This window comes from Melanerpes formicivorus, unplaced genomic scaffold, assembly GCF_026170545.1.
Source record: "Melanerpes formicivorus ecotype bairdi unplaced genomic scaffold, bMelFor1.0.p_v2 SCAF_15, whole genome shotgun sequence".
Classification (NCBI taxonomy): Eukaryota; Metazoa; Chordata; class Aves; order Piciformes; family Picidae; genus Melanerpes; species Melanerpes formicivorus.
Genome location: NW_027142367.1, coordinates 17,469,918 through 17,758,275, shown reverse-complemented (window position 1 = coordinate 17,758,275; position 288,358 = coordinate 17,469,918). Strand labels below are relative to the sequence as shown.

General features: G+C 43.6%; 2 protein-coding genes and 1 long non-coding RNA gene across 5 annotated transcripts in view; all 3 read right to left on the bottom strand.

The window, feature by feature from the left end:
- The window catches only part of DDC (dopa decarboxylase), a 74,795-nt gene extending 8,968 nt beyond the window's left edge, over positions 1–65,827 (bottom strand). The window contains exons 1-12 of one of the 2 annotated variants that reach the window (XM_068147710.1): positions 65,758–65,827; positions 45,986–46,222; positions 37,728–37,841; positions 36,924–37,043; positions 31,114–31,248; positions 27,959–28,102; positions 19,331–19,397; positions 17,200–17,294; positions 14,434–14,501; positions 9,545–9,621; positions 5,321–5,340; positions 3,958–4,056 (exon numbers count right to left, since the gene is read on the bottom strand). In XM_068147710.1, the coding sequence (XP_068003811.1) occupies positions 3,958–4,056; positions 5,321–5,340; positions 9,545–9,621; positions 14,434–14,501; positions 17,200–17,294; positions 19,331–19,397; positions 27,959–28,102; positions 31,114–31,248; positions 36,924–37,043; positions 37,728–37,841; positions 45,986–46,186 (1,140 nt within the window). In that variant the 5' untranslated portion in view covers positions 46,187–46,222; positions 65,758–65,827. Of the gene's footprint in view, positions 1–3,957; positions 4,057–5,320; positions 5,341–9,544; positions 9,622–14,433; positions 14,502–17,199; positions 17,295–19,330; positions 19,398–27,958; positions 28,103–31,113; positions 31,249–36,923; positions 37,044–37,727; positions 37,842–45,985; positions 46,223–50,979; positions 51,173–65,757 lie in introns of those variants that run through there. The other variant, XM_068147709.1, reaches the window with a different exon arrangement.
- Positions 65,828–73,702: 7,875 nt separating this feature from the next.
- GRB10 (growth factor receptor bound protein 10) lies at positions 73,703–247,205 on the bottom strand. Of its 2 annotated transcripts, XM_068147707.1 has the most exons (17): positions 247,120–247,205; positions 195,507–195,604; positions 163,182–163,275; positions 136,134–136,350; positions 134,054–134,195; positions 105,720–105,876; positions 99,924–100,039; positions 94,546–94,620; positions 91,098–91,235; positions 90,200–90,310; positions 89,109–89,207; positions 85,457–85,534; positions 84,707–84,823; positions 83,704–83,770; positions 82,372–82,459; positions 78,762–78,855; positions 73,703–77,002 (listed from the first exon to the last, which is right to left on the bottom strand). In XM_068147707.1, exons 2-17 carry the CDS (start codon positions 195,555–195,557, stop codon positions 76,856–76,858), a joined length of 1,791 nt encoding a protein of 596 aa, XP_068003808.1. In that variant the 5' UTR covers positions 195,558–195,604; positions 247,120–247,205; the 3' UTR covers positions 73,703–76,855. The 2 variants fall into 2 exon arrangements, with proteins under 2 accessions (XP_068003808.1, XP_068003809.1); XM_068147708.1 differs by lacking the exons at positions 99,924–100,039; positions 105,720–105,876.
- A 26,731-nt stretch (positions 247,206–273,936) lies between these two features.
- The window catches only part of LOC137445765 (uncharacterized), a 14,659-nt gene continuing 237 nt past the window's right edge, over positions 273,937–288,358 (bottom strand). The window contains exons 2-4 of the long non-coding RNA XR_010988485.1: positions 287,566–287,650; positions 279,286–279,438; positions 273,937–274,018 (exon numbers count right to left, since the gene is read on the bottom strand). This is a non-coding gene — a long non-coding RNA (uncharacterized lncRNA). The remainder of the gene's footprint in view (positions 274,019–279,285; positions 279,439–287,565; positions 287,651–288,358) is intronic.

Here is a 288,358-nt window from a genome sequence, read left to right as displayed (position 1 = left end):
TATCACTTAGGTTGGAAAGGACCTCGAGAATCATCGAGTCCAACCTATCAACACAGACCCCATGCCTAGACCATGGCACCAAGTGCCACGTCCAATCCCCTCTTGAATGCCTCCAGGGACGGTGACTCCACCACCTCCCTGGGCAGCACATCCCAATGACGAATGACTCGCTCGGTGAAGAACTTCCTCCTCACCTCGAGTCTAAACCTCCCCTGGCACAGCTTGAGACTGTGTCCTCTTGTTCTGGTGCTGGTTGCATGGGAGAAGAGACCAACCCCTTCCTGGCTACAACCACCCTTCAGGTAATTGTAGAGGGCAATGAGGTCACCCCTGAGCCTCCTCTTCTCCAGGCTAAACAATCCCAGCTCCCTCAGCCTCTCCTCATAGGGCTTGTGTTCAAGGCCTCTCCCCAGCCTTGTTGCCCTTCTCTGGACACGTTCAAGTGTTTCGATGTCCTTCTTAAACTGAGGGGCCCAGAACTGGACACAGTACTCAAGGTGTGGCCTAACCAGAGCAGAGTACAGGGGCACTATGACCTCCCTGCTCCTGCTGGCCACACTGTTCTTGATGCAGGCCAGGATGCCATTGGCCCTCTTGGCTGCCTGGGCACACTGCTGGCTCATATTCAGGTGGCTGTCGATCAGCACCCCCAGGTCCCTCTCTGTTTGGGAACTCTCCAGCCACTCTGACCCCAGCCTGTAGCTCTGCATGGGATTGCTGTAGCCAAAGTGCAGCACTCGGCACTTGGACTTGTTGAATGCCATCCCATTGGACTCTGCCCATCTGTCCAGTCAGTCGAGGTCCCTCTGCAGAGCCTTTCTACCCTCTAACTGACTAACATCTGCTCCTAACTTTGTGTCATCTGCAAACTTGCTGATGACTGACTCGACCCCCTCATCCAGATCATCAATGAAGATGTTGAAGAGGACAGGGCCCAGCACTGATCCCTGGGGGACACCACTAGTGACTGGCCTCCAGCTGGATGTGGCACCGTTCACTACCACTCTCTGGGCCTGGCCCTCCAGCCAGTTCCTAACCCAGCACAGAGTGTAATGGTCCAATCCACGGGCTGACAGCTTAGTCAGCAGTTTGCTGTGGGGGACGGTGTCAAAGGCCTTGCTGAAGTCCAGGTAGACCACATCCACAGGCCTCCCCTATCTCCTGTCCTCATGTTCTGAGACTTAACTATGTTTCTGCATTTTACACAGCTCTGCGAAATTTTATACTGCATATGCTAGGTCTTGGAGATCAAAGCTACAAAAAAACCCCAACATGTTCAATGAGATGAAAATGTCACAAACGTTCAGCTGAATGTAATCACCAATGGAAGTCAATACAAATTTACCTGGGTATGAACCAAATGAAACAAAAATGGAAGATTTGGATTACTGCAAGCACTTAGTACAAGAAAACTCTGGAGCCATGCTGTATGTCCTATGGCAGGTATTTAAGTGCATTATTTGCACTAATGGACTTTTTAAGAATTAGAAAGGAAAAATAATTTAAAATACAAGGGGAAATAAAGACTATTCAATAAATAACAAATGAGCATTCCAGAAGTATTTTGTGTTCATGCCTGGATGGAAGTAAAGTTTTGTACTGGCTGGACTCAATGGTCTTAATAGTTTTTCCAACTGAAACGATTGTGTGATCCACAGCGCCTTAACAAGTAGCAATAATGTGTGGAGCCACTGGGGGGCACCAAGTGCTTTGGCTTATACTGAACTGGACGCAAGAGAAAGTGGCGATATAACTGGTTTCACCTGTAATAAATTTACTTGACATACCCAAGGCCCTTGCACCTTTGAACTGTAAGCTATTACCCTGAATTGCCTTTACAAAGATTGTTGCAACCAAACATAATTAAACAAAATAAAGTTAAATATTATTAAGCCTGGAAGTTCAACCTCTAATACGGAAGGTTTTTTTTACGCTTGCCTCTGTGAGTCCAAGATCTGTATTCACACTCTGAACGTGAGCATGGCAGTTAAGTCAGAGGAGGACACGTGCTTTAACTTTTCAAGACATGCAGGTAAACTATGAATTTCACCTTATTAAAGAGGAGGTATATATATGTGTATATATATATATATATATATATATATATATATATATATATATATAATTTAGACTGGTACCAGATCCCTTGGATTTATGTCAAGAATAAACTTAGTATTTATTCATAACAATGTTAACAAACTGCAGATTGTACACTTTCTCTTTTTTAAATTTTAAAAAGATGCATTTTAATGAAGAAACAAAGAAGCAGCAGAGTTAGACATGCCCCATAAGTTACTGTGTCCCTTAATCCAAACATGCCATCAGTGTGTGCACACTAATAAAACAAATACGTAATTAATAAACACGTTTTTCTGCAATAAAATCATGGACCCTCTATGGCTTAATTTGAGAGGGAATTATGGTCCCACACTGTAGAAATTCCAAATTCCCAGACTTGTCTTCCCTAAAGATTAACACAAATCTGGTAACAGTTGTGATCCTGCTGTGATACAATACTGTGAAGTAAAAGAGCAGCACTGCTATTGAACTGAGCTGTCTAAAAGCCTGTGTAGCCTGTGCTTTCTGTCACATACAGAAGTCCTAGAATCACAGAATGGTTTGGGTTGGAAGGGACCTCCAAAGATCATCTAGTCCAACCTCTCTGCAGTAAGCAGGGACATCCCCTACTAGATCAGGTTGCCCACAGTCCTGTCGAGCCTCACCTTGAGTATCTCCAAAGAGGAGGCCTCAACTACTTCCCTGGGCAACCTGTTCCAGTGTTCCACCACACTCGTGGTAAAGAACTTGTTGCTAACATCCAATCTAAATCTACTCTAGTTTGAAACCTCTGCCCCTTGTCCTATCACTTCAGGCCTTTGTAAACAGTCTCTCTCCATCCTTCTTGTAGACCCCCTTCAGGTACTGGAAGGCTGCTATTAGGTCTCCCCGGAGCCATCTCTTCTCCAGGCTGAACAACCCACTCTCTTAGTCTGTCTTTGTAGCAGAGGTGCTCCAGCACCCTGATCGTGTTTGTGGCCCTTGTCTGGACCCAATCCATCAGGTCCATGTCCTTCCTGTATTCAGTGCACCAGAGCTGCACACATACTCCAGGTGTGGTCTTACAAGAGCAAAGTGACAGAATCACCTCTATGGATCTGCTGGCCATGCTTCCTTTGATGCAGCCCAGGATGTGATTTGCCTTCTGGGCTGCAAGTTCACACAGTCTGCTCATGTCCAGCTTCTTGGCCATCAGCACCCCCAATTCCTTTTCCAAAGGGCTACTTTCTATCACCTCCTCCCCCAGCCTATACTGACAATGAGGAATGTTCTGACCCAGGCGCAGGACTCTGCACTTGCTCTTGTTGAACTTCATGAGATTCACGTGGGCCACCTCTCCAGCTTGTCCAGGTCCCCCTGGAAGACATCCTGTCCCTATGGTATATCAACACCCCCCCTCAGTTTGGTGTCGTCTGCAAACTTGCTGACGGTGCACTCAATCCCAATATCTATAGCATTGATAAAAACATTGAACAATACAGATCCCAGTACAGACCCCTGAAGGACACTACTTGTCACTGCACTCCATCTGGACTTCAAGCCATTGTTCACTACCCTCTGGATGTGACCATACAGCCAGTTCCTCATCTACTGAACAGTCCACCCATCAAATCCATATCTCTCCAACTTGGCAAGTAGGATGTTGTGGGAGGCTGTGTCAAAGCCCTTGCAGAAGTCCAGATAGATCACATCCTTAAGTCAGCCCTTGTCCACTGATCTAGTCACTTTATCACAGAAAGCCTCTAGGTCGATAAGGCAGGATTTGCCCCTAGTAAATCCATGCTGGCTGTTTTGAATCACCTCCCTGTCCTCTATGCATCATGGAATGTAGATAGGTAGCCCTCATATTTTCCTGTGCCATCCCGCAACACGTTACCCAAGAAAGGAAATTCCAGTTACCTTGCGAATGTGCTTCTGCAGCCCAGTGACCCCATAGATCCTCAGCACGAACCAGAGCTTCAGGGATCGGAACCTCCTGCCCAGGGGGATTTGCCAGTGCTGCAAAGCCAGGGAGAAGGGAGGTCATCCACATTAGAAGTCATCGTTGCAGTGACACTGCAGAAAATGTACATTCTGTGATGATTTTGAAGCTTATCACAGTGCCACATCCTAGGTGCCTCAAATAACAGGAGAAATATCTATTCTTAGTTAAAGTGCTAGTTTGACTGGTTCATATTCCAGATTTTCAGATTAGAATTAAAAAAGGTGATTGGCTTCAGAATGGAAGGGTGGGGTTACAAGGCAAGTCAAATTTTCTTTGTGCATCCAGAGGCCTCCCCAAAGGTTTTAAGAAAATACCTTAGAAGCTCATGCACATTTACAGTTGTGGGGCTAGCATATACAATGATGGGCACATCTGCCATTTTAACACAGCACTGTTTCCATTGGTTACATATTAAAAAGCATATACATGAAAAAAAAATAGAATTATATTATTCACTATGGTAAGAAAAAAAAATACTTTTAGTACATTTCTATTTAGAATAGAATAGAATAGAATAGAATAGAATAGAATAGAATAGAATAGAATAGAATAGGCCAGGTTGGAAGAGACCTTCAAGATCATCACGTCCAACCTGTCATCCAACACCACCTAATCAACTAACCCATGCAACCAAGCACCCTGTCAAGTCTCCTCCTGAACACCTCCAGTGATGGTGATTCCACCACCTCCCCGGGCAGCCCATTCCAATGGACAATCACTCTCTCTGTGTAAAACTTCCTCCTGACCTCCAGCCTGAACCTCCCCTGGCACAGCCTGATGCTGTGTCCTCTTGTTCTGGTGCTGGCTGCCTGGGAGAAGAGACCAACCTCTGCCTGTCTACAACCTCCCTTCAGGTAGTTGTAGAGAGCAATAAGGTCACCCCTGAGTCTCCTCTTCTCCAGGCTAAGCAACCCCAGCTCCCTCAGCCTCTCCTCACAGGGCTGTGTTCCAAGCCCCTCACCAACTTTGTTGCCCTTCTCTGGACACGCTCCAGCAAGTCAACCTCCTTCCTAAACTGAAGGGCCCAGAACTGGACACAGTACTCCTCCCTAACCCTTGGGATGTTGCACATGCAAGGCAATTTCCTGCCTCTAAACAATTTTTTTCTTCAAACAGTAAAGTTTCAGTTTGAGCAATGTTACAAATTCAGCAAGCTGCTTCTTTCCAAGAAAGCAGCATAAAGCTTTGAGGTTTATGACAGCAATGAAAAATGAAAGTCCTGAAAATGCCAGTATAGACAAGTCATAATACTATTTTTTTCATTGATGCTGTACTTACCCGATAATCTGTTACAAGGCCTGGAAGTTAAAGGAGAAACATTCATATTACTTCATGACAACAGCCAAAGACTTCAATCATTCTAATGTTATTGAAAAAGCTGTATCTTAGCTATCCCTCAGCATCATCAGCGTCAACAGCACTACTAAATACCTAGCAGGATACTTGGCAGCGAGCTAAAGGAAGGTGCTTGTAATAAGTTTTGTTCCCTAACTATTCAGAATATACCACTGACAAATTGAACAGTTTACAGGAGAAGAAATACAATTTTCCTGTCTGTTACATCCTGCAGATACTGTGGAGATGATGGATTAATTACTGTGTTTATTTTCTTCTTGTAAGGAAAAGAAGCAGTAGATAAAATGTCTATTTAATTTTGTTTTCAACAGCTTGCAGACTCTTCAAACTCCCTCTATTTACCCAAGCAAACTGGTAACTTTTTGTAAAACAATCTACTTCTAACTACCTTTTATACTCATTCTTACATTTGTGGCTAATCCTTTAGCATATCTAACAAGTGACTGATTTCACAATAAAGGAAACCATAATATAAAATTAGATTGCTTGGAGTAAGCCACTAATGGAAATTAAACTGACATAAAATGTAAAGCACTTCTTTAGGAAAATATGGAAGCATCTGCTTAGTTTCTTACCCTGATTTATTACTCTGTGCTGGAGTATAAGCTCATACAAAAGTATGGTGAGTACTAAGTGACCCTGGAATTGTGAACCACAAGATGCTATCTAGAACTCTAGCTTCTGAGTATGACCAGTCTATCACCTATACATAATTCTCAGTCTTTAGATTCTCTATGAGGGAAAAACAAAACAACAAAACCCCACTGTATTTCTTGTATTACAAGCTCTATTGCCAATGTTTTTTCATCTACATAGGCAAAAGACATTAGAAACCATGGCCCTTCCTCCTTGCAACATAAAGCCATTTGGTTCTTTAACCTGTCAGTAGATTATTTTCCAGATGAAAAAAACCACACACAACAAGAACCAATCATTAACCTCTTCCTGGAGTTCAGGAAATTAACATGGTTGTCTCAGCTTGGTAACAAGATAGTTTTGTAACAGTCACATTCTCCTGCATTGTAGCAGCCATGTTTTATTTAATAGCTGCAAGCCTGGTAGCAAAAGAGAAAGCAGTTGGTGACAGATAAATAATTTTACACTCCTGTGAAGGGCTACGTCTAATGATCCACAACAGGCTGTGAAGCAGAATGCAATCAATGATTAGTCCTTGGTTACAAACTTAATCTTACATCTGTATTTAAGCAGGAGGAATTGCATTGTGGGAACATATGTGGTGTTCACAATAGAGTGTAAAGCTGCATTCTTCTAACACTGTGATTAGGATTTGACCTATATCTTGGGTTGCCATGCAAGCTAGTATAATCATCCTGGTGTGATGATGCAAATCACATAAAATTATAATCAATGACAAAGTAAAGACTTTCCCCTTGGGGGCATACATAATTGCCATATGGTTATTAAGAGTAATTGCTTACAGAGAGAGATATTTTTCTGCTCATTTAAATTCTTGAGTGAGAGAGGAGTGAATTCAAAAATGCTGCTTTCTTTGCCTTGTAGGATGGGAATACTCAGACCTGAGACATGCTCAGAAAATAAGACCTTCCATTAAACAAGTAATATTTCCAGGAGTGCTGACATCCTACAAATCACAGAGCAATCAATAGGGACTGTAACAGCCTAACACCTTGGCAAATTTCACTATGTTTATTGAAGGCATAAGTGTGGATTTAATGTAACAGTTATAATGAGAGGCACTGGGATTTAAAAAGTGTTGCCCAGCTCTTTGAAGAATTCATAGCAAGTGGGAATAGAGCACTGAAAGAATTTGTGTCACAAGACTGCCAGTAATCAGTTGACCTCTTTGAAATCTTTATGTCCAGATCACGGAACATGTTAGCAGAGCTTCTGAAGGCAAGACAAAAGCTGAACAACTTATTATCCACCTGGGGAAGATAAAATTTTCAGGTCACCTAGGTGGCCTCACTGAAAGCCACTGAAAGTTTTAAGAAATGATTTATTTTGTTCTGGTGTTACTTAACCTGGGGAAAATCTAAGAACGGAATAGAATAGAATAAACCAGGTTGGAAGAGACCTTCAAGATCATCGTGTCCAACCCATCAACCAATCCAACCCACCTAAACAACTAACCCATGGCACCAAGCACCCCATCAAGTCTCCTCCTGAACACCTCCAATGATGGTGACTCCACCACCTCCCCTGGCAGCCCATTCCAATGGGCACTCTCTCTGTATAGAACAGCCTACTAACATCCAGCCTAAACCTCCCCTGGCGCAGCCTGAGACTGTGTCCTCTTGTTCTGGTGCTGGCTGCCTGGGAGAAGAGACCATCATCCGCCTGTCTACAACCTCCCTTCAGGTAGTTGTAGAGAGTGATAAGGTCACCCCTGAGTCTCCTCTTCTCCAGGCTAAGCAACCCCAGCTCCCTCAGCCTCTCCTCATAGGGGTTCTTGAATCACCAATGTCAGTTGACACATGAACATATTTTCAGTTTGGTGAAGCTTGGATTTTTTTTCTCCTGGAGAAAAATGTTTTTCATGTGTATGAAGTAAAAACTAGTGACTTGAGTGTATTTAATGTAACTGGTATTTTGGATATATATATATTTTCTTGACAATATAGCCTTTGCAGAGTTACTGCATTTTCCTGTTTATGGCACTGTTCTATATTTGCATTGTTTGGTAATGCAAACATTTAATAAAATGCAAAATTTCTGCCAGTTTAGGATTAATGCAAAGTATTCCATTTTTCCTAAGGCCCTTAGCGAATGGTAGAGTTCCAGATGGTATTAATTTAAATATCAATGAGTTCATAGCCATAGTGGAGAAAATATGAAAATACACATAATACCCTTATGAACACAGATCAGCACTGGCAATTCCAATACACATAATACCCTTATGAACACAGATCAGCACTGGCAATTCCAAGAGAACATCCATGTGTGATTCACCCTCTTTAGAAAGTTATGAGGGAATTTGCAGCACGTGTTGATGCTGCACTACTGTGACCTTCTTCACAATTAATCAGCTAATAACCAAATGTGTAAAAACAGGCTTCAGCATGGCAAATGGCATTCTGCAGTTGCTAGGTATGTGCAAGGAGCAGCACTAACCCATTAAGGAGCTTTGTACAGGACCTAAGGTTTATAAGCTCTCTGTGAGCATTTTGTGAAGAGCTTTCAGGAGCGTTTTGTACAGGATGAATAGCCTGCACTTACTGCTTTCACTACAATCAGTGTAAGAACATGAAAGTAACACAATAATGCCTAGGTAGCTCCAGTCAAACTAGAGAAGAGATATCAAATGCAGCTCAGCCCTTCTTTGCAGTTTCAGGTAGTGTTTGCTCCTGACATGGGGTTTTGAAAATTTGAATCAGAGCTATGAAAAGGAGTCATGGACTTCAGAAACTCTATAACCAAATCACATCTTGCAAATCAGATCTTCCTTCCCCAGGAAGAATGGGGAAGGACTTCTCAGGATGTCAGGTAGTGATAGGACTAGGGGGAATGGAATGAAGCTGGAGGTGGGGAGATTCAGGCTGGATGTGAGGAGGTTCTTCACCATGAGAGTGGTGAAACCCTGGAATGGGTTGTCCAGGGAGGTGGTCGAGGCCCCGTCCCTGGAGGTGTTTAAGAGCAGGCTGGACGAGGCTCTGGGCAGCCTGATCTAGTGTGGGGTGTCCCTGCCCATGGCAGGGGGGTTGGAACTGGATGATCCTTGTGGTCCCTTCCAACCCTGACTGATACTATGATGATACTATGATCATTCTGCCGAAAGACCTGTTGGGGAGGGCATGTTGAGGGACTTGATACACAGCATCCAATAATGTGTTTATTTATATGTTTATTTGACTGCAAAAAGATCATTAAGATTTTTTTCAACTCTCCCACAAAGAGTCAGTGGTAAGTTGAGACAATCCCAATATAAAAGTATTAACATAATGCTTTATAAAATGGTTTTCCTTTGGTTGCTTTTCATATTACCTAAAAATCTGACTAGATGTGTTTGAACTTTAAAAAGCTCAACTTGTTAGGGTACTATGAAAGTAGAAATGGGATCCTAAACATCTTAGGAAGTTTTAAGTTTTCATGTTAAGTATTTTTTCCATAAAATATCAGCATGCAAGCAAGCTTAATAATAGTATCATTTGATTATAGAATTACCAGACTCCTGATGGTGATGCTGCAGGTAAAGGGGTTCCATTTTAAAGGCACCTGTTAAATCTGATCTTTTTTTCACCCTGTATAAAAAAAAAAGGAAAAAAAATCAGAAATTTAAGAATTAAAATGTTAGGGGTTAAAGTTCCAGAAGAACTGAAGGAAAATTGCATGTGTTTAAACTAGTGCATTTCCTGAGCACAGCCTGTGCCATTTTCAGTGCTTTTTCACAGCCATCTCAGTCCTCCACTTACAAGTGGTTAAGTGTAAGGCTCAGCAGGAATGGGCAGCATGACTGCATGTTTAAAAACGGACAAGAAACAGACACAGAGGATCTTTTTATGGTGTTAGACACTCACACCAGAATGTGAGACTAGCTGAAGCAATGTTAATGTTTGCAGTCAACAGAAGTTGCCTTTAAATTGTTGCAGTACAAAGCTGTGTGGGAAGAGCTGTAGCTTCCCAAACACTATGCATAGCCACAATGAGGTTTTGTGGATGCTGGCCATGGTCTTTCCACATTGTGGTGGTGGCAGCACTCTTAGAGTTCATAGTATCATAGCATCATTCAGGGTTGGAAGGGACCACAAGGATCATCTAGTTCCAACCCCCCTGCCATGGGCAGGGACACCCCACACTAGATCAGCCTGGCCAGAGCCTCACCCAGCCTGCTCTTAAACACCCCAGGGACGGGGCCTCGACCACCTCCCTGGACAACCCATTCCAGGGTTTCACCACTCTCATGGTGAAGAACCTCCTCCTCACATCTAGCCTGAGTTGAGCCACCTGGTCCAGACGTAGGCTTCCCTCCCATACCACATTGTCCATAGCTGATTCAATATATACCTGCTGCCAGACATACTACAGCACAAGGCAGAACTGAGAAGTATACCTCAGTATTGCCAGGTAGTGTGTGGTGTTACTGGACTGAGGTTCAAAAGCCAGTGTGTGCCTTTCAGACTAAGCTATGTTTTACCAGTGGATAATAACAAGATTTTCCTGTTTCATGCTTCACTCTGTGTGTAAGACTGACTCACCTCCACAAATGCTGGAGTTTACTGGGAAGAAGAAATCAGAAATCAAAAAGGCAAAGACCGCTACATCATTATGTTAGGCCTATAAATATATTACAAAGTAAGCAATAATTATGTCAACATGGGGATACTGTAAATGAGCAAAGATCAAACCTCTTATGATTTTCCATTTTTTAATCTTTTAATGTAAAATTGTGGATTTCTCAGTAAAAATCTGATTTCCAAGGTTTTTGTGGATATGTATAAACGCACAGGCCGGTACATACACCCACTCTCATCCACATCAAAATTGCACATATACAATTTATTCAAACAAACAAACAGTCTTCCTCTCACTAACAGTCTGGAAAGTCCCAAGGTTTACAGTTAAGTACTTGCCTTAAGGTATGGAAAGTTCATAGGAGTAAAAGCTATTCAGAACGCTCTCAATATAAACAATAACCTATTTGTGTGCTGGAAACATCCTTTGGACAGAAGGAAGAAACAATTTACTGACAGCAGGTTTAGCTAGGGTAAATATTCTGTATGCACCTGACCTAAGTTAGAAGCAATATCATTAGTTGTCTTGTGAGAGCTTCCTTTTGTCTTCTGTAATGGGCTGTGCTGAACAATGGAACAGATTCTGATGGAACATCTAACTTGGAAGATTCTGTCATCTTGTACTTCCTTGGCAATGTTATTGCTTTTTAAAAGATAGTGCCTGTTCCATCTGGGAACATCACAGGTCTTAATCTGGCAGCCATGAAAAACAATCTAAAGGGATTACTAAAATAAATCCAAATCCTGGACATCAAAGAAAATGAACCAGATGAGTTGCACCTTTATACACCATGTCTACGGCTCACCATATGTATTTAAATGTCTTTGCAGTAAGTGCTTCTGTGGTCTGGTAATGAAAGGAAGTGATGTTCTTAACTTTCTTTGCAAATATCCCTGGTTGACTGAAGGATTGTGAATATGTATTTAAAAAATGTCACCAATAAACTAGATGTGTTTTAAGGCTTGCTATTATGCTAACAGACCTACTAAGATCGAGCTTGAGTAGCACAGATTCACACATTAAGTGCTCGCAATACAAAAAGCAACAAAAGTCCTGGTAAGTAAAGTAGTGAAAAATCTGTGAAAAGTGACTTCCTTGGATTGCACATCACTCCATTTCGTCCATTTAAAATGACAGATGCAACAACCAAAAAGCTGCCTTTAAAACAGGAAAATTTCACTTCCATCTACAGATAATCATTTCCTGTATGCACCTTCTTACCAAATACTTAAACCCTGTAAACTGTGGTAGAAAAATAAAGATACCAAGGCTTTCTAAGGATATAGCTCTCATTTTCTCCAAAAGAAGACACTTCTTCCTATTTCATAATATTCCAGGGTACCAATTAAACAAGCCAGGTAAAATTGAGTGGTAGTTTCAAGGCACAGCCTCTGAAGGATTCTAAGATTAGAATGCGGAAAATAGATCCCTATCGGAGTGGCTATATTAAAGTCATCTTTATAGGGAACTGACTATTCTTTTCTGTACATACATCAAGACATCTGAGAATACTTTGCAAAAGGTTCATAATGACATTGCCTCTAAATCCCAAATGACATCAATGATGCACTGAGTAGTTAAATAATTACATTACAGATCTAATGACTAGATCATCTTAATTTGCAGGGAAATTAATTGGGAGTGTTTACTGGGGAATGTACTGAGGAGTCCAGGTGCCTTAGAATCCTGCACGTCAATGGAACTCAGCTTAATCTGATTTTGAAAGGGTGTTCACTGTTCATTGAACTCTTTCCATATTATTACAATGCCATAGCTAGTAATTCCCATGGATCCTTTCCATGTAGCCTTCACAGTTACTTTTTCTTACATTGTTCCTTCAGCCTTTCAGGCCATATTATAGTGGATTGTATATATCTTGTTTTCCTGGAAAGCCTAGTAAAATACTTCTAGCAGAATTCCACAGGGAGGTCAGACTACATGTCCCTTCTGGCCTGGACCATTCTATGATTCTATGACTTTAAGGAAGGCAGAATTAATGAGAAATTAACCTGGCAGGGACTGGACTCTAACCTCTAATTGTCTTACAGACATTAAAGAGAATGATTGTGTATTGTCTCATTCCCGAGTGGCTATTTTGCTAACAATGCCTTTGAGTGATAACAAAAAGATGGAAGAAACTACCAAAGGAGAGGAGGTTATCATCTTCCTATTTCTACATACAGAGAGAGACATATCATTATGAGGTACATACAAACTGAAGCCGTGGGTTAAGGACTGCCGCTACTGACGAATCAAGATCAAAATTTAACCCATTTACTCTAAGGAAAAATGAAAATAACCAAATTACTTGGAATATTTGAAGTGCCTCCATCAGAAAAAAACTACTAAAGTAAAAAATGTATTACCTAAACAATCTATGTATTTGTGGAAAGGTCAGCTTTGCTGACTATTAAAAGAGCCGAAGGTTAACCAGAGGCAACTGAGTGATCACTGTCTCGCATTCATTCTTCTTTTAAATAAGGTGACCTTTTTCTGAATGATGTTTTAGTATCTCCTTCTTAACATTCCATTTTCACCTATTGTTTTTCACTTTTGCAAATTTAGTTCCATTGTAACTGGAACTAATGTTTTAATTTATTTTGCTAAATAGGCTTCTCTTAGTGAACAGCTGTTTTGGTAGCAAGCATCATTAGTCATGATAGTATCATAGTATCACAGTATCAGTCAGGGTTGGAAGGGACCACAAGGATCATCTAGTTCCAACCCCCCTGCCATGGGCAGGGACACCCCACACTAGATCAGCCTGGCCAGAGCCTTGTCCAGCCTGGTCTTAAACACCTCCAGGGACGGGGCCTCTAACACCTCCCTGGACAACCCATTCCAGGGTTTCACCACTCTCATGGGGAAGAACCACCTCCTCACCTCCAGCCTGAATCTCCCCACCTCCAGCTTCATTCCATTCCCCCTAGTCCTATCACTACCTGAGATCCTAAAAAGTCCTTCCCCAGCCTTCTTGTAGGCCCCCTTCAGATACTGGAAGGCCACAATTAGGTCACCTGGGAGCCTTCTCTTCTGCAGACTGAACAGCCCCAACTCCTTCAGTCTGTCCTCACAGGAGAGGTGCTCCAGCCCTCTGATCATCCTCGTGACCCTTCTCTGGACATGTTTCAGCACCTCCATATCCCTCTTGTAATAGGGGCTCCAGAATGATGATGGTAGACATGGAGTTTGGGAGATTCCAATGTGGGACACAACAGGATGGTGTATTGTGGGCTATTTTTGTTACTGCTATTATACTATTACTATGATTACTGCATAATTTCAAAGTATGTCTAATGGGTTTCTATTTTGGCATCTTTTTATAGCAAAATCTCTACCTGCTGCCATCTGAGGAAACTGAAAATTAGTACAAAACTGTGTCGTCTTTTTTTAAGTCATCTACTTTTCATCATTTTTTGGAAAGGCCTTCAAAAGAATCTAGGCTCAAGTAGAAAGAAATTTTATGGAAAATAACAAACAGCTCTGCATGGCATGCTGTTCGTTAACACCCTTAAATAATGGGGAGTTTTAATGTTCATTTTAAAACAGTCCCAAAATGGAGCCAGCTTGAACATGCAGACTTCTCAGAATTTCTGTCTCTCTAGATCATGTGGAGCTCAAGTCTGTTTCTCTACTTTACTTTTTTGAAGCTTGTATGAAATGAAAGAGTGGATTTTGTAAATAATTTACAGGAGCAAAAGCTATCCAGAACTCCTAATTTCAACAGAGAAATGTAAAGAAGCGTGGATTGCTAGACAGGTAGACTAACTTAACATGCAATTTTTGTTTCTTGTAATGTTTCCTTTTACTGTAATACTCACCACATAGCAGAGCAGTCAAAATTCACTAGGAGCCATTTGTGCGGATTAAAGTTAAATGAATCTGCAAACTTAGAGTGGATAAATAAAAAACAGAATTATGAAAAAGGATACATGTACTAACAATACAACTTTGCCAGATTCTTTGAGTACAACTGAACTACCAAAGAATTCTAGAACTGGGCCTTTGTATCACAGTATCACAGTATCACTTAGGTTGGAAAGGACCTCGGGGATCATCGAGTCCAACCTATCAACACAGACCCCATGACTAGACCATGGCACCAAGTGCCACGTCCAATCTCCCCTTGAATGCCTCCAGGGTCGATGACTCAACCTCAACCACCTGTAGATAATGCTCATGCTGATCCCACTTACATAATAACTATTGTAGTAGTTATTAAATCTTCATTTATTTGGGGGATGAAATTCAGGTTATGTGTGCAGGTAGGCTATAGGTGTTATCAATATTTTGAGCATTTGCTAACAATGTTACTTTTTAGACACACTATGGAAAAGTATATATCTCAGTGTAAACTAAAAAAACCAACCATAAATATCTGTATATTCAAGAACATCCACTGTGGTTTGTATTCTAATTTCCAATAACAATTCACTAAGCTTTCAGTTTCCAATAATATTAAACATATATACAAAAAATTAATATAGAGACATATTATATTATATTACATTACATTATAATATATTGTATTATGTTATATTATATTATGTTATGTTATATTATATTATATTATACTATATCATATTCTATTCTATTACATTACATTACATTATATCATATCATATCATATTATATTATATATATATAATATATTATATATATAATATTATACTATATCATATTATATTATATCATATTATATTATATTACATTATATTATATTATCATAGTATCATAGTATCATTCAGGGTTGGAAGGGACCACAAGGATCATCTAGTTCCAACCCCCCTGCCATGGGCAGGGACACCCCACACTAGATCAGGCTGCCCAGAGCCTCAGCCAGCCTGCTCTTAAACACCTCCAAGGACGGGGCCTCTAACACCTCCCTGGACAACCCATTCCAGGGCTTCACCACTCTCATGGGGAAGAACCTCCTCCTCACATCCAGCCTGAATCCCCCCAACTCCAGCATCAATCCCTTCCCCCTAGTCCTATCACTACCTGAGATCCTGAGAAGTCCTTCCCCAGCCTTCCTGTAGGCCCCCTTCAGATATATTATATTATATTATGTTATATTATATTATGTTATATTATATTATAGTATACTATACTATATTATACTATATCATATTATATGATATATGATATCATATCATATCATATTATATTATATTATATTATATTATACTATATTATATCTTTTTAATTTGTGTATATATATATAGAGAGAGAGAGAATATGTGTTCAGATTCTGTCCCATTCATTCATAAAATTACAACTGACCAGGCAATTTCTTTTCTTTTGTAACTGCCAGGGTATTTTTCTTTTATCAGAAATATGGGGTTTTGTCCAAGTCAAAAGAATAGCCATCACAAAGTAAGCATTCACAATACATCTTCATATAAATCATGTAACAGGACTGCTTTACTTGACATGTATTTAGGCATGGCATCAGAAGAAACCCAGGCAGGAAAAGCAGACATTGTATGAAAAAAGCTTTGTCTATGATTTGTGTTTTAGAAAAGGCAGCAGCCATCAACCTTAAAAAAAAAGAGAGCTGAGGGCCTGGCAGCACCAGGGTCTGACTACTTCATCACTTTTCTGTTCTCATTTCTTTCTTATAACCTTGTAAACAACTAATGATTATTCTCATATGAGAAAATAATCTGTCTGTCTATCTATACACCTATCTATACATCTATCTAGCTATCTTCTTGTACTACGTAAGGCAGGAAGCCTATTCACAGTTGTTAAATATTTATTCTTATGACAAATGCTGGCCCAGACAAAGGATGCTGTTTCATTTCCTTCAGGAACCAATAACAATAATTTAAAAAATATGTGCCCCCACAGGAAATTACAGCAAGCTGATAAAAAAAAGTGACAGAAAGAAATGCTTTATTTGTGAAGGGGCTATCCCTCCTCTTCTTCATTAGTCACTACCTATCAGTCCTGTGTTTAAACTTCTGGCTTTACCAAACAGCAATATTTTCTCCAATGAAGTGAAAGGCAAGGACTTATCTGACTGTCTGAGGGGAGCAGCAGGAAATTGAAGTATTCTTATCTGAGCAACTTGAATGCTAAGTAGCTCAGCAAGGGGGTGGGGGAAAGGAACAGGAGTGCTGTTGGGGTAATATTTCATTTAGCTCTCTCACTTATTAAATCCTGTCTGTTTGAGATACAGCTACTGGCTGTATCTTATATGACTTTCAGGATGTAAGCAAAAGATCAGACATAATGAGCTCATTAATTTGTTGAACTTTTTTGTGCATGTGTAATGTAGAATTAGGGTACCAGTAAAAAGTCCCTTTTTTCTATTTTGTAAGACACTTTGTTGATTCACTGCTATTTACTATTTTGAGGGCCAAACTTACAAACTGTAGTAACTTCCATACTCCCAGAATAAACCAGTAAAAAATAACAAGTATTAGTAATGTAATAGTATATACAGGGATTTGGAGTGCAAACTGAAGTGCAGCATACTCTGATTCTAGAAGAGCCACTAATGTTGGATGCATGAGAAACACACAAATTCTGTGGAAGAGCAAGGGCTTAGCAGGCTGTTAGAGAAGAAACACTCCACTCACCTCTACTCCGTTCAAAAAATGCCTGAATTCAGGGCAGATGAATGCACTTCCAGCATAGGCTGCATCAATATGCATCCAGATATTTTCTTTATTACCTAAAAAAAAAAAAATATTGAAGGGGAAATAAATTAAACAGCAGCTTAAAAAGCTCTATTAATTTGCATGATATCAAGTGCCTGAAAGACTTTCCTTTGATGTTATTATTTTTCCCATTTAAAATGAAATTAAGAGATTAAATGTTTCTACCATCTGGGTTCCCATGAATACACAAAGATGGATACATAATATATTCTCCTTTCTCCCCACTTCCACTGGAACAGAGTCCTTGTATGTATAGATTTATCTTATTAAGTAACATAAAATACTAACTTATTTTAAGAATAATTATATGCCTTTAAAAAGTATCTAGACATGTAGTTATATTGTTGTGGTAATAAAACTATCTACTTTAGCAAAAGGAGCTAATGTTTTAGCTGTGCTCCCCAATTCTAACTCATGAATCACAAACACATCTCTAGACATTATATTCTAAATATTGATATACTTGCATGTGCCAGCTTTTGAACTATGTACAGCAAAGTATTTATTTCAAGGACTATGATGATTAAGCAAGAGCAAGCACTGAAAGGTTAAGAAAGTCCTAGTTTTGATTAGTCACTGAATGGTCTCTGCAGAAATATTTTAGCATACAAGTCTCTTGTTTTCTCTGTGATTTAGTATCTATACTCTGCCATAGATCATCTGGACACAGTAGCAATTCTGGTCTACAAGCTGATGATTAAAGCCCACATAAGATCTTTACACTGAGTACTGATGGCTATTTCCATATTTAGAAGTATAGCCCTTCAGACCTGCAATTTGGCACCAAATTTGTGCTGGAGTTTACATTATTGTGAACTACATTTTGTTTTGCATAAATGTCTGGAAAGAAAGCTAGTAAGAATTTATTCATAACATCCATGACTTAAATTTATTTGAAAACATGTTCAAAGCTCAACAAATTATTTACTTCCAAATCTACTTGGTTTGAGAGACTGCCTTTATTTCAACAGACTACTGGTCATGTATAGTAAGAAGAATATTCACCTGCAAGCAGAAAAGCTAGCATGAGAATTACAGTCTGAGTAGCATGCAATCCTTCTGCTCATCTCTGTTGCACATTAATGTGAAACACACACAATTAGTTGCCACACCTAAAAGTATTGGTGTTACTATTGTGTTAGGTCAGGTGTGTAGGAATAACATTAACAGCAAAATAATCTCTAGCTGAAAAACTAGAAACATTTTTAGACAGGAGTACTAGGAGAAACTGAGCCTCTGACACTTGTGCTGTTTCCTGAAAGGCAGGAAAACTCACAGAGCAAGTCGCCACCACACAAACCGTGACTATTTTAGGCCCCACCTGAATAAATTTACAGAACAACAAATCTGGTTGTGTTTCTAGGAGGCTGCTTCAGAGAGATTATAGCTATAAATTTCCTGTTCTAAAATAGATAAGATGTGCTCTGCTGCCTTTTCATCAGCCAAGAGAAATTGTGTGCTTTTGACCAAGCCTTGCTGCAGATCAAAGCTTCACACAACAGACTGTAACACAGAAATACTTAGGAAGAGTCCATGGCTTGGCCACTGGAATAAACAGCCTGGCATTTGTCTTGTTTTATTGCCAGGGGAAAGGAGAGGAAGAATTAAGGAGAATACATGTGGATTTTTGGTGTGTGTTTATATGCTTGTCATAGTTGTTAGAACCAAACAGAAACAAAACACTTGGTGCACAGGAGAATTAGAGCTCAGCTTTTCTCTGTTCTTCAGCATTGCTCTAGTGGTGCTTGCAGGTAAAGGGCTTGAAGAAAAATGCTACAAACTGAAGTGCTTAATTTTTAACTGACAGTGTTCCAAAATACACTCTCCCACAAAAAAAAAAACTTAGAAGAAATGTCCTCTGTACTCCTCAAAGGTTTGAGAATGCAAGCTTGCTGCTTCACCTAGTATGAGAATGAGAACCGTAACCGAAGGTCTCGTTTATAAGGAGCCTTACTGAATTTGCACACCAACACCACACAATGCCCTGGAAATGACTCAGCATGGCTTGAACTTGTATCTGCAATTTTAGGAAATAGTAGCAAAGACTTACAAATAGGACCAAGTTCTAATAGTTTGTCAAAGGAGCAGCAAGGTGTGGTTCCAAGTGTTGCACAAAACTGCAGAGACAAAAAGACAACAAATTTTAAGCGTTACAGCAAAGAAATTTATCAAATGAAAAAAAAATGTCTGCAGAGGCAACAATAAATAAAGATAGATGAGATACAGCAAGGAAATTTATTTTAGCCAACACTTATTCTTTAGTAGAACTCTTGAGAATATAGCTCTGAACTCAAGCAGGGAGCTGGAGGTTACACACAACCTATAGCACAGCCAGGAGGCAACTATAGATATGTAAAATCTAGAATTTTCACAGTATCACAGTATAACTAAGGTTGGAAAGGACCTCGAGGATCATCAAGTCCAACCTATCAACACAGACCGCATGACTAGACCATGGCACCAAGTGCCACGTCCAATCTCCTCTTGAACGCCTCCAGGGACGGTGACTCCACCACCTCCCTGGGCAGCCTGTTCCAATGATGAATAACTCGCTCGGTGAAGAACTTTCTCCTCACCTCGAGTCTAAACCTCCCCTGGCACAGCTTGAGACTGTGTCCCCTTGTTCTGGTGCTGGTTGCCTGGGAGAAGAGACCAACCCCTTCCTGGCCACAACCACCTTTCAGGCAGTTGTAGAGGGCAATGAGGTCACCCCTGAGCCTCCTCTTCTCCAGGCTAAACAATCCCAGCTCCCTCAGCCTCTCCTCATAGGGCTTGTGTTCAAGGCCTCTCCCCAGCCTTGTTGCCCTTCTCTGGACACGTTCAAGTGTTTCGATGTCCTTCTTAAACTGAGGGGCCCAGAACTGGACACAGGACCCAAGGTGCAGCCTAACCAATGCAGAGTCCAGGGGCACAATGACTTCCCTGCTCCTGCTGGCCACACTATTCCTAATGCAGGCCAGGATGCCATTGGCCTTCTTGGCCACCTGGGCACACTGCTGGCTCATATTCAGGCAGCTGTCGATCAGCACTCCCAGGTCCCTCTCTGTTTGGGAGCTCTCCAGCCACTCTCACCCCAGCCTGTAGCTCTGCATGGGATTTGATTCTGTACTTCTAATTACTTTGCCTAGTACACTGTCAATGTACTGTCTTTTGCTTTCACTGTTTTTCCTTATGTATCTGCAACTAGTCATGACAAGACCTATAAGACGACAAAGGAATAATTCAATAATACTTGTCCATCCACTAGACCTATCAAGAAACAAACATACTGTCCTAATAGAACATAGATCTAATTATACACTAAAAGTACATACAATGCATTTTTGTCTCACAGTTTTACCATAAGTACTGCTGAAAAAAAAATTTCATTTTATTATGCCAGTAGCCAATTTTTTTGCCAAAATGGTATAATATGCTTTAGCCCAATATCACATTTTCACTTACCAAATATATCTTCTCTGTTCTTTTAGTTCAGGCATTCACATGCTGCCTCTCCCGTATTTCACTTTTACCTTGTCAATTCTAGGAGTTCCTGTTACTCAAAACTTAAATGGGGCCAGTTTTTTTCAGAAGGGTCTTTTTTCTTGTTTTTTTTAAAAGGTGATACACATTGGCAATATTTCTGCTCTAACTCAACAGACCTGCTTAATAGTTAGCAATATTTTACCCTTTGTTTGTTCTCTTGAATACTCACCCACATTCATGTCATCTGCTTTCAAGATAGAGATCTAATTGACCTTTTCACTGCTACCAGTTATTGGACATTGGAGACTGTTACAAATCATCTACAGTCACATCTTCAAGCAGGCTCTGTACACATATCAGGACTAAGATTTTATTTTCCCTCTGAGGGTTCCCTTACCAGTCCTTGCACTAACTTCTCATGAAGCTTTATCATGTTTGTTTATTTCCATACTTCCCATCAAACTTTTTTTTCCCCTTTTCATTCTATGAAATAAAGTGGGAACAACACACTAGAAAGGTCTGGCCTTTTGGAATAAATAATCTGATTATGAGACAGTTGAGTAAATGTGATAGGAGTTTAATTTTGTAAGTTCCAGGGTTGTACCAAATTCATGAAAAGGAAGAGACTGTTGTTTTGCTGCTTATTAAACTAGATTTTCCCAAATTTCTAAGAAATCCTACACTGATGTAAGCATCCAGTAAAAGGTCAGGTGGGCATGTATTCAAAAAGCCAGAAATGTAAAATCATAGATCCCAAGAATATTGTACTAATCCAATAATCTATTGCTAGAGGGATAAAAATCTCTCTTTTCAGTACTTTTTAAAATATTTCTGCATCTATATTATACCATAGACCTCAAAGATGTTTTAAATTGTTGTAGACAGCTGTCACCGGTTGGGGCTGTCCCCTTAAGAAAGGGAATATGGTGGACGGAAGTTGATAAACGAAAAGAAGGATCTAAACTAATTTCATTGGTAAAGTGGGAGGAAGCACCTTCTGAACTGGGAGTGCAGGAGGGTATACTGGGCATTCCAGCACTCTATCTTCAGTCTTGCTTTCGCTTCTCCTTCGGGCAGCAGCTTGCAGCTCCTGGGCTTTCTGCCAAGGCTTCGGCCTTGAAAAACTGATAAAGGCCTGTATTAACTCCTTTCCAATTAACACAAACTGCTTCTAACTTTTTTTTCTCTTTCTCTCTCTTTTCTAACCCACTCTGGGGAATAGAGGGAGAGAGGGGGAGAGTGGAGGTGGGGAACCCCCTCAGCAGGGGGGGGAACTCTCATTTCTGTGTTACTTTATTGTATATCTTTGTATATATTGTAAATATTGTAAATTTGTATATATTCCCCTGCATATCCTACATTGCTTTGTAAATATACAGCTCCACTGCTTTGCTAATTCAGCTGTGAGGATTTTTTTCCTTTCCCTTCAATTTTCTTTCCCTTTACTTTACAGGGGGGAGGGAGGAGGCTTCTTGGCCTTACCCTTCCAACCCTACGACAACAGCTGAATTTTTCTATTTAATGGGAAGTACTCAGATAGTAGTCAATTAATATAAATTTTTTTACATTTTTAGAGGAGTCATATCCTGCCTTTATTTAATCATGTCTGGTCTATACAAAGTCATATAAACCCCTGAAAAGATTTTATCCCTCACGGTGCATGTTCCTTCAGCGTTCCAATTACAGCTATATTAATAACTCTAATTAAGAATTTCATTGCACCAATAAAAATGTTGGCTATTGAAAAAGTTATTACCAAAATAAGAACAATTGAGTGGTTTTTATCTATCAAGCTACTAAGAATCTGAGTTTGAAGCAAATACAGTACCGAAAATGAGAAATGAGAAAATGAGAAGCACATAGACTATATGTGTTGATAGGTTGGACTCGATGATCCTCGAGGTCCTTTCCAACCTAAGTGATACTGTGATATATAGTTAATATAATTCTCCTGCTAGTACATTTTCCCCTCAAAATACTCATAATCTTTATCTATACTAGGCCTTCCCATATTCCTGAGTCACATGAGAAACAGAATAATCACAGTGTCTTGAGGTATGTTTATGACTTCTCTGGAAGCTTAACTGTCCTTTGGGGGAGGCTGCTTTAAAAGGGATGTAGTTGTTTGGGGGGTTTTGTTTGTTTGTTTTTAAGGACTATGTTTGATCCCTTTTTTAAATAAGAGGGCATGCATGTGTGGAGTGGAAATTTTTATTGCATTGCTTTCTCCATAAGATGTTCCTACAGTCCAGAAAAACCTGCATCTCATCTTTGGCTGCACTACAGATCTGCAAATAGGGCCACAATAAAAGGAGAATACCATGCTGAAAAACTCTACTTTTTCTATATACATAAAGGATAGGAGTCTACCCCATAGATTGGAAGAACACCCAATTAAAGTGTTCACTATAGATTGTTACACTGCTTCTACACACATAACATAGTGTGGACTTTGTGACAAGATTAGAGATGAGAGATTAGACATTACCTTGGCTAGTCCAGCAGTTAAAACAACGATGAAGATTTTACAGCAGAAAGTTACACATTATTTTAGTGTTACACTGCATTTCAGTATTCTTCTTCTAATCAGGATTAAGAGTATGTTGCTTCACTGAGAGATTGTATGAATTCAAATGTATGCTTAACTGTTTAAATAATGGTTGATTCTACAAAGTATAACTCAGTTTCTAAAATAATTTTGTTGTCCTCTCTGCAGGTGTCTAAACCTCAAAGCTACTTGCTTTAATTTTCAGAAACCTCTTCAAGTGACAGCATCTGTTCTTGTCAGGACTCTCATTACCCCGCCTCAGTACTACACAATGGATTTAACTCAATTGCTAACCTGTGTAACACCAGTAAAATTACATTTGTGCAAAGAGCAGGGGACAGACTGCATCACTGAAATGGGATTGATGGTTCAGTATAGCCCGCAGGCCTTATCCTTTTCAGGTTGTGCACTTCAAATTTGATTCATCCCTGATTACAAATACAAAGTAGCTAAAATCCTTCCTTTGCTGAAGTCAAGAGCTATGTCAGTAACATGCATGAGTCTTTATGATGCCTGAGAGCAATGACTCAAGCTGCTCAACTGGAAGACTTTCTACAGCTTTTGAAAGAGATGTAGGACACTGAATAATTTTACCATGAAGCTTCTCCTTTGCAATTAACTAAAATGGGGAAGAAGTTTTAAAGTTCTCTTATTGTTTTTATTTTCTCCTACTCAGTTGTTTGCCAGCCTGCATTCATAAGAATGTGGCTTGAAGAATACTGCAACAGTTTACTAAATCACAATTCAGTATTTTATGAAACAGCAATAATTGACAAACTGTGGATTAAGAAGCATTGCCCTAGAGATCTGAGTATAGATGAGAATGCTTCTTCAAAATGAAAATCTGTGGTGAGGAACTAAGTGTTATCTTCTACTGAAAACATGGCTCCTCTGTCAGTCTAATTCTGAAGTAAGACGATACAAACAGCCTGCTTCTTAATATTGTGCAGATCAGCATTCAGAATGGTAATTTCAGCTGAAGCCAGAGAGATTCACACAGGGCCTTTGTTCAGCAGAAACACGATTATGTTATAGCAGCTTTATACTGGATGAGGTTGATGAACCTTATAGTACTGTACAGATGCTAGCTGAAATGTATCAGGGTTGATTTATGAAAGACAGCATAAAGCTCACAGCCAAGTGAACTAAGCTGGAATGGAGTGGACCCTAAATCTGAATTTAGCAGTGCTTAACTTTGTGGTCTCCACATTTGAGCATCCCAGTAAACATTCATCCAGCGTGGAGGCCTGTCTGAAGCTGGGAGCATAGGGCCCTGCTGAGATAGGCATCTATGGATGTGCTGATCCACTGGTTAGTGCTTATAATTAATGAGATGGACATGGCTTCAGCATGTGCTTTAAAGATTCCCCCTTAGCTGGTGGCTAGATGAAGGGCTGCATAACAGCCACACTTGGAAATTGCTCCTCAGTAAACCAGGGCAACTTTAGTGCCAATACCTGACACAGTTAAAATATTTTCTTTACGCAGTCTTCTTGCTTTACTATGTGAAAACAACTCTGCTCCAATTGCTGCAAACGTACTTTGAAAGAGAAGTCTGAACTTAGAAACAAAAAAGGAAGCAGAAGTAGAGATACAGGTACACTAATTTGCAATAGCCTTCACTAAACAAAATGATACATGCATTACTAGTGCTAAAAGTTACTGATGGTGGATAGGAAATCAAATACTCATTTTAAGGGACAATGCCACTCCAAAAAAAAGGCTGACTGCCAAATCCTATGTATGTGAAAAGTAAACCTGTAATTTCCAGATTGCTGTAATGGGAGCATGTTTCACATCAAACAAATGCACCTGATTCTCCACTCACCTTTACAAGCAAAGAGCTTCTCTCAAGTTCAGTATAATAATTTCTCATTTATTAAATATATATGGGAAGAATCATGCCTATAAGGCATTGTAATTTTCTTGTATTTTTTTTTAATCCTCTACAAAAGTTGTGGGGTTTTGGTGTCTTGTTTGGTGGTTGTTTGGTGGATTTTTTCTGATAAAGGAGACTACATTGGCTTGGATGCAGCCAAGATGTCTTCATTAGGAATGAACTTTCTGCAGCCAGAAGCCTCTTCAGGCAGAATTTCTTGTGTTAAGATTTTTTTGTTTGGATATTAAACCACTTCTCTTAATGAAGGATCAGTGAATACAGGGAGACAAGGAATAAAGTGGCATAAGGAATTGTTTGGAAATGTGCATATCTTCTTTACCAGAACAAAAATAAAGCAGCGCCAAATTACTCAATGACAAAAGAAGTGGGAAGGCTTTTGGAATCCACAAGCCTGAAAGGAGTGCAGTAAAACAGTGTGTGGACTGCTGCTCAGCATGACAGGGAATTAATGCACCTTTTGAGCTAAGAGGCGAACCCTAAGGATAATGAGATCTAGTTTAATCTAAGCTGGCATGTTTTATGTATACAAATAAATGAAGACCTTGTACAGGCCATATTAGCTCAGACTGAGCCTCTGCTGTCTTTGAAAGCCTGTTTTGCATAGCTAAGCAAACAGAGGAAGAAAAACAACATTAAATCACTCTTTGTAAATGCATCACTGAATACACAGGCTAAATTTCTTTATTTCCTTTGCTAGACATATGAAGAATAATAGGGAATGACTATTTACAACCTATATAAGATATTATGAGGTACTACCATAGAACAAATAAATAAAATATGCTTTATGGCATGTGCCTGCTTCAAGAGGTGCAGCACACAGAAGAAAGTTCATTTTGAAAGCCCTAGGTATGTTTTGTTTCTCCTTTATAGTCTTATTATATTGAAAGGCAATCCATGGGATCTGAATAGAATAGAATAGAATAGAATAGAATAGAATAGAATAGAATAGAATAGAATAGAATAGAATAGAATCAATATGGTTGGAAAAGACCTCAAAGATCATCAAGTCCAACCTGTCACTCAAGACCTCATGACTACTACACCATGGTACCAAGTGCTCCCCTCTGGGAAGGGAGAGAGATTCTGAGAGTCTCTGGTGCTTGTTTAGTGGTTGGCCCAGCCCTGCCTCTGACAAATGGTCATTTTAGGGAGCTATCTACAGACTGACTACAACATCAGAAACCTTTGGCAGAACAGTGAATTTCCAGGGATGTAATATCCATAGGTAGTAAATACAGCACACACAGCTCAGCTGAACTGTCCATGAATGGTGCCTGCTTGATCATCCCAAGGACTCACTATGTTCTAGGCAGGCTAGAAATCAGCACCATTCTGCACAGAAAAACCACTTCATCCTCATACTAGATAAAGAGACATTAAAATTTAATAACAAAGAGAGTAAAAAGATTAAATTTTCACAAGAGGCTCATGAAATTCAAGCTTCTTTGTCCCATTTGGCACTTATTCATAACTATAAGCAAGCTTGATCTTCTAATTCTTCTGAAAGCAGTTCATAGAGATTTAAGTGATGCTATTCCTTTTCAAAATGTTAGCACTTGGAAGAAAAGAAACAACTATCAAGTCAGACATGACCTTTCTCAAAAACATCATGACATATTTTCTAAAGTTCTTGGTTGCTATAATAGAGGGGGAGAGGTTTGTCTCCAATTTTCTCTTCAGTGGAGGCCAGTAAAACTATATGCTTATTACAGCCCATGGTCTGTATCGAGTTTTGTAGAGGTATAATGCTTGGAGATAAGCAAGACACTTTGTCAGTGATATACAAAAACATAAGAGAGGTTACTTCATGCAGAAAAACAAATGGTAAATTCTTGGTTTAACTTGAAATAATAAGATGGTGTCCTGAACTGACAGGATCTGATGAATAAACAAATATTCTATTTAATACTTACTATAGTAGAACCAAATCTTACTATTTTATCTAATTTAACACTGTTCTGTGTCAAGAAATGGGAGACTATGAGCTTTAGGTGCTGAGATATTTGCTTTTGCTAGACTGATGTGGAAGCAGGAATCTCTGGAAAAAAAAGTTGGCAGATAACAAGAGGTAAAACCTAAATCTTCCACAACCAGATTCTCTGTCGCTTGTCTTTTAGAAATCTAAGTCACATATTCACAAATTTTTCAGTGACAGTGTCTGATCTTGAGTACATCTGAGGTATATTATGGAGGCTCATTTTTTTGCTAAAGTAGTGAGGAGGGAAACTGCTCTTTCTTGAAAATACTCAACTTTGAAATACTATCGCTTAATTTATTGCCTTTAAAGTTATTTTCTGTGTAAATAAGTTAGGACACGAAAAATAAAGGTACACCTTTGTAAAAGAGGCAGTTCAGTTCAGAATTCAAGTGTCAGGAAATTGTAACACTGCAGGATTACATGTAACCACAGAATTTACCTCCATTTATTCAACTGTCTTGATGGGGTGCTTGGTGCCATGGGTTAGCTGTTTGGGTGGGTTGGATTGGTTGGTGGGTTGGACACGATGATCTTGAAGGTCTCTTCCAACCTGGTTTGGTTTATTCTAATAAAGGTTATTCTAATAAAGGTTATTCTAATAACTTTGCATCATTTTAAAGTAGCATTTTTGCTGAGAAGTGCAACCAGTCTCAAATCATTCACTACTTCTGCACAGAAAGGTATGTGAAGAACACTCATGGAACTCATCCTAGTGTTCTAGTTAGGCTGCCTATCAATCCCTCTGTTAGGGAGGAGACCATCTATTCATTCCAAAAATACTCACAAAGAATGGGATAAGACCAGAAGCTTTGTCTTCATCCAGAACTTTCTGTAGCGCTGAGCCACAAACACTAAACGTATCATCTGAAGGAACATTTTTGATCTTCACACCACCAATTAACGCAGCCCTTTCCACTGATGAATGAGCCTGCAAGTAAATGGGCAGGTTTGAATTCAGACACTTTTTATTTGAATATAAGAAGCTCATTTGAATTTTAAAAGGAAAATATAATTTCTTTCACCTAAAGCAATACCTGATATCCTTGGACTGCTGCTGGTATGTAACAGATACGTACCTGTCCCTCTTTTGTATAGACACACACATGCAGACAACCCGTGAAGTATTTTTGAGAGCACTGCCATGGCACCATGCAGACAGGAGTTCAATTAACCCTAGTAAGAACTTCCCAATTATGTAGAATTGATATAACCACAGAAAAGAATAAGCCAAAACATAAGCTGAACAAGATCAGATGAAGGTAAACATGGAAAGACATATTTTAGAAGCAGATTTACTATTAATTTGTATCTCAGTAGTGCCGCTTGTTAAAGTGGTTTAGTAAACTAATCAAGCAGAAACTTGAAGCAATTTGGAAGTCTAGACTTGGAATATAACTTCTGAAGTGGAAAACAATGTGTGCACCATAGCAATACCATCCTTCTTTCAAGTGTACAGTGGAAAAAGGTATTTTATAACTCATTTATACAAGAAGTACAAATAAGCAAACTATAATAATACACTGAGGTTGTTAGCCAGTCAGAACCTCTGAACTGCTTTCTCAAACCTCCGTAACTGCATTGAGGCATTCTGATAACCACAACCATTCACAATCTTAAGGTTAACACTGCCAAAATCCTTTTGCATTTGTATGAGGTCTGGCTGAGCTGGAGTTAATTATCCTCAAAAGCATCCTTCTAGTGCTGTGTTTTACAGCAGTGTTTTGGCTACTGCTGAACAAGTATCCAGGCTGTGTTCTTGCAACATTTCCCTGCCCCAAGAGTACTCTTGAGAGGTGGGCAAGATGTTTTGAGGGGACATTTCTGAACCAGCTCACCCAAACTGGCCAAAGGGGTATTCCATTGCATATGACGTCAGCTCAGATACAAGAATGAAGTGAAGGAAGAGTGGGATTTTGTCCATGGCATCTGTTCTCCAAAGAGAGCCCTGCTTTCCAACACTGACCACCACCCTTGCTGGTAGGAAGTAGAGACTAACATCTCTCTTTGCTTTCATTTCCCTGAGGTCTGTTGCTTGTGCCTATCATTATTATGAGACTGCTTCCATTGTATAGCTGGCTTTTGTTATACTTTGCCCTCCCCCCTGTGCATTTGAGGGGGACTGATAGAGTGGCTTTGGTGGGCATTTGGCCCCTAGCCAGGGCCAAACCACTACAGCCTTATAATGATTCTTTACCAACCTACTGCTCCATGGAATTTTTAGTCCACAGCAAGTACCCAGGAATGTCCCACCAGACTCAAGGAGAGGAAGGAACCAAACAGAAATCAGTGAAGTGAGCAGGCAGGTGCTTAAGGCAGACAAATAAACATGTCAAAAAACGGCTGATGAAGGAAACAGCCTGAGAAAATGTGAGAATATTGAAAAAGCTACCCTAACTTCTGTCCAAGTTCCAAACAGTCAGGTGCCTACTGTCAGGAGTAGCTCAAGAGCTCAGAGCTCTTGGCAATGAGGTCTCACATTTACAATGTCTTGCAAGAGAAGCCTCAGCCAGGATAGCCCAGGCACTAAACCAGACAGGAATCTTCTGTTGTCAGCCCTGCTCTGTCCTCATTAACTCAAAGCAAAACTACTTCAATGGGCTAAAGATGTCAAAACTCCCAGAAGCTAAAATGATCTCCCGAGAAATAGTTTCTTTTGTGGATTATTTCCTATGAGTCACACAGGTCTGCTCTTAATGCAGAAGGAGCAGTGAGCTCTGCAACAATCTGCTTTGAAAGGTCAGCCATATCTTAAGGCAAATCCTTCTGTAACCATGAGATCCTCTGACCTTCAGTAAGCAGGAAAGCCTGTCAGTCCTCATTTTCAGGTCAGACAATTACATGAGACAAAAAAAATGATATCAAATAAAAAGACTTTGTGCATCACTAGGTCAGAGTTTGAGCCCTGGGACTAGTAGTCTGCACAATACAGACCTTCAGGTCCCAGACAAAGCAATTGTCTTTCCTCCTACTTTCTTGTTCTGACCCTTTGCACTCTACAATTGTAGTGCCTTTTTCCATCAGCAAAAAGCAAGTGTACTTTTAACTTGTTCTCCATTGATTTTTAGCACACATTTAGTAGTAAAACAAGATAAACCTGAAACCAAATCCTTTTATTCTACTTAACAGTTATTACTTTATAGTAAACACCACGCAGTAAGGAAGTTTATCTCATTGACATTTAGATAAGAAAACATCACAGCTATTGGCAGACACAGCACTTCTTGGCCCTTCAGTAGGATTAGTGTTTCAGAAGGTAGCAGCATCAGATCTCACAAGTCTAAAGTTTGCTTTCATTAGCAGTAAAAGCCTCTCATGGTCCTGACCTGCTGAGAATTTAGCCTAACTCCAGCTGCTAAATACCACTCACAGTCAAAAATCAAGGATTATGTTTGGTGTTTCTGTATAAGATTTTGTAGCTTGACTGACATAGGGAGGTCTTTTTCTTGAAAAATATAGTAACATTTTAGACTTCTTTAAGTACTATGACCAATTAGTTTTATATTTATGCACTAGATTTGTCTGTGTGCATGCACCTTCACCCATGCATGCATGCAGGGAGAGGATATGTATGTGTTCACATGTTTATGTTGGAGGGAAATAATATGTGCACACGTGGACACACAAGTCTAGATGCAAAAAAAGATAGTCTAGACTTAGTCAACTACAATTAACATCTTACTGAAGTATCTCTATTTACTTCAGACAGCTCTTTTTGCAAAGAAGCAATACTTAAGTAACACTGGCCTTTATGTATTTATTCGTTGCACTGTGGTAGCACACAGGAGAGTCCAATCCACTTGTGATGTATAAAAAGAGTTAAACAAGCAAAACCAATAAATCACCAGTCAAAAGAGTTTATACTTAATTCACTTGCCTATTGAGAAGGTTGAAATCATTAAGTATAGACCTCATGCTTCCATGTTTTTGAGAGGTACTCACCTGATCAGAAGCATAGGCCACCAGCCTGCTCATGATTTCTGCTTCCGTTAGCTCAGGGTTTTCTGACTGTACCCGACTGATAGCTTTTGTTCTTGCAGCAAGCAGTGACATCAGGGTGGCTTCACTTGCACTTCCCTGTGGGACAAATTGAGGAAGGCTCAAAAGCAAGACATCTCAGAAGATCATAGTATCATTCAGGGTTGGAAGGGACCACAAGAATCATCTACTTCCAACCCCCCTGCCATGGGCAGGGACACCCCACAGTAGATCAGGCTGGCCAGAGCCTCGTCCAGCCTGGCCTTAAACACCTCCAGGGACGGGGCCTTGACCACCTCCCTGGACAACCCATTCCAGGGTTTCACCACTCTCATGGGGAAGAACCTCCTCCTCACATCTAGCCTGAATATATATAAAGTAACATTTTCTTCTGTATCAATCTGTGAAGTTGTTAATAGAAACTACTTATGAGAAACTGTGGAATCTCATGCTTTTATTTTAAGAGGATGTGGGACAGCAAGGGAGAAATCTATTCAATCTTGGTCTTACCCTTTCTGATCTCTGTGCTATGCAGTTTAGGCACCAGCCTTGCAATCAGTGGTAGAAAGTCAAACTCACAGACTTAAAAACCATATTGAAAGGTTCTTGAGCTGGGAACCAATCCTTTGCTAACCTGTGACAATGGCAGAGTAACTGCTGCTTTCTGTTACTTTAGATTTCTGCATATTTAACTTTCATAGCAATCTGTCAGCTCTCATTTCTATCAAGCAACATGCATAATTATAAAGTTTAATTAATATTTAGAGTTACCCTGGGCAAGCCAATTATTGTGGCTACAAGAGAGAGAAAAAAACCTAACAAAGCCAAAATGTTATGATTCAATATAGCTAGCTACACTTCAAAGTAAAACACTTATGTATATGTTCCTCATCAAAAACACAGAGATGAAAGGAATATTCACACAACATATCTAAATTGTGTGACTTTGAGTCACAAAACAAGTTCAAATTGTGTCTTGGATATGCTGTGACAACACAGAGGGAAATCATTTTGCATCAACTGATCTGTAAATTTAAGAGAATACAAGTTCCACAAATTCTTTTTATGGCTTCCCTCTAGAACAGGCAGATGAAGCATGGTTTAAACTGCTCTTTTAAACTACAACTAACAGTTTGTAAACAATGTTCGTAAATTTCAGTGGGTTTAGGTGAATCAATTTTCCCTGGTCCTGCTTGTCACAGTATTCCTGACACGGGCCAGGATGCCGTTTGCCTTCTTGGTCACCTCAGCAAACTGCTGGCTCATATTTAGCTGGCTATCAATCAACACTCCCAGGTCTTTCTCTGTGGGGCATCTTTCAGCCACTCTTCCCCAAATCTGTAGAGTTGCATGGGGTTGTTTTGACCCAAGTACAGTACTTGATCTCGCTGTCCATGCTGCTAACAAAGATAATAAACAGCAACAGAGCCCTGAGGAGTGCCACTCTCCACTGGGATATTGAGCTGTTGACCACAATCCTTCAGTGTGACCATCCAGCCAATTCCTTATCCACTGAGCAGTCCCTCCATGAAATCCATGTCTCTCCAGTTTAGAGACAAGGATGTTGTGTGGGACAGTGCCAAACACTTTGCACAATTCCAGATAGATGACATCAGTTGCTCTTCCCTCACTCACCAGCACTGTAACCAGAATGCCTGCCTAACTGGACATACACCATCAGACAATGTTGGCTGAAATACCCTTTCCAGCAATTTGGAGATAAGACTTCTTTCCATTCATGCAGACCACTGCAACTCATCGTGGCATTCATAGTTTTTTTCAGGCAAGTTGCATCTCCTCATAATGAAGTTGGGCAACATAAAGCTTGTGTGCAAGACTTAATTCAGACTCACATAGGGCAAGTCACTGACAACAACCTTTCTAAACCTGGGTTCTGCCCAGTAAAAAATGCTTTAGCAACCTTACACTTAATCAGTGGGAAACAATACTAATTATTACTTTTATTAAAATACATAATTAAAGGGTACATTAATATCTTTCAAGGATACACAGAGAAAATGGCTGTGTTTGGTTTTGGGGTTTTGTTGTTGTTGTTGTTTGTAAAACTGTTAGTGTCTTTCCAGGACATGCAAGAAATAAGCATATTGAAGAAATGTGCACAAATATATAAAAGAAAATGGCTGCAGGATGTTCCAAAGGTTAAGGCATTAATTTGCAGCCTGCAAAGCCGATCAGATCCTGGGCTGCATCAGGAGAAGTGTGGCCAGCAGGTCGAGGGAGGTGATCCTCCCCCTCTGCTCAGCTCTGGTGAGACCCCACCTGGAGTAGTGTGTCCAGTTCTGGAGCCCCTATTACAAGAGGGATGTGGAGGTGCTGGAAGGTGTCCAGAGAAGGGCCACGAGGATAATCAGAGGGCTGGAGCTCCTCTCCTATGAGGACAGACTGAAGGAGTTGGGGCTGTTCAGTCTGGAGAAGAGAAGGCTCCGAGGTGACCTAATTGTGGCCTTCCAGTATCTGAAGGGGGCCTACAGGAAGGCTGGGAAAGGACTTCTCAGGATCTCAGGTAGTGATAGGACTAGGGGGAATGGAATGAAGCTGGAGGTGGGGAGATTCAGGCTGGAGGTGAGGAGGAGGTTCTTCACCATGAGAGTGGTGAAACCCTGGAATGGGTTGTCCAGGGAGGTGGTTGAGGCCCTGTCCCTGGAGGTGTTTAAGCCCAGGCTGGATGAGGCTCTGGGCAGCCTGATCTAGTGTGGGATGTCCATGCCCATGGCAGGGGGGTTGGAACTAGATGATCCTTGTGGTCCCTTCCAACCCTGACTGATACTATGATACTATGATAATTTGAAATCTGTAAATTTAAGCCCCCACTATTCTGGAGACTGCCTGGCTCATCAGGAAAATTACTCAGACTCAAGAATAGCCTCAGCCTTCTGAGGAGTACCACAAGATGTCCTGGCATCCTAGTTGTTCGTCCAGGCTGGTGTGTAACCAGTGCATACAACAGTTCTTGTATGAGCTTCCTTACACAGAAATGAAGATAAAAAGGAAAAAGGGCCTGTTGCCCAGCTGAATCTTGCCTGCTGATATACAGCTGGGATTTGAATCCAGCAACTTCAAAATGCTTCTGTATGTCTTGTGACAGACATTTTCATGGTTTCCATAAGTCACCTTTTTATACTGATGTTTGCAGTGTTTGCAGAACCTAGTTTTAAGGATTATCTGTTCACTTGGTACCAAAATATTGTGACAACTACTTCCGAGGAAAAACAAAACCCCTTGGCTCTTGAACGACTTGTCTAACTGTCAAGAAAGATAAATCAGCAATGTTCCTTGCCAGGCCAGAGATCAGTTGAGTCACATTTTGTTTCACCCTTAAAATACTTCCTTGCAGAATAAAAATACTCTTTAAAATACAAAGTAGGTACACTTTCCAGCAGTTTATCTAGAGTGAACAGCAGTACACAAACCTCAGGGAGAAAGTTGCTTTCTCACTCATTTTTAAAAGCATTTTTTTTTCTCCTCTTGACTGCTGTATTCTGCATTAAGTAAAGGATGATGATACCTTTCCTTTTACTGCAAGCAAACAAAGGTTACCATGGCAAGCAGGCTCAAGAGGCGGAAGAAATATCAGCAAGGGCTGATGTTCATATTCACCAGAGCTCCGAACTGAAATTTTCTTTCAGCTTCTGCCATTTTCAAGTGTCATCCTGCACACAGCAACAAAGTGCTTTATATTGACATAGACTTTCAAATGTAATTAAGAGCCAATTTTCACAGGCTCAGTTTTGCCCAATACCACAATAATTATTTGGTATTTACCAAGAGAATGACTGGCACTTTCATATGCTCATGCTGTCTTTCCCTCACGCTCTCTTCTTTGGATCATTATAGTTTCAAGAGCAAGACAAGAAGATCTGAAGCACAAATTACTTTATCATAAGCAGGAACACAGAATCCATTTTTGATTCTTGAAACTGACTGGATTCTGATGAAAATTATGGGCAATCCAGCATTGTCAGCCTGGAAGGACATTATTTTCTCCGGAAGATCACTAGGCATGGCTTCTTGCTTTCACTGGTACAAAAGAAACACTGGTGAGATGCAGGACATAAGCTTGATTTCTTGAACATAACACCTTCTTGGATGAGCATTGAGTCCATCATCAGTAAATTTGCTGATGACACCAAGCTGGGGGCAGGAGTTGATCTGCTGGAGGGTAGAGAGGCTCTGCAGAGTGACCTCGACAGGCTGGACAGATGGGCAGAGTCCAAAGGCATGAGATTTAACACATCCAAGTGCCGGGTTCTGCACATTGGCCACAACAACCCCATGCAGAGCTACAGGCTGGGGTCAGAGTGGCTGGAGAGCAGCCAGGCAGAGAGGGACCTGGGGGTACTGGTCAATGGTAGTCTGAACATGAGCCTGCAGCGTGCCCAGGCAGCCAAGAGGGCCAATGGCATCCTGGCCTGCATCAGGAACAGTGTGGCCAGCAGGAGCAGGGAGGTCATTCTGCCCCTGTACACTGCACTGGTTAGGCCACACCTGGAGTCCTGTGTCCAGTTCTGGGCCCCTCAGTTTAGGAAGGAGGTTGACTTGCTGGAACAAGTCCAGAGAAGGGCAACAAAGTTGGTGAGGGGATTGGAATACAAGTCCCTATGAGGAAAGACTGAGGGAGCTGGGGTTGCTCAGCCTGGAGAAGAGGAGACTCAGGGGTGACCTTATCACTCTCTACAACTACCTGAAGGGGGGATGCAGACAGGCAGATGATGGTCTCTTCTCCCAGGCAGGCAGTACCAGAACAAGAGGACACAGTGTCAGGCTGCGCCAGGGGAGGTTCAGGTTGGATGTTAGGAAGAAGTTCTATACAGAAAGAGTGATTGCCCATTGGAATGGGCTGCCCGGGGAGGTGGTGGAGTCGCCGTCATTGGAGGTGTTCAGGAGGAGACTTGATGGGGTGCTTGGTGCCATGGGTTAGCTGTTTGGGTGGGTTGGATTGGTTGATGGGTTGGACAGGATGATCTTGAAGGTCTCTTCCAACCTGGTTTGGTTTATTCTAAATAAAGGTTTATTCTATTCTTCCCTAGTAATCGTAATGATAAAGATCCTGACAGAGCAATTAAATGCGTAAAGAGTTGTACTGGAAATGCACCGGTAGAGGTGTGACTCCACTGAGGAGAATCATAGTGGTTGAGTTAAATTCATACTTGCCTGGGAATACATCATGGAACAAGCTGTATGCATTTGCAGACAAGATCAAAGAAAGAAGCCCCCACTTCAGATACATTTTAGAAGTCTGGTTTAGGACAAAACAAATTGTGCCCCAGCCTCCAATGACCAGAAAGCACAATAGAACAGTTGTTCAAAAATCAGTCTTTTTCATAGTAGAGATCTATTTTAGTTATATTAATAGCTGTGACCAGAGCCCACGTTTGCAAAAGGACTGTGAATGTGGAGCCATGGCTGACAAACAAAATAGCTTCATTATGTATGGAAGTCTGCCCACTGATGATATAGTTACTATAATGTTCAGACATTTTAGGCTTTTATCAAGCCAAGTCAAACTTTAAGGGTTTTGATCTATTTTGGATGCCACAGTGCAGTGTAAAAATGGCATTATCTAGTATTTATTTCAGCCATGAAATATTGTTGCACATTGACAATAAGAATGAGCTGGCTTCACTTGATCAAGGAACTGATGTGGCTGGGAAAAAAAAAGTGTCTTTCTTTTATTAGTGTTTTGGTATGAAGCTTTTACAAAGTCATAAAGTCTGCAAACTCATTCCTCATTCTTTTTTCCCTTCTTCTCTTACCTGAATGACTCCTCCACCTTGGCCATCCTTCCCAGCTAAAAACTCTTCAGGCAAACTAATCATCTTTCCTAGCCAATCCAGCATGACAGTCTCCAGTTCTGTGCAAGCTGGACTTGCAGCCTGCATTGAAAAAAAACAACACCAAAAACGATCACAGAGGGAATAACCTCACTAGACCGTGAAGAGAAATAGGACCCATCAGAGCAAAAATACTTTTTCTCTTTCAGTGTCTTTTGACTATAGAGGAAGAGAGTAGTTGACTAACTTCAACAGATAAATCAGGGACCTGAAGATCATTTTTTTGCATGCTGTTTCTAATAATAAGTAAAAAAACTATCAAAACAGGTCTCCTGTGACTATCAAATATCAAAGCTAGGGTTTGCATCTTGCATCCCTATGTTTTTTTTGACATCAGGTATCAACCTTTTCTGAGAAGGGCCCATCTCATATGAATGTGGGGAGCTTTACACAATTTTCCAGATGACAGAAGAAGTAATGAGATGGACTAACAGTCACACCACTTAAAGAGTTAGCATTAAGTTTGCACCGTGTCCACTACTTCTAAATCATGGTGATTTTTAAAGGGCAAAACCTCTAAGAGGAAATAGCTTTTTATTCTTGGAGTCATTCAGGATGTCTAAGTGAAAACACTGAATTAGTCAAAGAAATTTACCTATAAAAATAGTCCTGTGACTTCACTGCTATTAATCAATAACTTAATTGAAGAATGGTACAGAAATGCTTCCAGTCTTGGCAATGTGAATCACCATTACCACATAGCAGTACACAACACAGAAAACTTACCCAAGAGAAGCCCACGCATCCTATTCCACCACATAACATATCTGCAAGAAGAGCTGGGAAGGAAGAGGCTGCAGGAAAGTAGGCAAAAAAGTATGGACTGTGCCAGTGAGTCACCTGTATTAGGGGAAAAATAATCATTTTTAACTAACACAGGAAGCAGAAATATGTTGACCTATCAGAAAATGTAACAGGTTGAGACCAGTCAACACTTCTTGACTACGTCTGCAACAAATGATCTGATGTTTAGAAGAGCTTACCTTGATTGCCTCAATTTTTAAATCTTTTACTCAAATTAGAAATAAACTAGTTCTTGCCCACACTTCCCAACAGTTCCAAAATCAGAGCTCTTCTTTTGCCTGCCTAGAAGACAAGAATTTTATGGGCAGTGGCAGCAGGAGTTTCTGTTTCTTCTCTTGAGCCCTTGCTCTCAGAGACACTCCAGTATTTTGTTCTTTCATTTCTGACATACAACTGTGTTTTCAGTGCAGCAGTCATGCACAGAACTCTCTTTCCCACACTTGAGTCCCACACTTGAGTCTGGCCCAACAGCTCCTTACCACAACATTAAGTAATCCATCCTAGTATCCAATACCTTCCATAGAAAATTTAACTATCATCTTCCTACAACAAGCTGTGACTTATATACAGGTTCACTTTATGTGTACTAATATGAGAGAAGCAGACAACAACTGCACAAATGATAGTCAACTTGCAGCAGCAATATTTAGAATTATCTTATGCAACATCTAATCAGCTTTAAGGATCTGTAAGATACTTGATAGAGCTCCATAACTCCAATTCAGTGAAATTTGAGAACCCCATTGCTCTGTTCAGTGGAAATACTGTGATATGGTAGGCTTTCACACTCAAGACAAAAGGCAAATTTTAAGAAAATAAAGTGCTTCTAGGGGAGTAGATGAAGTATAAGCAAGAATTCAGCAGGATGTATGTAAGATCTTTCACTGGAAAGGTATTGGTTGCTGAGTTTTTGATGGTTGCTGAGTTATTTGAGTCTTTTCTTACATCGTTTTGTTTCCTTTCTTAGTTTGTTTGTCTTGGGGTTTTGTTTGTTGCTTTTGTTTGTTTGTTTTTAATACAGAAGTTCTTCTGTTACAGCTGGAGGACAGTAAGGGCATACAACTCTTGCTTGAGCATGCCCACCTCTGAGGAGTGTTACTTTTCACACTGTTCTCTCCCCAGTCTGTAATTTCTGCGTTCTGGACTGGAAGCAGGGATTACTGTACACCACACTGTTATGCATGCTGCAACTATCTCTGTGTTTTCTTTTCTAATCTTTTGGTATCTCTTACATCTGGTCAGGATCTCTTTCATTTTTAGAATAGAATAGATCAAACCAGGTTGGAAGAGACCTTCAAGATCATCGCGTCCAACCCATCAACCAATCCAACCCACCCAAACAACTAACCCATGGCACCAAGCACCCCATCAAGTCTCCTCCTGAACACGTCCAATGACAGCGACTCCACCACCTCCTTGGGCAGCCCATTCCAATGGGCAATCACTCTTTCTGTATAGAACTTCTTCCTAACATCCAGCCTGAACCTCCCCTGGCACAGCCTGAGACTGTGTCCTCTTGTTCTGGTACTGGGTGCCTGGGAGAAGAGACCAACATCCGCCTGTCTACAACCTCCCTTCAGGTAGTTGTAGAGAGTGATAAGGTCTGAGTCTCCTGAGTCTCCTCTTCTCCAGGCTAAGCAGCCCCAGCTCCCTCAGCCTCTCCTCATAGGGCTTGTGTTCCAATCCCCTCACCAACTTTGTTGCCCTTCTCTGGACTCATTCCAGCAAGTCAACATCCTTCCTAAACTGAGGGGGAATGGTCCGGGCCAGAAGGGACCTCCAAAGGTCATCTAGTCTGACCTCCCCACAGTCAGCAGAGACATCCTCCACTAGACTGGGCTGCCCAGGGCCTTGTCAAGCCTCACTTTAAATATTTCCAGGGATGGGTCCTCAACCGCTTCCCTGGGCAACATGTTCCAGTGTTCTACTACCCTTATAGTAAAGAACTTGTTCCTAACATCCAACCTAAATCTACTCCTCTCCAGCTTAAAGCTGTTGCTCCTTGTCCTGTCACTGCAGGCCTTTGTAAACAGACTCTCCCCATTCTTCTTGTAGGCTCCCTTCAGGTACTGGAAGGCTGCTATTAGGTCCCCCCAGAGCCGCCTATTTTCCAGGCTGAACAAGCCCAGTTCCCTCAGCCTGTCCTTGTAGCAGAGGTGCTCCAAACCCTTGATCATTTTCTTGCTGCCACAAAGTTTTAAAGCACTTGTGGCAAACACCTTCTTTCAGAAATTAGAAAAAATAGTTTGGAGCTTGGTTCTTCACAGGAGAACAATAAACAGATTAAAAGGTAACCAATAAACAGCAGTCCCTGACAGGACGCACATACACAGACTGCCGTCCACAATGAGCCAGAACTGCCACTGTTCATCTACCCAGCTCTAATCCTCTGTGATCTGTGAGACTTACGACATTCATCTTGGGTTAATCAAGTTAAACTGCCTACTTGCTGTGAGCCATTTGTTTGATGAAACACAGCAGATTCCAGTTGCAGCCCTCACACAAAGCAAAAAAGCCATAAGCCCTAGGGCAAGCGCAGCTGCGGTTCTTCCTCCCACCTCCCCTTTCCCTTAAGGAGCTGTAAAATTCGTTTCTTTCACCAGGCTGGAACAGACACGTTTAGTCAAATATTGCAAAGAGTGTGATATAATGGATGCTTGTTTTTTCAGCCCTCTGCTGATAAACAGTAACACACTGTACTTGGCTTCAGTAATTACCACTCTAACGCTGCTCAGAGACATTTTATTTCCCAGATTTCTTCTAAGGATGTCTGTCTTTCTGTAGCTCGCTCAGCCCAAGCAAGAATCTTATAGTTTCATAGTTTCATAGTTTCATTCAGGGTTGGAAGGGACCACAAGGATCACCTAGTTCCAACCCCCTTGCCATGGGCAGGGACACCCCACACTAGATCAGGCTGGACAGAGCCTCATCCAGCCTGCTCTTAAACACCCCCAGGGACGGGGCCTCGACCACCTCCCTGGACCTCACCAGACATGAAGGATAGATACCACAGCTGCAAATTCATAGATTTATGGATCCAGTGTGAAAACAATTAGCATCTTCAAGCACTGCTGTTTGTGGTTACTGCTAAACTCAATCAGTTTAGGCTTTAAAAAAGGAGTAGATATATTTCATGAGAACAAAACAAGTCTGATAGAGAAAGGTGACTCCTACTGATGTTTTTATACACAGATCCTTTCCACCTTCCTGCTGTGGAGATGGGAGTTCATCAGTTGTTCCCTCACTCCCTGTGTTAATATTAAGAACTTAGTGCCATTATGGTCATTAAATCTTAGTGGCTTGACCCTTGGAGCGTCTGATTTCACAAGAAGTCTCCATAAAGAAGCTTTATGAATGTTTCTTCTCCTATAAAGACAGCAATGGATACTGCATTACTGCTTTACACAATTTATTGATCCTTACTCCTCTGAAGGAACATAATTTTCAGATTCTCAATCATCCAATAAGTAGCAAAAATCTGAATATAATTAACAGTGAAGATGTCAACATGAAGGAAACAAGAATTACTTATGTGCCACTGCTTGCTTATGGCCAAAACAAGGTTTTACAACCTCTGTCACATTAGTCATTCTCTTTGAAGAAGGCCAGTTCCTCATTTATAACATGGAGATGATACAGTAGATGTGCAAGGTGACAGGAGGAAGGTGGACTGAGATGACAAACAAAGGCTGAAGTGTGATGTGGATGAGAGATCTTGGAAACAAAATAGGGGTAAAGCAGATGGCAAGTGCATGCACATAAATAAGGAAGTGCTGAGAGGACAGCACCGTGGGGAGAAGTCCCCATAACTTTTCTGGGAAATCAGCATGAGTGCCTCTCTGAAGCACCTATATGCTATGACATGATGCATGAGGAACAAACAGGAAGGATTAGAAGGCTGCATGCAACTACAGGTCTGTGAACTCATTGAGATCACAAATATTTGGTGATGTAACTGAAGCAGTAGATGAGGACAGGCTCTTTAGGAAGGACAGACCAGAAAGGTGAGGAAGGGAGTCATCCTTTATGCAAGAGAGAAGCAGGAATGCATGGGGTTCTACCTAGGGATGGACAATGAGCCAGCCAAGAGCTTATGGGTCAGAACTACTAGAGATTTCAAGATGAGAAACATTTGAGTGGGTGTCTGCTACAGGCTACCTGACCAGGAAGTAGCACATGAATACAACATTGTTAACAGCTGGAAGAAACCTCATGTTCACAGGTCACAGTCCTCGCAGAAGACTCCGGTCAAGCTGATATCTGCTGGACAGATAACATCAGCAGGGTACAACCAGTCCAATAGGTTTCCAGAGTGCACTGATGCTAATTTCCTAACACAGGAAATTGTGGAGGAAGTGATGAGGAGAGATACATCATGGTACCACATACTTAACAAGAACTGTTTAGGGATGGGAAAGTCAGGGGTAGCCTTGACTGTGGTGACCATGAGATGGTGGAGTTCAGGAGAGCAGGAAGAAAGGCACAAAGCAGATTGTAACTCTGGGCTCAAAGAGTACAGACTTTGGCTCATTATGGGACATGCTTGGTAGAATCCCAGGTGAGACAGAAAGGGAGAAAGCAGTCCAGGACACCTGGCTGATTTTCCAGGACCATCATCAGGTTCAAAAATCATCCAGCCTACTTGCAGGAATTCAAATGAGAGTGGCAGAAGGCTTTCATAGGTGAGCAATTAGCTCCTGACAATGTTCAAATGTAAAAAGAAAGCGTGTAAGAATGCAAGGAGAGTCAAGTGACTCAGGACAGAAAGGCTATAAAGACAGTGCCTGAATATGTAGGGACAGGTTTAGGAAAGCCAAAACGTCTAGAGCTGAAGCTGGTGCCCTGTGTGGGGCAACATGAACATACTGTAGTCATTCCAGTGAAGGACCATGGAGATTAGTAATTGCAGCATCTGTCATACAAGAGAGGCTGAGAGAGCTGGGATTGTTCAGCCTGCAAAAAGCTCAGGGGGTATCTTGTCAATGTGTAAAAAACTTCATGGGAGAGCGTAAAGAAGATGAAGCCAGATTATTCTCAGTGGTACCTAGTGACAAGACAAGAAAAATGTGTACAAACTGAAAAACAGATCATTCCACTTAGATATAACAAAAAGATTTTTTAGTCTGAGGGTGGTCAAACTTTGGAACAAGACAACAGAGAGACTGTGAAAACTTCATCCTTGGAGATGTTCAACACCCAGCTGGACATGGTCCTGAGCAATCTGACCTAACTGATTCTGCTTTGATCAGTGGGGGTACACTAAATGACCCCTAGAGGTGCCATCCAACCTCTACTATACTGTGACTGTGGCTCTCTGAATGACTCTGTGCCCATGCAAGTCTTCAATATTCAGAATACAGGCAAAATCAGACTTACTACAGGAACTGGGATTTGTGTACCTGTGCTTTGTGCCACTAACACTTCATGCCAGAGAAAAGTTTAGGGTAGAATATTTCTTCTTCACGATGTATCACTTTATAAAAGTAAATTGATTTGCAGGGCATGTAAATATCAAGAAAAAATCAATTAGTTAAGAGGGAACATGGCATGTTTGTGACATAATTGGAATTAATTGTCTCATTTTCTATTCTGAAATTACTCATCTCTTATTATTTTTTTAATTTGATATTAATTTATTGAATATTATCAAGCATTGAAAGCAAAGTGTTTTCTGTTCTGCTTCACAGGCAAAACAATGTGGTTAGTATTTTCCTCTAATGAAAAAGAAAATACAACCATATCTTTGACCAGCAATGAAAGTAGTTGCATGTGTTGGACATAATTCTCTTGTCTAATCTGCAGTGATTTAATTCTCTTGGATTTAAGACTTCATCCACAAATCTTTGAGAAGAATGGAGAGACTTCCACTGACTTCAGTGGAGCTCTTGCCTGTGAAAGGACAGCAGGGTTGGCTCTAAGAGAAACATAATAAAGTCATATTGAGTATCAAATATTTACACTGGTCAGTGAAAAGTAATTGGTATTTTAGTAGGCTGACTAAAGAGATTTGCAGAGCAGTGGTTCCATGTTCAGTCACATAGCAATAATATCACCAACCTGCATCCAGAGAAGCAACTCAAAGTGGTTATTGCAGAGATCTAAAGGAGAGATTCATCATTAACATTGACTAATAATCCAGACCTCTTCAAGCTGCTTAGAGGCCTTAGGAGACAAGCTGTCATGGTTTAACACCACTCAGCAACTAAGCACCATGCAGCTGCTCACTCACTCCTCCCAGCCTCCCGTGGGATGGGGAGAAGAATCAAAACCAAGTAAAACTCATATGCTGATCTAGAACAGTTTAATAATGGAAAATGGGGGGTGGGGGGGAAAGTAACAATTATAATAATAGCAGTGAGAAAGAAGATAACAAAAGTATAACCCAAGGAAGACAAGTCACACAGAATGAAATTGCCCACCACACACTGATCAGTGCCCAGATACTGACTCCCAGCAGTGATTGGCCCCTCCAGCCAACTCCTGTCAGTTTAGATTTTGGGCAGGACATCACATGTATAGAATATGCCTTTGGCTAGTTTGTGTTACGTGTCCTGGCTGTGTCCCCTTCCACCTTCTTGAGTCCTCACTGGCAGGGCATGAGAAGCTGAAAATTCCTCCATTTTGTATAAACATTACTTAGCAAAAACTAAAATCACCAGTGTGTTATCAACATTATTCTCATCCTATATTCAAAACAGAGCACTACAGAAGCTACTAGGAAGGAAAAGAACTATCCCTGCTGAAACCAGGACACAAGCATATTCAAAATAAAAAGGTATACCATAAATGGAAAACCAAGAAAGACTCAGAACTGGACAAATGCCAGGTGTTTTTTTCTGCATTGCCTGTCTCACACTGACCAAAGAGTAATATTTACATTGTGGCCATTTGCTTTAGAACATAGCAAAGGAAGTTGACATTTAGGAGAGTTAAGTCAACAGAACATGTATTGGGGAGAATCCTTTCTGTCAACGCTGTAATAAAAAGAAGTCTCCTAAGAGAATTTTAACATTTAAAGATCAGCTTGCAGGAACACTGGAGGCAAGGCAGACTAATAAAAATCCTATTTATAAAATATTTAATGTGCTTTGCAAGAGGCAAAACATCACAGGAAATTTAAAGTCATGAAGCTTTGCCTTAACAGATTCAAGGGAGGAAAGGGGATTATTTTCAAAAGCAAACTTTGCAAGAAGCAAGAGAATGATTTGACTATTTCTAGCAAGAGTAAAAAACATTAGCTGGGGTCAGAGTGGCTGGAGAGCAGCCAGGTAGAGAGGGACCTGGGGGTGCTGGTTGATGGTAGGCTGAACATGAGCCTGCAGTGTGCCCAGGTGGCCAGGAGGGCCAATGGCATCCTGGCCTGCATTAAGAACAGTGTGGCCAGCAGGAGCAGGGAGGTCATTCTGCCCCTGTACACTGCACTGGTTAGGCCACACCTCGAGTCCTGTGTCCAGTTCTGGGCCCCTCAATTTAGGAAGGAGGTTGACTTGCTGGAACGAGTCCAGAGAAGGGCAACAAAGTTGGTGAGGGGCTTGGAACACAAGCCCTATGAGGAGAGACTGAGGGAGCTGGGGCTGCTTAGCCTGGAGAAGAGGAGACTCAGGGGTGACCTTATTGCTCTCTACAACTACCTGAAGGGGGGTTGTAAACAGGCAGAGGTTGGTCTATTCTCCCAGGCAGCCAGCACCAGAACAAGAGGACACAGTCTCAGGCTGCGACAGGGGAAGTTCAGGCTGGAGGTCAGGAGGGAGTTTTACACAGAGAGAGTGATTGTCCATTGGAATGGGCTGCCCAAGGAGGTGGTGGAGTCGCTGTCATTGGAGGTGTTCAGGAGGAGACTTGATGGGGTGCTTGGTGCCATGGGTTAGCTGTTTGGGTGGGTTTGGATGAGAGGTTGGACACGATGATCTTGAAGGTCTCTTCCAACCTGGTTTATTCTATTCTATTCTAGTCTAGTCTAGTCTAGTCTAGTCTAGTCTAGTCTAGTCTAGTCTAGTCTATTCTAAAGTGTTAGATCAAATTTAACTATAAATACAAAGCAGATTCCTGCCTTCTAAAAGCTAATCAGTGTGGGTACTTATGTTTGTATGGTTCAGTTGCACAGGCTTCAATTCACATTTTCCTTAATGTCTTTGAAAACCTAAATGCAGTATTGAACATTATAGATTTGTTTTTCTTACCCCTGGCATAATGATCTTCTCAATGTCTTTAAAAACATCCTCAAAGCTCTCTGGATCCTGGGGTGCACAGTCTGGAATGAGGGGCCTTAAATATCCTGGTTCCACATCTGGGAAGACCTGTCTTTTATCTATCTTTTCCAGGTAGTCTGCAATATAGTCCACCATCTCCTTCCCTCTCTTGCGGAACTCTGCAGCATCCATGGGTATCAGAGGCTGTAACGGAGTATCACAAAAAACCTGAGGGGAAAAAAAAACCAAAACCACAAACAAAACCAAAAGTCACTTTGGAAAGAAGTTTTACTAGTTTTAAATCCATTATTCAGATGATTTATAGCATGACTCGTGGCCTTTTTGAAAAGGTCATATGTCCTTTTATTTCTGTGTGTTAGACCAATGCCAATGTAGTTCAGAATTCTGCTCCACTCCAGTATTAGCTAGGTATTATATAGAAGTAAATTACACTGTTAAGACTTGGATGCCTAGGTCATGATGTAGATTAGCTTAATACAGATGGGCTGTGCCTTCTGCACAGAAAAGCAGCAGAGGCATGTGGATGAAGACTCAGAAATCACAGATTCAATCCCTACTGCTGCTGGCTGACCCAAGGATGTGGTACTGTTATGTGGCATATAATTCCCTCCTGCTTTAAGAAGAAGTCTAAGAAAATAGCATTATGTGTGTTTCTATGATAATCTCTTAATAACAAGCTATAATAATCACAGTTATCACAATGATTCACTGTGCTGCCCTGTCATTTTATCTAGTTCTTGCCTCCTGTCTTGCCTCAAGATACAGCCTCTTGAATATTTCTCTGGAAATGCACATGCTGTGCCATTTACAAAGCCTTATTGCTTTACTGAGGTTTCAATTAGAATTCACTTAGAATACTGCCTTTTTCAGGAGGATATGAGGAAGCTCTGTCTGGGGCTGTCCCTATTTCCAAGATGCTGGGCTGGAGCTCTATGTGTTGTTTGAGCTAGGCAGAGACTGTGTGAGCACCTCGAAGGCAATATATAGTTCAGCTGAGACGAGCTGCAGGTTGCCTGCAAAGTGCTGTGCAAACATAAATTCATATTGCCAGGGCACTTGTTCCTGTCATCCTGACCAACCTTTTTACTCTATGTGGCTGTGCATTTTGAGTGCCCAGTGAATCCAGGGTTGAGATCACAGTGGCTAAAAGGTGTCAAGAGTCTTTGCACACTCAAATTGAGTAAGTGATACTGTTTCTCACTGTTCCAGTAAGAAAATTGGTAAGTTCACCCACCTTCAGGTCTTCACTTCATAAGAAATACTTTTATTAAGCACAATAAGCTTTATAACTATTATGACTATTAGATTTTATAACTAAAATGACTATTATGTTTTATAACTGAGGACATCATTTTGAGAAAAAAATAGAGACCTTTCTGGGCCCTTTCATATTTGAATCAGTACTATCACATTATAAAAGAAAGGCATCATTGATAAACACTGTCCTAGAGTCATCTCTGCTGCCACAGAGAGAGTATCCGAGGGGAGCAGCTGCAGCTGCTGTTTATGAGGGCAGGGTGCTACAGTAGGTCGTAAACCACTTGGGAAAGCAAGGATCTGCACAGTAGGGACTTCTACCCCCACCCGAAAATAGCTGTTACTGCTGACGTTTTGTTGAAGTTGTATTATACCTAGTTTATCCAGCATGACAACTGTTTATTTGGCTCTCTCCCCTTTGTGGAAGGGGAATTAGGGCATTTCTCACATCTTGCTACTAAGTTGCCAGAAATACATTTCCAGCAGTCATTACAGTCCTCAACGGATTCTGATGGGCAGCCATTAGGGCCATCTCTCCTTTGAAAGACTGTGTTTAAGCAAGCAGGTTTTGTTTGTACTCTTTTACATTCAGGATGACTCCATTTCTTCAAGAGCCCCCAAATCTTATGTGCATTTTCATTTAACACATCTTTGGTTGCAGTTCAAAATTTTAATAAACTTTCTAAATAAATCAGCATGGACTGCAGCAATCAATGTGCATCCCTGTGGCAGCAATCTAATTACACTTCAAGGCTCAGCTCTTAGGTTCAGATATTTTTGCCAAAAGAAATCTAAATACTGTACTGTTTCACTTCTTTTTAAAGTATCTCTAACTTAACCCTTAACTGATGCTATAATTTCTTTCATGCTGCTTCATTCTTCATTTCACTGCTATAGCATGCTCTGCAGAACTTGCATGTGGTAATGTTATTTTTGCTTGAGCTTTCAGAGGAAAGCTGTGAAAGGCAGAATTTAACCCATGACTGCCAAATTACTGGGAGTTTCCTGAGACTGAAATGACTCAGATCTGGTGTCTCGAGCACTATTGCTATTCACCACTGAGTTACTGTGGACTTTTACACATGGATCAGTTCAGACTAACATTTCATTCAGTGTCTGTGAGTCCAATGAACTGTCAGTACAACATCACACAGGTAGGAGTATCACTGCACCACACTCTACCATTACTATTATATCAAATACAGGACATCATCTGTAATCAGGGGGAAATAAAGGCTATTTGTCACAGAGATATATCTTTTATTTCAAACACTTAATTTCTAGGAAGTTGCATTACCCTTGCTGTTGTTGCTCTGAACACCAGCTCATCCTGGCTCAATCTGCACCTCTTACCATTGGCTTAACTCATTCTCAGCTATCATCAATTCCACGTGGGATGACATGTGAAGTTTTACCAAAACTCTCCTGCTACTACTGGCATTTTAACTCGGTAGCTGACTGTTTGAGTCTGTGGCTATCCTTATACTATTCATAACGCATTTCAAGAATGACAAACCTTCACACAGGGGTGTCCAAAGGTGGATTTTTCAGGGAGGTTATATGTGGGGCCACCAGAATGATCAGAGGGCTGGCAGACATGCCATGTGAGGAAAAGCTTTGTTCAGCCTCGAGAAGAGAAAGGGACCTCATTACCATGTACCTGTACATAAAAGGTTGAAACCAGGAGGATGAAGTTTCTCTTTACAAGGAGTCCCATGGAAATGGGGTAACAGGCAAAAGTTACTCCTGGGGAGATTCCCAGTGGACTCCAGAAGAAAATATTTCACCATGAGGACACTAGAATGGTCTCCCAAGGGAAGCAGTGGATTCCCCTATATTGGTCAGTTTTAAGACTCAGCCTGACAGGGTGATGGACCATCTCACTTCTACTAGACTATCACCTAGAAATGATGATCCTTCTGGTCCCTTCCAATCTGGCATTCTGTTATTCTGTGATTTAGCATAGAAGCTTCTTTTCCCAAATACAGTCTTTCCCCAAAATATAACTCAAATGGCATAAATAGCATTCATTGTGTGCCAGCTCAAAATACTAGTGTGAGAGAAAAATTCATTTGCTTTGTCATTGTACCACAACAGATACTTTGTTAAATAGCTTGTGGACATTTTTATACCACTGTGTACTTCTTCAGATCAAGCCCTATTGTACTGGAGAAGTTATGCTCTTAACTTCAAGTAAAACCAAGAACAATCATGTAAAAACATGAACTTTTTTTTAGTTTATATATGAACTCATTGCTCTTCAATTTTGCTGGAAGTTGTCACAGTACAAGGAAGCTACACAATGTAAAGTTGATACATCCTCCTACTTCACTCCACTGAAATTTCAACATGGCAATATTTTAGTTAAGTCACTGAAAACTGCTGCTAGAGTGTATATTCCAGGTGCAAATAATTGTCTCCTTTCTTTGAAATGGAACCATTCAAATGAGCTGTTTATGCACAATTAAGTGTGAAATAAATGCATAGGTATATTATTATGGTTATAACATTCAATGTATTATTTCTGTTTAAAAGTATTGTTTTACATTTTGTATTAACTAAATAGAAATTTAAAAGATACTACCAGGAAGCCTGTTATGAGAAAGAACAAGAAATAATAGAGGAAAAAAGGGGGGGAAAGAGGGAGGGATAAAAAAAAAGGAATTAAGAAAGAGGTATATTAAATGTTTAGAACTTTATGAATGCCTGGTTTTTTTTGCTCATCAAAGTAAAACAAAACCCAGCTAACATAATAAAATCTTTTAGCAGCTCCTGTTACTACATAAAGAAAGGAAGAATGCACAGATGCATTTAATAGCATTTCAAACTGATAGCTGGATTGGCTCAAAAGATAATAACTGTGTGTCTTTTCAATAAATGAGGTAAGTGCACTTTCTGTTCTACCAACTGACTGCTGCAGAATATAATGCAATTCCAAGGCTTGTGGTGCCACAGTGACACAACTCGAGACATGAGGACTTTCTGCTCTTGAAACCACTGCTCTTTGTAGCTGTGGCTACTGTTAGGCTAAACTTCTGCTATTGGCAATAGGCGTATCACCTGGATAAGGACTGCAGGATCAATTTTCTTTTAGCATGAGTAAAAAGCAATTCAATCTGCTCTGTACTTGTACTTCTGTACAAGCCAGACATAAGGTAGATATGGCACAGGCCCTATATTTAATTGTAAAAAATAATTTTTCAGTAAGAAGTTGTTGGGTCTATTAATTGCTCTCACTGGCACAGGGTCTGCAACTTGGTAATTCCCCCTTCTGAGGTTTTAATATAGTGTTGAGGAAGGGCAATTTATGAGGAAAACTTCACATTAAAAGGTCATGTATTAAATTCATATTGAAAATATTATTTAAAACGTTTGGCAGATAGTTTCTCAGGGCCTGCTTGGTTGTTCAGAACTGTTGCATTTGGAAAGATAAAAACTTCTGAATACATGGGATTCTGCATAAATGTACATAAACAGTTATAGCTGACACACATCATATATACCACTAAACAAACACAAAATGAGAGGTGCACCCAACACTGTGCAAACTTACATCAAAAAGAAATATTTTCTTTTAATATCTTGGATTATCCCTGGGTGACTATTCGCTGAGCTCTCACTCTAAGTAGCCAATTTTTGCACCAATCCAAATGTACCTGCTTGAAGTCAACAGCCACAAAGCTTTAATGACAAAAAATGTTACTTACAGCGAGTTGGAAAGGTTTTTTTCTCTCTCCTTTGTCTTTCTCACTGTCTTTCTGTCACAGTTTGCTCTTCTGTGACAGCTATAAAGAGCAAAGGATGCCGTTGCCAGCATACATCGGCAGAGTATCCACATCCCCTCAGCCTATCACAGCCAAGTACTTTGCATTGAACACGCAGCAGCAGCAGCATCTCTCCCTCCTCCCACACCTCCTCCAAAATACACCTCGCTAAGCAAACTACCCAACAGGCAGAGAGATCTGACAGAGAAACGGCCATTGCCTACGTTAAGTGAGAAGGGATATGTGTTTCCTTCCCTGAACTCTGTAAACAGGTCTGACAGTGAGTTCTGATCATGTGGTCCTTGTCTGGGTTAACACATTCTGGGACATTTCTGCTGTGGCTTTTGCTGTAAAAGCAAGTGCTATGAACCACTTCTGTAGCTCTCAGGAAAAAGCTCATAGATATGATTGAAGTACCACTTGAGTGACTGTAAGCTCTGAACATGAGGTACACATAACATCTTCAGATATGCTGCATCTAACTTTCTCCAGTTTCTCTCTTTCATCATACATAAACTTCAAAGCAATGGTAAATGTTCAAGACTTGTTTCCTTATTCTAAAGGAGTTCTTGTTCCTGGATGAATGCAGGTAACTGCCTGTCATTTTTGTTTAGTTCAAGTTTGTTTTAAAATCAGCATTTCATAGTCCTGAACAACTTACAGCCAGGTAGTGTAGCAGATCTGGGGCAGCAACTGGCCCACAGACTGGCTTGTAGGTTTCATTGCACTTGTTGTGCTAGCTGTTACTCTGTGATCTGACTTACAATTTCAGTGCTTACATTTTCAGTTGACTCTCCTGGAGAAGAGGAGGCTCAGGGGTGACCTCATTGCCCTCTACAACTACCTGAAAGGTGGTTGTAGCCAAGAAGGGGTTGGTCTCTTCTCCCAGCCAACCAGCACCAGAACAAGGGGACACAGTCTCAAGCTGCACCAGGGGAGGTTTAGACTCGAGGTGAGGAGAAAGTTCTTCACCGAGCGAGTCGTTCGTCATTGGAATGTGCTGCCCAGGGAGGTGGTGGAGTCACCGTCCCTGGAGGCATTCAAGAGGGGATTGGACGTGGCACTTGGTGCCATGGTCTAGTCATGGGGTCTGTGTTGATAGGTTGGACTTGATGATCCTCAAGGTCCTCTCCAACCTTAGTTATACTGTGATACTGTGATACTGCAATGATTAGTCTCTACTGTTGAAAACGTCAAGGAATCCCAGGGTCAGCTACATCCGGCTTTCAGTTGCTTTCCCCCACAAATCAACTCCTGAGTGTGGAGAGCCACAGCCTGGACAAATTGGACTCCATTTAAAAAAAAAAAGTGTTGTAAGGGTCTAAGAGATGCAGAAACTGAAGATGTCTCTATGGCTTGCAACAATTTTCAAGAGAAATTAAAAATGGAAACTAAAATTAAGGCTGAAGTATTAATATGCTGGTGTAATCAATCAGCGATGAAATACCACCTCAAAGTAATTTGATGAGTTTTCACTTCTCTGCTATATCTCTAAGTTGCCTTAAATTTGCTGTGAGCAGGCAGTAGTTGTATTTTCTATCAAAATTTTTTTTGTATTATTTCTTCAGAAGAAAATAATGAAATAAAATGGAAGAGGTACAATAGGTAAGGTGGGGAAAGGGAATGAAATGCTCTTCCAAAAAGTATATCCCAATGTCCCTATATAACTCCAGCAATTCTTCTAGCTCATACTACATTTCTTAACCCTCCTCATCATCTGTTGCCAATACACAAACCTTTGCTTAATAGAAGCTTTCCATAGTGGACAAAAGCAAGTTCATTAAACTTTCCCTAGTAGGGGCTGGCTAAGTCATACCTGCTGTGGCCATGAAAATTTGTTCCAGACCTCCAGTATGCTGGATTTTTCACAGAGAATTTTACTTACTGCTGAAACACAGTGAATGCAGACTTCCCCTTTACTGCCAAACTGCTTCCAAATTCTAGACACCAGCATTTGAGAAGTAACAGATGATCCTAAAAGGTTGAAAGGGCTTGCTGGTAAGTAACCAACAGATCAGCTAAGATGAGACAGGCTTCAACGTGTTTTTGCACATGGAGGTATGTCACCTTCATAATGATATATAATGATGCTGTGCCCATGCAGTAATGGTACCAATTTGTTACCATTGCTGAACTGCTTGGATTGCAAACATGGCGGGAGCGATAACATGTTTGAACAGGAGGCTACAGTGCAGCACTGGCGAATGATGCAGACAATGAGTTATCAGTCACTTTGCAGTCGCACTGCCAGTCCCTGTGCACGGACATGGACCGAAGCAGAGGGAGTTAAACAGTTTTTACCTACTTTCCAATAGTTTTAACTTCTTCTGTTGTTACACAATGCAGACTAGACATTAAGAGGCAGTTTTCTGAGGCCTTCAGTCCCGTTATGATTAGATGAATTTATTTCTCAACCTTATTTTTCACTCACCTGAAGGGCATGCTAGCCTCCCGATGTGGCTCTAGCTACTAAAATTAGTCAAGATTTGTTTGTTTTGTAGATCACTGAGCCTAACATTATTTGAACAAACCTGAGCTATGATGTGAAAGGCTTTTCTGACTCAGATGTCATCAATATTTGTGCATTTTTTCAATATTTGGTATCAAAAGAACAGTCACTGTTGCCTAAGCATAAGAGAAAACAGTTTTGTTGCCTAGTATTTGGTTTACTCCTCCGTAGTTTGAAGATGCTACTTGGAGGCTCCAGGCTTTTTTAGCTTCTCTCTCAACTGCTCCTCCTCTGTCCTTGTCTGTCTTTTTTTCCTCAATATATTTTTCCATAAATGTAATAATACTAGTAATGTAAAGGAAAACTCCCTACAAAAGTGAGAAGGAAAGAAAGAGCCTCTAAGAATCAAGCAGATACTGGAATGAAAGTCCTTACATGTTCCATAAAAAAGGTCCAAACCTGCATGAGCCACAAAGATGAGACAAGACAGAAGAGAAATGTGCCACTAGAAATTTTCTGAATAAAACAGAAGGTGCATTTTCTTTGGAACAGAGTAAGAATTTAATAAAGCCCTCAGACATTAATAGATGGATTACTTGCATTATACAAGGATAAAAACTAAGTCTCCTGCAGAACATAAGTCAGTTTGTCTTTCATGACTATTTTGTGTGACTTGTTTCACCCATTCAGTTCTGTATTGCTGTCTGTGCCACCATGTGAAGGTAAACCAAACAAGAATAAAAAGGAACTGCTAACAAAGTGAACCTGGACACAGACTCAGAGAGCCTTGGAGGCATTCATGTACCACTTGCTGGTTTGAGGGAACCAAAGCACTCTACTTTATGGAAGCAAGCCTACAGAAAAAAGACAGGTTGTGATGAACTGAAAAAGTGTCAATAGAAAAACTGACAGGCTGTGAAGAGTCACAGAGACAGTGAGAGCAGGCTGCAATCACAGTAGGCAGGCACTTCCAATACTGTGATAGGAACAGCTTCTGCTGTGAGCTGAGATGATGTGCTTACCTAGGGGTGCACGCACTGCTGGGGCACTTGTCCAGCCATATATTACTCACAGAAATCAGTTTCTCAAGCATTGGCTTTTGTGAGCCTCACAGGAGCTGTGACTGATAGATGAACTTAAGCGTGGGGTTTAAATGTGCTATTGAGACTTCATATCATAAAATTAATTTATAGGACTTAGTTCTGTGTGGGTGAAAAGACAGGTCTAGGTGAGGCATGAGGAACAAGATGGCTTGAGATACAGAAGGAACATGATGCAGTGCTTGCTCTTATGTACCTAATTTGTTTTGTTCACTCTTTACAAAGACATCAAAGATCACATAATGCTTGGTGCAGAAAATGCTTTGTCACTGGCTGTGATTAATGCATTGTGATGAGGACCACACAATGCTTGCAATAAGCTTGGAATAGCATTTGCAACCAATATAAGCCTTGAGTCAATGCTTGGTGCAGAACACACTCTGTCCCTGGCTGTGATTCTGTGATTATGATGAGGGTCACACAACACTTCCAATAAGCCTGGACAAGCATTTGCAACCAATATAAGCCTTGAGTCATTCTTTATGGGATAAGAACAACACAGAATCACACAGAATTGTCAGGGTTGGAAGGGACCTCAAGAGTCTCCTAGTTCCAACCCCTTTGCCATGAGCAGGGACACTTTCCACTAGACCAGGTTGCCCAGAATCACATTCAGCCTGGCCTTAAAAACATGCAGGGATGGGGCTTCCGCCACCCCGGGCAACCATTGTCTCATCATCTTTATGGTGAAGAACTTGTTCCTAACACCTAATCTAAATCTACCCTCCTCTAGGTTGGATCCACAACATTGGAGTCTTCTCATAAAGAGCATGTTGGTGTTCAATTGCTTGAGAATACAGCAAGTACTGTGGCAAGGGATTGTACAGGGATTCATTGCCCTTCCTCACTGAGGGGTTTGTTGCAAAAGTCATTGACATCCCTTGAGTCCTGTGCTAACATGAGCACCTTTCTAGAAAGCCCAATGCCAATTTGATGGAGAATATATGCTTAACATAGAAGTTACCAAGTTTATGGACTTTCTCCAAGAAAGAGGAATTACTGTAAGTTTATCACAGACCTAGAACTCTGAAGAACTGAGTGGGAACTGAATCTTCACATCCACAGGTCTCCCTGGTCATGGACACATACAGCTGAAGTGAGGAGTAAGGCAATGTTTGATACCTTCTGCTGTGGGTTATTGTCTCTGTCTCACAGGTGACAGTGATACATGTACTCAACTGCCTGAGTGCAGTGTGTGACTTTTGCTTAGGAAAATGCATTTACACTAAGACAAAGCTCTCTATTGGAGCCATGTAACTGCTATGCCCTGCTCCTGGACTCCTGGTGATACTATTAGCATAACCAACACCATTTCCTAAGCGAAATGACCACAAAATGTAAGCATGCTGATCACATATCACCTCCTTCTCTCTTCCCCTTTTCAGCTCTGTCAACTTGGCAATGCTAGGTTAATGGCTGGACTCGATCTTAAAGGCCTTTTCCGACCTAAACAGTTCTATGATTCTATGTCATCACCCCCATAACAAAACAGACAGATCCCCTGTTGGCATTGTGACAAGATTATCTGACCACCAAGCCTTGCTGCCAGGATGTGGTGACAGCCGTTAAGGAACAGGGAAGTTAACAGCACATGAGATATTGCCTAGAAAATCTAGCAGCTGCAAGTCCTTCTGCTGCACAGCAAAACCTGTTATTCCCTAGAAGTCTGGGGTGCATCCACCATTGTCTTCTTGCTCTGAAAACGGAGTGGCTCGTATTCTTTTGGGTGAAGTCTGAGTCCACATTATGATTATTGAACCATGCACTGATTATTAACCTGATCTGCAGAGGGTCCAGGTATTTAAAAGTCTTAGAAACTAAAGACTCTATACAGTAAGAAAGTCACACCAATTGCTAGATATTTTGCTTAACTGCAAGTATGATAATTGATAAAAACCTTGTGCAAGAACAAGTTACACTGAATCTAGAAACTGTAAATAACAATAAGCTATGCTATAATGAAATATTTTATGTAACAATAAAGCTCTAATTGTAACTACAGCCCTGTATCCAGTCCTCGTTCTACCAAAGATCCCGAAATGGACCTGCCTATTCCTGTAGCGCTGGGTGACAGAGCCACCAAGTGTTCACACACTCCATCCTGCCAACTCTGTAAGATTGCCCAAGCATCTCCAGCTAGGAGGTAAAACAGCCAGCCAGGAAAGATAACAGCTTAAGCTGCTGCAGGTAGCTTCACCACAGCACAGCCAGCCAGATCCCCACACAGAACCGACTGCCGTCTGCTCTCCTTATGGTACTGTTCACTGCCACACCTCATACAATCACAGCTTCCACATTATCCTTACAACAGACAAGATCTCATTTAAAGAGGATTTATGCCCAAGTTAATAAAATACAGGGTGGAGATAAGGGTGTATGTGGTGATCAAGTTTGTGACCATCCTTGGAACGTGAACATACATAAGTATATGGGACCTGAGGAGGTGCATCCCAGAGTCCTGAGAGAATTGGCTGATGTAGTCACCAGGCCACTTTCCTCAGTATCTGAAAAGTCCTGACAGTCAGGTGAAGTCCCTAGAGACTGGAAGAAGGGACACATTACAGCCATTTTAATAAAAGCTAGAAATTAGGACCCTGGGAACTACGGACCTGTCACCCCTCTGCCTGGGAAGATCATGGAGCAGATTCTCCTAGAAGCTTTGACACAGCACAGATAGATGATGTCCATCATTGGACAAGTGACAACCTATGGATGTCATCTATCTGAACTTCTGCAAGGCCTTTGACACGGTCCCCCACGACATCCTGCTTGCCAATTTGGAGAGACATGGATTTGATGGGTAGACCTGTTCAGTGGATAAGGAATTGGCTGGATGGTTGCATCCAGAGGGTAGTAGCTAATGGCTCAAAGTCCACATGGAGATTGGTGACAAGCAGTGTCCCTCAGGGGTCTGTACTGGGACCTGTACTGTTTAATATTTTTCTCAATGATAAATGCACCATCAGCAAGTTTGCAGATGACACCAGCTGAGTGGTGCTGTCGATATGCCAGAGGAATGAGATGTCATCCAGAAGGTGCTGGACAAGTTGGGGAGGTGGGCCCAGGTGAACCTCAGGAGGTTCAACAAGAGCAAGTGTAGAGTCCTGCACCTAGGTCAGAACAATCCTTGTTACTAATACAGACTGGGGGATGAGGTGATACAAAACAGCTCTGCAGAAAAGGAATTCAGAGTTCTGGGGAAGAAAAGCTGGACATGAGCCAACAGCATGTGCTTGCAGCCCAGAGGGCAAATTGCAGCCTGGGCTGCATCAAAAGAACTGCGCCAGCAGATCAAGAGAGGTGATTCTGCCTCTTTACTGTGCTCTGGTAAGACCTCATCTGGAGTATGTGTACAGCTCTGGTGCCCCCAGCACAAGAGGGATGAAGCAGGTGAAGCGATGAAGCGGGTCCAGAGGAGGGGTTGTTCAGCCTGGAGAAGAGAAGGCTCTGGGAAGACCTAAGAATGGCTTTCCAGTACCTGAAAGGGGCCTACAAGAAGGCTGGAAAGGGACCATTTCCAAAGGCCTGAAGTGATAGGATGAGGGGCAATGGTTTTAAATTAGAAAAGAGTAGATTTAGGTTGGATGTGAGGAGGAAGTTCTTTGCCATGAGGGTAGTGGAACACAGGAGCAAGTTGCCCAGGGGGGTAGTTGAAGCCCATTCTTTGGCAATATTCAAGGTCAGGCTCAATGGGGCTCTATGCAACCTGATCTAATGGAGGATGTCCCTGCTCACTGCAGGGGGGTTGGATTAAATGACCTTTGGAGTTCCCTTCCAAAGTAAACCATTCCATGATTCCATAATTCTATGATAATGTGACTGGAGGTGATAGGCAGTTAAGTAAGAAGGATAGTCCAGTGCACTCATTACCTTTGTGCTCAGAGATCTTAGCGTGCTGAGGTCAGATGCGCTAGTCCAGAAGAAACCTCCCTTTGCAGCAGCCTGACATTCTCAATAGTTCTCTGAAAGACAATCAGGTAGATTTCTGGTTTTCTTCTTTCCTGCTAACTCTTAAAAAAACCTCTCTTTCATTTAGGAGTGATCTTGATTTGCATAGTCTCAAGAGACATCTCTTTCACCGCTAACACCAGCCTAACATTTGCAAGCAGGACGTGATTCAGAAATGTCATTTTTCACTGTTCTCCAGCGGTCAGAGAACATGCAATGGAGGGAAAGTATGCTGAAAGAGGGAGAATCACTACCACATTTTATGTTATATATATATTACAACTTATTATGGAGTAAAGGCTGGATGAGGCTCTGGCCAGCCTGATCTAGTGTGGGGTGTCCCTGCCCATGGCAGGGGGGTTGGAAGTAGATGATCCTTGTGGTCCCTTCCAACCCTGACTGATACTATGATACTATGAAAGTATCTTACCTGCCTATGGCTTCTACTGAATTCTAAGGGATAATATTTTTTACTTCTCTCTTTTTAATAAGGCATCAGTCTAAGCCTAAGCCTACTGCCCACTGAAGTAAAAATAAAGAAAACTGCTCTGCATCTACATTTTTACATATTTTACACTGGCTATTTTTGGGGGTTTGTTTTTTCTTAATTTGTGTATTCAGCATGTAAAATCACACTAACCTTTCAGCAAAACTATTATCTAGTTACTACATCTTGCACAATAATACACTCATACCACCCAGGTCAGTAGTCTACATGCAATGTAACTGCAGTCTTCAGGAAAAGTAAAAGTAATTAATCTACTATATAAAGATTAAACATAGGAACATAGAATGGTTTGGGCTGGAAGAGACCTCCAAAGGTCATCCAGTCCAGCTTAACTTTAGATTCTTCAATAGCAAGTACAATTCACATCAAGCATATCCCAAGCCTGCCAACACTGCTAAAGAAAATAACTTAATACAATGTTAAACATGGGATCAATTACATGACCTCCTTACAAAGGCAGACACTTCCTATTTACTGGGAAAAAAACCCATAAGAAACAGAGTTATCTATTCTGTGGATACTTACAGCGGTTTCTAACAATCCCAGGATAGCAAGCTGTCATGAAAAGCCTGACAGTATTTCTAGGTCCTCAAGACCACACACTTCCCTTCAGCGCTGAAGCTTGCAGCTCTATTGGCTGCTCTTACTGCTACCCGGGAAGACAAGATGTGAAACTGTGATGACAAGGTGACCAGAAGCATCCTCAGCTAGCATGTGGAAGATAACTGGGGAATAAGGGATCCAGAACATGTGCTAAGACTCAAAACATTTGCTATGGCTCTGCCTGTTTAATTTGGAAGATAGACAGGTGGAGCCATGGGGTTTCATACAATGAAACTGTATTCACATCCTTATCAGGAAAAGCATTCAATTATTCCCCCCACCCCCAGAAAAATGAGGCTGAACTGAGAGCATAGAGGCAATGTGCAGTGAAGCTCTCACAGTCTTTCAAATACATTGCCACTGGCTTTCTTGGCCACCTGGGAAAACTTCTGACTCATATTCAGTCAACTGCAAATCAATACCCCCAGGTCCCTCTCTGGGTTGCAGCCTTAAACCACACATCCCCAGATCTGTAGCTTACCATGGCGTTGTTGTGACCCAGGTGGAGGACCTGGCACTTGGCCTTGTTGAATTTCATACAGTTAGGCTCAGCCCTTCAATCTAACCTGCCCAGATCCTGCTGTAAATATTCTGTGCCCTCTAGCAGATCAACATAGCCACCCAACTTGGAACCATCTGCAAACCTACTGAGCATGCACAATCCCCTTATCCAGATCATTGATAAAGATATTAAAGAGGACAGGCCCCAGTACTGAAGCCTGGGGGACACCACTAGTGACTGGGTGCCAGCCAGATTCAACTCCATTCACCACTACTCTTTGGTCCCAGCCATCCAGCCACTTTTTTTATCCAATGCAAAGTACACTTACCCAAGCCTTGTGCCATGAGTTTCTGAAGGAGAATGCTGATCTCAAGTATATCACCCCATGGCACACAGCTGTTGTGTAAATCCATGCCCTAGGCTGTTCTTGCACCTACCAATACCTCCTCCTTTTCACAGTTATTTGTGCCTATTTCTATTTTACTTCCCAATGAGCATGCTTCTGACTTTGGGTGATTTCTTTTCTAGCACTATCCAAGAATCTAAGATACAAACATATTTTTTGCCCATTTAATCTTGCTTTAAACAAAACAAAACAACACAACCCCCAAACCAAACCAAACCAAAAACCCCACCTTTTTTACTGGAGTCCAGGTAGACAATGCCCATGGTACCTCCCTCATCCACTAAGTGGGTCATCTTATTGTAGATGATCAGACTTGTAACTAGGTAAGTTGCTGATATCACTCCAGAGAATCCTTACACTTGCATATAATCATAAGCATTCATAATGGGTGCCTTATCTTTCATTATGCATTTGTAAAGCTCTGGGGTTTAGTTTTTTAACTTAAACTTTGCATCGAGGCAATCCCAGACACAAACCCAGGCTGGGCAGTGACTGGCTGGAAAGCAGCCCTGAGGAGAGAGACTTGGGGGTGCTGGTGGACAAGAAGCTCAACAGGAGCTCTCAGTGTGCACTTGCAGCCCCCAAAGCCAATCAGATCCTGGGCTGCATCAGGAGAAGTGTGGCTAGCAGGTCGAGGGAGGTGATCCTCCCCCTCTACTCAGCTCTGGGGAGACCCCACCTGGAGTACTGTGTCCAGTTCTGGAGCCCCTATTACAAGAGGGATATGGAGGTGCTAGAAGGTGTCCAGAGAAGGGCCACGAGGATGATCAGAGGGCTGGAGCACCTCTCCTGTGAGGACAGACTGAAGGAGTTGGGGCTGTTCAGTCTGCAGAAGAGAAGGCTCCGAGGTGACCTAATTGTAGCCTTCCAGTATCTGAAGGGGGCCTACAGGAAGGCTGGGGAAGGACTTCTCAGGCAGTGATAGGACTAGGGGGAATGGAATGAAGCTGGAGGTGGGGAGATTCAGGCTGGATGTGAGGAGGAGGTTCTTCACCATGAGAGTGGTGAAACCCTGGAATGGGTTGTCCAGGGAGGTGGTTGGGGCCCCATCCCTGGGGGTGTTTAAGGCCAGGCTGGACGAGGCTCTGGGCAGCCTGATCTAGTGTGGGGTGTCCCTGCCCATGGCAGGGGGGTTGGAACTAGATGATCCTTGTGGTCCCTTCCAACCCTGAATGATACTATGATACTATGATAATACACATTATTTTCATTAGCCTAGCACAGTAAGTTAAAATATCCTGGCAGGTGTGACAGCCCTCAGGACTCTGGCTGTGCAATACTTAGGAATCAACACTTAGGCATCTGGTTGACAGGTATCTAAAGATAATGGCATGACATGAGCCTATTTCAAAGCTGGCAAGGCAGGCACATGAGGGGACAAGTCATCATCCCAGTTAGCAGTGCCAAGAAACAAATTCTGGCATGTGCAAGGCAAGAGAAAACCAGAGAGTGAGCATGCGGCACTTGTCATGTTAGCAACCAGCACATAAATGACTTCTGTGAGCCTGTGATTTTGTAACAGAAGCTGAACATATACAGGCATGTACCCACCCAAGTAAAGGCTGTGCAGCAGTATATCATAACATGACAAGGAAGGATCACTAAATAATTAAATAAATTCTAGGAGATGATCAAAGGAAGGATTCTAGGGACAGATGCCAACATTAAATATAAATTTCCTTGGAGTAAAAAAGAATACTGAAGAAACAAGAGATCATGCCAGAAGAAAACTGACCAAAATGCTGAAAAACAGAAAGAAAGGGAAACCAGGGAGTATGTGTAACATTACAGCATCCAGCTGCAGATGGCTTTTTTTTCCCCTGCTGGCTCAGGCCACATTGCAAGTGCTGAAAAGAGCCAGGACTGCAGCAGGGCCCTGCTTCTAACTGGTGACTGCCTAGGGGTGCCTGTACTTGCACTCTGGGTGGGGGGTGAATTGTTTTATGTTTGGGTACGCACATTCCTTAAAGCTATGCTAATGCTGTTATTGTTTACAAAGCTTTCAAAATGTTTTCTATCACTTCATTGGTTAGTCTGAATTAATCAGTTGACTTAGTTAATAAAGGTGAATGAATGAATGAATACCAAAAAAGGTATCTGATCTCAAGATTCCTCTCTTCCAGAGCAATGATAATCCTGTATCTACATCTGGTATGAAGTTTGATTGTATACTCCAATTTATCATCGATCCTTAGTACTAAATAGCATTCAGTACAATCATACAGATTCCTATGAGGAGAGGCTGAGGGAGCTGGGGCTGCTTAGCCTGGAGAGAAGGAGACTCAGGGGTGACCTTATTGCTCTCTACAACTACCTGAAGGGGGGTTGTAGACAGGCAGAGAGGTTGGTCTCTTCTCCCAGGCAGCCAGCACCAGAACAAGAGGACACAGTCTCAGGCTGCACCAGGGGAGGTTCAGGCTGGAGGTCAGGAGGAAGTTTTACACAGAGAGAGTGATTGCCCACTGGAGTGGGCTGCCTGGGGAGGTGGTGGAATCACCATCACTGGAGGTGTTCAGGAGGAGACTTGACAGGGTGCTTGGTGCCATGGGTTAGTTGATTAGGTGGTGTTGGATGATAGGTTGGACACGATGATCTTGAAGGTCTCTTCCAACGTGGTTTATTTTATTCTATTCTATTTTTTTTATTCTAAGCTATTCCAGTACAGTCCAGGCCTTCATCTGCATCTACATTGTAGCATTAAATTTGGTTTACACATTATTTTGGATCATTTTATGGAACATCTTGAACAGGGGTCAATAGGCATGGGCAAAACACACACAGAATTCCTCTTGTTACTTCTTAATACAGTACACTTACTCATCCTCTCCCATCTCAGATCTGTCACTAACCATCACTACAATGAGTATTCCTCCTGATCCATTTGTTCTATGCCCATTCTCAATCACATTTTCTGCAGATGATGTCTGGTAGACTACCTAAAATACATGAAAGCTGCATTACCTGGGGAGGTTTCTATTTGTTAATTATGCATATGAAAACTGTCATTGAAAGGACATCATCCCACCACCTCATCCCCCTCTTCTCTTCCTTCTCCCTCCCTCCCCCCCTTTGTTTTTTCTTTTTTTTCTATTAATGATGCAGCCACAGAAACTGGGGAGGACAGCTAGGAATGTTGCATGTTAAATAGTCAGCACAGTCTCAGGAAGCTCGGTAACAATTCTGAAGTAACAAAGCAAACAGAGGGAGAGTGGAATTAAGTCTCCAAAAATCTGAAGGGCCTAACTAATGGACTTAGTCTAAGCAACCTCAGTGGCACTGTCAAATGAAAGCTTCTGCTTAGTAAGTAGTGTGATCAAGAATAGCAGGAAGTTTGGATCCAGTAAGAACAAGCTCAGGAATTAGAAATTTTGGTGACTTTTGATCAGTTGTTGGGGCAGTTCTGGAATGTTCAGTGTTCTCTCAAATTTTCCCTTTCAAACAGGCACTCCTGAAGTTTAAGAGAAGATTCCTCTTCAAAGGCACTTACTCCCTTCTCCGGGGGAGATTCAAATGAGTTATACTGTGATGCTTACTGGAAGATCTCTTCTATTTATGTACTTGTGAATAGATGGAGATACAACCTACAATGGATCAAGAAAGAAGGTGAAAAACATACAACAAAACAGTTGCATTCAAAATGTTTTCCACAGGAAAGATGTTTTTGCCAAGAGATAGAACATATAAGCAGCATGAGCACGGGGAGAGGAACACTGGAGGCTGGCGTACATGCAAAGGCAACAGATTTTGCTGAGTAACAGGATTGTGATCAGGAAGTGCTGCAAGTCAAGTTTGTTGTACAGGTTGGATTAATTGTTCTCACTTACAAAGGATGGTATTACAAAATACCACTGATGAGGTATTTTTGCTAATGATGTAATGAATGAAAAAAATACTCAATCTTTGGTGCTTCAAGAGAATGAAGAAACCAGGTTTTGTTATAGAATGGAAGGAACAGAGCAGGAAACATATACTAATGGGAGACTATTGGAAAGACTAAAACAACAGGGGCATTTCCCAGGGATGTGTATCAACTGTCCCTCCAAACAAACTGACAACTTTAAACAATCTTCAGCAATTTTCTTTCCATGATAGCATAACAGCTGACCCTATGAAATGCATTGCCCCACTGTTCTACATCTAGCCACACATAAAATGGTAATGTCAACATAGTGTTAGTGTAACAAACACCACCTCTACAAGAGGACAAATACCATATGACATATTCCCAATGAAACCAAGCTACAGCAACAGGAGAACTCAATTTTCAATCAAGTAACAACTTCTTTTCTGACCAAATTTGAAAAGGTTAGTAACATTCCTTTGTCAGCTGGTGCTGGGGCCAGACTCTTTTCAGTGGTGCCCAGTGATAACACAATGGGCAATGGGCAGAAACAGAATATAGAAAATCCCTCCTAAGCATAAGGAAAAACTTCTTTTCTTTGAAGGTGATGGAGCACTGGAATGTGCTGCCCAGAGGGGCTGTAAATTCTCTTCTGGAGACTTTCAAAACCCACCTAGGCATGTTCCTGTGCAACCTGATCCAGGCAAAGATCCTTTAGCAAGGGGACTGGACTAGACGATCCCCAGAAGTCCCTTCCAACCCCTACCATTCTGTGAGCCTGTGATTCAGTCCTGAGATTGCCCAGGATCCCATCACCCAGAGGTACTGCCATCCCTTCACTTCACCAGCAGTGCCCTCAAGTCAGTTTTCAGAAGCATTTAAGAGATTATTTTTTAATTATTGTGAATTGCAAAGTTGTGATACTAAAACATTTCCTAAACTCTTGACTATTTCAACACAATTGGCTTAAGCACATGTCATAGTTTCATAGTTTCATTCAGGGTTGGAAGGGACCACAAGGATCATCTAGTTCCAACCCCCTGCCATGGGCAGGGACACCCCACACTAGATCAGCCTGGCCAGAGCCTCATCCAGCCTGGGCTTAAACACCTCCAGGGACAGGGCCCCAACCACCTCCCTGGACAACCCATTCCAGGGCTTCACCACTCTCATGGTGAAGAACCTCCTCCTCACATCCAGCCTGAATCTCAATTAAAATAGCATACCATGGAGCATATTATGCTGCATTTCTAAATGGTCACTACCTTACATACTTAATAAATTGCATGGGCTTGCCAGAGCGGATTATTTGGCGAAAGTAGAGAGATAATTTCATTTTCAGACATTAATGACTTTGTCCTTACCTCTTTGGAGACTTCACACCTCTCCCAGGTACTTTGGGAAGCGGTATTTTCTGTAGATAATTTATGTTCTCCTGTCCTGCGCTGGTCAGAAGTGGCTGAGGAATTTTAAGGTTAAGAACTTTCTAACACTTTTTCACAGTAACTATCTGGTACAAGGAAGATACTCTCGTTGCCCTGCACATTTTCATTAATGATTAACCACACGTAGCTCTATGTTCAGTAGTTTCTTTCTCAACACAGGGGGTGGGGGAAGGAAATCTTACTAATTCATTCAGTGGCAGTTCACAGGCATTAGGGACTGGCTTTGCACTTAACAGAGCCTCAAGGTAAAATATACCGGGTGCCAATGAGACTGGTCAGAGAGAACGGAGAGCCTCAGCAGAACCTGTCTCTGACTGTCTGAAGGCAGGGAATTGCAAAGTTAACAGGGCTGAGGCGCCTGGCAGTTCACCCAACGCAAGCTGGACAGTGCGGGACACACCAAAGGCAGACACTCCGCACACCTGGGCCTGGCTGCGCCTGGATGCCTCAGCCCTGAAACCCTCAGGCTGCCAGAGCTGAGCAGAGCTCCCTTCGGCGAGGCAGAAGGGCCAGCCTTCAGCCAGGGCCGCCATCGGCAGCGAGTGCCTCCCAGGAGCCTGAGCTGAGTTCAGACCTGTTTTACTGCTGTTTCACAGGAGGCAAGGCCCAGCTCGGTTGCCGCCATAAAGCAAAGCAAGAAAGCTATATCCCCAAGGCCTTCGCGCATTTAACGCGGGACCGTGACAGCGCACCGACTCGGGCTGCACCGTCTGCATAGCCCAGCCGTGGTCGCCCCCTGCCGGCCCGCGCTGGACCGGCCCGGACCGGCCTGGCCGCCGGGGGACTGCGTGAGCGGGAGAGAGAAAACGGAGCTCTCCCTGCCTGCAGGTTCCCGGCATGCAAAGCTCGGCTGCCTTCGGCTGTGCAGTGCGGCAGAGTCCAGGCTGCATTTGCATTTCAGCTGGCCTGCACTGATGTGTCGCCAGCTACTTATTTATTGGCTTATTTGTTCTCTTGGAAGACTGATTTTTTTCCTTTTCCCCCCCCCGATTCACGCCAGAGTTTAAACTGATCAGAAATAGAGACTGGGGATTAGGCAAACGGGATGTTATCACCACAAGCTCCTGTCTGTTGGAACTGGTGTTCGGCTGGAAGGGTTCAAAGCCCCGCAGGGGGCAGCAGCTGCCTCAGGATCCTGGGAGAACTGCTTCCTGGGGCAGGAGAGTGCCTGGCTGGTCCCTGGACCCAGCCACCCTTCTGATGTGTGCTGCTGGGAGGCCACTTGGGAGCAGGCTCCCCAGGGGCACCCCGGGATGTAACTGGGGTGGGTGCCAGCGTGTGCTCTTTCCCTTCTTACCTCACCTGACCAGTGGTGGATGGCCAAGGAGAGCCTTGCAGCCTACCCTGCAGCCCCCTCGGGCCTGGCCTGCCTGCCCCAGCACAGCCCTCTCCCTCTTGCTGCACCATGGGTTTCCTTGGCAAGAAAAAGCGCCAGGCTTTAGCAGGTATGTGCCCGTTTCTGTTCCACACAGAAGAAAGAACATTTTCAGCTTACCTGGGAACAGCCTTTACAGCACACCCTGTACCCCGCCGATGTACAGATACCATTTGTGTGCAGCTCTCAGGATACCTGCTCCTGACAGGCGTGTGAGCCGTGGCCCCAGTCTAGTGTTCATGTGTGAGCATGAGGCATGAGCCAAACTCAGACACTGTCATTCACCGTCATTCCGGGGCTGAATGAAGCTGCACACTACTCTCACACTGCTTCACAGACTCACTGGGCTCATTCTGCTGTCGCGACTGAACCAGCAAACCCTCCTGCTGGCAGGCTTGAGGGGACAGCTGTTGCAGGCCCTGGAGATGATGTTCTGGGGTACTCAGAAGCACATTCAGAGCTTACATTGCTATTTCTTACATGGCTGCCCTTAATCAGCCTCAATTCAGTTGAAGGAAGCTAGCCAATGATCATAGTTCAGGCTTTCATGGCCTTTCCTCAGCTGTTAGTGAGACCTCCAATTGCTTCTGTATGAGCTGGCTCTCATGTGGGCATGTGTACTGGATCAGATTCAAAGTCTCTCCAGACCTTGTCCAATACTTACCAGTGGACATGTAGGTAAGAAAGGGTACAAACATGGGCTGTTGTGCAAATACTGTTCCTGGTGTTTGATGACACGTGGCCCACAGACTTCCAGATTGAAATACATTATTTTTGCAGTGAATGTTTATCAGCTGAGTGTTCTCTGTCATGATGTTTAAGCCCTTTGTGAACTTTTTCTACATGTCACATTTTGTGGTAGAGAACACTAGGGCTTGCATGTGCAGTCTATGGGGCAATATTTATTGTTTTCCTGAACTGGGCCCCTTCACATTTCTGGTGATGCTCTGTGACTTTTGCATTGAAAATAGAGATCACAATTAAATTCTGCTCTGCTGCCTACGCTTTTCTGTAAGTCTGTTACGCTACCCTCAGTCTCTGGTTTCTATTGGCCAAACTCTCTTGATTGTTACTCTGACCATCCTGTTTAGCCATCCTTGTTATTTTTTCCATTTTTATATCCTAAGCCTCCCACTCCCCTCCTTTCTAGGAGTTCCCACTCCCCTCCTTTCTAGGAGTTCCCACTCCCTTATGCTTTCCAGGACAGCAGCTTCTAGGGCTTTTGGTTTTGGGGTTGGTTTTATTGTGTGTGGTGGTGTGGGTTGTTATTTTGTGTGTGTGATGGTACACATACAAGCAAAAGCGTGCAATACCTTTTCAGGCACACTTGTCTAAAAACCTAGAGCACATCAAACAGTTATCTGGGCAATGAATTGTAAGTATTTTGTAAGCCTTTACCTATTTTAATAGTTGTTTAGCCATCTGTTTTCACAGACCACGTAGCCTTTAGTGAAAAAAAGAAACAAAACCAAAACCCACAACAAATTACTTGTTCTACCCACCGATTCTGTTATTATTGATTGTTCTTCCAAGACTAGCAGTGTTGCAGGATGACTTTTCAAGGTTAATCCTCACAGTTAATCCTCACAGTAGGACTAGGGGGAATGGAATGAAGCTGGAGGTGGGGAGATTCAGGCTGGAGGTGAGGAGGAGGTTCTTCACCATGAGAGTGGTGAAGCCCTGGAATGGGTTGTCCAGGGAGGTGGTCGAGGCCCCATCCCTGGAGGTGTTTAAGCCCAGGCTGGATGAGGCTCTGGCCAGCCTGGTCTAGTGTGGGGTGTCCCTGCCCATGGCAGGGGGGTTGGAACTAGATGATCCTTGTGGTCCCTTCCAACCCTGACTGATACTATGATAAGGTTTCAGGACAAGAAAGAACAATAGGCCACTGATAATGGAAGAATGGCCTGATGATAAGAAGAGCTGGCTGTAGTAAACAACCTGAAATGTGAGGCAGAAGGATGCTTTCCTCCATGCAAAACCATCTCAACCTGATATGGGATGAAGATTGCTCTCTACAACTACCTGAAGGGAGGTTGTAGACAGGTGGAGGTTGGTCTTTTCTCCTGGGCAACCAGCACCAGAACAAGAGGACACAGTCTCAAGCTGTGCCAGGGGAGGTTTAGGCTGCATGTTAAGAAGAAATTCTATACAGTTGGAATGGGCTGCCTGGGGAGGTGGTGGAGTCACCATCACTGGAGGTGTTTAGGAGGAGACTTGATAGGGTGCTTGGTTGCATGGGTTAGTTGATTAGGTGGTGTTGGATGATAGGTTGGACGTGATGATCTCAAAAGTCTCTTCCAATCTGGTTTATTCTATTCTATTCTGTTCTATTCAATAGTTTGCCTGGTTTCCATAGCTGTTTTGGGACCCGATTCTGATACCACTACAGTAACCTGGAAACTAAAGAGCTGGTAAGAGTTGTGCAGAGCACGTTAATATCCTGCAGAAATTCAGCAGCAAAGAGAGGAAACAAAACACTGAAAAGGTATTGAGTTAAGGTATTCAAAAGAGGATGCATCCTTCTTTGCAGGGCACTGAAATGGTAGATTTTCAGTTCTGAGTTTAGCCATTTCCTTTAACCTGTCTCATCATCATTGGCAGAACTACACTTTCACCTTCCTTTTCTCTTGATGGCAGTTGAACAGTTCTGTAGGAGGGACAAGTTGTAGAGAACACCAATTCCATAGCTGTTTCTCTGCTTGAAAACACAAAATACCCATCCTCACACCTCTAGAGTATGTGTTTCAAACGGCAAATAAAATGGTAGTCTTCACATAGAAGTTCCCTTCCAAGTTTGAGGGGAGAGGAAACCAAGGGACTGATGAGCAGCACTCAGGCATCACACCACTGTGTTCCTGGTCACACTCAAACCATCACTTGGACAACACTGCCCAAGAGTAATTATTTTCTCCATTTCCCATTCAGTCTAGCTCTTCTGAGCTCTCGTGAAGTTACACCTCTGACTGCAGCTGAGCTGAGCTTCACAGCCCATAAACTCAGGCTGTGCTTCGAGTTGGCAGCTGTGTTTGTGATTTTACCTTCCTGTTTCCCAATTGTGGCACCAGAATCTTGCAGCCCACAGATGGAAAACACTTGATTACAGCAAAGCATACAAACCTGGGTAACCAAGAAGCATTGTAAGACCCTGCTAATCACAGCTCTGTCTCTTTCAGATCTTTTTTGCTGAAATGCCTGCTAGTATCTGTGCAAAATGATGAACAGTTAGAGCAGAATATCTTTGGGCTAAAAGTTTGCAATGTGAATTGCAAACTAATTTATTGTGAAGTCTCAGATGTGACCGACCACAATATCTAATGAAAATCATACTGCTCTTGGACATTGTTGTGGTTATATTAGATTTTGAAACACTAATTGGATTGTGCTTCAAGTTAAGGAAGGAAGACATTAAGATTTAGCATGCAGAAGCAACCTAAATTAAGGTATTGTGGATATTTCAAAGTAAGGTATCTTTTTGGTCCATCTGCTGGTGCTGTTATGTAGGCTCTCAAGAGGTTAAGACAAACTGCCTAAGACACAAAGCAATATACAAACATTAACAAACCAGATTAAAGCATCACCAAATTTGCAATAACATAAACCCAAAGCCATCTAGTGTGACTTGCTTGAAGGCAAATGACTCATCTGGTGATGTTTTTTCTCATCTGGTTTTGCAGGAACAGGCTGAAGCAGCAATTTGATGTTAAAGTAAACCCAGCTTTAGGGTTCTGTGTATCAGGATAAAAGTGCTGCAGCCAGGTGCTGTAAAACATTGGTCTAGTACAAGTTTAGTCATAGGATCAGATGCATTGAAGCTGGTTTGCAAAGTCAACTTGATGCTAGAAGGACTCATGTAGGATCAGATATTGTGTCTGTTGACCCTCAACTCATGTAAAAGCAGCACAACCCTTCTGTTAGGCAATTTTCTGACCCAGATTATTTTGTACTGGTGACATTCTGACACCAAGGATACCTGCTGTTAACATCTGGGGACAGATTTTACAGCTGTAATTTTGTACTTGCCACAGTTGTGGGCAATTTGAACAAACATGCATACAGTATTTCCCTGCCACTGGGCACGCCTACCAACACCTTTTTACCATGCTGCTTTTTTTTTTGTGCCATCTGCCAAAAGATGTCTGTTCCAAATATTATATATAGCAGGGAGGTCATTCTGCCCCTGTACACTGCACTGGTTAGGCCACACCTCGAGTCCTGTGTCCAGTGCTGGGCCCCTCAGTTTGGGAAGGATGTTGACTTGCTGGAGCGTGCCCAGAGAAGGGCAACAAAGTTGGTGAGGGGTTTGGAACACAGCCCTGTGAGGAGAGGCTGAGGGAGCTGGGGCTGCTTAGCCTGGAGAAGAGGAGACTTAGGGGTGACCTTATTGCTCTCTACAACTACCTGAAGGGAGGTTGTAGACAGGCAGAGGTTGGTCTCTTCTCCCAGGCAGCCAGCACCAGAACAAGAGGACACAGTCTCAGGCTGTGCCAGGGGAGGTTCAGGCTGGAGGTCAGGAGGAAGTTTTACACAGAGAGAGTGATTGCCCACTGGAATGGGCTGCCCAGGGAGGTGGTGGAATCGCCATCCCTGGAGGTGTTCAGGAGGAGACTTGACAGGGTGCTTGGTTGCATGGGTTAGTTGATTAGGTGGTGTTGGATGATAGGTTGGACGCGATGATCTTGAAGGTCTCTTCCAATCTGGTTTATTCTATTCTATTCTATCATATATATACATATATATATATTTATTTTTTTTTAAAGTCAGTGGTTTGGGGGGGTTGGTTTGTTGTTTGTTTTCTCATTTGTTTTTAGTAATTATTTCCTCAGGTTTGTATACAATTATAGTTCTTGACTTGTAATGATTAGAGAGGGGGCCATTTTCAATGCTAATGTGGCTTCCTTTAGCTAAGCAAGAAATAGGTGTCTTTAAATCTTTTGTAAGCAAGCAGTCCCTTTTGTTGAATTGAAAGAGCAAGCTGTTACAGGGAGGACAGTGAACTCTTAAGTGCTCTAACGCATCTCCAGATATAAACATCTTTGAGACTATCAAAGCCCCAGATAAGTATTCTGCCTTTATGTGTTGATGAGTAAATATCATAATGCTAACATATAACTCATGCCCCAGTGCAATGCAAACTCACATGAAGATGTAGTATGCAGAAGCCAGAGTACGACTGAGGCTTGAAGTGGAATGCATTTGAAGGCTTCTATGGACTAGCAAGGTAGAAACAGGAAAGGATTGTGTCCAACAAGAAAAGTGAGACATTTCCAACTTTATGTTGTTCTGTCTACCAGAAGAGCCACTAATTTCCCTCTCAGTGGCATTTTAAAGCAAAAACATGCTTTGTGGTTTTCTATACAAATGCTTATGGATCATTCAAATACAAGGATTACAGGGGTAAAATAATTACCTTCTGAAAGTACTATTGAAAAGTTTTCTGATCCAACAGCTATCAAGCCAATAAAGTGCTTTTTAGAATAGAATAGAATAGAATAGAATAGAATAGAATAGAATAGAATAGAATAGAATAGAATAGAATAGAATAAACCAGGTTGGAAGAGACCTTCGAGATCATCGTGTCCAACCTATCACCCAACACCACCTAATCAACTAACCCATGCAACCAAGCACCCTGTCAAGTCTCCTCCTGAACACCTCCAGAATGAGGTGTAGAATGCACGTTTTCAGTGAATTATAGCTTTATGACACAAAAGATGCTTGTGGTATATATCCTGATTTGATTCTAGCAACCTTCCCAAATTAATACTGTAAATATCACAGCAGAATATCCCAAAGAATTCTCCCCACACAAAAAGGGTGAGAAGGTTCCTTTTTAAACAAAGGACAGTTTGTCCTAATAGGAATTATCACCGAATCACCAAGGTTGGAAGAGACCTCAAAGATCATCAAGTCCAACCTGTCACCACAGACCTCATGACTAACCCATGGCACCCAGTGCCACCTCCAATACCCTCTTGAACACCTCCAGGGATGGGGACTCCACCACCTCCCTGGGTAGCACATTCCAATGGCCAACAACTCTCTCAATGAAGAACTTTCTTCTCACTTCCAGCCTAAACTTCCCCTGGTGCAGCTTGAGACTTCTCCAGGCTTTCAAGGTGACACACTAATGCTCACAGTCTGCCAGTCTTGGGTTTTCTGGGGGGTTGGGTTACTTCCATGTATTTTGCAAGGACTCATTAGCCATGGAATGTGCTGCCCAGTCACCATCCCTGGAGGTGTTCAAGAGGGGAAGGACATGGCACTTGGTGCCATGGTCTAGTCATGAGGTCTGTGGTGACAGGCTGGACATGAAGATCTTTGAGACAGATTATGAGACAGAAAAGCCAGAATAAAGACGTTTGGGGGATTCTGTGGTCCTCTTAGGTCTTCTTAAAGTCTGTTTAATGTAACCCACCCCAACTAACCCACAATTAAGGCAAGAGCTACCTGGAATACAGATATATCCAAAAGATGACATTCATTCCAATGTAAAATGAATAGCATTGTATTAACGTTTATTTCTAATTACAAGAAACAGAATATCAGTCCCTTATTTGTACAAAAATACCTGAAAGATTACATTTAGGTTCACAAGCCAAAAAGCTATTTACAGTATGAAGCAAAGCATATTGAATAAAGGTTTTGTCTCTTAAGTTAATACCTTTTGCATTCCCTGAAACTTTTTAACTTTATTCCATTTTACAGTCACTAAATCTTGCATTGTGACAATATAATTTATGATAAGCAAGTCTTGCCACTGGAAAGGTGCATTGATTGGTCAAACTGTCAGGTATTTAGTGCAGAAAAGATAAGACAAAACATCTAAACTGAGGCACGTGTTTCTTCAAGATTAATTAACAAATAAAACGCTTTTTTTTGTTGTACTTTAACACCTACCGTAACATAACTTAACTAGTAACCTCATTACCAAAATGGTTTGGCATTTTCCTTCTCAACATATTCAAGATTGCTACATGAAGTATTTATTTAGAAAATAAAATCACAGGCAAAAAGATAAAAATTCAACAGGCTCCAAAACAACCCTGAGCATCCCCTTTACATTCATGTCATTTAAATACAAAAATAAGAGTCAAATGTCCTTCAGTCCTTGGTATTCTGAGCTGGCAGCCAGCTGAATCTGCTGGAAAACTAAGGTGGAGCTGACTGTTTTCCAGCAGAAAGAAGACAAAGCAGTGATCTGCTAAAGTTAAGATTGTTGCCACTTTTAAGGTGGTCACTTTCTCAAAACAGCTCACTTAAGCTGGGAAAAAGTACAAAATTCTAAGTCAACTATCTACATACAAAAAAAATCAGGATTCATAGTCAAAGTTTTATTCTCAATTTAAATAAGATGCAATTTCTCATTTATTTATTTTTTTTTTTTCTCCTTTTTTTTTTCATAAATATGAAACACTGCAAATACTATGTTGCCTACTGGGAAAAATGCATGGCTGTTACTAAGCTATGTAAACAGGAAAAACTTAAAAACTACAGCATAAATGGTCTTATTAAACTGGTAATGTAGTCAATACAAGTATCTTTTTTGTTTGGTTTTTATTTTTTTTTCCTCCTAATAGGGGCCAAATAGAAGCATGCAAAGTGAAGTCAGACTTAAGTTAGCTTAATTTCAAGGTTTTCAAACACCTTGTCTAGAAAGCAGGAACACTCGTTTCACTATGTACAATGAAAAACAAAACCCGACCGACCAAAAACCCCGAACAAAACAACAAGGAATGAAAACAACCCACACACAAAAAACACAAACAAACAAAAACCACCCCAAAAAAAAAATATATAAAAGAGAGGCTTCTACCAAAACCAAAATCAAGTTTCTTCATTTTTAATATCTAGACATTAATGGGAAAAAAGAAGAATACTAAATGTGTTCTGTAAACTAAAATACAGTGTTTCTATACCATTGACGTAGTTCTAAGCTGATATGGACGACTCAGGCAGGTTATGGTTTCTCTTAAACTACTCTCAACACTACATGTAGACCTAAAGGTGTAGAATGGGTTTTCCTTCTTTATCCTTTTAGATGGCTAGGGTTTCCAACCTAGTGGCAAATATTAGTAAGGATGAAGTAGCCTGTGTAAGTCTTTCCAAATGCTCCATTCTCTGCAAGTTCCCAGGGTGGAACGCTTCTCGCTGCGGCTAACTGTAAGAAGTACTGGAAGTTAATTCAGTAGCAGTTCCTGCACCAACCACCCTCTTGAAACAAATGATCAAGGTGAGACTTGTCTAACTTTAATACTGATTTATCATCAGAAAGTGTTGTTGTGTAAATATTAAGTATTGATTTAAACAGTAACCATAAAGTAGTTCTGATGACAAATCAGCACCAGAGTGGGATACATGCTTGTCTGCCATAGATACTGGCATGCTATAGTGTGGATGACAAGGGGATCACCAGTTACCTTGATGGATGATACTGCCAGCAGATAGTTCACAATCAAATGTGCTTCCATTCCCAGTATGTTCTTTCTCACCCTGTAAACTTTCATGGCTCTATAGAAAGCAGAAGGGGTACAGCTCTTTTTACGCCCTATTTGCCAGCAGAGCTTTGTGTCACTGTAGCTTTACGACACAGAAAGAGCTTTCTGAAACAGTCTGAAAATTTAAGGAGCTATAAAGCTAAAAACACTGTTTAGATGTTTATAGTTTGTTTTTGTTTTTTCTCTTTTTTTTTTTTAAAGTTACTTTGTCATACTAAGACTACCCGCAGAAGAATCTTCTCCCAAAAAAACGGTGGTTTCAAATACAAGTGTAAGTCATTCAATCCTATTCTATTTAGTAACAGTAAGTTTCGTCAGGAAAACAGTCAAAAGGCTGTAAAAAACAAACCACCACTCCAGTAATAAAAATTTGTGCATAGAATCTAATACAGTCTTTGCATGACTGGATGCCACTAATACGCCATCAACATACTACAGCCATGATGCTACAAGTTTTAAGAGTATGTATGGTGGTAAGTTCCTTTAGAATTGCATCCTCATTGCTTCTTCAAAGACATCTGCAGACCATTAAATATGTCAGGTCTCCAGAGGAGTTCTGAGACACATAGGCTCACACACACACACACACAGGCACACACACACTTTTCTTGATTTTCTTCTAGATCCTTTTAGGCTGAAGCATTCCATACATTTTTAGGGTGCAGATTAATACCCAACTCCTGCATGAATTTTAAAAGCCACATCAGCTCCTGATATAGGCTGCATACAATATCCAAAACAAAGGAGTGCAAAAAAAGTGATCAATACAAAAAAGTAAACACACTAGTCTTAATTGTCAAGATTATTCCAGGGCAAGAGTTCTTTTCAAAGACTTCTCTTCACACTTGTTCCTGTTAAGTGGCCCAGCCAAGATAGCTTCCAGTTTTGTTTCAAATTTACTGATGGTTTTACATACCCTCCCCCCATTTTTGGGATGCTGGGACACTCAGCAGCAATCACTCTTAGGTGACAAACCAGCAATCTTGGTCTGTTGGCACCTGTTGAATCCATCCCTTTCAGAGTCCCAAGGTGCATAATATTTTATTTATTTTTACCAACTTACAAATCAGCCAATTCCCCAGTGTCAACCTTCTCTTACAATTACTATTCTAGCAGATCCAGTCTTCAGTGAGAGTCAGATTTGAGGTCATAAGGCCACTCGGATGCAGTGGTGTTTGAGTTTGCAGGGCAAGACTCCTTTGTTTAGTTGATAGAATTCAACAAGCTGGATTAGATCACTAAATTTTGTGTTCCCATCATCCAGGCTGAAAAATACTTGTCCATCATCTTCACACTGGGGAAACAAAACATCCTTTTCAAGTTAGACTGTACATGAAGAGATGCAAGCATGGCAAAACATAAAGGAGTAGAAGTGTGTAACGTAAGATAAATGATGGGCGCTGCCCAAACAACCGAGTGCCCAGAGATCTTCATGAAACCAGGCACAGCACTAGAATAGAATATATGTTAAAGCAGCTTTGGTTTGTTTATGAAAGTGGAAGCTTGTGGGCATAGTAATTGAAAGTTGCAGAGACAGTACTGCTCTTCAGTACACAAAGCAAAAACATCCCTAAGATATTTGTTAACTCTTTGTAAAACTGGCAGGCAAAGCAAGGGAAGAGGGCTTGAACCAGTAAGAGAGACCTTAAACTTCTCATGCTCTTTTTGATCAACATAACAATCAAATAGGCTCTTGACATTTCAGTGTAACATTACTTAAAGCTCTGGAGGTTACTGGATAACCTGGATAACTCTGGAGTTTATTGGATAACCTCCATAATAAAAGTTTAAGAAGTTTCTCTAGGTTATTGTGGTGGGCTATGCCCATCCTGGGGGTGGGGGGGTGTTTCCTCCCCTGGGAAACTGACTTGGTCTGTTCCACTTCCCCCCCTCATTGTCTAGCAGGGGTATAAGAGGGAAGAGAATTGCAGCCATTGCCCTCTTTCTTGCTGCTTCCACACTTTGCAAAGGACTGGTTCTGTATCTCATAAGTTTTTTATCCTTTTCCTTTCCTTCTGCCACCCATCCTTGTTCCTTCCCCTTGTGAACCCTGCCTGTCATTGTTACAGACATACATACACATGTAAATAAATAAATACTGTTTAAAAATTCTTTGCCTCTCTACTTCCAAGCTGAACCCAAATTATTTCTTGGTGGATTTGCTCCCCTCCCTTCCTTCTCTCTCTCTGTTGGGGAAGGGGATTCTCAGCCTTGCCCCCATCTCAGCTTTTACGCCCCAGTTAAGGCTCAAACCACCACAGTTATTCTATGTTTGCCTAAGTGATAGGAAGATAACTGCTGCTGTCGTTGCTATTGGTCATAGAGAGTAAGCTTTGTGTGTTACTTCCTGTTGCAGTTTGAGCTGGGTGCCCCCCTGCAATGTTTACTTCCTGTGTCCAGAAGTCCAGCCCAGAGGGGTGGACACAGGCAATGACATAGTATTTCCTACCACAGTCCTTTGCACCACTATAAGATCCAGTGCAGAGTCTAGCACACTCTCTTTTCTTCCTCCTCCGTCAGCTGGTAACTGGGGGAGATGTCTCCTGGCTTTGGGCCTGGCTAGGCCCAAGTCCATGGGGGAATGGGCAGTCTCAGATCTGGCCAGCTGAGACTAGCCTAGCAGTGGGAGGGGGAAGAAGGAGCCCTGGGGGTCTTGGGTGTACCCTCAGGTGGGGATGGGATCTCTCTGGGTCTGTTTTGGGATCTTTCTTTGTCACTGTGCTTTTGGCTTTCTGTAAAAGTTCACTGCTTTCTATTTAAACTTTCCATCACTTTTGCAATCCGTTTGTCTGAGTGTTTATTGTTGCCAGGGGTGGGGAAGGGGGCTGCCTCAACCCAGCACACTTCCATACTGAAGTGACTTCCACTTCTTTTCCAGGCAACACTAGGAAATTTAATCAGACATCTGACAGTTGTAAAGAATACTGCTAATACGGCTTGCCAATGGATCCCTATTAATTACATCAGTAATTGGCAAGAGGTCTCTTCAGATGCTGGCAAAGATTTAGGATTTGAAATGTTAGGGCTGAGTTTATTCAAGTGAATCTACTTACCGGCAAGATTTGAAAATGCTTTATTTTTTGATGATGGCAGAGCGTAAGTACAAATGCCTTTGGATTGCTTTGGCTGTCCCGCAGAAGAAATAGTCTAGGAGAGAACATTTTTAAGTGCACACTGAATACCACAGTCCATTTCTTCATAAGTAATCAGAACTACTGAATCATTTTGTGCTCATACTGCCTAACTCTCTTCGGTTGCATTAACAGGCAATTCCGTAACTGGAAAGTTGCTTTCAGTTTTATTACCATGGCTTATGCAACATTAATAGATGAAGAAACAAGAAGTGCAAGATGATGATGGTAGTTCTTCCACTATAAATGCATGCATGAGGGTTTTCTTAAGGGTGTCTCTGTCTGAGCTTTCCATTACTGACATGAACTCTCATGAAAACAAATGCACTCATTCAACTCCAAAGCAAATCTGAATTTACGTAGATAGGAAAGCAATACATGAGAATCTGTTCCCACTCTCCAGTATTTTGCATCAGTGTTAGCAAAATTATGTTTCAGTTAAGTGCCTCAAATTGTGCAGGAACAGCTCAGTACTTTCTTAAAATGACTTCACAGTTTAGTAGCATCCACATCATCAAGATGGGGAAAATACACACTCATTTCTCCTCTCAAATGGTCACAGTATTTTCTTCCTCTCTTTCCTCACTGGAAATGAATGTACTTTAGGAGTTCTGCTAGCAACATCATACCCTATGCCACTGTTACTTTTATGTTGACCCACAAACCAAAGTTCTAACTAAAATGATTTAAATACCTACTTAGAAAAGGGAAAAAAAAATCTAGTAAAAAAAATGGTTACTTCCTTGGACACTTATGAGCTAAGAAAGGAGAACCTCTCCATGCTAAAAGTGTGGCCAGCAGGAGCAGGGAAGTCATTGTGCCCCTGTACTCTGCTTTGGTTAGGCTGCACCTTGAGTCCTGTGTCCAGTTCTGGGCCCCTCAGTTTAAGAAGGACATTGAAACACTTGAACGTGTCCAGAGAAGGGCAACAAGGCTGGGGAGAGGCCTTGAGCACAGCCCTGTGAGGAGAGGCTGAGGGAGCTGGGATTGTTTAGCCTGCAGAAGAGGAGGCTCAGGGGTGACCACATTGCCCTCTAAAATTACCTGAGGGGTGGTTGTGGCCGGGAGGGGGTTGGTCTCTTCTCCCAGGCAACCAGCACCAGAACAAGGGGACACAGTCTCAAGCTGCGCCAGGGGAGGTTTAGACTCGAGGTGAGGAGGAAGTTCTTCACCGAGCGAGTCATTCGGCATTGGAATGTGCTGCCCAGGGAGGTGGTGGAGTCACCGTCCCTGGAGACGTTCAAGAGGGGATTGGACGTGGCACTTGGTGCCATGGTCTAGTCATGGGGTCTGTGTTGATAGGTTGGACTTGATGATCCTCGAGGTCCTTTCCAACCTAAGTTATACTGTGATACTGTGAAACAAGAATTACCTTTGGCATAAGGTTCACAGCACTAATCACTAGTGGATTTGCAAGATGACCAAGCACAGTACTAGGGCAGGCCCCAAAACCCCTCTGAATTGCAAACCACTAATCTAGGAATACATTTTTCCAAAGTTTAGTTGCAAAAGCTTCATGTAGCTTTATGAACCCAAAAGAACTTACTCCAGCTCTTCAGAGTGCACCATCATAACCAGAGTCAGGCCAATACTGAGAGGCAAGCCTGTCTTGCCATCACTGGAAATGATGCATGGTATTTGAACATTCCTTTTTAGTTGTATCAAGACCAGATGTGTGAAAAAGGGACCAAAGACTTTACACATTAGGATTCTTCTCAGAGAGAAAGATCTGACTTGCCCTTGCACTATGGTTACTGCAATTCATGCAGGTGTATCTAAATTATGTTTCATCTAGGTATTTTAGATAATGCATGGTATCATAATATGGTAGCAGAAAACAAAGCTCAGCCCAACTCATCCTGCAAGTGTTTAATCAACTTCTGGCAAGCAACAGGCTGTCCATACAACGTCTATAAAGATAGATGCCTCCTCAACAACAGCTTCCAGAAACAACCAAATGATGGCATTATCAGCTGCAAATATATTTGACTGAACATCTTACATGACCCATCAGAATACTGTTAACTTTCTGCCTGCCTTTGTTTAAGGACACATAGAGCAGGAAAACACAAGGCACAACTTTTATGTTGTGAAAAATCACAATCTTTAAATCTCAGAGAACATAGATAACATGATCCTTTTGCCACTGCTGAATGACCTCATTACAGCCCAACTAACAAATCTTCACCTTCCACAGGAAGTAAACTGTCTAGGAATGGAACTAAGACTGCTTCAAAGGCATTAACACGTTTATGAAAACCCCAAGAAGGATTGGTCACTAGATTCAAAACCTGCCTGGACATGTTCCTGTGAGATTTACTCTGGATGACCACTGCTCTGGCAGTGGGATTGGACTAGATCTTCTGAGGTCCCTTTCAACCCTTACCATTCCGTGACGCCTAAGGCAGCAAGTCAAAATGAGCCCAAGATCTGTAGTGTGAGCCAGACAAGTCAGCAGTGTACCTTTGCTTTCTCAGCCTCTCTTCTCTGACCTGCTGAGCTAAAACCCAATAGCCCCAGCCCAGCAAAAATCCCCAAAAAAGGGGGAAGAAAAAAAGCCATGATGAGTATGTAGTGCACAGGCAACTTCTATTTCTCTATTCTAGTTCATTTTTCACAAAGATTAGTATCATAGCATCAGTCAGGGCTGGAAGGGACCACAAGGATCATCTAGTTCCAACCCCCCTGCCATGGGCAGGGACACCCCACACTAGATCAGGCTGGCCAGAGCCTCATCCAGCCTGGGCTTAAACACCTTCAGGGACAGGGCCTCGACCACCTCCCTGGACAACCCATTCCAGGGTTTCACCACTCTCATGGGGAAGAACCTCCTCCTCACATCCAGCCTGAATCTCCCCACCTCCAGCTTCATTCCATTCCCCCTAGTCCTATCACTACCTGTGATGCTCCTGAATCAGAAAACAACAAAAAAGGTTTAAACTTGACTGCCTCCTGAGAAGCCAGCATGGAAGTTTCCATCTTAACTGTGACTGCAGTGAGATTAGTGAACTGAAGGCAACTGTGCTCTTCCCCATCCTACAAATGAAAACCCACTGAATGCAGTTGAAGCAAATTCATGTCAGTAACTATTACTACATATAAATAATGCTCAGCAAATACTTCAGTCTCAACTGCAGACATTTTACAGAGCACTGCAACAGATACTTTCATTCCTCTGCTCTAGAACAGAAATAATGAGACCTCATCATAACTGCTCTGATTGATGCAAATGAGCACAAAGGGTGAATTATAAATCTGTAGGCAAATGGCTAGGTGTAGCCACTTCAAATTCTAACATTCTCTAAGACTTGATTGCCTCTGAAAAAAATGTTGTGCATTCTGGATGGTTTATTTTTCAAATTAGGAGTTAGAACCCACTCTAACAAACACACTCTTACTTTCTGAAATCCAGGTAGGTTATACTGAAGAGTGATGTTACTCAGAAGTGCTCATGATCCTGTAGAACTTCACAGCACAACTTGTGTTCTTGTCACAACACAGATCATAAATACTGAGTAACAGGAATACTTACCCATCTACAAGGCCTTGCTGCTTAATAATCCTGTGAGACTCTTCTCTAGAGATCCTGCCATGAAACCAGTGCTGTGTCCTATGAATAACTGGAGGTGTGAAGGAAAGGAGAGGACTGTTAAATCAGCAGCATGTGCATCATCGTTCCCGCACGCACCAATTGTTTAAACATTTGACAAGCAGGTGTAGTTTTCTCATGGAGTAACAAATGTTTTTCATAAATTAATGTGAAAAAGTGAATTGATATAAAAGGATGCACCAGCCATTGCATCTACTTAGTATACCAAGTAGACAGGCATTACCCTCATGTATCTTCCGATCTGCAGATGCACGATTAGGTTAATGAGAGAAATGTCTTGGGCAGTGACTGGCTGGAAAGCAGCCCTGAGGAGAGAGACTTGGGGGTGCTGGTGGACAAGAAGCTCAACAGGAGCTCTCAGTGTGCACTTGCAGCCTGCAAAGCCAATCACATCCTGGGCTGCATCAGGAGAAGTGTGGCCAGCAGGTCGAGGGAGGTGATCCTCCCCCTCTACTCAGCTCTGGTGAGACCCCACCTGGAGTACTGTGTCCAGTTCTGGAGCCCCTATTCCAAGAGGGATGTGGAGGTGCTGGAAGGTGTCCAGAGAAGGGCCACAAGGATGATCAGAGGGCTGGAGCACCTCTCCTGTGAGGACAGACTGAAGGAATTGGGGCTGTTCAGTCTGGAGAAAAAGCAGGCTCCGAGGTGACCTCATTGTGGCCTTCCAGTATCTGAAGGGGGCCTACAGGAAGGCTGGGGAGGGACTTCTCAGGATCTCAGGTAGTGATAGGACTAGGGGGAATGGAATGAAGCTGGAGGTGGGGAGATTCATGCTGGATGTGAGGAGGAGGTTCTTCACCATGAGCGGTGAAGCCCTGGAATGGGTTGTCCAGGGAGGTGGTCGAGGCCCTGTCCCTGGAGGTGCTTAAGCCCAGGCTGGACGAGGCTCTGTCCAGCCTGATCTAGTGTGGGGTGTCCCTGCCCATGGCAGGGGGGTTGGAACTAGATGATCCTTGTGGTCCCTTCCAACCCTGACTGATACTATGATACTATGATACTATGATTTATGGAGTCTCTTTTTAGACAATCGGAGGTTCCAATATTAATACTGAATTAAAGCTTGAAGGGCACCTTCAAGGAAAACAAGTTCCTTCTACCATGCCTGTATGGGTGAGCATGTTAATGATGCAGAAGCTAGTGATACATTGTATTTGACATCAAGGCATTAATAACACATGACTGCACACTCTGCCTCTACACGAAAGGAAACTTCTGTTTGCGCTGACGCTACGCTTACAAACCAGCAGAATTTACCTGTACTCAGCGTGGAAGGATGGAGTGGACTTTGGCTACCCAAGATGTTCATTCTTGTGCTACGTTTCTATGGAAAAAAATGAATTCCTGTTAAATCCACACTAAAGCCTCCACAGAAGAGAATTAGTGCACATGCAATACAGATTTAATTTACAGGAAACTGGGGGCCGGGCAAGTTTAATGCAGAGATGAGAAAAAGAAACAAACTTTGAAGGGAGCTAATCTACAAGCAGCAGCTCATTTCAGTTGGCTTAAAACACAAGCCAGATGTTAATCATGAAAGCTCAGTATCTATATATTAAAAAAAAAAGAGAAAATACAAACAAAAAAAACAAAACCACAAACCAACCAAGAACAAAATGAAAGAAACAAATAAAAGACAGAGAAAAGAAAAGTCTGATATGTTTCTGCTCAGGCAAAACACCAGGCACTCAGTAAATCAAGCAGTATTGCCCTCCCGTACAGAAAGCACCAGCTAGTGCTTCAGGAATGACTCCTATTCCCTAAGAGACGAGCATGTGGGAAAACTTGAAAACTTGTACTGCAGCTGTCTGTCCACAAGACACTATAAACAAGTTACATCAGTTTTCATTGCAAGAGGTCCTGCCTCTTGTATATTCTGCAATTAAACTTACTGGGAGCAAGCCATTAGTCAGAGCCCCAGCCTCTTCCATGTGGGGAAGCATTTAATTTGACATATTCCTCCTCAGAGACTGGTTTTGCAAACTGGCAGTAAAGTTCTGGTGGGTCTGCTTTCCCCCTCAACTTTCCTCTGGACACTAGGGGGACAGAGAAGCAGTGGTAGAAGGTTGTTGTGAATGTGACAGTTTTGCTAAAGATGGATATTGACTTTCAGATCTGCATGCTTGCAGTGTGATTGCTTCAGGCCGGAGCTAAACTATACTGTGACCAGCACTGCACTAACATCATAGCACACTCTCTGTTTTGGCTCTTGACAGACACTTACTAATTACAAAAATGGAAAAGAAGAGAAGATAGCTACCCTCCACGCATGTCCTTCTTCCAAGGCAGCACTCTGTGCTTCAGCAGGGTTTTCAATTACTCTTCCTATTTGCCCCGAAAAATCCATTGCTACTAGTGAGTTTTCAGATACACTTCTCTGAAAAGGAATTTTCACTTGTTTCAAAAAACAGGGAAGGAAAAAAACAGCTTGAGAGTTTAATTTAAAGATATTTTGGTTCAGAAGACTGTCCAAAATTATCTTTCAATGGCACAGGAAAGACATCTTTTTTCCCCCACTTCCAAAATATTTGCAGCCTCAAAAATTGATGGCTGCTCTTTTTAGGCCATAGGGAGAGGATTCAAAGGCTCAAGTTGCCCACTGGGCCTCTTACTAAAATCCAGGCATTTTCAGGGCCAGTTGGGATCCAGATATAGGTTTTTCACTTTTAGCTATCTAACAGTCAGCTCTTGGCCCGATATACTTTAGGAAATTTATGTGTTAGCTTTGCCAGACCTAAGCTGGCTTCTACAGAGACAGCCAGATGTCTGTACTGTAGATCTTGAAGTGCCTGACGTATCCAAGATTTTTCAGTCATGTGGATTATGTAAGCCTAAGATAACCAAGAGCCAACCACATAAACTGTACTCACACAAAAGGTGAACTTTACACTGATTTGCCACACAATGATGGATTTACATTTCTTAGTGGAGTATTTTCCACTTTTAAAACGCAAAAGTAAACGTGTCCTTTCCAACATCACACATTAATGAGGCAAAGTTCATTACTTACTACTGGAGTGGCAAAGTGTGGAAGCATGGCTTTTCTCTGCTGGGGAATCCTGTAATTCTGATACAGTAGCATTCCATACTGCCAACAGAAATGCAAGAACATTATTAATCACATATACACCCTGGAAAGAAAAAACAGTAGTGATTTCGTAACACCACTTACACTGGATCACAATGCCATCAATTTCTTTCTTTTATGATCAAAACCTGTCCAAAAGCCTTTGAACTGAGCAACAGTGACTGGCAGGTGGCAAAAAAGCAGTAAATCTGCAGGACAAGCTTTAGTTAAAAGATAGCAATTGTACAAGCCTGAGTGAAACACACAGGTAATTTCTGTGACTTCAGCCATCACCGTGTTTTCCTTATAGCAGACAAGCTTTCACTCTGGGGTAGAATACATAGTAACCTTCCTTCTTTTTACCCTTCATTAATGTGATCTAAGTCTAGTTAGAGGAGGGTAGATTTAGATTAGACAGTAGCAAAAAGATCTTCACCCTAAGGGTGGTGAGACACTAGAACAGGTTGCCCAGGGAGGTGGTGGAAGCCTCATCCCTGGATGCTTTTGAAGTCCGGCTGGATAGGACTCTGGGCAACCTAAGGGTGAAGGGTGTCCCTGCCCATGGCAGGGGGTTGGAGCTGGATGATCCTTGAGGTCCCTTCCAACCCTGACAATTCTGTAAAAAGCCAGTCTGCATAAGATGTTCAAACTCTCTTTTCATCATTATAAAAACCAATAATCTTTCTAATAGATCATCTCTTCTAATGAATTTTAGCAGGGAAGAACACTTTTGATGCTTTTCTTATTTGTATAAAAATAAGGTGATTGAACTCCAGTGAGAGCACTGAACATGGTAGATTTTAACAACACTAGTAGTTAGGATGGTAGGAAAACACCTATGCAGTGCCTTCCCTAGAGGCACGGTGCAGATGTGTAGCAACATTGCTTACTGGATGTTGCAAGTTAAATAGTGTGTATGATTTTGGAAACAGGGTAATAAGTGACTATGGAAAGCTAAATCAGTAAGCTAATAAAAAGGAGGGTCACAGCTACAACCTTGGAGCATAGTCTTAATTTTCCCTGACTAGCCAGGTTTCCTGCAATGTTCACTGCCTGTGGGTAAATGTTGTATGCTAGCATACAAAGATTTCTGCCACACCAAACTGTTGCTGCCATGGATTGCACTCCAAAGAACAATTCCCCTGAACGGTCAGGGCAAGATGCTTGTCTACACATTTGGTAAGAACAGCTACTTTTGTATACTGTGAAGGTTTGTCATTGCCATTCAGAAACACCTGTGCCTTGACCAGTGTAACTGATCTCTTCAGAACAAGTGGCATCTTCGATGCACCGTTCGCTACTGTTAGCTGATCTTCGGCTTGAGTACATCCCCACAATGCAAACAATGTATAAGCAGGAAAAGCAGAGCTGAGAGAAAAACACCTGGAATTGCCTTGGAACTAAAATTCTTCCCACAATTGCTAGTGTATATTCAGCTCTAGACAAGTGAAGTAAATGGGGACCAGATTATTAGAGCCAACAGAGGTATCAGCACCAGAGAAATCAAATATGCCTCTTGTAATGGATTGCTTCTTGCATCCTGGCCCGTACTAAGGCTAGGGTACCTGCTTTGGTAGCAACTTAGGAACTTCTGTGCTCAAATAAGAATCTCTTACAATTAACAAATGAGTTACTATATAGAGAACACCACTTAATGTAGAGGGAGAACAGGAATTGTGTTTTCATACCCACAAGCCTAGGATTCTGATGTGCTTTTCCCTGTGCTTGCAGGTTTTTGCACAATAGCCAGCCTGCACAGGAAGAGGAAGAGGTCACTGTAGCAAACATCTATCATGTCTTGGGGATAAACAAAAGAGATGAACTTTTTTGAAAGGGAGGAATAAACAATGCACACACAGCAGTGGGAATCTCTGCAGCTTCTCCTAGCCATTGCCACATATGGACCGGGAAGCAATAAAATCTCATACTTTCTGTTGCATCTGCTCCCTTTTAGCTCCTTGGACCCATGCTGCAGGAATGCATGTTCTTCAGCAGGTGGGTATGACATGAGTATTTTGACAGAGAGGGGTGTGAAGGCTTCACTGACGTGGGCTGCTACTTAGGCAGGAAAAGCAGCTCTGTTCAGTCAGGACAGTAAGACCAAGTGCCTGCAGCACCCCTGATTACACATCCCACATTGGGTAGAGGCTGGCATGTGGCATCCACCAGCAAGGATACTGGCACGGTGACCTTAACAACCACAGGGAACAGCCATGCCCTCCCTCATTTCCAAATCTGAAATTATCTGTTTGCTACAGAGAGAGATGAAGTTGACTGAACTCAAGGTTCTCCATCCTGTTTTGGTGGACATCTACCCAGTATCAAGTGCTGCAGTACCATTTTGTAAAAACCTCTAGTTTTTTAATCACATTCTGTATATTGTACTTTGGCACAGAATATTAGAGGGTAGGACAACTGCATGGAATTAAGGTGGGATTTTCAAGGGCAACTGGCCTGACCCATGGCAGGGGGGTTGGAACTAGATGATCCTTGTGGTCCCTTCCAACCCTGAATGAAACTATGAAACTCCTGTATGTATTTATTGTATTTTTAAATATAGATGTGTATTCCCTTTAACATGAAGGAGGCTGTAGTAAGGGACAGAAAACACAGCAGTTTCTTCAAGGCAGCATCTTCTGGGGAAAGATTCAAAACCAAACCAAATCAACCTTAAAGCTTCTGCACATTTCCCTATGAAGATCAGAAAGTTCTCTGCTTCAAAGAGCACAAAATAGTCAACTTTCTCCTCTGTTCCTTCCATGCTGATTTTATTTCAAAAAATCCTGTGAAGCCTCCCACCTTATTATCAAGAAATCTCATTGTTTGCTGTGAGATATGAGCAACTTTCACCTGGAGATGAGGCTGCTTATTTTTGTTACATTTTTAACTGAACCTTAGAAAACTGAGACATTTGCAAAGGCTCCAGATACCAGTCCGTTCTAGATAAGGTTACTTACCATTGATAAAACATGTTCTTTAGCTTTATAACTTCAAGTTTGGCTAAAGAATGAAAATGATACTTGACTCATGTGTGGAAGGAATTGAGCTCAGTTCTATGCTCAAACATTTAGAAGGGACAGGATCTACCTGGGATTGTTTAGCCTGGAGAAGAAGAGGCTCAGGGGTGACCTCATTGCCCTCTACAACTACCTGAAAGGTGGTTGTAGCCAGGAAGGGGTTGGCCTCTTCTCCCAGGCAACCAGCACCAGAACAAGAGGACACAGTCTCAAGCTGCGCCAGGGGAGGTTTAGACTCGAGGTGAGGAGGAAGTTCTTCACCGAGCGAGTCATTCGTCATTGGAATGTGCTGCCCAGGGAGGTGGTGGAGTCACCGTCCCTGGAGGCGTTCAAGGGGAGATTGGACGTGGCACTTGGTGCCATGGTCTAGTCATGGGGTCTGTGTTGATAGGTTGGACTCAATGATCCTCGAGGTCATTTCCAACCTTAGTTATACTGTGATACCTGGCAGTTTGCTCCTAGCTGTGTCATTCTGGAGGCAGATGATGTTAAAGAACATAGCTATTTTCTCACAAGCAAAGTAACAAATAGACCTTAACTACAGATGTAGCTCCATTCGCATACAAGAGATTTGGTACCTTGAGGAGTCGAAAGGCAGTCATCCAGCATGTCCTGCTTTGCTCATCTTCAGCACACAACAACCTCAGCTCCTTAGTTTCATTTCTCACTCTGTTGGGCTATAAAGCATTAAAGAGAAGTCGGCTACATTCAGTAGAAAGCCAACAACACTCTTAAGTTTACTGCACAGAAAATACAGGTACAGTCTAAGAACTGGCCAGAAAAGAGTCCCCACCACCCTGAATTGAGGCTTAGGAGAGGCTAAAGATGCTTTGAAAGAAATCAGTTTCTTAGCTGGGTCCAGTAAGATAAACATCAACGCTTGCTTTGAAATACCCTGCAGTTCTGATAGTTTACCAGAAGGTACTTGGGTCATGCAGGAACCAGAACCAAAGCATTGTTGTTTTGGGTTTGTTTTTTTTTTAGAACTGTGAGAAGTTTTATGACCCTCCATTTTGAGATGGAACCAAAATTTCCATAACTGAAAGTCTGCTTCTATCAGTTTAGGATCTGTCCTGCTCTATGAGACAAGTCCATGCTGTCTAGCTCTGGAATGGCTGTTATCAATAAAACCATCTCCCAGCCTTAATTTTTCCTCAGGAAATTACATGGAGCACAACAGTTTTTCAAATCCTTGAAGGCAGCTGCTTATGCTCATTTTCATTTTCCAAGACAATCATCTTCTTTAAAGAACTGTAAATCTCTGGCCCACAGTGGTGGTACAATTACACACAACCACAGCTGGATCCTTTGTTGCTATGCTGCTCGCTGTCCAGAGAAACTTTCCTATTCAATTAAAAGCACTTGGAAAAAAATTTTCTGTGAGGTGAACCAAGGCCTCACAGGCACATCATGCTTCAACACCGAGCTGATCTTGCACAGTAACTTCCCAAGCCAAAGAACACCAGATAAAGTGTTAAAAGTGTCACGGAAAATGATGGCAAGACTCACAGGACATGCCTGCCAAATCAAAGACGTTAAAGATCAAGTCCTCACAACAGAAATGCTTGCAGCATTTTACATATGAATGCCATTCAGCTGGGGGCAGGGGAGGGGGTCTGAGCCACCACCATTGTCTTGAACTTAAGGAGAACTTAATGAGAATAATTACCTTTATACAAAATCCATACTCTGCAGGTGCATTATACAACTTCTTGCCTGCTATCAACGAGAAGATATTGCTGTCTTCTAGGTCAGCCAACAATTGCAAATGCCTTGGCTCCTAGGGAAATAGTGTGATTTTATCGTAGTTACATGTAAGGTTTTGGAAGATCTTGCTGCCAGCTTTGCAGTCTCTCAAGACCAGCCTCCAACAGAGGGCAGTATACAAACACTCTGCTGCTCCGTTGGTCAGCCTGAAGTGGCCCTCGTGTGTCATCTTTTAAATATCAGCCTACTAGCAGAGGGTGCTTTATACAAGCAGCTGACAAAACACATATTATCTTGCCTCCCCCCAGCATACTCTCGGGGTGGGGAAATGGTGGAAAAGCACAGCATTGATGCTTGTTCAGCAGTAGCCACAACACTGGTGTGAGATCAACACCCAGCTACAGCACTGCAAAACATATCACTAGAAAGATGCTCTGGGGAGAATTAACTCCAGCTCAGCCAAACCCAACGCACAAACACATCAGATTTAAAACCAGCATAGTCTGCTACACTGTTCCAGAGCAATCTCAGAGTTAGACAATAGAAAACATTATTTAATGTATCATTTAAAGTGAATTCATGTACCACTGGAGCAGGATTTCTCTTGCTAGCATGACTTTAGTAGCCACAACGACGTTGTCTGGCTGGTTTAGTTTTGTTACATAACAAAGCTATATTAGCTGTTTTCATGCATTGAGGAACTAGGGCTTGATTGTCATTTCTTCATGGCTTGCTTATACTTCTCTATGCAATAAAAAAAAAGAAACTATGTGTGCAGATATTTAAAAACCAGCAAAAAATACCCACTGTAAGAGCAGAAAATGCTTTCACATGCTGTGCAAATTATTCTTTAATCTTACCTTTGAAGTTCCTTTTGTAGAACAATACAGTCCTGATCTCCTCAAACACACATACAGTTTCTTCCATGATTTCCTACCCAGCTCTTTCACATGCAAGAAACCTTGGATTTCAGGGCAGCTACTGGAGTTTAAAAAGTTCTGTTGGAGAGGAGAATGTAAATTAGGATTGTGTCCGACTGCTGGATCATAAAATTGTCACAGTGTTTGCAGAACAGAAATGCAAATGGCAAATCACTTTGCTGGCTTGAGGTACAGTTTCACAGTATGCTTAAACTGAACTAGATGTTTAAACTGATTTAGGACTAAAATGGATATTCCTGCTCCTCCTGTTTCATCTACCTAGATGAATCCTTGTGGTCCCTTCCAACCCTGAATGAAACTATGAAACTATGAATTCTCCTGTCACCAACATTTTCCTGTTCTCTGTCTCAATACTTCAGTCTCCAACAGGCTAATCATTTACCTCTATTCTCATTCGTCTTGCACTTAGCCTGAAGGGACACAAAGTCATTATTAATTCTTAGAGAATACCTTGTCACAACAATTCTGGCAACCAGTCTAACTTTGAAACAGGAGCTAAAATCTGCAACTTTATTCCAAAATTTTAGAATGGGAACAACCTATTTTAGGATTTCCCACACTGAAGTCTTATATAGCACATGCTCCTGTCCCACCCAAGACGAGTTATCATAGTATCAGTCGGGGTTGGAAGGGACCACAAGGATCATCTAGTTCCAACCCCCCTGCCATGGCCAGGGACACCCCACACTAGATCAGCCTGGCCAGAGCCTCATCCAGCCTGGTCTTAAACACCTCCAGGGATGGGGCCTCAACCACCTCCCTGGACAACCCATTCCAGGGTTTCACCACTCTCATGGGGAAGAACCTCCTCCTCACATCCAGCCTGAATCTCCCCACCTCCAGCTTCATTCCATTCCCCCTAGTCCTATCACTACCTGAGATCCTGAGAAGTCCTTCCCCAGCCTTCCTGTAGGCCCCCTTCAGATACTGGAAGGCCACAATTAGGTCACCTCGGAGCCTTCTCTTCTCCAGACTGAACAGCCCCAGCTCCCTCAGTCTGTCCTCACAGGAGAGGTGCTCCAGCCCTCTGATCATCCTTGTGGCCCTTCTCTGGACACCTTCTAGCACCTCCATATCCCTCTTGTAATAGGGGCTCCAGAACTGGACACAGTACTGCAGGTGGGGTCTCACCAGGGCTGAGTAGAGGGGGAGGATCACCTCCCTTGACCTGCTGGCCACACTTCTCCTGATGCAGCCCAGGATCTGATTGGCTTTGCGGGCTGCAAGTGCACACTGAGAGCTCCTGTTGAGCTTCTTGTCCACCAGCACCCCCAAGTCTCTCTCCTCAGGGCTGCTTTCCAGCCAGTCCCTGCCCAGCCTGTATTTGTGCCTGGGATTGCCTCGACCCAGATGCAGGACCCTGCACTTGCTCTTATTGAACCTTATGAGGTTGGCTTGTGCCCACCTCTCCAGCCTGTCAAGGTCCCTCTGGATGGCCTCCCTTCCCTCCAGCTGTCTGCTGCACCACACAGCTTGGTGTCATCAGCAAACTTGCTGAGGGTGCACTCATGACAGAGCACAAGAATATTTAACTCAAAAAGAAACATAGATAACTCCAGTAAGTGTCACCAATTATAGCAGACTTCAAGATCCAGAAGTATGTAAGTTACTGATTTAATTAGAAGGACTATATATATAATTACCTTATTTGCAATGCATCAAAGAAAGAAAGCATTAACTACAGTTAGAGAATTGATGAATCAATTTCACCCTTATCACAATGGGTCAGATTTTAAAATACCAGAGGGCTTGCTGAAGTTAAATTCCAAACTAATAGATTCAAGAGTAGGAAGAAAAAACACATAAACTTGGTTGATCTAGATGCCTCTGCAATGTTTTAGAGTTGTGTTTTGGTGTTATTTGGTGGACAAAACCCATAGGAAACAAAACCAAATATCAGGATGCTGTGCTAAGAGTTCTTAGTTGCATTTTGACACCTATTTTTTTGCAGCTTCCTCTCCATCTCACCTAACAGAATGGCAATGAACAGGCAATTTTCCTGTTACTTGCACTACGAATCCCCTTGTGAACTATGAAAAGGGAAGACCAAATGAAGAATATATTCTCTCTTGTTCGTGACAGTTTTGGTTCCCAAGTGCAGCCTCACTGCACATCAATTTCATTTTTAATTCCAGAAATTGGTCTGAGTTCTGTTTTGCTCCCCAGCTGAGCATGGAGGCTAGCATTTTCAGTTCTTCTCAGTGAATCTGGAGACAGTACTTTGAAGTGCTAATGGAATCAAATGAGTGCACGGGTTCAAAAGTCAGTGGAAACTTCTTGTATTTAAAAAGAGATTCAGTGCATATTTGCTCACAGGCAAAATGATAGAAACCAAGCCAAAATCAGCTATTTGTATGGATACTTTGGCCCTTCTGGCTTTGCAATTTGCCTCATACTCGTGGTACTGTTTTCAAGGTATCAGTCTTACATGCTTAATAAAGTACTCTTAACAAACTGTTTTAATTTGGCCTCCTGAGTTGAGTGTTCCCCATTTGAGAAAACAACTAAAGTGAAAAAGATTTAGGTTGCAAGGGTTAGATTGGAGTGCTTAAATTGAGACATTTAACTGAATGAGTTACTGGTCAGAGAGGTAGCTAACACTTCAGCATCATCCTTGGAGGCCATCTGTGTCACTACCAGCTCCTTCATCAAGCAAGAAACTGCACAGTGACATCAAAACTTCAGTATAAACATGCCACTGGCATGCAGATTACACAGCTCCACCAACACATATGCATAAGGTACAAGCCTCTGTAATTTAACTTGGGAAGCTTTAAAAGGGGCTAATTTGCAAATACTACAATCTTCTCTAACTGCTTGCACTTACTTCTTAGGGAACTGATTTTCTACATATAAAAAACCCCAGCTAGTTCACTGAACCATGGTCCTTATTCTCAATCATTGCCAGGCAAAAACATGGGATATAAAAAGTACCACAAAAAGCACTCACCAGCTCAAACCCATCTTCTACTGTATGCCTGCATTTTTACACCTTCTCCTGTGCTATGACATGGAGTATAGAAGAGTACTCCTGTTTTGACTTTTATGAGGCATATCTGTTTTTCTCACTGAGACTGTTTTAGGAACAAAACTATGTGGCCAAACCACATACCCACAGAGTAAGCTGAATATTAATGGCACAGACATGAGCACATTTATGAATACCTTGTGTTGACAACTTACAAATCTTTGCCACTGGGTAAGATCTTTGTCACGTATTTTCAATAGTAGTACCACACACTAGCTCACTACACTGGTCTTCCTCCAATCACCTGTTTCCAGACCTCTGAATTCTCTCTTCCTTCCTCTCAACCTTGACCCTTAAGCTCCAAAACGTTCTCTGTCAATACAGATAAACTTACAGTACCTGCAGAAGTTGTGACTGTGGGATACTGCCATTTGTTTGCTGGCACCAGGCAACCATTTGCTCTGGGAAGAAATTCTAGACACAAAAAAGAGAATTGGAAGTGACATATTTGAACACTTATTACACAGAAGAGAAACTTTTCCACTTATTCATTTTTTGAAACTATCACTCTTAAATGAGTTTGGAGGTCTCTTGATATTCCAAGCAGTACTACAGCTTTCAAGTATAGCTCTTCTCTTCCTTCTGTTCACCAAGCAATCCATGCAGACAGAATGTGGATTTTAGAAGTATCTTATATGCAGCATTTCATAAGTGCATTTTTCCAGCCTTTTCTCTTCTAGTGAGAGATTTCAGGGATCTCTAATAGCCTGTACTTTCTGAGAAAGAATCACAGAACCACACAGAATTGTCAGGGTTGGAAGGGACCTCAAGGATCATCTAGTTCCAACCGCCCTGCCATGGGCAGGGACACCCCACACTAGATCAGGCTGGCCAGAGCCACATCCAGCCTGGCCTTAAAAATCTCCAGGGATGAGGCTTCCACCACTTCCCTGACAATCTGTTCCAGTGTCTCACCACCCTTATGGTGAAGATCTTCTTCCTAATATCTAATTTAAATGTACCCTCCCCTAGCTTGGATCCAATCCCCCCAGTCCTATCACTACCCAACACCCTAAAGATTCTGTCACCAGCTTTCTTGTAGACCCCCTTCAGATACTGGAAGGCCACAATAAGGTCTCCTTGGAGCCTTCTCTTCTCCAAACTGAACAATCCCCTATCAGCCAGTCCTCATAGGAGAGGTGCTCCAGCCCTCTGATCACCCTCATGGCCCTTCTCTGGACACATTCCAGCACCTCCAGATCTTTCCTGTCATAGGGGCGCCAGAACTCTATGCAGCACTCCAGGTGGGGTCTCACCAGAGTGGAGTACGAGAGGAGAATCACTTCCCTTGACCTACTGGCCACACTTCTCTTGATGCAGCCCAGGATCTGGGTTGGCTTTCTGGACTGCAAGTGCACACTGGTGACTCATATTGAGCTTCTCATCTACCAGCACCCCCAAATCCTTTTCTTCAGGGCTGCTCTCAAGCCAGTCACTGCCCAGCCTATATTGGTGCCTGGGACAGCCATGATCCATATGCAGGACCCTGCACTTGATTCTGTTGAACCTCATGAGGGTGGCTTGGGCCCATCTCTCCAGCCTGTCAAGGTCCCTCTGGATGGTCTCCCTTCCCTCCAGCATGTTTGCTGCACCACACAGCTTGGTGTCATTGGTGAAGCTGCTGAGGGTGCACTTGATCCCACTGTCTATATCATTGATAAAAATACTAAACAGCACAGGTCCCAGTACTGACCATTCAGAGACTCCACTTGTCACTGCCTTCCACTTGGACATGGACCCATTGACAGCCACACAGCAGGATAAATGGTCCTCAAGGTCTGGTATACACTGACTACTTACTTATTGCATATTCTGCCATCAAATTTCTGAGCTTCCCTCTCCATCCAGAAAGGCTGCTCAGCAAAAAAATTCTGCAATTCCACTTGCTATGTGGAAGATGCAGAGCAGGAAGAATAGCAAGTTTTCTCTACCCTCACAGGGGTAAGATGGAGGTAAAAGCATTACAAGAATTCCCAGATGGCAATGCTGCAGATCTTTACCTTTGACAGCAGTCTCTTTCTGTGTCTGCTTCACCCTATAACCTGCTCACTCCCTCAGAAGGCTACAAAGTGCCATTTGAAGACCTTAACTATAAGACAGAGTTCATGTGTGACTGCGGATGCTTTCATTCAGTTGTTCAACAGCCAGGTTATGTTCAGGGCTTCACACCCTTCAATTTGTCAAGAGAAAAACCCTTTGCAAATTCTACCCCAAAGTTTTGTGTTTCAGGGTAACATAGTGGAGCACAGCATTTTTTCCTCTAAGGGTAGGTCAGCATACATTCCATGAAATGAAATAAAAAATGATGACTGAAGGCCATGCAATAATTAGGCCCTGTACTGCATGCCCTACTTCACATGCTGTATTTGAATAAACTCAAAGCAGACATCTACCTCCTTTCTCCCATTCCACAAACACAGAAGCAAACACTGTTCAACACACAAACAGGTGCTTCTACAGAGCTTTCCAGTTTCAGGCGTCCGTTTCATTATCTCATTCATACTGCAGCTTTGCATGACAAAGGCCAGACACTTTCCTGACTTCCACACTGGTGACTTGACTTCAGATTTATTCCTCCACTTCCCCTTTCCATCTGCCGTGTTTTAAGATGCCTGTATTTTACTATGCACAGCAATTATATGAAACAAATTGTGAACTTTTAAAACATTATTCGGAGCATCAAGGCATGCAGAAATGGCTGAAATGAAACAACGACTGATTGTAACAAGATGAATCACAAGGAAGACATTCTCAATTGAGAAAATTTGTCATTCTTCAGACAATTGAAATGTTAGTCTTTGGGGCATAAAGAGGAAGACTGAAGAGGAATCACTCTTCTGCCAGGTAAGTTGCACAATCAATGGTTAGGCCACACCTTGAATCCTGTGTCCAGTTCTGGGCCCCTCAGTTTAAGAAGGACATTGAAACACTTGAGCGTGTCCAGAGAAGGGCAACAAGGCTGGGGAGAGGCCTTGAGCACAGCCCTGTGAGGAGAGGCTGAGGGAGCTGGGATTGTTTAGCCTGGAGAAGAGGAGGCTCAGGGGTGACCTCATTGCCCTCTACAACTACCTGAAGGGTGGTTGTAGCCAGGAAGGGGTTGGCCTCTTCTCCCAGGCAACCAGCACCAGAACAAGGGGACACAGTCTCAAGCTGTGCCAGGGGAGGTTTAGACTCAAGGTGAGGAGGAAGTTCTTCACCGAGCGAGTCATTCGTCATTGGAACGGGCTGCCCAGGGAGGTGGTGGAGTCACCGTCCCTGGAGGCGTTCAAGAGGGGATTGGACGTGGCACTTGGTGCCATGGTCTAGTCATGGGGTCTGTGTTGATAGGTTGGACTCGATGATCCTCGAGGTCCTTTCCAACCTGAGTTATACTGTGATACTGTGATAATTATGAAAGCTAACATCTACCAGCCTCTCTCGAGCAGAGACGGTGCCATATGGCAACAGCTAATGCAACGGATATGGAGCCTTCACATTCTTACACCAAAAGAATGGTTTATTCTCTGACGGGAGGAGCCTGGGACCAAATGCCAAGCATTCTGGGTTTTACACCCATGCTCTTTTATTAATTAAAGTATACCACATGAAAACAGTGTGCTAGCTTCTCTGATACCAAAGTTTGGTACAACACTCAGATGTTTATAGGCTATCCCACAGGAAAAATAACACAAGTGACAGATTACAAACAGTCCACGTACAGAAATGTTTCACACAGTAAGTCAAGGCACAGCCTCTGAAACAGGCACTAGCAGATGACAAATATACATGCAAGCACATGTGCAAGGAATTAATGTATCATCTGCAGTAACCTCAGCAATAAATTTTCATGTGACCTCATGTATCTTTTTTCTTCTCACACCACAAACACCCAGCTGACCCAAGATCTGTTCCCACCTAGACCACCTCTGGATTATCCTTCTTCAGCTGTCTAGATGGGTCACATCAGCTGACATCACTTTCATGCCAACAGCCTGTCCAAACTTAAATGTTTAGATAAAACTTGAAACATAATCCCCAAATAAGCAGTTACACTGCAAACAGTTTAGAATTACAACATTCAAAGGATCTTACAAATCCAGGAGTAAGTATAGCTATGACATGTGATACTTGTAGAATAAACCAGGTTGGAAGAGACAGTATCACAGTATAACTAAGGTTGGAAAGGACCTGGAGGATCATCGAGTCCAACCTATCAACACAGACCCCATGACTAGACCATGGCACCAAGTGCCACGTCCAATCCCCTCTTGAACGCCTCCAGGGACGGTGACTCCACCACCTCCCTGGGCAGCACATTCCAATGACGAATGACTCGCTCGGTGAAGAACTTCCTCCTCACCTCGAGTCTGAACCTCCCCTGGCACAGCTTGAGACTGTGTCCTCTTGTTCTGGTGCTGGTTGCCTGGGAGAAGAGACCAACCCCCTCCCGGCTACAACCACCTTTCAGGTAGTTGTAGAGGGCAATGAGGTCTCCCCTGAGCCTCCTCTTCTCCAGGCTAAACAATCCCAGCTCCCTCAGCCTCTCCTCATAGGGCTTGTGTTCAAGGCCTCTCCCCAGCCTTGTTGCCCTTCTCTGGACACGTTCAAGAGTCTCAATGTCCTTCTTAAACTGAGGGGCCCAGAACTGGACACAGGACTCAAGGTGTGGCCTAACCAAAGCAGAGTCCAGGGGCACTATGACTTCCCTGCTCCTGCTGGCCACACTATTCCTAATGCAGGCCAGGATGCCATTGGCCCTCTTGGCCACCTGGGCACACTGCTGGCTCATATTCAGGCGGCTGTCGATCAGCACACCCAGGTCCCTCTCTGTTTGGGAGCTCTCCAGCCACTCCGACCCCAGCCTGTAGCTCTGCATGGGATTGCCGTAGCCAAAGTGCAGCACTCAGCACTTGGACTTGTTGAATGCCATCCCATTGGACTCTGCCCATCTGTCCAGTCTGTCAAGGTCCCTCTGCAGAGCCTTTCAACCCTCTAACTGACTAACATCTGCTCCTAACTAGGTGTCATCTGCAGACTTGCCCTCAAGATCATCGCATCCAACCCTTCAACCAATCCAACCTACCTAAACAACTAACCCATGGCACCAAGCACCCCATCAAGTCTCCTCCTGAAAACCTCCAATGACGGCGACTCCACCACCTCCCCAGGCAGCCCATTCCATTTTCATGCACAGATACACAATAGGACACAGAGGGGGTGAGTTACTACAATCAGTAAAAAAGGTAGAGCACACTGGTAAAGCACAGCCACAGGGGAGACACTTGTCCAACATCCAAAACAAGAAACTGGCAATTCCTTGTACATCATAAGCACTTTAGGGTCTGTTCTTAGGGTTTTTAAAGAAAAATTACTACTGTCAGAAATTAAAAAGTTTGGGTCCTGCTCAAATTGCTTCAAATCAAGTAAGTCTGAACAAAATTAGTAAATGACATTTCTGTTCTTCCTAAACCAATAAGGATTTTTTCCTGGCCTGGTCACTGTCCAATGTTAACAATAATAATCATTTTGAAACAAGTATATTGGGTAACTTGCAAACACTTGAGGTTTTTAGGCTGGAAAGAGAGTGAAAGGAACTTAAAGATTGTTTAAAACTCCTTTGGAAAGAATTCAGTTTGTTAGTTACCTCATTTTCTTGTGATATATGTTAAGACATAAGAGTCCCCAGCAATGCTACTGCACTCTCTCTGTGGTGTGAACAACAAAGCAGTGAGACTCACCATGGGATTTTTGAAAAATTCGTATTTTGCATAATTCTTTCTGAACAAAAATTTACTTTCACTTCCCATTGTGGACTCAACTTGAACTATGAGCTCGTGATCTTCCAAGCACCTCTCTGTGGAAAAAGAACACGATATTAATGCACAGCCGACCAGCAGGAGCAGCAAAAACAACTTCTAAAGAGCAGGAGCTAAACAACCCAGTGTAATTGTTTAAGAAGTGCACAAAACCTATTACAGCATTCAAACCATACTGCCATGAAACACTTAAAGGAACCAGGGTATAAATAGTACAAAGTTTAACATTACATAGCAGTGTTAACACTTCACAGACTTTCTACATCAGGGCTTCCTAAGCACAGATTGCTGAGAAAAGAACATAAGATTTTTTTATGTGTGCAGTTAAATAACACACACAAACCTCTTCTTTTGGTGCTGGCTATACGCTCTGGAGCTGGCAAGGTGGACAGATTTAAGGGGGAAAAAGCTGCAGAAAGGCCACCATTAAGTCCCCAGTTATCACAGAAATACATTGTCCTATTTGATCACACTCTATAAAAGCAGTTCATTTCAAGGTGAACTTCAGGTCGTTATTGTAGATACCAGACAATGGGGTTTATTATGAAAGAGGTCACAGGATCTACTTTACAGGAATACTGACAGAGACAAATGCTTTGTACACATGACAGGGCAATTTTCTGCTCTAGATTTGGTTGCAAGGTAGTTGTCTTAATAGTCAGTACTTTGATCCCTTATATAATAAGAAATAAAAAATGAGGTCAAACAAAAAAATAAACTTTGCAAAGCTCTATCTGAAATGTGTGTGACTTACTGCCCAAGGAGGTCTGAAGAGTCCCTTCCCCACTGCATGCATCCTTGCATTCCCATGGTTACAAATGCCAGGCATTTGTTCTCTAGGGATGTTTTCAGGATAGAAGGCAAGCAGCATTGATATCTCAAAGCAGCAAGCTCTCGAAATGTCACTTACATTATCCAATTTAGCAGTTTAATGTAAATTATTTGATTGAAAAATCAACCTATTGCTGAATAATCCCATTATCTTTTTCACCTGCATTTAGACTATCAGTGATCACCACCTCACTGATGACTTCAGCATGTACTGTGCATTTGCAATGTCCAGCCTTGATACAGACTGCCTGTCAAGGGGTTAACGCTCAACGTTTTCCATAGTGGGTTGCTCTCAAGTACAGAACTTTCTCTCAGTGCATCAGCCATCACACCACTTTTTAAAGGGTAGGCCTTCAACATACGCAACAATACTGCTGTTGGTAAGAGTTAATTAAGTAATTTTGCACCAACTGAGAATTTACCACTTAAAGCTCCACATGATCTTGAGGATTCACAGGTAAACTGAAAGCGCTGCAGCTGATCTACTGCGACTGTTGTAATGGGTTTGAGACAACCACAGGCTGATGAGAACAGTGGGCCTATAAGGGTGAAAGGCTTTCTGCTTTTCTAAATACTACTTTCTCTAAATAAAAAATTCCTTATGTTGGCATGAATCTTCATCACAGTAGGAATCCTGAAAGATCAAACATCCTGCTATTGACTGCTACTGTCATTGCACAAAGTGTGGTCTCCACTTTCCTAACACACCGAAGAACGCTTGCCTAAGGGCAGGGACAAATCATATCCTGTTCATTCTGCCCTGAAAAAAAAGTACAGTGCAGATGAACAGTTTGTTTTGTATTTTGATAAAGTTTGTGTAATTATATTCAGTCACTGTTGCTTAGATGGTTTAGGCAACTGCCCCAGATTTTATTAAATCAAGGCGCTTTTGAAATTCTGTGGTGATACTCACACTGATTTAATGTTTATACTTTCATTTTGAGTTAAAAGTCCTCTAGAAGAAAAGGTGCAGCACTTCATAAGCATATGCATGTAGAAAGGAATCTAGCCCTGGTCAGTCTGTTACTACTACTTCATAGACATTGTGCACTTGGGAAGTCCTTGGTAATGTGTGCTTGGTTATTACAAATGAGATGAACTGTCACTTGACACATCTGCAGCTCAACCTCAGCCCTGCTTTGAGCTTCCTGCTACAAAACTAGCACAGATGTCAGTATATTAAGTTCGATAGGTCAGTCTGTCTTCAAGTGGCATTGCTGTTGAAGTGAGCAGAAATGTCTCCTTTTAATCTATGATAGGCTCTGCTCAGTCATTCCTACACACCTGCTAGAAGAAAAGGACACTTTCCCCTCGTCCCCCTCCCCCTGATTGTCCTGTATTAGACAGAAATTACAAGATAAGAAAAGGAGCTAGATTCCATAATGAACAACTCACAAGCTCAGCCCCAAATTACCAATTAGAGAATCACTACAAATGACAGGCAGACTGAAGTTTGAAATGGCCCACCTTGGTTTTGTATTTTAGCAAGTGCTGTAGCTAACTGTTCCACTTTAATTCATCCAGATTAAGGCAAATCAAATTCCATGCACACATAAACAAGAAAATCTATGTACAAAACTATGCAGCAAGTCTTTCTTCTGAGCCTACATATATCTCAGAGCCCTACTAGTTTTCTTTCTTGTTTCAATCATATTGAGTAAGATGAACAGTCAATTCTGGAGCTGAGAAAATGAGGTTTGCAGGTAGGGAAGCAATCAGGGTCCAGACATAATATCATGACACAATGTCTTCATCATTATTATTGTTTCTGTTAATACCCAATACAGATACCTCAGGCTCTATCCCTAACTGACAGTAGTCACTTATGGACCAGCATAAAGGGAGAATACCACACTAGGAACAGGTTAGTGTATTTTTAATTGCAAATGAAATAATGGGACCAATTCAAGTTTCACAGACTGTTTAAATCTCAACCAAAAAGTGTTTTGGATACTAGTGGGACAGTGCACATGTCAAGTCTAAGCAGGTCTGATGTTAATTGGTACACCATTGCCTCCCATAAGAACACAAATACTATGCATAGTCCAATAGCTGTTTGAAGCCCCGTCCCTGGAGGTGTTTAAGAGCAGGCTGGATGAGGCTCTGTCCAGCCTGATCTAGTGTGGGGTGTCCCTGCCCATGGCAGGGGGGTTGGAACTAGATCATCCTTGTGGTCCCTTCCAACCCTGAATGAAACCATGAAGTAATTTGCAAGTGCACATGTTATTTGGAACTGAGTTCACTTTCCATGCAAACTAAGTAGTCAGATGAAGGTTCCTTAAAAACTGGGACCTCAAAGATCAATACAATAATAAATAGGTAGCTGGCTTCAGAAATGTGCTCTTGCCCTCGGACTGCCCAATAGTGAAAATATGAACTGGTCCCACAAAGTGAGCTTTTTTAGGAAGCAGTATTAGGCAAGACCAGGGGGTAAAAAGACAAAAGAAAAAAAAAGTAGTAAAAAAGAAGTGACCTTAACACAAAGCAACTCCCCTCTCTGTGGTATGCTTCAAGATTGCTACTTAGAGCATTAAGTCGGAAATGACGTTTTGAGTAAGAAATAACATCTTCTGGAGAGACAGAATTCTCACTGCCTTTCAGCTGTATTTCTTTACACAGTCCTAAAGATCTGTTTGCCATTGTTTCAGACTTAGACTGGCAATCTTATTTCCTGAGGAAAAAGTAGGGAACATCACACACCCGACAGTAACTTCATCTACGATGCAGCCATATTACTACCTTGACCTGACAGTCTCTGAAATACAGGGAAATGTTTTATCTATAGAGAAGCTACAAACAAGCAATAAGAAAAAAAACACCCAAATATCACAATAACAAATAACCAAAAAATCAAACTGCAACCAAAACTGGTTGGACAAGAAACTGGATGGTTTTGTCTCCCATTAAATGAACTGTTTTTTATTCCCTTTCCTGTCTATGTCCTTTCAAATATCTGAAATCTGTATCATTACTTTCTTTAATGCTTTAAATATGCTTCTTTTTGTTCACTTTACACCCTCAAAAGCCGCATTACTTTTCACACAGATCTACTGTGTGGCCTACAGAGGATGGCCCTAGAGCAATCCCTGCAGAACAAAGTTCAGTGGCTGCAGAAGCCCCAACCTGCACACCTCATTTCTCTGGGACAGCCAGGCCAGTCTTTGTGCTTCAGTATGAAACAAACGTCCAAGACAGGCAGGTCCCCACGTATATAAATGCAGCTCAATAAGTATTTTGCTCTTTTCCCATCATTGTTAATTACCAAGTTATTTGTGTGTAAACAGAAGCTTTTGATTTCCTAATCAGCCTCCTGCCCGATTCATTCAGAGATGTCACACACCAGAGTTTGACAGCACAATTAGTCACCATGGAAGCTATTGTGATGTCACAAACACTGAATTGTGGCATCATTGAATGAATCTGGCAGGAGAAGGATGTTGGTTACAAAGGAGAAGGCTTCTGTTTACACAATACCTTGGCAATCAGCAATGATGGGAAAGAGAATATAGAAAAATAGAGCTTGGTAGTTTAATGAGCATTGATAAAACTGAAAATTTGTAAAGGTTGTTAGAAGCATGCATGTGGCATATTAAGCTATGGAGAGAAAAGATTCTGTATTTAGACCTTAATTCTTCACCTTGTCTTCTCAGAACTGAAAGTTTATCGTGGACATATACAAACAAGTGTTCCATGCTGGTTTTTTTCCACTTATTTCTGTATTAGTAGACAGATTCAATAAAACCATTAAATAATCAGGATTTAATTGGGTTTGGGTTTGGGGGGAGGGGGGGGTTTAGTGCTATTCTGTAGAGCAGCAAATGTGTCTGTGCTTAATAGTATCAGTTTAGGGCACTGCATCTCCAGCATATTGTTTCCTTTTTTTATTTGTAAGGGTTCTGAAATACATTTTTGGACCAAAAAAACCCAAAACCCTCTGTAAGCTACAGATACCACTCACAATTACAGTGCTAGTGATCACAGCTTATGATTTGCCTTCCTTTACTTTCTAGGAAAACATCTATTGTGCAATATATTGACTAATAGCCCAAATGCCACACTTTGAAAAGTATTACTGAATGCTGCATAGAATTATAGATAGCATGTTTGAGTGAGATGCAGTTACGAGATCCAGAGCAGAGCCTTGCAACTAATCACTGACACATAATAACAGGAAAAGAAAAACTGGATAACGTGAGATCCTTTCAGGTACTGCAATTAAACCAATTCACGGTGTTACTTAATTCCCCACCGCTCTTCCTCTTCTTCCCTTCTTGAAACTGTAACCATGACACCTTAATTTCAATTAGGTGGAAGAGCTGCCGACTGGAGAGCAGGTGCCACTGCTGGTCCAGAAAATGCCCATGGATTTGCGGGTGGTGCCACCATTTTTTCGCTGCCTGAAGTCAAGTTTAGCCAACCCCCTTCCCCACCACAGCACGTCTAGCTTTCATAAGCATTACTGCAGGTATGCAAAGCTGAGTCTGTTCACCCAGGTCTACCAGCCGGTGATGAGCCGAGCTGTTTCACAGGACCAGTACTCTATGGATCAAGCTTAATTTGCCTAAGCTGTTTATTTGCAATAGCTTCAGACACAGCAAGGTAGCAACAGAGTGTTAGCATGAAGATTTGGCAGTTATTTTCATTTTTTATAACAATAATAACAACAAAACAAAACAAAAAACCAGAGGATGGGAAATAAAAGACTTTAAATGGCTTAAATGCTTAACATCAAATTGCAATACATGAAAAACACGTACACGGCTTCAGCTAATTGTACAAATAAAAGCAGTGGAAAGAAAAAATGTTCTGGCTGGAAGCACATTAATATGAATTACACATATTTTTATGTTCCCAGGTAACAATTCCACCCCTTTGACCATTCCCTACCTAATCCTAGGTGAGGGTGATGCTCCACTAGTGTCCAGCTGTTATCATCCACACAATGACTTTTGTAAACGAGCAGCTGACAGAGGTCCCTGGCTGTCATGTCTGCTAGAATCTCGACCACTTTGCTTGTTCCATCTTCACTAAAGACTTTTACATCCTGCAACATAAAGGGTACACTTACAGATCAACAGCTCTGAACATAGGCAAACCACACAGCTACTGTAGAACAGTATCCTCTTCGTGTGAGGGTTCCAAGCACCTTGGCGGCCAGGACAAATGACATGGATGATTCACTTCCTAACACTCTCTCTTGATGCCCTCTTGCCCTATTTCCCCTCCCCCAACACCTCCCTGCACTAAACAAAGATTCAGCAGGGTTAATGTGAACACATAGGCAGAAACAGCGAGAGAGCAGGTTCTGTATAAAGCTGTGTAAGGTAACCAAATGTGAAACAATATCAAGAGAGTACTTCAGCAAGAGTAGGCAAGAAAAATTGCATCCAGTCAAACACGTAACACAATTTTCTTTGTGATCCTGTTGGAGGCCTCCAAACATTTACTTAGGAGCAGGACAAGGCCCTGAAAATTAAAAATGGCTCTCTTGTTCCCTAACTTTTGACTGATTCGCTAAGGGAAGTCCAACTTGCAGTTTGCCGGTGGATCAATCAGCTAGCACAGTCCACGCATTGCTCTCCCTGCTCGTACTTCTATTTTGATTTCCATTTTGAAAGTAGTTTGAAACCAAATGTGCATATGCTGCATATCCTAAATATTAATGGAGATGAGAGAACAAGTCAGCAACCTTCTCCCCATCTCCTGAATTATACAGATGCTTTCGTCTTTGCATTGTTCTGCTCAAGCGAGAGACACTTGCCACAAAATTATTTCTCCGGGTGGACGTTCAGGTCCGAGATTTAAATCAGCTCCGCGTTTAAAACACTCCAGATCTTGGCAAGAAAGGGTGATTCTAACAAAAACCCAGAGGGTAATTTGATATTGAAAATCTTACCTCAACAGCACGTAAAAGGCAGCAGTCAGAAGAACAAGATGGCATTTTAAATAGAGAGTGCCTCTTGAGAGAGTTTGTTCTCTGCCTCCACCGACCCTTTGTAGCCTACAGCTGGGCGGCCCAGGGTGCCGGCGGTGTCAGCGGATGGCGGTACCGTACCTGTTACGTAGCCCCTGCTATGGGGACTGTTTCTGGGGAGGGAAACAACTCTGCCACAGCTCCACTCAAAGGGTTACACGCAATCTTTGCGGTAGTGAATCAAACCACACTGTGTAGACCAATCCTAGCCCTCCCTCTGACTGATGTAATCATTTCCCACACACTATCAGACTTCCAAATTATTCCCGTTCCCCCCCCTTCTCGTCCCCCCCACCCAAAGAAAGAGAAATTACAAAGGAAATTTGTTTTTATGACCACCCACGGGCGTTTGAGCAGTCCCAAAGTTGCAAGGCGGGGGAACCGCGACCCCGGCGGCGGAGGCAGGCGTGCTGCCTGAGCGCCGGCGCCGAGCCTGCCCGCAGCCCGGCGTGGCAGCGGCTGATGTCATCTGCCTGCAACTTAAGCACTTGAACTTCTCCTCCCGCCGCTCCCCGCCGGGCCGAGCTGGCCCCGGCCCCAGCCCCGCTCCGGGCCCCGGCAGTCGCGGGACACTCTGCCCCGGGCCGGGCGCTGCGGGCCGGGGACGAGAGGGCGGTAGCAGCACCGCACGCCTAGCTCCCGCCGGCCGCCGCCTCTCTCCCACCCTCCCACCTCCCTACGTACAAATTCAAGCCCAGTGAGGGAGGAGTTAAAGCCGCCTTTAGCCCAAGTGACTCAAAGCCGTGCGTTCAGGAAACGGCTTCGTCTGACAGCAGGGATGAGGCAGCTCTTTCAGAAGTAGGCTCTGGAGGGAGGGGGCATCCCGGTTGCTGTAGCTGTGGGGAAGGCATGCATGCTGCACAATGTTACAGCTGCACTCCCGCTCCTGCCAAGACTCCAGGCATCACACACACAGAAATTTGTTGGTGGAGGGCCTTGGGGTGTGTCACTCGGCTATCTGTCCCTGCGGGCAGGTCTATTTCCTGCGGCAGCACCTCTTCCGAAGTAAAGCAGACCATTGCACCGCGCCGCAGCCAGCCGCCTGCCCGGCACCGGCCTCAGAGCAGCGCGCTCGGCGGGGAGAAGAGAGGGACATGGGCGGGCGGACAGATGGATGCCCGAAATACTCGTCAGAAATTACACCGGTTTGCAATAGGACGAACGCGCCAGCGTTCAACAGGACAGAAAGTTGCTGGTTTGTTTTAGTTGGGGAGAGACACCCCCTTGGTACATTTTTTTTCAAACTGCTTTTCAGGAAAGAACTGAAAAGGTGGCAGTGGAAGAATTCCTTCCTACTTTCTGCTTAATCTGTGCACATAACACCGCTTTTCTGTATTGAAACTATTTTGGACGGATTTCCTGCCTCAGGAACCAACCTGGTGACATCATCCATTCATTCATTAGTCACTGAGAAGGCACAGCACAGCCCTGTGCTTTTTGCCTCAGATTTCACATGAGAGCCTCTAGCAGGCACACGCTAGATGAGCTGCCACTTTTGCAACACCTGGAGCACAAAGAACCCCTCTTTTTCCTTCCCTGCAGCTGTGCTGGGAATGAGGCAGCGATATAAAGCAGGCTGCACCTGATCTGTGTCACTGCCAAGTCCCAGAAAAGATGGAAATCTACTCTGTTGTGGGTGCCTCTCAAGTCCTAGCGGGCAGAAAAGAGAGCCACAGGACAGCCACCACGTTTTCCCCTTCTTCCAAGTATGAGGAGACTTAATGGAGCATGGCCACTGGAAGAAGGCTGTAGCTGTCTTTCATGCTCATTCATGCCACGCTGCCTCAGTGTGAAGGGGTCAGGGGTACTCCCCCCTCCTTGCCCAGAGTTTGAGCCAATGCCAGATGTCCTGGTGTACAGCAGCATCTTAAAGCAGGTACAGGACACACAATGGTTGTTGTCCAGTGCACAACTCTGCTGCAATCCCACATTCCCCGATCCCGTGAGCCAGGCCATACATGCAGCACCCCATTGTTCCCACAGTGCTCTGGGAGCTAGCTTAAACATGTGGGTATGTTCATTCACAGGACTGGTCAGTGCTGGGGGGTTTAATGCTTTTATAGCCCTGGGACTGGAGTGCAGTGGGGTGAACAGTCTGAATGCAGAAATGACTATTAATAATGCTGTGTTTGCTATCAAGGACAGCACAAGGCCATGTATCACCACTGACATCATGGATATATAAAAGACTGCATCAGGAGGGGATGTAATGGCCTGAACTGAACCATGCCCCAGAGAGCAGGAGAGACAGAAATGAGATGAAACCCTGGGGCCTCTGTGGAGGCAAGAGTGCAACAGTCCCTGTCCCTAAGGGGGTTATGCAAAAGGAAAGGGGATTTTATGCTTCCACACGCTGCAAAGCATGATGTGTAACCACAAATACAGAATGGGCTCAACGACAAAGGTTCAGCTCAAACTTTGTGGCAGCTTTTGCGACAAAAAAAGGCAAATAATATTCCTGTATCATAGAGGGGACTTAATTTTAAGTCAAATCTAACCCTCTCACATTTCCTGTATTCCTCCTCCCCCCCTACTTTAAGATGTCACAGGCTCCATATTCAAACTTCTTCCACCAGAAACACGGTTTCACTTGCAAAACTGATTTGGGGCTTATAATCTACAAAGGAAAATAAAACAACTAATTCTGAATAAAATGCTCCAATATTGAAAGCACTTGGCCTGAAAATAAGTTCAGAAAGTTATTCTGACATCTTGCCCTGCATCCCTCCAACAAATGTAGTGAAATGCAACAGCAGACTGCCTGCAACAGTGATTTACAAAAGGCCCTAATTACGTCAGCAGCACAAGGCACCTTCTATTCAAAATTAAGGTTAAGAATGCTAAGCCAAGCAGAGCACTATATTGGCTGAACACTCAGTGCTTTACAGTGTAAAGGAGCAGATAACAGACTGCACCATTGTTCCAGGAAGAATTCTTCCTCCAAGCTTTCTTTTTTTTCCTTTCTTTTTCTTTTTCTTTTTTTTTTGAAAGACTGACTTAAAAATTTAGAAGAACATTAATATTTATCACTTCAGTGGTTTCATATAATGGCTTGTGTATCTTGACTACCCTCATATCTGTTTCATCTTCCAGTTCCTCACCCTCGCTGCAGTATTTTGTGTACATCATGTAACACAAACATTATACTGAAGGAGGACAAAAAAATCCTGCAATCATATCACAGTCACATTTACTTCTTCTCCACTTCTCTATTTTTTTCCCTTTTCTGCAGAAGCAAACCTATGACTGTGTACAATTATAAAAACCCCAAACCAAACAAACCCACACTTTTAAGTGACGTCATGTTGAAAATCTTCGGCATCAAGCAGATCCCAATTTGCATCCTACCAACTGAAAAGAGTCGCCGTGTAATTTGTCTCAGTACAAACCAACCTTTCTTACCCTGGATTGTAATTCCAAACTAAATATATAAGGAGAGTGTATCCATCATCAGAAGGCCCTCTGACTGGAATCTAATAGATAAAAGGGCTCAGTACACTAGTTCTTCCAAGACTTTCCCTGTATCAAGAGACATCACAGAGATCTACTGCTACTAACCTACACGAAAGAATCACTAGCAAGAGCTGCACAAACTTAAAATCAGTCCAGCAAGTTTTTACTTTTAGCTCCTGATTTCACTCACTGAGATTGTTCAGGCATGGCAACTGTACCATCAGCAAGGCAAACAAAGAAAATTGGATTGAAATGCATGTACCTTGTGCAAGCAGAAGCAGCAAATTATCTCAGAAGGCACCTACGTACCGTTTTCAGTGGAATCCTGTTTTGATGAGATCATTTTCTGTACTCAAAGCTCCTGTGCTCACAAGAACAGAGTCAGAGGCACTGGAGGCACAGGGATGCTTTTCAGTTAGGCTCAGTCAATTCAAAGCTCCTGAAGACTCAAGCTTTGTATGCAGGTTACCCTTGAACTGCTACTTGCCTAGTTGAAGAGGTAACTAAAAAAGGAAGGGCTTACTTCCTAAAGTAACAAACCTTCAATAAAAAAATGTCTCTAAGCTTTGTACACACCTGACAGGCAGGCAACTTGGTCAACCACATCTACACACTCCAACACCAGTCTGTCCCCCCTTACTTGCCCAGCAGCATTAAGGCGGAATTGTAAGAGATGGGAATTTCAAGTGCTACAATGAAATAAATAGGTAAGTCAAGCCTATGGCTCTTCATATCTCCTCGGGCAGGTTACAAGCCCTTCAAACAGCCACAGTAACAGCAATACATTGCAGACAGTCATTTATATGCGAGGCATCAGACAGCACTTCCTTAAAAAGGAAAAACAGCTCAGTTTTTTGATCATTACTTTTTCCCCCTACATACAGACATAAAACCCTAGGAAATTCTGAGGTTAAGGTTCTCATAGCAACATTAACTCTCCTGTGGCATATACTATATTTAGGTACGTGTCTGAAAGCCTATGAACAACAAAGTATAACAATTGTTGTAAGATCAAGATCTTAGTCTTTGACTTCCATATTCAGAACAGCAATCTTAAAAAAAGAAGAGGCAGGGGGAGCCTTGTAACACGCCTTGGCCATGTTACAAAACCCTGGTTCTGTTGGTTCTGTCCTTCTTTGCTGGGCTAGATTTTAAACACATTTCCAAGAGTCAGATGTGTGACTTGACTTGAAGGGGAATCACAGTATCATCACATGCTCAGTGGTCATCAAACACCAATACTAAGTCATGAATTTTGTGCAGGTTGTATCAGTAGGAGAGTTTTTAGCAATCACAGTGGCCTGGGCAGAGAAGGGCAGGGCAGGATTAGAATAGTGTTCAAGACAGCCTCAGTATTTGGAGACTTAGTGCTTCTGAATCCATTATGTACAAATGCCTGGGCCCATGCTCATCCCAGGCAGCTTTAGAGAGTTAAATTCCTTCTGAAATTAAGGTAGAGAAATGTGGAAACTTTTGACCTAAAGCACATAACAAAGGCATTTATGTGTCTCTGCTAGCTGCAGAGGGAATCTAGGCTCCTGACTCTGGACTTCAGTTGGATACTGTAAACTCTATCAGCTGAATTCAGGCCACAGTGACTAATCAAGCAAATATGTCTCTCTCACTACTGGCATAATTACACACTGCAATTGTTGACATTTGAGCTCAAAACAATAAACAAAGGGTGTGATGTTTCACTTTCACAAAGCACATTTAAAGGAACATATACAACAAGCATATCTAAGTCTAAAACCCAACTGCTGTGAAAGACAGGACAAAGCTTCTCCTTATCTCATTCAAAACGACACATGAAAATGGCCATTTGTCAGAGACACACTGGATGAAATCCACACTCGTCTGTTTCTACCTTCTCAAAACTGAAAGTACTCGTGCCTTCTGTATAGGCTAAGGCTTGAATAGCAACTGTATGGAAGCCTCTTCCACAATCTCAGCTGTTTACACACAAAGGTGTGAAATGTGCTATGTACTTTTAAGAAAAGACTGTACAGAGCATGTTTTCAAGACATAACCACTGAAGAAAATACTTATTCTGTGTGCTCACATACTTGGGGGTTGGAGGTTTGGAAACTGTAAGTGTAGCAGAACACCAGTTTAAATGATAGATGCCTACATACAGACAACATACTGATTTTGTGACAGTATGCCCAAAAGTTGTTTCACTCCTTCCCACTTGGGTTTACAACGTTGCCATGTTCAAATAATTCATTTGACCTGTTCAACGTTTTCACATCTTTCAACTCAATTCCTCTTTTGCCTCTCATTTTCAGGCAAAAGAAAGGAGGAAGAGCAAATTTCAATCCTTTTAGGATTAACAATAGTCCTTTATGAATGGTGCTGAAGCTTGTGGGTATTTGTAGCATGCTGGAAGAGAGAAAGCTTTGAAGCAGTCTGGACAGGCTTTTGACACAGTACCAGTCCATACCTTTGGGAAGGCAGCCCAGCAACAGCCATCTCACCCAGTCTTGAACCTGGGGGTCCAGACTCTTCCTGTGGTCACAGCACTGACAGCTTACATTTTCTTCTTCTCCTTCATCATCCCCCACTCAGAATTTCCCATTAGTTTTGATTAAAAGTCCATAAATGAGCTCCCTTCTCTCCACAGCGCTCCTCCCAACAGCAATTGCTTTTCATACAAAGATCCTTTCTAGTTTCAAGCTCCTTTATGTACAGAAAGAAAAGATACTCACAGGCCCTGTTACACTCCTTTGATTATGTAATGAGAGGCATTAAGTGGTGTTGCTGGCATTAACTTTTTAACTTTCATGTATTTTATTGTGAAATTCATCCCTAGATGATTTACAATCATCCTCAGCCGTGCTTACAGGCTGAATTTCTACTAAACCTTTCTCCTGGAGCAGAAGTTCTTGTAAACACAATTCAAGTCACCATCAGCCCTAGAAAGAGTACTACAAAGGAAAAACATAATAATTTCTTGATTAAAATTGTTAAGTAACCAAGCTAGTTACTGAGTTGCTTTGCCATTATAAATTACTCTGTAGAAAAGGAATTATTACCACAGCTTCCTAGCGGCACAGACTTTCAACCACAGGAACCACATTAATTTGAAGCTTGGCAGACTGTGCAACAAGGCTCCGGGGAGCAGCTTCCCACAGGATTTAGAAAAACGGTGCAGATCCCCAAGATTGGGATGTCTTCTGCTTTCCCAGCAGGACACTGTGACAATTGCAGCTGAGGCACTTGCCATCTGAGAGCCTAGGCCACACTATGATCTGGAAAGCTATCTCCACACAAGGTTCAGCAACGTACAACTGGCTTCTCACTTCTTTGCTATTGTCCAACTACAACTTCTTCATAAGCAGTCCACAAAATTCCCCTTTCCCTGCAAGCTCTTCTCAGGTGAAAGGAGCAGAGAGGTTACATTAAAGATTGTGGGCATAGCTAGACTCAGCTCCAGCCCTCTACTTGCACACACTGGTCCAGCTAGGCATTATGAGGAAAGGGATCAGAGACCACCTTTGAAGATGCCTTTGGAAATTGAGGATTAGCATTTGATTTAATGTACATTTTTAATACATGGAAAAATATTCAGTGCAGTGACCTTCTCTTATCTGAGACAATGGGACCTTGGGATTTTGACTGTGGTTGATACAATAACAAAAGCAAACCAAAACAACAACAGGCCAACGATCAGGGACAGTGCCAGAGAAACTATATTTGGAATGTCCAGACAAGACAAAACAAAACAACACATTATTCTAGGAAGCAGTAGTTACGAAATTCATCTTGTATAACTGCAATCCAGTTTACCTAGTCTGGTAGCAAAGGAATCTAAGCAAGCATAAGATGCAAAGCTGGACGAAATACAGAAGACGACAAAGGTACACCCTTTCCCCAGCCCTGTTTCTTAGCTGAAGTCACAGCTCCATGATACATCCAGGTGCACAAGATTATTGGTTTTTAATCAATTATCTGTCATTACAAGAGTCTCTTTATTCTCTTCCACGTCCCCATAAACCAACATTGACATCCCAGACCAGGCAGTTACACCAAATCTGCTGGGAGGGAGGTGGAAGGTGGAAACCAATACAAAACCCCTGAAACTCAAGAAAAAATTCTATGAACTTAATAGTATGTGTAGCTTGTTCAGAGAAAAACCAATGGCTACAGCCAGCCACTGTGTGAAAAGATGAGAACAACTTAGGGCAGTGACAAAAGTAATGGAAGCACCCCAAAAAAAAGGCACCCCAAAACATGGAGAAAGACTCCTATTGAAGACTGGCTATAACCTCCAGGCACCCCAGGAATGATGAACACTTAACGATGGGAATCTGAAGTATAAATACACTATGAAACTCACAGCTCCAGAGCCTCCATGTGCTGAAAACCCCAAAAGCACAAGCACACCTTGGAAATACAGATTTCCCACACTCTGATAGGATAAGTCTCAACCCACAATAGATTTTCCTGACAGGACCAAGTTCATACTGTTCTGACAATAAAAGAGGAGTGATTTATAATGAGTAGGTGACAGGCTTAACCACAGCAGCATGGCGAAGCATCCCTAATGCCCAGCCATCAGCTGCCTCCTCACTCTACAGTATTCAGCAATATTGCTTAACTTCTCATCTCCCAAGCTACCAGGTCTGGAAGCTGGCAATGTCAAGCAGCAAGTATTAGCTAATTGTTGCTGCCTGCAATGTTCAGGATGTTTTATGGGTCAGTTTGTCATGCACACACAATAAATGCTTTTAACAGAGCTGCTCACATTTGGAGAGTACTTCTGTGCAACTATGTAAGAATCGATTGTGTGGCCAGAATTAACCCCCTGCAGATCTTAGCCCAGAAAAAATTGTGTCAGTGGGAGAGGAGGGCTTACATTATCCCCTCAACATGCACACAGTTCTCATTTTCACCAATTGCTTTAGTGGGAAACTGCTCCATAAAACTGCTCCACTTTGGTAAATACAGACAAAGGAAAACAATGGTTTCCCCTCATTTCACGACTGAGACAGGAAGAGTATCTGGGACTGATGTAAAATCTGTGGTTATGTCATTGGGACTAAGCTAGATACTCTCTTCTGCAAGCATCTAGCCCCACACAAGCCTCACTCCCAACCTTGTCAGAATTACTCATTTTCAGTGGAAAAAGCAAGTAAAATATTGGAGAAAAGCCGAACACAACCATACAATAGCTTTATTAGCACCCTGCCCCAAAACATTTAGCATAGAGATCCAAGTTACCAAGAAATTTTTCACATCTCTCACTGCTCTGCTTTGCTGCTGCACCCATCCATCCCTATATGCTATGGCAGGATCAACATAGGAGTTTTAACTCCATGGCAAATGCCTCTGATTTATCTACTATGTTCCCTCTCCAGGGCTTGATCCAGACCGTCGTGCATACCTCTTCATCCTAGTAAGAGCACCACAAACTAAAAACCAAATGCAAAAAATCCCACACAACCCAACCCTTTGCATAGCTTACAGGGACAAATTCCCTGCTGCCATGGTTACCACTCCAACTTCTCTTGTGGAACTAGGAATAAAAAACACAAACCACAACACACCAACTTCCCTAAGAACAGACGGCTATAATGTTGGCTCTCCCTCCCCTCTCTCATCATTGTTAGCCTCTAAATCAGCTACATCTGGCACATTTAATTTGGACTAAAAAAAATAAATATCAAGGACATGGAACAAGCAATACATGACATTATAGAAACAAGAGAGCTTAGCATCTGAACACAGTCCATTAGAAACTGATTCGACCAGTCTTTACCAAAAGCCGGGAAACAAAACCAACTAAATTTTCCTCTATACAATCTTACTCAGAACAACAGCCTCTTAGAAGCTTCCCCTTAGCACCTAGGTGTAACAAGGTTTGCAAACACTGGATCAGCAGAGGCTCAAATGTGTAGTAGTTAGCTCATTATAGATGGTATTCATGATCTGGATGAGGGGGTCGAGTCAGTCATCAGCAAGTTTGCAGATGACACCAAGTTAGGAGCAGATGTTAGTCAGTTAGAGGGTAGAAAGGCTCTGCAGAGGGACCTCGACCGACTGGACAGATGGGCAGAGTCCAATGGGATGGCATTCAAGAAGTCCAAGTGCCAAGTGCTGCACTTTGGCTATGGCAATCCCATGCAGAGCTACAGGCTGGGGTCGGATTGGCTGGAGAGCTCCCAAACAGCACCCCAAACCTGGGGGTGCTGATCGACAGCCACCTGAATATGAGCCAGCAGTGTGCCCAGGTGGCCAAGAGGGCCAATGGCATCCTGGCCTACATTAGGAATAGTGTGGCCAGCAGGAGCAGGGAAGTCATTGTGCCCCTGGACTCTGCTTTGGTAAGGCCGCACCTCGAGTCCTGTGTCCAGTTCTGGGCCCCTCAGTTTAAGAAGGACATCGAAACACTTGAACGTGTCCAGAGAAGGGCAACAAGGCTGGGGAGAGGCCTTGAACACAAGCCCTATGAGGAGAGGCTGAGGGAGCTGGGATTGTTTAGCCTGGAGAAGAGGAGGCTCAGGGGTGACCTCATTGCCCTCTACAACTACCTGAAAGGTGGTTGTGGCCAGGAAGGGGTTGGTCTCTTCTCCCAGGCAACCAGCACCAGAACAAGGGGACAGAGTCTCAAGCTGTGCCAGGGCAGGTTTAGACTCGAGGTGAGGAGGAAGTTCTTCACCCAGCGAGTCATTCGTCATTGGAATGTGCTGCCCAGGGAGGTGGTGGAGTCGTCGACCCTGGAGGCATTCAAGAGGAGATTGGACGTGGCACTTGGTGCCATGGTCTAGTCATGGGGTCTGTGTTGATAGGTTGGACTCGATGATCCTCGAGGTCCTTTCCAACCTAAGTTATACTGTGATACTGTGATACTGTATTATTGGCTGGAAGTCTGCAGCCTTCAGGCCAACTTTAAAAAGTAAAAAGGTTACCTTGTAAAGCTACAATGACTAAAATATTAGCAGACACGTACACAAGGTGCATTGAAGGACTTGTGGCCCCACTGCTGCCTCTGAACAGTAACAGCCTTTCTAGTCTCTCACATTCTCCACACTGTTTTCAGCAGCCTTATTTTAAGTATAAGAGTTCACTCTGTCCTCCTTCTCTTGCAATGCCTCTCCTTCGCCTATCCCTGGTTACTAACGTGTCAGCTCTCTGCACCTACACTCGCAGGTCACACCACAGGGACATGAGCACCGCTGAAGTTGCTGACCAACAGAGTTACCTGTTCAAAACCAACTCACCTTGACACCAATACCCCACTGTTGTGGCTACATCACTATCAGTATCCACTGATACTTACCAAACAGATTTCAGTGCAAAGTCTCACTGAATCATACAAACCTCATTTCACAGCCCTTAAATATTTTCCATCATCTTTTATTCTAAAACTGTACTAGCCCTTATGATTTAGCTGCATAAACATTTGAGTGATTTCATTTTTAGTGCCTCTAAGGCTGAGGATTTCCCATGAGAACAGATCATCATCTAAGTGTTCTGGTGCAGGTTCTCAGCATTTATAAATCAGACAACTCTATTTTTGCTGATATAGGTTGCTGATATATGAAGTTGAACAGTTATTTAGGTATATTTTGACTGTCATTACTTAATTTTACTACTATTGATGGGCAAATAGTAGTCAAACATTCAACACAGAAATCCTCCCATAAAGTAAATGTTAACTGAATTCTTACAAGAAGTGGATTACATTGATAATGCTGGCACACACTAGGCAAGTAAAAAGATTAATCTTCTTAGAAACTCAGCAGCTAAAAGTGAATTTACATTGAGCTTTATCCTTATGACTCCAAATTTAACACAGAGATGATGTATTTTGAAGTCATCCTGTCTTAAACTTTTTTTTCTATTTAAAGGTTGAGGGTGAAAAAGACCTATGGAGGTCACCTGGTCTACCCCCTGCTCCTGCAGCAGAATCACCTAGATGGAGTCTGTAGCTCAGGACAAAACACCTTTGGAATATCTCTAAGGAAGGAGATTTCACAACCTCTCTGGGCAACCTGTGCCAGTGCTCAGTTACACTCACAGTTAAGAGTGCTGCCTCATGTTTGTAAGGAACATACTGTGTTTCAGTTTGTACCTGTTGTCTCTTGTCCTGTCACTGGGTACCACTAAAAAGAGCCTGGATCTGTCCATTTTGCACTGTCCTTTCAGGTACTTGTTATACATTAATAAGATTCCCCCAAGTTTTCTCCTCTTCAGGATAAAGAGTCTAAGCTCTCTAAGCCTTACCTTACAGAAGAAATATCCCACTCCTTTAATAATCTCTGCAGCCTTTGTTGGATGTTTTTGCAGTACCTCCTTACCTCTCGTACTGGGAAGCCCAGAACTAGACCAGATATTACAGATGTGGTCTCACCAGTGCTCAGTAAAGGGAAAGAATCACCCCCTTGCTCTCCATGCTTTGCCAATGGCAGTCAAGGATATCATCAGCCTTTGTTCCAGCAAAGGGCATATTGCTGGCTCATGTTCAACTTGGTGTCGACCAGGACCTCCATATCTTTTTCTACCAAGTTACTTTCCATTCTGGATGGCTCCCAGCATGTATTAGTGCCTCAGGTTGTCATCCCCAGGTGCAGGACTTTGCACTTGCCCTTGCTGAACTTTACAAGGTTTCTGACAGCCCATTTCTCTAGACTATAATCTTTCATTCAAACAGTGTAGTTACATAACTACCATGACATTAACTAAAAGCATTTAAAGAATCCAGTCAAGATTGACCACAATTTAGGAACCCTGTTATTTTTTTTTCTCTGAGGATCTTTTAACAGTATTTTCCAAAGCCATGCCACAGTGGTTCAAAATTCCCTTTATGTGTTTCAGAAGCACTTAGAGACCATTTGTCAAAGGCTGATGAACCTAATTGTGTCAGTCTAAGAATGAGGTATGAGGTAGTGTGCTGAAACCAATGTCACAATCAAAAAAAAATGCTTCCTGATATAGAACTAGATAACACTAGCAATTCAAAGCCAAAGCTTGCAAGAAGAAAATGCTACTTCTTCGTTCAGCATCTGCTTCAGATTATTTTACAGGGAAGTCGCTGCTGCTCCAAAACTGCCAAGGCACAGTCAGCTTCCAATTAAGCTATCTTCGAGGCTGATTGAAGCAAAGCTTTTTCCTCCCCATAGGCATCCCTCTAAAAGTAGGTAATTTGAGAGAATTTCTAAACCTATTTATTCTGGGTTGTCCACCCAGTTAAATATCTTATGCAAATGCAATCAACAAGCTTTCTCTTTAATTGAAAAGTTTATGCAACAGTTTTCACGAGGCTCTCATTAAACATTTAAAATAATTAGCTGTATTAAAAAAGCATCTATATTCAAATAGTTCACATGCCTCGTTTTGTGGGTTAGCGTAGGCAAATGAGTATGAAGAAGATGCCCAGAGGAAAAGACCATGTGTTGGGCAAATCTTTTCTGTAAGATGACACTTTCTAGCAAGCAGATCTACGTGGTATTGTTGAGGGTTGGAGGGGAAGGCCAGGCCTCCTCCCCCTGCCCCTGTAAAGTGAAGGGAAGAAAAATTGAAAGGAAAAAAAAACCACAGCTGGATTAGCAAAGGGATTGTGTGCTGCATTTACAAAGCAGTTTAGGGAATGCAGGTTTATATACAGAATTTACAACATTTACAATATAAACACAGAAATATACAACAAAGTAACACAGAATGAGATTCCCTTCCCCCCGTCTGGAGGAAGGGTTTCCCCCTGTACTCCCTTCTCTCCCCTTTTTCCCCAAAGAGGGTTAGAAAGAGAGAAAAAGGAATAATTTGTTAATTGAAAGCAGAAATATGGTTAGAGCAAATGTGTTAGCAGAGGCCTTATCTTTTTCCAAGGTCAGTCTGGCCAAAAGCCCAGAAGCTGTGAGGTGCAGAAGGAGAAAGTCCAGTGATGGCGATTCCACCACCTCCCTGGGCAGCCCATTCCAGTGGGCAATCACTCTCTCTGTGTAAAACTTCCTCCTGACCTCCAGCCTGAACTTCCCCTGGCGCAGCCTGAGACTCTGTCCTCTTGTTCTGGTGCTGGCTGCCTGGGAGAAGAGACCAACCTCTGCCTGTCTACAACCCCCCTTCAGGTAGTTGTAGAGAGCAATAAGGTCACCCCTGAGTCTCCTCCTCTTCAGGCTAAGCAGCCCCAGCTCCCTCAGCCTCTCCTCATAGGGCTTGTGTTCCAAGCCCCTCACCAGCTTTGTTGCCCTTCTCTGGACTCGTTCCAGCAAGTCAACCTCCTCCCTAAACTGAGGGGCCCAAAGATCTGCTTCCTTCAGACTGTATGCCTATTGCAGTCTTACATCTATACATCTGGTAACATATATTTAAACTTCAGTCTATAAATTTCAAGTAACATCTACTTCTGTTCTTCCTCTTCCCAATTCGGGGGCCACTGGGTGACAAATGAAGGCACAAACCCTGCTGCCATGTAGCAACAAGATTCCAGAAATGCAGAGAATCTCAGAAGTCCTCCCAGAAGTCCTTTGTTGTAGCGTTGTAGCATCCCTTGCATTACAGAGTCTCAGAGTCCCATTTACAGAAGTAGTCCCGGAAGCCCTTAACGAATGAAGCAGGTAACAGAAACATATCCCTAGAAGCATCCCTACACCAAAGCCCTAGCTGAATCCCTAACTGAAGATTCCTATTGCTCAGAGGGGCTGTTTGTATACTCTTTGTTATCAATCCCTTACCCAGTAAAATCCAACCACATTTATATAAGCTAAAATCTTTTCCCAATGAGAGGTGGCAGCATGCCAAGAAGGTGGCTTCTGCAGCATGTTCCAACCAAGGGGTGCCAACGTGAGGATGTCATTCTTAGCACACATGGATTGTTATTGTTCTGCTCTACACAGCATGCTAAGGAATTGGTCAGCTAAGGAATCATGCACGCATCCAGCAGCTGCACTCAGAACAGTGGCTGCAACATACTACAGGCCCAGTCAGCATGGGTTGATGAAGGGCAGGTCCTGCCTGACCAACTTGATCTCCTTCTATGACAAGACACACGAGTACCGACTGAGGGAAAGGTTCTGGATATTGTCTACCTGGACTTCTGAAAAGCTTTTGACACTGTTTCCCACAGAGTTCTCATGGACAAACTGGCTGCTTGTGGCTTGGATGAGCACAGGCTCTGCTGGATGAAGTGCTGGCTGGGTGAATGGGCCCAAAGAGTGGTGGTCAATGGAGTTAAATCCAACTGAAGATTCCTATTGCTCAGAGGGGCTGTTTGTATACTCTCTGTTATCAATCCCTTAGCCAGTAAAATCCAACCACATTTATATAAGCTAAAATCTTTTCCCAATAAGAGGTGGCAGCATGCCAAGGAGGTGGCTTCTGCAGCATGTTCCAATCAAGGGGTGCCAACGTGAGGCTGTCATTCTTAGCACACATGGATTGTTATTGTTCTGCTCTATGCAGCATGCTAAGGAATTGGTCAGCTAAGGAATCATGCACCCATCCAGCAGCTGCCCTCAAAACAGTGGCTGCAACATACTTCCTCCATTTAACCTTCACCTAGAATTTCTTTGGTTAAATATGGAATTGTAAGAGTCAAAACAAATTTATGGTGAAGTGTTCATTAAAAACATATTGCATTGATAATTGTAACTAGCACTAACAATTAATATCACCTCTTAATAATTATTACTGCGTTTCTAACTCCCTATCCAACACAAATCTGCTGACTTCAGCGAATGCTGCTCGTCATCACTCTTTATTAATTCATGCAGAGACAATTCTACGTGTGGGAAAATCTTTATTGCCTTCCCCAGCTTCAGAAAGTTGTGTCTTTGGATGATGGTTTAGCCTAACCACCATTGGTTTCTTACTGGAGAAAAATCTACCTTGCCTTTTGTACACTGTAGATAAGTGCCACAACATTTTCTGCTTCCACAACTCCCCCATCGTGTTGCACAAGATGGCACATGGCAAAACTAAAAATTTCTGGCTAGTGGTAGGGTATTAAGAAAAAAAACCAGTCTGCACTGAAACTATTTTCAGTTTAGCTGTTGCTTATACACCCTTCAACACCACAGACACTGATCGGGATTGAAGTGTAACTCCTAAGAAATAAGTCACTTTGTGGATTTTTTTTGCCAGAGTTCTGCAGGTTCTTCTTTCAGTGCACCCAGCTGTGCAGAAAACAACCCAAGTTTGCTTGGCTCAAGTCAAATGAGGCTTTGCCAACATATACACTCTATGAGTTTCACTTTTTGAAGTGTAACAAAATAGCTAGTGCATGGATTTACTCAAGCAATACTGTGTTTGAAGAGTGAGTGAAAAGGTGTATCCTATTCTAGGCATTGCATAACACATTTCTCTTCCACAGACAGTGCTCTGTTAAGTCAAATGGTTCAACCTTCTCCATAAAGACCCATTATTTACCAGGTGCACAGACTACATGAAATACATTACCAGGTAGCTTTATTTTAGGGTTTGTCATGGAAATCATCCTGAGATGACAAATGCGTATTTTTCAACTACAACATCAGAAGGACATCCTAATGACTGGCCATTACAAATTAACTGGGGGGAAATCAACTCTCCCTCCTTCTTCACAAACAAACTGATGTTTGTTGCACTTGGTACTCCACTCCAAGGAGAAGCTGAGGGTGTCTTTCCCCAGTACAAAGTCAGCAGGCAAATCAGAGGTCATTTACTTTCTGAAATGGTGCTCCAATTACACCGTTCTCTACCTTAAAGGAGAGTAGTAGCAGGAGTTTCTATGGGCTTACTGGCTCTTCAGAAGATATTCACACACCTTACTCCCCTAGATTCCTACATGTTCCTTAAAAAAACCCAAAGTGGTCAGTGATCTGCTATGCCACTTAGATGCACACAAGTCCATGGGGCCGGACGGGCTACACCCAAGGGTGCTGAAGGAACTGGCAGATGCGCTTGTCGAGACCCTTTCCATTATTTACTTGAAGTCCTGGCTAACTGGGGAGGTCCCAATGGACTGGAGGGTAGCAAATGCAACACTCATCTACAAGAAAGGAAGAAAAGAGGATCTGGGAAACTATAGACCTGTCAGTCTGACCTCGGTACCAGGGAAGGTCATGAAGCAGATCATCTCAAGTGCCTTTACATACCATATAGAGGACAACCAGGGAATCAGGCCCAGTCAGCATGGGTTGATGAAGGGCAGGTCCTGCCTGACCAACTTGATCTCCTTCTATGACAAGACACACGAGTACCGACTGAGGGAAAGGTTCTGGATATTGTCTACCTGGACTTCTGAAAAGCTTTTGACACTGATTCCCACAGAGTTCTCATGGACAAACTGGCTGCTTGTGGCTTGGATGAGCACAGGCTCTGCTGGATGAAGTGCTGGCTGGGTGAATGGGCCCAAAGAGTGGTGGTCAATGGAGTTAAATCCAACTGAAGGCAGTCACAAGTCGTGTTCCTCAGGGCTCAGTGTTGGGACCACTTTTGTTTAACATCTTTATTGATGATCTTGATAAGGACATGGAACGTATCATCAGTAAGTTTGCAGACAGCACCAAGTTAGGTGCGAGCGTTGATCTCCTCAAGTATTGTGTCCAGTTTTGGGCACCTCAATGCAAGAGAGATGTGGACGTGCTGAAGTGAGGAGAACGACAAAGCTGGTGAAGGGCTTGGAGAATAAATCTTATGAAGAGTGACTGAAGGAGCTGGGGATGATTAGTTTGGAGAAGAGGAGGCTAAGGGGAGGCCTTATTGCTCTCTACAACTACCTGAAAGGTCATTGTAGAAGCTGGTGCTGGTCTTTTCTCCCAGGCAATTTGTGATCAAACAAGAGGGAATGGTTTCAAACTGTAACAGGATAGGTTTAGACTGGGCATGACAAAAGAAATTTTCACAGAAAGTGGTCAGACACTGGAACAGGCTGCCCAGGGAGGTGGTTGAGTCACCATCCCTAGATGTGTTTAAAGGTCATTTAGATGTGGTGCTTGGCGATGTGGTGCTTGGGGATATGGTTTAGGGATGAACTAGTAGAGTAGGGTCAATGATTGGACTGGATGATCCCAGGGGGTCTTTTCCAATCTGAATGATTCTATGAAGAGAAACTGTTGAGAAAGTTGGCCATTCAGGCAAACACTCAACAAAAGAATCTCACTTAGAAACGAGGCCAAATTGAGTCCTAAAAAAACAGCTTCCTAACTTAGGGGAAGGAAAGGATCTTCTCCATCATAGATCACTACCTAGCTTGGTTTGCATTCCACTCAAACTCTACAGAGGTGGCAGTCATTTCAGTTGTTACTAGCCACTTCAGTCAAAGCACATCTAGTTTTCACTTATCATTCAGGTTCCAACTGTGATCAATGGAAAGAGGCATGTCAGTGCAATTTATCATCTTTCATAGTTTTGCTACGCTTAGACAGCATGAATGTACTCTAAAAGTACTCTGTCTCATTGCTGACTGAAGATACTCAGACAAGCAACTCAGATGAGAGATTTAATTTTTATACAACCATGTTTTTATTTATACACACACACACACATCCCCACTGAATTGCTGTTTAAAGATGATTGCATTTATTGATGTGAGGAAGAGGTTCTTCACCATGAGAGTGGTGAAGCCCTGGAATGGGTTGTCCAGGGAGGTGGTTGGGGCCCCGTCCCTGGAGGTGTTTAAGCCCAGGCTGGACGAGGCTCTGGCCAGCCTGATCTAGTGTGGGGTGTCCCTGCCCATGGCAGGGGGGTTGGAACTAGATGATCCTTGTGGTCCCTTCCAACCCTGACTGATACTATGATTGACACTGAAAAATGTGGTTGCCTAATACTACATAAAAGAGACTGGGGGATGTAAAAAAGCATTACCATTTTGCTTATTACCCTGAGTTCCAGCCAAGTGCTGCTACAAACACTCAGAACACAAAGTCAGACACAAAAAGGGATGATTATCTTCAGCAAGAAATCCCAGTGTCCTACTCTAAGGTTCAAGATTTTAATCTCCACTTTTTGCAAGCTGCAATTTGAGAGAGGGCTGCCTACAGCTGGAAAAAGCAACTATGCTCATTAGTTCAAATATGTTTATTAGTTTACATGCCACTGAGCAGCAGCAGCAAAAAATAATAATAATAAAAGCCAGTGAACAGAGCAGGTCCTGTGGATGGCTGGTTTCCATGGCAACCTGTGAAACTATTCTTTCAGCTTGTCCACAATGCAGGATAAGGCTGAAGGGCAACCACCTGAACCTTGAGCCAGCCCAACATATCAGACAGGATAAGACTTTTTGGAGCACCTGGCAAATTGAGTATGTTGGCTCCCTGAAGCCATCACATGGCAAGAAGTACATCCTGGTAGGTGCAAAAGTAGCCTCAGGATTGACCATGGCCACAGCTACCAGTGAGGCCACAGGAGCCCAAACAATTGAAGCCTTAAAATGATGGTTCAGCATCTTGCTGATGCCTGAGTGTATCCAGAGCCACAACTTCACCGTGACCACAGTACAAATAACCAAACCTTACAGACACAGTAACTAGCTCAAATCATGGGCAGAACGCGAAGTTAATTTGTCAGCCACATCATCTTAAAGTTTCTCTGCATTTCTTGAAGTGTTGCAACTGAGTATTGCTTTAAGTAGTCTGTAAGCAAATGCTCCTTTGCAACTTGCATGAGATGTAATGTTGAACTAAACATTCAGAGAGGGGAATGACACTGAGGGTACATTCAACACAGCCGTCTGCCTCACGATTTTCCCTTCTCATTAATAGTCTAGAAGATATTAAACCTTTATTAGAATAAACCAAACCAGGTTGGAAGAGACCTTCAAGATCATCGTGTCCAACCCATCAACCAATCCAACCCACCCAAACAGCTAACCCATGGCACCAAGCACCCCATCAAGTCTCCTTCTGAACACCTTCAATGACGGCGACTCCACCACCTCCCCGGGCAACCCATTCCAATGGGCAATCACTCTTTCTGTATAGAACTTCTTCCTAACATCCAACCTGAACCTCCCCTGGCGCAGCCTGAGACTGTGTCCTCTTGTTCTGGTGCTGGCTGCCTGGGAGAAGAGACCATCATCAGCCTGTCTACAACCCCCCTTCAGGTAGTTGTAGAAAGCAATAAGGTCACCCCTGAGTCTCCTCTTCTCCAGGCTAAGCAGCCCCAGCTCCCTCAGCCTCTCCTCATAGGGCTTGTGTTCCAAACCCCTCACCAACTTTGTTGCTCTCCTCTGGACTCGTTCCAGCAAGTCAACATCCTTCCTAAACTGAGGGGCCCAGAACTGGACACAGGACTCGAGGTGTGGCCTAACCAGTGCAGTGTACAGGGGCAGAATGACCTCCCTGCTCCTGCTGGCCACACTGTTCTTGAGAAATGTGTCATACACTGTTCTTAAGAAATGTGTCATACTACAAATGGTTAAAAATACACATTCTCTATCACTGGAACTGAATGTGGAGCTATCCCATCCTCTCAGCTGACAAGCACTCCACTTCCCATAGCATGACAGCCTCTTTCTGCAGATGATAAAAGACTTGGAATTTGGATTGCATTTTCCAGCTGTGCAACCAAAAAACCTCAACCTCACCCCTCAAAAAAACCCCAATCAAAACCCCCAATACACTATGATGCGCATCATGATAGGTAAGTATAAAGATAAACAAAACATAGAAACCAAACTTTCACCAAATAGCATTTAAAACATTGACTGGATCCATATTCAGGGATAAAATCCAGCCTTGGCATCTCTTGTGATTCAGACAAAAGAGAAAATTAATATTAGGTTCTAAAACATATTTAGGACCTTTAAAATGCTACAAGTGAAATGATAATTAGCTCCAAGGACAGAAAGGACATTTTTCAGCCAAGCATTATTTGAGTCTGCCTGTCAGAGGATTCTCATTTGAGAAGGCCCTAACAGAAGTGACAAGGCTCAGCCTCACATGACAAGCTTTACAAAGCTTTGCCAAGTTGCGCTGTTAAAGAAAAAAGTTCAGAGGTCAGTTGTGGGGGGAAAAAAATATCTGTAGAACAAACCACTATATAACATAGAAAAATACTTTGAGAATATCAAATACAAGCTTTTATTTGCATGATTAGATGTTGTTATTCCTGTTTTTTTGCCTAAGGAACAGGAGAACGACCTTTATACATTTAATATCTATTTCTTTTCAAGTGGCTCCATAAATTCATCACAAGGTGTGTGACAGCATTGCAAGCTACCTTTTGATTTTCTTCTGCATAGTCATACATATATATTTGCACACACACACATACCTGAAACAGTTGAAACTGAAAGGACTTTGTGGTCAGCTGACCTACTGATTACTGCAGGGTCAGGTAGGATACACATCAGAGACTGACCTATGAGTTGATGCTTTCTTGTATCTGTCCTAAAAAGTTTCTACCTAAAATGTCTGAAGTTGGCCTGCACAACTTGAGTCCAGACAGCAAGGAGAGCAAAGACTGAGTGTAGCTACTCCCATTGTGCTGAACAACTCCTTAAAGGCTATCAGTATAAACTCAAGACAGCTCTTATCCATCTCAAACATACCCTCTCGGTATAGTTACACTCAGTATCGTTATGTTGTTTCTTTCAATTCCCTACTCCCAACTCAGCCTCACTAGGCAGAGAGGATTAGAATTTCTCTCATGTAGTGTTTTCCTATTTTTCTCTGTACTCTCAGCCTGACAGTTTCTTAATTCTGTCAATTCCTGATCAAACCATAGAACAGCATTAATAAAATACAGCAGGAGTAATGCTGCACAACAAAAATGTACAAGGGCACACACGACTAAAGATGCACACACAGAACTCTAGTGGGAATATGCTAATACACAGCTACTGCAGCATGTACTAGACACTGCTCAGTATTCACACAAGGCAGTCCTAAAGGTTAATTGCAATGGCATTGCTACAGTAAAACAGATATTAAAAGTAACTGCAAGCATCACTGTGTGGCTGAACACCTGGTGTGGCTACCAGCACATGTGCAGCAGGGAAGGTTTGGCTCAGGCCAGTCTTGTCCCACCGAATGTGCCAGACCACCCTTAGATGGGCAACGAATCCCCTGGCACGTTGCTACTGGTCCTCCTCCCAGCACGCTCCTGCTGCCAGAGCATCGCTTATGAGTAGGGAGCCAAAATGCTCCTGGGAGCAGGGCCAGGTTTGTGTCATTAAAAACAAAAACTCCCAACAAATAACATACTTCAGGGATTGAGTGTAAGATGCCCTTAATATTTCCAGTAATTCATGTTGGGACTGTAACTACTGTTCTGGCACTTTTCAAAAGCTGGAATGAAGAGCCTCATTTCTTTCTACCACCAAGCTTCTTACTGTAATAGGCATGTGGAAGGAGGAACAACAACTTTGACTCTGTGCTGATCAGGTTTCTGGCAGATTGTGTGCAGCTCCAGCTGAAGATCCTGCAGACCCATGGACTGCCCAACACTAACAGCACTGAGGACTACCTGCCTTTAGCTAAGTCCAGCAGACTTGTTAATATTTAGTTATTCATTACTCTCTTCTTCAGTAACAAGCAAATGAGTAAACAAGCAAAACAATGGGAGCTCAACCTCCCAGTTCCTTCAAGAGTAAAGGGAAGACATGTTTGTGTAACACAGGAGACAAAGTAATCCAACTTTTTTCCCCCTATGCTAATAAACTAATTTGAGAAGGCATTTCTCCAAACAAGAGAGGGCCACCCAGGGAAGTGCAAGTCTGTTTCCATACAGTTAGATCACAGCCCTGCACAGCAGAGGCCTGAGTTTCTTAACTTTCCCCAAGCATAATCCCAACTTGCTCAAAAAGAAGCAACATGCCACAGAGCAATCTATGCACTATTTATTTATTTCATTATCTTAAGGGCCTTGCTTCAAAGACAGATGTAAGAGAAACAACATGATACATCATGGCAGATACCCACAGATATCTGTATTTTGAAGTTGGACCAAATGGAGTGCCCAGACTGTAACCTAAGGAATCATCCAGGTAAATCCAACTACAGGATTTGGCCAATATAGGAAAAGTGAAGCCTCTTGACTCAACCTGATGTCTGTATTTACTTTCAGAGTATTTTGTTGCTAAAGCTGATTCAACTGCAGGGTCAAGCACAAAATTTGTCGTCATACATGCAGAATCTGGCTTTGCACATGAAGTTTGCATTAGACAAAAGTTAGCATTTTTATACAGCTTCTCTTTTGTCAAACAATATCCTTGTCTTCCAAAGAGGCAACACAAAAGTTTTACAGGAAGAAAAATAAAGATGCACATCATAACATGCAATGAAAACAATTAACACTAAGAACTCTGTTTACAGGAGTTCCCTTGAAGGTAACTAAACCAGGGTGGGGGGGAAGGCATTAATTCATAGCCATATGTGAATGTAATTTGCTAGAAAAAAGTAAAGAATTCTGCTGCATCACAGTGCTATTTGGAAATTTGCCTGAGCTGTATAGAGGGGGGATGTGAGAAATTTGCCCTATTTTTACAGCTGAAAGCTTCATTGACTCATACAAGATACTTTAGCCTAATATCCTCTGACACTGCAGTGACCTACATGGAATTATTGCATGCTTTTTCCAAAATATTTGTACACAACCAGAAATTATAACCCAAGTTACCAAGCAGTTCTTAGTTTAAACCAGCATCAGAAAGATGGGTTTCACTCAGCAGTAACCTAGCTGCCTGATGTTTTTAGCAATAGTTTGGACAAATGTTTGGTCTTGGTTTTGTGTAATTTTTTGGTTTCCTTTTTCTTAGACAAACATATTTATCCTGTTAAGTAAATGATGTTTTAAAAGCTTTCAGCTGTCCCTTCTTCCAGCCTGAAATCAATGTCCCCATCAGATGTGGGGTCACCCAGAAAATGTCCTTCCTTCTCCTGCCTTTACCTGCCAATGGTGTCCTGGGGTGCATCAAGCAAAGTGTGACCAGCAGGTCTCGGAAGGTTGTTCTACCCCTCTATTCTGCCCTGCTGAGGCTACACCTGGAATTCTGTGTCCAGTTTTGGGCTCCCCAGTTCAAGAGACAGGGATATGCTGGAGAGAATCCAACAGAGAGCCATGAGGATGATTCGGGCACTTGAGCACCGCCCCCTATGAAGAGAGACTGAGAAGGCTGGGGCTGTTTAGTCCTGAGAAGACTGAGAAGGGATCTCATCAATGTTTATAAATATCAGAGAGGTAGGTGTCAAGTGGAGGGGACCAAGCTCTTTTTGGTGGTGTGCAGTAATAAGACAAAAACAATGGGTACAAGCTTGGACACAGAAGATTTCACCTCAACATGAGGAGAAACTTCTTTACTGTGAGAGTGACGAAGCACTGGAACAGACTGCCCAATGAGGTTGTGGAGTCTTCTTCTCTGGACAGAATCAAAACCTGTCTGGATGTATTCCCATGCAGACTACCTTAGGTGATCCTCCTTTGGTAGGGGGTTGGATTCACTCTTTGGAGATCCCTTCCAAACTCTAATGCACTGTGATACTGTGACTTGAAAGCTCTTTCACTTTCATCCACAGGTGCATCATTTTCCATAGCAGGCAAAATACTTGTAAAAAGTTTGTATTTAGTGAAATCTGAGCAGAACTGGCATTTCTTCATACTCAAGACTTGGCAAGATGACATGAGACTCTTGTGTCTTTAACACAGGTGGATTTTTAAATGCCTCTTGTATAACCCCTACAAGGTTTTATCACTGCAGAGCTCTATTTTATAACTATGAAAAAAACCAAGACTGAGTTGATCCATGAGAAAGAATACTAACGATACTTTGGTTCTTACAAAGGTATATCAGACATCCCAGCTTCTCAGTGACCCCACATGGATTGTTTTGCAGGATCAGCAAACCAAATATTCACTCCTTTATGAAATCCCCTTAGACTGCATTAACCTGACCTCCTCTCAAGTCCCCTAGATACCAACTGATTGAAGGCAGCATTCCTTCACACCACGTGTGTGCCATGACTCCCTGTGTGATCAGAGCTAGAACTGCTACTTGCACATTTACCTGCATATGCTCAAGAGGTACACAGGGAATTACTTTTGACTAACACCTCATATATTCCATGTAATCAGAATGGCTCATTTTGGCTTCCAGTGCCAATCTTTGTTTATAACCTAAAAGCAGAGAACCTAAAATTAAGCATCACTGTGCTTAGTCTTGGTTTGCATTTAATGTTTTATTCATGTCTTTTCTCAAAACACAGCTCAGACATTAAAACATGCTGATGCAGACCTTTAACTTAGTTCATCACTTATTTTGTTAATTAGTAGTCTATACTGTATCTACAGACACACATCTAAGCAAGAGCATGTCTTAAAATAATTTGCTCAAATTCCCAAACTTTGCATTTTTTTCCATGGCATGAAGTTGGAAGGATGTACATCATTTCTTAAGTTACCCATCTTTTCACCCATGATGTTTAAACAGATTCCACCAAAGGGAACTAGAACTGGATTATTAGAATAAGAATATACCTTTATTAGAATAAACCTTTATTAGAATAAACCAAACCAGGTTGGAAGAGACCTTCAAGATCATCCTGTCCAACCCATCAACCAATCCAACCCACCCAAACAGCTAACCCATGGCACCAAGCACCCCATCAAGTCTCCTCCTGAACACCTCCAATGACAGCGACTCCACCACCTCCCTGGGCAGCCCATTCCAGTGGGCAATCACTCTTTCTGTATAGAACTTCCTCCTAATATCCAACCTGAACCTCCCCTGGCACAGCCTGAGACTGTGTCCTCTTGTTCTGGTACTGGCTGCCTGGGAGAAGAGACCATCATCCGCCTGTCTACAACCTCCCTTCAGGTAGTTGTAGAGAGTGATAAGGTCACCCCTGAGTCTCCTCTTCTCCAGGCTGAGCAACCCCAGCTCCCTCAGTCTTTCCTCATAGGGATTAAACATAACTAACATCCTATGAAGAGGTTGGACAGATCGTTATACCCCCAAATACTTTGCAGTTAAAACTGAAATACTAAAGCTAAAATTTTCTTCCTTTATGAAGAAATTGGACTTTCTCTCTCATATTTTCTTTCTTTTGCCCATAAATAATTAAAAACTAGAGGATTTTTTTAGTTCTCTCCCCTAAGTCCTTCATTAAAGACAGGGTACTAATTCATTAAATGACATTTTCCTACCTTTCCCTCACCCTGAGACAGCCTTTCTCACCTGAGTTGCTAAACTGAAAAGTGTATCTGCATTTACCACTGTTGTTCAGCATGCTTTACTTCCTCATCTCGTACCCTAAAAGGCTTTACCACTCTAATGGATTGTCTTTGATTCAAGCTTCAGCCACCATCATATTTATTTCATTTCAGGCTTTCTAAAAAGCCTGTCAAAAGTTTCCATTTTAAAATTAGGTAGATTAACTTTGTTTAAAAAAACACAAACAAACCAACCCCAAACAGTAAAATTTAGGGGTAAAAAAAAAATCTACTTTTATTCTATCTTTACAGCTGTCACATACATTTAAAGATTGTTGACTTTTATTCTTATGTGCTGTTAAATCACTAGTTTCTAAATTCCACCAAAAACTGGTGCACAGATTATTTGGGGTCCTTAAGGCCTTTACACAGCAATCTTTAGGTGGCTTGGTTAACTTCAGTAAAACATAAAGCTAAAAGGCAAACAATCCCTGAAAGTGGGAAACATTTGGAAAGGCAAACAGAGGTTTCTCAAGAACCTCAGTCTGCCTCAGAGAAGCAACTACACTTCTGTCCTCCCAGCGAGTGCCAGGAGGCAGAACTGCCCCCCTTGGTTTTGCTCTCCCACGTCAGACCAGCACTGCATCAGTAAAACAGCCTTTCTGCTTACCACCAGTACCCCAACTTCTTACAAAGTCCTGCTAAATTTACAACAGGACGACTCAATTTTCTCCTAGGGCATTATTTGGTTATTTCTCTGTCTTGTCCATTTAATACAATACGACCAATGACAATACATTTTGTACTTTAAGAAAGCAGGCAGCTCTTTATGGCAGTGTAAAGCAATACAGAAGATGCCCACACACTGGGCTTTACTGCTTGCAGTTAGACTGTCCACCCAGACACTTTTATAAAGCCCTAGCAGATGCAGGAGCTACTTACAAACTAATTCAGCAGTGATACAGAACACCATCACGGTTTCAGGTATGCAAGCACAGAACTGTTATAAGCCATTAGTCAGTAAGCTCAATAAATCTTTTCATCCCAACACAAGCCAGCAGGTACAGAAAGACTGATACTGAACAAGATGGGTGCTCCTCAGAGTGGAGTAGGATAGAGAAGAGACACTGCAGTGTCACTGAGGTTATCATCCTGGACTACTACATTTACTGCCAAGAACCCGAAGAGCTGCTGAACCAGCTTTCCACAGGACAGTGTTCCCTTTAAGTCCTGTTACACAGAGCTCTGCCTAATTATATGCTCCAAGAACATTGTTTTGCTTTTTGAACAGCTTCATGAAAAACAGCAAAATAAAGCAGCACCATGTCCTTAAAGCAAACAGCTGTTTATCTTTGTGGCACTGAAAATATGCAGCATAACATGCACAGATTCTCCTCCAATTCTAAGCTAATTAACTTGATGCCTGAATTAGTAAGCCATTCCCCTGGATAACAAAATCAGAAAGGTATTAGGCATTACTCCTTCACCCATGACATGCATGTATCTGAGACTTGCTTCAATTTTACACTTCATTCTTACAAACCTTTTAAAAACAGCCTGAAGCCTGTTTGAGGAGAATCTCTTGGCCAACACTGCTCAACTCATAGACAAAGCCCACAAGTGTTTCTACTGATCTTGACACTTTCTTTCTGCCTTTGGAATGAAATAGTCCACTGTTTATTTGATCATAAATGGCTGGCCCAAAGCTTCATTGCATACTCACATGCTTACTAGCAGGTTGACTCTGAGGTAAAGATCCAGGGGCCAGCACTGGAGAGCTTGCGGGGCTACAAAGTTCTGGGAATGGATTTGGGATGGCTGGCAAAGACGATGTTCTGAACTGCTGCTCTTCTTCTTGAAGACGCCTAGAAACACAGAGGCAATAAGGATTAAGAAAGCAAACTGGCACCACTAGACCTGAATCTCCTGCCACACTATATACAGTAATGATACTAAAGAAAATTAATCAAAACCATTCTCTAAGCAGCTGCTATAGTTACAGCAACTGCAAGCACAAAGTAGGTAACTCTGTGTGGAAAATGATCAGTTGGGTATCTATGCTGTTTTGTTGCTTATAATTTGGTTACTCATTTGGGTAACTAAGGTAACTGTGCACATAAAATAAACAGACATAGCAGTTTGTAGTTGCTGTTATAAGCACCAGCTTACAAGCTCAAGCCCTCTGTGCCAGGAAGTCAGTTAGGCATTTCCAAACCGACATGAAAGAGGAAAACACATGCAGGGTCACTTGGAGCCAAACTCTGCAAATGAAGATGAACCCTTGTAAACTCTCTAAGCTGAGACTGAAACCAATATTAATCACCTCACTACAAACCCAGATTTCATCTCCAAGCAACTCTGCATTGCCTGGAGAAATGGAAATGCAAAGACTTAGCTTCAATAATAAACTGTAATTACAACTTCGCATCTTATGATAGTTGTATGGTTACTGTTCAGACAAGTTTGCACCTCCTGAGATCCACCTCACAAGCCTACTTAGGACCAGTAGAGTTTTAAGTTCAAGTTCCTGTACTGCCCACACCAACAAAAGGAAGACTAAAGCTTATAAACTGCCACAGAAAAGTTTGAGAAGATGTAAGATCTATTCATGACCACACAAACTGTTTTAGGTTTCCCTACTCATAGGGCATCACCACTAAGATAGACACACTGCATGACCCTGCAGCAGCTGGCCTGAAATGCCTTTGCAGAAGGCACCACCTAGTGGCAATTGTGGAAGCTAATCATGAGAAACTCGATTTGCTGTCATTTTTTTCCTCCATGCTTTTCATCAAGCAGAACCTTCTTAACAGAGCTGCATGGGAGACAGTTGATAGGTTTGTCTCTGGCAGCATGTCCTCCTCTGGGTATAATCCCTGGCTTTGCCTGTACCAGCACCTGTTGGGGGCTGATTACCTGCTGAGAAATCTGCTCTACAGGCAACTCTATCCTGCAGTTCAGTTGCCTTGATGTTTGACAAATGAGCCTTACAGATTTGGGGTTTTGCTATACATAGCAGAGTCCAACCATAACCATGCAAATGACTACCTGACCTGCTTGGTCTTTTTTGTGCTACTCATGTGTATGTGCTTCCCTACAGTACAGGGTAAAGGATGTTACAAGATTTCTTCAGTCTAGTAGATCAGAGGATGATCAGAGGGCTGGAGCTCCTCTCCTATGAGGACAGACTGAAGGAGCTGGGACTGTTCAGTCTGCAGAAGAGAAGGCTCAGAGGTGACCTAATTGTGGCCTTCCAGTATCTGAAGGGGGCCTACAGGAAGGGTGGGGAGGGACTGCTCAGGATCTCAGGTAGTGATAGGACTAGGGGGAATGGAATGAAGCTGGAGGTGGGGAGATTCAGGCTAGATGTGAGGAGGAGGTTCTTCACCATGAGAGTGGTGAGACCCTGGAATGTGTTGTCCAGGGAGGTGGTCGAGGCCCCATCCCTGGAGGTGTTTAAGAGCAGGCTGGATGAGGCTCTGGCCAGGCTGATCTAGTGTGGGGTGTCCCTGCCCATGGCAGGGGGGTTGGAACTAGATGATCCTTGTGGTCCCTTCCAACCCTGACTGATACTATGATACTTCGGTACCAAAGATCTGCTTCTATGTGTCCCCTACTACAAGTACATCAAACACTGACCTAAAAAAGGTGAAAACGTAGCATTTTTGCCTTTTACAAAATATATGGAAAATGTATGTCCTTCACCTACCTGGTACATCTTTTTGCCTATGCAAAAGTCCAGTCTCTTTTGAAGCTAGCTCCTGAGAGCTTTACCAAAAAGGAGGCAAGTCCCTTGATCTTACCTGACTGCCATAATGCGCACCGGCTGAGACCGCTGCACCTTCTGCCTTGGAGACATGGGCTGCAGCGCACCAGATCCCGAGGCTGGCAACTGACTGCGGTTGAGCTGACCATTTTGAAGGAGTGGAGTGGTTTCTGACTGCATACTGCATGTAGAGTATAAACTTTCAAATGAGGAATTCATATCATTGACCAAAGCTTCTAAGTCCACATCATCATCTGGAAGACAAAATGAAGGCAACACAATCAGATAAAAGAAGTCTGAAAAGATCAAGGACTAAATTTCAGTAAAATTATCACCTAAGAAATATTTTTTTTTTAAGAATAGAATAGAATAGAATAGAATAGACCAGACCAGACCAGACCAGGTTAGAAGAGACCTTCAAGATCATCACGTCCAACTTATCATCCAACACCACCTAATCAACTAACCCATGCAACCAAGCACCCTGTCAAGTCTCCTCCTGAACACCTCCAGTGACGGCGACTCCACCACCTCCCCGGGCAGCCCATTCCAATGGGCAATCACTCTCTCTGTGTAAAACTTCCTCCTGACCTCCAGCCTGAACCTCCCCTGGCACAGCCTGAGACTGTGTCCTCTTGTTCTGGTGCTGGCTGCCTGGGAGAAGAGACCAACCTCTGCCTGTCTACAACCCCCCTTCAGGTAGTTGTAGAGAGCAATAAGGTCACCCCTGAGTCTCGTCTTCTCCAGGCTAAGTAGCCCCAGCTCACTCAGTCACTCCTCATAGGGCTTGTGTTCCAAGCCCTTCACCAACTTTGTTGCTCTTCTCTGGACTCGTTCCAGCAAGTCAACCTCCTTCCTAAACTGAGGGGCCCAGAACTGGACACAAGACTCGAGGTGTGGCCTAACCAGTACAGTGTACAGGGGCACAATGACCTCCCTGCTCCTGCTGGCCACACTGTTCTTGATGCAGGCCAGGATGCCATTGGCCCTCTTGGCTGCCTGGGCACGCTGCAGGCTCATGTTCAGCCTACCATCAACCAGCACCCCCAGGTCCCTCTCTGCCTGGCTGCTCTCCAGCCACTCTGACCCCAGCCTGTAGCACTGCATGGGGTTGTTGTGGCCAATGTGCAGAACCCGGCACTTGGATGTGTTCAATCTCATGCCCTTGGATTCTGCCCATCTGTCCAGCCTGTCGAGGTCTCTCTGCAGAGCCTCTCTACCCTCCAGCAGATCAACTCCTGCCCCCAGCTTGGTGTCATCAGCAAATTTACTGATGATGGACTCAATGCCCTCATCCAGATCATCAATAAAGATGTTAAAGAGGATGGGGCCCAGCACTGATCCCTGGGGGGAATTTTGTTTTTAAGAACAGGAAAACACAGCTAACAATGACCAGCAATGGCTATTTCTTTTGTTTCTCCTAGTGAAAAGCTACTGACAGAAATGTTTTTACTGTAGTATTTGGTGGGATCTTTAATAATGGCAATGCTAATGTGAAGCACGACTTCACTTACCGACAAACTGCCATAGACTTCAAGAAAATATCACTTAGACATAGCTCAGTTCAGCTTGTCAGTGCATCAAGTTCAGAGTGTCAAACACTGCAATAGAGACTGCAATATTCAATAATTCAGAAGAAAAAAAACCAAGACAGTGTTGCAGAAGTCAATAGGTGGGAGACACACTCCTCTGCTGTGCACACTGGAAAGCAATCATTATACTTTGTTCAAAACCCTGCCTGTATTTCTGCCTATTTTTGTGATCTGGTACTTTGAAAGGCAATACAAGCTTTTAACTGTCACTCCAAAGACTTCTTAAGTTGTGTACCCTTCCTTTTCTAATGTGGCAGAGAGACCCCCTTACCTTAAAGAGCTCAAAGTAAATCAACTAGGGATGTGATATGGGTGTTTGGAGGAATATCAGTAACCAAAGATTGCATAAACCTTTCTACATAAACCACCTTACTCCGCAGTAAATAACTTATGCTCATTTGCTCCTCCTTAACAATCACAATTACTCTGCAGGACAGGAAAACTGAGTCCTTTGCACTAACCACTCTCTGAACTCCTATTGCAGAGTACTGCAATTACTCCCTATCAAGAGTTCAGCAGACTGATGAACATACACATTGATATGGCTTGGACAGCAGCACTCTGAGCTGGGTTAGGAACTGGCTGGATGGCCGAACCCAGAGAGTGGTGGTGAATGGTGCCACAGCCAGCTGGCGGCCAGTCAGCAGTGGAGTCCCCCAGGGATCAGTGCTGAGCCCCATCCTCTTTAACATCTTTACTGATGATCTGGATGAGGGCATTGAGTCTATCATCAGTAAATTTGCTGATGACACCAAGCTGGGGACAGGAGTTGATCTGCTAGAGGGTAAAGAGGCTCTGCAGAGAGACCTCGACAGGCTGGACAGATGGGCAGAGTCCAACGGCAGGAGATTGAACACATCCAAGTGCCGGGTTCTGCACGTTGGCCACAACAACCCCATGCAGTGCTACAGGCTGGGGTCAGAGTGGCTGGAGAGCAGCCAGGCAGAGAGGGACCTGGGGTGCTGGTTGATGGTAGGATGAACATGAGCCTGCAGTGTGTCCAGGCGGCCAGGAGGGCCAATGGCATCCTGGCCTGCATCAAGAACAGTGTGGCCAGCAGGAGCAGGGAGGTCATTCTGCCCCTGTACACTGCACTGGTTAGGCCACACCTCGAGTCCTGTGTCCAGTTCTGGGCCCCTCAGTTTAGGAAGGAGGTTGACTTGCTGGAACGAGTCCAGAGAAGGGCAACGAAGTTGGTGAGGGGCTTGGAACACAAGCCCTATGAGGAGAGACTGAGGGAGCTGGGGTTGCTTAGCGTGGAGAGGAGGAGACTCAGGGGTGACCTTATTGCTCTCTACAACTACCTGAAGGGGGGTTGTAAACAGGCAGAGGTTGGTCTCTTCTCCCAGGCAGCCAGCACCAGAACAAGAGGACATAGTCTCAGGCTGCGCCAGGGGAAGTTCAGGCTGGAGGTCAGGAGGAAGTTTTACACAGAGAGAGTGATTGCCCACTGGAATGGGCTGCCCGGGGAGGTGGTGGAGTCGCCATCACTGGAGGTGTTCAGGAGGAGACTTGACAGGGTGCTTGGTGCCATGGGTTAGTTGATTAGGTGGTGTTGGGTGATAGGTTGGATGCGATGATCTTGAAGGTCTCTTCCAACCTGGTTTATCCTATTCTATTCTATTCTATATCTGCTTCTCGTTACTGCATAGCCACTGCCTGAACCAAACATAACTTAGTGCATCCAAAAATGTGCCCTTATTTCCCAGTTGTATCAACTGGCCTGGTAAAACATACCATTGCTGCCTGCAAACCTTGTATCTTGCAGAACTTGATGACAAGGAATAGACAGTAAACCCAAGCAGTAGAGTTACCAAGCAGTGCTACACAGCTAAAATATTTTCTGATACCCATTCTTTTTCTAGGTATACAAACCAACAGGAGCAGCTGTTCAGCTTGTGACCAATCACAGTACTTTCTTTGAGATCCTGTGATTTTGTGTAAATACCACTTTCTTTGAAGATATACTCTTAAACAGCACTACTTAACTTCTTTCCATCAATACCATGTCTCCAAAACCATAACAGGATCTGAACACAGAAATTATGCAGCAATTATTTTGGATGCTTTTGATCCCAGTTCCCAGAGTTGTATGTCCAAGTTTTGGATAATGACCTGAAATACTATACTCCTCAATGACATGCAGTAGGTCCTTTAGTAAAGTAAAAGCCACTTAGCCTTCACTGACAACTTAAGGATTTGTAGGTGTTAAGCAAAACAAAACCATCTACCTACAAAGAGATTTTTTCCTGTCATTTCTTTTGGGTTATTTCCCTAGGTCTCTGCACTTAACAGCTACTACCCTACTATTAAGACTCACCTTCACTAGGCTACACCATCTTTTCTGTCATCTAGTTCAGGCTTAGATAAAGTCTACAGTAATTTTACAGCTATTTTTAGGGATCTCAAGATAGAGTTGCAATTTAAATTTCATTCTGTCTTCCTGATTCTTATCCTGTTTGGACAGGAGCAGTGAAAATACTTCTTGAGCAATCGCAAGGGAACGACAGGAGTAGGACTATACAAAGGGAGAGGCTGAATTACAAGGCTTTTGAATTTTATCATTCATCTAAAGTACCAGAAGACTGAGCTGCAGGGTGTCAGATGGCTGTCAGGTAAAAGCTATGGGGTTGGATGAAGACAATATAAGAGACAGACACTGGCCACTGAGCCAGGAAGTTAACTACAGCAACAGCAAACGTTTAGCAGCATGAAGAGCAGGAAGGGAAGAAAGTCAAGGTGTACATTTTGTGGAAGTCCACATGGCTTGGTCCCCAAAGGTGTTAATTTATAACCAATTTAAACAAAACTATTCCTATGCAAGATCATTAAGTTTTCAGATGATTGCAACATGGGAGGAACGATTAAGAGTCAGCTCAAGATATCCCTGAATAATCAAACAGACACAAAGGTATAATAGGAAATCTAATATGCATAAAGTGAGGCACTTTGTGCAAAATACTTAAAAAAACAAGTACATAGTTTAAAGCATTGAATTACTACTAGTAGGCTTTTAAGAATATCAATTACACACATAAATTCAATTGCCAACAGCACAGACACTGACAAGGTGCACATAGAGTTTTCCTACTACTATGCTGCACTAAAGTCCAGAGTCTGCTTTCACTCCTCTGTCAGCTCCTTTTCCCTGCAATTGTGGCTCTTCTAGTAAGAGCTGTCAGTCTCACTATGAAACTTTTGCAGAGTGCAGCTCCTTAAGTTATTTGAAGACAAAGCCTACAATCTTGAATTTCATAGTTTCATCGCTATACAAGAGCATTTACTACTACACCATTACATTTTGGAGAGATTTCAGCATGCTGCAATAGGAAACCTCACTGCTGCAGCCTACCTTGGAAATGCCAGCAGATGTCTCAGCCTGCCAAATAATCCAGTATGTTATTTATTATTTGGATGGCTCTCTGTGGAGAGCCATCCATAGGATTTCTATACCACTTTAACCATTTGCATGTTTAAACCCAAAGTCAAAAAAAGGCACCAGGAGATCCTGTGTGACTGCACAGTGAGACTGTCTGCTGTTGGGTGAACACGCCACACACTCTCATCCAGCCAACACTGACAGCAGAGCTCCTGATAACAGCAATTACCAGCAACTGCCAGCCTTTCAAATCCCTCTTTGCAGTCCAGTGCTTGCAGAATCACTGCTGTACAGTAACTACTGAATAAATAGATCACTTAAAGCTGAGGTTAAGCATACCTCTGGAAAACTTATTTCTGAACTGATTACAAAGTCCAGATTAATCTTCAAGAAACTGGGAACATCATCAGCTTTAGCCTATGAACACCAGGTTTAGTGGTTTTCCTATACCATGTCTTCATGTCACCTACTTTCAATTCATTAGTTTAAGAAAAACATCAAGGTACCTACCTTTAAAAGGTAGCATTTCACTGGGATTATCAAGACAGAAGAAAATCCAGAGTACAGAAAATAACATTAAGTGGGAAGTGAAGCAGCACCACAGAGGGTAGAATAGGGTACTCCTTTCAAGGCCAAACCTAGAGTTAGAGTAGATAATTCCTCAAAAAAGCTTGAGAAGAATGGATTGATGGCATCAGTGAAGGATGTGATACAGCACAGGGTGAGCAGGCTACACTGACTTTCCTGACCCAGAAGGAGATACGAACAGAGGGAAATCCAAAGCTTAAGTCATCATTGTGTAAGGAACAGTCACATACCTATACCCTTGATTTAGAATAAACCAAACCAGGTTGGAAGAGACCTTCAAGACCATCGTGTCCAACCCATCACCCAATCCAACCCACCCAAACAGCTAACCCATGGCACCAAGCACCCCAGCAAGTCTCCTACTGAACACCTCCAATGACAGTGACTCCACCACCTCCCCGGGCAGCCCATTCAGTGGGCAATCACTCTCTCTGTGTAAAACTTCCTTCTGACCTCCAGCCTGAACCTCCCCTGGTGCAGCCTGAGACTGTGTCCTCTTGTTCTGGTGCTGGCTGCCTGGGAGAAGAGACCAACATCCACCTGTCTATAACCTCCCTTCAGGTAGTTGTAGAGAGTGATAAGGTCACCCCTGAGTCTCCTCTTCTCCAGGCTAAGCAATACCAGCTCCCTCAGCCTCTCCTCATAGGGCTTGTGTTCCAAACCCCTCACCAACTTCATTGCCCTTCTCTGGACGTGCTCCAGCAAGTCAACCTCCTTCCTAAACTGAGGGGCCCAGAACTGGACACAGGACTCGAGGTGTGGCCTAACCAGTGCAGTGTACAGGGGCACAATGACCTCCCTGCTCCTGCTGGCCACACTGTTCTTGATGCAGGCCAGGATGCCATTGGCCCTCTTGGCTGCCTGGGCACACTGCAGGCTCATGTTCAGCCTACCATCAACCAGCATCCCCAGGTCCCTCTCTGCCTGGCTGCTCTCCAGCCACTCTGACCCCAGCCTGTAGCTCTGCATGGGGTTGTTGTGGCTGATGTGCAGAACCTGGCACTTGGATGTGTTCAATCTCCTGCCCTTGGACTCTGCCCATCTGCCCAGCCTGTCGAGGTCTCTCTGCAGAGCCTCTCTACCCTCTAGCAGATCAACTCCTGCCCGTACAGGTGGGAGGGAAGGGAGGAGGGAGGCGGAAGCTGTTGGTAACCCCCTGGTTTTGTCCAGGGTAGTCCTTGTGCACTTTATGAATTGTAAATACAGTCTGTTTTGTACATAGTCATTGTATTTCATATTTTAGATTGTAGCTTTGCTTGGAACTAGAGCTTCATTTTGTTTCAACTGAGCTGCTCTGGCAATTTTATGCTGGCGGGAATTTCAGCCCACCACACCAACGTAGGTCCCATTGCAAGTATCAGTCCCTCCTGTCCTGTCAAGGAAGTTCAAGCTTTATCCCACTTTGGGAAACATTGTGCATAATCTCCTAACATACTGCTGTGTAGCTCCAGCCGAAGCCTCTAATGTCCTGCCTGCTCCAGCACCACTGCCAGCAAGTGCTCAGCAAGAGCGTCTCCCACCCGCTCAGGGAAGTCCTCACCTGGCAGACAGCAAAACCCAGGCCTCCCATGTCAAGGGTTTCATTTCAAAAATGGCTCTACAAAAACTTAAAACAAAGCTCTCAAGTGAAAAGTGGTGGGATTAACCCAAAAAGTCTGTTAGTGTTTCTCCTCAGGAAGCCACAGGTCTGCTGAGCTAATGCTGATACATTACTAAATTAGGCATGTACCTCATCAATTGATACTCAGGCTAACCTTTCATCCAGCTAACTTTTTTTGCTTTGAACAGGTTCACTGTTGGCTTAGAAAGCATATTTAAAAGTATCACAGTATCACAGTATAACTTAGGTTGGAAAGGACCTCAAGGATCATCGAGTCCAACCTATCAACACAGACCCCATGACTAGACCATGGCACCAAGTGCCACGTCCAATCTCCCCTTGAATGCCTCCAGGGACGGTGACTCCACCACCTCCCTGGGCAGCACATTCCAATGACGAATGACTCGCTCGGTGAAGAACTTTCTCCTCACCTCGAGTCTAAACCTCCCCTGGCACAGCTTGAGACTGTGTCCCCTTGTTCTGGGGCTGGTTGCCTGGGAGAAGAGACCAACCCCTTCCTGGCTACAACCACCTTTCAGGTAGTTGTAGAGGGCAATGAGGTCACCCCTGAGCCTCCTCTTCTCCAGGCTAAACAATCCCAGCTCCCTCAGCCTCTCCTCATAGGGCTTGTGTTCAAGGCCTCTCCCCAGCCTTGTTGCCCTTCTCTGGACACCTTCAAGTGTTTCGATGTCCTTCTTAAACTGAGGGGCCCAGAACTGGACACAGGACTCAAGGTGCGGCCTAACCAAAGCAGAGTACAGGGGCACAATGACCTCCCTGCTCCTGCTGGCCACACTATTCCTAATGCAGGCCAGGATGTTATTGGCCCTCCTGGCCACCTGGGCACACTGCTGGCTCATATTCAGGCGGCTGTCGATCAGCACCCCCAGGTCCCTCTCTGTTTGGCAGCTCTCCAGCCACTCTGACCCCAGCCTGTAGCTCTGCATGGGATTGCCGTAGCCAAAGTGCAGCACTCGGCACTTGGACTTGTTGAATGCCATCCCATTGGACTCTGCCCATCTGTCCAGTCAGTCCAGGTCCCTCTGCAGAGCCTTTCTATCCTCTAACTGACTAACATCTGCCCCTAACTTTGTGTCATCTGCAAACTTTCTAATGACTGACTCTATCCCTTCATCCAGATTATCAATGAATATGTTGAAGAGCACAGGGCCCAGCACTGATCCCTGGGGGACACCACTGGTGACTGGCCGCCAGCTGGATGTGGCACCATTCACCACCACTCTCTGGGCTCGGCCCTCCAGCCAGTTCCTAACCCAGCCCAGAGTGTAGTGGTCCAATCCACGGGCTGACAGCTTAGTCAGCAGTTTGCTGTGGGGGACAGTGTCAAAGGCCTTGCTGAAGTCCAGGTAGACCACATCCACAGGCCTCCCCATATCCACCAGACGGGTCACCTGATCATAGAAAGAGATCAGGTTGGACAGGCAGGACCTGCCCTTCCTAAATCCATGTTGGCTGGACCTGAGCCCTTGGCCATCCTTCAGGTGCGCAGTTATTGCCGCCAGGATAATCTGCTCCAATTCAAGTTCCCAAAGTTGCATACAGCAATTAATGAATGAGCTATTCCTCTGAGTTAATTAAAGATCGCATTTTCAGCACGTAAGAGTTACCCAGCTTTGACCAGTGTACTTACAAAGCAGACAAAAGGATTACTTCACATTTAAGGTACCTGTAGTCAGAGTTTAGTTAACAGAACCAAAGTCATTAGAAAAAGTAAAATGTTTTAACACCAGGGTAATTTTGGCTTCTTTTGCTAGTTTATTTAATAGCTTCATATCAACTACAATTGATATTTCAGTAAATCATGTGCAGGAGACTGAACTGGGGGAGAGTTGCTTGGAATTGTGATGCTCCTTCAAAAAAGTCTAAGAGACCATGACTGAGGAATTTCAAACCTGACACCTGACAAATACTAAGCAACCTTGCCTACCTTAGCTTTGCTTCATAGATGGTGGTGGTAGCCATCTGGTGTCCCTGGCAGCATCTCAATATAAGCTTTTCCTACATTTCTTTGCCCTACTAAGGGAACAGAGTTTTGGGGCATGCATTTAACTTCATGTGCACATGGATATTTTGTCCTTGAGTCAGACATCTATTTTAGGCTCTCCTTTCACTCAAGCCTAGCTGTTGTGTCAGGAAAGCATGTAGTCCTTTTGGGTGCAGAACAAGATCTCCCCTGGCCCTGTCAGCAAAGGGTGGATAATTTGTGAGGTATTCCTGCTGTAAGAAGGCATGAACCTCTGTTACGTGAGAAGAAAATGTACCACAGTCCTGCCACACAGATCCCCAAACGGTAGAGCCTATTGCTGCAGTCACATCCCAAAAGGTGGTGTGGAACCACTGATGAAGGAATCCACACCCCACACCACTAATGCAAAAACCAGTCATTTATAAAAGCTCCACAATGCTTTCTTGTGCCACGACTACACTGACCCAAAGAGCTCCTATTAGCCAATCTATTAAAAACACACAACAAAACAAAACATGGGAAAAAACCCAACCAAAAAACCCCACCAGAAACCCCAGGAAAAAACCCCAAACCACCCAAAAAAAAACCCACAAAGAAAACAACACACAACCTACCAACTGAAGTAAAAAGCCGACAACAAACAACACAGAGAAAAACCTCAAACCCTGCAAAAGAAATCAAACCCAAACCATTTCAGTCACTCAGCAAAGACTAGCAGCAATACACAAGAAATAAAATATCACTTGAATTTAGCATTCAAATCTTCAATACAGAACAATGACACCAGCATAAATTTATCTAGGCCTAAGAAAAACAGAGATATGTTTATATTTCTTCCAGACTCACCAAATCAAGTTTACTTTTTAAAATCAGCTACTTGAAGTGTCATCCTTCACTGTTTATCATTTCACAGGTAAACTGAACTGGTTAAAAGAAGTCAGGATCAGGCTCAGCCAAAACCAAAAGCTGCAAGTGTGCTACACAGAAGGCTCACCACGTCCTGATGGGAGTCAAAACCAACCTGTTCACATCTTGATCACAATTTGTCTGTCGTGCCAGTTTTCCTGATTTTACAAGGTGTGTGCAACCTCAGTTTGGGCACCCCATGATTTTGGGAAGCCAGCCTGCTGCTCTTGTCCACCTGCAGGCTGTGGGGTAAGGACCCCAAGCCCCTATCTAAGACTTGCCTCCTTGCATGCCCTCAAATCAAGACTGGAAACAGGACTCAAGACATTTTGCCCCAAGGGTACTCCACTGTTAACACACAATCACTTCTTAAGAGGCAGTCTCCATTTCCTTCACCCTGCTTGACATGGATGGCATTGGAACACTCAAATGAGCTTACAGCGCCCCAATGTCCTGTACTGTGCCTCCCAAAATCACCATCACTCCTCTTAGGGAACACTCCAAAAACATTCAGGCACAAGCTCAGTGTTTTCAAGAGGTCAGACAACCCACTCACCTCCTCTGTTTCACATCTGAAATACAGCCCAGAAAAGCAGAGAGGACTGGTTTCTCTGCCAAAAGCACACCCACATATTTATAGACCTAGAAAGAGGCAAAGTGTGATGAGGACAGACTGTAAGGCAGACCAAAAGTGCTTCTGCAAAGCCTTAATGTTCTGAAGGACTTCTCTTGATGGCTTTGTAACAAATGCCAGCAACTCCAAGTAAGCTACTGTGGTAGTAATACCCACTAGTGTTCCAGCAGCAAACTTTCATTGCTTGTGTTATCTGACTGATTCTTCAGTGATGCTACCCTAGCCTTGACCTGTAGTTGGGATTTACCATATTCTCGCTCTCATGCATATCTTTTCTAGCTAGTCTCTAGAACTTCTTCTAACTTCTAGCTAGTCTTCATCTTCTGAAGAATATTTATGGTTATTGAGGATAGAAGCTACCTAACTGCCTTTTATATATATAAACTTAGATACATACAAGCTTATAAAAATTTACAAGGAGATATATGTGTATATATATATATATATATATATATATATGTAAGTTTGCAATCAACACATCCCAATTAGAACCACTAACAAGATAAACAGCAGTTTAAGACAGTCTCATGTGCAGTCACACATCCACTCAGACTGTGGTGCTCTAACACATGGTAACATTACACACTGCTTCCAATCTCATGTTGTAACATGTCACACATTGCCCACAATTTTGATTTGGACAGAAAGACCTAAATGTTGTTGCTGCAATCCTTATACCATTAATGAAATTACATACTAATTGCTTTGGTCAGTAGAACCTTATATGCCTCAATTACTTAAGCAGCTTCTTGCTTTTAAGAACTCCAAACTTAACTACATCTCATGCAACAATTTTGTTTGGTTTAGCTGGCTTGCCCTGCTTAAGTCTCTCTCTTTCTGTTTGTTTTTTTTTTTAGCTGAAAATAGAACTAGCTTGCTAAAATGTTGTCCTTTTTAAGAGGCATTAAAAGACTTAAATAAATTAACTAATTCAGACCGATTTTCCCCCTGAAGCTTCCTGGCTTTAATAGAAGCACTGCACCCTGCTTCGTGCCCATTGTAAGAATTTCAGCCACTTCAAAATTGTGCATTTCTGAAGTCTCCTGACATGACACAACTTGCCATACTGAAGTGCTGTAAAAAACCACTTGCAGTACAGTGTTTACATAAAGGCAGAAATAAATACTGCACTGGCTTGTCACAGTAAGATAAATTCAAAGACAGTGAGGACTGAGATTTATTGTTACAATGCTTCACTGTGGTAAAAAATTTTAGGGCAGAACTGACACCAAACTACAAGAGAGTTTTTCCACAGATTTTGCTTCTTTTACTAAGCTATAAAGTTAGACTTTTTTCTTTCTCCCTCCTCTTATTATGGGAGCTTAACAGAAGCCCCTAACATAGCTTATAATAATTACAATGTAAGTCACAGTGGCTGTAGCATAACATGAGAATGTCCAGTTACCTAAAAATACTTTGAAGATTTATTAGTGGAAAAGTAGATGAAGGATGTTTTCCAACACACCTATACATGCTTTAATCACTAAACAGATAAAACCCCAACATATGGTGTGAGAACAGGGTAGTTCTGCACAAACTGCTTCTGTACTATGTAAAGCACCAGAACTCACTTCCAAGTTTTCTCCATCCCAAACACTCCAGAGTGGACATCCCACACGGGCTTCACTTCAACTCTTGGTAAACTAATTTTGAGTTAGTTTGCTTCATTTGAAGAGCAATACTTTATTTTATACTTAATTCAAATGAATTTCAAAGTATTACTATTGTCTTCTTCCTCCTTCTTTCAGTGATACCATTATATGGAGAGCCACTTAAGCTCTTTTCTACAATATTAACCTCTAGGGTGTCCACTCTGTCAACAATGCCCCACAGTTTTACCCTCAACTAGTCTCTCTGTTGGGCTCTCCAAAACTGAGGATTGACTAGAAGACTCTCTTTCCACAAGCTCTCAATAAAATGCATCTTGAAGTAATCTAGATGCCTGCATGAGAAAGGTCAAGTATTTTGACCCATGTTTCTCAGCAAGCACTCATTAACATATGAAAAGCACTCATATAGCTTATACCAGCCTGTATCTTATATTCAAGACTAGAGAAAAGCTATTTAACCCACAGCTCTGAAAAAGCTCTCTTCCTCCTCCTCACATCCAGCCTGAATCTCCCCACCTCCAGCTTCATTCCATTCCCCCTAGTCCTATCACTACCTGAGATCCTGACAAGTCCTTCCCCAGCCTTCCTGGAGGCCCCCTTCAGATACTGGAAGGCCACAATTAGGTCACCTCGGAGCCTTCTCTTCTGCAGACTGAACAGCCCCAACTCCTTCAGTCTGCCCTCATAGGAGAGGTGCTCCAGCCCTCTGATCATCCTTGTGGCCCTTCTCTGGACACGCTCCAGCACCTCCACATCCCTCTTGTAATAGGGGCTCCAGAACTGGACACAGTACTCCAGGTGGGGTCTCACCAGTGCTGAGCAGAGGGGGAGGATCACCTCCCTCGACCTGCTGGCCACACTTCTCCTGATGCAGCCCAGGATCTGATTGGCTTTGCGGGCTGCAAGTGCACACTGAGAGCTCACGTTGAGCTGTTTGTCCACCAGCACCCCCAAGTCTCTCTCCTCAGGGCTGCTTTCCAGCCAGTCACTGCCCAGCCTGGATTTGTGCCTGGGATTGCCTCAACGCAGATGCAGAACCCTGCACTTGCTCTTATTGAACTTCATGAGGTTGGCTTGTGCCCACCTCTCCAGCCTGTCAAGGTCCCTCTGGATGGCCTCCCTTCCCTCCACACAGCTTGGTGTCATCAGCAAACTTGCTGAGGGTGCACTCAATGCCACTGGTGAAACCCTGGAATGTGTTGTCCAGGGAGGTGGTCGAGGCCCCGTCCCTGGGGGTGTTTAAGAGCAGGCTGGATGAGGCTCTGGCCAGCCTGATCTAGTGTAGGGTGTCCCTGGCCATGGCAGGGGGGTTGGAACTAGATGATCCTTGTGGTCCCTTCCAACCCTGAATGAAACTATGAAACTATGAAACCTGAAACCATCAAGTACGAAAGTGTTTCTTCATCTTTCCATTTGTTGGTGTGGGGACTAAGTCTTCCTCTGTGTTTGCATGGCACAGACAGCAAAAGGACTAATTTCAAGGTGGAGCTGAGATGCACATGGTACTCAACATTAAGCTCTCGAATTCAGTGCCCTCACTTTGTATAGATCTGTCTGAAATACAAAGAAAGGTTGCTTACAACCAGTTCAGTAGAAATTACCCCCTATTTCAACTGGTTTTCCTGTTAAAATAGCCCTGTTTCTAGCTCATTATAAATGCCTAGGAATGCTTCTGCTACTGCATTCCATTTTACTTCTCAAGACTGAATAAACTTCCTTAAGAGAACATGGGTGGTTTTCTTCGCTATTGCAAGTACATTAGGAAGTGTGCCAGGACAGCTGTACCACCAAACCCCCGGGAAACACCAGACCCAAGGCAATGTAAATGGTCTGAGAACAGCCTACTTGAAAGGACATGTTTTTTCAGAGCAAAGTCATCACCAAGTTCTCTTGTTCAAACACCCTCACCGTAAGAAAGGAGGCATTCACTCCAGTCTTACCCTCAACAAATTTCTCCCCAATACTCTCAATCTGCCTTGGAGCCAGCAATCTGACAGATTCATCTCTAAACTTGCTCTTCACAAAGAGATGTCTCTGTTTTGTATTTCACCAGCCTAACACAGCACGAGACACGTATCCTGGCCCAAACATCTCCACATTCACTAGAATAGAATAAACCAGGTTGGAAGAGACCTTCAAGATCATCGCGTCCCACCTATCATCCAACACCACCTAATCAACTAACCCATGCAACCAAGCACCCTGTCAAGTCTCCTCCTGAACACCTCCAGGGATGGCGATTCCACCACCTCCCCAGGCAGCCCATTGCAGTGGGCAATCACTCTCTCTGTGTAAAACTTCCTCCTGACCTCCAGCCTGAACCTCCCCTGGCGCAGCCTGAGACTGTGTCCTCTTGTTCTGGTGCTGGCTGCCTGGGAGAAGAGACCAACCTCTGCCTGTCTACAACCCCCCTTCAGGTAGTTGTGGACAGCAATAAGGTCACTCCTGAGCCTCCTCCAGGCTAAGCAGCCCCAGCTCCCTCAGCCTCTCCTCATAGGGCTTGTGTTCCAAGCCCCTCACCAACTTTGTTGCCCTTCTCTGGACACGTTCAAGTGTTTCAATGTCCTTCCTAAACTGAGGGGCCCAGAACTGGACACAGGACTCAAGGTGTGGCCTAACCAGTGCAGTGTACAGGGGCACAATGACCTCCCTGCTCCTGCTGGCCACACTATTCCTAATGCAGGCCAGGATGCCATTGGCCCTCTTGGCCACCTGGGCACACTGCTGGCTCATATTCAGGCGGCTGTCGATCAGCACCCCCAGGTCCCTCTCTGTTTGGGAGCTCTCCAGCCACTCCGACCCCAGCCTGTAGCTCTGCATAGGGTTGTTGTGGCCAATGTGCAGCACTCGGCACTTGGACTTGTTGAATGCCATCCCATTGGACTCTGCCCATCTGTCCAACCTCTGCCCATATCCCTCTTGTAATAGGGGCTCCAGAACAGGAATTCTGTTCCTGTCCAAACTGTTTCACCTAAATTTACTATGAAAGCATCAGCCAACTTCTAAAACACATTCTAAGTACAAAGACAACTTTTGTTTAGCATTTGTAGTCATTCCACTAGTTAGGATCGTCTAACAACTGAAAAAGGAGGGGCATAAAGTTTCTGAATTGTAAGGAATCCTAAAGCAACAGAAGCTTTTGCCTGTACTACTACAAGAGGGACGTGGAGGTGCTGGAAGGTGTCCAGAGAAGGGCCACGAGGATAATCAGAGGGCTGGAGCACCTCTCCTATGAGGACAGACTGAAGGAGTTGGGGCTGTTCAGTCTGCAGAAGAGAAGGCTCTGAGGTGACCTAATTGTGGCCTTCCAGTATCTGAAGGGGGCCTCCAGGAAGGCTGGGGAAGGACTTCTCAGGATCTCAGGTAGTGATAGGACTAGGGGGAATGGAATGAAGCTGGAGGTGGGGAGATTCAGGTTGGATGTGAGGAGGAGGTTCTTCACCATGAGAGTGGTGAAGCCCTGGAATGGGTTGTCCAGGGAGGTGGTTGAGGCCCCATCCCTGGAGGTGTTTAAGCCCAGGCTGGATGAGGCTCTGGCCAGCCTGATCTAGTGTGGGGTGTCCCTGCCCATGGCAGGGGGGTTGGAACTAGATGGTCCTTGTGGTCCCTTCCAACCCTGACTGATACTGTGATCATTAACATGCCTCATTTCACTCTTGCAAACAAGTCTTACCTAGTCTTCATTCTGTTTCTTATCCCTGAAAATGTTACACTTGCCTTTTCTTTTTTTTTAAATGTAATTTGTTCTTTTTTTTTTTTTTTCCAAAAGAGAAGCAAAGTGAATTTCTGTATTCATTCTCAAGATGATAAAAGCTCTGCTTAGAGGATGGAGCTCATAAAAAAGGTAAATTAGCTTACATTTAGCTCTACCTGAGGCACTCATAAGAAGACAACAGAAACGAAAGGTTAGGACAGTTTTATCGTTAAGAGAAACAATAGAAGGAAACCAAGAGCTGCACTGCCTGTTCTCCACCCTCTCTCTACTTTGATAGAGACCAAAAATATACCCTTGAAGGTCAGAGGAAAACAAAAACCTTAAAATGGAGTACACGTCTCTTAGAACTGTTCCCAGACAAGAGAGCTGCACAGGGTCAGCTATTAGAAATTATCTGCCATCACAAGAGTGATCACAAGAGCAGCCAGGCAGAGAGGGACCTGGGGGTGCTGGTTGATGGTAGGATGAACATGAGCCTGCAGTGTGCCCAGGCAGCCAAGGGGGCCAATGGCATCCTGGCCTGCATTAGGAACAGTGTGGCCAGCAGGAGCAGGGAGGTCATTCTGCCCCTGTACACTGCACTGCTTAGGCCACACCTCGAGTCCTGTGTCCAGTTCTGGGCCCCTCAGTTTAGGAAGGAGGTTGACTTGCTGGAATGAGTCCAGAGAAGGGCAACGAAGTTGGTGAGGGGCTTGGAACACAAGCCCTATGAGGAGAGGCTGAGGGAGCTGGGGCTGCTTAGCCTGGAGAGGAGGAGACTCAGGGGTGACCTTATTGCTCTCTACAACTACCTGAAGGGGGGTTGTAGACAGGCAGAGGTTGGTCTCTTCTGCCAGGCAGCCAGCACCAGAACAAGAGGACACAGTCTCAGGCTGAGCCAGGGGAGGTTCAGGCTGGAGGTCAGGAGGAAGTTTTACACAGAGAGAGTGATTGCCCACTGGAATGGGCTGCCCGGGGAGGTGGTGGAGTCGCCGTCACTGGAGGTGTTCAGGAGGAGACTTGACAGGGTGCTTGGTTGCATGGGTTAGTTGATTAGGTGGTGTTGGGTGAAAGGTTGGACGCGATGATCTTGAAGGTCTCTTCCAACCTGGTTTATTCTATTCTATCAGAGGTGCATGGTTGATCAGAGATAAGACACCAATCAGTGGGCTTTAAAAGGAAGTGGGAGTAACTCAGAGCTTTATCTGAAGAAGTTAAAGGGATTTCATTCTGAGGAGAAAGAATATTAACAAGTTACATCTAGTCCCAAAATTGCTAAATGTACTGGTAAGCTAAGGCTGTTAAAAGGTTTCCTGTGAAGCTCAAGTCTAACCAACCTCAAGAATTCAGGAAGCAGTTTCTGGCATTGCAGTTGCTTCTTCCACTTCGCCACACCACTGCTACCACACTCTTGAAAGTAAGTTTCACAGGAAAGCCATTTTAAAAAGAAATTAGTATCCCCAAATCAGTCACAGTCATTTCAAACATTGCATGCACCGCTGATAAATGGTAATCAATGTCTGAGCTATTTATAGGTGACACTCTTAAATGTCTGAATAAGCAGAATAGCTTTATTTCCGAGTTGAACGTAACAGTCATGAAACAAGATTAGAGCCCTAGAGCCTTCTATGTAATTGGATACTGAAAGATATTTTTCTCTCTCCATTAAAGATGACCTTGTGTAGTGACATTGTACTTTTTTCCTCAGACATTAGAGATACTTACATTTTCCAAAACATTATTTTAAGCAGTATTTCATAACGGGCAGCAAAGCTGCAGCGAGTATGGAGTTGTTTCCATCTCTAAATATACTCTTTCCTCCTTTACATGTCAAACTGCCTTTGGGATTTAGGATTTTATTTTGGTTAAGGTGTCAGAATTTGAAGTGAATATTCTGATACTGCAGAGATATCATTTTCACTGAACAACTGCCATTGTTATGGTATGATTAAAAACTAGGCTACATAATAAGTCAACTTACTTAGCTGGAAAGCTCATTAGTACTGCGACTATTTAAGTCCCCACAGCCATGTTTTGTCAGTCAACTCTAACACCTTCACTGAAAGGTTCAAAAGCTTCTTATATAAAGCCAAATACACTTAAAATTTGCCCCCTAACAGGGAAGAATACGTAGAGCCAAAGAACATGCAGGATGTGATGGAGTGGCACAGGTAAAAATTCAGCTTAGCAACATTAAACACATCATCCAGAAGCTTTCAAAGATCCTTTGCTGACAGTATTAATTTTCATAGAACAGAATCATAGAATCATTTTGGTTGGAAGAGATCTTTAAAATCAACAACCAACCCTTTCACTCCCCTAACATCCTCAACAGCACAAATATTAGTCAGATTACAAAAGGAAACATAAAGGCAATAAAATCTCTTCCAGAAAACATGAGCTCATCCAGAGATCTTCCAGTTAACTTCTATTGATTACATTAGAAGAGAGTATTTCAGATCACTAAGTTCAATTACAGACCATTAACTCAAATGGATGAAATAAGCCACCCAGGATGCAAAGGGCAACCTGACACCACAAGCCCCCCCATTCCTGTTGGACAGTAAATAAATTGCTATACAAAGTAATTTAAACAAAACAAAACAACCAGAAAAACACCACAACAAAAACCCCCAAGCAGAATCTATTGCACATTAGTGATCGGCTTACAAAAAGGATGAGGGATGATGCAAGTTGCTAAGTAAATACATTTGCAGAGGAGACAGTGCACTAGCCATAGGATTTTGGGACTTGTGCTCACAAAAGGCATGAGGTAAGCGCACAAGAAATGAGCTCAGCTGAGGTCCCTGGGAGAAGTACCTCATCATGAGTAGATACTGAGACATCTTTTTTCCCCTATGGTATGCAAGCTTCCCCAAGCACATCATTTCCAACAGCAGCTTTGGACTGAAGCTCAAGACCCCAAAATTAAAAACCTAAACAAGATCATCTTCATTAAGGATCTGCAGGTTGATTTCACTGAGGAGGCCTCTCACTGACTGTGCAGGGGGCTGTTCCTCCAAGGCAGTCTCTAGTGAGGCTATTGCATCAGGCTGCCTGCAGACAGACACACGGCAAGCAGCCAGCTGCCCTGACACAACTGTATGAGCTACAACAGCACAGAAAGTATTTATGCCACCAGTGACACCTCACTGAGTTGATGTATCCCTGGGGCAGTGTGCCAATAGTAAACAAATACATGATGTGAGTACTTGCCTCCTGATAACAAAGCAGATACTTGTAATAGACTAATATGTCTATGCCCTACCTCATGGCACCTCTGTCTTTCCCCAGCCACCCCAAAGCATGCCACTACACCCAGCTGGTTCTGGTGCAATAGCTGCAGCACAGAAAAAAGTTTTCCACAAGGTGCCCAAGTGCACATCCCTAGAAAAGAAGAGAAGCGTTCAAGAGGAGGTTGGACGTGGCACTTGGTGCCATGGTCTAGTCATGGGGTCTGTGTTGATAGATTGGATTTGATGATCCTCGAGGTCCTTTCCAGCCTTAGTTACACTGATACAGAGAATCTTCCTGCTAAACTCAGTCTTCCCATGGCTTGCTACAAATTTCTGATCAGTTGTACTAACTACCAATCTACTTTGCCTTTTCCAGAGTTCTGTCAGCCCAAGGGCTTGGGAACTACTATGATGAACGAAGTCATACTCCTGCACAGCTATTATGGCTGCTCTCCTAGCAGTTGTGCTAACAGGATTCATCACCAAATACAATGGAAGCCTTCTCCAAAACAAGACAAAGCTAGAGAGGAAGCGAGGGCTCTGCTCTCTGAGTAAGGCTACTCAGTGTAAATTTTTTTGGCATTAATGGTGTTTTTTTCTAGGGGGGACAATGACAGCAACATTTATACAAAGCATGAGAATTCATGAATGTCTGGCAGTATTGTCTTTGCAATACAAACAAGACTATCTGTTTTTCACTCTACATTTTCAATTCACTACCAGCTGGATTCTGCAAAAACATGGGTTAGCTCTGATGCACCAAATAAACCAGCTGAATTCCACCACTGAGGCATATTAGAAGCAGCACAAGCTGTTAGTAAACATGCTGCTTCGTTAGAGAACAAACAACAAAATTGCCTTAACCTCCTATGTCTATCCTGAGGCAGACACAAAAAAGCAAGTAATAACAGTGGTGGAGAAGAGTACTACATAAGATTATTTCTCTGGGTTAAATTGTAATACTTGACCTAAGCCCACACTCATTCAAAAGTTTGTCCATATTTACATGGGCTTGTATTTTTTAGATCCAAGCAGTGTGCTAGAAGGGTGGTTTCCACCACTGCTGACATTTACCATCCATGTAAAAGTTGATGTATTAGCTGCTGTCAAGTGAGCTACAAGGAAGCATTTACTTCAAGAGCAGGCTGCAGTGTGATGCACACTGACAGCTCATCTAGATCTCTCTAGTTTTGGTTGGAACAATTTGTCCCATACAGGCAGGAAACCCAATGCCAACTGATCCACAACCACAGCATCTTCATTGTCCCACTCTAGGCAAGGTTTCCTGGCATCACCAGCCAATAAACACCAAAAGATGAGCTGGATGTTGGCAAAGTACAGCTGTTGGCTAAAGCAACTCATAGCACTGTTTTCTGGTGAGGAGAATCAGCAGTATTCTTTGGAATAGGACAGAGAGAATGAGTATTTAAGCCACTCATCTCTACAGAAGGCCTCAAAATGGCATTTCCATGTGCATGTGTTTTGATTAATATTGTCCCTATGCTCCCCAGCTCTGCTTCTCATTAGTGGACAGGCTACAAATGCTACATACTGCAAAGAACCTATCATTGCAAAATATTAAACATTTGTGTGTGCTAAATGTTCTGCCAAGTGAGATGTGGCTGAGGAGGTTGCAGTTTCTCCACACTCCACTCTTGAAGGGAAAAAATAGAAAAATAGTAATAGCTGTCCCCCCCTGAGCATGGTGTCACTTCTTGGTGTTTTTAAACATGGTAAATAATTATTTGGACTGTTTCCTTAGCCTCTTCTTTAACTCTTCAGAAAATGCCACATAGTTTAGACATTTTTCATTTCCAAGCCCACAGGCTTTAGTACAGCTTCTGGAAGGATTGCTTGAGAATACTTGACTTGATTAAATATCCAATCCTGCCTAGCTGGTGTCAACTTTCTTTAACTTTCAATAGGCAACTGAGGTGTACCTCTTCCTTTACATCACTAGATATTAGTATTGGTCACCTGGATGAAGCTTGCTGTTTCCTATTGCATTTAATTGATGAAGTAGAGTTTGGGAAAGAGAAATCGTAGCTCCTGCTCTCTCATGAAATTTGCAGAGCAAAAAGAATCATTGAAAGGTGAATACTGACTAATGGCTTATAAAAACACTTAAAACTAAGGAAGTTTAACCACATACCCACACATAAGCAGCTACTGAATGATCTCTAGGAAAAAACACTATTGCATTTGCACTCGACTTTCACATGAAACCTGCTTATTTTACAGTCTCTCCACCTGACAAAGAATTCTCTGCTCTCCAATCTTTCGAAGACATTATTTTAAAGCAGAAAGCTGAACAGTTACAAAGCATCTGCTTGTTTAAACAGAGTGATTTATCAGGAAACAAGTACTTGAAATACCCTTCACAATAAAGAGCTTATTCACACAGGACAGTTCTTAGGGATATCTCAGTCTCCACTTGGATGCTCCTTTTCCAGCTTGTGCTGAAGAGATTCAGATGCCTGGGAGGAAGCTAACCACCATTTTTATAGACCCTGCTTTCCATGGCCCAATTCTGAATTCCAAGTGCTTCTACCAAAGCTCTCCCAGTGAAAAGCAAAGGGCTGCAAGTTAATGTTCAACAGAAACTGCAGATCTACTCTGCTCACTGAGCTAAGCGGTCAGGTCTAAACCAGAAGCATATACATGAAGCAGTAAGTACAGTTACTCAATGTTCAGCTGCGGTGTTTAAGGCAAGTGTCATGGGTTGAGTTGAATCTGCTGCTGATATTCAATACCATGCTGCTGTCATGCCAGCTTCAAAATCAAAGTGCTAGCTGGAGCAAAGGCTTGAAGTTGAGATTGTAACATAAGAGGCTTCCTGTTCAGGTTGCTGCTTTCAGTTTCCAGGTTTGGGGTGTTGTATTTTCTCGCTGGGTGGGCTGCATGTCAGGAAGTGGGGGAGGTCACTGCCTTCTGCTGCTGCTTCTGCATTTTGATGCACTTTTCTGCAAATAGGCTAAGGTAATTGTGCATCTTATCATCTCATTAAGCTCTAATTATCTCAACCCAGAGGGTTTTTTGTGTTACTTTCCTTCCCATCTGTGTGACAAGGGGTGTGAGAAAGGGCTATGTTAAACCAGCACAGCAAGGTACACTAAAGGGAAAAAGGTAAGGAACATAACACAATAAATATTTTAGCCAACTTTAATCCTTCCAAAATTTCTGCTCACATTAAGTACCTATTAAAGCAGCTTTGTTGGTTTTCCTTAAAAAGAAAGGGAAGTCTAGCAGTTTTCCTTAAAAAGGAAAGGAAGACTATGAGTTTTCCTTAAAAAGAAAACTCCCCTCCCCTCTCAGTTTTCTCCTCTGCAGACTGAAAACTAAAAAGCCCCAGGTCTCTCAGCCTCTCCTCATAGGGCAAAACCTGGCACTTGGTCTCATTGAATCTCACATAATCAACCTCAGTCCATCGATCCAGCCCATCCAGATCCCCCTGTAAAGCCTTCCTAACCTCAAGCAGATCAACACTCCCTACTGGCTTAGAGTAATCTGCAAACTTAATGAGGGTACACTAAATCCCCTCATCCAAATCATCAATAAAGATATTGAAGGGAACCAGCCCCAGTACTGAGCCCTGGGGAAACATCATACATGATACTGTGACCAGTCATCACTCATGACCAGTCACCAACTGCACTGAACTCCATTCACCACTGACCCTTGGGCCCATCAATCCACCCATTATTCTTCCCCCAGTGAAGCAGCCACCCATCCAAGGCAGAAGCAGCCAGTTTCTCCAGGAGAAGACTGCAGAAGACTGTCAAATGCTTTATTGAAGTCCACATAAACAACATCCACAGCCTTTTGCTCTTCCACAAGTGGGACACCTTGTACAAGATCAGGTTTGTCAAGCAGGACCTGCCCTTTGTCGAGCCATACTGACTGGGCCTTATCACCTGATTGGCCTGCACATGCTGTGTAATGGCACTCAGGATGACCTGCTCCATGACATTCCCCAGCACTGAGGTCAGACTGACAGCTCTGTAGCTCACTGGGTCATCCTTCCAGCCCTTGTTGGCATAGCATTTGGCAATCTCCACTCAACTGGGACCTCTTTGGTTAGTCAGGACTGCTGATAAATAACGGCAAGTGGCTTGGTGAGCACTTCCACCTTCTCCCTCAGTACCCTTGAGCGTATGACTTTTGGCCACACAGACTTCTGTATCAGTGGAGTAACAGGTCACTAATTATCTCCTCTTGGATTATGAGGGCTTCAGTCTGCTCTCCATCCTTGTCTTCCAGCTCAGTGATGGGTATCTTACTACTACAGATTGAAGTAAAGAAAGTACTAAGTACCTCATCGTTTTCCTCATGACCACTATGTTCCCCCTCCCATCCAACAAAGGACAGAGATTCCTCTTAGTCCTCCTTTTGCTGCTAATATATTTGTAGAATAATTTCTTGTTGTCTTGAACAGTTGAAGATAGATTAATTTCTAGTCAAGCTGTGGGTCTTCCATTTTCCTCTGTATAGCTTCACAACTGTTTAGTCCTCCTGAGTGGCCTGCCCCTTCTTCTGAAGATCAGGAACTCTTCTTTTCTCCCAAAGCAGCAACCAAATCTCTCTATTCAGCCAGCCCAGCCCTCTATCCTGCCCACTCATCTTTTGGCACATGGGCACGTCCTCTTCCTGCATCTTTAAAACTTCCTTGTTGAACAACATTCAGCTTTCCTGGAGTCCCACGTCCTCTGGGGATTCTGTTGACCAGTCTCCAAACCGGACCAAAGCACGCCCACTGAAAGTCCCAGGTAGCAGTTCTGCTGACCTCCCCTCTTTTCTAACAATTGAGAAGCCTATCATTTCATGAACACCATACCCAAGATGGTTCCTAATTATTATCTGCCCACAAGTCCTTTGCTGGTTGCAAGCAGCAAGACCAGTAGGTCATCTTCCTGTTTACTGTGTGACTAACACAACTGCACAGGAGCTAGGTCAGACCATATCATGATAACGCTCTCTGAAGCTCTGCATGCTCTACTCTTCTCTGCAGTACTCATCAATCAGTTACTACATTATGTGGTAGCTCTTAAAATACTGGTTCTTTCAAGTTCTTGGACAGGAACGTGTATTTCATATGCTATGAAGACTATAGATGCTCACGCTTGGGACAGGAAAAACACAAAGGACATAACATCACGCTTGCAGTCACTTCCGGCCTTCAAAAAGTTCCCAAAGCAGCAGATACTATACCTGTAAGGCACCCTGCTTCCCTCCAACACTGCAAAAAGGCAGAAGTGCTACAGCCCAGCCCAGCACTCCAGGCCACCTCTGGGGATTTGGGTTTCAGCTCTTAATCCATGCCACTCCCATAATAGCATTGTATGATCACAGGGGTAGGGGCAAGATTAATAACATATCAAACAACTGCTTCAGTGACAGAATCATAAAGATTTTTAGAAATACTGGGTTTGATTACTCCCAGTCTGCTGCTGTAGGAAAAAATCCCAAACAATTTGCAGGTGCAAAAGTGCTCTTTATTTCAGAAACTACTGGGGAAAACATTAATAGGGCTTTTCTTTATAAAGAAGCCTTCAACAGCCAGTATCTCTATGAGAATATTCTCTTTAAAGCTAGCTGTTTCTCAAATTAATTTGGCCCAGTTTTATATACAGACATTTGTCTCAAAGTAGTTGAGGAAAAGCCACACAGCAGGTGACACTGTATGGATCCTTCTGTGGTACTACACTATTGACAGAGGCAAAGGAGGATGCAAAAAGGAAGTATACTCTGTAAGGGAAACATCAGGCTACAAAGACCTCATTTTGCCGTCAAAATACAGTATGATCTCTCTCTTCAATAAACGTTCAGCAGCCACACATCACAGTATCACAGTACATGTTCTCACTCTCCACATAAACTTAGACTGCACAGGATGTGCTCCCCAAAAAAAAAACACCCTTGATTAAAAGGCTATTTTAAAATACCTTCAGAAAAAGTCAGCTATATAGAAATGCTCCAGGATTTGCACAGCCCACAGTAAGTGAAATCAATGTGACAGCACTATTCTAATACACATGAAAAATGGAATCTATAAGGTCTGTTGGTAAGCATGCAAGCACACCACAACACAATGCCTGTCCTGCTCGAAGCTTTAGATTGAATATGTTATCTTCTACTTTCTATTTTCAGCTGAAAGCAAAGCTTTAAACAACTGGAAGACTTAGGAAGAGGGAGTAAATTGAAATACACTCCTCATTCTGGGGACATGGGCAGAGTCCAATGGGATGGCATTTAACAAGTCCAAGTGCCGAGTGCTGCACTTTGGCTATGGCAATCCCATGCAGAGCTACAGGCTGGGGTCAGAGTGGCTGGAGAGCTCCCAAACACAGAGGGACCTGGGGGTGCTGATCGACAGCCACCTGAATATGAGCCTGCAGTGTGCCCAGGTGGCCAGGAGGGCCAATGGCATCCTGGTCTGTATTAGGAATAGTGTGGCCAGCAGGAGCAGGGAGGTCATTGTGCCCCTGGACTCTGCTTTGGTTAGGCTGCACCTTGAGTCCTGTGTCCAGTTCTGTAAGAAAGACAGTGTAAGAAGGACATCGAAACACTTGAACGTGTCCAGAGAAGGGCAACAAGGCTGGGGAGAGGCCTTGAGCACAAGCCCTATGAGGAGAGGCTGAGGGAGCTGGAGTTGTTTAGCCTGGAGAAGAGGAGGCTCAGGGGTGACCTCATTGCCCTCTACAACTACCTGAAAGGTGGTTGTAGCCAGGAGGGGGTTGGTCTCTTCTCCCAGGCAACCAGCACCAGAACAAGGGGACACAGTCTCAAGCTGCGCCAAGGGACGTTTAGACTCGAGGTGAGGAGGAAGTTCTTCACCAAGCGAGTCATTCGTCATTGGAACGGGCTGCCCAGGGAGGTGGTGGAGTCATCGACCTTGGAGGCGTTCAAGAGGGGATTGGACGTGGCACTTGGTGCCATGGTCTAGTCATGGGGTCTGTGTTGATAGGTTGGACTCGATGATCCTCGAGGTCCTTTCCAGCCTAAGTGATACTGTGATACTGTGACATACACTGCATTCTGGGACTTTTATGTCAAATTTAAATAGCCTTGAAGACCTAAAAGTTACGAAATTCGCAAACAAAAGAAGCTGGATTTTAAAAGACAAAGTGAATCATGCCACATTTAGTAAATATTTTAAGTAATATATTTGTGGCCTTTTGTTTCAATAGCATGTGCTGACTGCAGTACTGGTTTCAATACAAAAGATGACTTTCAAGGACTCGGTTCCAAATTAAGCTCTCACGAACTCTGAGGGTAAGGGATTTAACTTGTTAAGATGGCACACTCTGTTATTAATTATTTAAAAGAAAAAGTAAAGCTGAAATAAGAAGTCCCTGAGATAATAGCATTTTTTTAAATTCAAATATGTGGATAGAAGCTTGCAAAGACTTTTGAGTTGCATCCTGTTCAGAACTTTCCTTCCCCAAACAGGCCAGTTTCTGTTAAGCAAAGCAAGTAAGCATACTCTTTTCTCCTACTGCAAAAGTTGAGCCAGAGCCCTGAACCCTGCTTACAGACATCAAATAGTTTTCAAATGCAACTTTAGCATCACATTGAATTCAATTTCAGTACTTCCCTCCTCCCTCTTCCTAGAAGTAGAGCATACCTACCACCCAGATCAGCAGTTCCAGTCTGGGCTCTCCTGGCATGAGATGCAGGAGTTCATGGTCTTCATTCATTGTTCATAGGACAACAGTGACAAAAAAACCCCAACTATTTCTTAGCAATCCTCCTCTAACCATTCAGAAATATATTTTTCTTTCCTTTAATGAGAAGGAGACATAAGCAGTGCATTGGGTTTCCCTTGTGGAGCCCAGAATCCCTACCCCACTGCTCCTTACCTTGGTGATTCAAGGAGATGCGGTTAGATGGTTCTTGGAAACCCGGTTCCATCAGATCCCGACGACCATGAGTTGAAGTCTGATCTACATTGTCCTAAAAACAGGAAAGCACAAAGTCATATCAAAACAAGTAAGCTACACTGCACAGAGCCAAACCACTGATACAAAAAAAACCCTTGCCATACCTTTGAAAGGAGAAACCAATATTGGAAGAGGGAAAACAGTGGAAGATTATTGGGGGACTCTAGAATATGACATTAATACAGATAGCATGAATCCAGAATCAATAACTACACTGTTGGCTCATCTGTACATCAGTTTTGCATTTCAAACTGGGAATCAGCGATGCAAATGCCCTGCTTAGTTTAATAAAAGCTTCTTCTTGCTTTAAATTATATGGAGGCTTGAGGCTTTGTTTCCTTTAATTCAATGCCTGTGGCTTAGGGGTTTGTAACTAATTAACTGGACTGAAACAGATTCAGTAGTGAACTACCAAACCTCAGAGGGAATCAGAAGTTCAGTTTAGATAAACATCCATTGCTCTGGATGCCAACCTGTAGTTTTTGTTTTCATTTTCTCATACTAGAACTCTCAGAAGATCAGGTTTCAAGAAGTTTTAACAGAAACTGAATTTGGCTAAGTCTGAAACACCACAGTTACTCACAGATTAAAAACAACAACCAACCAACCAACCAACCAAAACCCAAACAAATAGGAGAAAGCAAGAGAAGTGAAATAAAGTAAGAAAAGCAAGGTAAGTCACACTGACTTTTAGAAGCATAAGAAGGACTTTCAAAGCAAGTTTCACAAAGCTGGCATACTTTTGCATATACTAGTTAAGGGTGGGTAGGGAAAAACAGAAGCAAGTGCATAAAATGTACTGCAGATGTTAGTCAGTTAGAAGGTAGAAAGGCTCTGCAGAGGGACCTCGACCGACTGGACAGATGGGCAGAGTCCAATGGGATGACATTCAACAAGCCCAAGTGCCGAGTGCTGCACTTTGGCTACGGCAATCCCATGCAGAGCTACAGGCTGGGGTCGGAGTGGCTGGAGAGCTCCCAAACACAGAGGGACCTGGGGATAGTGGTTGACAGCTGGCTGAACATGAGCCAGCAGTGTGCCCAGGTGGCCAAGAAGGCCAATGGCATCCTGGCCTGCATTAGGAATAGTGTGGCCAGCAGGAGCAGGGAAGTCATAGTGCCCCTGTACTCTGCTTTGGTTAGGCTGCACCTTGAGTCCTGTGTCCAGTTCTGGGCCCCTCAGTTTAAGAAGGACATCGAAACACTTGAACGTGTCCAGAGAAGGGCAACAAGGCTGGGGAGAGGCCTTGAACACAAGCCCTATGAGGAGAGGCTGAGGGAGCTGGGATTGTTTAGCCTGGAGAAGAGGAGGCTCAGGGGTGACCTCATTGCCCTCTACAACTACCTGAAAGGTGGTTGTAGCCGGGAGGGGGTTGGTCTCTTCTCCCAGGCAACCAGCACCAGAACAAGGGGACACAGTCTCAAGCTGCGCCAGGGGAGGTTTAGACTGGAGGTGACGAGGAAGTTCTTCACTGAGCGAGTCATTCGTCATTGGAATGTGCTGCCCAGGGAGGTGGTGGAGTCACCGTCCCTGGAGGCGTTCAAGGGGAGATTGGACGTGGCACTTGGTGCCATGGTCTAGTCATGGGGTCTGTGTTGATAGGTTGGACTCGATGATCCTCGAGGTCCTTTCCAACCTTAGTTATACTGTGATACTGTGAAAATTGACAACATGAATGTATATCACTGCCCATAAACTGTGCTGCAGTAATATATGTGACTGTGTATGTATTTCTGCTATGCCCAAATCATGGGATAAATACACAGCAGCATGACACACGTTTATGTCAAAACACAGAACCACCTTCACAGCAAATGACACTGTAATTATGGCAGAGCAATAACATGCACACAGTGAGCAGCAAATCAACTATGCACAACCATGAGCTCCGAGTCCAACATTTCCATCTCACGGAATACAGGCTAGTACTCAAAAATAGAATAGATGTAGTGTTTGGGGATAAGAACTGTATACAGTTATACAAGAGATTAAATAAATTATAATATCTCTTCTTCAGAGAGTCTGTCTCAAACAGCAGATACTTGAGTTGCGATTCAAGCACTCAAGCACCACTCCTGAGTGCCTTCATCATCAAGGATCAACTCAAGAGTGCACAGGCCCCTAGCAAGAACTACCAACAGTTGTATGACTAAGGAGGGCTTTCACAAATAAACAATATATGATCAGATACATATGGCATCGATCTATCTATGCCAAAGAAAACTGGGACCACTCAGCACTCTGCCTCCAAATTAGCTACTTCCCCCTATAGCTCTTAACATCCTTGTGGCTGATTTTTGTGACATTGGTTGTTGCTTCATGAGCCACATCTAGCTAATCTCACTTGTGTTCATAATTTCTTCTTAAGAATCAGGACAAAAATTAGACCTCTTATCAGCATTTGGTTTCCTGAAACATGGGAGTATTTTCTAGCTCTTTTACTTGAGCTAACCAGAGTACATGTTAGGAACAAGCAACTCCTGACCTCCCATCTCTGTCAAATTGCTTGCAAGCACAGGGTATCGCATCCTGATATTATTACCACGTTTGGAGGGCTAGTCTTTTTCACTGCATATATCTCATTTTATATGGGATATCACAGAACCAGCACTAACCTGGCCCACAACATCTCAATTTTAAATTTCAGGCAGGAAATCTGGGGCCTGTAGCATGAAAGAGCTACTTGCAGGAAGCAGGAAGCAGATACAAAACTAAGAGCCTACTCCCCAGAAAGTTTAGAGTATTTCTTTCAAATGTTCCAAGGACATCAGGAGGAAGGAAATGTTTATCTAGGAAAAGTTTCATTCAAAACTGAAGGCTGAAATCCTTGGTTATTTCAAACCAAATGACTCCCTGGTTATTTCAAACCTAGTACAAAGGCTGAAAGGTGAACACTGAAGGCACATAGAACAAAGCAGCAGAACTTCACTCCTCCTAGTGCAGCTTTCCTTGTGTGTTTCCTCCTATGAAATTCAACATCACATGTTTTTACTGGGTAGCTAAAACCTCACTGACACAATTTCACAGCATAACTTCCACTTCCCAGGAATGAGTCCAGACATCTGACACACAGACATCCCAAAAGAAACAAAAGGTGAAACAGGAAAATCAATCATAAGCCATTTGTTACATTTCTAAGTAAGTTTTCAGTTGTCCCAAGCCTTAAAAAGTTATTGGAAAGCAAGATTTGGGCAGTACTGTGTAGTGACAGAGGATGAGATGTGGCCAAGGCGCATCTTTTTACCTTTGGGTTTTCCACAGCAGTAACACACTTAACTGAGAAGAGCTTGTTTCAGGCTTACAGCTGGCTTCCAGCCCATAACTCTTAAACTAAATCAGATTATGTTTTAGATTTTCTTTTTATTAAAACAAACAAACAAAAACCACCAAAAAAAAATCCCAAACAAAACACTGAAACACACACAGCAAAGAAAGAAAACTCCAAACAAAAACCCCAAACGCTACACAAAACCCCCAAGCACCTAGCAATCGCTAGTAATGTGCAGGAATAGGATTCATAGTATCAGTCAGGGTTGGAAGGGACCACAAGGATCAGCTAGTTCCAACCCCCCTTGTCATGGGCAGGGACACCCCACAATAGATCAGGCTGGACAGAGCCTCACCCAGCCTGGGCTTAAACACCTCCAGGGACGGGGCCCCAACCACCTCCCTGGACAACCCATTCCAGGGCTTCACTACTCTCATGGTGAAGAACCTCCTCCTCACATCTAGCCTGAATCTCCCCACCTCCAGCTTCATTCCATTCCCCCTAGTCCTATCACTACCTGAGATCCTGAGAAGTCCTTCCCCAGCCTTCCTGTAGGCCCCCTTCAGATAGTGGAAGGCCACAATTAGGTCACCTCGGAGCCTTCTCTTCTGCAGACTGAACAGCCCCAACTCCTTCAGTCTGTCCTCATAGGAGAGGTGCTCCAGCCCTCTGATCATCCTCGTGGCCCTTCTCTGGACATGTTCCAGCACCTCCAGATCCCTCTTGGAATAGGGGCTCCAGAACTGGACACAGTACTCCAGGTGGGGTCTCCCATAGGGGGAGGATCACCTCCCTTGACCTGCTGGCCACACTTCTCCTGATGCAGCCCAGGATCTGATTGGCTTTGCGGGCTGCAAGTGCACATTGAGAGCTCATGTTGAGCTTTTTGTCCACCAGCACCCCCAAGTCTCTCTCCTCAGGGCTGCTTTCCAGCCAGTTACTGCCCAGCCTGGATCTGTGCCTGGGATTGCCTCGACCCAGATGCAGGACCCTGCACTCGCTTTTATTGTACTTCATGAGGTTGTCTTGTGCCCACCTCTCCAGCCTGTCAAGGTCCCTCTGGATGGTCTCCCTTCCCTCCTGGAATCAGCTATGCAGAAGATGCTGAGAACCACAAGCCTGGTTCACAAAGCTTAAGGCCAAGTCACAGTAACATACATCAATGTTTTCAGAGGCAGACGTTACAATGATTAATAACTGCGTGTACCGTCCTTACAAAGCTGATACACCTGCCTGCTTCATTAGATGTAAACCCCTGCCCATAAGGCGTACAGAATTCTCTTGCAGCTTGAGCAAAGTGTGGAACCAAAGGTTTCCTCGGGGCGCTGAGGGCTGGCACAACCCAGGTGCTAAAGTAAATCAACAGATATGCAAAAACAAAGCCACACCTGTTAAAGCAATGTGGGCAGCAGAGGAGAAAAGGTAAGGGTGTCGTGATTAAAAGAGTTTCACATGATCCTCCAGAATCTGTTTGTGTCCGTTCTGCACAGACAAACCGTGGCACTTGGCCAGTTGCAGCAGAGATCATGCAGACACTGAAACAAGGTTGAAAGAAGAAATGGAAAGAAAAAAAAACCCAAAGTTACATAACTGCTCCATGCCAGAGGCCTCCTTGTTGAGCTCCAGCTTAAGGCCCTGGCTGAGGCCCTCCCTCAGTAAGGTGGGCACCTTCTGTGCTCTATCACCCCCTCCACTGCTGCTGAAACCAGGCTTCTGGTAAATCATGTTTGCTCCACATTTTAATCTCCATCTCTCCCTCTTCCAATAAATGTTCTCAAAACGAAATTCAAGTGTGTTACTTAACTTACTGTACCATCCAGCTATTGTGGTATTTTTAGAAGCCAGCCAAGCATTAGCCCTTGCTGACTTGTTTGCATGTACTATTTTCTCTGCCAGTGAGAAGCATCTGTGACCAAGGACGATTTAATCAAGTGACTAGCAAGAGTGCTAGAAAGATCTGAAGCAGAGTTTGTTTTTTTCTGAAGTCCTTTAAAGCATTAGCTTTGCTTATAGGGGAACACACCATCATCATGGCAGGTTAGATTTCAGTGTCCTTTTGCAAACCCATATTGCATGACACAAAATGAGACACGCTTGCATTGCATTAGGAGCCAAAGTCCACTCATAGACAGCGTTATCTCTGCACACCAGTAATCAAGACAATCTGGATTTATTTTTCAGTCTATAACCAAGCCTTTCAACTTGCACTCACTCAACTATGACATAAAATGTTTGCCGCTGTTTGTGCCAGCACGATAAGCATTTCGATTATCAAAGGAAACATTAAAAATGGTCTTTTAATCAGGGAATCAGACAGCCATATACTACAGCAGTCCTGTTCTTTGAACATGTGCTCTTTAATCACTTTTTAGCTTCAAGTGCTTCTGGTCCCACCTGCAGTATAGCTCAGAAAAGTACTCAGCAATACAAGACAACATTATAAGGCTGACCACTGTGTTGCTACTACTGTACTGCTGCTTCTCTCATCCTGATACCTTCAGCAAAGGTTATCCACTCAGTCATTCAGGATAGTCTCACAGGTAAATAATGCTAAAAGACAACAGAAGAAGAAGAAAGTACAAGTGCTGAAGTATCATCCATGCTTTCCTCCTTTTTTGGGGGAAAAAAGGGGCTTTACATTAGCAGACAGAGTAGCTTTCTCAAGAGATCTGAAAATCCCCTCTTACTGAAGGCTTCAACTTTTTCTAACTTCAGCAGTCACTGCAAGTTTACAAGATGAAGGAAAGCTGTGAGTGGCAGTGCAGCTTCTCGGAAGTTCCTGGGAGCATGGCCAGACCAAGGACATCCAGACCACCAAGACGATAGTCCCTGGTTTTGAATGTACTGTAGCTGTATGCAAACCCACACAGCCGTGCCCCTGAACAAAAGGTTCAATTGAGCAAGAGTCACGCATACTCATGCCAGCAGTCCCAAAGCAACAAATTAAGATCATGACATATTTCTGATGTTTGTACACTGTCCAGCAGAACAGAAAGTCAAGTCAGACACGCTGATGGGTTCCACTGCAGTTTAGAAGACTATCAAAGCAGATATGCCTCAGTTTGAACAGAGGCACTTCTGCCATGCCAGGAGCTCTCTGCCTACCCAGTCTTTCTATGTAGATGTCTTAAAACTATTTGAGGATAAAGATAAAATTAGTCAGTCATTACTTGAGCCACCTTACCTTTACTCTCTTCAGGCAACTTCTGTAAAGCAAAATGAAGTAAATTCTGCTAGCACAAACTGAATAAACTATTGCCAAGAATTCAGGTTTGACTGTTTCCCAAAAAAAGCCAACTACTAAAATTCACTGAAGAGGTGTCCACCAAAGGCTGTGAAAGAGTAGGCACACCTCCCAGCTCCAGGAAAGAGATACTTCAAAAAATTATGCTGCCTCTTTATATCCACAACTTTTTGCTCTTAAACAAAGGATATGGTAGCAGGCAGACTTTTCTTTACTCAGTACTGCCATTCTTAACATGCTTCAGGAGTTTCCTTAGGCCATAAACAGATTAGGCAGCATTTCTTACAAGGACTGCTTCATATGATTCTTCACTGCTCAAACAGAAGACATTTATGTTAAGTAAGTTTCTGCATTGTTTTCTAAGCTATGCTTCTTCATACCATGATTCTGCAGCTTTAGTTTACTTAAAGCATCAAATGCACAAGCAGGAGAACAGTCTCAAATACAGTGACAAGTATCCAGCTTCTCATCTAAATAAAATTCCCTACAGCTTGCTGGTACCCACAGCCACCCACAGAGTTTCTACTCTCACACAATTTTACTCTTAGCCCTGTGAAGGCACACACATAGGCTGTTAAAGGAAGAAATCCACCTGACAGTTCCAGACCAGTGTTCCAAGTTCTAATCCAAACTGCACAGTCTAGACCAATTAGTAATGCATGTGATGCTCACTTCTTCTTAGTGACTAAATGCCACAGGACAGTCCCCTACCAGACAGCTGTATGACAGAAACTCTATTTTCATACAGTTAACACCCCAGAGTTTGAGAAAATTTGTCCCTATAATGGTCATGAGGTCAGAGCAAGGCTCTCAGGTTTGTCCAAAGTCACTACTTTAAAGTTTACTTAAATACAGTTCATGCTTTTTACTGTCTTCTGCCCCAGCTCAAATCACATCTTCCCTGAGCCAGTGCGTAACATGTCATAGAAGCAAAGAAAACAAACAAAAATCAACCAGACTGTGCACACTAGCAAAAAAAAAACTTAAAGCACATTCTCAGAAAACTCACTTATTACATAATTAAAGACTTGCAACTAGGTTTCCTGCCCCTTAACCATAGTCATCTGACTAGGTAAGAGCCAAGTGAAAGGCGCAGTAAGTCAACAGAGTAACCATGAACCTAGAATCTTAGAATTCCCATTGTTAAGAGAGCTTGTACAAACAAGGGCTTAAAATAAATCCACTTAGCTTTGTCAAAAATTGAACTCTCCCTCCTGAAGTGGCAAAGCCAGTAGTGTCAGAAATCCTCCTGATTTTACAGTGCTGGCTCTCAAGACCGAGAGCAAAAACCCTAGAGACCAGGAACAAACATGCCCATCTTGTGATTATGGGAGTAGCTAAGGCAGCAACCCAGTCCTTCCAACATACCACAGTGTCTCTGATCCTTGGTGCTGCAAGTCACTGAAAATATGCAGTAACCTCACAGGTTGCACAGACCTATTACTACCCTAACATTCATACAACTCTCAGGCAGGCTTACCAGCCCACCATGCAACAGACACAATAGCTACGAGAAGCACAACAGACCAGAAATCAGCAAACAAGGAAAATGAGAGACTAACAGACTTCTGTCCATGTTCCATGTCTCTGTAGCGGCAGGGAATTTGTTAAGTGACACACAGGAATTACATTACATCCCATGATGCAGAGGAAGGCAGAAAGGCTTGTCAGCCTAACCTTGAGGTAACTTCTTTCCTGACCACCCACCTGGGTTTCAATAACCCAGCAACCAGAAAGTCCTCCGATTCAGCAAAAAATTGGACCCTGCTGTCAATGCTGAAATCCTGCAGTGTGTGTCCCAATTCAGCAAACTGCTTCTTCTCCAGCACCTAGAAAAACAGCTTCCTTTAATGCATGGGCTGATATAGTTATATAATATAATGCTATAGCTGAGCCAGGAAGTTATTTTTCTGAAGGTGTCTCAGATTTCTTTTAGAAATTCTACCAGTTATGTGACTTCTCCTTACTTGCATTGCAACCTCTATCACAACAGGATGGTTTTACAGCAAAAAGCCTTACCTACCCCAGCTCCTTCCTTGCTTGTCTTTTATGGGTTGGGGTTTTTTAGTGTGGTTTTGGTGCTTGCCTCTCTTGTTTTTTGGGGGAGGGGTGTGGGTGTGTATGTGTGTTGGGTTTTTGATTGGTGTGTGTGTGTGTTTTGCTTCATTTTAGGTTTTGTTGTAGTTGTTTCATTTTTTTCAAAGAGAAGTGTGGTTCTTTAGCTCTTCAGGAAAACCAAATTTCAAATCTGCCCTGTCAGGAACTGAACCATGATTAGCAATGGCCAACTGCATTTGGTAGAAGCAGTTGATTCATAAAAGGCTTTTCTTCAGCAAGGCAGGAGTGAGCATACCATGGTAGCCTACTGCTTCAGCAATGCACTTTTGCAGCATGCATACACAGTAGCACTACAGATTCAGCTTCTCTAGGCTGGTTTTTGCAAAACTGGCATTAGAAGGATTTTCAACACTACTGAACCCAGAATTTGGCAAGAACTACATCACATTAAAATTCTCTCACTAGATGCAGTCCTCTCTGGGTAAAACTAACCACTCCTTGAAGAATTTAGCTGTCTCCCAGCACTCTGCACAAAGAAAATGGGCTGCATCAGGAGAAGTGTGGCCAGCAGCTCGAAGGAGGTGATCCTCCCCCTCTACTCAGCCCTGGTGAGACCCCACCTGCAGTACTGTGTCCAGTTCTGGAGCCCCTATTACAAGAGGGATGTGGAGGTGCTGGAAGGTGTCCAGAGAAGGGCCACGAGGATGATCAGAGGGTTGGAGCACCTCTCCTATGAGGACAGACTGAAGGAGTTGGGGCTGTTCAGTCTGCAGAAGAGAAGGCTCTGAGGTGACCTCATTCTGGCCTTCCACTATCTGAAGGGGGCCTACAGGAAGGCTGGGGAAGGACTTCTCAGGATCTCAGGTAGTGATAGGACTAGGGGGAATGGAATGAAGCTGGAGGTGGGGAGATTCAGGCTAGATGTGAGGAGGAGGTTCTTCACCATGAGAGTGGTGAAGCCCTGGAATGGGTTGTCCAGGGAGGTGGTCGAGGCCCCGTCCCTGGAGGTGTTTAAGCCCAGGCTGGATGAGGCTCTGGCCAGGCTGATCTAGTGTGGGGTGTCCCTGGCCATGGCAGGGGGGTTGGAACTACATGATCCTTGTGGTCCGTTCCAACCCTGACTGATACTATGATACTATGATATCCACAGTGTGCACTTTTAGGACTAGACTGCCATTTATTATGGTAGGAGAAAAATCAATGCAGCATGGTTACTCTTCTCTTTTAATCAGCTAGCAAGGAGGGAATCCAGCTGACAGGCTTAGAAATGCTAAAAGCTTTGTTCTATTTTTAATGAGCCTAAAACCACCTTGGCTGTTAGAAGACAGTTTATATAGTTTAAAGCTAAATGGTGTCTTAGAATACAGAAAAGAAATTCACAAGGTACTCAGGGAAAGAAGCCACTTCTTAAAGCTGTGCTCCTCTCAAAGCATTTAAAAAATGAAGCAGTTAATTTCTGATAGTATCTTTTTTGCTTCTTAAAAAAAAACAAACAGATAAATTAGGCTCCTTTTCATTTCTAACAAGTCATCACTGAATAAATGAAGTTCATATTAGACACTTCTTCACATTAGAAAATTACATGCTTATATGGAAATTTTTTCTTCTGCTCATGGCTCATAGATCCTGTTAATGTATCATTAGGGTGTACTTAACTGTAAGATAGTCTTACCTCCAAAGCAACTCACTGTCACTGGCAAGGGACTGCCACCAACAAAGCTACCAAACCATCAGTTACTGCATGTTCCAAGATCTTTGGTTCTGGTCAATACTGACTCCAGCAATAATGTTCCTAAAAATAAATCTGCTTTCTATGGGGGAGAATTCTATTTACCAACAGGAACTAAAGAAAAAAGAATTCTGATATCCTGAGAAAGTATAAACTAATATGCTAATATGTCATACTCCATTTTAGAGAAGCTTTTAAGTAAGATTTTGTATCATTCTCTTACCAAAGAACTAATATTTAATAGATTACACTACATGAATTGCACTAAAATCATAGTAAGGCTCTGATGAACTTAGTGATTCATCCATACTGATACAGTGGATAGTGCTCATGCAATCTAGTGAAGTAATACAAACCAGAATCATAGAATGCATTGGGTAGAAAGGGACCTTTAAAGGTCATCTAGTCAAACCACCCTGCAGTAAGCAGGGACATCATGCACTAGATCAGGTCACTAAGAGCCCCACCAAGCCAGGCCCTGAATGTCTCCAGGGATGGGGCTCTACCACTTACCTGGGCACCCTGTTCCAAAGTTCTACCATCCCCACACTAAAGAATTTCTTCTTAATATACAATCTAAATCTAGCCTTCTTTAGTTTAAAACTATTGCCCCTTGTCCCATTGCTACATAACGATGTGCTGTTACTCATAAAATCTTTAGCTTATTCAAGAATCCTTACCACTGCTGCTTTCTATGTTTTGTCCAAGTTTCTGAAGGTAGTTGTCAGAGGTTTCCTTCCTCATCAGTAATATGAGGAGAGAGTGGTGGTGAATGGTACCACATCCAGCTGGCAGCCAGTCGCTAGTAGTGTCCTTGACAAGCTGGACAGATGGGCAGAATCCAACAGGATGTCATTTAACAAGTCCAAGTGCCAGGTGCTGCACTTTTGCCACAACAACCCCATGCAGCACTACAGGCTGGGGCTGGAGTGGCTGGAGAGCTCCCAAACAGAGAGGGACCTGGGGATAGTGGTTGACAGCTGGCTGAACATGAGCCAGCAGTGTGCCCAGGTGGCCAAGAAGGCCAATAGCATCCTGGCCTGCATCAGAAAGTGTGGCCAATAGGAGCAGGGAAGTCATTGTGCCCCTGTACTCAGCACTGGTTAGGCCACACCTTGAGTCCTGTGTCCAGTTCTGGACCCCTTAATTTAAGAAGGATATTGAGACACTTGAACGTGTCCAGCAAAGGGCAACGAGGCTGGGGAGAGGCCTCAAGCACAAGCCCTGTGAGGAGAGGCTAAGGGAGCTGGGATTGTTTAGCCCAGAGAAGAGGAGGCTCAGGGAAGACCTTATTGCCATCTACAACTACATGAAAGGAGTTTGTAGCCAGGAGTGGGTTGGTCTCTTCTCCCAATCAAGCAGCACTAGAACAAGGGCATACAGTCTCAAGCTGCACCAGGTGAAGTTTAGGCTCGAGGTGAAAAGAATATTCTTCACAGAAAGAGTTGTTGGCCATTTGAATATCCTGCCCAGGAAGGTGGTAGAGTTACCATCTCTTAGAGGTGTTCAAAAAAGGATTGGACTTGGCACTTGAAGCCATGGTTTAGTTAACCATGAGGTGTTGGGTGATAGGTTGGACTTGATGATCTCTGAGGTCTTTTCCAACCCTGTTGATTCTATGAACACAAATGTAATAGGAGTATTTGTACTCAGGTGCTATGGAATATTTAAGCATGCCACACATCTGCTAACACACCTGTGTATTCTGAAAATATGTCTTCAAAATTACTTTCATTTAGCTTTCACTTGTAAATCAATATTTACGTTTTGTGGTTTGTTTTCTTTCTTTGGGTTTTTTTTTACATTCTTTCATAGGAAATTCTACCACACAGAAATAAGGTACAGGATGCCCTTCCCATGCTCAGACCTGAGAAATAAAAGGTAGCTCCTGTGTTCTACTTGGCATCATAGGTACTAGAGCTCTGATTGTAACAGTGTCGCTGACCAGCTGCACCAAAGAACACTGTCTTTGGAAGTCACACTTTGACAGCACCCTTGCACCACACAGACAAGAGATGTTCTGTGAACTCTCTCGGACAGCCTGTCCCAGCACAGGCTAATGATGCCCTGCATTAACCTTGGAAGACTCAATGCTTGAAAGGAAAGGATGACCTCATGGACTCTGCAATTTGGCACTGCCACAGCAACACATTTGAGTGTCTCAGACCAGGGAAGGAGGAGGGAAGGGAAGATGGTACCTGGGTTGCCAAAACAACCATTTCCATACAAATGCATTTTCTTTAAGAACAGATGTTCAAACCTCTGTACTTTGGGGAGTATCAGTGACACCAAGTTAAATTACATTTAAGTATATACATCCTTATAGCTAGGCAGACCTGAAAACTCAAGACCAATGAAACACTAACAAAGGAATGAAATCGACACAAAACACATAGCAAAGGAACACAACCCATCTGAATGTGGGTCTGCTTTTTTGAAGGCAACAGTGGCAACACTGTCTTCTTGTTGGTTCAGGTTCAAATTGAGGGTGGGATAGGTCAAAATGATTCTTCCCTACTCTTGCCCTTGACAAAGATGATGAAACAATAAATTTCACATGGGACAAGAGCCACTGTGCTCAGACCTCAAAAATTCACCAGACACCAGAATACAAAGTAATTCTCAGACTGCTAATGACATTTTCTTCAGACTGAAAATCTGATTTATTTCAAGCATCACATTCAACAATTTCTATCAGCAGTATGGACTTTATCTCTCTACTTCCTAACCAATTTGCTCAGTTGCTGAAGTGTAGCGTGTGCTTGATACCCCTCCTTCCCTGAAGTGATCCTTGACGCTAGTTAAGTAGTTAACTGTGTCTAGAAATTCTGTTTGATTTGATCAAACCTGCAATCCTAATTACACTGAACGTGCACCTTTCTGCTTACACATTTACCTGTTGCATGGTACAATCTGCCCCAGAAATAACTGTACACCTCAGACAAGGACATCTGTAGCTCAGGTGACTGACTTTCAGTTAGACACAGAATTAACTCTTTACACATCTCCAGAATAGCGAGCCTTACCAAAGAGAAGATATTTGGTCTCATTTCCCAGGCAACTAGCACCACAACAAGAGGACACAGTCTCAAGTTGTGCCAGGAGAGCTTTAGGCTGGATGTTAGGAAGAAATTCTTCATGGAAAGAGTTATTAGCCATTGGAAATGGGCGGCCCAGGGAGGTGGTGGAGTCACCATCACTGGAGGTGTTTAGGAAGAGACTTGATGTGGTGCTTGGTGCCACGGTTTAGTTGATTAGATAGCGTTGAATGATAGGTTGGACTCGATCTCAAAGACCTCTTCCAAACTGGTTAATTCTATTCTATTTAAGAATCTCAGAAAATGAGATAAAAGATTTTCACACCTCAGTCAACAGCTCCCTAATCTATTGAAAACCCCTCATAGATATTCACAGACACATCTCTAAAGCACAACAATCACGCTGCTTCATGATTTAGAGTCCACCATCAGTTCTTGTGCTGGAGCACACACTTGTGCTCCCCCCTAATCAGATGGCAGGGTTCCACCCTCTCAAAGCAAATCAGTAGTGTAATTTATGCAAAGAAAATGATAGACTGTAGGAAACAGTCTACAACATTATATTCTTCTGTACTGCTTACATTGCAGTAACAGGTTACTTCACAAGTCCTCAGGAAAAATAAACCCCAAAAACAAAAACAAAAAACCCCAAACCAGCCAACAAAACTCCCAAAACACACCACTACAAGACACCGGTATTTCTGCATTTCTTTCTTTAATCATATTTAAATATCATTTGATCTTCAGTTTTAAGAAAGTTACATCACCACACTTCTGGCCTGCATTAGGAATAGTGTGGCCAGCAGGAGCAGCGAAGTCATTGCGCCCCTGTACTCTGCTTTGGTTAGGCTGCACCTTGAGTCCTGTGTCCAGTTCTGGGCCCCTCAGTTTAAGAAGGACATTGAAACACTTGAACGTGTCCAGAGAAGGGCAACAAGACTGGGGAGAGGCCTTGAACACAAGCCCTATGAGGAGAGGCTGAGGGAGCTGGGATTGTTTAGCCTGGAGAAGAGGAGGCTCAGGGGTGACCTCATTGCCCTCTACAACTACCTGAAAGGTGGCTGTAGCCGGGAAGGGGTTGGTCTCTTCTCCCAGGCAACCAGCACCAGAACAAGAGGACACAGTCTCAAGCTGTGCCAGGGGAAGTTTAGACTCGAGGTGAGGAGAAAGTTCTTAACTGAGGGAGTCGTTCGTCATTGGAATGTGCTGCCCAGGGAGGTGGTGGAGTCACCGTCCCTGGAGGCGTTCAAGAGGGGATTGGACGTGGCACTTGGTGCCATGGTCTAGTCATGGGGTCTGTGTTGATAGGTTGGACTCAATGATCCTCGAGGTCATTTCCAACCTTAGTGATACTGTGAAAATTACAGATTTTACATATTTATAGTTGCCTCCTGGCTGTGCTATAGGTTGTGTGTGACCTCCAGCACCCTGCTCGAGTTCAGAGCTATATTCTCAAGAGTTCTACTAAAGAATAAGTATTGGCTAAAATAAATTGATTTGCTGTATCTCATCTATCTTTGTTTATTGTTGCCTCTGCAGACATTTTTTTTTCCATTTGATAACTTTCTTTGCTGTAACACTTAAAATTTGTTGCTTTCATCATTGGAACGGGCTGCCCAGGGAGGTGGTGGAGAAACCGTCCCTGGAGGAGTTCAAGAGGGGATTGGACGTGGCACTTGGTGCCATGGTCTAGTCATGGGGTCTGTGTTGATAGGTTGGACTTGATGATCTTTGAGGTCCTTTCCAACCTTAGTTATACTGTGATACCTCTTAACACTGATGCTCCAAACAATTGTGCTTGTCCTGTGCAGTTCAGTGTGCCAATGCCTTATCCACGTTTTTCAGAATGAAAGAAACTTGCAGTGTTTTCTACATTTTCAGAGTCTTTATTAGAATGAAACAAACAAACAAAAAAAAGAAACAAGTTCACCTATAGTAAAAGCCAAGCAGCTCAAAAGGTACTTTTTAGCCAGAGAATTTCCTCAGTGCCCTGGTTACTTTAGGCATCTCTTAATTTCAAAAATCTAGGCACAATATGCAATGTGCTTAATTGCTACACTTGTGCCACTATTAAGAAATCCAGCTGTTTATACATAAATGAAGTGTTTATACGTAAATCAGTGTGGTGGCTGCCATGTTTCCCCCTCCTTGGGGAAAAGCAAGCGAACTGCAAGTAGCTCTATCAGTTATCCTGCAACAAGAATGGAATAGAATGGAATAGAATGGAATAGAATGGAATAGAATAGACCAGACCAGGTTGGAAGAGACCTTCAAGATCATCGCGTCCAACCTATCATCCAACACCACCTAATCAACTAACCCATGCAACCAAGCACCCTGTCAAGTCTCCTCCTGAACACCTCCAGTGACGGCGACTCCGCCACCTCCCCGGGCAGCCCATTCCAGTGGGCAATCACTCTCTCTGTGTAAAACTTCCTCCTGACCTCCAGCCTGAACTTCCCCTGGCACAGCCTGAGACTGTGCCCTCTTGTTCTGGTGCTGGCTGCCTGGGAGAAGAGACCAACCTCTGCCTGTCTACAACCCCCCTTCAGGTAGTTGTAGAGAGCAATAAGGTCACCCCTGAGTCTCCTCCTCTCCAGGCTAAGCAGCCCCAGCTCCCTCAGCCTCTCTCCTCATAGGGCTTTAACAGACTATCTTTGCTGACTTAACATTCTCTAAAGAAAGAAAATTCACAAAAGCTCAGCAGTTTGCATTTAAATAGTAACAGATTACATACATGTAAAGTTGCAAGCTGTCCCAGGAAAATCCCATCCAGAGTGTAAAGATTTAGTTTTGCACAAACTGTCACTTGTAAAAAATCTGCTTGCTGAAAGCAAGTCTGTCAAGTAGCTCTTCACACTTGGAAGGTTTTGGCTTGATTTTTTTTTTGTTTTGTTTTATAACTAGTAGCTCACAGCCTAAGTGTGCCAAGTGACCCCTTATTTTGTACAGCCTTCTTCCCACTTTTTGCTAATGCCTACTGGGCACATCCAACAGTGTTATATGGGGTACATCTGAACATACACCGGAATGCTTCAACATGGTTAGCAGAAGCAGATCATTTAATTCTACACAAACCTTCTGAATAGTGGGCTACAGTAAAGTTTCCATTTTCTAACTAGCAGTCTGCTATTAGAGAAAGGTCTGATGTGCCAAAAATTGTCAAGGTAGCAAACCATCCAAACAAGGCCTGCTCAGGTACATAGTCTCTAAACACGGAGAGATTGCAAGAGAGACTGAAAAGCTGGTCAGCTGAAAGAAAAATTCAAGAAACTCCATAGTTACAATACTGTCATGTGCACAACATTTGATTGTGGTGGCTTTAGCAATGCTGAGGTGCTATGGCTACTAGTCTTGACAGCATTTCTATAAATGGATTTCTGCTGCTCACTCTGAGGAAGATAGGATACAAACAGATTAGCAGCTGTTCAATCAGTATTGAATTGGCTTTAAAATATCATTCCTTCACTTCTTTCCTTTTCCCTAAAACCACTATTGAAGATGAGGGTTTCCTAAAGAAGTAAGCATGTGACTTGTTTACTTTGCAGTTCAAGGGGTTAGAGCTTGCACACGAGGAGCTGCCCCTCTTCAGCTGAGATGGTGATGAACTTCAGGTTTCAGGGCGGTAACTTGCAGAGAATAGAATAGAATAGACCAGACTGGAAGAGACCTTCAAGATCATCACGTCCAACCTATCATCCAACACCACCTAATCAACTAACCCATGGCACCAAGCACCCTGTCAAGTCTCCTCCTGAACACCTCCAGTGATGGCGATTCCACCACCTCCCCGGGCAGCCCGTTCCAGTGGGCAATCACTCTCTCTGTGTAAAACTTCCTCCTGACCTCCAGCCTGAACCTCCCCTGGCACAGAGTACAATCAGTATTTATTGTACTGCTTCCCCTAGTTTTGAGCAGTTCTTTCTAATAAACAAACCCAATTAAAAAAAAAAAAAAAAACACAAACCCAAAACAACAACAAAACAAACAAACAAACAAACAAAACCCACACCCCAGGATGCAGGATGAGGAAGGAAACAAAAAATTTGAACTGGGCTTCAGAAGCAACAAGCCATCTTCTGGACATGGTTATACTTAAGACCATTACACCTAGCTAAAACAAGAAAATTAACTTTGTATAACTACCAAGATGTTCCTTAGCACACCACCACAATACTCACAGCACGTGTGTAACCATGCATCCTAATAATGCACGTTATTGTGGCAATACCCCTATTCCAGAAGATGCTCATGGGACAGTCAATGAGAAGCTTTTTGGTCTTGTGGGTTTGAGTATATTCTACTCTTCAGGGCAAGTCATGCTCTGAAAGACAGGCTGTCAGAAAACTATTTTTCCAACCTGCTCTCACCCAGTACAAGTCCAAGTGCCGAGTGCTGCACTTTGGCCACAACCACCCCATGCAGAGCTACAGGCTGGGGTCAGAGTGGCTGGAGAGCTCCCAAACAGAGAGGGACCTAGGGATAGTGGTTGACAGCTGCCTGAATATGAGCCAGCAGTGTGCCCAGGTGGCCAAGAGGGCCAATGGCATCCTGGCCTGCATTAGGAATAGTGTGGCCAGCAGGAGCAGGGAAGTCATTGTGCCCCTGGACTCTGCTTTGGTTAGGCCACACCTTGAGTCCTGTGTCCAGTTCTGGGCCCCTCAGTTTAAGAAGGACATCGAAACACTTCAACGTGTCCAGAGAAGGGCAACAAGGCTGGGGAGAGGCCTTGAACACAAGCCCTATGAGGAGAGGCTGAGGGAGCTGGGATTGTTTAGCCTGGAGAAGAGGAGGCTCAGGGGTGACCTCATTGCCCTCTACAACTACCTGAAGGGAGGTTGCAGCCAGGAGGTGGTTGGTCTCTTCTCCCAGGCAACCAGCACCAGAACAAGGGGACACAGTCTCAAGCTGCGCCAGGGCAGTTTCAGACTCGAGGCGAGGAGGAAGTTCTTCACCGAGTGAGTCATTCATCATTGGAACCGGTTGCCCAGGGAGGTGGTGGAGTCACCGTCCCTGGAGGCGTTCAAGGGGAGATTGGACGTGGCACTTGGTGCCATGGTCTAGTCATGGGGTCTGTGTTGATAGGTTGGACTCGATGATCCTCGAGGTCCTTTCCAACCTTAGTTATACTGTGATACAGTATAGCAGTTATGGTTTCTGACTAAGCCCTACAGCCAATTGCTGTCCAACAGCTAGCAGTTTGTCATGATTCTGAGAACATAAAGGATTCCAGAAAAAAAAAAAAAAAACAAGATTGCAAGAGAAGCCTTTTTCAGAAGATCTTTGGCACACTCAGTTAACCACTTGCTCATGTCAGTAAAAACAAAAAAGTCCATGCAGAACTTTCATCAGCATGCATGCAGGAAGGCATTCTTTCCACCAACCCAATAAACTGCCTTATACTTCTGTAGAGTCAGAAATAGAGAAATGGGCACTCTGAACTCTTATTTGCATTCACCTTAGAGAATGGGCTCTACAAGTGACTCCAGCTACAACACATTGAAGCTGATTATCTCAAATGTTGATAGTAATATTTGGTTTGAAAAATGTTGAGTATGTGATGAATTTGAAAAGGAAAAAAAAAACCTTTCCCTAAATCAAGTGTGTACATGTGGGCAAGTAAACATGCTCCAGGTTGTTTTAATAAGTGGGTATCTGCTAAATTCAGAAGTCTAACAAGTACAAGCAACACATGAGACACTAAAGAATGCATACTTATTGACACAGGATCCTAGAGTTACATCCTGCAGAAATCTTTCCAACAGGTCACAACAAGTGGTCAGCAACTACTCGACTTGCCAAAGGGTTCCTTCCTTCCCTGCTAGTCAAGGCAGGATAAGCCCAAGGAAGGGGGAGCTCTGGAAGAAGAAAAATATTCAGAAGGGGAGCAGCATAAATGCACAAAGGAGAACTGTGCAGGACTAAAGGGCTTCACTCAAACAGGAGGCAGGAGACCAGAGCCCGTAGAAGCTGAATAGGAAAAACAGACTATAGAGGTCAACTAGTCACAGGTATGGTCACTGCCTCCTGATGTCTTCACTGCCAATATGCCCTCCAGAAAGAGGCAAGTGGTCTCATTCCAGGAGGGCCAAAATGTTTTCTCCCAAGCTCCCCCAGGGCACTCCTTTCCATCAGACTGCACACAACCACTCAAAGAAATTTTGGAGAGCTCACACCCCTGCAACCAGGGTGGAGTAGACAGAAAAGTGATGGGCAGGAGATATTAGCCTTGCCAAGCTAGGTACAATCTCTTTACAATCAATAAAACAGCTCATGCATTTCAAAGCTTGTATCAGCCTTTACTTCCTGCACTGCCTCTTCATACTTCAGGCATAGGGCCACATCTCTTGCTGTGAGCCCCATCTGACCAGGACTCCTACTGTCTCATGCCTATCCCTACCAAATGACTTGCAGCCAGGGTCACTCATGATCAAAGGATAGCAGCACCAGTAAGACCTGAAGGTGGAAGCTCATAAGACACTCAGCAAGAGGGGGCTTTCTCACACTGCCCCAAGGATGGTTCTGGGGAGATATGGATGGCAGAACTTCCTTAGAGAAGGCAGCATGGGAGACAGCCCACTTGGATGAAAATCTTGAGGTAGAAAGAGTGAAGACCAGGGAAGACAGGAGGGTGCCATGCCAGGAAATGGACTATCCATGTCTTGGCTGGGACACCACTAAGGACAGGTGGGCCAGGAAACACCTAGGCTATTGACTAGCACCCCAGGATGCTCCTTTGCTTCTGTCCCACTAGCAAGTCCCTCATTTTTCCATCTCGATGCTTGTTTCCAGAAAAAGAAATCATCTTGGCCATGAAAGCTTAGAGTAGCTGTCTTGTCTCTGCTTGACCAACAAGCTAACAAAGCCAGCTCATGAACAATGAAGAAATAGTTAGCAAGGTAGAGATTGATAGCAGCCTGATACCATGCCAAGACAAAAGTAATAAGAGCAAAGCAAAGGGACCAAACCCCACTGACAGAATTACAGTCCTGGACTGCAGGAAAGCAGATTATTTGCTTAAGTATCTGCTTGCCAGGTTCCCATGGGAGACTGCCCTGAAGAAGCAAGGGGCCCAGGACAACAAGCAGATTTCCTAGGACAGGCTCCTCAAAGCTCTAGAATGGTCCATTTGACATGCAGAAATTCACAGGGGAATGGCAGAAAGCCAGGATGAATGGACAGGCAACCCCTACCTCAAGTCAAATGCAAAAAGACTTGAAGCAGGAGGTTATGCAGAAGGAGATATTGCCCAAGCAGTAGAGTTTAAACAGGCAAAGGATGCCAAGAAAAAACAAGGAACATTTCTACAGGTAAGCAAAGGCAAAAGACGACCAATATTAGTCGAGTTAGTGCTCAGTTTTGGACGCAACCCAGCAGCTAAGGATACAAAAGATGAATGATTTTCCTAGTGAAGTTCATGCTCACATCTCCCTTCCTTGAGCATAGTGTCAGCATCTGGGGAACTGAACCATTATTCACCATAAAGAAAGGTTATGGACCAAACAAGCTGGACCACGTTCCTGGGACCAGATTGGGTGCATTAGAAGGTGCTAAGGAAGTTGGCAAATACAATTGTGAGGCTGGTGCCTTTTATCTTCCAAAGGGAAGTCACTGATCAGAGAAGAACTGTGATACCTACAAAAGCAAAAAAAATCTTCAAAATGTGCAAGGGTGAGAATAAGAGGAACCAGAAAGTAGTCAGCCCTGCCCAGTCTCTGTCAAGACTATGGAGCAAGTCCTCCTGGAAGTCACTGCCAGGCATACAAAGGACAAAAAAGCAATTGTAAAGTAGAACTGTTCTGGTTGTTCAAAACAAGTTGTCATACCTGACATTTCAGTTCACAGTTTTATACCATTTCTATTCAGGGTTTTATCTCTCAAGAAACCAATCCACACCAACAATGGAACATTGTGATGCATTTTGATCTCCTCATGTTGTTGCATATGCTGCATAGTTAATATTTTATAACCTTGGGGAATTTTAGAATACATAACTACTTTAATTAGAGAAGTCAGCACTTAGTTTGTACTCCCTACAGACCAGAACAATCTGCCTCAGATACAGATGAAGACTATAGAAAAGCTAACTGCAAACTTGAGAAGAATCTATTGTAACAGCACAAAAACAATGAAATAAACCAAACCAACAACAACTTTGCCTGCACTGCAGTATCAGTTTTACAAAACCTGCAATAATGCTCTGTCACTCTCCTACACTAATAGCTTCAAGAACTTCTTCAAGAAAGGTGCCAACACCACTTTGTCAGGAACCCTCTCCTGAACCATGCAGAAGTATTCAGTATTCTGGGGAATTTGCCAGCATGACAGTATTTACTGTATGACTAATACACATTAATGAAGCACAAATGGACAACTATTTACTTGTGCTAATAACTAAGTGCTTTATTAGAGTTAAGGCCTCTAGCATGAAGGACTGCCAGGTTCCCCCACTTGCCAAAATTGTGTCAAAAAATGGAGCCAGCGTGTAAGACATCAAGACCTACAGCCAGTGGGTAGCACTGTCTTAAGTCATTGTTTAACATTCAGCTTGCAAAGGACAAGCATGCTCCAAAACCACTGGCTGTTTCCGAGGGCTTGTCTTTTCATTGTAGAAACTAGAAATTTCAAATATGCACACTGCTCTTACCATTATGCAAGCCAAAACCATCTTAAAATAGCAGTAAAGCCTGAGAGCTTTGCTGGGCATTTGTGTTCTACCTTTGATTGCTCGTTATTCTTTCAAAACCAGAAAGAAAAACACTGTATTTTAATGCCTCAGATTAAAATATCAATACTATCTAGCATAAAAGGCCATTAATACCAATAATCTGGCCCTCTTTTCATGCAGGATTCCTGAAAGCTGATCAGTTTGGTAAAATTCCATCCTGAAAAGCAAAGCCAATCCTTCAAGAACAAAGTCCTTGTTCTATGCTGCACTCTCCATCCCGCATCTCCAAGGAAGGAAAACACCAGCAACACTAGGGAAGAAAGATGCACCTGAAAAGTGGCAAGAGTTCTGTGGGAACGCAGAGAGAACTTTCAAAACAGTCATTCAGACTGTTGTATTAGGAACTGAAAGAGAAAAAAATTGCAGGATACAAAGGCAGCAAGCAAATCAGTCATAGTTAGTGCTTAAGGTGGACTTAATGTACTTATTTAGAATAAACCTTTATTTAGAATAAACCAAACCAGGTTGGAAGAGACCTTCAAGATCATCGCATCCAACCCATCAACCAATCCAACCCACCCAAACAGCTAACCCATGGCACCAAGCACCCCAGCAAGTCTCCTCCTGAACACCTCCAATGACGGCAACTCCACCACCTCCTTGGGCAGCCCATTCCAATGGGCAATCACTCTTTCTGTACAGAACTTCTTCCTAACATCCAACCTGAACCTCCCCGGCGCAGCCTGAGACTGTGTCCTCTTGTTCTGGTACTGGCTGCCTGGGAGAAGAGACCATCATCCGCCTGTCTACAACCTCCCTTATTCTTAGCTTCGCACTGTAAGTGGCACATCCACCACTGAAGCCATGCTGAGTGTAGGCTACCCACTCTTGTCTGAACCAGCAGCTTCAGTTGAGGACTCAGCTGCTGCATTGCAACTAAATGTTCTGCAACCACACACAATCAAAATAAATATCCTTGCCATGACATATCACATTAACTACTAAGCTTGGAAACCGTACCCACAGTTACTTTTTAGAAACAGAAGGCTTCCCCTCTTCCAACTGATCATGGTTGAACAACTTAACGCAGAATCACAAGGTTTTGGTTGTGTGGTGGTTGGGTTTTGGAGGTTGGGGGTGTTCCTCTCCTTTTTTAACTTAAAAGAAAGGACAATATTGTAATGGCTTGTGAAATACTGACCTCCCTTTGATCAAACAGTATCCTTTCAGATTCTGTACGGCAAGAAAATCTACTAGACGTTTAGCAAGGTCTAGAGGTATTTCTTGGAAGACAACATCATATTACTGGTCTTTTCTAAGAATAAAAAAAAAAGCCTGTCTGAGCCAACTGGCATGAGCAACAAAACTAGGAGTTAGCTGAGCTGCAGCAGCTTCTTGAGAGGTGATAGCTCCAAATGCACAGCACTCTCATCTCGCTCTTAAAAACCAAGTGATCTTCTCCAGTGGTTATTTACTCATTATGTAGAGCACAGAACATCTGTAGGAGAATGGTTCATTAAAAAGACCCCTTCTTAAACTATCACTAACATCATTCTAGTCGACTATAACAAACAATTTTAGAAAGTATATGCTTCTACTTTCTTATATTTACACAGGAATTATAAGACTGTCTCAGGGCTGGCACATCAACCTCTCTCTTCCAGTAAGTGCATGCTGTTTCTAACATGAAAATATTCATACTGATAGTTGCCCAACTTAACCAGTTGGTAAACAGCTCGTTAAACACTGTTTGAAAAAGATGTGTGATAAAAAGGAGATGTACAGGATTTAGTTGGTGCTGAACTGATTGTTACTGTTACTTCAGAATGGTCCCACCAAGTTTTTGTAAGAAAACACCAGAAAATGGCCTACTTTTACCATCATTCTGGAAGCAGCATCTTTGAATTTGCACACAAATCAAACGCTAAAAAGATCTATTGCTTTTGATTTTCATAGGATCACTGATTGAGGTTGGAAGGGACCTACCTCTGTAGATACTTAGTCCACCCTCCTGGCTCAAGCAGGGCCACCTACAGCCCTCACAAACTTGCACAAGGCCAAGTGCAAGGTCCTGCACCTGGGTTGATGAAGACTCAAGCACAAATAAAAGCTCGGTTAGACCAACAACTCTGTGGAGAAGGATCTGAGGATGTTGGTTGACAGGAAGCTCAACATGACCCAGCAAGGTGTGCTTGCAGCCCAAAAAGTCAACTGCATCCTGGGCTGCCTGCACCAAGGGTAGCACGGCCAGCAGGTCGATAGATGTGATTCTTGTCCTCTACTCCACACTCAGAAGAGTCCACCTGGCCTATCGCAATCATCTCTAAGAGGCTAAGCATAAGACAGCCATGAAACCAGTTCAATAAGGACAGGAAACTACTTGAGAGAGTAGGGCAAAGGGCTATGAAGATGATTAGGGATCTAGAATATCTCTTTTCAAGAAAGACTAGACAAGCCCAGATCTTACCAATGCTTATACTTAAAAAGTGGGCATCAGGAGGATGAAGCCTGTATTCCTTCAGACAGGACAAGAGGTAAGGGGCACAAACTTGAACATAAAGAATTCAATCTAAACATGAGGAGGAACTTTTCTTTGATGGTGGTAGAGCACTAGAACAGGCTGCCCCAGAGATGATGGAAGCCCCATATCTGAAGTCATTCAAAACCTGCCTGGACACAATCCTGTGCAACCTGCTGTAGTAGTGGAGTTGGACTAGACGATCTCCAGAAGTCCCTTCTAACCCCTAGCATTTTGTGACCTGCTGGTCAACTAGTGCAACTGGAACAGGTTGCCCCAAGAAGATGTGGATGCCCCTTCCCTGTAAGTTTTCAAAGCCAGGCTGGATGGGGTTTTGAGCAACTTGGTCTAGAGGAAAGTGTCCCTACCTATTGTAGGGGAATTGGAATTAGATATCTTTAAGGTCCCTTCCAACCCAAACCATCCTGTAATTCATATGATTCCACAACAGAACTGAAAAATGGGGACCTATCCACTTGGAATTTCTTGCTCCCATTCACCTTCCAAAAATACCTCCTGTTTTGCCAACCAACCTCTGCATCCACTTGAACATGAAACTGTAAATGCAAACAGTCCAGTACAAACTTTCAAATGGAATTGTAGAAAGGTAAACTGGTACAGTAAAAAGACACAACTGATAGGTATTTCTTTTTTCCAGAAAAACAGATAAATTAAGGTCCAGTTGCTCTTCAACTAAAACTACCAAATAGCATCAACTCTCTGTGTAAAACACATTTGCAGTCTGCACTCACAGAGACAGATTTCATAACTTCATATTGGAGGCAACATGCCTTGGAGAAGCATTTGCTAATGTTCTCACTGCTTTGTGCTTTGCTGCAGTCCATCAACCCTCTACACCACAGACACGTAAACTGTTAAAACAAGAGCATCATTGACAAAATCTGTTGACTGACACCATATTTCACAAATCTGATAGCATTCTGCACTGGCAGTAGCAACATTTCAGCTACATTTCTTCATAAAATATGTAGAAGAATGATGCAATGTAGTAATGTCTCTGATGGTTGTTTTTTTAACTCAACTATGCCCACAGACTTTGAAAGTCTGTTTGCACTGTTAGCATGGAAGACCCAAACTCCAGCCCAAATTCTTACAAGTAGTATCCTTGTACATTTAAGCCTAATGAGAATAAATTAAGATTTGAAATAAATACTGACTTAAGACTTGTGTAGTGGGTTTGTGTGGCAATGTTTTGGTAGCAGGGGGACTGAAAAGGTGGCTTCTGTGAAGAGCTGCTAGGTTGTCTCCCTCAGTTTGAGACCCCCAGTGTCTGTAGCAGAGATTCCCCTTCAGCCTGTAGTGAAGACAATGGTGAGGCCATTTGCCTCCTTGCAACCCCCTGAGGTGAACAGCGGAGCAGGTATCCACCTCCAGCCTGGGGAGAACTCCTTGACAGAGCAGGTGGATATTCAAACGAGGCTGTGATCCTGTGGGATGCCCGCACTGGAGCAAGTTCCTTGCAGGACCCTGTGGCCCTGTGAAGGGAAAAGCCCACAATGCAAGCTGTTTGATGGCAGGACTTGTGACTCCACAAGGAATCCACACTGGAGATGGATCTGTTCCTGAAGACTACACCCTGTGGAAAGAGTCCACACTGGAACAGTTTAAGAAGAACTGCCACATATGGGAGGGACCCACATTGGAGAAGTCTGTAGAGTACTGTCTCCCGCAAGAGGGGACAGCAAGAAGTGGCACATAGAACATGCAACGAACTGACTGCAACCCCCATTGTCCATCCCCCTTTGATGCTGCAAGGAAAGAGGTAGAGAAATCAGGAGTGAAGTTGAGCCCAGAAAGAAGGAAGGGGTGGAGGGATGGTGTTTTAAGATGGTATTTTAAGACTTTGTTTTATTTCTCATTACCTTGCTTTAATTTTAATTGGTAATCAATTAATTTCCCTGAGTTGAGCCTGTTTTGCCCATGACAGTAAGGGCTGAGTGATCTCCCCATTCTTATGTTGACCCATATAAGCCTTTTGTTTTATTTTCTCTTTCCTGTCCAGCTGAGGAGGAAAGAGGTAAGAGTAGTTTTGGTTGGCAAGTGGTATCCAACCAAGGTCATTACACCACAAATCCTAAAATTTCTCAATAAACAACTGTCAATAGCCAAGTCAACGAAGGTTTTCAAACAGTCAGGCAGATAATGAGGGCCAAATCATAGGTCATAGTATCATAGTATCATTCAGGGTTGGAAGGGACCACAAGGATCAGCCAGTTCCAACCCCCCTGCCATGGGCAGGGACACCCCACACTACATCAGCCTGGCCAGAGCCTCATCCAGCCTGGGCTTAAACACCTCCAGGGACGGGGCCCCAACCACCTCCCTGGACAACCCATTCCAGGGTTTCACCACTCGCATGGTGAAGAACCTCCTCCTCACATCCAGCCTGAATCTCCCCACCTCCAGCTTCATTCCATTCCCCCTAGTCCTATCACTACCTGAGATCCTGACAAGTCCTTCCCCAGCCTTCCTGGAGGCCCCCTTCAGATACTGGAAGGCCACAATTAGGTCACCTCAGAGCCTTCTCTTCTGCAGACTGAACAGCCCCAACTCCTTCAGTCTGTCCTCATAGGAGAGGTGCTCCAGCCCTCTGATCATCCTTGTGGCCCTTCTCTGGACACCTTCCAGCACCTCCTGCCACACAGGTTTTCAGTTTACTCGGACACAAATTCTGCAGTTGTTTTTTTAATGCTCTGGGTTTTAGGACAAAATAAATCTTATTAATGCAAAGACCAACAGCAGCATGTGTACACATATATTAAAACTGAATGTCAGACTGTTCAATTTCAAATAGGCAGAGACAAGACTAAGTCACATGGAAGGCATTTGGGATTCATAGGGATGAGGAATATGGCATCCAGCAAGGTAACTGAATTAGAGATAAGCATCATCTGGGTGGTTTTTCCCCTCCTAAAAGAGAAACCCTCTATAACCACCCAATCAAAGCAAACAGCCCCTTCCTTAAAATGGAAAAAGCACATCTCCCAAAATAATCACATTCACTAAGAAGAAATCACCCTAGGAAAACAAGCACAACCTTGATCTTGATAATCTTGATCATGGTGTGACAGTTTAGGCTGTGCCTTTAAGCTAGGAGCTACAGTTGGTATAAAAAGGGAAACAAAGACTGTTCTACACGAATTTTCATTGGCAGATGAGTGGGATGTAGTTTTACGATCTTATATTCCTCTCTCATTCCTTCTTTTTCTGCTGGCATGCATGCTGCTGTTCTGGACAGAGAGAGAGAGACTACTTATCATGTAATGACCTTGAGAGAAGCAATATTAACTTCTTAACGACGCTTTGAGCTAACTAAAAATTCCTCTAACATTTTCTCCTTTTCTATTTTTTCCTAATTAACTACAGAGAAAAGGGAAGGAGAGGCTGGGGGGAAGGCAAGGTGGAAGCCTCCTGTCCAAGGAGGATTTCTGTGCTGTTTGCTTTTTGTCAATACTTGTATTGTAAATACTGTATATTTTTGTACATATTCACTGTATTCCATTATTGCTTGTAAAATACAGCTTCATTTGCTTCTCCGACTGGCTTCAGATGAGCTTTTGTTTGACGTGTGTGGGTTAAACCATCACACATGGACTTGAACCAGATGGTCTCTTTATTTAGAATAAACCAAACCAGGTTGGAAGAGACCTTCAAGATCATCGTGTCCAACCCATCAACCAATCCAACCCACCCAAACAACTAACCCATGGCACCAAGCACCCCAGCAAGTTTCCTCCTGAACACCTCCAGTGACGGCAACCCCACCACCTCCTTGGGCAGCCCATTCCAGTGGGCAATCACTCTCTCTGTGTAAAACTTCTTCCTAACATCCAACCTGAACCTCCCCTGGTGCAGCCTGAGACTGTGTCCTCTTGTTCTGGTTCTGGCTGCCTGGGAGAAGAGACCAACCTCTGCCTGTCTACAACCCCCCTTCAGGTAGTTGTAGAGAGTGATAAGGTCACCCCTGAGTCTCCTCTTCTCCAGGCTGAGCAGCCCCAGCTCCCTCAGTCTCTCCTCATAGGGCTTGTGTTCCAAACCCCTCACCAACTTCGTTGCCCTTCTCTGGACTCGTTCCAGCAAGTCAACCTCCTTCCTAAACTGAGGGGCCCACAACTGGACACAGGACTCGAGGTGTGGCCTAACCAGTGCAGTGTACAGGGGCAGAATGACCTCCCTGCTCCTGCTGGCCACACTGCTCCTGATGGCCACACTGCTCCTGATGCAGGCCAGGATGCCATTGGCCCTCTTGGCTGCCTGGGCACACTGCAGGCTCATGTTCAGCCTACCATCAACCAGTACCCCCAGGTCCCTCTCTGTTTGGGAGCTCTCCAGCCACTCTGACCCCAGCCTGTAGCTCTGCATGGGGTTGTTGTGGCCAGTGTGCAGAACCCAGCACTTGGATGTGTTAAATCTCATGTTAAATCTCCAAAGGCATCTTTTAACATGTTGTATCATTTTATAGAAAACAAGGATCAAAGCTGCCACATTAAAACCTGGAAAACCTGTGCTTAGTTTTTATTACAGATAACGGCAAAGAAATGTGACTCGTGACAACAATACATCTTCACATCCACAAATCTGACATCATTAAAGGAGGCTTTTAGTGTAGTATCTAGCCCTTGAGTATTTCTTTTAGGTATTTACATCTCCACTAAAGTGCACAAAACTTCTCAAGTACGATGTGTAATTCTGCTCCCTAACCCAGTGGCCAAGAGGACTATTAGTAATCCTGAATTCCACAGCTCTGCACATGTAAGTGAAAGCAATTTCCTTTTCTCCCTGTTTCGTGACCAAGTGGTTGCAGTGCATTTTATGCCAAATTAGATGAGCATCATGTGAACAAGTCCTTTCTCTATTAAGAATTCAGCTCTCTGAAACCAAAATCTATTAATAATTAATAAAGTCATGCCTGCATTTGGGCTTTGACACAATAATAAATGGAAGACAGAAGATGAAAATAACATCCCTGCATGCTCAGAATTTTATCTTCATGAACTGAGCGGGGGGGGGAAATATCCTTTAGTTAGTTATGTCACTGTGACTTGTACCATGCATGCAAAGGGTTAAGAAACTAGATCTTCTCCAAGAGTTCAAGTCACTGTGCATAAATACTGTTGTGACTACAGATTGCAAAAGAACGGAAACACAGTAAATCATCCCATTTTTTCTTCTGAGAAATTCTAGGACTATGTTCTGAATTTCCAGGAACAGAAGACAAACACTGCCAAATCTCTCTGCCGGATTTTGATTGAAGAGTTTGAGAATTTGGAAAGGGCTCCTGAAAGCCACTAAAAGGTAGTATTGATTTTTTTTTTCCACAGAACTAGAGATTGTTTCTAGGAGAATGCACTCGGTGTGACTGGTTTATGTGCTAGCTCACAAAAAAAAGTTTAAATACATTTAAGAAGGGGGGGAAAAAAAGAAAAAGTTCTTAAATAAGACCTGAAAGCTGCAAACACTGTCAACAAAGAATAAACTCTTTATTTAGAATAAACCAAACCAGGTTGGAAGAGACCTTCAAGATCATCGCGTCCAACCCATCAACCAATCCAACCCACCCAAACAGCTAACCCATGGCACCAAGTACCCCATCAAGTCTCCTCCTGAACACCTCCAAGAGACCAGTAAAAGTCAAATATTGGACCTTGCCCATCACCTGCCACCCCAAAAAAACCCACAAGACCTAGAAGAAGGAAGGGCAGAGCTAGGCTGGCAACAGGGCATCTTCAAGGATAGTCTATAGTGCATATTCATGTATCCAGATTCTTGTTTCTCTTGTGCTGTGCTTTGAACACAATCCCAAACTGCAACGTGTCAATTTATTCTAAACACAGAAGTTACAGCATCAAGGTCCCAACCTTGGGGACCCTGGAATAACGTTCTCCAAAGCTTTTCATTCACGTTGTCAGAAAGTACTGGAAAAAACAGAATCCTTCATTACACTCTACAGCTTATTTAGTTTAACCTTCTTTCAACCTTTTACCAACACAATACTGGCACTGTAGGCAAATTTGAAAGACAAGCTGATGAAAGCTTCTAAGATTTAGTAGGGGTGGAAAAACAGATGTTCAGGGTTTTTTTTTTTAATGCAAACTTCACTTTTGACAGAAAGCACAGTAGTTGTGAATGGGTTCCTAAGCTAGTCTTTAAAACAGTTACAAGCACTTAGGGTAGTCAACACACAATAAGCTATGACCAAAAATAGTTACTTAATAGGGAGTCACTTTCCCACCATCTTAAGTCCTGTTGCATTGATACTTTCAGCCTCTTGACTGCCCCCATATTAAAGCAGATTACCTACAAGGTTTGTAAGAACAAGAGAAAGTACCACGGAAAATGCACATTCTAGCTGCTTGCAAACCACTCAAGTCATTCAGACTGGAGCCTTTAACAGCCAGAAAAGAGCTCACAGCTCAGAAACGTCTGTCCAAAATGTCATGTTTCTCTTGCACAGCTCTCTTTTCCCTTAGCTTTTTGTCATGATGCAGATGACACCAATTGGAAGCATAATTTTACAGTGCATCAAAATTATGAAGTCCAGGCATATCTGTTCACATATTTTTAAGCTTGCAGATCCAAGTATAGTAACAGATTTTCAAGACCCCAAGTTTCTTGAAATCCATTCTATTTTTGTAACTGCAAACAGAGTCATAAAGAAAGTGGTGTTTTTCCTGTTATCAGGAAAAGCACACAGGAACATACAAACAACAATTCAGCATATACTAACAGCAGTATTTTAACTGATCAGAAGTTTCCTGTTGGGGCATATTATGAAATAGATGTATAAATCCTAATGATTTTGTTGTTCTTGGGTTTGGTTGGTTGGTTTGGGGGATTTTGGGCTTTGAAGTGAGTAGCATGAGTGTAGCAATCACTACCAGTAATGCTGCTCTCAGGATATAAACGTTTCAGTGTCATAGGTTTATTTTTGTATCTGTTCTAACTGAATCCTTAGGGTGGTAAACACACCCTATGAAAACAAGAGCAAAAAAAACAGGTCATGTCCAAATGAACAACCTTGCAGTTTCATTGTAAAACAAACCAAACAAGAAAAGAAAACAACAAAAAAAAGAAAGAAAACCACCACCACCAAAGCCCAAACAAAACAACAAACTAAAAAGACCAAAAAAAAATGAAACCAAGAAGCATGCACTCTGCCCATCACAACTGCCTTGGGGGTATTGCAAGAAGAAGATTCTAAATTCACTTTTGCCTAGCACCTTTCAATTGAGTTGAGGTTGCTTTTTTAAACGTAATCCTCGTCATGTGCTGTATTGGCTGCATAGATACAGGATAACAACTTGACAAACATAGCATTTAACCATGTGTAAAAATCTGCCTTCCTTTCTACAAATATAGGATTCTTAGCAGACACTGATGCTTTTGGATACAAGGCATTTCAATGGTTTCATAGTTTGCCTTTTCCTTTTTTTGGTAAACAAGCACCTTCTCCCAGATAAGAACTGGTTGTTTTGAAGACAGATATAAAAATCAGTGTAAGTTAGTGACCCAAATTTTTTCAGCAGTAGGTCTCGCATAAAGGATGATAACAGAGGGCCTGTTCCCCAACTTTAGCAAAACACAGAGAATTGACAGACACTTCTTAGCAGTTTGATGAAAAGTTTGAATGCACAATCAATCACTGGCACACAGCAATATCATACTACAAGCTGACAAGAGCATGCAGTTTTGTAACTTACTATCCGATAAGGAAGACGTAGAAAGGAGTCTGGACAGCCAGCTAAAGCCATTTGTTCCTCAAAGTTTTCTTCAAATTACATCGACTGTTTCACAGGACCTGCAGAGCACAAACAAACTGTCAGAAACCATAATGAAGACATTTCGTCAACTTATTATTGAAAACAATTGGGGGAAAACTGAGATGAGCCAGATGAGGTTGTAAGAATTTGCATCAACTTGGGAGTATCAAACCTGCATATTGCTGTCTGTAGCCTAGAAAACACATCCAATCTGTTACTGCATTGGAAAGCCCAAGTCACTATTGCATTCAGAAGCCCAGCATCACTGAAAGGGGGTTGTAGACAGGAAGAGGTTGGTCTCTTCTCCCAGGCAGCCAGCACCAGAACAAGAGGACACAGTCTCAGGCTGCGCCAGGGGAGGTTCAGGCTGGAGGTCAGGAGGAGGTGATTGCCCACTGGAATGGGCACAGAAAGAGTGATTGCCCATTGAAATGGGCTGCCAGGGGAGGTGGTGGAGTCGCCATCACTGGAGGTGTTCAGGAGGAGACTTGACAGGGTGCTTGGTTGCATGGGTTAGTTGATTAGGTGGTGTTGGATCATAGGTTGGACACAATGATCTTGAAGGTCTCTTCCAACCTGTTCTATTCTATTCTATTGGATGGCTATTCCATTATTTCCATATTCCAGGCTAAAAATAAAGCCTCTCTTCACACCTTGATACTAATGATCTGAAAACCAGCTTGACTGTAAAAAGAAAATGCTGGAAATCTGGGAGTTAATGAAGATGACAGTCACTTATCACAGAACCATTTCGGTTGGAAAAGATTATGGAGATTGTTATGCAGCATTAGCCTTCAACACCTAGTTGAACAACTTTTCCCACCTGTCTTTTACTTCATGGCTTTTTTTCTCTTGCAATATATCAAATAAAGCATTCCCTGCTTTGTAACAAAATACAAACATAAATAAAGAACTATTTGCTGGCTCCAGCATTTCTCCCAAACAGTGGCACTCAACTAGAGATATCCCTGCAGATTAAGGTAAGTGATGTCACCTTTGAGCACATGAAAGAAAGGGTGTCTGGGGGAGAAAAACACATAGCAGAGTCAGAACATATACACCAACCACAAGTGAACTTCTGTTTTGTTCAGTGCTAATTACCAGTTATGTATTCAAAACAAAAGTTAAAGAGTCTCAAAGAGGCTAGCCAAGGCTCGCTAGCAGGCATAAACTGTCATCAAACCAAATCTCCCAGCAGAATTTATAAGACAGTTAGGTTATGGACAAAGATAAAAGGTATCTTGTAAAAAACTGCTCCCAAAAGAGTTGTCATCTATGGCCCACAAAAACCACACATTCATTGAAGAAGCTTTACTTTATCTAATTCCAGGATAAGTTTGGATGCTATATAGTAGCCACCTCCTCTGTCTGCAAGGCAGGCAAAATCCTGAGAGCTTCTTTCCAGGAATGGGTTACTGGGCTTCTGCAGTATTCCCCAGGTAGCAACCTCTGGGATCAATGCATATACCAACTGACCTGGGAGTAAAAAGGTTTAGGCAACAGCAAGTTTAAAGATCTATTTAACTGAAGATGCATGAATCAAGTTGTTTGTTCTAGATACTCTTTTCCATAGCATTTACTTAAGTTTAAAACCAAATTCTTAAAGAATTCACATTGAGGGAGAGGGCAGGAAGACCACCTCAAACATAAAACTTTGCAGAATTTGCAGTCTTGCTAGTCTTTAAACTTACAAACAGTGGTCTACAATCACCTTATTCCTACTCCACAGCTAAAAGTTTGCAGTCAGTTTTTAAGATGGATCTGAAGATTTCATTTTCAGGGCAAGACCTGCCTCATTCACCTGGTTTGTTCTGGGAGCATGAAGTATAGATTTATGGAAAACTCTTAGCTTGGATGACTTATGAAAAAAAAACTGTGAGAAAGTAAGCAAGAGAGAAAAGAGGGAAGAGGGGGAGAAACAAACACAACAAAAGCTTTTGACTCTGAGGATTACACTTTTCTGTAAATACATCTGATGTGAAGTTAGGCAAGGCGCTGGAATAAATGCTCTGAAGTGGGTACGGTGCATTAAGAACAATGAGAACTCTGAGAACTGGAGGATTACTCCATAAACCCCAAGTTTAGGGAAAGGAGTAACAACAACAACCTGCCTTACACTGCAACAGCTTTATGTTTGTTATTACTTCAGAACAGGAGAGGCATGACTGCTGAAAAATCTAACTGTAGGTTAGTTAGGACTAAGTATCAAAACACTTGTCTTTCATGTTTCAGCAAAAGGTACTGACTCACTTACAGGAAGATGGATCAAGTATGTTTCTAAACAATACCACAGTATCACAGTATAACTAAGGTTGGAAGAGACCTCGAGGATCATCGAGTCCAACCTATCAACACAGACCCCATGACTAGACCATGGCACCAAGTGCCACGTCCAATCTCCTCTTGAACGCCTTCAGGGACGGTGACTCCACCACCTCCCTGGGCAGCACATTCCAATGACGAATGACTCGCTCAGTGAAGAACTTCCTCCTCACCTCGAGTCTAAACCTCCCCTGGCGCAGCTTGAGACTGTATCCCCTTGTCCTGGTGCTGGTTGCCTGGGAGAAGAGACCAACCCCTCCCGGCTACAACCACCTTTCAGGTAGTTGTAGAGGGCAATGAGGTCACCCCTGAGCCTCCCCTTCTCCAGGCTAAACAATCCCAGCTCCCTCAGCCTCTCCTCATAGGGCTTGTGTTCAAGGCCTCTCCCCAGCCTTGTTGCCCTTCTCTGGACACCTTCAAGTGTTTCGATGTCCTTCTTAAACTGAGGGGCCCAGAACTGGACACAGGACTCAAGGTGCAGCCTAACCAAAGCAGAGTCCAGGGGCACAATGACCTCCCTGCTCCTGCTGGCCACACTATTCCTAATGCAGGCCAGGATGCCATTGGCCCTCCTGGCCACCTGGGCACACTGCTGGCTCATATTCAGGCGGCTGTCGATCAGCACCCCCAGGTCCCTCTCTGTTTGGGAGCTCTCCAGCCACTCCGACCCCAGCCTGTAGCTCTGCATGGGATTGCTGTAGCCAAAGTGCAGCACTCGGCACTTGGACTTGTTGAATGCCATCCTGTTGGACTCTGCCCATCTGTCCAGTCTGTCAAAGGTCCCTCTGCAGAACCTTTCCGTCCTCTAACTGACTAACATCTGCCCCTAACTTGGTGTCATCTGCAAACTTGCTGATGACTGACACGACCCCCTCATCCAGATCATCAATGAAGATGTTAAAGAGGACAGGGCCCAGCACTGATCCCTGGGGGATGCCCCTGGTGCCTGGCCGCCAGCTGGATGTGGCACCATTCACCACCACTCTCTTCCAGACCAATTTGTCTACTCTAGGCTGTGCTATAGTTTGTTATAGTCCGTTATGCCAATGGAAGAGCATAAATTCTCTCCAAGAATAGGAATTATGCAGCCTTGACTGCAACACCTATTTGCTTCACTGCTATGTACTTCAGTATTCATTGGTTAACAGCACAGAAACAGGAAAGCAATAATCTCTAGATGATATCACTGCTGGTCAGTCACAGGTTAACGCTGATTTAAGATCAAATCTTTCTTGTCTGTCTATAAGCAATTTATCATAGCCCTACTGTAAGAATACAAAAAGCCACTGATCACCTTTAAGATTTAAGGCCCTGTTGTATTGCTTTAATGAGTAGTATTGTAGGAATGTAAACTCCATACCAATTCACACATTCAGCAGATGAAAATTAGTATTTAAAAGGAAAAAACAGACAAAACCCCACCACCCAAAATCACAACTTTTTTTTACTACTGTCTTTAAATGTGACTTTTAGCATGACAATTCTTTTCAGAGTCCTTAACAGCCAAGTTACTACCCTCATCTTAAAACACTTAGGAGAGAGAAACTCCAAAGGACTGTAAACAGAAAATAAGCTATGCAGTCAGTCCCTGTTGCAAAATTCATGACATTCAGCAGCAAGAATGACTGTCATGCAGCATCAAGCCAGACAGCCCATGCATGATCAAAACCAAACAACTTCAAACAACCCCATGCAGAGCTACAGGCTAGGGGCAGAGTGGCTGGAGAGCAGCCAGGTGGAGAGGGACCTGGGGGTACTGGTCAATGGTAGGCTGAACATGAGCCTGCAGTGTGCCCAGGCAGCCAAGAGGGCCAATGGCATCCTGACCTGCATCAAGAACAGTGTGGCCAGCAGGAGCAGGGAGGTCATTCTGCCCCTGTACACTGCACTGGTTAGGCCACACCTCGAGTCCTGTGTCCAGTTCTGGGCCCCTCAGTTTAGGAAGGAGGTTGACTTGCTGGAACGAGTCCAGAGAAGGGCAACAAAGTTGGTGAGGGGCTTGGAACACAAGCCCTATGAGGAGAGGCTGAGGGAGCTGGGGCTGCTTGGCCTGGAGAGTAGGAGACTCAGGGGTGACCTTACTGCTCTCTACAACTACCTGAAGGGAGGTTGTAGACAGGCAGAGGTTGGTCTCTTCTCCCAGGCACCCAGTACCAGAATAAGAGGACACAGTCTCAGGCTGCGCCAGGGGAGGTTCAGGTTGGATGTTAGGAAGAAGTTCTATACAGAGAGAGTGATTGCCCATTGGAATGGGCTGCCCAAGGAGGTGGTGGAGTCGCCGTCATTGGAGGTGTTCAGGAGGAGACTTGCTGGGGTGCTTGGTGCCATGGGTTAGCTGTTTGGGTGGGTTGGATTGGTTGATGGGTTGGACGCGATGATCTTGAAGGTCTCTTCCAGCCTGGTTTGGTTTATTCTAAATTCTAAATTTATTGGCCTAAGCGGTTCTCCTTGAAGAAAGTCCCTGAAAGCTGTATAACACCACCACCACAAACAAACCAACCAAACCAACCACCAAACAAAACCCCCAAGTTTTGTAGGTCGCTAGATTCATTTTTAGTAGGATATCTGCTGGTCTAAAGAAGTCTATCATGAGGCATAGTTTTGGCATCTCAATCTCTCAGTGTTAAATCACCTCAGATCATGTAAAGACTGCTACCCCACATGGAAAATGTTGAAGGTACACACTCTGGAGATTGCCACTACTCTGTATGAGTCGTTTCTAGTCATGATCAGAACTACCCACCTAACCAACAGATTAAGTTGCCTACAGCAAGTGCAGCCTGTCACCAGGTATGCCTTTCTGATTCATTACTTACCCTCTGCACAGTCCCAGCAGAGGAAACAGTATCTCATCGTTTCCAGCACTCTGGAAGCACACACAGCCTACGCACCTACAGATACTGCAGTAGGAAGATGGCAGGGGTATGGTCAGTCTGCCAATTCAGGAAGTTTTCCAGTTTCTACGTGTGCCATCTGTCTATGTCCTTAGATTCAAGAGAAAACAATTTTAAAGATGCAATCACTTGCAGATTAGTTAGGAACAGAAGGAAGGGTAAAAAAATAAAATGAATTAAACAAAATAACCTGGCACAGTTGCAAGACAAGCCCCATCGTCCTTGGAAACTGGTGTTCTGCTCATTTATGAAAGGTAACTTAACCAACTGGTTGAATACTCTTCCTTTGCAAGCCCTGGGTTACTTAATTATTTTTTATTCTGTAATATTTTGCTTTCCATAACTGAACTACTACACAGAAGGGTTCTGGGGGGGAGAAGCTTCCATATAACCTTAAGTTTTCATCTATCTTAAGACCATTTTCCCAAAACCTCAGTTTTAACATACAGATTTCAAATCTTCCCCTCTCTTTTTACCTATCTTTCACTCCCTCAGACACTCTCTCAGTGTCACCCTTTAGTTTCTCCCATTACAGCATGAGGCTTAACAGACCAAACCTGGATTTCTGTAAGAAATCACAACAAAGTCTCAAAACAACTGAGTTCATAAAATATTCTCCCCTAAGTCACCTTCAGGACTGTCTGAGTCAACTCTACTGGATTGTTAATTTAGCATCTTGAAGAGCCAGGGGGGAAATGCTGTCGTCTTGTTCTACACACAGAGAAATCTGCATGATCTCAACTATCCACCCACCTGACTCCAGAGTCCCCAACTACTTCACAGTATCTACAAGAGCATTTGGGGTTTTTTTTTGCAGACCTATATACATCACTGAAGCATAGCTTCCAGGTAAGGTAAATGGACATATCCAGCAATCCTTTACACCACTCAGGGCATGAGGACACACACTTTGTTACTAGTCTATTCCCACTGTCATAATTACAATGGAAATAAGATTTGCATATGGGCAGCCAGGTATGAGATATGCCAATGAGTTTTCTGTAGTTGAAAGACTTGACAGCTAACAGTGTTCCCACATGAATTTAAACTGTGGGACCTGGATGTGCTTTTCCATGCAAAGACAATATCCACACAACTTCTCACATGCTGAAAGCCTGACCATGTAAATTTGCAGATAACACCAAGTTAGGTGGGAGTGTTCCTTTGCCCGAGGGTAGAGAGGCTCTACAGAGAGGCTTTAGCAGACTGGATCAATGGTCCAAGGTCAATGGTACGTGCTTCAACAAGGTCAAATGCTGGGTCCTGCACTTGGGCCACAACAACCCTATGCAATGCTACTGGCTTAACAAAGTGTGGCTGGAAAGCTTTGCGGCAGAAAGGGACCTGGAGGTTCTAAGCAGCTGAATATGAGCCAGCAGTGCGCTCATGAGTCAAAGAAAGCCAATGGCATTCTAGCTTGCATGAGAAACTGTGTGACCAACAGGAGTAGGGAAGTGATCATACCCCTGTACTCAGCATTAGTGAGGCCACAGCTCGAATACTGTGCTCAGTTTCAGGCACCTCAATACAAAAAGACATTGTGGCACTGGAGCAGATGCAAAGAGCAACTAAGCTGGTGAAGGGCCTAGAGTCTTATGAAGAGAGAACAACTCCAAGATGGATCAGGGTAGGTTTAGGTTAGATATTAGGAATTTATTTTTTTTTTCACTGAAAAAGTAGCATTTCAACAGGCTGCCCAGGGAGGTGGTTGAGTCACCATCCCTGGATGTGTTTAAAGGTTGTTTAGATGTGGCACTTAGTGACACCGTTTAGTGGTGAGCTTGGTAGAGCAAGATCAATACAATGGTTGGACCTGATGATCTCAAGGATCTTTTCCAGCCTGAATGATTGTATGATGTGAGCTGGAAAGAAAGAGACACCAGGTTCCTTAGCTAGCTGAATCCTTGGCAGCACACATTTGCCACCAGATTCCACCACAGCTTTAGCAACCAGTACATAAGGATTTCTCAAGCAATTCCCCATTTTTTAGTGACTATTTCATGCAGCCACTCTGCCAGTTCACAAGACTGAGGACTCCCTCTACCCCCGAGATCAGCAGCACGCAAAGGTTCATTACCACAGGCTGCCAAACAATTACAAACAAGACTCTGACTTCAAAATAATACCAGCAGCTTCCTGTACAAGGAACCCAGGATTGCACTGTTAGTCAGAGGCCTGGATTCATCATCTCAAAACTTTTATTCTTCTCCTTTGCCATTTTGCTCACTCTAAACACATGCTTGCTTCTCTCCACAGCTTCAAAAATCCCTCCCCACACTCAAAGTCTTTGGTTTTCCCATGTTGGAAATTACTACTCCAAGTAGTAACTTTTGCCTCCAAAACACCTCCTCAAACACGAAAGCAATCACTCTCCAACTGCAAACAATTCAATCACACGATCATTGACATCTTGATGGCCTACTGAGATTAGCAGCAGGTCCTATTTAAGACTGCTTGCAGATTTCCCCATTTCTTCCCACTTCCCTTGCCCAGGTTTGCATGGGTATACTCAGAATAGAATAGAATAAACCAGGTTGGAAGAGACCTTCAAGATCATCGCATCCAACCTATCACCCAACACCACCTGATCAACTAACCCATGCAACCAAGCACCCTGTCAAGTCTCCTCCTGAACACCTCCAGTGACGGTGACTCCACCACCTCCCCGGGCAGTCCATTCCAGTGGGCAATCACTCTCTCTGTGTAAAACTTCCTCCTGACCTCCAGCCTGAACTTCCCCTGGTGCAGCCTGAGACTGTGTCCTCTTGTTCTGGTGCTGGCTGCCTGGGAGAAGAGACCAACCTCTGCCTGTCTACAACCTCCCTTCAGGTAGTTGTAGAGAGCAATAAGGTCACCCCTGAGTCTCCTCCTCTCCAGGCTAAGCAGCCCCAGCTCCCTCAGTCTCTCCTCATAGGGCTTGTGTTCCAAGCCCCTCACCAACTTTGTTGCCCTTCTCTGGACTCGTTCCAGCAAGTCAACCTCCTTCCTAAACTGAGGGGCCCAGAACTGGACACAGGACTCGAGGTGTGGCCTAACCAGTGCAGTGTACAGGGGCAGAATGACCTCCCTGCTCCTGCTGGCCACACTGTTCCTCATGCAGGCCAGGATGCCATTGGCCCTCCTGGCTGCCTGGGCACACTGCAGGCTCATGTTCAGCCTACCATCAACCAGCACCCCGAGGTCCCTCTCTGCCTGGCTGCTCTCCAGCCACTCTGACCCCAGCCTGTAGCACTGCATGGGGTTGTTGTGGCCAATGTGCAGAACCCGGCACTTGGATGTGTTCAATCTCCTGCCCTTGGACTCTGCCCATCTGTCCAGCCTGTCGAGGTCTCTCTGCAAAGCCTCTCTACCCTCTAGCAGATCAACTCCTGTCCCCAGCTTGGTGTCATCAGCAAATTTACTGATGATAGACTCAATGCCCTCATCCAGATCATCAATAAAGATGTTAAAGAGGATGGGGCCCAGCACTGATCCCTGGGGGACTCCACTACTGACTGGCCGCCAGCTGGATGTGACACCATTCACCACCACTCTCTGGGTTCGGCCATCCAGCCAGTTCCTAACCCAGCTCAGAGTGCTGCTGTCCAAGCCATGGGCTGACAGCTTGGCCAGGAGTTTGCTATGGGGGACGGTGTCAAAGGCCTTGCTGAGGTCCAGGTAGACTACATCCACAGGCCTCCCCACATCCACCAGGCGGGTCACCTGCTCGTAGAAGGAGATCAGGTTGGTCAGGCAGGACCTGCCCTTCCTAAATCCATGTTGGCTGAGCCTGATCCCTTGGCCATCCTCTAAGTGCTGTGTTAATGCACTCAGGATGACCTGTTCCATCTTGTTCTATGCAAATGCCTTTGGGGCACATACAAGTATATGATATAAAGCAACTGCCTAACTAGAGTAATACTTTTGAATATCTTTGAAAACAAAGCATTGTTCCAGCTAAAATTTCAAGTGAGTGTTGCACACTAGGATGAAAAGCACTGTTCAAAATATAAATCAATCAAAAGCACTTCAGTTACATCCAAACACTCCCACGATTCCATACTTTAAAAAATCTGGTCTTAAAAAAAAAAAAAAAAGGGAATATAATTCTCTTTGCCATTCTTAATTGCAAAGCTGTTAGTCTAAATATTACACCTTGTAAAGGAACCCATTTGCCACTGTAATTTTGCCAGAAAGTGAAAAATCTTGGCAAAAGCAATTCAGGCTTCTGAAAGCCAAAACAGATACATAGTGAAGCAGCAGCGCAGAAGCGCTGATGCCATCCTGCTTCCAAGTCTTGCCAAATAAAATGAAATAAATACACACAGTTCAGCATGTTTTGCTTTTCTGAAGCTGCCTAAAATTCAGGAAAAGGCTCCTCAAGACTCGTAGCTTGTGAATTCACATTCACCTTCTGGCAGGGCAGCTTCACTGATAACAAGGAGAAAGTCCTGTGAGAAAAACAGTGGCTTTGCACCTGGTTCATTTAAGTAAGGATTTTTTCCCCTTGTCTCTGAAGAAAGTATTCTAGCTTAAAATCCAAATCTATAATGAAATTTAGAAATGCTTATAAAACTCTGCAGTTCTGCTATCTTTCTTGGTCACTGAAAATCCCCTTCTGTCTCTTAATAGCTAAATCATAGAATCAAAAGATAACGTAGGTTGGAAAAGACCTGTGAGAGCATCAAGGCAAATCGTTAATGGGCCCTTCTGCTACTCTGCAGCAAGTATTCCCCCTTCCAAAAACCACTCAAAGAAACAACTTGTTTCAAGAACAAATAATCTACAGCTTTGAAGCAGAAACTCTGACAACCAAAGAGATCGTACAGAGTGGCTGGAGAGCAGCCAGGCAGAGAGGGACCTGGGGGTGCTGGTTGATGGTAGGATGAACATGAGCCTGTAGTGTGCCCAGGCGGCCAGGAGGGCCAATTGCATCCTGGCCTGCATCAGGAACAGTGTGGCCAGCAGGAGCAGGGAGGTCATTCTGCCCCTGTACACTGCACTGGTTAGGCCACACCTTGAGTCCTGTGTCCAGTTCTGGGCCCCTCAGTTTAGGAAGGAGGTTGACTTGCTGGAACGAGTCCAGAGAAGGGCAATGAAGTTGGTGAGGGGCTTGGAACACAAGCCCTATGAGGAGAGACTGAGGGAGCTGGGGCTGCTTAGCCTGGAGAGGAGGAGACTCAGGGGTGACCTTATCACTCTCTACAACTACCTGAAGGGAGGTTGTAGACAGGCGGATGTTGGTCTCTTCTCCCAGGCAGCCAGCACCAGAACAAGAGGACACAGTCTCAGGCTGCGTCAGGGGAAGTTCAGGCTGGAGGTCAGGAGGAAGTTTTACACAGAGAGAGTGATTGCCCACTGGAATGGGCTGCCCGGGGAGTCGCCGTCACTGGAGGTGTTCAGGAGGAGACTTGACAGGGTGCTTGGTGCCATGGGTTAGTTGATTAGGTGGTGTTGGATGATAGGTTGGACGCGATGATCTTGAAGGTCTCTTCCAACCTGGTTTATTCTATTCTATTCTAAATGAAATGTTAATTAGAAACAGAAATAAAGAGCTATAGAGACTGTAGAGTATACATGAGAGAGTCCCGTCAGCAAGACATATGTCAAAGCAGGGTAGGTGCATAGATGCATGACTGGGACAAGAGATGCATAATCAGGCAGCCCAAGGGCAAACTCAATGAAAACATGGTGACTAATTGTTTCTTAATTTTGTACATACATTTCCTCACTACATTTTTGGCTTCCATAGAACAAAAATACTACCTCTGTCCTCCTTGTTGTTATCTTCTGGCCTTTCCCCCCCACACACAGTTTTTTATAAGACAATGCAAAGTTTTGTAATTTGGGGAAGCAGTCTAGTTATTACCTTCCGTTATTTTAGGCTTTTCTTATTCAACCTGAAGACTTTGAGTGAAGTTACACAACTTAAGATGATTTAATAGCTTGTTACTGCCAAGAACAGGACAGACATCCCACTTGCTCTGCTTTCTTTCCCCACTTCCTCCCAGCAGCTTCATAGCACTCCCTCCCTCCCTTCCTTCTCCCCTTTTTGTGCCAAGTTAAGGTCTACCATGTGTTAATTAACTCCTTTGTTTTGCTGGGTTAGTTTTCTGCTAAGGAAGCAAGTGCAATAAACTTAGATATGACAAGTAGCTCATCTGGCACAACATGAATAGCAGAACATGAGCAAGCAGGGAAGAGAACAGGCTCACCCTTTTCCACTGACTCTTACACTGGTTGAAGCAACCTGTGAACTTTCATTTTCTTTGTTTACAGAATCACCAAGGTTGGAAGAGTCCTCAAAGATCAAGTCCAACCTGTAACACAAGACCTCATGACTAAACCATGGCACCAAGTGCCACATCCAATCCCCTCTTGAACACCCCCAGGGATGGTGACTCCACCACCTCCCTGGGCAGCCCATTACAATAGCTAATGACTCTCTCAGTGAAGAACTTTCTCCTCACTTCAAGCCTAAATCTCCCCGGCACAGCTTGAGACTGTGTCTTCTTGTTCTGGTGCTGGTTGCCTGGGAGAAGAGACCAACCCCCTCCTGGCTACAGCCACCCTTCAGGTGGTTTACTTCCATTAGGAGCTGGCAAACTTTTCCTGATGCATGTCTGCAAGAACTACTGCTTTCCAAGCATCTCTCAGAAGATAAACATTGGAATAAATCTCTTAAGAAAACAAAGTTACATTTTCTAGAAGACATTTGCTTTCTTCTTGTGGTACTGACTCAACCAGAAGTCTGCTTTAGGCTTTAAACCTGCCATTGCGGTGAATGGTCTTTCCCCCAACAAAGGGGCTGGGATTTGAATGACAGTGACTCCAGACCCCAAACCCAAAGACTAAATTATACAAAGACAATTTTTCTAGCTAACAGCTAGATGAATAGACCACAGTTAGCAGCCTCTGTACAACACATTTTTTGTTGAAGGAAGCTAGATTGTTACAGAACTGGTTGAAACCACAGCTTGATCTCCATTCCTGTCTCTAAGCACTACAGTAGAAATACTGACTCACCTCACTCAACTTCCCTTTATAGAATAGAATAGAATTAACCAGGTTGGAAGAGACCTTTGAGATCAAGTCCAACCTATCATCCAACACTATCTAATCAACTAAACCATGGCACCAAGCACCCTTCAAGTCCCTTCCTAAACACCTCCAGTGATGGTGACTCCCCCACCTCCCTGGGCAGCACCCCACAGGCTCTTACAGCCTCCTGACAACAAAGATTAGGAGAACATGTTAAAACATACACACACAGGTGTGACAAAAGGACTCTAAAATGCACCTATAGCCTCTTTCCCACTTCTACTCCTTCATTTCATGCAGTGCTCCTTCCATTTTGGAGGAGAATTTTCTAAAGCATGCAGAAGCCTTTCCTCCCCTTTTTAACTGATGGAAAAGAAAAAAAAATATGTACACAAAAAAAGAGAAAGAACAAAAGACAGTCCCCACTGAGCAGTCTCCCAAGCATTTTAAGTCTGCCTCATCCAGAGGAACAATTCCATCACTATAGTTATTTGCCACCTATTTTTGTTTGCTTGGACACTCACCACATGGAAGTTCCTTTCTTGGTAAGAGTTAGACAGGGGGCTCAGTAGTCACCAAACCTGCTAGTGTTTGTAACAGTACAGGCTGTAGGGGGCTGACCATAAGACTGACATCAAAGTTAAATTCCACAAACATTCACAGACAGGTATAAATCCAGGCTGGGCAGGGACTGGCTGGAAAGCAGCACTGAGAAGAGAGACTTGGGGGTGCTGGTGGACAAAAAGCTCAACATGAGCTCTCAGTGTGCATTTGCAGCCCGCAAAGCCAATCAGATCCTGGGCTGCATCAGGAGAAGTGTGGCCAGCAGGTCGAGGGAGGTGATCCTCCCCCTCTACTCAGCCCTGGTGAGACCCCACCTGGAGTACTGCAACCAGTTCTGGAGCCCCTATTACAAGAGGGATGTGGAGGTGCTGGAACGTGTCCAGAGAAGGGCCACAAGGATGATCAGAGGGCTGGAGCACCTCTCCTATGAGGACAGACTGAAGGAGTTGGGGCTGTTCAGTCTGCAGGAGAGAAGGCTCCCAGGTGACCTCATTGTGGCCTTCCAGTATCTGAAGGGGGCCTACAGGAAGGACTTCTCAGGATGTCAGGTAGTGATAGGACTAGGGGGAATGGAATGAAGCTGGAGGTGGGGAGATTCAGGCTAGATATAAGGAGGAGGTTCTTCACCATGAGAGTGGTGAAACCCTGGAATGGGTTGTCCAGGGAGGTGGTCGAGGCCCCGTCCCTGGGGATGTTTAAGAGCAGGCTGGACAAGGCTCTGGTCAGCCTGATCTAGTGTGGGGTGTCCCTGGCCATGGCAGGGGGGTTGGAACTAGATGAGCCTTGTGGTCCCTTCCAACCCTGAATGATACTATGGTACTATGATATCTACCAACACTATCCACATTGCTCCTTCAGTCTGCCCTTCCCTCTAAAGTTTTCAGATGGGTTAAAATAATCCTCCTGAATTAAAAAAAAACCACACAAAAATAATAAAAAATCATGATTGTGGATCAAGGACAGACTTTTTTATTCCCCATTTTGATTATTTACAGTGTTTAATACCAATTGTTAACACAGTAAGTGTCCATGCATCACTTGCTGTCCTCTTGGTACAGCAAGAGTTAATAATGAGGAATATAAAAAAGCTTTTATTCAGACAGCAAGGTTCATGTTTTTAAGCAAATCAACTGACAGAGGCTTTTACAGACAGCTCTAACTTATGCTAGTTAGTTTGCATTGTTAGTTTATTTACAGTGCCTAATCAACAGCTGAAGCCAGAAGGCAACTTTAGGCATTTCAATTCAAACAGCAAGCCACTCACCTCTTCAGATACCATAAGAGGTATGTATTCTTAATATACCTCTTGTTTGCAGTTGAAACACTCCAAAGAAAGCCCTTCTGCTCAGCCTCTGAAGAAAAACACATTCTGTGGGCAGAGATGCATTCTCCAATAGCAACAGGACGTTAATTCATCCTCTAGAGAATTTTGTGGTAATGCACTCCCGAATACAATTTATTCCAAAGAATTCAACCGTTTAAACAACTAAGATAAAGATATCACAAATCAGCAGAAATGCAGCACAGGAGTAAGCAAGCATAGCTGTAAGTAGTAAAAACAAACAATCAAAGCCATTTTCTCTCTCATGCACAGCAGGGTAGGAGCTCCCATAGTATAGCTGGTAAGCAATAACTCAAAGCCATGAGTAGCTCAACCATGTAGGCAAGTCCTGGACTACATCAGCTCCGAGAAAGCAGATTATGGCCAACTCCACTTCTAGTTGTAAATACTGCATGGCTCTAGATGCAGACAGGCTCATCTATTCAAGAATATAATAAAGAAGTGCATGAATTGCAAAGGGAACCTAAAGAAATCTAAAGCTATACATACACCCTTGACTGACTGGAACAAAAATTGTGCCAGTCCAGCCTGCAGTACACAGTCTGGAGGCTACAAGTATTCACTCCTGTGCAGTGAAGCACACACTGTGCCAGAGCATGCTCAATTACAGAAAACTACTTGCAGTTTTAAGATACTGATGTCATAGATACTTCACATATTTTAATGCTGCCTCACTAACAACAATCTCTTCTTAGAGGAAAGAGACCATTTTGTAACCTCTGATACATTTGCTGGTATTATGCAACACACAAGCTCCAAATCCACGGGTGGCTTACAGTCAGCAGCAGGCAATCAGTGCTGCTGCAGTGCCTGATTTTCAAGACACAGCTAGAATATTACTGGTGCTCTATATTCTTGAATACAGGCTGTGAATGTCTAAAATAACTGAAGAACTAAATAAACAAACAAGATAGGAAATGGAAAGTCTTTCTTACCCCTTTATGCTTTCCAGCTCTTGAAAAACAGATTTAAGATGACATCTCAAAAGCAAGTATGCTGACTTACTTGCAAATATACCACCCTGGGACAAACAGAGCATAGATTGTCTAACTAAGTGTAAACAGAACAAAAAATAACAGAATAGGTTAATATTTTGTAGAAGGGTTAATGTATTAATGTTCAACAGAGAGCTGAAGCCTGTCCAACTGATCACATGTTCAATGTGCATTAGTGTACATTTGTTTACTGCTATTAACTTGCACCTGCAGAGAGAGGAAGAAAGAGAATACTCCTTCCTTTGATCCTGCAGGTCACAAGGTGACTGAAATCCTCGCTTAATGAAGACTCTGGTGAGGGTCCAATTGTCACAGTTTCCCTCAATCCTCTCAAAATGCAGTGCTGGAAAGCACAGCAAAGAAAACCAAAGTAATACCACCCAGGCTTCATAGACTATGTCAGCTTAATTAGAATGGTATTTTGGCAGCACCCAAAGATTACGTATCGAAGGCTGGGTAGCAGGCCAAATACTTGACTTGACCAGAATATTTTGCCAAGCCACCTACATTAAGAGCTATTTCCCTGTTCTTTCAGGGTGCCATAAAGAAAATCTGTTGTTTCAGGCCTTGTAAGACAATGAATGTCACCAGAACTGAAGGTTAACTAGGTATGTGTTAAACGAGAAACAAGTTAACCTTCAGACTACAGAGCTGCTCAAGGAGAACATTTGTTCTCAAAGGGTGTGGGCTCCAGATGTAGCCAAAGTGTCTTCCCTACATGCTGATGTATTTCAACCCACAGAACACCTGTACTCCAAGCCTGGAGCCCACACACAGGTGCCATCTGCATTCTCCCACCCTACAGCTGTCCAGCTGGTACTGGCAGCAGTAGAAAGGCAGAGGAAGCCAGCACATAAGCATCCCTATCCACAACATCATTCCATAGGCCTGCAGTACATTGCCTACAGGAACAAATCCACATCCAGGCTGTATATGGAGCTGATCACAATTCTACTGCAGGGCATGAAGAAAATCATGTATCCCACGTGGTATGAGTACAGGGGAAATGACAGCACACCAGTGTATATATCAGTCAGTAAAGAGAAACAAATACTCTTTACATGCAGCTCATCTCATTCTCTGGCAGCTAGCTAGAAGAGGCTGAGAAAGCTGGGGTTTGGACTAATGATCTCAAGAGGCCCCTTCCAACCTACATGATTCAGTGAAGCACACCACTACACAAGGAATTTAGAAAACTCCCTCAGATGCAGACGTGTAAGAAATCAGGCAAGAAAGGCAAGAGACCACCATAGCCAAGTTGTGACCTGATGGACAAACTAAAGGGCAAATTGGGACTACACAGGAAATGGAAGAAGGGACAGGTATCCTGGGAAGACTTTAGGGATGTTGCCTGGTTGTATAGGGACGAGGTTGGGAAGGCCAAGGTACAGGGATGTAAAGATGTTTGCATCATTTTCCAGCAGTCCTGGCTCACTGGAGAGGTCCCAGAGGACTGGAAGCTGGCCAGCGTGGTGCCCATCCACAAGAAGGGCCGGTTGGATGAGCCAGGGAATTATAGGCCTGTCAGCCTGACCTCAGTGCCAGGCAAGATCATGGAACAGGTCATCCTGAGTGCATTAACACAGCACTTACAGGATGGCCAAGGGATCAGGCCTAGCCAGCACGGATTTAGGAAGGGCAGGTCCTGCCTGACCAACCTGATCTCCTTCTATGATCAGGTGACTGCCTGGTGGATGTGGGGAGGCCTGTGGATGCAGTCTACCTGGACCTCAGCAAGGCCTTTGACACCATCCCCCATAGCAAACTCCTGGCCAAGCTGTCAGCCCATGGCGTGGATGGGAGCACACTGCGATGGGTCAGGAACTGGCTGGAGGCTGAGCCCAGAGAGTGGTGGTGAATGGTGCCACATCCAGCTGGCAGCCAGTCACTAGTGGTGTGCCCCAGGGATCAGTGCTGGACCCTGTGCTCTTTAACATCTTTATTGATGATCTGGATGAGGACATTGAGTCCATCATCAGTAAATTTGCTGACGACACCAAGCTGGGGGCAGGAGTTGATCTGCTGGAGGGTAGAGAGGCTCTGCAGAGAGACCTCGACAGGCTGGACAGATGGGCAGAGTCCAAGGGCAGGAGACTGAACACATCCAAGTGCCAGGTGCTGCACATTGGCCACAACAACCCCATGCAGGGCTACAGGCTGGGGTCAGAGTGGCTGGAGAGCAGCCAGGCAGAGAGGGACCTGGGGGTACTGGTCGATGGTAGGCTGAATATGAGCCTGCAGTGCACCCAGAACTAGGAACAGGTTCTTTACTCTCAAGGAAGTGGTCGGGGCCCCATCCCTGGAGATTGAATATTCAGAGTGAGGCTTGACAGGGCTCTAGGCAGCCTGATCTAGTGGAGGATGCTACTGCTTACTGCAGAGGGGGTTGGACTAGATGACCTTCAGAGGTCCCTTCCAACGCAGACCATTCTATGGTTCATGATCTAAAGGCACAAAACCAGCCACAGGAATCCCTCCCTGTAGCACAGCATGGTCACTTCAAACTCTAAGCACCTCTGGACAGGACTGACAATCTTGCCAGACCAGTCCCACAGCACCCACAGACACAGTCTCTGTACTGTTGAAGTCAATCCTGCCAAAGCTTCAGCTTCTCCCAACAACTTTTAGGGTTTCATTTCACTGTGTGTTATACATATATATTATAAATAGACACAATTATGCATGTGAACTCAGTAAGCAGATGAAGAGTCTCTTTAGCAGCAACAGAAAGCAAAACAGAACTTCTTCAGCCAATATGGCAGAGCTCAGCATGGTGAGTTCTCCACAACAAAAGAGAAAAAGAAAAAAAGCTGTTACAAAAGTGTCTCTGGCTACCCCAAATTTGAAATTTCCACTTGCTACTATTGACAAAATAAACATTTTCAAAGTTTCTTTGTTGTTCCTCCATATTTTCAATCCCTAAAAGCATATAATCATTTGGACAGATGCACCAGAAGACTTGATTTTCATTTCATCTTCACTAATTGGCAGTATTATGTTATTAACACCCAGGTCTGCATGAAGAGATAGCTTCACACAACTCTGGTGAGACCCCACCTGGAGTACTGTGTCCAGTTCTGGAGCCCCTATTACAAGAGGGATGTGGAGGTGCTGGATGGTGTCCAGAGAAAGGCCATGAGGAGGATCAGAGGGCTGGAGCACCTCTCCTATGAGGACAGACTGAAGGAGTTGGGGCTGTTCAGTCTGCAGAAGAGAAGGCTCCCAGGTGACCTCATTGTGGCCTTCCAGTATCTGAAGGGGGCCTACAGGAAGGCTGGGGAGGGACTTCTCAGGATGTAAGGTAGTGATAGGACTAGGGGGAATGGAATGAAGCTGGAGATGGGGAGATTCAGGCTAGATGTGAGGAGGAGGCTCTTCCCCATGAGAGTGGTGAAACCCTGGAATGGGTTGTCCAGGGAGGTGGTTGGGGCCCCATCCCTGGAGGTGTTTAAGCCCAGGCTGGAGGAAGCTCTGTCCAGCCTGATCTAGTGTGGGGTGTCCCTGCCCATGGCAGGGGGGTTGGAACTAGATGATCCTTGTGGTCCCTTCCAACCCTGACTGATACTATGATATTATGAACTGCCTGCTTTACACAAATACAGTAGGCTTTCATACTACTTTCATTCACTGCAAGAGGGATATTATTTCCTTCATCTGAGGCTCTGATGCTCACAGATCTCAGCAATACCTAGCTTGAAATATTATCCCTCCCCTTCAAATACCACCAAATTTGCCATCAGTGCCTAACTCTCCCCTCTTTATGGCATTGCTGGTTTTAGGTGAATTGCCCTATGGTTTGGAAACCATCTGTTTTCTTCAACATCTTTGCATCTTTTCTAGCCCAATATCTTGCATTAAGTCAATAGCTTAGAATAAGCAGTGCAATTTTCAAGAGAACTGTCTCATTTAACTTAGTGAGAATCTACTCAACATACAAAACCAAGAAGCTTCCCTCCAAAACACAAGACCAAAGTCCACTGAAGTTGGATGCCTCTCAAGGCAGTTTTAAAACTACTGCTCCATAGGGAAGAAGGGTTCTTCTCTTTGTTCCCAGAGAAGCTCCCAGCTGTAAACCATCCCAGTGTTGTCTCCTAACCATAGGCATATGCTCCTGATGAGGTGCAACGACATGTTGCCCAATAGAGCACTCTGGTCAGTCTCAGCAGGATTACTCAGAATGGTGAAGCAAGCAGCAGGAGTAACACACGTACAACTTCTCCTATGACAGCAAAAAGCAGCACTGGCAGCTGAAGAAATGCAAGGTAGTAGAAAACCACTACCAAGAGATGCAAGAAGGAGAAACATTGAGCAAGCCAAGAACAATAGACCTGCATTTGTCCCATGGTCTGAGGGATAGAAGGGAATCAGTGTTTTCTAACAGACTTTGAGGGTGGATCCCTAATAGTTTTTTTAATACAGATCTCTATCAGCTTAAGCCTCTTCAGGTTTAATGCCACATTTCTAAACACACCCAAAAAAGCCCTAGGAAGAGCAGGATTACTCCACTTTTGCACCAAGTCGGAACACAAACTATTCCCTCCATAGAGGCCATGTGTGCCAAGGACTAGGTCCCAGCTCCCAAAACTTGAGCAGCACTGAAGTTTTCATTCTCTGGAGGGAAGGTGCAACATGTCAGCAGAGAAAATGATCAAAGTTAAGAAATCATCCTGTACAGTCAGACAAAACTAATCATGTAATTCCTACTTTTCAAGAGGAGATTGGACGTGGCACTTGGTGCCATGGTCTAGTCATGGGGTCTGTGTTGATAGGTTGGACTCGATGATCCTCGAGGTCTCTTCCAACCTTAGTTATACTGTGGTACTTCTGGGAAGTGACAGGATGCGTGGGAATGGTTCAAAGCTGCATCAGAGGAGGTTCAGACCAGATATTTGGAAACATTTCCTTTATAGAGAGGGTGGTTAAACACCCAAGCAGGCTTCCTAAAGAAGTGTTGGATGCCCCAAACCCGTCAGTGTCTAAGGGGCATTTGAACAATGCTTTTAACAATATGCTTTAAGGTTTACTCAGCCCTGAAGTGAAGCAATCAGACTAGATCATTTCTCCCAAGTGAAAGAGTTTATTCCCCTCATAGGAGAACACTTCTGTTGGCATCACCATTTCTGGAAGTGTTAAAATAAACCAAAAACCACACCACATGTAAATGTGGTGCTTAGGGACATAGTTCCACAATGGACTTGGTAGTGCCAGGTTGGACTCAAACCTGGAGGCCTTTTCCAACATTGATTCCATGATACCAAAACAGCTTTATCTGAATGAATGATGCCAAAAGTGAAGTTCAGGACATCCTCTCTTTACTTGTAATTTTTTCCTGATGGATTAGCAGAAGGTCTGAAAGCATTATAAATCAGCTATTTCCACTCTTGCCTCAATGTCTACTTCCAGAAATATCCATCTCGGAACACATTCAGGTGCTCTCTTGCCATCATATTTAAGGAGCTTATGGGAAAAATAATCAGCTGAGACACAGCAGATTGCACCTCAACAGCTTTACTGTGCCTCAGAGCAAGAGTAAAACCAGAATCAACAGCAGTTAAGGAAAACTTGGTTTATGTGAGACTGAAATGATTTGTGAAGTTCAAGGGGTCAACCGCCATGTCCGAGGTGAGTGGCCAATGACATAGCACAGCTGCTTCAGAAGCTGCCTGACTACCACTGCCACAGCAAGGTTCACAATGCCCCAGGTTTTATAAAGGATTCCCTCTCCTCATCTTGCAAGCAGTTTCAGCACATGGCTCTTGGCCAAACCTCTACTTGCACTGACCACTGGTCAGCAAGGGACTGGTTAACAGCATGAATTTTATGAGCCCACAGTTACAAAACAGATATGAGCAAGTACTCTGCTGGTAATTAGAGCTGCGGCTTGCTTTATTCCAGGGTAAGAGCAAATGCTGCAGTTATTCAAAGTTTTTCACAACCTTAATTGTTGACCTTAATTGTTAATCTTTCCCATGGCGCGGAGACAGACAGACGCCACCCGTATTTTGTGAAGGAGATGGTTACTCATACCCTGCAGGACACTAGAGACAACATTGTCTGTCTTCTCCCTCCCGCACAAAATACAACAGCCCTGGCACTGGCCAGCAGTAGGAAAGAGAACGAACTCATGACTCAGCTGCTTTACTTATTTTTTTGGAGGATGCATCTGCTACAGGGCTGTGCTGTGACACCAAGATCTCTTTCCCCTCCCAAGAGCGGGTGAAGCTTCCAAGTGCCAGCTAAGGAAGTGCTGTATTTAGACTTTATGACTCCTGAACCAGCTCATACACAAAGCACTCCCTCCACCTCATTGAGCATCACCCAGGCTGTAGTATTAAGCAGTGAAGTATTGAGTTTCGCAGGGCAATATAAGATTTCATAAACAAGTTCTCCTACTGGACAGGAAAGCAGCATTTCATTATGTGCTAGGAACACTGACAAAGATAACACCAGAACTTCACAGGTCTTTTCTGATGCTAGTGGGAGGCTTGTCTGAGAGACAGAAATTTTGTAGTCATCTTTCTGCTGCTAAGTCTTTTCATCAAGAAGTACATTCCTCTGACTTTGTTCTGCCAAGTGTACTCAAAGATGTTAACTTGGTATCCTAGTAACTTGAGAACAGGCTACACTGCAGTTCAGAAATGAAACACAGGATGTACTGATGCTGCAACAGGCACACCCTATAACCTAAGGCAAACGCCCCAGAAGTCAGGATAGTGAAGATCAGTTTCATGTTTATGGTTACCTTCCAACAAATGCCCAGGGTGAATCTGGACACAAGGCTGAAACCGAAGACCACACTGGAACATCACCTGCTATCAGTTCTACAGCAAAAGACAGGAAATAAGTCTTTCTTCTCCTCTCAGTCTCAAAATTCACCTTAGCTGCAAATGTCTTCAAAGTTTCTTGGAGGTTTTTTGACAGGCAGAAAAGATAAGGACGACTTTTGCTTTAAGACATGTTGTTTATTCATTACTAAGTATGCCAACCTCAAAAAGTTCACCAGGCACCATATATACTGAACAACTACTGTCAGATAAAATTTGAAGACAAACCTTAAAAGACCTTAAATTGTTAGAACAATTTACTACAGAACAAAGAATTCATACATGAATTTTAAAGGAAATATCAAACCACCAAACTATTTATTGCTGTATATACCCTGTCACATCTAAATTTTACAGGCTGGGGTCAGAGTGGCTGGAGAGCAGCCAGGCAGAGAGGGACCTGGGGGTGCTGGTTGATGGTAGGATGAACATGAGCCTGCAGTGTGCCCAGGTGGCCAGGAGGGCCAATGGCATCCTGGCCTGCATCAAGAACAGTGTGGCCAGCAGGAGCAGGGAGGTCATTCTGCCCCTGTACACTGCACTGGTTAGGCCACACCTCGAGTCCTGTGTCCAGTTCTGGGCCCCTCAGTTTAGGAAGGAGGTTGACTTGCTGGAACAAGTCCAGAGAAGGGCAACGAAGTTGGTGAGGGGCTTGGAACACAAGCCCGATGAGGAGAGGCTGAGGGAGCTGGGGCTGCTTAGCGTGGAGAGGAGGAGACTCAGGGGTGACCTTATTGCTCTCTACAACTACCTGAAGGGAGGTTGTAGACAGGCAGAGGTTGGCCTCTTCTCCCAGGCAGCCAGCACCAGAACAAGAGGACACAGTCTCAGGCTGCGCCAGGGGAGATTCAGGCTGGAGGTCAGGAGGAAGTTTTACACAGAGAGAGTGATTGCCCATTGGAATGGGCTGCCCGGGGAGGTGATGGAATCGCCATCACTGGAGGTGTTCAGGAGGAGATTTGACAGGGTGCTTGGTTGCATGGGTTAGTTGATTAGGTGGTGTTGGATGATAGGTTGGACGCGATGATCTTGAAGGTCTCTTCCAATCTGGTTTATTCTAATCTATTCTATTCTAAATTGATTTGGACATAGCATGAAAAAAAAAAATCAAGTTAGAAGAGTTTCTAGAAGTAGAAAGTAAATCCAGGAAACTGGGGAAAAAAACAGCCCACAACACAAAAACCAAACACCACAACAAAACAGGAAGTGACTTCTTTACCAAAAGAAATACTTAAAGCTAGGTAACAGACATTAATAATAAATAAAGATGACATGAGAAAGTCTCAATACAGCTTTTGCAGAAGCTATGACTCAAACCTACCCAAAGGGTATGATATTCTATGGACAAGGACATTTTTGGACATTACCCCTAAACAGGCACTTGAGCTGCTGTACTTTGCAGGAGTAGTTCCCCCCTTAACACTCAGCTGAAGGATAAGAATTAAAGGGGGGGGGGGAGGGGGAGGAAGCATTTTTTCCATCCAAGATGTCTCAAGAATGACTGCAGTGACCATTTTTCAATGTACTTTTAGGTGCTCTGAAACAGACATGGAAGTGGTACAGAGTTTGATAGCAGTAACAATGTGTTCAGTCACAGCTGTAGCTTCATGTAAAGTGCAACAATCTCATGATCATGAACAAATGGACAACCCATAGGGCAATGGTGATTTAATGTCCACAGACTCAAGCCAACATGCAAAAACGAAACCAAAGCTGCCTGTGTGTAGCACTGATGTAAGAGTCAGTGTCTTGTTTGAAAGTACCATCATAGGAGGAAAAATGACTAAAATAAATAGACAATACCTCAAAATCTCACAAGGAAACACAGTATTAAGAATTAAGGAACTGCCAGAAGCAAAGCAGAATGATGACAAGTCATTAAACGCAAAGCACACCCACTTCTTGAAAACTGTGAGCTGCTGTGACATTAACAAGGGTAGAACATAATTGGAAAGAGTACAGTGAAGACTAATTCCTAAAGCTGGATCATTCAGCATGGAGAAGACAGCTGACCATGAAGCAGAATGGCCTAAAAAATAGAGGAAAGTTCCTTGCAGGTTTTCTACCTAAGCATCTGCTACCAATGGCCCAGAGACATCCAAAACTGTTCTTGGTTAACTGGTGGTTTGATCCACTACAGTTGTGCTCAAGAAAAACAGCAAAAACTATTCCCACTTTTAGGAAGATTATTACTTTTCCTCCCCAAAGGAGCCTTGTATCAACTCTATTTTCAGGGAAACCAAGAGATCTGGAAAGAATTTAAGTCACCCAGCAGGCCCTGAGCATAGGCACTGGCAGCAGGCAGGTCTCTGAGCAACAAGCTCTGTGTTCAAGACATCACCAGTCCCTGCTTCTGGCCCTGGGTCACTCTGGTCTAGGTTATGTCCCTCACCAGAACCAGCAAGACAGAGGGCTACTTGCCCCTCAGCTAGCCTCATTAACATAGCCCTTCATATGAATTAAGTTTGTTAATTTATGTTTAAATTAATATTCTGGGATGTGAGTTGTGGGTGATAGACATTAACAGGGATGGTGAAGGAGAGCTAGGACAGTCCCATCACAGGTCCAGAATCACAGCCTCAGCATCACAGCCTCAGCATCACATTTCATCCTCCAGAAAACACTGCATCCATTTCACAGCTTTGCACCTTTAACAATCTGGCATAGACCTAAAAACTAGAGTTGCTAGGCATCCTCCATGTAACATTTCATTCTAACAGCAAGTCCCACAGGCTGCTGCAGTATGCAGAAGGTAAAATACATGTAGCTTGCAGGTTGACAAGCACATGCTTAAAGGCTGGCTCCCCAAAACACAAAACATGAACTGCTTCACCAGGGTACCTCTACCACCATTTCCATGGGAGTTTACTACAGTCAGGGTATGCTATGTTTCAGCACCAATTGCAAAAGGTGTCATATTCATAACAGACATCTAGGAAGTCTCTTCCTTTGCATTTTGGGCCAAGTCACAAACAAATCAAAACCTAGGATTTTAAAGAACATAAAGCTTTCTGCATAAATCTGATGAAGTCTTTCTGAAATGAGAGCATAAGCTCAAGGCTGTAAGGAAGCTGTCTAGAGACCCCAGCTGAACAACACCTTCAATGCTTATCAGCTTTTCATTTTAAATAAAAAGAAAAGTTGCTTTCAAAATAGCATGTGTCACAACACCAAAGAGATTCTGGCTTTTTTTTCCTGTTCTCAAAATACCATGCTAGGAAGACATCTACAAAAATAGAAGTTTTAGGTGCATTTAGCTTTCATCTTCAGCATCGGCAGAAGTTTACCCAACGCCGCATTTGCATAAGCGTTTCCTCACCCACAACCCTGCTCTGATGAGTGGCAGACAACTGACACCAAACATAGCCCATTACTTGAAAACCCTCTGAGACCAGAGGATTCAGATGGTGGAGCATGCCTACCTCTTCCCCACTGCCCCCCCCACACCTCATGCACCAGTAAATTCAGACTCCTCTAAGTCACTTCACTGAAATTCAGGCAAGGTGTCAGGAAAAACAGCATCACCCAAAATAAAACCATCAGGGACAAACTACTGAAGTGTAATGTAACACTTTGTTTCAGGCACTCAGGTGTGCAAGTTATTTTCACTGTTGTTCTTGACACAGAAAAGCAAACAGCACATCTCTGGAACCATAATGTCTTTGTCCCCAGCAGCCAAATCTGGGGAAAAAACCTGACAGTCTTCAAGCCAGACTCTCTGCTTCTTGGCTGCCCAGATTCAGTCTTACCATCCTTCCACAGGGCAGGGAAGCTTGCTTGCTGTGACAGGGAGTGCACCGCACAGCTCCTCGCCTCTCACTCCCTGCCTTCTAGGAATTCCCCAAGCCACCAGTAGAAGATTAGGAGCTGTAATGCTATTAAACACTGTAATATCAAAATCTGAACTAAAGCATACCAAGTCTGCTGAAAGATGAGGCTTTTGATTATTTTTAAAACCTCTGGCGAAACATCCAAGGAGCACAGCAAGGAAGCAGCATCAAAACTGGCAACTGCACACGTAAAACAGCTGAGTTTACTTGCACATTGCAGCCTGTCTGCTACTTCAGATTACTGACTGCAGAGCAACAAGTTATTCTCTCCCTAATTGGGTCCCGGTCTAAAATAGTCACGTTATTTTTAGTATAGTACTTAAGCATCTGAACTGTGCCCTGTACTGCCAAAGCTGGCATGTATCCCTGGCCATACCAGGAATTCTGATATTCAACAAGAACACACACGCCACATACCCAGGCCGACTTTTGTTCTTATGTGCTGTCCTCAGTGGGTGACTTTAAAGATTTTAAACGCTAACAGCCAGCCAAGACCAGCACAAGATGATAGGCTAATTTTGCATGTAAAGTCTACCAGCTACTGTGCAACAGAAGAATCCACACAGCAAGGCAAGAGTGAGGGCTGCAAGGCCATTGATTAGTCAGTCAGTCTGCTCTCAGCAGGGTAGGGCACGAATAGAAAATAAGAATAGGCTTATTTCACCTCCCTTTTGCTTGTTACGAGTCTCTGCAAGTTGTGGAACACTGGAAGAGAGGAGAAATCCAAAATGCATCCTGTAACTCATCCCCCTTACATCCCCTTCCACACTGCATGCACACTTTGGATAAATTTGAACTAGTCAAGAAACAAGAGGCTTGTGGTTAAATATGTTTACACACACAGAAGGAGGATTATGTAAGCTCTGTCTCTCAAACAATATGTTGCTTCTGAAGAAGAAATGAGTCAATCAAACAAAGACTTTTGAAATCAGTCTTCCCATCTTCCATCAAAGAGGTGACAACTGTCCTGCAACATGCTAATTATGGAGTACAGAACAGAACCTGAAATAGCCACAGGCTGCTCTAACAAAGATAACCTGCCTCCCTGAGCTCACCAACACTTACCTTGTGCTCTCATCATACAATGGTTTTGTTAGACCTGGAAGAACAAGTTCCCATGAGGAATTTACTCTGCTTTTTTATCAAGTACTTTGCACAAAAGAAGTCATCTGTATGAAAGAGCTTTCAAGACAAGATCCTAACCTGAAAGATGGCTGCTAGCCAACAACTTCAGTCTCTACTACAACCAGACCCTGTGTTCTGGAAACTATACGTTACTTCTCAGAAGGGTTCTTATTTTGTGCACAGAATTAGCATTCCATGGTTCACTGTCTATACTTGGTAAACATCCTCTTATCCAACATGCTTGTAGATCTGCTGGTGACACAGGATATAAACTACCAAGCCTGTAGTTTATCATAAGATTATCTAGCTGTTTTGGGTTCAGCAATACATTTCAGTACTATCCATTTTAAACTATCCAGTCTCAGCAGCAGAAGCATCATCTATAAAACCCTACATGGCTTCCAAATTATGTTTGAACACACCACAGCACCAACTAAATGATGTTCTCAAACCCAAATTTGACAAAACCAGCTGAGGGGAAGACTCAATCTTTTGGCATTTGCCCATTAATCATTCTGACAGGTTGATCTAGATTAAAGAACTTGCTTTCATATGTGATGAGAGCTTTCTGCCACTGGCTGTTCTATCTCCAGTTTTCAATTGGCTTCCAGTTAACCCTCAGACTCAAAATGTTTAAGTTTTGCTGTTGATCACACATGACCAAAAGCCAACAGCTAGTAGTTCTTCCACCCTAAAGAGGTCATGCAAAATCTGCACTCCACTAAAAGAGCAACAGTTTGCAGACAATTATTGTAGTATCAGAATAAGCAAGGATAAAGCAAGAGACTTCAAACATATCACTCATTTTCTAATTCCATAGCAATAAAATAATGACTAAGAGGATGCTCAGTTCACCCAGGACCTTCCCAAGAAAACTACAGGAAAGGAGGACAATTAAAATCTCTAATACTAGCTATGGCAGGACACAGAAGAAGAAAATAAAAATTAGATTTAACAAAATTAGCTGAATCAGTCCTTTGTCAAATTAGCTTTTTTGCCTGAAACGCAAATATGTAGAACAGTTTGGGCTTTTCTTAAAGCTTTCAATCATGAACAGCTATTTTTCAGAGTACATGACATATTGACAAGGTAACAGAGGCTGGAGAGTAGGTAAACAGCAATATACTAAAGTAGGAAAGGAATGAGAAGAAGAATGGTAACTGTGGCATATTTAAACATGGATTACCATTAAACCTATCTATTGGCATCAGGAAGAATATGAAAGGTGGAACTCAACAAAAAATAGTTATTCACAGATAAACCATGTCAAACCAACTCAATGTATTTTAGAAACACAGAAACGGTAGATGATGAATCTTGACATTAGCAGAACTATCACAGTATCACTTAGGTTGGAAGGGACCTCAAGGATCATCGAGTCCAACCTGTCACCACAGACCCCATGACTAGACCATGGCACCAAGTGCCACATCCAATCCCCTCTTGAACACCTCCAGGGATGGTGACTCCACCACCTCCCTGGGCAGCACATTCCAATAACTAAAGACTCTCTCAGTGAAGAACTTTCTCCTCACCTTGAGTCTAAACCTCCCCTGGCACAGCTTGAGACTGTGTCCCCTTGTTCTGGTGCTGGTTGCCTGGGAGAAGAGGCCAATCCCAGGCAGTTGTAGAGGGCAATGAGGTCACCCTTGAGTCTCCCCTCCTCCAGGCTAAACAATCCCAGCTCCCTCAGCCTCTCCTCATAGGGCTTGTGTTCAAGGCCTCTCCCCAGCCTTGTTGCCCTTCTCTGGACACGTTCAAGTGTTTCGATGTCCTTCTTAAACTGAGGGGCCCAGAACTGGACACAGGACTCAAGGTGTGGCCTAACCAATGTAGAGTACAGGGGCAGAATGACCTCCCTGCTCCTGCTGGCCACACTATTCCTAATGCAGGCCAGGATGCCATTGGCCCTCTTGGCCACCTGGGCACACTGCTGGCTCATATTCAGGCAGCTGTCGATCAGCACCCCCAGGTCCCTCTCTGTTTGGGAGCTCTCCAGCCACTCCAACCCCAGCCTGTAGCTCTGCATGGGGCTGCTGTGGCCAAAGCGCAGCACTCAGCAGTTGGACTTGTTAAATGCCATCCTGTTGGACTCCGCCCCTCTGTCCAGTCGGTCCAGGTCAAGATTTAAATCAAGTTCTTATGAAAAACCAGGCAAACTTTGTCGCAGAGGTAATCAGCACAAACAGTCATCTTACGGCAGAACTGAAAGTGACTGGATAACTGCCCTGGCTTTACATTTGCTCAAACTTGAAACTGAATGTAAAGAGTTGCAAAACATCCTGACATACTGAGTAACTTCTGCAGTGATCTCCTCTAGTCCCATACCACTCTAATAATCTATGTCACGAAGGAGAAAATTGCACTCATTAAAGAGGGGGACACTGCTAACTTAAAGCTGCCAGCTGCTGGAAGACTCAATTCAAAGCCACTTTCAGAAACTGAAAAAGTCTTTGTTGAAAAGAGGTAAACAGCCTACAAGAACATACACAGAAACACACGAGAATCATTAAGTAACAGTTTTGTTCTACTTGTGGTTGATAAAGTTGTATCCAGTTCAGAAAAGATCAAGAGAAAAGCATCCAAAAGTCACAGGAAGATCACACGTTTAGAAAGGCAGCGATATCCGGGAGTCAGAGACAAGACAGAATGAACGGGAGCTCAGCCACAAGAAAACCTAAGGGTCACGATGGGATCTTTGAACTATATGAAAGCCTGCTGTAAAGAGAGGAAAGAATCTGGCATCCCTGCCCACAATTTCCAGAAAAAAAAATGGAAAAAGTCTATAAAGCAACAAAGAGTTAGAAAACCATGACAGTGTGGAGTGGCAGGGAGGGTGTGGTGTGAGGGTACTGGGAAAAAAAACACAAAGTCAAGATGGCTATAATGAAAAAAATTGAGTCAAGAGACAGACTGTCTGGGGAGTACACGGAGTTTCCCCATCAGCGTCACCAAACTGCCATCAAAACCACAACCACACTCCAGCTTTTCATTGACTAACTGACCTCCCTAAAGCCTCCTTTCCAGCCCTAGGTCTGCGCTACAAGAAAAATAAGTTTAACATGGACATGTTGTCTCCTTTAAGAACATCAGCCGAAGTGAGGATGACAAGAAGCTACATGCCAACTGCAACCTTTAGAGGCATAACGTCTCAGCAAACGAACACCACCACCCTAAAACACTGCAAATCTTAAGTATTAAAGTATCTTTTTTATCAAAGCCTAACCCATGTACTTGCCTCTTGATACAAGGATCCATCAAAGTTCTGACACTACAAACAAACCAGAACCAGGTCAGAGAGGGACCTGGGGGTGCTGGTTGATGGTAGGATGAACATGAGCCTGCAGTGTGCCCAGGAGGGCCAATGGCATCCTGGCCTGCATCAGGAACAGTGTGGCCAGCAGGAGCAGGGAGGTCATTCTGCCCCTGTACACTGCACTGGTTAGGCCACACCTCGAGTCCTGTGTCCAGTTCTGGGCCCCTCAGTTTAGGAAGGAGGTTGACTTGCTGGAACGAGTCCAGAGAAGGGCAATGAAGTTGGTGAGGGGCTTGGAACACAAGCCCTATGAGGAGAGACTGAGGGAGCTGGAGCTGCTTAGCCTGGAGAGGAGGAGACTCAGGGGTGACCTTATTGCTCTCTACAACTACCTGAAGGGGGGTTGTAGACAGGCAGAGGTTGGTCTCTTCTCCCAGGCAGCCAGCACCAGAACAAGAGGACACAGTCTCAGGCTGCACCAGGGGAAGTTCAGGCTGGAGGTCAGGAGGAAGTTTTACACAGAGAGAGTGATTGCCCACTGGAATGGGCTGCCCGGGGAGGTGGTGGAGTCGCCATCACTGGAGGTGTTCAGGAGGAGACTTGACAGGGTGCTTGGTTGCATGGGTGAGTTGATTAGGTGGTGTTGGATGATAGGTTGGAGGCGATGATCTTGAAGGTCTCTTCCAACCTGGTTTATTCTATTCTATTCTAATTAACCTGACAACAGGAGGCACACATGGGCAACATCCTGTGGAGTGCAGTGCTGGGAATTCTGCTCTCTGGCCTCCCTCTGGAGAACAAATTGCATAAACACCACTTTGATTTTAATGTCCTCAATACTTTAACACATAGCCAAAATCCATGAGTGGTAGATCAAAATCTGACTGTTTCCTTGGCTGACAGGTTTTTGACAGGTACAAGTATGGGAGAAATTTCTTCTTCCTGAAGAGCGTGCCAGAGAATTATCTATACATGTTTACCCCAGCACAATTAACTGAACTCACTGATGTAAGCTGTAACCCTATCATTCTGCAGCTTGGCATTAACACTTCCTCAGTATGAAAGATTGCTGGAGGTCTTGGGGTGGGGGGGAGGGAATCAAACCCCACCACAACAAACCACCAACCCAAAACTTCAATCCTTTCTTCTTTTCCACCTGGGTCACAACCACCAATGGGAAGTTACAGACTTGGGGCTGTGTGGTTGAAAAGCTGCAGCTTGGAAAGGGACCTGGGGGTATTGGTTGATGGGTGACAGAATCAGCAGCGTGCCCAGGCGGCCTAAAAAGCCAAAGGCATCCTTGGCTTGCATTAGAAACAGTGGTCAGCAGGAACAGGGAGGTGATCATCCCTCTGTATTCAGCACTGGAGAGGCTACACTGAGTTTTATGTTCAAGTCTGGGCCACTCACTATAGGAAGGATACTGAGGTGCTGCAGCATGTCCAAAGAGCAACAAGGCTTGTGAAGGGCCTGGAGCACATGACTTATGAGGAGCAACTGAGGGAGCTGGGGTCGTTCAGTCTAGAGAAGAGGAGATTAAGGGGAGACCTCATCACTCTACAACTGCCTGAAAGGAGGTTGGAGCAAGGAGAGGCCTAGATTCTCCTTGATGACAAGTGACAGGACTAGACAAAATGGTTACAAGCTGTGCCAGGGGAGTTTTAGACTAGATATTAGGAGATATTTCTTCACAGAGGGTTATCAAACATTGGAATGGTCTCCCCAGGGTAGTGGTGGAGTCACCATCCCTGGGAGTGTTCAGGTGGCATGTGGACCTAATGCTTAGGAACCTGGTTTAGCGTTGACCCTTCAGTACGGGGTCAAAGGTTGGACTGGATGATCTTAGAGGTCTCTCCCAACCAGATACATTCTGTGAATAGCAAAACCCATAGTTTCATTTGCCATTTTAAATAGAGTATGCCAGAGTAGGATGCTGATGCAGAGATATTTATAAGTCTAGCTCATGCAGTTTCCCTTAAAACCGACTAGACCAAACACTTTCTTGTTTTAAGAAGTAAGAATTACATGCAAGTATCACAGCAACAGCAAGAAAGATCGAAGAGTTAAGATGAGGTTTCTAGGCAGGGGCAGGCCTGGTTTGGATTTACTGGATTAGCACCAGTACCCCTCCTCCCTCTCACAAAAATGACTGTCTGCTCCCCACTCTGCATTTTCTCAACTGCAACAGTGGGATCCTAAGAGTACAAGGCTGACAATTCTGCTGCAAAGACAAAGCAATAGTCACTCCTAAACAGTGAGATGGCTGGGAAATAAAAAAGAAAGGGAAAATAAAGTATTAAAAAAAAAAATCTCAATAGGGACAGACATTTTAAGTATCATAGTATCAGTCAGGGTTGGAAGGGACCACAAGGATCATCTAGTTCCAACCCCCCTGCCATGGGCAGGGACACCCCACACTAGATCAGGCTGGCCAGAGCCTCATCCAGCCTGGCCTTAAACACCTCCAGGGACGGGGCCTCGACCACCTCCCTGGACAACCCATTCCAGGGTTTCACCACTCTCATGGGGAAGAACCTCCTCCTCACATCCAGCCTGAATCTCCCCACCTCCAGCTTCATTCCATTCCCCCTAGTCCTGTCACTACCTGAGATCCTGAGAAGTCCTTCCCCAGCCTTCCTGGAGGCCCCCTTCAGATACTGGAAGGCCACAATTTGGTCACCTCGGAGCCTTCTCTTCTGCAGACTGAACAGCCCCAACTCCTTCAGTCTCTTCTCACAGGAGAGGTGCTCCAGCCCTCGTGGCCCTTCTCTGGACATCTTCCAGCACCTCCATATCCCTCTTGTAATAGGGGCTCCAGAACTGGAGGCAGTACTCCAGGTGGGGTCTCACCAGGGCTGAGCAGAGGGGGAGGATCACCTCCCTCCACCTGCTGGCCACACTTCTCCTGATGCAGCCCAGGAGCTGATTGGCTTTGTGGGCTGCAAGTGCACACTGAGAGCTCATGTTGAGCTTCTCCTCCCCCAGCACCCCCAAGTCTCTCTCCTCAGGGCTGCTTTCCAGCCAGTCCCTGCCCAGCCTGGATTTCTGCCTGGGATTGCCTCGACCCAGATGCAGGACCCTGTACTTGCTCTTGTTGAACCTCATGAGGTTGGCTTGCACCCACCTCTCTAGTCAAGACAGCTCAGTGAGGATTGCTGTTTCATAGAGTTCAGACACCCACCATTTGCATCCAAAGCAGTAGCCTTTTTGCTCAGGCACCTTACTGTGTGGTAACCCCTGGAATCTCCAGCTGCCCAAATGGCCACCAGACCACAGGGCACGAAAAGTAAACATACACTCGGAAGTGACACTTGCGATTTAGACCAGGACTGAAGTCATGCCAAGTTTTACAAGTGAATTACCTACCTGTATAACAAGGAGGATGTTTACTATGCACTGTGGTGGAGATACTTGTTCTTTCATTTTCGAACTCTTCCTAACACTTTTGATGAAGCAATCGTTCTCTCCAACAATTTTGTTTCCCTGAGCTGGTATGTAGAAGCAGAACACAGAGCAATACAGCCCTGTGCCCTACTTTAGAGTGGGACAGATTGCTCTATTGCTCCAGAAGGGCCAAAAGAATAACGTTCACATAAAGGGATTGGACAGTAATGGAAAGTTTACATGGAAAAGCAATTCATATACTGCAAAACCCACAAAACACAGTGGTGAGCACAGCAAAGCATATAGAATTCAAAGAAATCCCCACTCTAAACTTGACACATGAGCTCCTTTACACCAGACCAAGAAAGAAAAGATAACATTTCCCTTCTCCCCACCTGGGGTTCACCAAAAACCCCCTTCTTCCCCCCTCCCCACCCCCATTGCTAGGCTGGTTTCAGGCTGGCCAGGCCTGAACTGCCCCCCTTTGTACCCTGGCATTAGGCATAAACAGGACAAAATTGTGCTGAGGAGAAAAAAACCCAAGCTTTTCAGACTAAAGAGGCCCTATCATCACCAGATAAACCAGCATCTCTCTCCCACAGGAGCAGAGAGGGAAGACAGACAATAATTCTGCAGCCAGATTTATAAGAGTGTAGGATTTATGGGTAGAAATAGACTATTTCCTCTGCCCACCTACTGGGCTGGACACTTTGGACATTGGTGGTCTCAACCCTGTGGCTTCTTTTTTCAGAGGCACCCAGCCTAAATGGCCACATGCAAAACACAGCTCCCAGAAACAACAGGCTTTTTCTTGAAGCATCTGTCTGGTGAGTGCTAGCAGTACTCCAAAAAGATAATCATATTGGTAATCACTTTCAGAGCCATGATCCAGACATGCTGTGAGCTAAGGCACTCCCCCATCTACCACACCATCTTCACTTGAGGGATGGGTGGGGGAAGCAGCCTGCTTTGCCTTTTCTCTCCATCACACTAGAAATACCTACATGACTATGGAAACTATTTGCTTCCTTCTCCTTTCACATGGCTGAGAAGTGAGAGCACTAGGAGGCAAGAAAAAGTAAGAAAATCAGGTCAATTAGAAACTCCACTCTTGTGTCAGTATCACCTTTTGCACCTTCTCTTCTAGGCTCTCATCACATCTCCCAAACTCTCTTTCAAAGGAATTTTTCTCTACCTTACCCTTCCACTGCTGCAAAACACATGTGAGCAGAGAGGTCAATCAAATCCCCAAAACCAGATGGGAGAGTTTCCTAACTTATTTTTTACAGTATGTATCACAATTTTAAAAGAGCAAAAAAAAACACCAACCAACCAAAACCAAACCAACCAACCAAAACAAAGCAACCCACAAAACACCACCAAACAAACCCCATTTTTAGTTGGTGGTGTTCTACATCCAAAACTCAGGGTATATTGTCCACTCTTAACTTTTAGGTCTTCAGCCTGTATTCAGATTAAGACTTTGCAATGCTCCATGGTAGAACATGACATCATAATTCAAAGCTTTATAGGTTAGGACAGTTTTGGGATATAGCTACTTCAGGCTGTTTTGCTTTGGTTTATAAAAATTCTGCTCTTTCTTCATTGACCAGACATATTTCTGGAGCTTTCCAGCCACACTGCAAAATCATCTTCACTCCTTAGCTCCCCACACCCACTTTCTAGTCCAGGCTGCAACAAGGCCTGGTGGATGTGGGGAGGCCTGTGGATGTAGTCTACCTGGACCTCAGCAAGGCCTTTGACACCGTCCCCCATAGCAAACTCCTGGCCAAGCTGTCAGCCCATGGCTTGGACGGGAGCACACTGCGATGGGTTAGGAACTGGCTGGAGGCCGAGCCCAGAGAGTGGTGGTGAATGGTGCCACATCCAGCTGGCAGCCAGGCACCAGCGGTGTGCCCCAGGGATCAGTGCTGGGCCCTGTGCTCTTTAACATCTTTGTTGATGATCTGGATGAGGGCATTGAGTCCATCATCAGTAAATTTGCTGATGACACAAAGCTGGGGGCAGGAGTTGATCTGCTGGAGGGTAGAGGGACCTCGACAGGCTGGACAGATGGGCAGAGTCCAAGGGCATGAGATTTAACACATCCAAGTGCCAGGTTCTGCACATTGGCCACAACAACCCCATGCAGAGCTACAGGCTGGGGTCAGAGTGGCTGGAGAGCAGCCAGGCAGAGAGGGACCTGGGGGTGCTGGTTGATGGTAGGATGAACATGAGCCTGCAGTGTGCCCAGGCAGCCAAGAGGGCCAATGGCATCCTGGCCTGCATCAAGAACAGTGTGGCCAGCAGGAGCAGGGAGGTCATTCTGCCCCTGTACACTGCACTGGTTAGGCCACACCTCGAGTCCTGTGTCCAGTTCTGGGCCCCTCAGTTTAGGAAGGAGGTTGACTTGCTGGAGTGAGTCCAGAGAAGGGCAACAAAGCTGGTGAGGGGTTTGGAACACAAGCCCTATGAGGAGAGGCTGAGGGAGCTGGGGTTGCTCAGCCTGGAGAAGAGGAGACTCAGGGGTGACCTTATTGCTCTCTACAACTACCTGAAGGGAGGTTGTAGACAGGTGGATGATGGTCTCTTCTCCCAGGCACCCAGTACCAGAACAAGAGGACACAGTCTCAGGCTGCACCAGGGGAGGTTCAGGTTGGATGTTAGGAAGAAGTTCTATACAGAGAGAGTGATTGCCCATTGGAATGGGCTGCCCAAGGAGGTGGTGGAGTCGCCATCATTGGAGGTGTTCAGGAGGAGACTTGATGGGGTGCTTGGTGCCATGGGTTAGCTGTTTGGGTGGGTTGGATTGGTTGATGGGTTGGACACGATGATCTTGAAGGTCTCTTCCAACCTGGTTTGGTTTATTCTAATAAAGTTATTCTAAAGGCTGTAAACAAACTCTTCAGATAAAAAGTTATTTAAGCTACTTGGAGTATTTGGTTAATTTTAAACCCCCAATGGATTTCAGAGGTGGCATCTAGACATTGAAGTAAACTCCCAAGGCAGGTGGTAGACTGTTTCAAGGCCCAGCTTGATAGGGGGCTGGGCCATCTCATTTAAATTATATTCTTACTGTGAAAGGCTGGGCTAAATAATCCTTGAGATCCCCTCCAACCTGGTAGTCTATGAATCTTGGAATTATATTAAAAGTGACTTTCACCCTTCAGTCCACCTCATTTCAACACAGCTGAAGGTGTCAGGCATCATGAGTTACCCCATTACAACTGCACTTTTAAGAGAATCCCAGAAGACCATCAGAATACATAACCTGAAGCTTCCTCCTTCAAGCCCTTCTCAGCACTGCACACAGTCACAGCCCTGCAAAGCTTCCACACTACCACCAATCCAAACAGACCCTGGTCCAGCTAACAACTACAGCTCCCACTCCACAGTCTGCCAAGAACCAGCCCTGCATACATACCATGTTGCTAAAAGACTCTTAAGATCCCAAAGGTATCAATGAAGTGTTGAATGCTGTGGGATGCATCATGCATTGAGCTGCAGAGGAGATACATTTCTCTCAGATACCATCATGAGTCTATAGAACATAGCAAATACAGTCAGAGTACACCAAGCTAATAAATTTCAATTGAAACCATGCTGGTGATGCCCTCATCCTGACCTGCATAGTTTCAATTCAGCCATTTGTTACCGTGACCATGAGAAGCAACTTTCTTCCTTCTACCTTTTCCCTCATCTTCCCATGCCACATAAAGAGCCAGCTTTATCTGTGGATCAGTTATAACGTCTATACTGAAGTCAAGCAAACGACTGGCCTTCCATAACTGTAAGATACTCCATAAACTCTGTATTTTAGACCATTTCTACCATAAAAAAAACTGTCTGAACTCAAAAGTGCCAGTACACCACATAAGACAGTGGCAAGCACAAGTGGCAAACTGGTCTTACTACAACATTGTCTCTCTCAGCACACATTTTCAAGCTTCTTCCTCTTCTACTCTATAATATCATCAACTCCAGCTCCCTGTTGCATAATTTGTCACAGCTAGGGACTTCTGACAGTTGTGTCAACCCTGAGATGCATAGAGTGCACCACTCCCAAGATTGAAATGGTGTGTTTGAATAGTCAGGAGGGGACACAGCGTGGCCACAGGGCTGCTGGGAACAGAAGTCAATCTTGCTCATAAGTGAGCTGTTGGGAAGGAGCCCTGGCTGCATGACACTGCAAAGAACACCAAGACAAAGCAAAGAACACCACTTTGTAAACCTCTGGTCTTTCCACTCAGCAAGTCAGGATTTAGAAGAGTTCCCAAGCTCCTCACACAAAGCACACACTTCCTTGCTTGTCTTCACAGAGTTACAATTGCAGACTTAGAGGATGCAGCCAGGAAGAGGTGAATTAAGACCAGCTACTGGATGAAAGCATCACTGCCCACACAGTGCAACAACCTACAGCTCAACCACAGGTCAAGGCAAAAATTCACCCTGACCACACAGCTTCAGCGTAGATCCATACTCAAACACTGACAACAGACAAGCTGCAGTTGCACACAGGAAGAAAGCTTCAGCCCCCACACACTTTAACATATAAATCATTTTTTAAAGAAAAGCATCATTGATGCTTCTCTCACTGGATGAATCTTCTCAGAATCACTGCCAAAGTCAGCAGACACACAACATGACTGAAGTCAAGCACACAGCTTAGCCAGATATCCTCAAAAGAAGAAACTTGCCATTTCTGTGCAACCATTTTAGTGTGGCCATAAAATTTACTTTCCTCATTCATTACTTCCTTCATCTCAATAACCCAAAAGCCCAATACAGCTATGCAAAGCAACTGAAACATCAGGAGTAGCAGAGAAGGGCCACAAAGATGATCAGAGGGCTGGAGCACCTCTCCTATGAGGACAGACTGAAGGAGTTGGGGCTGTTCAGTCTGCAGAAGAGAAGGCTCCCAGGTGACCTCATTGTGGCCTTCCAGTATCTGAAGGGGGCCTACAGGAAGGCTGGGGAAGGACTTCTCAGGATCTCAGGTAGTGATAGGACTAGGGGGAATGGAATGAAGCTGGAGGTGGTGGACATGAGGAGGAGGTTCTTCATCATGAGAGTGGTGAAGCCCTGGAATGGGTTGTCCAGGGAGGTGGTCGAGGCCCCATCCCTGAAGGTGTTTAAGGCCAGGCTGGGTGAGGCTCTGGCCAGCCTGATCTAGTGTGGGGTGTCCCTGCCCATGGCAGGGGGGTTGGAACTAGATGATCCTTGTGGTCCCTTCCAACCCTGACTGATACTATGAAGCCAGGGGAAGGTCAGGCTGGAGGTCAGGAGGAAGTTTTACACAGAGAGAGTGATTGCCCATTGGAATGGGCTGCCTGGGGAGGTGGTGGAGTCGCCATCACTGGAGGTGTTCAGAAGGAGACTTGACAGGGTGCTTGGTGCCATGGGTTAGTTGATTAGGTGGTGTTGGATGATAGGTTGGACGCGATGATCTTGAAGGTCTCTTCCAACCTGGTTTATTCTATTCTAAATGATAAAAACCTTAGCTTTATTCAGCAGCTGATACAGAGTGCTCAAAGTAAAACACATGGTATGGGGAGAACATATAATAAGCAGTTTGTCACTCTCCAAACGACTCTGCAAAATACAAACTGGTTTTAGACAAGGGACAGACATCTGCAATGAAGGTTCAGAAAAGATCTCTTCCTCAGTTCATCCAAGAGTTCACATATAGCAGAGTTGGCACCCAGCCATGAAGACTGAGCCAATCAATTAGTTGAGCCTTTTTTGTATGTTAAAATTATGGAGAAAAATCAACCAGAAATGTGGTTTGTTTTTTTGGTTTTGGTTGGGGGGGAAGGGAAAAAAGCAGCCAGTCACTGCTGTGCACTTCACAACTCAAAACCTGAACTCCACATCTTCCCAAGCTGTTTGGTAGAGTCAAGGAAATCCATGATATGTCACTTTGCCCCCAGAATGATTCCACATTTACCACAGGAAAAAATTACTGAAGAACTTACTTTGGTTTTCAGTTTGCAGGGTGGGGCTTTTTTTTTCAGGCTAAAGCATACTAGCTTTAGCAACACTGAAAAGTCTGCAGCTCTACCTAAGGTTCAGGAGTCACAAGAGTTTACAAACAAGATCTGCCCTGTAGCCACCAAGTCCACTTCCTAGCAGACACAAGAGTAGGTACTTCTAATTGCCTTTATTTGACTTTGGCTATAAAAATCCCTTTGGGTCAGAGTGGAGTGGCTAAACCAGCTCACAGCCAGCTCTGGGATCATGAGACTGGGAACAGCCAAGATGTTCCAGGAAAAAACATTTCAGCTGGTAACTGGCCTGAAACAAGTATGCTTTACCACAACATTTCAGGGCAAGTCAACCAAATCTCCAGTGTTCTTCAGAGCACTGCTGTATGTGTGACCAGCTATTACGATGGGTATTCCTTGTAACACGAATAATGATGGATTTATCACCAGCTACTTTCTTGGTTGCTCTGCTTTATGATGATCATATAAAGAGATACAGCTAAACATACCTTATATAATCTTCTCCAACTGTGAAGGTGCTATTTTTACCTTTAAATGCACAAGAGCAATAGTAACATTTTTGTTACGGCTAAGATGCTTAAAAATAAAGACACCTAGCATTGGTGCATGTCAAATCCATTTTGAGAAAACCACCCTACCACACATCCATTTTCTTATAACCCAAGTTAAAAAACAACCAACCAAACCAAACCCAACACAACATGAATAAAGACACCATTGCACTGATTAGATGAGATGCGAGACTAACAAAATACTCTTCCCTAAATGCTCACGTTACAGAATATTCCTTTCAACAGGTAAACCTTGCAAGTACAGGCAGGTTTTGGACATTCTCTGCAAAACCAAGTCCAATCTTTAGCTTGCTTGCTTGTATAGCTTCATAATGTTTGCTGGACTCAAATGAGAAAACCCCTGTGTTAGGTCTTCAGAAGTATCAGCAGGCTCCCTTGGCCAAGCTGGCCCAGGCAGTTTGCTACCAGCGAGTGGAGGGAGGACCCACTCTTCTCTTTAGCTTTTCTTTCTCATCCCTGGAACAGCACCTCACCTGCCTCACCACATCTTTCCAAGAGCTGATCCTATCCTCTAATCCAGAAGATAACCAATTCCAGACCAAAAAAAACAAAACACCCAGACAACAAAAAACCAACAGAACAAAACAACACCTAACATACACAGGACATCTTTCTAGCTGGTTAGTGTCAACCATGAACATTTGCTGATGACACCAAGCTGGGGGCAGGAGTTGATCTGCTAGAGGGTGGAGAGGCTTTGCAGAGAGACCTCGACAGGCTGGACAGATGGGCAGAGGCCAAGGGCAGGAGATTGAACACATCCAAGTGCTGGGTTCTGCACATTGGCAACAACAACCCCATGCAGAGCTACAGGCTGGGGTCAGAGTAGCTGGAGAGCAGCCAGGCAGAGAGGGACCTGGGGGTGCTGGTTGATGGTAGGATGAACATGAGCCTGCAGTGTGCCCAGGAGGGCCAATGGCATCCTGGCCTGCATCAAGAACAGTGTGGCCAGCAGGAGCAGGGAGGTCATTCTGCCCCTGTACACTGCACTGGTTAGGCCACACCTCGAGTCCTGTGTCCAGTTCTGGGCCCCTCAGTTTAGGAAGGAGGTTGACTTGCTGGAACGAGTCCAGAGAAGGGCAACAAAGTTGGTGAGGGGTTTGGAACACAAGCCCTATGAGGAGAGACTGAGGGAGCTGGGGCTGCTTAGCCTGGAGAAGAGGAGACTCAGGGGTGACCTTATTGCTCTCTACAACTACCTGAAGGGGGGTTGGAAACAGGCAGAGGTTGGTCTCTTCTCCCAGGCAGCCAGCACCAGAACGAGAGGACACAGTCTCAGGCTGCGCCAGGGGAGGTTCAGGCTGGAGGTCAGGAGGAAGTTTTACACAGAGAGAGTGATTGCCCACTGGAATGGGCTGCCCGGGGAGGTGGTGGAGTCGCCGTCACTGGAGGTGTTCAGGAGGAGACTTGACAGGGTGCTTGGTGCCATGGGTTAGTTGCTTAGGTGGTGTTAGATGATAGGTTGGACGCGATGATCTTGAAGGTCTCTTCCAACCTGGTTTATTCTATTCTATTCACATGTAGTGAACAACCACACTGGCCTGAAGCAAGAGACCCAATTGCTCTAACAAAAATAACCATCTTTTAATAGAAGCACGCTCTTAATGTGGCCAACATAATTTGAGACATGAAGACCTCCCTCACTTCCAGCAGAAAAGCTTCTTTACCTGCTCACACTGCAGATTCTTCACAAGTAAACTCTGTATTTCAGCACAATAAAAAAATCAACTTTTATCAGTGCTGGCTGCACTCTAGCCATCTCCCTGAAACTCTACCAAGCAACGACAAACTAACCTGATAGGCTATTTCACATCACCCACAAAAATGGCATCTTGGTTTATCTGAGCTTCAAATGAGAGCTATAGGCAACAAACCGTGCAAGGAAAAGTTAGACAGGTTATGAAGGACAAGAAATTCTTCAGAGGCAAATATAAGGAGAAACAGACTTCAGTAAAGCCTTTGACACCATTTCTCACAGCATCCTGCTGGAGAAACTGGCTGCATCATTCCCGGATGGGTGGACACTTCACTGGGTTAAAAACTGGCTGGATGGCCAGGCCCAAAGAGTGGTGGTGAACAGAGTTAAATCCAGGTGGTGGCCAGTCACTAGTGGTGTTCCCCAGGGCTCAGTATTGGGGCCAGTTCTCTTTAACAACAATCAGGATAAGGGAATTGAGTGTATCCTCAGTTAGTTTGCAGATGACACTAAATTGGGTGGGAGCATTGATCAGCTTGAGAGTAGGAAGGCTCTATGGAGGGACATGGACAGAATGGATTGATGGGCCAAGATCAACTGTAGGAGCTTTAACAAAGCCAAGTGCTGGGTCCTGCATTTGGGTCACAACAACCCCATGCAACATTACAGGCTTAAGGCAGAGGCAGCTGGAAAGCTGCCCAGAAGACAAGGACCTGGGGGTGTCGGTTGATGGATGTCTGAACATAAGCCAGCAGTGTTCTCAGGCAGCTAAGAAAGCCAGCAGCATCCTGGCCTATATTAGGAACAGTGTGGCCACCATGAGTAGAAGTGATCATACTCTGCATTGGCAAGGCCACACCTCAAATACTACATTCAGTTTTGGACCCCTCACTACAGGAAAGACATTGAGGTGCTGGAGCATGTCCAGAGAAGTGTAACGAAGCTGGTGAGGGGTCTGGAGAATAAGCCTTAAAAGGAACAGTTGAGGGAACTGAGATTCTTTGTCTGGAGAAGAAGAGGCTGAGGAGAGACCTCATTACTCTCCACAACTACCTAAAAGGAGGTTGTATGGTGGAGGTGGGGGTCAGTCTTTTCTCCATAGACTCAGGTGATAGAACAAGAGGAAATGGCCTCAGGTTGTGCCAGGGTAAGTTTGAATTGGATATTAGGAAAAATTTCCTTAGTGAAGAGTGGTCAGGCATTGGAATAAGTTGCCCAGGAAAGTGGTGGAGTCACCATTCCTGGAGGTGTTCAAGAAACATGGGGGCATGGCACTTCAGGCCATGGTGGTCTTATGGTGACAAGTGGACTCAATGACCTTAGAGGACTTTTCCAAACAACAATTTTATGATTCTGTAGTAGTCTGCTGCAGCACAGGACTGTTCACTTCTCCAAATGGCCCATTTTCCAAATGCACAAGAGCTTCTCCTGCTCCTGGGATGAACAGTTGAACTATTTGTGAGCAAACCAGGTCTGATTATACATTTACCAAAATTAGCTGAGGCTAAGACTCATAAGACACCTTGCAAAACCATTCCCCTTCCCATTCTCCTGTACTAGCAGTACTATTTTCCAAAGGACAGTGGGGAAGTTACCTACAATTCAACTGGGTATTGCAAGCACCATCACACACCTGAACTCATCTGTCCTGCACAGCATCAGCTGCAACACTTCTTTGCAATGCCCCTCAAACTTTTCATGTGGTAACAATATAATCCACCTTTGCTATCAAGGAACTCCACAGAGATTTTTCCTGACCTATTTAGCATCAGCTATAGAACAAAAATGCATGCTGAATGCAAAACAAGCCTGAGCACACACATAAGAGATGCCAGCAACACAAATAGCATTTGCTCTGCACTCCTGTGGTTCAACTTGTAGTCTCCTTGGTCAGTTTCTCCTGAAGCCTGTTATTAAAAATAACCCATAACCCAATGCCTCTTCTGAAACCTTTCAAATGTCAAATGTAATGACTACAGATAATGTTGTAACAGCCTATCAGTGAAAAATATCAAAAGCTATCAGTTCATTAAAATCATGTATAAACTCTGCCATGCTATTCAGATCATTGCTGGAAAACAGAGTATTTTGATTGCTCTCCCTTATGGAGCCTTCATTAAGAACCACCATTACAAAAATTAAATAAAGTGGTACCCAACAGCCAGGGAGGAGAGAAAAAAGAACAAGAAACACCACCAAAAAGAATCCTATCCACAAGCAAAAAAAATCCCAACCAAGAACTCTTAAAAACAGGCAAAACAAATCAAACAAAACCACCACACTTCTGACCTCAACATTTTAGACCTCAGGATTCCTGAAATGAAATATTTAATCACAGCACAAAGGACAACTTAGTGTTAAAGCATGAAGTGTTAAAACAGCACGCATCCTGTGTCTGAAGTATAGATGCTGATGGTAAATCTGGCTCTAGCATAAGATTTAGTGGCACGTGGTACTTTATCCTCACAATCTTGCTGCACAAACATCCTTCTGATGGAACTTGTTTACTGCATTCCTTACTGTGACCACGTACAGTAACTGAAACGTCACAGAGCTGGTCAGCAAAAACAGAAGCAACCTGACCCATCAAAAAAAGTATCTGCCAGAACTTCAGCCATTGTTCTGCAAAATATCAAGGCTTGAATTCTGACATAATCCCCTGACATCTTGGGTGATGTCAACAGAAGCAGCTATTAGGATGAGGAATGATCACCCACAAGGTATTAAAATTCAGGAAGAATCAATGGTCTTGCTATATGTATTTCTCCCTTAACTTTCTCCTAAATGGACTTTTATACACTTGAGCCAGAAGGGAAAGCAGGCCTTTTAAGAAAGGCTTTGGCATTAAAAAAGAAGTAAAAATTACCACAAGCTTATGAATTTTCAGCTTTTCCAGCTTCTTAAAGTTTATTTCCACAATTGTGCCTTGAGATAATAAAAGCTCCTCATTCCTTTCCAAGGACACTCAGATTTAACAGTACAGTAAGAAGGACTGGAGAAAGGTGAAATCTGTAGGTAGGTCTTTCTCATCCCCTCACATAATCCCCATTTTAGGAGAGAAAACATTCTCCTATCTGAATCTTTACCATGTAGTTTGGCATATATGACAATCATGGAAAAGGAGGAAAATGAAGGGGGGGGAAGGGGGGTATAAAATTAAATAACCAGACTCCCGTTTTTCTTTCAGCTCTTGACAACTTCTGGCCCAATCCTTTCCAATGTACAACTATCTTGTCCTACTGTGCTCCATTTACATGAAGATCTAGGAAAAATTTCTAGCAGTTTCTCCTCTAGAAAACAAGCCAAATCCTGGCTGCCAGTTAGTTTTGAAATCTGTCTGAAACACTCTATAAACATATGAAGCATGCAACTCCCTGACCCAGAACACATTTAAGAGGCAAACCATACTGTGAGAAGAGCATCTACAGTGAAGGAAATTTGGTTGATATTTCAAGGATTCCCATCTCTGTGGTTTTAAAACTGAAATTAGCACCTGAGATGACCTAGAAATAAAGCTAACCAACATTAAAAAAGAGCTTCTGAAAATTTACTTTGTGCTACAAACCAAGAACATGAGTTAGAACAGAGCTGCGGCCACTTAATCAAGCCATCAGAAAGGCAGAATTTAGATCCCAGGCACTGAAAGAAGTTTCCAAGTGCTCATCAAGTGCTAATCTCCACCATGAAAAGAATCTACACATTTAGACTCTTCCTGCTTATTGATTTTCTCACCAGGGATGCATAAGGGAAGAATGATACTGGGGTCATGGAATATAATCCATCCTTACTTATCTGCTGCCTTCAGCAACCGCAGGCTCAACTTCACAGTGGCCACTTCATTTCTCCGATTTCTCTGTTGACACAAATTCTGCAGCAGTAAGCATGAGCGCAGTGCGCAGACTGTGCTCCAAAGTTTACTTTGCGATCAAATGTAGAAATCCCCACCACTGCTCAGCAGGAGAGTTCCTTCCCACTGGGCTATAGGTTTATTCCAACAAGATGGCATGGCATTTCCTCTATGGTTTGCCTGCCAGGAAAGTAATTTCCTATTTTTGTCATGTTGAGAACTAGTAGAAGCCAGAACTGATGGAGGCTGGGAAGAATCAGAGGCTGATTCGCTGGTGGTTTAACCAAACATGTGTTTACAATTACCCTGTTCATCATGACTTGCCTGTGTAAAACTGCCTTTTTGCAACTTGCCCATGTTCCTTGGGTTGGGCTTTCAAAAAAGCTGAAACAGAGTCACTAAGAAAGACACTGTTTGCAGAAAGAACAGAACTGTACAATAGTTAATATTATACTCATTAAGGCAACTGTTGGACATTAATATCAACACGGCTGCTCGACTTGCTGCCGTTGGCCAAAGGCTCACAGTGTAGCAGCAGGAGGGTAAGAAAATGGAAAAACCTCTTGTGATCTTCCCTTGGAGTCCAACAAAAAATATAACAGAAATAGGATACCACATTTCTTCCTCAGATATGGTACAGTATCTGCTGGCAGTAAGAGATAGTCATGGTGTTCCCAGCAATCTTGTCAAGAGCGCTCGCCACCTCTGCACACAAGGACCATAACTACCACCATAAAGCTCTTTTCAGAAGTACACTATGCAGTATAATTAAAGACATGCAACTCTCCTCATCCTCTCCCCAATTCTCACTTCAGGAAAGAATGTACAGAGTCTGTCCTATCTTCATATGGCAAAAGGGAAATTTCTTACCACTGATCTTTTCTCCAAGAAGAGGTTAAACTATTCTATGAAAGAAACCTTATCCCAGCATACCTGAACCAACATAATATTAAAGCCAGCAGCCTTCAAAGCTGTGAAAAGGTCCAAGACAGACACATTTCACCTCTCAGTATCAATAAGGCAGACTTTCATGCCATGTGCCTAGATTATGCCAGACCTAGTCTAACAATCTGCAAATTTGATACAAACTGTAACTTTACTTCATACCATGTACCAGAGAACCACATTTTCCACTCTCCAAAGTTACCATTTGATACCTAAAGATGTAATGGCTTACCAAAAGTTACTTATCAACAGTTTCTGAAAGGCTTCAGGAAGGGAAAAGTCTCTCACACTAACTTACAGTATTAGTCACACACTGTATTATCCATGCTATTGGAGAAGGTCTCCTACTCTGCTTAGAACAAACAATCTTTTGCTGTAATCATCCAGGAGTGGCAACCTGCATCTCCCCATGAGTTAAAATTGGGATGAGGTTAGCACATTTCCTTAAAATATCTCTTGACTTGTAAATGAGCATTCACGTTGGGTTTTAAACAACCTCCACCATTCATCCTGCCTATACTTTTGTTCCAGCCACACCTCAGACTCTGGTCCTGTCCACTATGGATCATTTGCCTGCAAAATCTCAAGCATCCACAAAGCCACCACTGCCTTCCCCTAATAGAAAAGGAATAACCCAGTACTCAAAACCCTCATGCTTTTGTCTTACAAGATGTCCAGTTCATTAGCAGCACTGGCTCCTCACCATTAAACAGAAATCATTGGTCTTTTCCAAGAATGACAGAACTGTTCACAAGTACACTACTGTAAAGCAGGGCTTGAACTTCTGATGCTTTCAGTCCCAAGAGGCATGTCCATTTGCTTTTCATGAACTTATCCATCTACAACTTACAAAGGCAAAGAGGGAGATGAGTCTTCAGGTTATAGACATGCATGATTTTGAAGAGTTTCAGGATAACTTGGTCACTGGTGGTGAATCGCTTTGTAAAACCCTCAATCTTCAGCTCCTATGCACATCGTAAGTCCAAAAGCTGCTAGAAACCACAACCACCACAGACTGCAGATGAATATACCTGTATGAAAAACGCAGTGCCTGTCTGTCTCACACATCAGGTATCTGCTGAAAAGACAATACTCCAGGAATAAAGCATGCCAGGTAAGAGACTGTAGACTATATCCATCCAGATGTCATCAAGTCAGGCCATTCTTGTTTTATTACTGAGGAGATTAACAGTCTGTTTGCAGACACAATGCCTTATACTGATCAACAATTTTGTGGCACTCCTAGTGAAACCCAGCTTCCTTCAATAGTCCTTTCCACAACTACAACACTGCAGAGGAGCCATACTGAGGCAATAGGAGAACTGCTTTCCAAAAAAAGATGATCCAATACAACATAGGATAGGAAACACGCATATTTACAACATAGAATAGCAAAAACCTGGCACAAGACTAATCCAGAAGTGCACAGATCAGCTAGTCATAAAAAAAGTCAGTGGGGTGACATCTATTTTCTTGATAATGTGTTTCATAACTACCAGTGGTTTGAGACAAAAAAGTGATGAGAAGCAAGACTACTTTGTAACATCCAAGTTTAGGCTGCAAGCCATCTCCTCAGCAGCATGTAGCACAAGGATAGGAAACCTGTGAAGTTCCATGCTTATAAAAATTCCTTGGCAACCTCATTCCTCAGAAATCCTAAAGAGATTGCGGAGTTTCAACTTTCAGGAAAAGGATCTCCATTCCTAGATTTCCCTAGGTGAAGAGTCACAACTGGTATATTTTGGACGTGCCCAGGAGCAGCTCCTGTTTCCAAGAAATACAATGCTAACCCCCTAGCCTGCTTTCCTACAGAAGGAGGCTTATGCAATCACATTGTAGCCAAGCCAGCTGGCAGATTTCATGCAAGCCTGACAGAGGCAGAGGTCTCAAGAGTTATCTTCATTGTTTGTGAAAACACCAGGCCAGGTGGGCACACATAAGAAGAGCAGTACTGTGAACTGCTATCAATACCCTCATAGCTGAGACAAATCCAAAGAACATGGATCCTTAGTCTTAGTTTGATTAGAAATGCTGTCTTAAAAAGAAAAAAAAAAAAGGAAGAAAAGTTTTTTCCTTGACCCCACTAATAAAGTCCACACAGAGGTTTAGAGTCAAAAACCCAGTAGAAACTGGTAATGTTTTCCACCACAGCTGCCTGCTGTAAGAAATGAGTATTTTACCTGAACAAATACTTTAGTGCATCCTAAAAATGCATACCACTGGTCATCAAAAGGCATCTCCTTCATCACTCCTTGCCCCCCAGCTTCCAGGTGTTTGAAGAAGCACCTGAGTGCATGCATAGACACACTTCTACTAGAGACAGAGCTCAGCTGGTCTAAGCAGAAGTTCTGCCTGGAGATCTGGCCTTGTTTAGCACTGTCACTACAAAGCTCCATAAGCACGCATGTAAGGGCTTGTCAGAAGACAGAAGCCAGAACAGGGTCCCATCCAGCATGACACTACCTGGGACCCCCCGGCTAGCCTGCTGCCACTGTCATACGCATTCAGGAGAGCTGCCAGTGCCTCCCTGTCTAGAGGGACATACGCTAGTTCAGTGCTGTCAGAAAACAAACTCCCAGCACAACACTCTCATACTCCTGGCAGAAACAGCACATGACCCTGCAATGTCTCTCCTCTGCCAGCTGGGAACTTCCCACCTTGGGAGGATCCCTTTGCCAGAGAGACCCAGATACTTTTCGTCCATTTACATCCCAAGTGCAGGAGAGAACACAATCAAATATTTGTAAGAAAAATAACAAAAATATCTGTGACAACTCTTGCTGGAGTAATTTAAGTATCTGCAAGAAAGGGACTTCAATTTTCTTTTTATTACAGAGTGCACTGTATATGTTTAAACAGAACCAAAATACAGAGACCAAGTCTGCATTTAAGCAGCATTTTTGAACGACCTTATAAAAAAACCAGAGAAATATGCTACTAAAATACAGGTGTAGCTGTATCTGAGAATGAAAACTAACTCACACAGCAGTAAGGGAGGACATGTTTTGATCAACAAAACCAGGTAAAACTACGGTAGTACCACAAGGTCTTCAATATGTAGTCAGAGTAGACAAGACTTACTTTAAAAAAAATAAAGCCCAAGTGAAGAAAAGCACTCACAGTATAACAGGAAAATGATCACAGGAAGCAAGCATCAAGGTCCATCAGTTTATAATTTGCAACAAGGATACCAAACACTGCTTTTCAGGTTTTACTGTTTGCTCTGTTGTTTTAAAGAAAGGGAAAGAAAACCTGCAGAGCCCTGACACTGGCATAACTGTACATAGGTATCCAGAGGAATACAGCCCTGGAGCAGTTCTCCCTCTACAACTGCAGTGCAAGGTAAGCCCTTTAGGAACTCTAACACTCCAGGAAAAGTGCATTCTGCTGACCTCCTGCACCCTTCCCCAGCCCCAAAATGATCATGCAGCACATCTAGAGCTGCTGTTTAAAGTTTGAAGCGTTATTTCCTTCTTCCATGCAGGTTTTCTAATCTCCATGTGTTTGTGGTAGGTTTCTTTTAACCCATCCTCAAAATTCACTCCTTTTAATCCTAGGACTAACCTTGTTGCCCTTCTCCATACCTTTTCTAGAGCTTTAATCACAGCTAGTATCTAGGGGCAGGAATAGAGAGCATCATTGCTACAGGTTCTACAAAACCTTTGTTAAAAAACAGAAATTGCTCAGCACTTTTATGAGGCAACACAACTCCCAACTATCCCTTTGAAGCATAACTCAACATGGTAGCTGCTCATGTGCTTCTATCACCCTGTCACTTCCTCCCCAAATTCACTCTTCTTTAGTAGAAGGGAAAAGCAAACCACAAGTCTTTGGGGCTGTTTCAGAAAACCCAATCAATGCTGCTTTGACATACCAGCAACACATGTTCTCATTTCAACAAATGGGAACATTTCAGGCAGACCACCACTTCAGATGGAGTGGGGTTCCAAGCTGCTGAATCAGCACTTTCCATCCTGCTGGCAATAGAGTTATGCTACGCTTCAAAGGAAAGCAGGAGAAAAGGGAGAAGGGGGGTGGGAGGGGAGGCGGGGGGAGGCGGCGCTGGCACTTAAGCAACAGAAGCGGGCAAGAGGATTTTGCAGGGTTCATCTGCCAAACCAATTAACTGCAAACTGTTCTTACGGAGATGCCACAGTTTCAGATCCAGCTTGCAGTACCACAGTTATACAATGAGAGATCCATGCGTGCGCGGCTCTCCCCGGCGAGGACCAGGGGACGAAGAAATGCTGCATTATTCCCCGATGCCGGGTCTCCGGGGCTCGAGAGGGGCTTTCCGGAAGGGTCAGGGGAAGCGGCGGCGCGCAGGGCCGTCTCCCTCCCGCACGCCACGCACACGGCTTCCCGCGGGGCGGCCGCCGCAGACCCGCGCAGCGGATAGGCAGGAAGGTGGCAGCACTCCGGGGTGGCGTTTCTGCGAACTGCCCATCCGCCAGCCCTCCCGCAAACACTAAACGGCGGGAGAGGAAGAGGGAGCATGGTGGGGTCAAACGGGAGAGTTTCGGCAGTACCGCCAGCAGCTGGCAGGGCAGCTCTTCAGCCCCTTCCAGCACGGGGCGAGAGGAAAGCCCGGCTCCCGGCACCACCGGGGAGAAGCACGGAGGCAAGCAAACAAAACGCGTCAAGGAAGCCCCGAGCTGGGAGAAAGGCCGCTCCCCCAAAGCTCCGCGGCGAATAGCTGCCGGCCGCTCCACGTCTGACCCCAGGGACTCCCCCGCCGGGCGGCGGGAGGTGCGCAGACGTCGCTCCCCGCGGGTATGGGGGTCTCGCCGTCGGCCCCAGGAAAAGGAAGTTTGCTCTCCTCCTCCCACCGGCCTCCGCCACCAAGGAGCCGGCAAGCCCCCACCCCTCCTCCGGCTCGGCCTCCCCCGCTACGGCTCCCCAGGGGCAGTCGCCGCATCCCCGACCCCTTACCTGCTGGGCAGGCGGCCGGCCGGCACGATTCCTCGCTGAACGCTGCACACCCGCCAAGTTTCGGGCAAGCGCAGGGGGTCGGGGGCAGGGTCGTGAACGGAGACAGGAGCGCGGACGAGGAGCGGGGTCTTCTAGGCGGCGGGGAGCAGAAGGCACGGGTGGGGGAGGGCCAGCTCTAGTAGCCACGCGCCTCAAAACCAACAAAAAATTCGTAAATTAGAAGAAAAAAAAATTAAACAAACAAACAAAAAAAATATACAAAACACACCCAATGCGGAAGGGGCCGTGCGCGCCTCTGCAGAGCGACCCTAGGCTACAATGCTGGGGCAAAAAAACTTCTGGCCGCGCCGCTGCCACCGCCGGCTCCGCTGTTAGCGGCACCCACCGCCGCCGCGCTCTCCCCTCGCGCCCAGCTGACTCCCGGCGGGGCCCCGCCCCGCTCCCGCCCCCGTCGCACGCAGCCGCAGCCCCGGCCCGCGCCTAGCCGCTGTTGCCGCCGCCACCGCCCCGCCGAGGGCAGGGGGCGGCTGGGAGCTCCGGTGGTGACGGGCGGCACAGCGGCGGCACCCCTTCCCGTGAGGAGAAGCGCAGGGGTTAGCAAATTAGGAGGCTGTTACTGAGGGTCGCTACCCCTAACCGAAGCTTGTCCACAAGTAGCACCAGCGCATGCTTTCGGGGTGGATAGGGAAAGACGGGGAGGATGGTTTTTTCTTTACAGTGAAGCCAACAGAGCCCAGGGGAAGCTACAAACACGGGAAACTTGTGCGTGTACTTTTTCATTAGCCTCATCCGCCGTGTTCTCGCATTCTTCCGTACACACTGCCCAGGGATAGGTGGCCTGAGAGCTGGGGCACTGCCTTCCAGGTAGCACCGAACAGGCGCTCATTGAGCGCCAGCTGTAAAGCGGACTGTTCAGGATACTCTCCCATACTGCCAAACACCCTGCTCTCCCTGAATGCTCAGGCTGCTACAAGCACTCCTACAGACTGCTGCTGACAACTTCTGTGCACTGAGACCTTTGGTATTTCATTCCGTGGATCACCAGAGCTTTATTGTAGCTCCAGGCAATCGTATTTGCAAGTAGCTTTAATAACCTGGACTGCAGAAAACCTCTTCGAGGAGCACTGAAGTGGCACACTTCTCTAAGAGCGACTTATTTAAAGTGCACGGACTTCAGCGAATACCTCTGAGCTCTGGGAGGAGCTCGCCAGACAAAAACACCTCTCATAAGAAGTGGCCAGGACTATAAAAGGAAATCAGGGAGAAGCTGGAGAAATCTCTGGGCTTTTCCTCCTAAGACAAATGCATGCATGCTAGTGGGAGCATTGAGGCTGAGCACCTCCACTGAATATAGTTTGAAATGTAACATGATGCCTTCCTTGCTCTCTTTTTTCCTCCTTGGCACTTCTTTACCGTATTTAAAGGAATGCTTTTGTTATCAGTCTGCCCTCCCAATCCCCAAAGCAGATCCAGCCCTGCTCTGGTCTCACTCAGCTTTCACCACTTGCTCTCCCTGTTCAGCTCCTCAAATAATCTCTCCAATTTCCTCCTCTGTAACACTTCAGCCTGAGACTGTACTTCCATCGGCCGTCTCCACTTGATGCTGTGCTGCACGTTGCTCTTCAGCTTGTCAGCACCCATCCCATCCCAGCCTAGCCTGGTCCTTTGGGAACTTGCTCTATGTGCCATCACTTCTCAGCACCCAGTCCACCCATCTTTTTCCACTGTTGGGCTGGTTTGCTCTGATTTTCTGTGAACCATCGTTCACCCTGATTGTGGGTCCATGCTCAGAGGGCCAGTACCTCACCAGAGGAAAAACTGCCTCCTCGCTGCTTCTAGCAGAAGGCTTCTATCCAGGTTACTACCTAGTGAAAAGGTGAAAGGCAGGTGGTGTAAGATTTCTGCCTGAGATTACTCCAGAGGTAAGGAGGCAGCTACTACCTGCCAAATCCCAGGAAAAGCATGGCTGACATCACAGCCCACATGCTTACATAAGAACGACAAGAGTAGCCAAGGTTGGGAGGGACCTCCAAAGATCATCTAGGCCAATCTTCTGTGGGAAAGAGTCTAGATGAGGTTATCTGGCAGCTTCTGCAATCACAGCTTTAAAGCCTTCAGTGATGAAGACTCCACCATGTCCCCGGGGATGTTGTTCCAATGTTCCTGGAAAATGTTTCTTTTTTTGTGTCACGATGAAACTTGTCCCGGTGTAACTTGCACACATTACTCCTTGTCTGCTCACTGTGGCTCCTTGTGAAGAGAGAGCCTCCATCCTCTTTGCAGCCATGCACGTGCTTGTAGTATTTGACCAGGGTTTGTGCAATAGGTGTAAGGCTCACGAAGCGTTCACAGAGCCCAGTGCTATGGGCACAAACAAGGGCTTTATTTCTAGTCACTGTTTATTGCTATTTGCCTCAGCACATTCTTTAGTTGTGCAATGAAATGGTTATACTTTGTCATCTGTAGTATTTCCATCCTGGAATATCAACTTACAGCCCAGTGTTACAGGGTGTCCTCAAAAAGTGAGAAGTGAAAGGAGAGAAGTTATATAACTGGGACAGCTCTAAAGACCCAGCAAGCCACTGGCAGGATTGCATCACAGGGATTCCTGCTTTCCAAAACATCCATCTTCTTCACCCACACGTCCTGCTACCTCAACCTCAAAGGCACTTCACACATTTGATCTTAAAAACAGAGCCCACCCTAACCATGATGTGCTGCACTCAGTGCCAAAGGGAAACTGGAGGGATAAAGCCCAGGTATCTTTGAACCATCACACAGGCAGGCAGCTACCTGGCCATCTTCCAGCATGCTTTTCCTTTAAGTGTGCTCACTGTTTCTCTGTACAAGACTGCTGATCCATCAGTTAATCATATTGAGTAAGTATCTAAAATTAACTTTTAAATTATTAATGCATGAGAACATATCCGTTTGCCATGCACGTTATTTTAAAGGATTACAGTGTGTACGCCGAGTGCCATTAATTGTGAAGGCATTTTGAAGACAGTAAATTGACTTGTATGGTAATCAGAAGGGTTGATGGATTCCTTTACAAATGTCTGTGACAATGATAAAATGTTCAATTGGATTATTATTATGCATGTGTCTGTACTTAAATTTCTTTCCAATACATGCAAAAATGAGAGCCTGTCCAAGTCGTGGTGGGGGAGTACTTTTCATTTTGTGGTGAGTTAAAAAAAAATTGATACTCATCAGTGCTGAAAATACTCCTCTGACAAATAAAAAACACTAAGAAAGATATGTTTAATTTCCTAGACTACAGCTATGTCCTTCAAGACAAAACTGAACTGTCATAAAGCTTTTTATTCAAAATAGCACTGCTGAAACTGTTAAATGCAGAAGTAGCAATGCACCCCTCCAACAGCAGTGAAAGACATACTTATGACAACCTTTTTTTTTCTCTTAAGTAACAAATCTCTTGAAAACCCCTGAAAGTCAGTATTTTCTCTAAGAAAAAATGATGCAATTTTCTGCAAGAAAAAAACACAGAAGCAATAATGATGGCAATAATGTTCATTGACGGTGGAAACATTATTCTTGCTTAAGGGCAGTCCAAAAAGTAAAGGCAAACATCAGCACAGAAGCCTCAGTGCCTTCGGGTCTTCTGTGCCAGGCAGTTGTGCCAGGAGAAGTTCATCCCAACTCCCTGTTTTCTTCTTTGTAATGGTTAAGGTTCAGGTTAGAGAAGACTGATTCCACTGCCCCTTGGATGGAAGAAATAATGAGACTCCCTGGCTGTGCTCAGCCCTGAGCAGGGGCACTGGGGAAGAAGATGGGACATGCAGCCCTCTCTCAGCTGGAGAGGCTCTTGCTATCCCACAGGTACCATGATCGAAGCCTGGAGTGCAATGGGTTTAGGATGTCAATTTATTCTCCAATTCATTACCCAAAATACTGGGAAAGCCGAGAAAATGCCCTCTTGCCATTTCCACTCCTTAGAAATTGTACATTAACATAAGTTTCTTGTGTGCTGAGGCCTCAAAAACAGGTCTGAAATTTAACTGTAATACAGACATTCTCTGTCTACTTAGTGCTACATTTAAGATTCAGGACCAAGTAATAAATGACTATTGGAGCTTCAGTAATAGTGGATTTGGTTTGTTTTCCAGAGACTCGGACTCTGTAGAGTGACTTTCCTTTTCAGAACCTATCCAAAGGACACAAAGCTCTACAATTAAGTTAGCTCCAAGAGAAAACAGAGGTCTTTTTGAAGTTTTATTAAATTGACTAATGAAAACTGTCTAGCAGATATCAATTCTTCTAGCAACATTCTTAGATCTCACATATATGTTGGAAACAGGCATAATTTTCTTTAACTTGAACACTGAACATTGAAATCCAATAGCAGAAGCTCTGAAGAGGAGAGATCAAAATCTGGCCACCATTTTCATTCTCACAGGCACTTTTATGACAGCATTGTATGGATGTCAACACTGAGCATCATTTTTAACTGATAGAATACACTGATAAATTATTTCAGTGATCAAAAAAGAGTCATCATGGTCATTATAGATGATCTGGGTGAGGGCATTGAGTCCATCATCAGTAAATTTGCTGATGACACCAAGCTGGGGGCAGGAGTTGATCTGCTGGAGGGTAGAGAGGCTTTGCAGAGAGACCTCAACAGGCTGGACAGATGGGCAGAGGCCAAGGGCATGAGATTGAACACATCCAAGTGCCGGGTTCTGCACATTGGCCACAACAACCCCATGCAGTGCTACAGGCTGGGGTCAGAGTGGCTGGAGAGCAGCCAGGCAGAGAGGGACCTGGGGGTACTGGTCGATGGTAGGCTGAACATGAGCCTGCAGTGTGCCCAGGCAGCCAAGAGGGCCAATGGCATCCTGGCCTACATCAAGAACAGTGTGGCCAGCAGGAGCAGGGAGGTCATTCTGCCCCTGTACACTGCACTGGTTAGGCCACACCTCGAGTCCTGTGTCCAGTTGTGGGCCCCTCAGTTTAGGAAGGAGGTTGACTTGCTGGAACGAGTCCAGAGAAGGGCAATGAAGTTGGTGAGAGGCTTGGAACACAAGCCCTATGAGGAAAGACTGAGGGAGCTGGGGTTGCTTAGCCTGGAGAGGAGGAGACTCAGGGGTGACCTTATTGCTCTCTACAACTACCTGAAGGGAGGTTTTAGACAGGGGGATGATGGTCTCTTCTCCCAGGCAGCCAGTACCAGAACAAGAGGACACAGTCTCAGGCTGTGCCAGGGAAGGTTTAGGTTGGATGTTAGGAAGAAGTTCTATACAGAAAGAGTGATTGCCCATTGGAATGGGCTGCCTGGGGAGGTGGTGGAGTCACTATCACTGGAGGTGTTCAGAAGGAGACTTGATGGGATGCTTGGTGCCATGGCTTAGTTGTTTAGGTGGGTTGGATTGGTTGATGGGTTGGACACGATGATCTTGAAGGTTTCTTCCAACCTGGTTTATTCTATTCTACTTCTATTCTATTATTACCTAGGAGGTATATAGGCAAAAATGCTGACCAACCTTCAAAATCTTAGTAAGTTTATTTTGTCAATATTTGTATTGCTTTTATTAAACTTGAAGAAGAAAATAAGTCTTTTTAATGTTAAGATGTAGAGATGAGGAAACATTCTTCTTTCTGTCTACATCTTTCTCTTACTTTATCACTGTATGGTGGAGATTGAAAACTGAGAGGGGAAAGGAAAGTGCTAAGAAAGAAAGTAAGCTTATTTGTAAAAAGATTGACTAAATCTAGCTGCATGAGCTGAAGGATACAGATTGTATTTAGCCAAATGTCTGACATTTTCAAAACTTTGTGTTTTCTTCCAATATTCACACAATTCTGTTTTTCACCTGACTCAGCAGGAACTTAATCAGTACATTTATTTCAGAAGTTTAGATTGTTCATATTCTGCCCACTTGTTATCAAGAGGATTTGTTAACATTAGCTGAGTATAGAAAAGATTTTTCCTGTGGTCGGTCTCTGAAAGACTAGTGACAGAAAACCCAAGAGCTATGGCATTACCATAACTGAATAAACTCACTGTCTTCACAGACTACATGGTGTTTGTTGCTAGGTAAGTTATATCTCTATTTACAACTTTTTCAAAAGGCTGAATAGTCAGGGACACTTTGTAATTTGAGATGGAGCTCTAAGCTCCAATGAGAGAGATGTGCTCTTTCTGGGCTGTACAAAATAAAGCAGTAACACAAGGTGGTGGAGAAGAGAAGGGAGTATTAAGAGATGCTGATCATCCAAACAGAAACAGCACTAAGGAGACTAATACACTCAGGCCACCCTTCTACAAAACCACCTTTGTTCTCAGTGCTAGACCTGCAATTAACACATTGACTAATTTAATGTTAATAACTGTAAATTGCTGTATTCTCTAAGCTCCAATAAAGTGATAAAGAAAATGAATACTTTTGGACATCAAAGACGTTAAGTGAAATGACACGTTGAAAGTGTTTCACTTTTTCCAAATCAAAGTCAGCTGCTTTCCAGATGCATAATATGTTTTCAACTAGGATGCCAGATAATACTAGATGGGAAGACAGATTCAGAATTATACTGCAATAGGAGATTCAGTTCAAGCTATACCATATATTCTTATTTTTGACATGAGAAATTGGGATTTATTCAAAACATGTATTGGGATTTATTCAAAACATGTAATGTTCATTCATAGATTTACCACAGAGGAGGAGAGAACACAGGGACTGTGACTCAGAATGAAATCCAGCCACTGACACTACAGTCAGTGACAAAACTCTTAGGGACCTTAGCATGACTGTGATTTCATCTCGAATCTTTTCTTTGTTCCTGGGGTGGGGAATTATAATAAGAATAAAGCCAAAAGAAAATCTTCAATGCTATAACTTGCCCTGCATACTGGAGCTTATAGGAGCATATTTCCACCACTCTTGTAGCAGGATCATCAAGCTAGTACCATCCAAAAACCAGAAGGGATTATATAGAGATTGATTTAGTATCATAGTATCAGTCAGGGTTGGAAGGGACCACAAGGATCATCTAGTTCCAAGCCCCCTGCCATGGGCAGGGACACCCTACACTAGATCAGCCTGGCCAGAGCCTCGTCCAGCCTGGGCTTAAACAGCTCCAGAGACAGGGCCCCAACGACCTCCCTGGACAACCCATCCCAGGGTTTCACCACTCTCATGGTGAAGAACCTCCTCCTCACATCCAGCCTGAATCTCCCCACCTCCAGCTTCATTCCATTCCCCCTAGTCCTATCACTACCTGAGATCCTGAGCAGTCCCTCCACAGCCTTCTTGTAGGCCCCCTTCAGATACTGGAAGGCCACAATTAGGTCACCTCGGAGCCTTCTGTTCTCCAGACTGAACAGCCCCAACTCCTTCAGTCTGTCCTCATTTCACCAAGCTGAGAAAAGAGACACAGCAAGCTAGCTGTACTGGACACAAACTAGGTATTACCTTGGTTTGTGTGCTAAGCTGTCTGCAAATCCCAGCATCCTCTGAATTAAAATGCACCTCTGAACAACATAGCCTTGCAAGGTGTCAACATGTCTTTTGTTGGTTTGTAGGGTAGGAATGCAGAGCTGAGGCACACATTAGGCAGGTGATTGTTCTATCCTGTGGGCACCACTACTTTACAACAGTCAGTTCATATTTCCTGCCACTGTTCAGTGCAGGCCACCATGAAGGTTTGAAAGCATTCCCATCATGTGGCTTTAAATGAGTGAAACACAGACATCTAATAGTCCATTCAAGTCTGGACCAGACTTCCTGTATTTAATCTGCCATTTGCAAAGGATACAAACTCTCCTTAGCCAGTTAAGCCAAACCTTTCCCAGAAACCAGGTGGCAGGAGGAGATTACCCTTCTCCATCCATAAAAAACATGGGTAGGCTGCTTATGCAGAGCATTGAGAATGCTCATTAAAACACAAGTTTTTTCTGCAGTGATTTAAAATTGTATTTTCTACAAGTCTTGTCTATGTATTTGACCATGTGAAAAGAGTAAGAAGTCATTCTCCAGCCTAAATTATTTCTTTTTGTTTGGAAAAATATTTAATCAGCCAAGGACAGCACATGAGAACGACCATGAAGCTTAGTAGCACACCCCTGGAGAACAGGAGAGACCTGACTTTCACTCTTCAATGTATGAAGGATTTACTGTGTGCTTTTTTAATTATTACATACTGTTCTAACTTTTCCTGCTCTTCTCAGTTAATGATTTAATGCAAAGCTATTTAAAAAAGACACACTGAAATAATCTAGACATACTTTGAGAAGGAAATCTTAAAGGCACAGTAGCAGGCTGTCCACATGTGCCAAAAGGTGAGGAAGCAGTCTGAACAGGGGGCTTTGGCTGGCACTCAGGATAAAAAAGAAGACTATAAGGTTATTGTTACATTATTCAGAGACAAAATTAGGAAGATGAAAGCCCAGCTAGAACTTTATCTGGCCACCACCAGAAAAGATAACAAAAATTAGTTGTACAAAGGCATTAGCAACACAAGGAAACCCAACAAGAATCTCACATCCTTGATGTGAGGGGAAACGTTGCCCCAAAGGATAAGGAAAAAGCTGAATTACTTAATTACTTCTTTGCCTCAGTCATTAAAGTCAAACCATTTATCCTCAGAGTATTTAGCCCTGTGAGATGGAAGTCAGAAATGAGAAGCAGCAGAATAAAGCCCAAATAACCAAAAAAGAAACAGTTAGTGACCTGCTACTCCACCTAGATGTTTACAAGTCTATGGGGTCAGAGGGGATCCACCCAAAGATATTGAGTGAGCTGGTGGAATAGCTTGCCAAGTCACTTCACATCATTTATTAGCAGTCCTGGCTAACTGAGGAGGTCCCAGTTAACTGGAAATTAGCAGACGTGATACACGTCTACAAGAAGAGTTAGAACATGAATCTAGGGAAGTACAGGCCTGTCAGCCTGACCTTGGTTCCTGGGAAAGCTATGGAGCAGAGTGCAACCACATGATACACGTAGGACAACCAGGGAATTGAGCCCAGACAGCATGGGTTCCTGAAAGACAGGTCCTGCTTGACTAATCTCCTGTGACAAGGTGACCTCCCTGGTGTATCAGGGAAAAGCTGTACTGTCTACCTGTACTTCAGTAAAGTCTTTGACACTGTCTTCCATAGAATTCTTTTAAAGAAACTAGCTACTCACAGCTTGGACTGGTGTACTCTTTGCTGGGTAAAAACCTGTCTGGGTGGCCAGGCCTAGAGAGTGATGGTGAATGGAGTTAAATCCAAGCGGCCATGACTGGCATTCCCCAGGGCTCAGTACTGAGTCCAGTTCTCTTGAATACCTTTGTCAGTGATCTGTATGCAAGAATTGAGAGCACCCTCAGTAAGTTTGTAAATAAGGCCAAGTTAGCTGGAAGTGCTGATCTGCTTGATGTTGTGAAGGCTTTAAAGAGGGATCTAAGCTGTATGACGTTCAACAAGGCCAAGTGCTGGGCCCTGCCCTTGGGCCACAACAATCCAATGCAATGCCACAGGTTTAGAACATAGTGGCTGAAAAGCTGCCCAGCAGAAAAGGACCTGGGGCTGTTTGTCATCAGCTGGCTGACCATGAGCCAGCAGTGTGCCCAGGTGACCAAGAAGGACAACAGCAGCATCCTGGCTTTTATCATGAATAGTGTGGCCAGCAGTAGGCAAATGATCATGTCCCTCTACTCTGCATTAGTGAGGCCACACCTTGAGTACTATGTGCAGTTTTGGGTCCTGGGTTACAAGAGAGACATTGAGTTGCTGGAGTGTGTCCAGAGAAGGACAATGATGCTGATGAGGGGTCTACAGCAAAAGTCTCATGAGGAACAGCTGAGGAAACTAAGGCTGTTTAGTCTGGAGAAGAGGAAACATGGAGGGAGATCTTATCTGTCTCTACAACTACCTGAAAGGAGGCTGTAGTGAGGTGAGTGTTGGTCTCGTCTCCCTAGTAACAAGAGATAGGATGAGAGGAAATGGCCTCAAATTGCTCCTGGGGATGTTTAGATTGGATATGAAAAATTTCTTCACTGAAACTGTCATTATACATTGGGACAGGCTACCCAGGGAAATGGTGAAATCATTATCCCTGGAAGTGTTTAGAAAATATGTAGATATGGCATACAGGGACATGATTCAGTGGTGGACTTTGCCATTAGGTGGGCCATCTAATCAAACTGTAAGAGGAAAAAGGCCAGACCTCTCATCTGAGGTTTATAGTTGGTGACCCATAGGTTAGCTCCATTATGAACTCGAGGTGGTTCATCTACGCCACCCGAGGCAGCATTGCTGTTTGGTTTCACGTGTATAGGGAGATTCCAGTTTGTTCCTCTGTGTTCCAAGTTCTGATTATTTATTGATGATCAGCTCAGTTGGCAGAGCATGGGACCCTTAATCTCAGAGTCATGGGTTCAAGCTTGCAGTGAGCAGCCGTGTCCTTTATAGGTGGGTTGGATTAGTTGATAGGTTGGACGCGATGACCTTGAAGGTCTCTTCCAACCTGGTCTATTCTATTCTATTCTATTCTATTCTATTCTATTCTATTCTATCTTTTAGCAATTATCTGCACTACACTGAATCTGGAAGGTCTGCTCAAAGAATGCCTTTGTCAGTAGAGGCCACATTCCTAATTTGCAGATCCTGAGGGGACTTCCACTTCAGATTTTCTGGCCAGAAGTAGGCATTTATTGAATCTTTGTTATTAAAAAAAACTTTGAGGACAAACTGTTGCACATAACATGCAGCCTTTGTTAAGAGAGCAACATTTCACACCAGTCGCTATCCTGACAAAATGCAGATCTCCCTTCAAAACTATCAGGGCTGTTATCTGTCAAAGGACATCCTTTCTGTGATTGTCAGATGCATGCAAATAATCTGCATTTATCCTTAGTGTGACTTATAACATTCTTGAGAAGTAAATTTTGGGTGGTTTTTCATTTGGCTATCAAAGAATGTAATTAAAGTTACTAAGGTCAAGTTGTCCCTAATTATTTTCTTCTGATGCTTCAGATATAAAGTGGAGGATACATCAGATGTGAAGTAGAAAAACAAGAATGTGGGTCGGTATCATAGCCCAGATGTTCCATCTTCAGCAGCAGTGTAGGTCCACAGACAATGAGGAGTCTAAGGGAATCTCACAGGCCCTACTACAACAGCTGAGAGGAGATCCACGGGTGCCCCTTAGGAAGTTTTTGTACCATCTATAGCTGGAACTTGAGCAGGCAAACTTGTCACTGATAGCCCAAGTTTTAGCTATGACTTATTCTATTTTTCTAAAAGCAGATTAAAGGTGTACTTCTGTCTTAATACCATAAGCCATTTGGACCCAAAAAAGACTAACGAGCATGAAAAGAAAGGATCTTTCCTGCCAAGACTTGCAGGACAGTTGCACCTACCAGGAACGTCAGTTCTTTCTCCTTGACCAAGCACCTTTCTAACGTTCGCTGTCCCATGAAGATACAGATTTGCTGCTGGCTGGCTAAAAGGAGAACAAGGGGCCACAGTCTCAAGCTGCGCCAGGGGAGGTTTAGACTCGAGGTGAGGAGGAAGTTCTTCACCCAGCGAGTCATTCGTCATTGGAACGGGCTGCCCAGGGAGGTGGTGGAGTCATCGACCCTGGAGGCGTTCAAGGGGAGACTGGACGTGGCCCTTGGTGCCATGGTCTAGTCATGGGGTCTGTGTTGATAGGTTGGACTTGATGATCCTCGAGGTCCTTTCCAACCTAAGTGATACTGTGATGCTGTGATACTGTGACTCAGCAGGACTGGGGCTTGAGCAAGGAGGCTCCCTTGAAGGAGAAACATGACTCTCCTACGAGCATGAGCCCACCTCAAGGGATTCTGTTCCACGCAGCCCTTGTTCTAAGATGACAGATGACATTTCTGGTCTTGCATTGATCACTTTGTAGGTTCTCCCTCCTCCCTTCAAAGATTTGGTGATCCTCTTACACCGATTATTGTTTGGAAAGCATGTGGACTGAACTTTATTTCATCCATGCCTCAGGGATGACATAATTTAGAAAATGCCATTAAAAAAAAACAAACTTAATTCCATGCACCACAATGGGATGACAATACATTAAGGATATTTATATCAGATCAATGAATCTGTCTAATTACTCTCCCCTAATCTAGAGGAGGAATTTCTTCTGCAGTGGGAGGCAGACTACTGATGGGATTGTTCTTTCCTCTTTAAGACCTAGAGCTACATATGTCATATTGTGAAAATGTGATACAAAATTGATTCTAAAAAACTGCCTTCAGATTACTCACCAGAAAGCATTTGGAGTCAGACCAGGAGCAGATGGCAACTTAAAAGGCAATCCTCTTCCTTCTCAAGAAGTACTATTACTTTGTACTTTGGTTGCAGTATTGATCTAAGAAACCTGCTGGCTTTTGCAAACAGTAACAAATGTCATTTTATAGCACAACAAGAAGGATTTCTCTGCTTTAGCACATGGGGGAACTGATGCATGTGGAAGTTAGGTTTACACTGTTCCTATGCCCACAGCTTCCAAGTGATCCTATGTGCTGTCTGAAGAAAAATCAGCATCTCTAAAATCTCACCATTATGCCACAAACTTGGCACCCTCACATCAAGCTTGTGAAATCAAGGGATGCTGTTCAGAGGCAGATGCAAAGCCATTGGCAAAAAAAACCTGACTTTCCCAAGTCACAAAAGAAAGTGTGTAGCAGAACTAGGACCCAGAGTGGCTCAGTCCTGGGTTGTGCTGTGTAGTCTCACCCCATGAGCCCACAGGGAGTACACATCCACTCCTGAAACTATTTCCCAACACAAAGCACCTCTTGGATAAGTTAAGCACTTGTTTAAAGTGGAACCTAGATTCTGAGAGTAAACACCAGCTAGTCATTTAACACTGCAGCACAGCTGGATGCAGGGAAACTGCTGCAATGGTGAAGCTCCCCACAAATGGGTAGTCAATATGCTTCCCTAATCAGGGCCAAGCAAACTCTTCAGTAATGAAAGACATTTTTACAATGGAATAAGCAGGAATATTTTCCTACTTCTTACACTGATACATTAACCATCATGCTGTAGTCATGATACTGAAATTTGAAGAATTTCAGCCCACTGTTGGTATAAATAAGTTAATTTGAGAGTGGGAGAAAGCTTGCATACTTCTGAGACCTTATTCTATATTCAGGGATGTCAAAAGCAAACCCCTCAAGCACTAACAACATTGGGCACACGGCAAACAGCTCTGCTATAAATTACAGTACATATCCACTATAGCAGATCTTAAGTAGATATAAACTCAATTTGGAGTGGAGCTAGAAATGCATGTACCAGTTAAACATTATTTTCAGATGTCAAAAAACGAACTGTTGGGGAAAATGACCAGCCTGGCTGAACAGGAAGATCTTACAGAGGCTCAAGAAAAAAAGGAGAGTTTACCACCTTTGGAAAGAGAAGCAGGCAATTCAAGAAGAGTACAGGGATCTAGTTAGGTCATGCAAAGAGAACATCAGAAAGGCAAAAACCCAGTTGAAACTCAACCTGTCTGCTGCTGTGAGGGATAACAAAAATGGTTTTTACAAGTACATTAACAACAAAAAGAAAGGCAAGGAAAATGTCCACTCTTTATTGGATGCAGAGTGGGGAACATTGCTATCAAGGATAAGGAAAAAGCTGAGATAATTAATGCCTTCTTTGTCTCAGTCTTTAACAGTAAGACCCATTATCCTCAGGGTTTTCACCCTCCTGATAGGGATGGAGAGCAGCATCAACTCCCCATAATCCAGGAGGAAGCAGTTAACAACCTGTTATGCCACCTGGACACTCACAAGTCCATGGGGCTGGATGGGATCCACCCAAGAATCTGCTGAGGGAGCTGGCAGAGTCGCTTGCCAAGCCACTCTCCATCATCTATCAGCAGTCCTGGTTAACAGGGGAAGTGCCAGATTATTGGAGACTTGCCAACATGACACCCATCTACAAAAAGGGCTGAAAGGAGGATCCTGAGAAGTCCAGACCTGCTAGCTTGACTTCAGTGCTGGGGAAGATTATGCACGGGCTCACCTTGAGTGCGCTCACACGGCAAGTGCAGAACAGTAGGATCAGGCCCAGCCAGCACGGGTTCATGAAAGGCAAGTCCTGCTTGACCAACCTCATCTCTTTCTATGACCAGGCAGGTCTCTTTCTAAGACCAGGAAAAGGCTGTGGATATTGACTACCTGGACACAGTCTCCTATAGCATTCTCCTCAAGAAACTTGTGGCCTGTGGTATAGACAGGTAGACTCTTTGCTGGACCGAAAACTGGCTGGATGGCTGGGCACAAGGGATTGTGATAAATGGGGGTTAATTCCAACTGGCATCCTATGAGGAGAGGCTGAGGGAGCTGGGATTGTTTAGCCTGGAGAAGAGGAGGCTCAGGGGAGACCTCATGGCCCTCTACAACTACCTGAAAGGTGGTTGTAGCCAGGAGGGGGTTGGTCTCTTCTCCCAGGCAACCAGCACCAGAACAAGGGGACACAGTCTCAAGCTGCACCAGGGGAGGTTTAGACTCGAGGTGAGGAGGAAGTTCTTCACTGAGTGAGTCATTCGTCATTGGAACGGGCTGCCCAGGGAGGTGGTGGAGTCACCATCCCTGGAGGGGCTCAAGAGGGGATTGGATGTGACACTTGGTGCCATGGTCTAGTCATGGGGTCTGTGTTGATAGGTTGGACTCGATGATCCTTGAGGTCCTTTCCAACCTAAGTTATACTGTGATACTGTGATAGTGCTGAGCCTTTACGGTCAGCTAGCCCTGATATTTACAGCTGAAAGGTGCTGTCATTCAGATGCATAGAGCACTGGCAGGAGAACACAGCTCCTGACATAAGAAAATGCAAACATCTGGTATCACATGATAACTATACATGGTTATATTATTTATGCACCATGTCATATGCATTCCTGCTGTATAACCAAGCATGAATATCTCTGGGACACACCAGTACCTGTGTGATTTGATAAAAGACAAAGGGTCATGCAGGAAAAGGAACAACAGTGCCCTGGACGTATTGGTTAAAACAGCTGATGTGGGAAATACAGTACAGGACATTCATCCATGCTCTAGGAAATTATTAACAGCACAGCATTTTTGAGTCACATCATGTCACAGCAAAGCAAGGATCACATTTAAAGACAAGGCTGCTGATCCAGACCAGAACTGCTGTGGAACTGGAAGAAGCAGTGAAACCCATTGTTTGGCAGACACAGGACTTTGTTTGTTTAACAGATAGCATTCACATGTTTGCATATCCTTCCGGCCTATATTATTTGCTACATCATCATATTCAGTGTTACTTACTCAGCAGAAGTAAGTACATTGTACCCTATAAACAGCAAAAATCCCAGTCTCCCTTTCTTCTTGAACAATATCAAAGGGTGGAAAGAGCAACCCAGCATCCTAAGTGCCAGTTATTTGTATTGCAACAGTTCCCAGGAACTCTGAGTGCACGACAAAGTCATCATGCTGATCAAATGGTGGAAAATATTTCATTAGATAATAGAACTACTAGCCAATCTCCATATTATTAGGTGCACCCACCCCAGCACTGAATAAGAAGTCAAGCTGTTCTCACTTTTGCTAACAGGAGGTTATTGCAACATAGACACACTGCTGCAAACTCACAATGCAGAGACTAGAGTTTGCATTAAATAGCGCCTTGAATGTGTGACAATGTTACATAGCTGCGTCTGTGCAATCTGCTTTTGCTGTGTATGAGTCCTGAGAACCACTGATAATGGAACTGTCTCTGACAACTTGGGTAATAAGGTCACTCTAATTACAGGTAGTCACGACAGACAGAAACTCTGAATACTTGAGAACCCCTACCATCCAAATCAGTCTTAAGAAATTCTTCTACTTAGTGTACAGCTGATTTCATGAGCTTATCAAGCTGAATGATAAAACAACTTATGTTACTTCTCTCAATTCCTCCCGGCTAGAAAACTGCATCATAATTTCACTCCTCAGGTAGTCTTCAGCCATCTTCTGATTTCTAGCCTATATATATTCACAGTCAACCTAATTTCCTTCCTGCCGCCATTTGTCTGTCTGGTCTATTTGCGACTCAGCCCTTATTTATGACTCACCAGTGTGGAAGATAAGATTTGTGGCTTAGCAAGTGGCCTAATTGCCTGAACGATGATTATATTAGAAATGCTCAAAAGGAAACATGTGAGTGCCCTACTTAAAGTCCAATTAAGGAAATATATTTACATCTAAACAACTCTAAATAAAAATTTTTAAATCCATTTGACCCAGAGCTTCCTTGAAAAATATTTATGCTACATTTGCTAATTACAGCAGCGCTTTTCCTCCTTATCCTCTTATTCAACATGTGTATGAAGAAAAAAAGGCAAGGCAGTGTCAATTTACAATTAGCCTACCTGTCCCTGTTTCATTAGCCTTCAGTTGTAGGAATGATCAGCTTTCACGAGGGCTACGCTAGACTGCAGTTCAGACGAGCTTGGTGAGGCCAAGGGTATGTGGGTGACTTGGCAGAACAGCTGGAACAAGTGGCAAAAGTTATCTTTACTCACTTCTCCAAAGGAGGATGTTCTGGCTCCGGTTCATCAGCTCTACTCCATAAAGGTCTGGCTGGAATTTCATCTGCTTCTGGATGTTGGGATAACAGCAGTAGACACAACGTTTTTTTTCCAAATGCACTTAGATCTCAGTCTTGCACCACACTGATCATGCTGGGACCAGAGGCTTTGCAAGAGGAAAATTGAAAGAGCATAGCCTGTCCAGAGAAGGAAATTTTAGTAGTAATTATTCATTTTATTATTCTTGTAGGACAAGCTAGAGTCTTTAGCAACAGATGAGATCTCTGTTGTCCTCAGCACCATAAAAAGTCAGAATAAATGGCTGCTTGTTGCCCCATAGAGACTACATTTGGTGGAGAAATAGAAAACATTTTCTTGGAAGATGCTATCTTGTTTTGTGGCAGTCTCTTGAATGCCAGTTTCAGATTTGCTACCCAGCATCTATTTCATGAATGTTATTTTAGGCTTGTTCTTCAGCTGGCACAAATCAAACATCATGCTACGTAAGTCAGCCGAGTTGTGCTGATTTATGCTTGCTGCATCACTTCAGAGAAGACAATGAAGCCAACTGACATCAGCATGGGATCTGGCCCTCAGATGCTGTCAATGCAATTTAGTGCCACTATTCTGTTTCTGCTTCTTCCTTAGTGTGGAGAGATTATTTTGTCTGACTGCAAACAGGAGCCAAGTGCGACTCAGCTCCCCTTCCTGCATCCATCCTCCTCTCCAGCTCATTAACTCCCAGAGGAACAGGAGAAGTAGGAGGAGAGAAGATCCGGTCCTTTAGAGGTGGTTCCATTTATAAATATTGACTTCAATGTTAATTCCATGTAGTTGCTTGTAAAAGTCTTTCAGGCTGAAGCAGAAGGCACACTGCAGATGGCAAGGATATTTTTCACAGTTTTTGTGGTGGATAACAATATACTTGACATTTTGCTCATTAAATGTGAGCCCTGGTATGTGAGTAAACATGCTAGGCATCTGTGCTCTAAAATTACCAGTGTGAAAAGCAACAACTCAAATGTTTCAGTCAATAAATGTACAGCACAGAAGAGACATTCAGCAGTTTCCTGAATGCTGTGTGCAAGACGAAGACTGAGTTTGCAGTATTACATGGAAGTGTCTAGAACCAACAAGGAAGAAATAACATATTGCTTTGCAGTCCATACTTTGCAGGGAGACGGTTTCATCCAAAAATCTCTACAAAGTCAGTGCAAACACACGGTAGACCATACCCCTCAATTTGTGTTTCTAGAAGAAACAACATGTGCATAGTCAAGCCACAAAGATAGATCAGAAAGAAATGAGCCTAACAAGAATCATCTGAAAAGGTGGAATAGATGGTCTGTGGAGAGAAAGACAGCTTTCCACAAGGGAAGGACCAGGACAAAAGGGGCAGAATGACAGCTATGTGGTGCAGTATAAGTGACTGTGATGAGGGACTAACCAGCAGGAAATCAAATAGAACACACCCAACAGAACTAATTCTCTTCCTTTACACCACAGGAAGTTTTCTGCTCCCTATTTTTAGTTTTTGACATACTCTCACAAAAATCACAGAATTGGCAGTGGAAGGGATGCCAAGGATCATCAACACCCCTGTCATAAGCAGGGACACCCTCCACGTAATCAGCTTGCCCAGAGCCACATCCAGCCTGACCTTAAAAAATTCCAGGGATGAGGCTTCCACCACCTCCCTGGGCAACCTGTTCCACTGTCTCACCACCCTCACAGTGAAGAACTGCTTCCTGTCATCTAACCTAAATCTCCGCTCTTCTTGCTTGGATCCATTGCACCCAGTCCTATCACTACCTGACACCCTAAAAAGTCCCTCACCAGCTTTCTTGCAGCCCCCTTCAGATACTGGAAGGCCACAAGGTGGTCTCCTCAACTGAACAATCCCAACTCTCTGAGCCTGTTCTCATAGAAGAGGAACCCCAGCCCTTTGATCATCCTCATGGCCCTTCTCTGGCCGTGTTCCAGTACATCCATATCCATCTTGTAATAGGGATTCCAGAACTGGACACAGTACTCCAGGTGGAGTCTCACAAGAGTGGTGCAGAGGGATAGAATCACCTCTCTTGACCTGCTCACAAAAACAAACAAAAAATGGCTATCTAGATTGAATAAGTGAAATATGTGTCTCCTAGTCTTAGTCATGAATTTAGTATGTGTTTTGGCACAATTTTTTCCTGAGAAGACAACCAAGTTTGTTACTTAGTTCTGTACGATGGAAATGGGTGTGAAGAAAATGAGACTCACCACGAGAAACAGTGATTCATTTAGAAAAGATGAGGATGATTAAGGCAATGCTAACTTCTTTGTTATTCTCCCTCTCTCACAGCAATATTTGCATATAGAATACTTTCTTATTTCCCAATACACATAGATGTCCTCTCCTGTTTCTTATTCCATCTGCCCTCATGTCTAAGTTAACATTACTGCCATCCCATTGTAAAATACCCTTGTTTTTTTGCTTTGTAGTTAATGTTCAAGTCACTTAGCTTTGTTCCCTCTCCCCCCAAATAAAATACTGAAATATTTTGTTGCTTGCAGGAAGTCATCTTTTTGGTATAGCTCATAGTGATTTTGGAGACACTAAAAAAAAAAGATGAAATGTGAACTGTTATAAAGTGAACTGTCCTACTCTACTCTTGACCATAGTAGAATTCTGCTGACTGAAGTGGTAGATATGCCCCTGTTAACGTAAGTGGAAATGCGATCAGCTCCACAATTGGCCAAACTAAGAGAAATTGGATGGATTTTACTCAAAAAAGTAACATTCAAGATCATTGCACCTTTAGATCCACCTGTGCATCCAAAGAATCCCTCTGCACAAGCCACATTCATGCCTTTTGTTCTTTTAAATGTACTTACAGAACAATGAGAATTTGAATGGCAACAGAAAGAACCAAATCCTAGGTTTGTTACAGAGTAATTCAAGCAAGTGGCAGTCTCGCACATGAGACGTGGCAAGACCAAAGTACTGCGATTCTAGAATGGGGTAGGTTAACTTGAATAATAAACTGTACATAAGAACATCTTCCTAATATTGGAGATTTTGTCCCTAAAACATCTTCATCTCTCTTCTTAATTGCTTATTTCTAAGACATAGGCCCCAACTCTTCTATATACAATATCAAAGCTAACAGAGATAGCTATCACACTGTAATTGTCAAGTGTCCAGAAATTACCATGGCAGATAGACATGCAATTCATACTGAAGAAATCAAATGCGTAGCAAGATTAGTCTGATCAGATTATTTCTGAAGGTTTAATGCCAGATCTGATGAAGCAATGGTCACCCTACAAGATTAGCCAGCTGTATAGTTGTCTGTGTTAAGCTGTACAAAGTCCTAGAACCTGCCATCACCTTCCTAAAAGGGGATGTGTGACTAACAGTAACAAACAGAATAAAGGAGGAGTGGAACAAACACGTAGTTAAATTTAACAGACCTCAACGCTCATCTGAGACCACTACATCACAGAACTGTGGAATCACAATATGGTAGGGATTGGAAGGACCCCTGGAGATCATCTAGAGGAGGTTCTTCACCATGAGAGTGGTGAAACCCTGGAATGGGTTGTCCAGGGAGGTGGTCGAGGCCCCATCCCTGGGGGTGTTTAAGAGTAGGCTGGATGAGGCTCTGGGCAGCCTGATCTAGTGTGGGGTGTCCCTGCCCATGGCAGGGGGGTTGGAACTAGATGATCCTTGTGGTCCCTTCCAACCCTGAATGAAACTATGAAACTATGAAACTATAAAACAGGTTCACCTCAAGCATGTTGCACAGGACTGTGTCCAGGCAGGTTTTGAGTATCTCCAGAGAAGGAGACTCCACAAACTATTTGGTCAGCCTGTTCTGGTTCTTTATCATCCTCAAAGTAAAGAAGTTTTTCCTAATGTTAATAGGAATATAAACAAATACATTAATATAAATAAATGCTTTAATTAAGTCACACACTTTTCCTCTAAGTCTGATGTTTCTTCATGCAGTAGTGTGAATTTACAAGCAGTGTGAATTAAGACCTCATTGAAACCAATCACATAAAATATATTGAAAGAAAACAGTTTTCCTTCCTTGTCCCTGTTAGCTTCAGGAACCATAAAGAAGTCCCCACAAAACCAACATCTCCTAGCTGAGATATCACACAATCTTTGCCAAATCAAACATACTTCAATATGGTTTCTGGTTTGTGTTATGTAACCAGAACCAGGAAGCTGAAGCAAGAGAGTCTAGGGAGTGGGAGAAACATGGGTTCCCTATATGTAAGTGCAGTGCCACTGCTTGACTGCGCAATCTCTGAGTCTGGTGTAGCTCTGGAAAGCAGGTGCTATGGCCACTCACCGAAGGAGAGTTTGATGTGAGTAAAGGTGAGAGGAACTAGAATTTGCTTATGCTGTCCTGTTTTCCTATAGATGCTCACACCCAGTTTGTTGACATTTATTCCAGACAGACAGCAATGAAATATTTCCAATTATTCCTAACAAGTGGACTGGTAATTATGACATAGTTTCTATAACTTAGAAGAAACCGTGAGTAGTAGCTGTGGTGTCTGCTTTGCATTTGTTTAAAAGAAATCCTAGGTATTTGTAATGCAGAACTGCAGAGTTTTTGCTAACTAGCAGAAAACTGGACACACTACTAGCATGGTCCTCAAGCTTGAATGCAACCATGTCAGTATTGCAACGCAGTGTACTGTGACATAACTGACTTGAACAAACTCCTTTGAGGATAAAGCTACTAATTGAGAGCCCAGAGTCTTGCTCAAGTTCTGCATGTTTTACATACTGCCAAACACCAGTTGATACAGGATCACCGTTTACCAGCCTGCAACAAAACCAAGGTACAGCAGCAGCTTGAAATGCCTCCCCAAGACAACAGATATATATTCTGGGTCAAGATTTCTAGGGTGTGCTGTACTTATGTTGAGAAAGAGATAATGTGGCATAAGAAATAAACAATGTGGTCATTCAGGAATTAGCATCCCTTCCTGAACACGGTGAGCATTCGTCCTTCATCCATACCTACACCACCCTTCTGCATTGCTAATGGGAAAAGGTTGTCTTTGGAGTTACGCCACACAAAACACATTTAGTGCTGCTTTGCAAAATGCTTCCTTTTTCTCACCTGTAATGCATTTCCATGACTCCTGTCAGGTGAAATCAGCACACACTGAGTCCAGAAGAAGCAAACAAGGAGCAACTGATATCTCTCTCCAGGCCTGGCACCATCTCCATTTTACCAATTAATTACACGTGTATAAGAACTTCCTTATACTAAATATGGATCATCTATATGTATTTTTGTAGATAAGTACAGTCAATATTTATCATGGGCATTCATTTTCTTGTACCTGGAAGGAAAATGCTTCAAAGTTTCTAGATACAGTATCTGGAATTGACAATTTTATGTCAGTATTCAATCTTGTTAGAAAGTTATCCTAACCTGCTGATAGAGTTCCTGAAGAGAGCCGTGTTGCAGGTTCAGTGCCATTCAGGACCTGACTGACTTTGAACTACTTTGAACACAGTAGTGCTGCTAGTGAATAAACCTTTATTTAGAATAAACCAAACCAGGTTGGAAGAGACCTTCAAGATCATCGTGTCCAACCCATCAACCAATCCAACCCACCCAAACAGATAACCCATGGCACCAAGCACCCCAGCAAGTCTCCTCCTGAACACCTCCAATGACAGCGACTCCACCACCTCCCTAGGCAGCCCATTCCAATGGGCAATCACTCTTTCTGTATAGAACTTCTTCCTAACATCCAGCCTGAACCTCCCCTAGCGCAGCCTGAGACTGTGTCCTCTTGTTCTGGTGCTGGCTGCCTGGGAGAAGAGACCAACATCCGCCTGTCTACAACCTCCCTTCAGGTAGTTGTAGAGAGTGATAAGGTCACCCCTGAGCCTCCTCTTCTCCAGGCTGAGCAATCCCAGCTCCCTCAGTCTTTCCTCATAGGGCTTGTGTTCCAAACCCCTCATCAACTTTGTTGCCCTTCTCTGGACTTGTTCCAGCAAGTCAACTTCCTTCCTAAACTGAGGGGCCCAGAACTGGACACAGGACTCGAGGTGTGGCCTAACCAGTGCAGTGTACAGGGGCAGAATGACCTCCCTGCTCCTGCTGGCCACACTGTTCCTGATGCAGGCCAGGATGCCATTGGCCCTCCTGGCTGCCTGGGCACACTGCAGGCTCATGTTCAGCCTATCATCGACCAGTACCCCCAGGTCCCTCTCTGCCTGGCTGCTCTCCAGCCACTCAGACCCCAGCCTGTAGCTCTGCATGGGGTTGTTGTGGCCAATGTGCAGAACCTGGCACTTGGATGTGTTCAATCTCATGCCATTGGATTCTGCCCATCTGTCCAGCCTGTCGAGGTCCCTCTGCAGAGCCTCTCTACCCTCCAGCAGATCAACTCCTGCCCCCAGCTTGGTGTCATCAGCAAATTTACTGATGATGGACTCAATGCCCTCATCCAGATCATCAACAAAGATGTTAAAGAGCATGGGGCCCAGCACTGATCCCTGGGGGACTCCACTAGTGACTGGCTGCCAGCTGGATCAGTGGATCAGACCAAGGCTCACCAGCCCTCTTCCTACCCGCGAACATGGCCAGTATGTAGATGCTAACGGGAGAAAACAGCACCAAATACTTTCTTCAGTAGTTCCAATGTTCTCTGTATTTTGTGTCTCCAGGATTCCCCACATCAGTTATTTTCTTTCAATTTAATGTATTTGCCAATCACTTCTTTAATCCATGCAATTTTTTGGTCTTCACAAAGTTCTGTGATTAAACTGGGGAACTACTTATGAGTTGCATCATGTAGTTATCTCTCTCTATTTTAAACCTGCTATCCACTATTCTTTTTTGACATCTTCTGACTCTTATATAAGAAATTAAATCAGACATCACTCCCTGTCAACCTGTTCCTTGCTCTGTTGGTCATCTTTTTGAAAGAAGAAGTTTTTGTGAGGTGGATTCTGGTATGTTAGATCTGCTGCACCCCTCCTTCATTCAGGCCTTCCTGCACTGCTTGAAATATTTTGCACTGAGCTGCCCATGGTGAGAGAAGCCCTTTAATCTACATCCACTTTTTCCTCATGCCTACTTATTAATTTTACAAACTGAGAGACGAGAATCTTTCTAACTAGACAAAGCCAGAACAGGTATCATAGAATCATAGAATTGTTAGGGTTGGAAGGAACCTCAAGGATCATCTAGTTCCAACCCCCTGCCATAGGCAGGGACACTTCATGCTAGATCAGGTTGCTCAGAGCCACATCCAGCCTGGCCTTATCTTGGGAGAGAGAAAACAGCAAGAGGAAAGATCAAATTTCAGAAAGCATGCTAGAAATGGGAAACTCTGAACACATACTCTCTCTTAGGGGCTTTCTGTATGGCAAAGGGAACTAGGAAAAAGTGCAGCAGCTTCTTTTCATAACCCAGACCCAGAGCTCTGGAAGGAGGTATTGCAAACATCAGTTTATTGGTTCCTGACTCTCTCTGCTGGTAAGTACCTAAAGGAGGAGTCTGGAATAGGTATCTGGGGACAACATCATAAGATCTGTACTATGTAGGAAATCACAGGACATCCAGGGATGAAAACAGGGACAAGAGTACCTACGCAGATTCACCTTGAAGTCTTCACTGTGCAAGGACCTATGAATTACTGAAGGATGTGGGTTAAGCCATATCTCTGACTGATTTTTTTCTCTTTATGGAAGTTACCAGCACTCAGAGCAGAAAGGAGTCTTTCATTTCAGGACCTGCTAACCTACTTCCATGCCAAAGCAAACAGCATTCCCACAGGCCCCTCCACAGTATGTGAGCAGTACAGTTTCAAACTTCCCCTTCTCCAACCACTTTGAGCACCAGATGCAAGACAGTAGGTCACCTTCCTGGCTGGTTTATATTGGCTTAACTCCTTCAAAATCAGTGGAGCTCCACTGCCACCATCTAATTGAGGCTTTGGCCCGATATCCAGCCTTCACTCCTTTTGAGAAAGCAAGCTGTGGATGTGTTTACCTGTTGCAGATGTCCTTGTATTTTCCCTTCCGTTCTTCCTCTTTTCCCTTTCCACACCGCATCCATCTCCCCCTTGTCCACTTAGCTACCAGAGCTCACAAAGAGAGCATTATTAGTTATACTTTACAGAGGGTGCAAAGCACTAAATCAAGGGTTAGGCAAATAAAGCTCTTCCCTGCAGCAAAGGCAAGCAATTCTTCACCACTGAAACACAGCATGTGCAACAATGCATTTTAACTGGATTCCAGGGCACAGAAATATTTGCAGCTCTCCATCCTAAATTATATTCACATCCAATATCTCAGATTTTCATATTATTCAAACATAAAACTGTCATCATGTACACTTGGGGCTTAAATTATGTAGCGATGATATTCCATGGCATAGAATTTGTTTGCATTGTGGGAACTTGGCAACCACCCTACAGCTCAAGTCCAAAGGGACAGTGACAATTTTGGAAAAAGCTGAGAAACAATCCAAGAAAACTAGCTACATATGTTTTGTTATCTAATTGTGGGGTGGTTTTTTAATAGTGGAAGGGAAAAAAAACTGTGGAAGCAAGCATGATTAAACAAAACCAGGCCATGAGTGACTTCAACGATAGACAAAGCAGCAGCATAGGATATTTTCACAGGAATTGAGCTGCACTGTTATCAGATTCCTGGCTGGGGTAGAGCTAACTCATGTACAGGACTGCATAAGCGAACTCACGTACAGGACTGCATAAGCTAACTCACGTACAGGACTGGTAGGACTTCAGCCTGGGGAAAAACAGCTAGTTGCTGCTCCTGGGTAAAGACAGGCCGGTATTGTGACCTGGGCAAATAGAATAGAATAGAGTAGAGTAGAGTAGAGTAGAGTAGAGTAGAGTAGAGTAGAGTAGAGTAGAGTAGAGTAGAATAGAATAGAATAGAATAGAATAGAATAGAATAGAATAGACCAGACCAGGTTGGAAGAGACCTTCAAGATCATCACGTCCAACCTATCATCCAACACCACCTAATCAACTAACCCATGCAACCAAGCACCCTGTCAAGTCTCCTCCTGAACACCTCCAGTGATGGCGATTCCACCACCTCCCCGGGCAGCCCATTCCAATGGGCAATCACTCTCTCTGTGTAAAACTTCCTCCTGACCTCCAGCCTGAACCTCCCCTGGCGCAGCCTGAGACTGTGTCCTCTTGTTCTGGTACTGGCTGCCTGGGAGAAGAGATCAACCTCTGCCTGTCTACAACCCCCCTTCAGGTAGTTGTAGAGAGCAATAAGGTCACCCCTGAGTCTCCTCTTCTCCAGGCTAAGCAGCTCCAGCTCCCTCAGCCTCTCCTCATAGGGCTGTGTTCCAAGCCCCTCACCAACTTCGTTGCCCTTCTTGGGACATGCTCCAGCAAGTCAACCTCCTTCCTAAACTGAGGAGCCCAGAACTGGACACAGGACTCGAGGTGTGGCCTAACGAGTGCAGTGTACAGGGGCAGAATGACCTCCCTGCTCCTGCTGGCCACACTGTTCTTGATGCAGGCCAGGATGCCATTGGCCCTCTTGGCCACCTGGGCACACTGCAGGCTCATGTTCAGCCTACCATCGACCAGCACCCCCAGGTCCCTCTCTGCCTGGCTGCTCTCCAGCCACTCTGACCCTAGCCTGTAGCACTGCATGAGGTTGTCTTGGCGTAGGGCTGCAGAACCTTAAAACTTGTCTGTCCCTTCTCTTCCCATGCTAGCTGCAGAAGTGTGTGCACCTGGATATGTAGTCACAATGTCTTCTTGGCCTACCTGCGTTGGAAGGAACAGTGCTGGGTAAAGCACAAGATGATGGGGACATGCACTTTCTGACTTCTCAGGTAGCATAACAGCAGCCAGAAAATGACATGAGCTCAAATGCCTCTCTCTTGGCATAAAGAAGAGATAGGGAATGATCAGTGACCCTACTTCACCTCCATGAGCAGCACAGCTAATCCCCTGCACATGTTAAAACTTGGATCTTCAAAGATGCTCTCAAGTCAACCAGGGGGCAAGCTTGCTGCCTGCACATTGGAGCTTTATGGGGCTTTCACTTCTGTATTTATCTGAACAGGCACATCACACATGAAGAACCTTGTGTTTTGCTTGTTGAAGTCCGTGTGTCTTAAACACTGGGACTGGGAAAAGAATTAAATCATGCCTTAAACAAAACCAGGAAATTCATTACACACTGACTTTGATAAAGCAAAAAAAAAAACCCAACCAACCATGCAACCAACCAAATAAAAAACCCAAACCAAACCAGACAAATAATGTATAAATACCTCCCAACATTTCCTCCAAGGCACTGAGAATGTTGTTAGCTGATGTTAATTTTCATGTTTCTGTGGGAGAAGTGAAAAAGGCATGGTGAAAGTGGTATTTCTGAGATGCCACTAATAAAAATGCAGCATAAAAGTAGCACCTTAATCCTGTGTTCCTATTGGAGAACATGCTTTTTTTGGATCAGGTTCTTTTCTGCCTCTGCACTCTGTGCACACAGCTAACAACGAATCCTCGCTCTGAAATATCGAGGCTAGCATGGCTAGCCTTTATCAAGACCAATTTGTTTCCCAAACTACACTTCATACAACCAATTTGAGCTAGGAAGGATCCACTTTTTTTTTCCTTCCTTTCACTTTTCTTTATGGGTGGATGCTACCACAGGGAAGCAGCTGTCTTGCTGGCATCCTCACGGGTCAAGAACAGACAGGATACCAAACAGGCCAGATATTGTAACATCTGCCAGGAAAATCTGACTGAGGCACCCATTCGTCTGCACTGGAAGAGGTTATGTGAAATGGAAGCCTGTCCCAGGTGATTTGTCTCCTGTCTCTTCTTCTGTGCATTTGGGAGAAGACATTTGGATAGGGCACTGCCTACCAGCAACCATCCATGTCTTGCACAGTGCTTCATCAGTTCCTATTTTTGCATGTGTTCTATCTAGAAAAGGAACAGCTTGGGTAAAGCCCAAGGAAGGTAGCTGGCAGTAATGGATGCCTCCAAAGTGCAGGTGAGATATTTTGAGTAGGAACTTACCAAGCCTACCCTGCATGCTTTGTATAACTAGTTCTGTCTGAGGGAGATGGCAGGCATTTCTCCTGTTATTGACCACCCTTACTTCTGCATTCCACCATAGTTTCCTTACATGCCACCTTTCTGAAGAACTTCTCTTCCTCTTCCCACCAGCTTCCCACTCTCCCAAGCACTCCTGCTTCACACATCCTTGATCCCCACAATTTCTATTTTGAGGATGGAAGGCTCCCTGCTCCAATTGCGTCTCCTGTCTTGAAGCTGGGGTTTTTAGGGGACAGGAGGATATCTGGGCTTCTCACAGTCTCTGATACACCCTATAGAACCAGTGCTGGGCATGGGAGATTCACCTGCCCCATGGTACTCATTCACACTTTATCCCTGGTAGAAAATCCTATTCTTACTGCAATACAAAAGCGTTTCCATATCTGCTGCTCTGTGCTTCTCTTGCTTCTCCCAAGAATGAGTATAACTGTGGGGGAGGGAGGCACAGAAAAAGCACTCCCTTCCACAGGGAGGATTTGCAGGCATTTAGGGCTTTTGTTACATAAAATTTTAAAAGTGGATTTGCAAATATTCAACACTGATGTCACATCCACAAAGGCAGGGATGCTCTGAAAGAAGAGCTCTGGGCCAAGCATTGATGAAGTCAAGAGAGAAAGGGGTGAGGAATATATATAAATCTATTAAGCATCCTTTGTTGATGTTTGTATGTAGAACACATCTATTTGTGAAGTGTAAAAACCCCAGTAAAGGAATGACCTCAGAAAGATGTCTCTAGAGAGTACACAGCTGTAAAAGTCTCCAGACAACTATTATTATTTTGTTAGACTTGTCTCTGCATTTCTTTGCAAAGTGAGCTAATAAAGCTAAGAAAACTGATGACACTGGTGCTTGGACAGCTATCAGAGGAAAAGAATAACATTAGTGTAAGGAGAGAACTGAAACAGTTCCAGGACTCCATTAACAGAATAAGAAGTGGTTTCAGAGAAGATGAGCTTCTATATTAGGAAAGCTTTACTTATTTCCTCTGAGATTCTGCCAGTCCCATGGGAGAAAGAAAAGGCAGTGGAAGGGGTAGGAAAAGAAGAAGAACAGCAAAGAGGATGATGTGGAGAATTTTTTTTTCCCACTGTTTATGCAGGGCAAGTAGGGGATCCTGTCCAAACATGACAAGAACTTTCTTTGAATAGCACAAGTCACATGGCTCTCCTATGGCCTCTCAGGGTTGGGACCAGATGGGAGACAAGAGTTTTTGTCCCTCAATTCTGCAGTTCAGTCGAATGCAGAGGGATTACACCACCCACCTACACACACCTACACCTGGAAGAAGGGATGTCAAGCTGCAAAAAGGAAAAAAAAAATCACATACATGCACTCCTCATAAGAGGGGCAGGATGGCAGAGCAGTAAGCTGGTGGAGAAGTGTCCTTTTAATGACTCAGATGTAGCAGCAGGAGCTGCTAGAAACTAAAGTGACACCAGGAATGAAGACAAGGACAGACAACATCTGTTGATGAGATGTAAACACATTTCACTTTCAACAGCACAATAGCTGAAAGAGATCAGAAGAAAATTTCTGCTCCTCCCCACTCACAACATTTGACAGCTCTCTTGGTATTTTAAATTTCAGTGTTGTTAATCTTTAGTTAGTTGGTTCTGGTTTGTGCAAGTCCTGTTCACAGCAGTGTGTAAAAGAGAACAAAATTTAGAAAGACAGACAGGCATGGTAGCAGCCTACTCCCCCCCCACCCCCCCCAGTTTTCAGGTGGTTATATTTCTAGTTCACTTTTTGAGGAAAAAAGGGAAATTATTTTCTAGTTTATATTTTTTATGTAGCAAAGAGGATGCATGGCAAGGAAAAAAGTTGTACAAAAATGCAAGAACCACAGGAGGAGAGGTGGAAACACCTGTGCAACAGAGGCACCTCTAAAGCTCTCTCCAGTGTCATTCACTACTTTCCTCTGTCTTGGTTACTCGTGCTTATCAATGTGTTCATCAGACAGATAATTTTATGACAACCTGGTTTACTGTGATTTTCTGCCTCATTTAAATAGATGTAAGTCACCAGGCATGCTGTGATGGTAGCTTTTCAATCAACATAGCAGAGCATGGGGCAATGGCAGGAAAGAAGTGAGAAGAGTTCAAAATATGGTATGAAGGGTAGCAGCTCAGCATACAAAATACACAGGCTCCTCAAACCCAGAAGAGAGAATTCATCTGTGGTCACCAGGCAGGAATAGACATCTATACAGTGTCCGAGATGAAACCATTGTTGCCTGAAATCTGTGAGGTCCTAGGCTTCAGATGAAGCATTTCCCACCTAGTTCCTACAATACCTCAACTACATGTAATGGCCCTGCTTTTCAGCTCCATGTTTCTGTCTCCCAATATAAAAAGTATTAATTAATTAGCTTTCCCACCTGCCTAGGAAAGAGAACAAACACAAATGAAGCAGGATAGGATGCTGTGGAGGGAAGCAAATACAATGATAAAAGGAGCATGGAACAGTGTGGCCAGCAGGAGCAGGGAGGTCATTCTGCCCCTGTATACTTCGCTGGTTAGGCCATACCTCGAGTACTGTGTCCAGTTCTGGGCCCCTCAGTTTAGGAAGGAGGTTGACTTGCTGGAACGAGTCCAGAGAAGGGCAACAAAGTTGGTGAGGGGTTTGGAACACAAGCCCTATGAGGAGAGGCTGAGGGAGCTGGGGTTGCTCAGCCTGGAGAAGAGGAGACCTTATCACTCTCTACAACTACCTGAAGGGAGGTTGTAGACAGGCAGAGGTTGGTCTCTTCTCCCAGGCAGCCAGTACCAGAACAAGAGGACACAGTCTCAGGCTGCACCAGGGGAGGTTCAGGTTGGATATTAGGAAGAAGTTCTATACAGAAAGAGTGATTGCCCATTGGAATGGGCTGCCCAGGGAGGTGGTGGAGTCGCCGTCATTGGAGGTGTTCAGGAGGAGACTTGACAGGGTGCTTGGTGCCATGGGTTAGCTGTTTGGGTGGGTTGGATTGGTTGATAGGTTGGACACGATGATCTTGAAGGTCTCTTCCAACCTGGTTTGGTTTATTCTAATATTCTAATATATTCTACAGGAAAGTTCTTTTTCTTTATTCCTGATAATACAGATTTCTGTCAGACAGTATCTCACCACTGGGTCACAGGATTTTGACAGTAGAATCATCAAGGGCAAAAGCAAGATAGCAGAATAATATTTCAGGAAGAACCAAACAGGTTAAGTCTTCCAGTCCATTGTTTACCATTACATAACTGAACACTACATAGACTTAGAAGAAAACAATCCACACTACATACTACACTACATACACTTAGAAAAAATAACCTAGGATTCCTCATGTTCAAGCACAACTTCTGAGCAGAGAGGTGACCTCATTTCCCTGGGCAGTTTTCTGACAGATAAGGAGCAAGGTACCTGTATGCTTCTTTTCATTAGTGTGTCTAGCAGTTTAGTATCATGTAGTGCAGTGGGTTCATTTGGAACAAAAGTGTAAGCAACATGTAGGTGACCTCTGTCCTATCATGTAAGACAGTTTAGTATGAATATACATTTTTGACCTTGTAAAACCCTGTCTATTTTAAAGCTTAGTTTTGAGGTATATGTATATACTTTGCATTGCCCTTTAGGAGTAATAACAAGTGGATTGCTCTTTTTATTGGTCTTGGAAACCTGTTCTGACACCAGGGTCCTGGACAAGGATGGTCTGAGCAGCACCTAGCATGGCCAGGAGGCAGCAACTCCTTCCATCTTGGGCCTATTTCAGAAGAGTCTTCAAAACAGTACTGTAGTGACCTACACTGGCAATCATTTCCTCCAATGGGCAGTGTTTTTCAGGTTTGTGGATATTGCTAGGACACAGGCAAACCTTGTGGGATCTCAATCATACAGTGCATGTAAAGTGAGCTAAATCATCATGCATACTTATCTCATTGCTGTCCAGCTTCCACATAAGAAATCAGCTAGGCTTAGCTTTTGTTCAAGGTGCAATACATGCACCTGTTGTGACACATGCAAAAGTCATAGAATCATTAAGGTTGGAAAAGATGTCTAAGATCATCAAGCCCAACTGTCAACCCAACACTACCATGACCACTAAACCATGTCCCACAGTGGCACATCTGCACGTTTTTTGAACACCTCCAGGGATGGTGACTCCACCACTTCCCTGGGCAGCTTGTTGCAATGCCTGGCCACTCTTTCAGTGAAGAAACTGGATGCTGTTGGCCTTTTTTGTCCACTTGGGCACATTGATGGCTCTTGTTCAGGTGGCTGGTCACCACCATCCCCAGATCCTTTTCTGCCAGACAGCTTTCCAGTCACACTGTTCCAGGACTGTAGAGTTGCACTGGGTTGTTGTTAAACATCATACAGTTAATATCGTTCCATCAGTCCAGTCTGTCCATATTCCCCTGCAAAGCCTTCCTACCCTTGAGCAGATCAACACTCCAACTCCTTACTGAAGATGCACTCAATCCCCTCATCCACATCATTGATAAAGATATTAAACAAGACTGGGCCCAAAACTGAGCCCTGAGGAACAACTGGATTTACTTCTACTCACCATAACTCTGGGCTCAGTCACCCATCCAGTTTTTAACCCAGTGAAGAGCAGATCTGCCTAAGCCATGAGCTGCCAGGCTCTCTTGCAGATTGATGTAGGAGTAGGTGTCAAAGGCTTTACTGAAGTCCATGCTGACAACAAACATGAAGCTGCCTGAAAAACATGACAAAATATCCCACTGATTTGCAATGGTAGCGTTTTTACCCTGCTTTGCACATAGATAACAGAAGAGCTGTAGGGGAGAAGAGCTGAAGTAATGGAGAGGCAAAGCAAAAGAGAAGTAGATCAACTCATGACCTGTGGTCTGAAAGATTAAAACTTACTTATATTTCAGGAACACACAATAGTCACAAGTAGAATAGAATAGAATAGAATAGAATAGAATAGAATAGAATAGAATAGAATAGAATAGAATAGAATAGAATAGAATAGAATAGAATAGAATAGAATAGAATAGACCAGACCAGGTTGGAAGAGACCTTCAAGATCATCGCGTCCAACCTATCATCCAACACCACCTAATCAACTAAATCATGCAACCAAACACCCTATCAAGTCTCCTCCTGAACACCTCCAGTGATGGTGACTCCACCACCTCCTTTAGTTACTCAAAACACAAGTAATTGTATTAAGTAGACTTTGGACTTCTTCAATGTAATTTCTAGGTCGTTTTTTCTTGACGGTTGTTTAGAATTTCACGAGAGAAAGCTTTTTTTCCCCCAAAACATGGATGGTAAAAGGAAAATGAAGATATTTGGAAATAATTCACTTAGAGTATTTAAATACTTTTTCCTCGATACAGTACTTGCAACAGGCATGTATCTCATGGAGGTGAGGTAATTACGAGCATGGTGTCATCTCCATTGAATTAAAGAGAATATATTGTGCTTAGATACTCACATGGTTGGGCTGCTGCCTAGGGTATTGGCCTCATTAGAAAACTATATATTATATAGCTGTGATTATGAAGTAATTTATACAAACCATAACTGGCTACTCTTCTACATCACAGAAGAGAAACCTCACTTGAACCAATTCTTATTTAACTTTGATGTTAGGACATTGGCTGGGCAACAAAGAAAGGATGTGTCATGTGTCACATCAGTCACAGCCATATGAATGATAAGTATGTTCCATACATCAAGGATGAAAGCACTTCAGTCTAGAAATACTAGGATTGTAGGGGAAAGTGTCAGACAGCACACACTTCATTTTATTCATTGAAAGTGTCTCTAAACAGTATCACAGTATCACTTAGGTTGGAAAGGACCTCGAGGATCATCAAGTCCAACCTATCAACACAGACCCCATGACTAGACCATGGCACCAAGTGCCACGTCCAATCTCCTCTTGAATGCCTCCAGGGATGGCAACTCCACCACCTCCCTGGGCAGCACATTCCAATGACGAATGACTCGCTCGGTAAAGAACTTCCTCCTCACCTCGAGTCTAAACCTCCCCTGGCGCAGCTTGAGACTGTGTCCCCTTGTTCTGGTGCTGGTTGCCTGGAAGAAGAGACCAACCCCCTCCCGGCTACAACCACCTTTCAGGTAGTTGTAGAGGGCAACGAGGTCACCCCTGAGCCTCCTCTTCTCCAGGCTAAACAATCCCAGCTCCCTCAGCCTCTCCTCATAGGGCTTGTGCTCAAGGCCTCTCCCCAGCCTTGTTGCCCTTCTCTGGACACGTTCAAGTGTTTCGATGTCCTTCTTAAACTGAGGGGCCCAGAACTGGACACAGGACTCAAGGTGCAGATGAGAACATCTAAATAAAAGCATTAGATATGCCAAGAGAAAAAAGCTGTATCTGTGTGTGTGTGTGTATATGTGTGTGGTTTATATACACACACATACATGCATCCATCATATTTGTAAATTTTGGAATTAATTTAAAATGCCCAAAGACATTTAAATTTCTTTTAAAAACCAAAACAATGCACAGCCTCAATCCGAGTCCAAGGCTGGTAACTGTACAACGACCCAATTTCTGTCCAAGTTGGAGCCTGGATGGTGTTGGTTTCTGCAGAGCTTTTGTACTTGCACACACACAATGTTTTATACAAACACATATTTTTCAAAAGAATCTACTTAAGCTAGTTTGACCTAAATCACTCTAAACCAAATGGTATTTTTCAAAAATCAATGCAAGAACAACTTTGTTGTGTAGGCAAGCCCTTAAGAAATGTCAAATGTGGGAAGCAGAGATTGTAGATGTATTTAACTGATAGTGTTAGCAGAGAGGTCTTCAACGCTGCTATTAGTTTAGAACAGTTAACTTGTCAGCATGTCTAACTACTGTAAGGGATAAGTCTCAAAGTTAGAGATCCTCTGATTTGCCACCAGCAAGGAAAAATCAGGCTTTATATATTTTTAAACTTGTTAAGATTCTCTTAGCCTAGTATGTAGGCATAGATAAATAAGCAGAACTGCCACATGCTTACCTTTACATCCACCAAAACACCTATGCACTTGTCACCTCAAAGAGCACAACAGCTCCATTTAAATCCACAATTACTTACTGCCAGCCTCATTATCATAGTATCACAGTATCAGTCAGGGTTGGAAGGGACCACAAGGATCATCTAGTTCCAACCCCCCTGCCATGGGCAGGGACACCCCACACTAGATCAGCCTGGCCAGAGCCTCATCCAGCCTGGGCTTAAACACCTCCAGGGACGGGGCCCCAACCACCTCCCTGGACAACCCATTCCAGGGTTTCACCACTCTCATGGGGAAGAACCTCCTCCTCACATCCAGCCTGAATCTCTCCACCTCGAGCTTCATTCCATTCCCCCTAGTCCTATCACTACCTGAGATCCTGACAAGTCCTTCCCCAGCCTTCCTGTAGGCCCCCTTCAGATAGTGGAAGGCCACAATTAGGTCACCTCGGAGCCTTCTCTTCTCCAGACTGAACAGCCCCAACTCCTTCAGTCTGGCCTCATAGGAGAGGTGGATGGGAAAGCTGGCTAACAAAATTGGTACTAACACAAATATTATGTAAATGCATCGATAAGATTAATACCACAATGCTGTCAGATGACTTGTAAATGAACATGGTGAGATTCCTCGGCCATCTTTATAAAATATGATTGATGAATGACAGACCAATGTATATATGCTTTGTTTTCCCAGCTGTGCTACAGCAAGTGCTTCTGGGGCTGTATAGCTCATGTACAATATGCTGGGGCTTTTGGGAGGCAGCTCATGGGTATCCTGGTATATGCACAGTGCATGGGCAGATGTAACTGTTAGGGAAATGTATGCATTAATAGAATTAGGATTCTTCCAGATGAATCTTCTGCATGTGAGAACTCATTGTTCTGCTCTTCCTTGCTTATTTCTCTCTAATCATCAGCAGTAACAGGGCCACTTGGAAGAAAACTTTAAAAAACCCCAAACATCAAAACCCAGAACCACAGCACTTGGACTGCCCTTTTGCTTTTTTTTCCCCACCCTTCCAGTCAGACATGATTTTAACAGATTCTATCTTGAGAAGTACTAAATCCAGAAACCAGTATTTTATGCCATCTGGAATCTTGATATCCTTGTTTTTCAAATGCATTACAAAAATATATCTAATTCTAAATGCTCACAAATCGTGCACTGCTAAAGTCCAAGATGGGGCATAATAAAAACTAACTGCACTATGTAAATAGGAATAGCTAATCTATCACAATGCACCAGGTGACACAAAATAAATATCTGAGACCTGCTTATGGACTGGAAGGAAGAAGCTGTTTTGCAGACAGAAACACAATATAAAAATGTAGAAATGCTTGTGTAGCACCTGGAAAGGTCAAGGAGCGCTGGGCAGGATGGAAGACCCTGCACAGGCAGCAAGAGTGTTTTGCAGCGGTAGTCAGGAGCAGGCACTAGTATCGAGTGGAGTGGGGAGCCAGCAGAGGCTCAAGGCAGGAGATTTTACTGCAAAATGCTGAGCAGCTTTAAATAGGAGAAGAGGTGAGAACCATGGAGACTGGAAAGAGAGCCTCAGCAAAAGTACCACAGGAGGAAACACAGGCAGATAAAGCAGACTTTTGGCCATCTTCCTTTCCACCCAGGAGAGCAGCAGGTGCAAGGGCGCCCTGCTGCTCTGCAGCCAAAGGTAGAGAGTCTGCTGCCTTGGGTGCTAGGAAAGACCCCAGTACAAAAAACACCTTCTCAAGCTTGGCACTGTGCTTAAAACCTCAGTGAATATTTATGTTTAGTGTGTGTATAGGCATGCAGATATACACACACACTTTCTTCTCTTTTCAGAATTGCAGTAAAAACAACCAAAGGCATTGCTATCTATCTTACTGCCTTCACAAAGATAGGCACTGGTGGTTCCACAACACATCCACAACAGGTCCAGAGGGAAAAGGAAAGGCAGAAGAATAAGCACAACAGATATAAATAAAACCAAAATTCAAATAAACGAAGGCATCATCTACTCTACCCTGTAATTCTTGGGTGCAATACAAAAATCAAACTTCTATTCCTAACTGAAAATATTTGCAATACAACTTCTGAAATAGAAATGAAAATGGGGAATTATTAGTGGTTATGTAATGGAGAAGAAAAAAATCATTCTGGCTGCAGTTATTTTCAGAAGGTTGACAAGAGAAGGGAATTTTCCACTGTCTGATGTCTTAGGGAGTCATTGTGGAAGTGTAGATTTGGGTGGAGACTATCTAAGGCTGGGGAAGGACTTCTCAGCATCTCAGGTAGTGATAGGACTAGGGGGAATGGAATGAAACTGGAGGTGGGGAGATTCAGGCTGGATGTGAGGAGGAGGTTCTTTACCATGAGAGTGGTGAAGCCCTGGAATGGGTTGTCCAGGGAGGTGGTCGAGGCCCCGTCCCTGGAGGTGTTTAAGCCCAGGCTGGATGAGGCTCTGGCCAGGCTGATCTAGTGTGGGGTGTCCCTGCCCATGGCAGGGGGGTTGGAACTAGATGATCCTTGTGGTCCCTTCCAACCCTGACTGATACCATGATACCATGATTTCAATCAATTACAATTGCATCCTTTTGCAGAGTTTGAATCTGCAATACTGAGTATTTTCCAAGGAATACATTAGGCACATGTAGACTGAAGGACACTGACTTCTATGCATGGGCTAATTTTGCTCCCTGTGAAGGGACTTTTTCCACTGCTTCATCTGGAAGGATAAAACTCCACCATTATAGATGCAGCAGACTTTCCAAACCTCACCAAATATTATTGTTTAAAATTAATCACTGATCCATAAATTCATCTCTGGATTGTCACATTCAATGCGCAGTATTCAGCATTCTGAGCTTAATTGTCCATACAAATCATCCTGAGGAGTGCTCTGCTTAAGGGAGTCACCATATGCCAATATAAAACCTGTGTTAGAGTGACTGGAGAATCAAGCCTACGCTATTTTACTTTACATCACTATGCATTGCTCTAATCTGAGGGAGAAATAATTGCAAACGTTTTAACTGTGAAAGAATAAGGAGTCATAAAACCTTCAATCATATTTTAATATGCAGTCACACTCCACTTTCATAAATAGGAGTTGGAATAATTATAAAGACATCATTTTTAATTGTCACTCATCATTCAGTTGACTCCTTAAGTAGAACACACATTTAATGAATGCCTTAGATTTTAGCATCAATTACCACATTAGATGTTCTCCCATATTCATTCCATCTGCTGCAAGTATATACATTACCACTGCACAGCTATACACACATACAGAACCCTGATAACAAATTTTCCTGACTCCTTATGACTCCTACTGTACAGAGTAGAATAATTTGTAAAACATAGGCATAAAAAAAATAAGTTTTGGCTTGAAATTAGAGATATTTTCTTTGAAGGAATTTTGTCAGCTTCTGGATATTAGTTTAGCTAAGATTGATATGTTGCACTCAGTGAAGATGCAGGGCAGGTTTAGGCTCAGATGGCACTACAAAAATCTCTGGATTACTCAGCACACAGGGTATAGGCCATCACTTTGTTATCTCATTGTTCCCAGTCTTTTGTTAGCTTTCTTGTGGTTTTGACAGGCAGCTTGCTTTAAAGAACATCAGCTGATTTAAATTTGACCATGTTCTTTAGTAACGACAATTTATTACATTCACTATTAAATAGTTAGATCAACATCCTTATGTCATTTGCTATAAGGCAAAGTCTTCTCAGCCATTCTTATTGTCCTTTCTCTGCTCCAGCTCAGAGTCCTTCAGCTTGGTCATCTACGGACCCTCCAGCAGCACAATGATTAAAGACCTGACCAGGTTACCCGTGTGCCATTTCTCCTAGTGTTTGTTCAGATCACAGTGCTCCTGAATATTGCTTTATGTGATTTGCCTGCTTTATTCCCATGATATATGTGATGAATTCAGTGATAATTCGTGTCAATTAGATGATTTTGATTAAAGCAAAAGCAGGAGCATGAATGGTGAAACAAGGGATCAGACACTGGGAACTGACATATGTAACTAGAGTAAGATTTTTTGTTTTAGGCTTTATTATAACCAGTTGTTTATGATTAATTTGATTTGCTTATGATTAATTTGATTTGATATAGAGTGGTGAGACCCTGGAATGGGTTGTCCAGGGAGGTGGTCGAGGCCCCGTCCCTGGGGGTGTTTAAGAGCAGGCTGGATGAGGCTCTGGGCAGCCTGATCTAGTGTAGGGTGTCCCTGGCCATGGCAGGGGGGTTGGAACTAGATGATCCTTGTGGTCCCTTCCAACCCTGAATGAAACTATGAAACTAAGATTTTAGGTTTCATTATAACCTGTTGTTTATTAATTTGATTTGGTTTATTATATGTATACAAAGGCCTTAGTGAAATGTTAGGAACTAACAGCTAATAGTTGGAATAAAAATAAGACTATGAAACAATAAGTTGGGAAAGGAGGAGAGATTGCCCATTGGAATGGGCTGCCCAGGGGAGGTGGTGGAGTCACCATCATTGGAGGTGTTCAGGAGACTTGATAGGGTGCTTGGTTGCATGGGTTAGTTGATTAGGTGGTGTTGGATGATAGGTTGGACACGATGATCTTGAAGGTCTCTTCCAACCTGGTTTATTCTATTCTATTAAGCAGATAGCCACAGAAGATGTGAACACAAGAGACAGGAAAGACACTGATTGTAGCCACTTAGCTAAACCAGATCCAAGCACAAGGACTCAGCACACAACCCACCAGCATGTGCTGACCAGGAGATTACATCACTGAAAAAACCACCAGAAGGATGACCTAATTTAAATAAACCCACCTTTACATGCATATATGAGTAGAATATTTAAAGGGGAATTAGATTGTGTTTAGTGTGCTTGTTGGTGGAGCGCAGACTCCTACACACACAGCACTGTTTGCTTGCCTCTTATTGCCTTAAAATTGCTCTTTTCAACTTTAATTGCCTTTGTCATTAATAACAATATATGGGAGTAAACCCTTGGCAGTAGGAGCAGGCACTGTTAAATAGTGCCTTACCCTGTGAGGAGCCTGACACAGAGTCAAAGCTAAGGCAGGCCGCAATCCGTTACCCAGCATGTGTGCACCATGCACCAGACCCATAGGCAATGGTCATTACACTGCTGCGGCTCTCTTTGTGGCAGCTCAAATGGAGAGAAAAAAACAAGGCAAAGGAAGGGGGATACACAGGCAACCCTAGTCAGGTCTGGTCCAAGGGGAAGAAAGAAATGTCTCAGGTGGAGGTGGATGTTCTGAACATGCTGATATCACTCTAAACTTGCTCCCTGAGGAGCAATTCAATATGGGATGCTGACCACTGACCTCTCTTGCGCTGGGACCCTACTTTACAAAATGCCCAGGATTTACCAGCTAGTCTGTGTGGGGCAGGTGTGGCAGAACCTGCTGGCCTTTCACTTGCAATTCCGCTTTCTCTCACCATGTGGAGAGAACCATGATGACTTCTGAGAATTGCCAGCACAGAGCAGGGCGTAAAGGGCATTCAGCTCCTCAGGAATTCACTTGAAGCTAGGCTGCCAGACTGCTCACAAGAATTTTCTGGGCCTGTTACTTCTGCTCTGACTTTTTGAAGTATCCATAGACTTTAGGTGCCTCAGTCACTATGTCCTGGAACACTTCTGCAGGGAACAGGTAATGTGAGTCTTTACTCCAATGATTACAGCGTGTCAGGAGGGAAAGGAATGCGACCCCAAACAGCTTCCCCAAGGTGCCAGAGACACACTGGCAATTACCTCCCTAAAACACACCAAGCAATTTATTGTAATTAGATTCTCCTCTCAAATGCAGTTATTTTCTCTAGCAGAGAGTCCTGACGTGAAAATCCCACACTTACCCATGGTCGTCTGTTGGAAGTGGCATCCCCAAACTGATAACCTCTACTATGACTTCTTCAGCATCTGCCCGTTGGGTGGAATGACCTGAAAAATCACGAAGAGCAATGTGTCCCAGGATCCCAGTCAATGCTGGCACTCCTAATTGTCAGACAGCAGAATGAGCTGTTGCATTATCCATGCCAGGGACTACCTGGATGAGGCTCTGGCCAGCCTGATCTAGTGTGGGGTGTCCCTGCCCATGGCAGGGGGGTTGGAACTAGATGATCCTTGTGGTCCCTTCCAACCCTGAATGATCCTATAATACTATGATCTCAGTCTTTTAAAGTCACCCTAAATAACTTAGTAGTATGAATTAAGCATTTACTCAGGCACCTGGCAATTTGCTACACTGAGACAGGCTGCACGTGTTGCAGAGATATTGTCCACTTAAAACAGGGATGTAACTTGCTTCATCATTTGTGTAGTTTTAAAATTGTAGGACAGAGTTGGACACTCGTTTAAGAGGTGTCCAAAGATGCTGGAAATAGTAAAAATAAAGAGCTATCAGGATGATGCTTTATAATAATAATGCGTTTAGAAATTGTTTTTAGAGTTAAAACAATATTACAGGCTGAGCTGGTTTGAGCTTTTACTGGAGTTTAAAAGCTCAGATGATAACAGATTGAGATTCCTCCCTCCTTCCCTTTTCTGAGTAAGGAAAGGGTGGGGGAAGAAAAAGAAAAGGGGTAGTGGAAAAGGCAGGTAAATTTACAAGAGAAATAGTCAGGAATCGGTTTGGAAGTAGAAGAGATA

Coding starts and splice junctions, on each gene's coding strand:
- GRB10 (XM_068147707.1), bottom strand. CDS start 195,557: ATGGCTTTAGCTGGCTGTCCAGACTCCTTTCTACGTCTTCCTTATCGG. Junction 163,276..195,506: donor TACGTCTTCCTTATCGGATA/GTAAGTTACAAA, acceptor TCCTGTTTTTAG/GACAATGTAGATCAGACTTC. Junction 100,040..105,719: donor TCACCCTCACCTAGGATTAG/GTAGGGAATGGT, acceptor CTTTTTCCACAG/AGAGGTGCTTGGAAGATCAC.